Below are 203271 nucleotides of genomic sequence, written 5' to 3' on the forward strand. Positions count from 1 at the left end.
CCTACCCTCACCACTGTGACTGCACATCTGCTGGAGTGTCACCTTCGCCCTACAAGGCACCGGCTGCCAAAGGAGGGGGTCTGTGGACTTGCGGATGCACCATACTGCCGTGGACACAGAGCACTCACCAGGTTCTACAGCAAGTCAAGGACACATGCCTAAGGCGCCATAGTATCCCTGCACCTCACCAGATGGATCAGAACCTTCTCCTCTTGGATCATTTTCCTGGCTCTCCCCGTCTACGCAGGCAGACTGGCTGCAGATAGGCCCTGCCTGCGGTCCTAGTTTGTGCCCTTAAAGGAGTCTAGACCCCAAAGGTGCTTCACCAGCGGGTGCAAACGCAGGCATTATAAAACAACATACGCTGTAGACTGTGAAACCGCCCAGGGGCAGGGGCCGGCCGGCCACGGATGGCTTCTGCGCTTTGAACGCCTGGTCATTTACTTCTCCAGTGCCGGCATGCAGACCCGTTACCTCAAAGCCTGCTGCTGCCAGATGCACAATTTTACACGTCTCGTTATTTGTAACTGTTTAATTAAAAAATATTTAAACTAACATTTAAATTTCCTTTTAAATTTAAATGTATCGTTCAAGTTAAAATTGTAAATATTTATCAAATAAGTATTTAAAATAATCCAAACAAGCAGGTTTTTAGCTATTTAGAGTCTGCCTGCTTTCCTGCTCCCAGCAAAACCTCACCTGACAATCTCAGGTTATCAGCCCCAGGCTGCTAAGCTCAAAGCTCTTAGACCCAGAACTCACACCCTTGTGCAGGCGCACTGATGCGGCAATGTCACCTAGACACGCAAGTCCCCTCCCTCACCCCCTCCAGGTGTGGTCGTCCCCCAAACTAAAGGGCCACAGGTTCGATTCCCACTGTCTATAAATCTGTGAGTTGATACCTAATGCCATCATTCTTTAAAGATTCTCAGCTACTGCCTCTTCCATATGACTTCCACCCAATGCTTCCCCCCTGCCCTTCGAGGACTCGTCATTATGGCTGAATAGAAATCGGGTCAAAGGGCACTGACGATAAGGACCCCTTCGCCGCAGGAAATTGTTGTCGGGTTGATCACGTCTAAGGACATCAGACCACTCTGACGATGACAGGCCACGAGTCTGAGGGGTGGAGTCAGATGCTTGATGACAGGCAGGCACAGGAGTCTCTAGCAGAGGGTGGGCCGATGTGAACTTTTACGTAGGTAAGATAGTAAATGCAACCTCAAAGTGCCGAGGTTTCTCAAGAGGATAGGAATGATGATGGAGGATGTTCCGGAGAGAACTTTCTCTGCTTTCACTACACACACACCTGTGGCCAAGAGGCGGCTTGGCCACCCCCTCACCCTCCACCCCGAGAATTAGAGGCGGGGGTGCTCGCCAGCAGAGTCCAGGCGTAACGAGACTGGGGCTGCCCAGGGATGGGCAGACGACATGCAGTCCCCTCGCACACACACCTAAGTCCCGGTGGAAAGGCTCTGTGACAGAGGGCCTGCCTATGCCCTGCGGTGGGGCACCGAGGCCCAGAGGGGACCTGGCAGTGCTGGCTTTGTCTGTGGCTCCTCCGCGGAGAGGCCAGGGCAAGCTGTGCCCTACTTAGGTGCACCCTCTCTTCCTGTCCTTTCCCAGCGAGGCCCTGGATGGCCACCCAGCCCACCATCCACAGGGGTCAGGCCTGGGCCCCAGCCCTGGAGGGCGGGCCCCGCAGGCCCTCGTAGGCCTGGTCTCCAGGGGCCTGCCTTCTCCGACAGTTTTCATAGGATGCCCTCTCTGGAAAGGTGCTTAAGGACGCACATCTTATGGAAGAGGGACCCAAGGCTCGGAAAAGAGACTGTCCCAACGTAGTCAGTGCCAAGGCCAAGTCTTCAGGGCTTTCCACTAGGGCATCTTTCCTCAAGGTTGGAGCTCCTGCGTGCCCCCAGCCTCCCCCCACCCAGCACACACATCAAACATATACACAGACACACACACACAAACACCCAAAACAGCTGCACCGCTGCGACTCCAGGTCAGCAAGCTGGGCCAGGAGCAAGGGGTTGGCATGTCTGCACACAGTTCAGTGGGCGAGGAACGCAGGTGAGCGGCCTCCGAGTCTCTACTTACTGTTGGGCTGCGCCCCGCCCCGGCTGGATTCTTCTCCTGAGATAAAACTGCAGATCCAGAACACCTGTTCCACAGCCGGCAGCTGTGTCTTCCTTGGCGCTCCCAGCATCCCACCCGGCCTGGAGAGACCAGCAGGCCCCCTCAACCCCGAGGAGCTGAGATTCCCAAGGTCCTTCAGGGCTGTGCAACACCTCCCAAGAGGCCCCAGGACGAGGGGCGTGGGAGGAAAGGCCGGGAACCACGTCCTGCTACAGCAATAACCCTGTAGCCTTGAATGACAGCACCTCTATGTGCCTCCTCCCAGGGTCGTTGGTGCTGGATGCCCGTCAGGCCCCACCTGCCCTGCACTCAGGAGCTGACCTCACAGCCTGCGCCCACCAGGCACCCCTGCCCTCTGGCTCTCACCTAGGCTGTTATTCAGCGGGGGGAGCCACGGGAGACAGGGAGGCAGGAGGAGCAGGAGGCCAGGGTCATCATTCCCCCAACACCCTCAGGCCCAGGCTGGCGAGCTTCCCTGGTGCCTGCAGCTGTCAGCACGTCTTTCCTTAAACTCTCTGCCGCGCCCGCCTCTCCGGTGAGTGCCACCTGTTTCCTGACGGGTGCCGACAGGTCAGGGGTGGTGAAGCTTCGCAGAAAGAGCTGTGAACCCTCCCCTCCTGGCAGCGCCCACCCGCTGTGCCTGGTAGGGGCGCCCTCAAGCTTCCCACAGGTGCTGGCCAGAGGCCGTGGGTTACAGGACTGTGCCCTTGCCAGCTTGAGACTTTTGTGGTCACTAGTCTCTGGGTTACTTTACCCCCTTTTGTCCTTCCAGCCCCTCCAATGCTTTTATAATCAACCTCCTGTTTGAAACACCCGCAGTGGTTTGTTCTCCTGACTAGTCGCTCACCGTCACAATCCCTCAACTTTCCTCTGAGACACATCTCACCTCTAAAATCAGGGTTCAGTTAGAGACGAGGTGAGATTCCTTACCCGCTGAGCCCTAGCTTCATTTCCACTGGCCCTTGTTTCAATTTTGATAAATTCCTCGATGTGGCCAGGAGATGGCAGTATGCTGCCACCCAACTCACCAACTCACCTGTGGCTCATTGGCCGCTGGGACAGACCACTGATCCTACTGTTTCAAAAGCACTTAGCAGCCAAGTAATCCAAAGGCTTATAAATAAAACCCAAAATCACAATCAAGAAATAAATTCCTTTCAAACACCACAATATCCTGGTCTTAAATTTCTGGTCAACGTTTGGAGTTGGATAAGAGGGGACACTTCTAAAGGGAGATCCAGGATGTGTCACCCGCCAGCTAAAGCAGGCATTCTGGGGTCTGGGCAGTGGGAGTAAGCAGAGCCAAGGGTGGTCTCAGTCAAGGGGGAACCCACCCCTGGTCCCACAGACCCAGCCAGCACAAGACCCAGTGAAACAGCCTCAAAGTTCACCTCCATCTACAAACAGGAAAACCACACAGGGTGGCCTTCATATAGGCAGGCAGCTGGTTAGGAGCCCCCACCCAAGGTGCCTTGATTTAGAAGACAACCCATATCCGCGAGCTCCTTAAGACACCCCAGGCTACAGGGGGTTGGGGAGTCCAGACACAGGACCGTGGGAAAGGGCCCCGTGGTCCGCTCTGCCTGGGATGCGCACCATGATGCTATCCTGCCCCGCTCCTTCCCACACGGAGCACGGATGCAGGAGTCAGAACACTCAAACTGCAGGCGAGGCAGCCCCTCCACCTGGGCTGCAGACCGCCCCCAGCCCGGCCTGGACGGGGCTGTTCTTCCCTTCATGGGACCTGAGCCCAGCTGCCCTGCGCCCGCCCCCAGGGTGCAGACCCCAGCACCCCTTGTGCACATTCCTGCTGAGGGAGGGCCTGGGCCCAGCCCACGCATTGGACGCCATGCAGTGTGTTATCCTTTAATGAAGAGCTGGGTCAGTGTGGCCACTGTTCTCCCCAACGCCCCCCCAAAACAGGTGCCCCTCACCACTGGCTGCCTTGGAGGCAGGGTGGCCCTAAGGCGGTCAACCCTTCTGAGGGGTCAGTTCGCAGTGGCCTAGGAAAGGTGTTCATCTCTCGGACCTGGGACCGTGGCAGCAGCAAAGGCTGGAGGCAGTTATGCCGGGATCAGAACGGATGGCGGGTGGGGGGCAGGAGGGCAGACAGCCCACGCCCCCTCCTTCCTCTCTGAACCCCAGTGGAGTTAAGAGCAGTGTTTGGGAAGTCCAGTCTCCCCAGGGGTTGGGGGGGCTTCATACCCAACTCCCCGCTGACTGACGTCACACAGCCCACAGGGTTGCTGGGCTCAGGGAGCAGGCGGGCCGGGCCAGCACCCCATCGGCCTCGGGGCCCAGGCCAGCGCCACCAGGAGACCCAGGCCACCTTCCACTGACCCGGCTCCTCAGGCACTACAGGCATCTAAGAAGGTGGTTTCTCCCTCGAGGTTCCAGGGCCGCCGGGCGGGCTGCGCAGCAGCAGGGCTGGCTGGGCCCTACAGGTCGGTGACCTTGTTCTCCACGGCTGCGGCGATCTGCTGCAGCCGGTAGCCCAGCTGCATCTTCTGGGCGGTGCCGTCCTCCTCCAGAGCAGTGATGATCTGAACGGAGTGCGGAGACGACTCCGTCAGAGGGCCTGTCCCATCCGGCCCACTCGGGCACTTGGCAGCTGATTCAGCAGCCTCCTCAGGCACTGGGGCTCAGTTTGGGGACCCCCACTACCACCTGTGTGACCTCGGGGCCTCGTCAGTGGGAGGGAAGTCCATCCACAAAGTCGTGTTTTAAGGGTTAGTGGGGCTGCGAACAGCCACCTCCTGGAGTGAATCGCTCTCAGTGGAGGCCAGCCCCACCGCCAGGCTGGCCTTCTCCCCACGAACACACGAGAGCCCTGCTACGGCGCCCCCACCAGGTAACGAGCACTTCCTGAATGCCTACCCGCTCGGTACCGGGCAAGGGGCAGAGACCCAACAATGACAGATATGACCCTGCCCTCGTGGGTGGGGAGACAGATACCGACCCACGCGACACCTTAAGGGGGGCAGCCACAGAGGGAGCAGCAGGAACTGAGGGGCCCGCCCACAGTGTCCCCGGCCTCCCCACCGCCAGGGCCACCGCAGTTCGGAAAGAGTACCTGGACTTCGCATCCCTGGAACCACACAAACACCTAGGTGGACACTTCCGGCACACAGCCAGCAGGCTGGCTGGTGGGCGCTCTGATCTTGAGGCCCAGCCAGGAGCCCCGAGAAAGACGAGGCCATCGTGACCTCGCTCTACCCTGTGCCTAGCCCCTCCTCCCTGGTGGCCTATGCAGCCCAGTCAGGCCCACGCCCGCAAGGGTGACCGTGCGCAGCACAGTGCCACCCATGGACTCAGATAAGGATCTGGACAAGGTCAGGGCAGATGTGGAAGCTGTGTGCCCCTCCTAGCACATCCCACATACCATCTCCAGGCCCTGGTAGACCCCCGGCCGCTGCCCGCCACAACCGTCACCACCACCACCACCACCACGACACCTGGGATCCCTGCTGAGGAGCTCGGACATGGGGTGGGGACAGGTAAGGGCACAGCCAACACCAGGAAGCATGTCTTCCCAACACCAGGAAGAGCACTTCCCAAACCTAGGACCCAGCTGCTCCCCTAGTCTGTGCCTGGGGGGTGATCAGAGGGCCCCCCATGAGAATCCCAGGGCCAGACACCCCCATCCACATCCATCTCCTCAGCCCCCAGTCAGGGCCCAGGGTGCCACTCACCTGGTCGTAGTATTTGTTGATGTACTTGTAGAGTTCGTGCAGGGCCACTCGCGCCCCTAGGTCTCCAGAGTAGTTCTAAGGAGCACAGAGAGGAGACAGGCGTGAGGGTGCTGCCAGCCACCCAGGGAAGCCCGAAACCCTGGGGGGGGCGGAGGACGGGACAGGCCCTGCGGCAGGTGGCAGAGCCCCTCTACAGACCAGGGTCCCAGCTCAGGTGTGCTCAGTGGGGCACAGGGTGGGTCAAAGGGCCTCCTGGGTGGCGAGACCCCACATCTGCCGTTTCCACAGGGTCTGGGCTCCACCAGGGCCCTGCCCCCCGCCCCCCCCAGGGCTCCAGCTGAGACCTGGGTCCTCCCAGGTGACTGCAGAGCCGAGCAGAAAAGACGCTGGTCTGCTCTGGCCCCAGCCCTGCCTGAGGTCCCCCTCAGGGGCTCCACAGGTGTGCCTCAGACAGCGGAGGGGCGATCAAGTCACCCAGCCTGTGCGGGGCGCTCATGGGGACAAAATGAGAGGATACACAGAGCACCCCAAAGACGCACAGAAACACCCCAAAATCACAGCTGCTATTACTGTGGCAGCTGGGACTGTTGCGGCCTCAGAAACACCGTTTACAAACCCCAGGCAGAGTGCGGGGCTGCATCAGGAGCAGGTGGGGTGCGCCCTCAGTACCCCGGGAATCAGAGCGCTAGAAGACATCGGCAGGCCAACCGGGCCGAACCTCAGCAACCCTGCTGCCTTGGGGCGTCATCCACAGACTCGGGCACCTGGCTGAGTCAGGGCAGGAGGCAGCTGGCAGGACAAGACTCCTGTAGCTTTCTGATGCGATTCTGGGAGCCCTGCTCTTATAAAGTGGCAATCGACACTTTAGGGACATCTCTGCAGAGGGACATCTCTGCAAAGGAGCAGCGGGAAGGGCAGGACCCCTGTGGCGGGAGGCTTGTGCTTAATACGAGAAGCAGAAGGTGGGCCGTACCCGGGACAGCTCGGCCAGGATGGAGTTCATCTCTTGGTCGCTGGCCGGGATGGTCTGTCTGATGTCTGCGTAGTACCTGCCAGAGATCGTAGAGACAGCAGCTGCTGGGAAACGAGCCCACCCTGCCCTGCTGGGGCCTCCACTGTAACACCCCCAATCCACCCATCCCACCCCTCAGGCCCTTCCCCTGCCCTGTACCTTTCCACCATCCGTTTGTAACGGGGGATATCCCGAGCATATAGAAGTTTGTTGATGGGGGAGTCCTGGGCGCCAGAAGCAAGTGGGGGGAGGGAAGGAACACGAAACCCCTGTGAGTGTGAAGAACCGTCCCAGCCTGCACGGCACTGCTCTAGTGTGAAAAGTCTCCAGTCCCAGGAATGCCCCTCAGACCTGGCAACCGGGATGGCTGGTCACCCTAGCCCACCTCCTTTTGCAAGGACTTCCCCCTCCCACCAAGGCAGGGCGCTGCTTCTGTTCCCTTGAGCTTCTCCCCAGACGACGCCCAGGCCATGCATCAGCTCAGGACCCAGCAGGGAACCGGCACGTGGGGCAGGAAGGGGCAGTGCCGTGTGCACTCTGTTGCTCTTCACACGCTGTCCATTCCCCGAGTGATCACTTTAAAAATTGGAAAACTGACCCAGGAAGTGAGGTCCGCTGCCCAGGCCAACTCACTCCTGAGTGGCTGAGTGGGGATCTGAAGCAAGTCTCTCAAATTGCAAGAAGGCTGCGCCTTACTCTCAGGTCTGACACCCACCCAGCCCCACCCCATTCCTGGGCCTTCAGAGGCCCTGTCACCCCTCCGGGAAAGCCCTCGCTTGTGGCCCTGGCCTCCTGCCACCCCCGAAGGCCACACTTGCTCCTGTGCCTTAACCCTGTGAATCAGCACATGGCAGCCCCTGCGTGCCCGACCTGGAAGATGGCCACACCGCCACCTCCCAGAGGCCAAGGGACACAGAGCCTGGCCTGGGGCCTGGCCGCAATGACTCCCCTCGCCCTCCTCCTCAACATTCTCAGGAAAGCCTGGCCCCGTGGCCTGTGTGCATGTCCCTGGCCCATGCTGCCCGCCCCACGCACGGCCTCCGAGTCCCCCACCCACTCACCCGGCCCAGCTTGTGGTCAGCCAGGGTGCAGGCATCCATGAAGGTCTGTGCGATGACCAGGAGCACTGCGTCCATGTTATCGGACGTCTGCACGTCGAACACAAACTGCGGGTTTTTGATTATATTGACCCAGAACCTCAGCGGCAGGCTGCGGGCAGGGCAGGCGTGGCCGGTGAGCACGCGGCAGGGGCCGGAGGGGAGGCCCCGCACCCCCGGCCCGGTGGGCCCCACCTGTTGGTCTTCCAGATGTGGACGGTGTCCTGGTCGGAGATGCCGTGCTGCTGGGCCTGCTCGTCCAGCAGGTCAAAGAAGTACTTGATGGCGAGCGGCACGGGGCGGCTGGTGCTGAGGATCACCTGGAACAGGTCGTCCACAAACTTCTGCAGGGTGCCCTGCAGGGGACGGGGGGCATGGAGGTGTGGTCAGCGAGGGGCTTCAGGCCCCGGCCTCAGACTCGGGGTAGTAGGTCCGTGGGAGCCCCACGCCACCCCCATGCCCCGCCCCCACCTTCATGGACAGCAGGCGGGTCAGGTAGATCTCCGGGATGGCCTTGGCTCGCTCGCGCTCCCCACCCCGAAGGCTGCCCCTCCTCGGCCGGGGCGGCTCCGGCTCCTCGCTCGGCTTCACCAGGTGCCAGGGCCGGATGCCCCCCTCATCCACATCCTCCAGCATTGGGGTCCCTGTGCCAAGACCACACTGCTTGTCACACCTCATCAGGTGTCCCCTCCTCTGAGCCCCAGGCTCCTGCCAACTCCTAGGAGTGGGGCGCCCAGGGAGGCATTCTCTGGGGAGGAGGGAAGTAGACACAAGCCCACCCCGAGGTCCAGAGTTCCTGCTTCATTAGTGGGCAAAAGCAAAGGCAGAGGGCCGCACTGGGGGTGTGGGGGTACTCACTTTCTCCGGGGACATAATCCTGGTTTTCCCGAAGAACGTGCTTGGTGAGGCAGGGGACCAGGGCCACAGTAGCTCCATCTGGGACCTGCTGACAACAGCTGGTGACCCCTCTGCCAGCCACACCCCCACCACACCCCCCTCTAGCTCCCAGCCCCCCCACCTTGTAATGCTGCAGGGTGTTCAGCCGCCGCCACAGACCCTGGACCTCAGAAGTCACATCCTCATCAGAAAGAATGAGGTGTCCGGCCACCCCAGACCGCCACTCTGCAAGGGCAAGGGGGACTTGGTCCTGGGCTCCCAGGACACCTTTTCCGAGGCGGAACCTATTTTGTCCTTCATGGGCAGCCCTGCCCAACCTCTCCACAGACCAGGAACAGGTGCCCACCGCTGGCTGTGGGTCGTTCCTACGCCGCCCGGCTGTGCCCCAACTCAGCACCCCACCCTGTAGTGCAGGGTGGGCCCAGCCTGACTGGCTCGTGCACCCCGGCCACCCTTCCCTTCCGCCCTCACCGACATCCAAGGTGCGGGGGTCCGGCCGCTGGGTGAGAGGCATCCCTTTATAAAGCTGGTCCAGCATCTTCTCCTTGGCCTGGGAGATGGTGTCGCAGTCCAGGACCTTCACAGGCACCCCCTGGGCCTCTCCCGCCGCCGGCCCCACAGCCAACAGTGCATTCAAGGTCTGCACAGGGCACACAGGAGCAGTCAGGCCCCAGCTCCCACGTGGGATGACCGAAACGCAAGGCCATGGATAGGGATCACCCGTGAAAAAGCCACCAGTGGCTCTGTACTCTGTGGCCCCAGCACCTGGCACAGTGTCCTAGTGACTATCTGTTGGGTGAGTGGCAGAAAAAGTGAGTAAGCACAAGTTGGGTCCCCCACCTCCTGGCTCAGCTGGTCAGGCTGCGACACCTGAGGGACACCACCCCCAGCCTAACGGATGGCCAGGTGTGGCAAAGCCCGGATGGGATTTTCCCGAAGGAGCTCTGAGTGGGCCACTGAAGGGAGAGCAAACCCAGCCTGCTGGGCACTTGACATTCCTGGCAGGACAATGAGACCATGGCCAGGCAAACACTCAGGCCTGGTACAGCAAGGATGTAAACTGGCCCCAGGCAGGGCAGCTGCTCCCCAAACTCTGGCTGTGGCCCTTTGACTGCACCCCAAGCCTGGGACCCTCTTGAGGCCCTATCCTCAAGGTCCAACCCTTAAGCTTCTATCCTGCTCAGCTGGTCTAAGCGTCTCTCCCAGAGGTCCAGCGGGCTCTCCCCCAGACACAGGCAGCCACACACGACCACTCGTGCTCACCCCCACCCCCCGAGGCTGACACTCCAGGCATGCACACACTCCCTCACCAGGGGACGGTACTCCACGTCCTCTCTGAGAAGGCGGTTGTCATTCAGGGTGTATTTGGCTTTACCAGTCACGCTGTCGACTGGCCCCTTATCAACTTGATGCTTAATTCCACGGAAGAGCATGTACAGAGGCTCCCCTACCGCGTCCTGGGGGAGTGACAGGTGTGGGGCAGAGGTGTATGGGACATGAGCCACTCTGGGGCAGGGGACAGGCTACAGGCTACAGAGGGCTAAGGTGACTGAGGACATGGTGGGCGGGCGTGCGCACACTGCGTGGGGTCGGGGCTGCCTGGTTTGGAGAATGTCCCCTTCTGCAGGGGGAGCCCCATCCACCTCCGCCTCCCTCACCCTGACGAAAGTGTAGAGGCAGATGGACATCCAGTTGGAGAGCAGCTTCTCCACCACAGTCTCTGTCCTGGGACGACAGGAAGGGGCAGCAGGGAGGCAGGGTCAGCAGGTGGGGCCGCAGTGCACTCTGTTCCTCAGACGCCCAGGCCCCGGAGGCCCTGACTCAGCTCTCGGCCCCAGGTGCCCAAAGCCACCAGGCCCCAACTGCTTCCGACACTGGCACAGACCTGCGCAGCATCAGCTTGGGGTTCTTGGCCACATACTGGGCCACCAGGTCACTGAGCAGGGTGCGGAGGATGTCTGTGAAGTACTCGAGCTTCCCGTGCAGTGCCACGGTGAGCAGAGAGGCCACGTAGGCGCGGTCCCGAGCCGAGAAGGTGCGCTGGCTCTCCAGGGTGTGGATGAACTGGTATCAGGGAGAGGGGATGGGTGGGAGGGAGGGGCTGATTCAGAACCCAGGGATGGAGAAGGGGCGGGGCCAGGTGGGTGGGGCCAGGATGGTCCGTCGTGGGCGGGGCCAGGGCAGGGTGGCACCTTGGTGAGGAAGAGCTTGCTGTTGAGCAGATTGGAGAGCTGCCCCAGGCCTTGTTCCACAGTCGGCCGCCTGCTCTCGGGCACACCCAAGTCCCGGTGCAAGGGTGACTCCTGGTGCCCGGGGAAGAAGACCCTCTCGGCATACACCTTATAGTCAAGGAAGGGGATGCCGCTGCCCAGAAGGTCACTGGTGAGATCCGTCATCTCGGTCATGAGATCTGTTGAGTGGAAGAGGGCAGGTGTGGGTGCCCAGCACATGCCATGGGAACAGGCGTGGGAGCCCGGGGCCCCGGCCGCAGCCTCACCCGTGAACTCCTTCTTGCAGCGGTCCCGCACACTGCTCTCCAGGTTCTCCAGCTGGATCTGGACCTTCTTGTAGTCCCGCAGGGCCTGCTTGCTCTTCCTCCTGCTCAGCACCAAGGTCAGGACGGGAAAGACTGCCGGCGGCCAGAGCTTCTGCTGGCACCCCCGGCCCAGGCCTGCCTAGGCCAGCAGTCTAACCTGGCCATGCCCAGCCAGGCTAAGGTCTAGTCCAGGATAATTCAAGCCTGTTCCATCCCTGGCAAGTCACAGCCACCCATGTCCTGGGTAGCCCAGCACAGCTGAGCCCAGGGATCAGCAAACTATAACCAGGCCAAGGACACCGGGGACCCGTTTTTGTAAAGCAGAAATTTACTGGCACACAGCCATGCTGATGTGTCTGTGTATTGTTTACGGCCGCCTACTGTTTATGGCTGCCTTTACGCTCCAATGGAAGAGCTGAGCAATTGCAACAGGGACTGCCTGGCATGCAAAAGCCTACAGTATTTGCTCTCTGGACCTTTACAGGAAGTGTGCTGACCCCTGGCCTAGCCTGTCCCTCCCAACCCAGCCTTATCCGGAGGCACCCACCTGTATATGAAGACGATGATGACCACTCCCACAGCCAGAAGAGAGACGCCCACCCCCAAGCCGGCCTGGGCTGCCAGGGGGAAAGCCACGGGGCTCTCGCCATCGTATTGCACATGACCCAGGGAAAAGCGCAGGTTCCCCATCTGCACCTGCATTGGGAAGCCACCCTGAGCAAGGCTTCTGCGCATGCCAAATGCCTGGCCCAACCCAGAACCTGCCCACTGACCGTGAACTCAGGCAGCGCCTCAGGTGCATCCCGGAGGGGCAGGGGCTGCTCCGTTGGGGGCTCGCAGTACAGGTGGTGCCGGGTCAGTGTCTTCACCACACAGGGACCGGTCCCTATCATGGCCACAACCTCCTCCTTGGACATTGCAAGGTCCAGATTCTCCCCCTGGAACACGAGGTCACAGATTGATCACTCAGAATTCTTCCCTGAGTGGAGGAGCTAGTGGTCTCTCGGATCTTCTCCCCCCAAATGTGGGAGGGCTGGTCCTGAGACCCATTCCCAACAGCAGGGCTGACAGGGCCTCAGCGCCTGGTCCCCAGCACCCGGTCCCCTCCCTGTAGGTGGGACGAGGCCCCAGATGTCTTCCAGGCTGCCAACCCCTGCCCCGACCTTTCTCCACCCTTCCCTGTCTTTTCTTCTCAGGTCCTAACTTCCCCAGAACTTCTGAAGGCTACAACGCTGTCCCACATTCTGCCCAGTTGCCTAGCCAAGCTGGAGCCCCTAACACGTCTACTGGCCTCACGGGGTCGTTGGCGACTGGTGGCCTACCTGTGGCCTTTCAGTCACCCGCCTACGGAATGTCAGAACATGTGCCAAGTCAGGCTCTCCGATAGGCATCAGCCCAGGCACCTGCTGGGTGCCACGCCACCCGCCTTCTGTGTGTGCCAAGCCATTTACATATTGCCATTTGGCCACCTGCTATGGAGTTCATCAGGACCCAGGCCACCAGAGCCGGGCCCTGCCGGGAGCATTGGGCCAGGCACCCCACCAGCAGCGCCCCCAGCCCTCGCCACAGGAGGGGTGAGGTGCCAGGTGTATCCACCGGCTCTGGCTCTGAGGTTATGCCCCGCCCCGCTCCATACACAGCAATACCATCCAGCCAAGTGCAGGCTCCCGGGCACTGCCCTGCCCAAGAAGCAGCAGTACCTCCACGGACAGCACACTCCCAGGCTTGTGCCGGAATGGCGTGGTGGGGTCCTCGGGGTTGAGGGGCTGCAGAGTGGGGTCAGCCTCATAGGAGAAGGGTGTAGGGTTCAGCGTGGCAAAGTCAAAGACCAGGCTGTCGAGGATAAACTCCACTTGGACCCGGGCTTCCTCAGGCAGGCCCGGGAGGGCAGGTGTGCAGCAGGTGATGAGCTGGGAGGAATTCACGTGGCAGAGCTCCTCGAACTGGGTGGGGGGAGGGATGGGGGAGGGTCATGGAGGGGTCTGCAGGAAGGGGGCCCACGGGCATGGTACCTGCCACCCACGGCTGTCCCCGGGGCGGGGTGTGGGTGAGGGGGACCTTGGCTAGCCCAGCACAGGCAGGGGATGCCCCGGGTGTCCTACATGATGACCGGTGCAGGAGGCTCCGGGGGAGCATGCGGTCGCCGGGATCATGTGGTGCCTCTGCCCAGGCCCCTGGCCCGGCCGCAGTGCTCTTGGTGCCACAGTCACTCGGATCCTTGGTGTCTGCACCACGTCCAAATTCTGGCCACGGACCCGAATCTCGCGTCCCCCACTGCAACACAGCCCATGAGCCACTCACGGAGAGCCAGGCTCCAGCGCACCGCCCAGTCCCAGCCTGAAGCTGCGTGGGGGTCACAGCCCCCACATAGAGCCCTACAAACCCCTCGCCCCAGTACTGGGCCTGCAAAGACCACCCTACCCCACATCACGCAGCCATGCCCTTGGCCCAGCACCTGAAGAAGCTCTTGGTGGGGCCGACAGAGGTGACATTGGGGTCTGACGTGTACTCGAACTGGCTGTGCTGAAGCTTCCGCTCGGTGGCCCCAAACCACACAGCCACGGGGAGTGCGGCCGGCGTGGGGTGTGGGCCGGTCTCACACTGCAGCTGCTCCGCCTGCTGCCCCGGAAGTCTAGGAAGGGAGGCAGGAGGAGAAGGCAGGCCAGGCTGCCTAGCGGGGGCACGGGATGGAGGGAAGGATGGCCCCAGGGCAGGGACCCACCCAGGCCTCGGCTCGCTGCCCCTCAGTGAGGACTGCCGTCTCCACGGTGGACCCGGCAGGCCACACTCCCACGACAGCCCCTGTGCAGGGAGGGCCTGGCCACTTCCTGGTGGAGCAGACCTGACCCTCTCCCCCTCTCTCCTCCACGGCATCCTGCCCTCCCCACCCCCGCTCTCCCCGGAGTCCACAGCTTTTTGCAGATTGAGGAAGCAGCCCTTACAGGTGACAAGGCTGGTGTCCGACTACCACTCGGATGTCCTCCAGCCGCCCAGTCAGGAGCTTGGAGCCATGCAGGGTGAGGCGGGTGCCCCCGGCTCTGGGGCCTCGCACCGGGAAGATGGAATGCACCTTCGGGTCCTGCGGGAAGGGGGACAGGGGCAGACAGACAGGCTTCAGGCCAGAAAGGGAGAGGCTGGGGGAGCCTGAGGCAGACACAAAGGCCCTGGGCAGGGCAGGAGCCCAGGAAGGTGGAACCAGGTGGGCTGGGAGGAGCCACCAGAGGGGGTGGCCCATCGGCAGCTGGGGGTGCCCAGCAGTCAGGCACCTGGTAGGCGAAGTTGAGCTCTGAGATGCCACGTCCTCTTCCTGGCACCTCCACGGTCACAGCACCCGCCACCTCCTTCCCGCTGGCCTCGGTGACGCACACAAGACTGCAGGCACAAGACACGCCGGGGGCCGGGCTGAGCCACGGGCCCCCGATGGACCGGGCTGCCCCCCACCCCCGCCACAAGACCGGCACATCCTCTCGATCTGGATGAGGGACCCCGTATGGCCCACAGGAGGCTCCCACACCCGAGAGTCGGAACTCGTGGTCTCAATTATCCAAGTCGAACCTGAGCCCCCTAGCGAGGAGGTCGTCCTGGGAGTGGCACAAGTTTCCAAAGGAGCCCCCGGGAGGCCGGCCGCTGAACTAATGAGGGGGCCCAACTGGTCGCCCTCACATGCACGCAGCACTCCTCACAAAGCAGTGGAAACTTGACTTCCTTGGGGAGAAAAGTCCCCAGAAGCCTCTAGTCAGGTCTGGGGAGAGGCATGGACGGGGAGTCAGCCATCTAAGAAAGTGCTGGCTCTCAGCCAGAAAACAGAAACTCGGGGCAAATCAACGTCCACAACGTGGACCCTGAGGTGGCTTAGCCCCGTGACAGTGTCACGGTCACCGAGAAAGCAGAGTCAGTGGCGTGTGCAACTTCCCAGCAGGGGCTTCAGCCAGAACACATTTTAATCACTTTATAAATCACTTTAGTCTCGTGGTTCTAGAATCATTAACAGTCTAGAAAGTCACCTGAAGGTTTTAGTCATAACACACATAGGAGGAAAACTACATGCTCTGGCAAAATCCTGTTCAAACCACGGGCCTCCTGGCCCCAGCACAGGCCCACAGACCCAGGTCTCCACAGCCGAGGCTGCGTATCTGCTCTGTGGTGGTTTGGGACAGGCTCTGCCATTCGGCTGGGTTTGGGACATGGCAACTGTGGCCGTGTCCTTGGGGAAGTCCCACGCATGCACTTCTGGGACCTTGCAACCACCAGCCAGGTTACCAAGAGCCAGAACCCCTGCAAGCCTCAAGCCTGGGAAGGCCCCAGAACAGTGCTAGGGGAGGAAGGGTCCGCTGGTGAGAAGGCCAGCCCCTGAGCACGGCTGGCTGGGAGCCAAAGACTCTGCTACCGCAATTACATCCGTGGTCACTCCAAAACCCGGGTGGGAACAAGTAGGCGGATCCGGGAAGAAGAGCCACTTGTCAGCTTTGGGAAGGGGCTGAGCCCCAGGCCCAGGAGCAACCCCCTTTCCCACCACAGCCCAGGCCAGGGAGCTGCAGGTCTGTGCCCAATGGCAACTGTGGCACTGGGGCCTCGTGACTGGCACCAAGGAAAGGACAGGGAGGGCGGATGAGGCGTGGGTGGGTGGCCCTGAGCAGGAAGGCCAACCGCAGAGTCCACAGGAGGCATCCGCTCCTGGGGGCCCAGCAGCTCACCTGCTGGAGACCTCGTACTCCTGAGCATCCACCGCGCAGGGCACTCCGGCCACCCGGACTGTGTCCTGCACATCCTGCACGTGCTGGCCCAGGTTGGAGCCCCTGATGGTGACGCGGGTGCCTCCGTCCACCGGCCCGGTCAGCGGCTCCACCTGCTCCAGGACAAGGACTGCTCGCCTGCGCCCACTTGGCCGCCCCCAGTAGTATGGGGAGCTCCCCACTGGGCCCCCAGACCCAGATCAGTCCGCCCTCCCTCCCAGGGTGGCAGCGAGGAAGGGACACGCCAGCATTCCAACACACCGAGTGGATGAGGGGGGCAGGGCACTGGGTGGCCACAGCCTCAGCGCCACCACAGGCTTCCCGGGCCACGCAGTGCGAACGCTCTCCCTGGCACCACACGCAGCCGTACTGGGGCATGGCGGTCTGGCAGTGGCTGCAGTCCCCGTGTCCCATGGAACAGTCATAGAGCACCACTGGGGGTGGCAGAGACAGACGTGAGAGGCAGGCCTGGAGGAGCCCCGCCGCCAGCAGCTGGCCCGGCAGCCCCTGAAGCTCACCATGCAGCCCATCAGCGCTGTCCACACGCAGGCGGCCAGCCCGGCGCAAGAACAGCCCCACGTGAAGCTCTGGCTGTGCAGTGTCGTAGCTGAGCTGTAGAGACAGGAATGGGGTCGGAGTCTGGGGCTGGGGAGGCAGCAGGCCTGGGGAGGGGGTGGTCAGGGAAAGGACCAAAACGACTCACGGAGGGAACACAAAGACCTCGGTCGGACTTGGGGTGTAGGAACCCATGGGACCACAGGGTCAGAGGTCAGAGCTACCAAGCCCCCAGGGATACAGGGCCACAAGGCAGAACTGGAGTGTAGGGACCCAGAGGGGCCCCTGGGTGAGCAGGCAGAGCTGGGATATAGGGACCCCACAGGACACAAGATCAGAGATCAGAGATGGGGCACCAAGACTCCCTCAGGGTCACAGGGTCAGAGCTAGCTGGGCCGGGACAGGTGTGGTACGGCCAGCGGGACTGGGAGCCAGCCTGTGGCCAGGGCCCGCCGCCCACCCAGCCACCCGAGGCCTGCACCTGCAGCTGCTGGCACGTAACACGGCACCGCGTGTCTGGAGGAGGCTCACACTGGACCTGGGCTGCCACCGCCACCTCTCGGCCCTCCAGCTCCATCACACACTCGTAGTCTCCAGGGCTGTCCTGGGGGCAGGGGCCGCGGCTGTTGGGGCAGCTTCAGGAGCAGGGCCTGGGGAGCCTTGTGGCAACCCCAGCTCAGCCCCGGGTGGGGTCCGAGGCCCCGGGCCAGGCCCTCTTCCCGCTTCCCAGGGCTCATACACAGTCTGGCAACAGCCAAGGAGGCCACAGTGACACCCGCAAGCTGGACCCGCTCACCTGGAAGAGGCGCAGGTTCCTGCCCAGCAGCTGCACGTTCCGCTTCACATGCACGGGTATCAGCATGGAGCCCTCGACACTTTCCACACAAGGACAGGAGCTGGCCCCCTGGTTTGCCTCTTCCTACAGGCACCAAGAACAAGGCAGGCTATGGACCTGGCCCTGCCACCTCCGTCCTCTCCCACACAGAGCCCCGGGGCCAGGCCGTGTGGGGCTGCAGCCCCCACCCCGCCCCTGTCCCCGCCCACGAAGAACCGCCAGGCGTGCAAGGGGCTGCGCCTGCCCCCACCCACCTCCCGAAGCCTCCTTCCCGGGCTGGGCCTCACCAGCTCCCAGAGCCCGGGGGTGTCGTACTGGTAGTCAAGGCCGGACAGGAGAATGAGGGGGGCCGGGGGGCCCTCGTGCTCGGCCGAGTCTCCGTCACCTGAGAGGAGGGTGGAAGTGGAGAAGGCGGGCGTGTCACCCCCTATCCACTCGTCCGCCTCGGGCAGCTCGCCGCCTTCTTTCGTGGGCCAGTCCAGGGTAGGCTTCGCGGAGCCAGCGGCCCCTGGGAAAGTAGTGGCAGGAGCGGTGCTGGGGGGCTGGTCCTGGGGTACCGCAGTGGGGGAGGTCTCGGGGCCAGGGTCTGCGGGGGCAGAGGACAGTGCCACTGCATCTGAGGGTGACGGGTAGAAGGCCAAGAGGTCCTCAGGTGTGGCCATAGGTTCAAGGTCAGTGACAGCAGGGTCAGTGGTTCCAGGTCTATCCGGGGAGCTGGGAGGGAGGGGCTCTTCATGGAGGGGTGACTCTGTGGGGGCCGAGGCGGGGGAGGCAAGTGTGGGGCTGGGACCTGCCCACGGCAGGGAAGGACTGGCCTCAGGCGGGACAGCTGAAGCTGTGGCTAAGGAGGGAGCCTCGGGCTCCACGGGAAGGGGGTCAGGAGTGGGGGTGACCGTGGCCTCAGGGGCAGCAGGTGGGGAAGGGGTGGGTGCCTCTATTGCAGGAGGGGCTGAGGACAGAAGCAGGCTCTGAGGGGGAGGCAGAGAAAGACAGGAGGGGCCACTCAGCAGGCAGGCGCAGGAGCAGGCGGCAGGCAGGCAAAGGATGTGTTAAGAGAAAAGGAGACCAAGGAAAAGAGAAACAAAAACAGCCCATTAATTCTCCACAGGAGAAAAGCGGAGGGCAGGCTCCGGGGCATCTGTGCTGAGGTGGGGCCCGAGGTCCAGACCTCCCTGCCTCTCAGCTACAAACGTCCTCTGCTGGACGGTGGACGCCTTCCGCACGAGTTGTCACACATGGCAGCCGTGGGTGGGCAGGTGGGCACACAGACCCCGGGCCGTCAGAAAGCCTCTCACCGGGGGACCCCATACCCCGCTTCCATGCGGCCCAGACTGGAGTCACGCTCACCTGTTGGCTGACCACCACGGGCCCAGCGTCGCACGAGGCCTTGTGTGTGCACAGGTGCTGCCAGACGCACCAGTTACACCCCCAGCGGCTGCTCACACAGGCCCGGCACCTGCACAGAGCACAGCCATGGGGCAGGGGTCACCACGGAGCAGCCCCGGGCCTGGGCGTCAGGGCGAGGCACTCACTGTGCAGATGGGTGGAGGTCGCTGACGGCCACACAGTCGTAGAAGGAGAGAGCAGCCCTGGCGATCACGACCGCACCGAACCTGAGCTCCACACTCACAGAAACGTGGTCTGCAAGGCGGGGAGAATGCCAGGGCTGAGGAGCAGGGAGGGGTGTTCAGCCCCCCAGACGGTGTCACGAGACCACACAGAGTGGAGTTAGCACCCCAGATGGGGAAGGGTCCCCAGGGTTGGGGGACACAGTCCACAGGACACAAAATGGGGGATTTAGGGCCTTGGGGACTAGTGGGGAGACTCAGAGAAAGGCTTGAATTCACACCTCACCCAGACCACGCCCCTGGGAGCAAGGTGGGAGGCGGGCTTGGCTCCCGGGCCCTGGGGCTGGTCCCTGGTCTCACGCACCAGCTCCTCTCGGCAGCGCTGGGGCCCCACTAGGGTCTGGGGAGGGGCACGTCACACCCGAACTGGTCAACAGGGCAGGACTCTGATGTTCCCCAAAGTGGCAGGAATATGACTCCCCCGGCCATAGGGGTGGCAAGTCAGGTACCGACAGGAAAACCTGCCAAGAGAGGCCAGGACACAGTGCTGGGGTCCCCGGGGAGCAGATCAGGGCTCCTGCTTAAGGGGCACCCAGTGTGGGCAGGCATCAGTGGCCACCAGCAGACCCCAGCACCCCCACCTTCACAGACACCCACAGGCCTGGTTACTAACGAAGGGAGAAAGCGAGGCCCCCAGTGTGGTAGGGGCAAGGCCATGTGGTATCTTGTACACCTGACACCCAAATCTACGCCAGAAACTGCCCCACCAGGGCCCCGCCCACTCTGGTCCCGCACCTCCCTCCTCTCCTCTCGGCTGATGTTGGCAGGATTCGTGGCTGCCACTTGCAGGCAGCCCAGCTCAGGCTGGAAGCTCCACAGCCATCTCTCCGGGCCCTGGCCCCGCGAGCACTCAGAACGACGACTGCACCTGGGCAAGAATGACCAGCGTCCACCTGTGACCCTCACAGGGCCCCCGGGAGTTCATGGGGCAGGACCACCTATGGTCCTGGGCAGGGTCCCCCACTGGGACATGATGCCCGGATGGGGGTACCCTGGCAAGGCAATGACACCAAGGGTGGGGGATACGGTGAGGGACTAGGACATCCAGAGGTCAGGGGTTGAGGGTGGAGGGCCAAGCATCAGGAATCCTGGACAGGGCGACTACGCAGGAGCACTGAGGGCAGGAGGCTGGGGTCAGGGCCGGGGAAGGGGCTGGGGGCTGGTGGGCACCGACCTGCCCAGGAGCACACACCACCCGCAGTACGGGTCCCTGTGGGCCAGACAAGACGCGCAGTCCAGGTGCTGAGCACAGGCAGCCACAGGAACCTTGAGAAGCTGGGACGGCAAAGGGGACGTGAGGCCAGCAATCCGAACTCCAGTGGCTCTCCCAGGTATGGGTCCCTGACCCAGCTCCAGGCCCCTCCCAGCGTCCTGGCCCCAGCGGTTGCCTGGCACTCACTGTGCTCTGGGTCATGACATACAGGTGCTCAAAGGCCCCGTCAAATACGAGGTCTCCGCTCACTGCAGACCCCCGCTGGATGCTCTGGCTGGAGTATGGATGGCCATCACTTCCCGGGCCCAAGTACACCTGAGATCAGAAACCACTAGGTCTGGGGCCCATAGATCTGGAAGTCCATGGCCACAGGCCCAAGGTTCTCCCTGTCCCCACATTGAAGCAATTTATGGGTGGATTTCCTCCCAGTCACAACGGGTCACTATACCCAGCCCTGGGGACAGAAGAGGGGATCAGAAGAAGTGGGGATCCCAGTTAAACCCCACCCAGCCCCAGGAAGAGGAGCACTGGTCACCTCTCCCAGCCTGGGGTCTGGGGCCTGTCATGAGCCTGTATGCCAGCCCCTGGGGTCACAGGAATAGCTTTGCCCAGGCTGGGCTCCCCCATACTCGTCCCCTCCAGACCTTGGGACAGGGCCCAGTACTTCCCGTGGACTCACCCTGTGCAGCTGCCCTTGACTGTCACCCAGGAAAGCAACAGTGTGTCCATCCTCCATGGTGACCGCCACGGCTGTCAGCTGAACCCCTGGCCACTCGAGAACTGGCGTGGCTTCCAGGGGGACACGGCTGGCCATGGGGCTGGGCGTGTGGTCTGAGCCACAGGGATAGGCATCCAGGGTGTCCTGCCGGAAACAGGAAGCACCGATGAGCCCCCCCCGGACGGCCTCCTTACCCCATCCTCCCAGCTAACCTACTGCTTTCCCCAGGCTCTCGGCCAGTTCTCCCGGAACAACCGTCTCCTCTGCCAGGCCTCCTGGGACAATCCCATCCCTGCCGCCAGCCTCCCCAACGATGTCTCCCACAGCTGCACCCTAAGCCCTGCCTGGGTGGCTCTTGTGCAGCTGCCTCGGACAGCCCCTTCCTCCTCTTTGATTCCCACCCACGGGGGCCCACCTCTGCACATCCCTGGCCTGGGAGCTGCTTCCTCCAGTGTAGGCATAAGCTCAGCCTTCTCCCAGCCCTCTCCTCCCACGCCCCTCCCACCTTGCACGCTCAGCCCCAAGTCCACAGTGGCCCCTGGACTCTGACGGCTCAGTGAGCCAGGCCCCTGTATGCAGCTTCTCCCTTCCCTTCTCTAAGCCATCCTGAGGCTAGAGCCAAACAAGTCTCAACCTCACCTGCCCTCTTGCTTAAAAACCTCAAACAACAAGTCCCAGTCCCCGATCCCCAAACACCCTCTCAACCCATCTACACAAATGCCGCCCCTTCAGAGCCCAGGCCAAGCCCCATCGCCAGCTCTGCCCCCCCAAATGCCACACTTACTGCAGATGCCCCGCCACCGCCCAGACACCAAGGAAGTCACACCCATAACATCGCCGCCCTGCTTGGCCCCCATACTGCCACCAGCTTCCCCTCAGACTCCCACACAGCTGCTGGGCAAGGAGAGCCTGGCCGGAGGCCTCGGAGACGGCTGGGCGCCGGGACTCACCACGGGCAGCTGCGCACAGTCGGAGTTGACGTCGTACTCGATGTAGGCCACCTCGGCCCCGTCCTCGCTATGGCCCTCCCGAGTGTAGCAGGCGTCGCGTGTGAGGTTGGCGAGGTGGTCCACCTCGTCCAGGTGGAAGGCACAGAGAGCAGAGGACCCTGACAGCCCGGTGGCAGCCGATGGCGGCCGGCCCACCGTGGGGGAACCGGCTGAGGAGAAGGCTACAAAGAGCACCTCCCCCTGGGCCACCTCCCTGGACGTGGCCACGGCCGCAGCCTGGATCAGCCCATAGCGGCCGCCCTGGCAGGCCAGGGGCAGCTCCACGTAGGAGTAATAGTGCTGGTCCCGGAGACACACTCGAGACACATAGGCGCGAAAGGCTCGCGACTGAGCCTGCAGGTCCCGCCGCAGGAACAGGAAGTAGGCGCTGTCCCCACGTGCAAAGGCGCTTACAAAGTGGTGGCTGTACTCAGAGAGGCGGCCCACTGCCAGCTTGGCCGTCTCCTCATAAGAAAAGACAGCCTGGGGGTCTGGTGGCTGCAAGGCCCGGGTTGTGATGGGAGGGATGCCACCCCCGACACCCCTGCTGGTGTATCCTCGTCCCACAAACAGGAGGGGCTCCCCAGCCAAGCCCTGGGCCACCAGTCCCACAGTGCTGACCTCAGGGTCATTGGCGGCCACGTACTGGGTGTCCCCAGGCCGCTCTGGCCTCAGCAGCAGCCGCTGGAGCTGCCCGAGTGCCCGCTGCTCACAGATCCCCTGGTGCACACTCCCGCACACCACCAGGGCCCCCGGGCTCACCAGGAGCAGCTGGTTCAGGTTGTCGGTGGGCTGGGCCTGAGGGCACTCATCACGCACCACAGGCGGCAGGCAGTCCCTGCTATCTAGCACAGGGCCAGTGGGCACGGTGGCTTCCAGCTGTAGATCCGGGCTCAGCTGGAACAGGAAGTTAGTGGCCCCTAGGTAGATGGTGCCGGAGGTGGGGTCCCGTGCCAGGTGCTGCAGATGTGTGCCGTTGGGAGTGAAAGCAGCCGGTGGAGGGGCATGGAGGGTGAGGACCCACCCAGCCCAGAGCACCTGGAGAAGACCTGGGCCGAGGCCAGGCATGGTCACCTGGCAGGGAGAGAGGTAGAGCAGGGCTCACGTGGCCACCAGAGCGCCACGGGGACACAGGTGAGGGACAGGGCTACGTCACTGCCAAGAGGCCCCTTCTAACCCAGGGGGTGAGCAGAAGCACTGTGGTCCAGGCTAACCCCAGGACCACCTCCTAGCAAGGGGTCAGGAGATCTTTCCTGGAAACTTCAAAACTGCCTGTTCTCTGCAAGCACTATTCTCTTAGGAGAACCTGACCCCCCGCCCAATCTCACCCTGCACTACCCTGTGGCACCCACCACAGGGCCTGAGAGCCCTGTGGGACTGCAGAGGCAGAGCCATGGAACACACCCTGCGCCCCAGGACCCTGGAAGGGGCAGGAGAAAGTGGGAAGATGGGACGGGGTCCTGAGCCTGAAGGAGGGAGGGTGAGGTCCCACGGGCCACTCACAGGTTGGGGCAAGATTTGGAGGATGGGCCTTTCAGGCAGAATCCACAGGGTTGTGAGCACAGAACCAAAGGGCCAGGGAGAAGAGGGAGGTTCCTGCCACCGGGAGGAGGCCTCGAAGGTTGGACCCCACCCTACAGAGCCTCCAGGAGAGGTGGGAGTCGTGCTCCTCCTCGGTGCCTAGGTGTGAGGGCAGGCTCACCTGGCAGGGCCAGCTGGGTCGGGAGACAAGGGCATGACCTGTGCAGGAGTCACCTGGCCAGGGAGAAAGCAGAGCGTGAAGCTGGAGGCTGGGCTGTGGGCACACGGGGGCAGCACAGAGGTGCCCCCTGCTCCCTGCGCAGCCTGCCGGTGGAACCGGGCCCAGCCTGGCCCTCAGCCACCAAACACATTCCACAGGGGACGCCTCCTCAGAGCTGCACAGGGAGGGGGTGGTGGGAGGATCAGGCACCCTCAGAGCCTGGGAAAGGGCAGCTAGGAAGGAGCCCCAGGGCTGGCAGGGCTCAGTGGGGCCCCAGCACGGCCCCGTCCACCGCGGCCCCTTCTTGGCACTCTGCCACTCTCACCCTCTGCCCAAACCCCACCTACCCAGGCAGCCAGGAACATGCCTCCACACGGGCCAGGGGCTGTCCTGGCCCAAACCGCCACAGCACAGAAGCAGACACATGCTCACACACACCGAGAAGCACGAGTCCCATGCAGACGCTTGTGCACAGAACACGGGCAGACACTGCCTGCACTTACACATCCACAGAGACAACCTCCTCACACGCACATCGCACAAGCATGCACTTCGCACAGGCACATGCCACACCCACATACCGTGGATTACACACTCGGGCACCCACACAGAGACTCATACACATGTCCCCGGTTCCAGCCCTAAGGCCTAGAGGGCTGTGGCAGCCAGGCCACCCCTTCCTATTCTCTCGCCACAAGGTCAAAGGAGAGTCTGGGCCCAGGCTGGGGAATGGGGCATCCTAGAGCAAGTCACAATGCCCAGCTGTGCCCCCCACCCCCAGGAGTGCCCCAGACCCTTCCTCACAGGCCCCAGCTAAGGCCTGCTGGGGCCAGGAAACCATGGCAACACCGCCTTCCCCAGGCCCGGTGGTCCTCAGACAGCAGCACCAAGGCTGGGGAAGCATTGGTACAAGCCGTACATCCCAGACCATAAGGTGCTTCCTGGCCTGCCTGTACCCAGGCCACGCTGCCCAGCCCCTCCCACCACCCGGCTGCCAGTCTGCCTGTGGGAGAGTCTCCCTCGGCCAGGTCAGCCCCTCCCAGCCAAGGGCACCACGGGGCATCCCCAAGGCTGCCTCAGAGTGAGTGGGGCTGGACCAAAGGCTGGGAGGAGGGTCCAGCAACCCAGTAGGAGCCTCGGCCACTGCCCGGCTGGGCAATGCTCCCGAAATAGCTTGGGGGTTTCCATTTTTAGTGTGCAGAGAACAGGGCAGCTCTATGGGAGCAGAAACAAGGCCGCCTCTGTTTGCCACCCGAGGGGGCGGCAGGGGGTGGGGGTGGCAAGAGAGTCGTGAACCCGGCCAGAAGCCCAGGACGGTGGCAAAGCCAGGCTTCCAGGAGCCCCCCCACCCTGTTTCCAAAGGGTGAGGGAAGAAAGTTTCTTCCTCTGGGAAGACAGGGTGTGCCTGAGGATGGGCAGAGGCCACCTCCTGTGCTTGGCTGCCGCTCTCTCCCCTCCTGCAGCCTCCTGCTGAGGGGTGTGCCAGGGCACAGGGTCCACGGCCAGACCAGCATTCACGCCTCTATCCGCTCACAAACATTTGCTCAGAGCCTTCTGTGTGCCAAGGCTCTCTAGCTCTCAAGGGGCAGCAACCAAGACACTCCCCAAATGTAAAATCTCAACTGGAAGGCCCAGAGGAAGGTGGGCGGGACCAGAACGGCTCCCATGGGGCAGGCTTCTGAAGTCACTGAAACCGGGCCTAGGAGGACCCCTCGCCTGTCCCCACTTACCACAGGAGGGGGAAGAGGAAAAGAAGGGCAGTGACAATTCCCCTTCCGTGCTGGGCATTCCTGCTTCAGGTAACCTCTACCACAGGCCACAGAGCAGCCCCCAGCTCTCCATCAATCCCACTCCTCAGGATCTTCAAGCACAATCGAAGCATGTCCCCCGCCCTCCGGAGTCTCTGGGGCACCCGGGGGCCTGGGATGAAGACCAAGCCCCTGCGCCCCCACCCTCTCCCATCACATGCTCCTCGTGCCTGGCGCCTGCACTGCAGGCCACTTGGCTCCTCCCTGGCATCACACGGGCTGTCGCCACTGCCTGGAATGCCCACTCCCACTCTAGCCCATTAACTCAGCTCCCAGCCATCATCCCCCAGGGGAGCCTTCCCTGTCAACCGGAGCCGCCGAGCCCACTCCATGCGGAGAGTGTGCAGAGCTGCCTTGGGCCAAACGGGTAACAGGACTGCTCTGACCGTTCCGGGTGGCAGTGTGTATGCCTGGCACTAGTGCCACCAACCAAGGCCACTTTCCTCCCTATCCCACCCACTCTGGACTGAAAGCTCCTTGAAGGCAGGGAGGGTGGCTTTTGATTCAGAGGCTCCGGCGACTGGGACAGAGCAAGGTAACACAAAGTAGATGCTCCTTATAAGAACTCCCCTTCATAGCCAAGGAAACTTGGCCCATAGGAAAGATGTGGGGCTCTCTGAGCTACCTGGCCTCTCAAAGCACAGGGTGTGAGCAGCACCGTTAATAATGAGCAGGTCAGAGCGAGCTGGAAAGGAGGGCTTGGAGCCAGGCCTCATGTCCCCAACCTGCACAGCCCGACCTCCTGCCCACTCCGCAGATCTCGGCCCGCCAGGCTCGCAGCCAAAGGCTCACTCTGCCTGTGCCCAGGCCTGTCCTTAAATATCCCCTGGCCCACCCTTCTGGGACCTGTGGGGTACGACCCAAGCTGCCTAATTTCCATCCGTGAAGAGCAAGCACTTCCTGGGCCCCTCTGGGATGTCCTCCCCAACCAAAGAGGCTCACAAACTCTGCCCTTTCACATCTGGAGAGGGGTCATACCCAGCCCTCATGTTCCGACTCCTGGAAACTACTGGGAAGCTGGCCTTGCCTTTTCCCCACTCCGCGGCTCCCGGGCCGCCGAGAAGTTACTCATTGACAGAGATGTAGAGAGCACAGCTCCTCCAGTTGTCTGTCCGTTGACCCGGGGTGGGAGGATCTACCACTTATTTACCCGGCCCCCGAGAGGACTCAACAGTTTGTGTACGGATAAGAGATTCCCCCAGGAGATGCGTGGCAGGAGACTGCACCGAGCGCAGCCTGAAGGGCTGTTACTACGAGCGGGAAAGCCTCGACCTCCCCAACAGCTCTTCCCCAGCCCTCCGCCCTCCTCTCCCGGGCAGCGGGGGCAAGGACCCTACCAGTGGTCTTGGGAGGGCGGGGAAGGGGCCGGCCGGTTCTAGCTGAGGCGGTGGCGGCGAGGAGGGGGCGCGGAGGAGCAGCTCCACCTCCTCTCTCTCCCAATCGCGTTACAGGCGCAGCCGCCAGAGTTTCCATTTACGCGCAGAAGTGTGGTCCCAACTCTCAGGACCGAAGCCGCCCACCACTCACCGGGCTGCCACTGCCCCGCGGGATCCAGGCCTGAGGCCCTTTCCCTTGGGGCACGCCGCGGTGCCGGGTATCCACCACCCCGGCCCCCCGCCCTGCACTCACCGCCCCGCCGGGCCGTGGGATGAGCGCGCCGAGGCGGACGCCGGCCGCTCCGGGTTCAGGAGCTGCGCACAGCGACCTCGCTGTCCCTCCTTCGCCCCTCGGAGGTGGGTCTGGCGGAGCCGCAGCTGTTACCCGGAGACCGAAGGGCGGAAAACTGCGCCCGCTGCCCGCCCCTCCCGCCGCAGCGCTGCCACCGCCGGGAACAAAGGAGACAAAGCCCGTCGGCCGGGCCGGCTCCGCTCCTTCCCCCGCGCCCGCCGGGCCGCCCTCCCCCCTCCGCCGCCCAGGCCAGGCCGGAAGCCGCCCGGAGAGCCGCGCGCGCCCGGAGCCGCCTGGGACCCCCCGCGGGCTCCGCACTTGCTGAGGGCCAGGGACTCAACCCCTCTCTTGTGGGGAGGGGCAGGCTATACCCCGGAGGTAGCCGAGGCGACGCGGATCGCACCGGGTGGGGGATGAAGTAAAGCTCCGCTTGCAGGCCGCCCCACGCCGCCCCACCCCGCCCCGCCCCCGTCGGGCCTCACCTGCGCGCTGCGAAGAACCGGAATTGGGAGCCCTCCTGGATGGGAGGGGCGGGGACCGCGCAACGCACCCCAGGTGTGGTGGTACCTAGAGCGCCCCTGCCTCTCTCTGCCCGCCAGCGTCGGGTGGGACCCTCGCCCCTAACCCGCTCCTGCGGTTCGCTAGCCACCACCTCCGCCCTACAAAGTCCAGAGTTTCCCCTTTTCCTTTCCAATACCTGACTCCCGTGGTCTGCCGCCCCCAACTTTGTTTACCTGAGCTCCCGGGCACCCGGTTTCTCCTACCGCGCCCGGTCCTGCCCACCGACCCTACTCCCAGGACTCCCGAACAGGCAACCCCCTCCTTCCGGCCCCCACCTCCGGCAATGCGGGAAGAGCGCAAGCACTGGGGCTGAGGCTGGGTTTGCGCCATCACTAAGCCAAGTAACCTGACCCCTGCCACCCCCCACCACACACCCGCCTGTTTGCTCACCGGCAAGTGGAAGTGATACCACACCTAGCCCCACTGTTGAAGGAGGGCGCAGTCGACTGCAAAAATACACGAGCGAGGGCGCATTTCCTTTTTTCCCTTGGCCTGGACCTGGACCCACCCCAAGCTGAGAAGCCTTGGGCAAGTCTAAACTCCCTCACCACCAAATACCTGGGCGGTCCGAGGAGGAACTGCGGGGTAGAAGGATTCCCTCCAGAAGCCCATTTGTGCCCCCTGCTGGGCCTTTCTCACCCTGGCCTGCCCATTGCAAACTCCCGCTGGGATCTGGCCTGTCCTATTACCTATTAGGACTTTTGGAGAATTTTGCCTCAAGGCCATCGGGATGGCCTCCTCGCAGGCAAAATTTGTCACACATACGCACCACCCCGGTAGCCCCCGGAGCCTCTACACGCTAGGGACAGCCTCAGCCAAAAGGTTCAGGTCATGCATGCTGGCTACTATTGGAAGCGCTACCACCACACCCACCCTCTTTCCACCTGCCACCTCCAGCCCCCATTAGGAGTCTGCCTTTAGCCCTGGCTGGTGTGACTCGGTCGGATGGGCTGAGTCCTGTGAACCAAAAGGTCGTAGGTTCAGTTCTGGTCAGGGCACATGCCTGGGTTGTGTCTGCTCCCCAGTCAGTGCAAGAGGCAACCCGTCAGTGTTGCTCCCTCACACCAGTGTTTCTCTCTACCCCCTCCTTTCCCCTCTCTACAATCAATAAAACAAACAAAAACTTTTTGTAAGAGTCTGCCTTTACTCTCATCTACCCCACTCTGCCTTCTAAATTCTCCCTTCCCGAGGCCTCAGGTCGCTCCCGTTCCTCTACCCCTTCCCAGCACCCACTCTGTACCAGTGGCACCCTCTCCCCAGTTCCCTCGTCCCTGGCCTCCAACATCCGGCACCCGGCTCCTCCATCTCAGTGTCTGGCCTTGTGCCCCGTACCCCCCCACAGCCATCACCACCTCAGCCCGGTCAGTCTGTCCCAAGGCCGTCTCCTACTGTGGCTTTCCCGCCCATGCAGCTTGTGGGGAGACCCTTCCATGTGCCCGTAACCCTCTCCTCCTTAACTCCATTCGCTCGAGTGCACAGCCGTTCAGGACCTGCTGCACCCCAAGAGGGACCTGGCACTTCTAAAGCCCGTAGCAGCCCTTATCTGTACACAGTAGGGCATCTCCAGCCCCACCAGGAGTGTGGACACCCAAATGCATCCCTTCCCAGGCCGTCCTGGGAAACATTAAGAAGACATTGCCAGGGATGAAGTAACCAAATGACCAAGGGGCCAGGTGCTCTGAGGTTCAAAGCACCCACAGGGCCACACTCACTTCAGGATTCCTTCCCAGGATTCAGGAAGGGAGGGCACCTTTTTTTTTCTTTTTAAGATTTTATTCTTTTTAGAGAAGGGAAAGGAGGGAGAAAGAGTTGGAAACATTAACGTGTGGTTGCCTCTCATGCGCCCTGCATCAGGGACCTGGCCTGCAACCCAGGCATGTGCCCTGACTGGGAATCGAACCGGTGACCCTTTGGTTTGCAGGTCGACATTCAATCCACTGAACCACACCAACCAGGGCCAAGGAGGTCACCTTATAAGAAACACCGCTGGCTTCACAGGCATCTGCTTAGCACACGCACAGAAAGCACCTACCCACACCCCAGGGCCCACCTCGGTGTGCTCTGAGTTTCTCCAGGCCTGAGGTCCTCCAATACTTCATGGGGAGTACAGAGGCCTCCCTACTGCTCTTGTTTGCTCAAGGGCACACAAGGCCATCCATGGCCATCGAGTCCAGGAAGCCAAAGGTTGCCCTTCTCCCCTGGAAAGGAACAGGTCAGAGGTCCTCAGGAAGTCCGCCTCCATGCCTCCCACCTCTGGGAGGCCCCTCCCCATCGCTGTCTCTCTGCTCACACTGCTGGCGGGCTGAGCTCTGTCCCTGCCTGTAGAGGCCATCCCTGGGCTGTGTGGGAGGACACCCTGCCCGAGTGGCACACCAGAGCTGCCCAAAGTACTTTGCACCAGGGACCCAGATTGGATTGGCCACCAGTCCCTGTAATTATGTTCCCAGCGATTTTTATCAGGGTTTTCCCCGATCCCTCTTCCCTGCCTTCCTCTGATTATCCCTCCTGCACTAGAACTTGAAGGTGCTCCCCACCGTGGCAGAGAAAGTGATCCAGAGAAGGGATCCATGGTCATCAATGAGTGGTCAATGGGTGGCAGCAGGCCAGGTTCCACTCACTGGAATGCCCAGGCTGCCTGACACAGGACGGTCGGGGCACCGGAAGGCAGGCCAGGTAATCCAAAATGAAAATCCGGACTTCACCCTGGTTGGTGTGGCTCAGTGGATTGAATGCCAGCCTGCGAACCAAAGGGTTGCTGGTTTGATTCCCAGTCAGGGCACACGCCTGGGTTGTGGGCCAGGTCCCCAGTTGGGGGCGCACAAAAGGCAACCACACACTGATGTTTCTCTCTCTCTCTTTCTCCTCTCTAAAAAGAAACAAGTGAAATTTAAAGAAAGAAAATCCAAGGGCAAATGTATCCAAAACAGTCCTGAACCAAGGACAAAACCAAGAGAGGTAAGACAGGTACAAAAGGGGGAAGTTACCATAGTTCCAGACCAAACCCTCGAGTCTTGAGTCTCAATTTTCAACAGACAAAACTGAGTCTGGCATACATTACTTTAAATAACACAAACTCAAAGACATTTTAATTGGACATGAGCACAAAGTTTCCACGATTAGTATAAATGAGCACTGCCTAAAAGGCCAGTGTGTCTGCTGGTGGGCCGCGCAGACCGCACTCAGACTCCAGCTGAGGCTGTGTCCCCAAAGGAGGCTCGCTGCCTGCTGAGACCCTCCGCTACGCCCACACCCACACCCCCAACCCTCTGGACCGGGGTCCAGGGGCTAGCTGGCCCTGAACAGCATGTAGAGCATAGGCATCGTGGCCACAATCGTCACACAGGTCACCAGCGTGCTGTAGATGGTGTTCCGGTTGACCTGGGCTTCCAGCCTCTGCTCCACGTCCTCCAGCGCCACGAGCATGCTCCCCTGCTCCAGCGTGGAGCCGGGCAGAGCCCTGTCTGCAGCCTTTGCGAGCTGAAGCGCCCCAGCCGTTTGGCTGAAAGTCTTTTCCAGACCATGAAGCTGTTCTCGTAAATCCTCTAGACAGGCATGGACCTGCCTGGAATGGCTGAGCTGCTCCTTCAGGGCGGATGAAAGAGCATCTGGGCCCCTGTCTCGGGCAGGGGAAGCACCTGCCTGGGACCCAGAGCTCTGCCCTGGCCCAGCTTGTACCAGGCCCCTTAGGTCTACCATGAGGTCATGAAGGTCCCTCTGCTGGAGGGAGTAGCTGGACGCCTGTTCTCGAATGGCCTCCTGGAGGCTCATGGGCCCCTTCTGCGCCTCCAGAAGTAAGACCTTTAGCTCCTGCAGCCGCACACGGTTCACATAGGTGGAGCCAGCCACGCCGATCAGGGCCCCCAGGACTGAGCCGATGAGGGACCAGTTTTTGGTCCTCTCGGCCCGAGCACGCTCCTTCTCGTGACTTTCCCGCACAGCCGCAGAGAAGAGGGAGAACTGTTCGCGCTCGGCGTCTTCAGCACGCAGATAGGCGGCGCGAATCCTCTTCTCCTCCTGCAGAAGCACAGCCCTGTCATCCAGTGGCCATGTGGCCCTGCAGCTATAGCTGCCGGCAGATGTCCCACTTCCATGCCCCTGAGGCTGAGCCTCAGGCCTGGTGCCGATGAAATGTCAATGAATGAAGGCAGCCTAAGCCTGGTTGTGTGGGGGTGGGGAGCAAAGGAACAGGGAGGGGGCGGGGGGTGTGAAGTGGCTGCACTATCCTACCCAGGCAGTCTTGGCTCTCACCAGACTTGTACTGATGTCTACAGAACGTGTCTATTGGAAGGCAAGTGTCTGGTGCTCTCTGGCCAGCAACCTCTCCCCAGTGCTCCCTCCTTAGCAATCTGGGGCCACATCATGCTGCCCTGCTCTGGGACCCTCACACTCCAGGAGGAAGTGGGAGGATGGGCTCAGGAAACCTGGGGCCCAGACCCCCCAGAAGAGCTTCTGGTTGACCTCCTTACCAGGTCTCTGACCTCCAGACCTTGCCCCTCCTTCACCTGCCTGGCTAGGGGTCCTGCCCAGGTGAGGAAGCGCTGCCTCCCGAAAAGCCTACCTGCAGCATGCGGTGCTCCAGAGTTGCCAGCTCCAGGTACTGGTTATCCTCCCTGGAGGTGCGGTCCAGGCGGTCTCTCACCTCCTTCAGCTTGGCCTGCTGCACCTCCAAGTCCTCCCGGGCCTCGCGGACAAGCCCCCGCGCCACCATGAACGCTTTCTCTGCCTGCAGAGAGAACAGCGCAAGTCTTGGTCCCTTCTCTCCACATCCCCACAGGCTCAGCTCTGTTCTCAGCAAGACTGGCTGAGAAAGGTAAGTGGGGTGTCAGGGCAGAAGGTGGCAAGACCGTTCCCCAGAAGCTTGGTCCTGGGTCACCCAGCCATCCTCCTCCAAGTGCAGCTCTGGGCTGAATCGCCGTCTGCGTCACCGGATTTGTCCAGTCAAGTGGAAATAACATGCCCCTGAGAAACTTGAAAACAGCTAAGAATGCACCAACCCAGCCAGCTCTGGTCTGACGCCAACCACAGAAAGAAAACCTATATTCTCGAGATGTTCTGTGTGTCACCTTATTTACATCTTACAACAGCGCCATTGTCACGGCCCCCATTTGACCCACCCAGAAACCCAAGCTCAGCCAAGGTCATGACTTCGAAACCTCCCGCTGACGCCCAGCTCCCCCCACCTTCCCGTCACTGCGCTGGTCGGCACGGAGGCAGGAGCGGGAAGGGAGATTCCAAGGCCACAGAGGATGTTTCCCAGGGCCCCCACCTCCACAAGGGATGTTTTAATCCCACTTGGGGGCCCAGGAACCCTGCCGGCCACTCTCCCCACCAACCCCCAAATGGCCAATGCAGGAAGCACGTGCCAGCCTGACAGAATGGATGCTACTGGCCAGGGGCACCCCGGTGCATGGCAGCCTGTGTTCAGGGGGGGGGGGGGCTGCAATCCCACCAACCGGCCGAGAAACAGTCAAATCCCTCTACTAGTGGTGCTTGTTTGGGAAAAGGCCAGTTTGGATGTGCCGGTGACTTGTTTGGCAGCAGCCCCCGGGCTGCCCGGCTCACCTCGGTCACGTTTCCCTGGGCCTCCCGAACCTCGCTGAGCCCAACAAACTCTTCGTATCTGTCCCACCACGTCTTGAAGGTGGAGGATGCTCGCTGTTGAAGGCCGTGCCCCAGGGCCCTTCCCAGGGCTGACAGGCGCTGGAACAGCCCAAGGGCCACCTCCTCTGGTCTCTTCTCCCTGCGCTGGCCAGGGCCTGGGCTGCACAGGGCCCTGGTCATCCGGTGCCTTCCAAGGAGGCCTCTCCGCACCAGTATGGGGGGCACGCCCACAACGTGGTGCATGGCAGACACAGGGCTGCACACTGTCATCGAGCGATCTGCAGGGGACATCAGACAGATGAGCTCACAGCTTAAGAAAGGCTGGGCACAAGTCAGGTCAGGTTCCAAGGCCCAGCGATAGCTCTGGACCAACTAACTTCCTGCGAAAGGTCCATACTCGGTGCTGCCCTGCTGGGCCTGAGACCATAGCCACTTGGCCAGGCTCCCTTCCCCGCGGTAAGCTCAGAAAACAGGAGACGTGGGGAAGAACATACGCCTTCAGGAAATCAAGCCTCCCACCTCCCCCCACAATGCCACGCACACCAGCTCCACCCATTGTACCTGCATCCCCAGGTCACTGTGATGACTTGGGTAAGAATTTTGGTGCCCAGGGTGTTTTGATGTCATCAAAGAAAATTCTCAAAGCTGCGTTGTGTCCACAAAGCCCCACAAACTCCCTAGGAAACCACGGAACTGAGGGGACTTCGGGGACTGACTGTCTGTCAGAGACATCAAAACCAACTTCCAGACGCCCCGGAAGTGCCTCAGTGCCGGGGAAGCAGAGTGCAGTTTATGTCTGGGGACACAGGCCATCTGTGTCCCAAGTAGAAAAGCACCTCCTCAGCTCTCCTCTGAGCAGACGATTCCAGAGGAGAGAAACGGGGATTTCTTCCCAGAGAAGGGCCACCTCCTCTGGTCTCTTCTCCCTGGGCTGGCCAGGGCCTGGGCTGCACGACTCTCCCCCGTTCACGCCAGCCCTCCTCCTCCCGGCCCGAAGGCCCACACCACTCAGGCTGCGAAGCCCCAGCTCTCGTCTCACTCTCCATAAGCTCTCTCCCTCTTCTACCTCAGTCGCTGCAGAGCAGGCTCGGTTTCTTTAACCTCTCCCTCTTCAATCTCCCTGTGATGTGTGGGGCCCGACACTACACACCAGCCTCTCCACCTGCGGCCTCTCCACCTTCGTGAACAGCTCAGGGAGTCCCAGCGAGGCCCTGCCAGCCCCAGGGCAGGGGGGGCCACTGGCCTGCGCAAACCTGGGCCAGCAGCACCCTCCTCTGGCCAAACCACCCCTCTACTCCACAAGTCCCCTGGCTGTCACAGTGATACCTGGTGGCCAAAATACCAGGCCAGAGAGGACAAAAAAGCAGAGGGAGCTGGAGACAGGAAGACAAATTGGAGGTGACATGGAATAGAGATGGGTCAGAGCACCCCGGCCTCCTCCCCATGCCAAGATTGGAGAAGCTCTGACTCTCGTGACCAGGAAATTGATTAGGGACACACCTCCTGGACAAAGTGGGCCGGAGCCGAGAACCGTAGAAGGGGCATCCCTGTAACAGTGGTTCTAAGCTGCTGCTGCATCTGAACCCAAGTCCCAGTCACAAGGCCCAAGGGAGCACACGTCACCCACGCCCGAGTGGTCAGGCAGGCCACCTCAGTGCCAGTGCCCACTGCACACAGGCTGTGACCCCACGACCATCCTGCACGTGCAGCCCAAGCACACAGCGTCGTGGCCCTGCCAACCACAGCACCCTCTCTCCTCCTTCTCTGCAACACTCAGCAGAAGGTGTCCACCTTGGCTGTCACTACTTCCTCAGCCCCCACCTTTAAAAAAATTTATCGATATTTTTTCAAGAGAAACAAAAACATCAATTTGTTGTTCCCATTATTTACACATTCACTGGTTATAGTTGCGTATGCTCTGACCAGGGATCAAACCCACAAGCTCAGCACATCAACACAACCCTCTCACTGATGGAGCTGCCTGGTCAGGGCCCCCTTCTCTCTTCACCCCAACCCACCAAGGTGTTCTCCTGCAGGCCCTGCCATGCCCGCCTGGCAAGAGCCAGAAGGGGCCACTCAGATCCCTTCTCTAATATCTCTGCAGCTCTCAGCCTGTTTTTGAACCCCTCCCTGCCCTCTTGGCTTCCTCTGACCTTAGCTTCCTTTCCTGGTTCTTCCTCTACCAGCCGCCCAGTCTTGGACCCCAGGAAGGACACCCAGCGCTGGCAGAGAGGGCAGCTACAGCCCCCTTCAAGGTCCTGGCTTCCTTCCCTGCCCCCACAGCTGTTCTTCATATGGCCACCAGAGGTCCTAAGTCAGATCACATCGTCAGTTCCCACCTCACCTGGCAGTAACACCAGTCGTCCTGTCCTCTCCATTCCTGCACTCCCTTCCAGCCACCCTCCCACACTAAGGGCGATCCTGCCTGTGCCCCGCCACTTCCTCCACCTGGGCCACTCTCCCTCCCCAAGTCCAGCTGGCCCACCCTGCCTGCTGTCTTGGCTCAAATATCAATTCTTCGCAAGGCCTTCCTCAGCCACTCCCTTCTTGGCCACCTTTCCTGCTTTATTTTCATCCTCACATACATATTGCCTCCTTTTTTTTTTTAAGATTTAATTTTTAGAGAGAGGGGAAAGGAGGGAGAATGAGAGGGAGAAAGATCAATGTGTGGTTGCCTCTTGCTCGCCCCCCACTGGGGACCCGGCCCACAATCCAGGCATGCGCCCGGCCTAGGAATCCAATGCCAGACCCCTTGGTTCACAGGCTGGTGCTCAATCCACTAAGCCACACCAGCCAGGCCCCTGCATGGAGTTCTTGATAAGGCTGCAACACATTAGGCAATCTCCACCACAGAGCCTTCACACCAGCTTTCATTGTCTGTACGGCTTGCTCCTGCCTCCTTTTCAGGTCCTGCTCCAATGTCATTGCCACCCATGCCACCCCAGCATTCCTTACCCACTTTCTCCGCTTTATTTTTCTCCATGCACATATCACAGGACCTACGGTATGTATTCCAGTTATTTACTTGTCTTATAGTCTGTGTCACCTACCAGGATGTTAACTCTGCCAGGGTAGGGGCTGTTTTGTTTGCTGCTGCAGCCTCAGTGCCTAGAATCCTGTCTGCATATAGTACATACTCAACAAAAAATGTATTGGATGAATAAAAGGAATTTGCAAAAAGTCGCAACCTGTACTACATTATAAAACCCAATATCCTCTGGGTGGCCTCCAAAGCTCTAGGACAAGGTGATCTAACCGCCACTTCTGCCACCTCCCATGCATCTCCCCCCAGCCAAACTAAGTCCCAGGAATGCGGCAACCTTCAAGGCCTTTGCACTTGCCCTTCCCTCCGCCTGCAGTGCTTTCCCCCAGCGAACACACGGTCCAACCCGGAGCCTTCCGGTTAACACCCCTCCCAGCTTCTGGACCTCCCCTGGCAGGGTGACCACCTCACCCAACCCCCTTTCCGCGTACCTGCCCGCCGAGGGGCCGAGCTGCAAAACCAATGGGGCACTCGCCACTCAGTAGATCTCTGAGCCTTTAGTGCCCGCCTCCAGAAGGCCGCTTCCGGCTGCGGAAGAGCAACTTCCTGACTAGGAGCCAATCGACGGGCCCTCAAGGGAGTGAAGGCGCAGGAGTGTACAAGGAACTTAGCTTCCGGTGGCAGGGTCTGGGGAAGGGGCGGTAGGCGCCATGTCCGGCCGGGAAGGTGAGTGTCCGGGGATAGCGAGGGTGGCGGAGGTAGCGGGGTGGAGTGGGAGGGGACCTGGCGAGGGCAGGGATGAGCGTGGTCGTGTTGCCCGTAGGTGGCAAGAAGAAGCCCCTGAAACAGCCCAAGAAACAGGCCAAGGAGATGGACGAGGTGAGGGCTGCGCGGAGGCGTGGGCGGGCACGGAGGGGCGGGGAGGGCCGCCTGCAGTGACCCCGTTGTACTTCTCCCTAGGAAGATAAGGCATTCAAGCAGAAGCAAAAAGAGGAGCAGAAGAAACTTGAGGAGCTAAAAGCGAAGGCCGCGGGGAAGGGCCCCTTGGGTAAGTGAGGGCCAGATAGATCCCAAGCCGAACAAATATTCTGAGAATCAGTCTGGACGCGGGCCAAGCTGGTCCGTTTCCTCCCTGGTTGGTGAGTGGCTAGGCATCGGTTCTTTTGTGCGCTAAGGCGGATGGCCCTAGCCGGGGTTGCTTTCGCCGCAGCGCCAAGGGGTGGGGGCCAGGCTGGGTCTAGAAACGAACCTCCTGCTTCCCGGGCAGTCCGAGCTTCCCTTCCTCAGGGAAGCGGCAGGGATGGAAACACAGATTCTTATATCTTAGACGCCATTCAGACGGCTGGATTTCCAGATATCCTGCACAATTTCTTGTCCCGGGGTCGTATTTCACTTCATCGTCCCTTAGTGTACTATTCGTATTGTTAATGCTAGTAAGTACTTTTGCATCCTGTCTTTTTATTTTTGGATGTGCTCGTACTAAAATATAACAGGCTCCTTGGTGTATTATTACTCCAAAACTTTTTTTAGACCTAATCTATCATTCTATCTCTTCCTTTATGTAAGAGGTATTCATATCAAGATTTTTCAAGCCCAGCAGCCCCAATATTTTCCGTGCTTCTTAAATGCTGTTTACATTAGTCAAAGTAGTGATTATTTCTTCTACAGTGGTCTGTGTCTGATTGGATCACTGTGAGCCACACTGGGGACAGTAGAGACTGGGATGCTGGGAGTGTCGTCTAGGGCTTTCCAAGACCTCGCTCCCGGGTCCCCATTCATTATTGTTTGCCCACACAGCACTGAGATACTAGCTATTGCGATTCCTTTTTTAATGAGATGTAATGAAGGGTCTTGAACCTTCCCTTAATCTGTGATTGTAAAGGTCAGTCTTTAGTGAAAGCCTAGTTTCAGTTGAATGTCATCTGGGTTTTTAAGGGTTTCCCCCCCAGGGTTTTCATTCCTATATTAGGCATACTTAATTCTACAAGTGTGTCTTAAGTTATTTACTGTGTGCCAGATATATAGTTACTTTTAAATTGGGTAAAGGTATTAAGTAAACCAGACCCCAGCCAGGAACATCCACTGGAAGGTAGTGTGGTGTGATGTGTCAGTTAATAGGGACTGGGAGGTCACAAAACCTGGGTTGGAATCCTGGCATCATTACACACCAGTTTATAACTTTGAACAATTCCTTACACAAAGACTTTGCTCTGTAAAATGGGTTGGTAGGGGATGAGGATTAAACAAGCCAATCTGTGAAGTACCCAACAGTGCAGCTCCAGGCTTGAGGGCATAGCGGTGGCTTGTGGCCCTCATTCTCCTGTCACTCAGAATAGATAACATTGGTAGAGCCCTGTATGTGCTTGTCAGCAAGGATGCCCGGTGTGAGAGCTGACCCTTACTAGGATCCATGTAAGGCCCCTGGGGCTTCTACTATAAGAAATATATTTTTCCCTGAGGCTTTTTTTTTCTTTTGCAGCCACAGGTGGAATTAAGAAATCTGGCAAAAAGTAAGCTGTTCTCGTAACTGGGACACTGGTGATCCTTCATTCCACTCCTGTATTAACATCTGGATTCCCTGTCATAACATTCTTGCCACCTATAGCTAGAATGAAGTGTTGTCTGGGAGCCCGTTGTACATTTAAGAATAAACTTTTGTAAAAAAAAACACAAAAAACCATAACGGTAGTCATGCAGTGGCTCATCTCAGCTCTTCTCTGCCATTTCAACCTTGGCTGTGAAGTCAGAGTGGACCCAGCCCAGAGTCCTGTCAAAGTGTGTCCTTAAGTCTCCGTTCCATCCAGAATTCTGTACCACCTGGAATTAAACCAGCTCATTGGAAATGGCTGTCATATTTGTGTGGTTGTGTCTGATGGAATACATTACATGAGGTCAGTGGAAGAATTGGTACTTCGGAAAGAACAGCCATTTTTTTCTGTTATGACATCCACATTGCCATTTGTTTTAATGGGGTGGTTCATCTGGTCGTGTAAGGGCTCTGCCATGTGCAGACCAGGCTTGTATGTACAAACAGGTGAATAGTTCGTGTTGTCAGGAAACTTCTCCATAGAGGGGAGCAGGACGAGTACACATGATATACAGTATGAAGGGCAGTAAACTGCGGAGGAAGATTCCTGGAAGCCTAAGAACCAAGCCTACTCCCATGTCCCCTGTGTCTGCGTTTCCACGAGAGCTTCAGAAAGATCCTTCCGAGGTTTTTGTGTCTTACACCCACATCCAACCCATCAGGAAAATTTTATCTGGCCCCTTCACACTTCCAACAACTCCCGGCGCCCCTAAAGTTCCTCACCTGAATTGCAGTCACATCCAAGTTTGTCTTCCTGTCTCTACCCTTGTTTCCCTACAGTCTAATCTTAACTCGAGACCCGGAGTGGTCTTGCTAAACTGTAAAGTTATGCTTTGTCCCTCCTTGGCTCAGAATTCTTCAGAGCTTAGAACGAAAGCTAAAGTCCCTACAATGGCCAGTGAGGCCCTACAGGATCCAGACACCGCTCCCTGCCCTCTGAGAGCTACTCTCCCCCCTAATCCATTTCAAGCCTCAATGGCCTATATTCCAAGCAAACTCTTGCCTCACTGTTGTCACCAACTCTTCTCTCTGCCTGTCATTCTTCTGGACACTGGAGACTCCCTTTGGAGAACTCGTCAACAGTAGTGAACTCTTCCCTGAACATCCTACAAAGTGACAGTCCCACTGTCTTAACCTGTGTCATTTTTCTCTCCTGACATCACCCTTGACTCAAATTCCGGGAGGACAGAGGCCATCAGTAAGGTACCCTAAGTGCGTGTGTAATGAAACAAGTCAGAGGCACAAGTCTGGATTCCCCCTGCCAGAACCCTTGATACAACTGAGAATAATGCTAAACTCAGAGAATGTGTTCTCAAAAGGGTTTCTAGATGGTCAGGTTTTGCTAAGTTAAAACTGGAAAATGTTTTGATTGAAGCCTGTTTTATGACTAATGTGTTTGATATTAACAAAAAAATAGCCAGCTCTGGTCATCTCCTGTTAAGTTGCACAGCCAGCGGCACCTTCTATGGACTTGAGCATCCCCTGTGGGCCTTGCTAGCTGGCACCTGGCCCTGTGCCGCTGAGAACAGTTCTGAGAGCCAGGGCCAGCACACTGCCCCTGAGAGGGGACCTCATCCCTCCTGACAAATGAAGTACAGTCCTGTCTTTACAGGACCAGAGACCTGCATCAATTTCTAGTTCACATTGCACACAGGGGCTGCTGTCTGAGGGAAGCTACTAAGTACCTCAAAGAAGCAAACTCAGGCATTCAAGACCCTCTAGGCCCCAACCACCACCTCCCTTTCATTTACTGCTTTCACAGACATTCATAGGACAGTCACGGGCTAAGTCTGGCACTAAGCACGCAAGGATGAAAGTTACTCTCCAACACCCGGTCCTGACTAACTGTCCTGCACGAGGTTGCTGCTGAATAAAATCCGGTCAAGTCCAGCTTGACTCTGCTCTTTGAAACCTTACCTTCTGTCATAGATAGCTCCTACCTGGAACTCATGTGGCCTCCCTTTTGGTGCTGTATTCTTGTCTGAGTAGTCTTGTGTGCCAGTCTCCTCGCCCACTCAACCTGTAGGACAGTCCTGGTGCCACTTCCAAAGGGCCTTCCTTGACCTGAGCTTCATTCATTTCTGTATGACTAGCATTTGGGACAAAACCACTCAAGCACTCCCAGAGAAATGAATGAATGATGTTAACTGCCTGAGCAATTATCTCCCCCCCCCCCAACACAGGCACAACGTTTTCAGGATCACCTCTTAGACTTTCTTCCCCAGACCTACCTCAAATGTACACACTCAAACCACTTACTGTTCTCAAACATGTTTGCTCACAACAGTTCTATTAATACTCCCCGTCCAACCCCACTCTCCCGGACTCCTCCCCAAGAGAATCTCAGGGTACGTGAGAGGAGGATCCAGGTGGGACCGGCGGGAGGACAGCAAGGTGGCAGAGACCACACCCCTGAATGCTAGCTGCCTCGATTCACATTCGCTCGAGTGAATGTACAGAGCGCGACTCTGTACTCCACGCGCAGCCACCCGCGCGGTGGGGCTGGTGAGCCCAGCACCCACACTCCTAGTCACTCAGATTGCACGGCAGAGTCCCGGCCACAGACCCACTGAACCCAAGCCGGAGTACCCGGGGGCAGAGCGCGACCAAGAAGGGTAGGCACTCAGCAGAGGCTTGCGGCGCGCTCAGAAGTGTGTCAATTCTCCGCGCCTGCAGGCTGCCAGCTGATTGGCCCGGAGGCTCGGGGGCGTGGCCCCGGCGGCTGAGGCGGTCGGCGGCGCGCGGGCGGTTGGTCCTGCGTTCGGTCTTCTTGGCTACGAGATCCGGTTCCGTGCTTTCGGGGACTCGCGGGCGCCAGGCATGGCCGGAGCCCCCGCGCCAGGCAGCAGAAGGCGGAGCGGGCCCCAGGCCCCTACTCCTGGCCCGCCGCCCGGCGCCCGGCAGCCTCCGAGCAAGCGGGCCCGGGGCGTCCCCGCGGCCGCAGCTCTGGACCCCGAGGACCCGTTTGGCCCTCACGAGGATTTCACCGCGGACGACCTGGAGGAGCTCGACATCCTGGCGTCACAGGCCCTGAGCCATTGCCCGTTCGCGGCCCGGGATGTGTCCAGTGAGTGCTCCTAGGGGTCTTTTCCCCGAGGGTGATCCAGACCTCGCCAGACATCCATGGTGGCTGTGGCTTCGAAACCCGTGACGACCGCGGCTCTCGGTGTCTTGCACCCACACTGCGCCTTCACTTTTTTAAAATATAGGAACAGCTTGATTTAAGTAGCGGTTGTGTCCAAAAAGGGCCTTTGATATTGGGGAAAGTGGACCAGGAATGTCAAACATTTTACTTTAGTTTCTCAACTTAGGGCCACTAGGTTCTTAGTTCTAACAGAGCTCCTTAGAACACCTCCCACCACCATCAGAACCATCTCTACCTACACATGGAGACCCGTTCTTGTATCAGGTTTGGGAAGCTTTAGATCTGATGAAGACCACTGCCCCTTGAGCATAACAGGGGTCAGGCAGAGGCAAGAGATACAAGAGGCTTATTCTTTTTTTACAACCAATAAATTGTACTAGGTGCCCAAACCTTAGGAACTGCAGCACACTTAGCAATGAGCAGAAGTCACACACCCCTTCCTTTCCTTCATGGCACTTACGTTCCAGTTGGGAAATGAGTGAAGCCTCGGGGGTGGGGGGGGCTCCCAGAAAGAAAGGTTTTGAGGGCACCCTGCAACTCTACTTGGATGGGTCACAGGTGTCTTAACTTCCACAGTCATTTCCTGGAAACCCAGTCGTCCTCCAGCATGTCCAGCATGGTGCCTGGAAAAGCAGACATTCAGAAACACTGGTTGGTGACGAAGTGCTCTACAGGACAGTGACCAGCACCACTGTCCTTCAGGTGGCACAAGGCAACAGTTCCCTTTCCTTGACCATACATCTAATTCCTTTCCAAATCCCATAAATTTATCTTCTACCTTCTTTTTTAAAGATCTTATTTATTTATTTTTAGAGAGAGGGGAAGGGAAGAAGAAAGAGGGAGAAAAACATCCCCCCCCCCCCCACTCAGCCTGCAACTCTGACATGTGCCTGGACTGGGAATCGAACCAACAGCCCCTTGGTCGGCAGACTTGTACTCAATCCACTGAGCCACACCAGCCAGGGCTATAATTCTACCTTAATCTGTCTCTGGAATCCATCCTCTTTGCATCATCTCTATCATCTCCCTGATCTAAGTTACCATCATCACTGTCTCCTGCACGATAATCTGCTAAATTGTCTTCCTGATTCTAGTCTTGACTCCCTACAAGTCAGACTTCACACCACAGCCAGAGTGATCTTTTCAGAGCTCAGATCTCTGTCTCGCTCTGATACAGGCGAACACCCTTATGCAAAGCCCTTTGATGACTTCCCCCTGGTCAGAATCCTTAATGCGGCATGGTCTGCCTCATTCGCTCTTCCTCTCCGGATGTTAGCCACACCGACTGCTTTAGTCCTTGAATCCTCCCTGCTTCTTTACAATTCAGAAACTTCACACATTGCTATTTCTTGTACATTGGATGTTCTTTCCTTCCATTCCCCATCCCAACCCATCTGGTTAATTCCTGCCTGTTCTTCGTCTCAGCTCAGTCATCACTTCCTTCCAGTCATTCAGTTGGATCAAGTCCCCTTATTACAGGCTTTCCTATGTTCTCTGCAGCTCTTCTCACAGTTGTCATTCTACATTTATACATGTGATTTAAAAAAAACATTTTATTAATTTACTATTAGCAGGGAAGGGAGGGAGAAAGGGAGAGAAACATGTGAGAGATACATTGATTGGTTGCTTTTCACATGCCCCCAACTGGGGACCTGGCCTACAACCCAGCACATGCCTGGGTTGTAGGCATGTGCCCTGACTGGGAGTCAAACCAGTGACCTTTCAATTTCCAGGCCAGTGCTCAATCCACTGAGCCACACCAGCCAGGGCATACATGTGGTTACCTTTTTAATGTCCTGTAAGCTCCATGAGGGTAAAGACAATTCATTTTGCTCACTCTTGTACCTTTGGAGACTAAATCATGCCTGGCAAATTGTAGGTGCTTGGTAAATACTGTTGAGTAATAGATCACTGAATTCTGACCAGCAGTAGCTTCACAGTGCCTTTCAGCCTTTAGGTGAGACTTAAAATTGGGTGGATAATGGGGAAAAAGTGGCAGGACCTGTTATTTTGTAAGGATCATTTATGAGTTTGGATCATTCCTAGATTGGGAAATACCTATATTGCTTACTAGATCTTTCTCTAAATTGCTTTCAAGAGTGATTCTTTTCAGCATTGTCCGGCAAAAGTGAGAAAATGTTGGATCCTGAAAAGTATGTGGGAACTGTTTTTTACAGGTGCTCATAATGTGCCCAGATTAGATGGAATGCCCAAAAATTCTGCAGGCAAAAACAGAGAGAGTGTTCCAGTTAAAGATAACTTTGAATTAGAGTTACTTCAGGCCCAGTATAAAGAACTTAAAGAAAAGGTAAGTGACTTCACTTGTGGTTTTTACAGCTAATTCACTCACTTTTGTATGTGTTGTGCAATAAAATGTGTAAAAGTTTTAATAAAAGACCCCAGAAGTCACCCCCAAAATGGGGGAAGGCTGGGAATTGAAAGCCAGAAAATTAAATCTGAAAGAAACTGAATCCTAAGATTCCTAACAGACCAGGAAAGAAAGGAAGCCCTGTACGCTTGTAGATCCAAAAAGAATCTACAAACTTCTTGTTTTAGCACAGGGGTAAATTTACAGCACGTGCCAGGAATGCAACACCATAATGTATGCTGTTTTCATGAAGTTTCGCAAAAAAGCAGACATCCTTTGTATGACCTACCTGGGTCCCTAGGAAAACCAGGAATATAACATGGAATTTCACTTCTGTGAAGTGTGTGACCCAGATTGTTTAAGACTTACTAGAGCAGAGCCCCCAGAATCTATGTGCATGCGTGACAGGTGTGTCTTTGTGCTGCCTTGCTGGATGTGAGTGGTGATGTCTGGTTGCCGCAGGTATTTTGAGCGCTCGTTGGTCTACAGCACACATGATACCTGGGCCTTTTCCATCTCCGCAGCTACATGTTGAAATAAGTATGTATATGATTTTCCCTGACAAGCTTTTTACAAAATTGATTTGGGATTTACAGATGAAGGCAATGGAAGAAGAAGTCCTCATTAAAAATGGAGAAATTAAAATTCTGCGGGACTCGCTGCACCAAACAGAATCCACTTTAGAGGAACAGAGAAGATCACATTACTTTCTTGAACAGGAGAAAGCTCAAGCTCTCAGTGACAAAGAAAAGGAATTCTCCAAAAAGGTGACCCAAAGCATTTGTTTTGGTCGGTATGGACACCGGCTTCGCCTGCTCACTGAATTCCTGTGGAAACAGTGACCACAGTTGCCTGTAAATCTCCCAGGAAGACCTCAGCAGTTCTTTGAGTCTGTACTTTCCGCTACCAGCTGACTGCATGTCCTTTTCTTCAGGCTGTGCACGTGGTTTGGAAAAAGACTTGGATGAAACTGCTTTGTTGCGGTAGTTGGTCTTGGCAGGAACACACCACTAGCTTAGACTTTTCAGAAAATGGTCAGGTTTAAATGAGGGCTCTTTTGGCAGATCAGAAACTCAGCTGATCTAGTGTACGCCAAAGGGAAAGGCATTGGCTTCCTGCCCTGAGTTTCAGAAGATCTGGAATTGTATACCATTGCGTTCACTGAGAGGTTGGCCTGTTGTTGCGAGATACGGCACCTGGTCAGCTCCATGCCTCGCACTTGACATTGGTCATTTAATCCCCCCCAACCGTGAAGATAGGTATTTCTGTCACAGATAAGCTCAAGTTCAGAGAGGCTGAGTGAATGGTGTTTGAACCCTCACAGACTACCTCACAGTAGCTCAGGTCAAAATCTCCTTCTAGGACAACACACTGTCTTTCAGAAAGAAGGCTCAAGCTCGACCCTTTGGGACATCTGTGTTACAGCAGACGTTCTTTCTCATTCCTCACTGTGTGTTTTTCATTAGCTGCAGACTCTGGAGCCCAGAGGCAGTTTCGTATATATGACGAACTGTGTTTCTCTGCCTTCCAGCTCCAGTCATTGCAGTCCGAACTCCAGTTTAAAGATGCAGAGATGAATGAATTAAGGACAAAGCTTCAAAGCAGTGAACGAGCAAATAAACTAGCTGTTCCCTCCATCTCCCATGGCAGGTAACGATGGTGCTGGAGGGAGAATTCGGTTCAGTAAAAAGTCTGAAGAACACAAAGGCTGGGCCTGAAGGAGGCCCATGTAGACTCTGCCGTGGGCCTGGGTCCACTCTTTGAAGGCCTCAAAGCCAGCTTGGTTGGAGCGTGAATGGTTTGGGGCATCACAGCATGAAAGCCCCACACTCTAGATGTGCTTCTTCTGCATAGGGCTGTATCAGCACAGCTGCTCGGGCTAGAAAAGGCTAGCAAGGTCTCTCCAAACTTTTGGGGTAGGCCAGTCTTCATTTTTATGTATTTTGTTTTATTTAAAGATTTTAATTCTTTTTAGAGCTAGGGGAAGGGAGGGAGAAAGAGGAGAGAACCATCATTGTGAGAGAAACATCAATCAGTTGCCTCTGCAGCCCTAACCGGGGACCCACAACCCAGGCATGTACCCTGAACGGGAATTGTACTGATGACCTTTTGGCATTCAATCCACTGAGCCACACCAGCCAGGGCTGTAATTTGTTTTAAATAACTGATTTGGCCCCAAGCACAAGTATAATTCAGTCCCAACTACTTGGAATATTTTTTCTCATTTGCTGCCCTGGGATCTTTGTCCAGCAGCCCCTGCTTTTGCTGCAGGTATGATAATCTCATGCAGGACCTTCATCCTGCTCCCTGCCTGACAGAAAAGTCTGGCACGGTGTCGGGACAGCTTTGAAATTTGAATAGTGTGGGTCGGGCGTCTTTTTCCAGTATTGAGCATTCTGCTGCCTTTGTTCCTAGTGGGCAGTCATGTGAAACTGAACTCTTGCCTTGTATAGTCCAGGTGAGACGGGAGAGCGGAGGGGGCCGCCCTCACCCTTCACACAGCAGGGCCTCGGCGTGGCCTGGCCTGGTCCGAGCGATCGGGCTGCCTCTCTAACGTAGATTCCTCGGTGCTGAGGCACCGGCTCACGTTCACGTCGCAGGACAACACGCCTTTTAATTGGCCCTCTTTCTACTGCAGATCTTTTCATTAAAAAACAGGCCATTCCACATTGAAAACATGTTTTGGTGGAATTAGAAACAGTAATGGAATTATGGCCAGTATTTTTGAGTGATTAGAAAAATATGGAAATAAATGAAAGATTTTTCAACACTTTGGGCCAAGATGCCTTGAATTGTTTTTCTGCTTTGCATTTTTATTACTGCATTGCTAAGTCTTACTACATTTCTTTTTTTTTAATAACACTGGTTAATGTTATACAAGTGTTAGGTGTACAACTGAGATACCACATCTGTGCACTCCATGGTGTGCTCACCCCCAAAGTCAAGTCTCCTTCTGTCACCGTGTATTTGACCCCTGTGCCCGCTGCCTCCCCCCCCCTTTCCTCTCTGGTAACCACCATACTGCTGTCCATCTGTGGGTGTGTTGTTGGTTGTTCATTTGTTCTTTTTTGTTTTATATCCCACATATGAGTGAAGTCATACGGCTTTTGTCCTTTTTCGTCTGACTTGTTTCACTTAGCGTCATACTTCCCCAGATCCATCCATGTTGTCGTAAATGGCAACATTTCATCGTTTTTTGTGAAAATGCCTTTATACTGCTGTCCTGACAAAGAGTGACAGTTGTATAGCAGGTAAAATCTTTGGTCAAATCGCCTAGGTATGAAAAGTTTAAGGCTTGTCAGAAGTTTTATAACCAGGTATTTTAAGTGGTTTTAGCAGAATCTTTACTTTGCTTTCATGGTTGACTGTTTCCAGTCCTAGGAAAAGCCCTTCTGTGGTTCCAAAGCCAGAAGCATGTTCTCCACAATTTGGAAAGCCATCTTTCCCTACAAAGGAGTCTTTCAGTGCTAACACGTCCCTTCCCCTCCCCTGCCAGACAGAGCCCGGATACAAGGCGCTGGCGGGCAGAGAGGGTAAGTCAGTCTCTCCATCATCTATTTGCTGTGCGACAGATCACCCACGCTTGTGGCTTAAAACAACAAGTATTTATTTTCTCCTCATTTCTGTGGGCCACCAATTCTGACAGGGCACAGCGGGAGTGGTTTGTTTCCGATATGTCTGTGCTTTTGTGCTACAGTTTTGATTCACATTTTATCCAGTTTCAGAAAATAAAACCCACAATCTGGGAGGTGACCCCATAAAGCAAGAAGAGTCTGAAAAATGTCTTGTGGACAGCCTGATGCAGACATCAAACACTCGAGGTACCGGAACCCCTGCTCCTTCTGCAGGAGGCCTGCACAGCTCCGACTGTCCTTTGTGTTGCCGCCAATGTGCTCGGCCAGTGCCGGTGGAACTGTCCACAGCTCTGGGGACCAGTGCCCCAGGCAGTACTTTAGAGGATCTGGGGAAGTCGTAGTTGTGACCCAAACAGAAAGCTATAAAATGGAAGGGGCCGAGAGCAGGTATGTCCCAGAGCCTCTGCACCCATGGGTGTCTCGGTGGGGCTTGGTGGCAGCTTAAAGGACAGTTGGCATCCAGGGAATGCCCACTTTTTCCTTCTGAGGCCACAGAAAGCCCTCCCGTGTCAGAGCCCTCTAGAGGCACTTGTTCTTTGCAGGTTCCATCTTGATAGCCCTTCTTCTGAAGCAGCCTTTGGTCCCAGGGTCGTCTGTTGGGCTGTGTCACCTCCTGAGCAGTGGCTCCGAGGCTCCCACCGGCGCCCTCGCTCAGCCACTGGGGTTTGGCAGGTAAGCGTGAGGCTCCCAAAAGCCTGTTCAGAAAGAAGTTTCCAGGAAGCAGGTCTCTTTCTGGGACTTGGCCAGCCTGGGAGCCCCGTGTGCTGGGCAAGGTAACTGGAGAGTTTGGCAGGCAGGTTGTTTGGGGCCCTTCACCTTATCTCCATCTCATGCTGGTGTATTTTCTTTTGTGTCTGTTGCTAGTACCTTAACTGGGATTTCAAGCCTCAGGAGCACAGGTTCTCGCGATGGGTCATTTCCCCTCTCGGACCTTAGAGAAGCCCAGAACCTGGCACTTACTGGACTGAATATGATCGCCAGGGATGAAGGCTCGTGTGACGGGGACCCAGCCGAGGGGGGCAGGACGGCGTTCCCACTCTGCCAGTTTCCTGGAGCTGTGCATCTCCTGCCCCTGGTGCAGTTCTTCATCGGCCTACACTGCCAAGCCCTGCAGGATTCGTCAGTCGCCAAGAGGAGCGGGATCTCTGGGGACTCACCAGCGCAGTCTTCCCGCGTGAGCTCCAGGGTAGAAGCCAGTGCTGAGGATTCGCTCTGCCACCTGGAGAACCTCTGTGTGGCCTCACTGAGTGTCCTCCAGCACCTGGTGTGCCACAGCGGAGCCGTCGTCAGCCTGTTACTGTCAGGAGTGGAGGCCGATTCTGCTGCTGGCGAGGGAAACCCCAGCCTGGCTTCCCTTGGGGCTGGGACATCAACCCCTGGGGAGCTTGCCGACCACCAAGACCAGCATCCGCTTCTGAAGATGCTTCTCCATCTGTTGACGTTGTCTTCTGCAGCACCAGGTCACCTTCAAGCCAATGTCCTCAGCCAGTGCCTGCAGGTGTTGGTGAAATCAGCTGAAAACTCTCCCTTTGACCTCTTGCCCAGGTATAATGCAGCAAGGGAGTCACGATTCTTCGTGGGTCTTACCTGACCTCTTGAGGCTTATCTTATGGCCCTGTACTTTGCTCATGTCCTGACGTATCTGTAGTGCTCAGTTCTAAGCCTTGGTTTAGGCTCGAAGGCTTTGTTCGGGGAGCTCTGAAATGATGGGAAGTGAGAGCAGGTATTGGGAGAATGAAGGAAGTGCTTTATTTGGCTTCCTTCTGCCTCTGTACAGCAGGGGAGCACAAGACAGGTGTGGTAAAAGAACGCCGTTAGCCACTGCAGGAGATCGTCCTGCCCCCGGGGCCAAGGCTGAGCCGAGAGGCCTTTGAACCTGGGACATGGATCAGGTGCAGACCACGTGTCACAGCCTCACTTCAGTCTGGGGGGGTTCCCTGAGGCAGCAGAGGGGGTGGGGAGGGTCTGCAGCCCGCAAGCTGGCCTTGCTGGGAATCTGCCCGTTGTGGTGCCCGTCGCTGGCCTGAGCCACAGGTTGGTTGCTTTCATGGTCCGTTGGAAGTGGTGGTGAAGTTCACCTAGCTCAGGAACACTGTTGTCCTCAGCTCCTAACTTGGGGTCCCAAAGCTGCGTTCAGCCCGTCCTCTCATCCAGTGACCCCACCTCCTCTGCTTTCCCTAAGGCCAGGTCCGATGTTGGGATGACTACTGGCTGCACTTATGTTTTCCTCTCTCAACTCAGACACCTGTTTCTAAAAACACTCCCTGGTTTCCACCTGAATACATTCTGGCAGGTCCGGTCCATCCTAAAGACGGTGCCCCGAGCTGAAGCCGGTACTGCAGCCTAGTGTGGGCTGCTTGGGAGGCGCAGGACCTTCACCCAGGTGCCAGGACAGGGCGCAGCTCCGTGGCTGGCTGCTTGTTCCATATTTGTTGAGTGAATGAATATCAGGAACCACATTTTCACCATTTCTCTTGGATACACCATCGTTCCATTCCTGCTCATCATTTCCATAGGACACCAAAAAGCCATTTCATGGGCTCTCACCACAGGCCAGACAGACACTTCTGCTTGCCGGCTCGTGTGAGACCCTCGGCCATCCTCACGCAGCCCGGCACCCTCGGCATTGCCGAGTGACAGCCTGCCCTGCTGGACGCAGGGAGCGCGTCCAAGATCCCGGCGTGAGCTTGCTGGGGGCTCTCAGAGCAGTCTCCTGAGCCATTGCTTTAAAAAAAATTTATTTATTTATTTATTTATTTATTTTTAGAGAGAAGAGAGAAAGAGAAGGAGAGAAACATCAATGTGTGGTTGCCTCTCGCATTCCCCCAACTGGGGACCTGGCCCACAACCCAGGCATATGCCCCAAATGGGAATCAAACCAGCAACCTTTTAGTTCACAGGCTGGCACTCGGTCCACTGAGCCACACCAACCAGGGTGACCCATTGCTCTTGATCGCTGTCTGGCACCACCTCCCACTCTGTTTCTCCTCTGAATTCCTTCAGGCTGGCAAGCTGAACTCCACTGCACAGCTGCCACTTGACCTTCGCATAAAAGCTAGAGACGGGTGCCACCAAGGCTCTAAAGCCGTGTGCGATGCCGACAGGCCTCATTAAGGGCTCCGTTGCCCACCTGGGCTCGAGGGCGAGTCAGCCCAGACCTTTGTCTTTGTCTTCCTACTGCATCTGTTGCAGCACTAAGCCCAGGGTCGTTCCCCCAGGTTCTAGGGTGGCAGGGGCTTTTGAGCAGAAGGGTCTCATTCCCAGCTCCACCCAGAGCAGTGTGTTCTCTGCTAAAAGAAACAGAAAGAAAGCCCTAGTGTTGTCGGAGACAGTTTGGAACCCTGGCCTGTGTGGCTCTGTTGGTTGGAGGGTTGTCCCATGAACCGAAAGGCCACAGGTTTGACTCCTGGTCAGGCGCATCCCTGGGCTGCACGTTCGGTCCCTGCTCAGGAGGTCCCTGTGCCTCTCTGGTGTTTCTCCCTTCCTCCGCCCTCTCTACAGGCAGCGAGCATGTCCTCAGGTGAGGATTAAAAAGAGAAACCGGAAACCACTGTGGTATATAAAGACGGATGTTGCATGCAGGTAGTTTCGGGGGCTCAAGTGGACCAGTTAGGGGCCCTTTCTAACAACCAGGGTGAACCCCAGTTTCCCGTCAAGTGGCGCACTCCCTGGCGACTAAAAACTGGCTCCCAAATGAGTCTGCCCCACATAGTGAGACCTTGCTTCCTTGTGCTCCCTGAGGAGGGTCCCTCACTCACGGTGGGTGCTGCGTGCTAAGTCCCTGCGGGTGGGGGCGGGGGGCACATATGTGGCGTGGCCTCCCCACCATGAGGCTGTGCAGGTTAAGCAAACAGCAGTGATTGTCTTAGCATTTGGTTCCTTGGTGACAATGGTCCCTTTAGCCTGACACCTGGGGGAGGGTGTGCCCAGAGCCCCTCACCCGTGCTCACCCCAAGGGCGCCCCTTCTCCCCCATACCACAAGAGGAGCTGGTGCGTCCTGCCAGGTGGAGAAAGCGGCCTTCCTTGCTTAGTGAGTGGTCTCATGCAAAAGCAGCCATAGCCCAGCCCGTCTGCCCCTCCCGGAGCCTAGCCAGTCCTTCGGTGAGACAGAGGACACTTCTCTCCCCCAACCTACCTCCATATTTGGGAGCCGAGGCAGGAAAGAGCCCAGGAGCAGTGTGGAGGCCAGGTACCCCAGGTCCTCAGAGGCACCTGCCGTTTACTACGTGGCACTGTACCAAGTAAGGGTCTGTCATCTCTAAGCCACAGCAGGCAAAGGCGGTGCCCACTCGTTCCTGTGAAAGTGGGTAGCCGATGGCTGGCATTTGAACCCAGCTTTGCCTGCACCATGCCCCCTCCCTCCGGCCTGCTTGAATTTCCTGTTCCCTGTCTGAAGAGGAGGGTGGATTGCGGGGCTGGGTTGGAAGGGTCACGCCCCCGGGCCCCTGTGTTTTAGGTTCCAGAGCGTGTTCCCCATGCTGCCGCGGTGCCTCGGCCCAGAGACGCCTCTGCCCAGTGTGCTGCTCACCGTCGAGCTCCTGTCCCTCCTGGTGGACCGCGGGGATCTCGTGCCTCAGCTCTGCTCCCACTCAGGTAGAGCCAGGCAGCGGTGGGTGTCGGACTACTCCAGGAGGGTGGAGGGGAGGGAGGCAGCAGGGGCAGGCCAGGGGCCCCCCAAGGGCTTCTGCCGCTTGCACTGGGCCCCCCCTGAGAGGCGGGTGTTCTTTGCAGAGGGGTGCCTCCTCCTACTGCTGTATATGTACATCACGTCGAGGCCTGACAAAGCAGCCTTGGACAGACAGTGGCTGCAACTGGAACAGGAGGTGAGAAGGCCCGAGCCCGAGTGGACTCTTCACTGCACTCCCCCTGTCCCCCAGAGCGCTCTTTCCCTGCTTCCTCCAGGACAGAGGGAGCTTCAGTTAATTTTAATAGCAAGAATCTATCTGGCCATTAACTGGTAAACTCATTTGGGCGGCTCCACACTACACAGATGAGATAAGGTGGACCCCAGGGTGTCTGGGACTTGGCAGAGTTGCCTGACCACTGAACCCCTTGGCTGTGGCGCCTAGGAACATGTGGGTTGTTGAGACACAGGTGTTGGTCCTGAGTGTGGTCTACAAAGCCCCCCACCTCTCGAACCCCGCTAGTGCAGACAAGCAGTTGGAAGTTCTTGTAGAAGCCGGAGAGGGGCCTTGCTGTGATCAGGGTCTTGTCCTAGAACAGTCTGCTCCTGTTGTAGGCCGTGTGGCTCCTGGCTAAGCTTGGTGTGCAGAGCCCCTGCTCCCCGGTTACTGGCTCCAACTGCCAGTGCAACGTGGAGGTGAGTGCCCAGGGGCGGGCATGGGGCACAGCAGGGCAGGCCTGTCAGTGGTCCGGGTGGCCCTGTGCAAGGACCAGTGCTACTTCTGACCTTAGTGCCACCATTCAAAACCCTCCTCGCTTGGGGTGGCTAGGACAGGGCTGCCCAGCCGGGCACGTTGTTGGGGTGCAGGAACTGTGGGGCCTGACCACTGTCCCCCACACCCCAGGTGGTCAGAGTGCTCACTGTGATGCTGCACAGGCAGTGGCTGACAGTGCGGAGGGCGGGCCGGGCCCCCTGGACCGCGCAGCAGAAGCGGACGGTGCGCTGTCTGAGGGACGCGGTGCTGCTGCTGCACGGCCTGTCCCAGAAGGACAAGCTCTTCGCCGTGCACTGCGTGGAGGTGCTGCATCAGTACGACCAGGTGATGCCCGGGGTCGGCACGCTGATTCGAGCGCTTCCAGACGTGACCGACTGTGAAGGTGAGCTGGCAGGAGGCACCTGCCCTACCCCAGCCCACCTGTGGTGTTTTCCCTGAAGTTCAAGGACAAGGCAGACTTGCTGGTGCAGTCCTCCATCCTCCACAACCTTGGCCAGCACTGGGTTTTTAATCTCCCTGCTCCCATTCTCTGAGCGTGTCCAGTTGCCTTTTGCTCCTGTCTGTTGGGTCGGCCCAGCAGAGCCACGGTTTTTCCAGAAACATCCCTGTCTGAATTGCCTTTGTATCACTTTGCTTGCAGTAGCTGAGGGAGCAAGGCCTGGGCGTGGAAGGGACTGGTTAGTTACCGTGAGTGTGGGGGAGGGGAGGGAGGCCGTCCCCCAGTCCCCAGCACTTCCTTCACCGCCCAATCCTCTTCTGCCCTGGCTCAGAGGCGGCCCTGGATGACCTGTGTGCAGTGGAGACCGAGACGGATGACCCCGAGATGGACTGCGGCTGAGGTCTGTGAGCACTGAGCCACATGGTGGCGCCAGCCCCTCTGCTTTCCTCCCCTCAGAGCCCATTAAAAGCAGTGACGGGCTGTTTGAGAACCTGCCAGCCTCGTCCAGTAGCCTGCGTCTGCTCTGTGCTGAGTCTGCTCTGTAGACTGGGAGGGGTGGAACCGAGAGTGGTACGGGGAAGGCCGCGATCCTTCTTCCCAATCCCTCTCTTCCCGTTTCTGGCTGGGGCGGAGACCAGTCCCCATGGTAACGAATCTGCCTGGAGGAAGGAGCCCTTCCCTGCCTGCGGAATTGTCCTGAGTCATAGCTTTGGGCTGGGGCCATGGGAAGAAACCATTGTATAGCAGGGCAGGAAGCAGCCCCGAGGCCCAGCCCTGAGCAAGCAGAGCCACGAGGCCTCTGCTGAGAAGGCCATGGCAGGGCCCCTCCGGCAGGCCCGAGCCCTGCAGCCAGCCTTCCCAGCAGCCTGGCTGCCCCTGCCCCGGCCTCCCTGCCAGCACTCCCTGGTGTGAGGGCCCTGCTGCACCGTGCCAGCCAGCGGGCCACAGCTACTGCTCCGAGGCCTGTGGGGAGTCTCGGCAGGGGGGGGTGTTTGGGGAGGGATGGGTGTTGGCAAGAGAGGGACCCGGCAGGCTGACTTAGCAGGGCGGGCCTGGCTCTCACCAGCCTGGTAGGCGGGCTCAGGCTAAGTTTCACTTCCCACCTCTGGGGCCAGCAGCAAGATCCAGCTGGTGTGCACGGCCCAAGTCCCTGCTGCCTGCCTGCTACTTGGTAAGTGAGGACCCCCAGGGGCTGGGCAGGGTGGGGAGGCCAAGGGTTCCGCCCACCACCCCCAAACTAAGTGGGCACTAAGGGAAGAACCAAACTTCCCCTACATAATGTGCCGATACCACTAAGGAAGCCACACCCTCACTGGCTTCCTGCCCTAAAAATGGGTCCTAAAAATCACCAACTGTGCCTGCCTGTGCCAGAGGGCCAGAGGTGTGCTCCTGCCCACCCTCCCCACCCCTGCCGTGGACCTTATCATGGGGCACTCACCCACTCCCCTCTGCGGGCTCCTCCCCAGGCTCAGTGGCAGGTACCATGTGCTCGCAGGCCCTGCCCCCAGGGCCCATGCAGACCCTCATCTTCTTGGACCTGGAGGCCACCGGACTGCCCTTCTCCCAGCCCAAGATCACAGAGCTGTGCCTGATGGCCATCCACAGGTGTGCGCTGGAGAACCCCCCCACCCCTCGGGGGCCTCCTCCCACGGTGCCCCCACCACCCCGAGTGGTGGACAAGCTCTCCCTGTGTGTAGCTCCTGGGAAGCCCTGTAGCCCTGCAGCCAGCGAGATCACCGGCCTGAGCACAGCCATGCTGGCGGCGCACGGGCGTCACCGTTTCGACGCCGACCTGGCCAACCTGCTCCTGGCCTTCCTGCAGCGCCAGCCACAGCCATGGTGCCTGGTGGCTCACAACGGCGACCGCTACGACTTCCCCCTGCTCCAGGCAGAGCTGGCTGCGCTGGGTGAGGCCAGGGCTCTGGATGGTGCCTTCTGTGTGGATAGCATCGCTGCTCTGAAGGCCCTGGAGCAGGCCGGCAGCCCCCACCAGCAAGGCCCATGGAAGAGCTACAGCCTGGGCAGCATCTACACACGTCTGTACGGACAAGCCCCGCCGGACTCGCACACGGCCGAGGGGGACGTCCTAGCCCTGCTCAGCATCTGCCAGTGGAGGCCGAGGGCCCTGCTGCAGTGGGTGGATGCCCACGCCAGGCCTTTCAGCGCCGTCAAGCCCATGTACGGGGTCACAGCCTCTACTGGAACCAGCTCAGGGTCATCTGCTGCCACAGCCACTGCATGCCTGGCCAGAGCCAGAGACACCAGCCCCAAGCTTGGGAGGAGCAGGAGGTCCAAGGTCCTTTCTCCAATAAAGGACCCAGAATCCTTACGCACGGAGGGACTGCTGGCCCCACTGGGCCTGCTTGCCTTGGTGACCGTGGCGGTGGCCACACTGTATGGGCTGTCTCCGGCCACACCTGGGCAGTAGGCTGAGGAGGAGAGGCTGACTAATAAAGACCCACAGCACTGAGCACTCTCGCCTCTACCTTCCTTGGCAGCCCCAGAACCTCCTGCACCACTGCCCACACTCAGGTGCCTGGGAAGGGAGCGCAGAGGGTGGCAGTCTTTGTCCCTCACCCTCCTCCCTAGCAGGATGACCAGCTGCCTGAGCCCTGCACTAGGAGGGCAAACCCGGCATTCCCAGCGCCCCCAGCCAAGGCCGTGCAGAGGGGGTGTGGCTCCAAGTCCGAGTTTATTGTAAACAGAGGCACAGACCCGGGACTCAGACACACACCAAGGGGCACAGAGCCGAGACAGCAACGGGGACGGAGGAGCACCGATGTATTCGAGTCTGGGCCAGCAGCCACTGGGGCCCCCGCCACCTCTGAGTCGGGTGAGGACACAACACACAGGAGCACAGAGCTGGCTGCGCCAAGGCTGGCGTGAGGGAGGCAGGGACTGTCAGGGTCGGGCGGCCCCTCCCTGTGCGCCGACCTCCCTCCAGGACCCCGGGCTTCGGCCTCAGAGCAACGACCTCACACACTTTAAAAGAGAAAACAGGCAACATGTTTGGCTGAAAGTAAAACAAAAACACTGCAGGGAGGACACCTGAGTGTGTAGGTGGACAGAGGCCACCCTGCCACCTGCTGGGGGGGGTGCAGAGCCACCTGATGTGACCCTCCAGGTGGTCCCAGGGAGGCTGCAGGAATAGTCCAGGCACACGGCTGGCGGGTGGGTGGGGCATCTTGACATCCAAAGGCTGCCCGCCTCCCACTGGGTGCACACAACACAGGCTCAGGGGGTCGAAACCCAGCTCAGCTGAGTCCAGGGCCTCGCCCGCTTCCCTGCATCCGAGCTCTGGTTCTTCAAAGGGACACACACCCTGGGGACAAGCCGACGCCGGCTGTTCCGCTGAAGCCAGGGCACTGGTGCGTCTATCCTCCGAGAACTGTGCCGCCCTGGCAGGGCCAGTCCCGCCTGGTCTCCCTGGGGTGGCCTGGCAATGAACTCCCACCCCATTCTTTGAATTTTGTTTGAGATTTCAAGGAGGCTTCATTTGAAGTGAGGAAGAAAACGAAAGTACGGTCCCAGCAACTCTGGCAGGGTCGTCCCCACCTTGTCGGCATCACGGGTACACAAACACGCCACACACACATCTGCACGGTGAGAAAAGGTCTGGGCCTTCAGAGCCGTTCTCATGCACACACACGCACACACGACGAGTCAAGTGGCAACCGGAGACGCGGGTGTGTGCTCAGTAGGCGGCCTTTGGGGGGTCCATGTACGCAGGGTTGTAAGGAGGCTGGCTGGGGGGGTAGGGTGTGGCTGCGCCTCCTGCAAAGAGAAGGACCGTGGTTGGCTGCGGGCGCCGTGGGAGCTTCGGGGTCAGGGCCGCTCAGAGTCGGCAGCGGTACTCACCAGCCAGTGTCTCATGGTAGGCTGGTGGGCCCGTGGGCTGGGCCGGGTAGGGCGGCGGGTACTGCGTCGGGTAGGGTGCTGGCGCCATCCCCGGCTGGGGGGCGATGGGGTGGTAGCCCTGGTACGACGGCCCCGGGTAGGTGGGCGGCACACTGGGAGGCTGAGGGTAGGGGGCGTGCACCACGGTGGTGGACGTGGTGGTGGTCACGACCGCTGCAAACAGAACCCCAGTCAGGACCCTCAGGCTTGCCACCCCTCCCTCCGGCTTAGCCAAGTCAGGGCCCTGGGCAGCTCCGGGCCACCCTGGGCCCTGCACAGTGGGTGGGTGGGGCAGGCGTGCTTACGGCGAGGCCGGCAGCACATCTTGTACAAACAGCAGCAGGAACAGGTGAAGCAGGCGATGATGGTGACAATGAAGAGCACGAAGATGGTCACACCGACGGCAACAGTGGCCCCGAACCTGCCACAGAGCCAGTCGTGACCTGGGGCCTCTCGCCTCTAGCCAGGACCAGCAGTCCACAACCCAGCCACCCCCAGGGGGCTCCCCTCTTGCAGGAGACACTCTGGGCAACACAGAGGAACTCACAGGGTATCCTGTTCCAGCCTCAGTTTCCTCATGGGTAAAATGGGGTTGCGAATCTATATAAAGCACCCCACCTGGGGTGTGCGCCCCTTGCCCCGCCCTCAAGAGCATGGTGGGGAGTTGTTCTGCACCTCTCCACCACCCACACCTCTCGTCCACCACCAACTGATGAGCAAATGGTCATCGAGCACGTGCCACAAGCCAGGTACTGTGGTTTGGGCCAAACACTAAGCGAGGCGTGAGACAGACCGTGGCCTCCAGGAGCCCAGGGAGCCCCAGAGTAGGCAGACATCGGAGGTAATGACTCAGGACGGCCAGGGGACGAAGATGGGGAGGAGATCCCGGACAGCAGAGGCCAGCGCGTCCAGAACGGCGAGGAGAGGAATGCAGTGCGCCCAGCCTCGGCACTGGCTGGCTCACGGTCCAGGGCAGGGCTGTCCCCCACGTGACCGGAGCCTGCTGGGCGCCAGCACTGTGCCAGGTGTCCACCTGCACTCCTGGGCTCCACAGGTGGGAAAACTAAGAGCCAGTCGGATGCTGGGGTGAGGGGAGCTGGAGGTGATCTGCCTTCTGGAAGAGGAGGCCTCCCTGCCTGACCCAGCCCCTCAGCCAGGACCATGACAGTGGGGGCCTGCTCTTTGAGAAAAGCAGGCCCTGGGACAACACTGTCTCTCCAGGGCAGACAGAGCCCCCCACCCTCATACCCACCCCACCCCCAGAGGCCAAACTCCATTCTGATGCTCAGTAGGTGCACCGAGCCCAGGAAAACCCAGGAGGAGCCTGGTGAGCCTCCCCAGACTTGGGGTGGGGGGTGCAGGGTTTTGGGGGTGTGGGTCCCACGGGGCAGGGGAAGCCCTTCCACAGCCCACACAGGCGGCACCTCTGCAGGGCCCTGTGCCACAGCCTAGGGACAGACGCAGGGCAGACCCTCCACACTGCAGACGAAAATGCCCAAGCCCATTTGCAAGACAGGATGTCAGTGTTGCCAGAGAGATGAGCCCTCGTTTGCCCCTCCCTCGGCCACAGGCTCCTCCCAGACCTTCTGTGGACAGGGAAAGGAGACAGGGAAAGGGGGAACACACATGTTCACAACAATCAGTGACCAGTGACCCGCGAGGGCAGGCCCATCACCTTCAGTCTCTCGCCCAGCCTCTCTCTCTCTCACACACAGTATGGCGCCCAGGCTCACCCCATGTCAGCCTCCACCTTTACTCAGGGTCTTCCTGTCCCAGACTGCTCTGTTTCCATCGCGGCCAGGCCACTCGGTTTCAATCTCCTCCCATTTCAGAGAAAAGGAAAGCACATCTCCTCCTCAGCCCTCCCCTATCCTGACGTCAGTGGCAGGAAGGACAGACACAGGATCTTCTTAAAGACACAGCACAGGTGTTAACAGGATACCGAGAAACAAGAGACCGGGCTTGCTTAAGGCCAAGATAAGCCTTTTGCTAAAGAAGTTATGCACCAGGGAGACCGCTGGGCATGACCTGCCCAGTTAGGAATTCAGGATCAGATTGCCCCATGAAGTGACTTTCCACAGATCCCCCCCTCTTTTTTCACCCAGATTTTTGGGCATAACCATCAGTCCAGCATACCTTTTACCAGATAGACATATAGCTCAGAGGACCCAAACCTAATACAGATACATCTAAAACATGGGTGACCACAGACTTCCTGGGGTTCCCGGGCTTCGTGGGATGCCAGGGTCAAAGGGTGAAACAGGCCCCAGAGGGAAACAAGAACCACCTAGATTTTACAGTAGTAAAAGTACAAAAGGTGAAAGGGGAAGGCTAGTTTTCCTGACAGGTTAATGGGGAGTCCTGGTTACAAGGTATTAACAAAAAATACTTCTGTCATTTACAAATGAACATTAGAAAAATGTACCAGCATTACACTCCTTTCTATATGACACCAATGAGCTAAAAGTTGTCTTACTGTAATTTTAAAGTACTCGACTTTGAGTGTATTGTGAATGCTTACGTGTTAGAAATCAACTCCCAGGATATTAAAAGGGAAAAAAAAAAAGGACAGGGAGGGAGTGGCTCAGGCGCCCAAGCCCCCTCGCTGCTCCACCCGACTGGGCAGCAGGGAGCCCGGGAGTGGGGAGGAGGCCAGACCTGGCCTGCCCGGACTGGCCTCCCCGGGCGGCCCGCCACCCTCCGCCACAGGCTCCTTCAGCTACCTCAGCCCTACCAGGATGATCCCGTCACTCCCTTCTCAAAGGCCCACTGTGGCTCCCGCAGCTCTTGGCCCACAAAGCTGTTCTATCACTTGTGACACTGTGTGTGTGTGTGTGTGTGCGCGAGTATGTTATATATTATAGTTCATAATAAAAGTGGGGCAGGGGAAAGTTAGGATTTGTCTCACCAGAGAGTAAAACTTGCAACAAGGCAGATTTTAACCTTCCAAGGTTAAGTAACATAGAGCCCCTCGTGTGGTCTGGGACTCCCGCCCTCCCTCCTGAGTACTGCAGCCACACTGCCCTCCTTCCCAGCGTTTGCCTTGGCACAAGCAGTTCCTCCGGCCTGGCCCAGCCCCTCCTTCCTCCCGCCCACACATCACTGGTCCCTGTCTATCCTTCAGCCCTCAGCTCAAAACGCCCCTTTCTCAGATGCTTTGCGCCATCACCGTCTCCAGCAGCTGGCACAGAGTGGGTGCTCAGTAAGTCCCTGATGAATGAATGAATTCACTCCGGGACCCCATGGCACGGCCGGGCTTCTCTCGGAAGCCTGCCTCTGAGAGGAACGGGGGCTTCCCCAGGTTGGCACTTCTTCCCAGATTAGGGAGCCTGAAGGCCAAGTTCAGGAGGCAGAACTGAGCAGCCCAGAGGAGGCCAAAGACTCCCAGTGCTTACATCAGAAAGGGCCATCTCGGGGTCTCTGGGGCTGGGACACCCGCTCTCGAGTGACACTGACAGGGCGGCAGACCGGCCGTGACATGGTGTGTGCAAGGGCCGCAGAAAGGGCGCTGTGGGGGCTGGGAGTCAGCACGGGCTCGCTGCGCCCACACCCCACCTAATGGCCCTCCCTCCCAGTCCCCTGGGCTGTCAGAGGGCAGTGGGGGCAGAGGGGCGGCCCAGGCTGCCCAGGGCCTGTCTACCATTCAGGTTCTACCATTCAGGTGCAGAAAACACACCAACCCTGCCCTGGCTGGTGTGGCTCAGTGGATTGAGTGCCAACCTGTGAACCAGGTTCAATTCCCAGTCAGGGCACATGCCTGGGTTGTAGGCCGGGTCCCCAGTAGGGGGAGTGCGAGAGGCAACCACACATTGATGTTTCTCTCCCTCTCTCCCTCCCTTCCCCTCTCTAAAAATAAATAAAATCTTTAAACACACACACAGACACACACGCACACACAGCAGTCCTACCAGACCATTCCATTAGTGGCAAAGAGCTAGAAAGGGGCAATAAAATCAGGATCCAAAGGAACCATGACAGGGGATCAAGGAAGCTCTGGGGAGGGAATGAACCCAGCCAGACTGTGCTGACAGAGCAGGATGAGGCTCACCCGCCAGAGCTGGGGCTGAGGAAGCGGGCAGAAGACCAGGGCCGAGCCCAGCATAGCCACACTCTGGGAAGCAGTGCCCACTCGGAGGAGGGCCCCACTCACCCCGCTGTGCCAGGCAGACACGGGCTCATCTGCATCCCTGCGCTCTGACTGGGCGCCTTGTTCTTGGGAACCCAAAGGAGTCACCCAGAGGGAAAGCCGAGGGCAAGATCCAACAACGGAGCAGGAAGGGGGTTGTGTGGGGAGGGGGCAGAGCTGGCGCAGGTCCCTGGCACCAAGCAGTTTCTCCCCCATCAGGGTCTGTGCAGAGCCAGCCCGGACAGCGGGGGCTGGACCTACCACAGCGCTAGCACCCCTGCGGACAGACAGCAGTGCCCTCGGCCAGGGCACCCAAGAAGGCACCTCCTTGTAACCCTGGACAGGTGGCCACCTGAGGGCATTCACAGAAGTGTCACTGACAACCCTGTCCCTCCACCCTCCAGAAACCTGTGCCTTGAGCCCTACACTTGTATAAGGCAGGTGCTGCAGTGTCCCTGGGGCTGGGTTCAGGAGATTGGGGTGCTCCCTGGCCCCCTAAAAGGGCAGCCCTGACATAGTAACCATGACCCACAGACCTGCACATCGCCAGGTGTCTCAGCATCCTGGCCCACCACTGCTACCCCATCTCCACACACCAGGCACCGCCACCACCCCACCGGAATGTCACCACAATCACTTCCTGCCACCCTACATGGCCTGTCTGCCCCCGAGTCACACGTCCCCATCGCCCCCCCCCCGTCCCCTCCCCGACCACGCACTACTGACCCTTCATCGTGCGCTCACCACTGTCTGCCATTGCTGTCTCCCCTTCTGCTCACCCGAGCCCAGCCCCCCACTGAGGTCAATACAAACCCCCACCCTTGGCCTTTCAAATGCCAACCCCCAACCACAGTCAGTCCCATCCCCAGCACAACAGGGATACAACTTCCCGACAACATAAGGATGGAAGGCCTTGGTGGTTGGACATGGTAACAGCTCTCCTGGGACCCCAGGCCGATGACTCCTCCCCATCCCAGTCCCCGCAGCCTTCATCCCAGCCCACCTAGGGCCCCTGCCACCTCCGCCAGGAAGGTGCGCCCAGTTTGCTGGTCTCACTCACCCTGGGATGTCGCTGTCCATGTCGGAGTTAAAGCTCAGCGGCGAGGCCAGCTGCTCCACACTCTCCACGCTCTTCCTGACGGCAGCTAAACTGCACGAGGAAAACCTCACGGTTAGCACGACCCCCACAGGCACCCCAGGAACGAGCACACCCTGCGTGAGTGCACACACGGAGCACGCACAAAAGCCCACTCGGTACGGGCCTCGGAGGCAGCAGGCACGGTCCCCGGGAATGGGTGTCGCACGCGCCACCGGCACCTGCGGCCGCGACACCAAGCCCCTCTTCTCAAGTGCACCCTGCACGTCCTTCAGGGCAGACCACACGTGAAGCTACAGAACAAACCTCAATGGATCGGAAGAGACGGCTGTCATGGGAAGCATCTTCTCTGGCTTCACAATGGGGTGAAGTCAGAAAGTGGCAGCAGAATATTACAATGCCGTGTTCAAAAACATAAAGGAAATGCTGAAAATAACATGGCAACAACAATAAAAAACCTCCTGTGAGTTAAACAAGAAATCATAAGGGAAATTAGGAAATATGAAAAACTGAATGATAATGAAGATACTCCAGATCAAAATTTGTGAAACTCAGCCCTGGTTGGTGTCACTTAGTAGACTGAGTGCCAGCCTGTGAAGTGAAGGTCACTGGTTCAATTCCCAGTCAGGGTACATGCCTGGATTATAGGCCAGGTCCCCAGTTAGGGGCTTGCAAGAAGCAACCAATTATTTCTCTTGCACATTAATGTTTTTCTCTCTCCCTCTAAAAGCAAATAAATAAAAAAATTTGTCCTGGCTGGTGTAGCTCAGTGGATTGAGCATGGGCCTGTGAACCAAAGGATCACGGTTTGATTCCCAGTCAGGGCACATGCCTGGGTTGCAGGCCAGTTCCCAGTAGGGGACGCACGAGAGGCAACTGTACATTGATGTTTCTGTCCCTCTCTCCTTCCCTTCCCCTCTATCTTTATTTATAAAGATAAACAAATAAAATCTTTAAAAATTTTTGTAAAACTCAGCTAAAGCAGCTCTTAGAGGAAATGTAACTTTTAATAGTGAAATGGTATTAAACTCTAAGAAGATGAGAAAAAAACAGTGCAACAGCCCCAACCCCCAAAAAAGGAAGCAAAAATAAAAGAGAACAGTTGCAAACAATAAAAGAAGATTAACAAAACCAAAGCTGGTAGACCTCTGGCAAGACTAAACAAGAAAAGGAGAAATGATACAAAAGAAAAAAATGCAGATCTTAAAAAAGGGGAAGTAACTATAGGTACAGCAGAGATTTTTAAAATAATAACTGTAAGGAGCCGACCAACAGCCGACCCTTGACACAGTCGGGATGCAAGAGACACATCTGCACAGCAGAGGCAGCTGTGGCTGGACTTCCTGTCTATCTCTCCCTGCATGTCTGTCTTTGTGATTAGTATGTGGTGGGATTTTTAGACACCTGTATTTCAGGTCCAATGAACTGCAGAATTCCAATGAGGTTGTACAAAATGATTTCTTGCCCATAGAACAAAAGTCCCCCCTGATGGGGTAGCCCCTGAAAGTCTAAAAGTTGATAGAGTAACAGCCCCTCCTCTACCTTGGACAGGAATATATATTGATGGGATTAGACAGGTAAAGAAGCAGAAGCTGGTTAACTATTACAAACTGAGCACGCAGAAACAATTGCCAAGGAGTTACAGTCCGTAGTACATAAAGAAAGATTCTAGACAGAAAGATAGCTAAGTTAGACACCACAAAGGCCTTGTAATAAATTTCCTATAACCACTGTTCAGTCTAGCGTATCCTTTTGCCCCATGCCAAATTCTAAGAACTTTAATAAACAATAAGACATTTAAACTCTGTATATACAGCTATTTCTAATTGTCTGATTAATGGGTCTCTTGGTCAAAATAATCTTTGTTTAACATAACTGAATCTACAGAATTTCCTGTACTTTTCCTAGCTACCTCTGTATTGATTTTTTCTGCTTAACTGATCATGCCATGCACCTGGTTCCTTTAATGTTATGCAACAATCTCTATAAAAATAAAGCTTAAATCAAACTCTGTGAGTTGGGTCAGACCCACAGAGGCTGGCTGTTCTCCGGCATCCAATCCGGTGTCTGACACTTCATTCGTTGCCTGCGGCGTCCATCCTTCAGGGACCCTGAGACCTGCTGAGGCTGGACCCCGGCAAATAACTCATTTGAATTCTGACTTGAACAAACCACCCATGAAAAGACATTCTTGAAACAAATGGAGTCAGCTGAAGACAGACTAGTATTGATAGCTATTCATGAATTACTGTCAATTATGAAAAATGTGTTACTGGACTTCCACCAAGATGGAGGCATAGGTGGATGTGCCGTGCCTTCTCACACAAACAAGTTTAGAGACAACTAAATGTTAGCAACAGAAAACACAGCCAGAACACAGACAATTGAACTTTTCGGAAGTCTGTTAACAACAAATTCTTCATCTGACCGGTAAGCAGCGAAACCAGCAGCTGGTGAAGTGGGGTTGCACAGGAAAACTCTGTCAGACGGACTCAGGTGCGCGGAATCCAGGTGCAGGGTTGGGCCTAGTGAGCCACCGAGCGAGCCACCGAGCGAGCGACCGAGCGAGCGACCGTAGGGAAACAGCGAGGGAGCAGGGCTGCAGGCTGACTGTGGTCGTGCATTGGTGCGCGGATAGACAAGCGAGGGGGTGGGCGATTGGACCGGGACCCAGCCGGTCCCACGGCCAGCGGCAGGGAGGGCGCCGCCATTTCCCTGCTCTGACCCCACCTCCACATACAGCGTCATAACCCAGCGACTCTAAGTGGCCCCGCCTAGGTGAACCACCTGGGCCTCTGCTCCTCACCTAGCGGCAAGAGACAGCAGAGGGTGCTGCCATTTCCCCGCTCTGACCACGCCCCCACATATAGCGTCACAACCCAGCGACCTGAGAGTCCAAGGCTCCGCTCCTCAGACTTAAAAGGCACGAACAGACCAAAAATGGCTCAAGAAGATCTCAAAGCCCCAGAGCCTATAAATCTAAGCGATGAAGAAATAGCAAAACTCTCAGACTCCCAGTTTAAAACCCTGGTGATCAGGATCCTCACAGAACTGGTTGATTATAGCCACAAATTAGACAAATATATGAAGGCAAAACTAATTGAAATGAATGGAATTGCACAGGAAACCAATAGCAATGAAAAGGAAACTGGGACTCAAATCAATGGAGTGGACCAGAAGAAAGTAAATAATGGCCAAACAGAAAAGAGTCAAGAAGCAAGAATTCAAAGAAATGAGGAGAGTCTTAGGAACCTCCAGGACATCTTTAAACGCTCCAACATCCGAATTATAGGGGTACCAGAAGGGGGAAAGGCACAGCCACCAGTGGAAAACTTATTTGAACAAATAATAAAGGAGAATTTCCCCAATCTGGCAAAGGAAATAGACTTCCAGGAAATCCAGGAAGCTCAGAGAGTACCAAAGAAGTTGGACCCAAGAAGGAACACACCAAGGCACATCATCATTACATTAGCCAAAATTAAAATGAAGGAGAGAATCCTAGAAGCAGCAAGAGCTAAGGGGACAGTCACCTACAAAGGAGTCCCCATCAGACTGTCAGCAGATTTCTCAAAAGAGACCTTACAGGCAAGAAGGGGCTGGAAAGAGGTATTCCAAGTCATGAAATCCAAAGACCTACAACCAAGATTACTCTATCCAGCAAAACTTTCATTTAGAATGGAAGGACAGATAAAGTGCTTCTCAGATAAGATCAAATTCAAGGAGTTCATCATCACCAAGCCCTTATTATAGGAAATGTTAAAGGGACTTATCTAAGAAAAAGAAGTTAAAGAAACATGAACAGTGAAAGGACAACAAACTCACAGTTATTGACAACCACACCTAAAACAAAAGCAAACTAAAAGGACAGATAGATCAGGAGTGGAAACATAGAAATGAAGATCTCAAGGAGGGTTAGCAACAGGGGAGTGGGAGGAGGAGAAGGGGGGAGAAGGTACAGAAAATAAGCAGCATAGACAGTAGATAGAAAATAGATGGGGGGGGGCAAGAATAGCACGGGAAATATAGAATCTAAAGAACTTGAGACACATGGTCATAAACTAAAGGGGGGTAATGGTGGGGACGGGGGGTAGGGTGGAGGGGAATGAAGGGGGGAATAGAACAACTGTAACAGCATAATCAATAAAAAATTTTTTTTAAATGTGTTACTGATATAGTGGTTATATTTTTTAAAGGACTCATTGGTACTGATACAGTGAACATTTAAAGTCCTGACTGGTGTGGTCCTGTGAGTTGGGCTTCATCCCAAAAACCAAACGGTCCCTGGATCGATTCCCAGGCAGGGCATGTGCCTGGGTTGCTGGTCAGGCCCCCGGTTGGAGGCTCGCGAGAGGCAACCGATCAGTGTTTCTCTCCCTCTCCTTCTCTTTCCCCTCACATCTCTCTAAAAAATAAATACATAAAACCTTAAAAAAATGAACATTTAAGGAGAAATGTTTATGATGTGTAGGATTTGTTTTTAAATAATCCAGAAAATTTAAAAAGTGGTGGGAGGTACGGGAACAGCAGTGTCGCGGTGCTGGCAACCGTGGAAACTGGTGATGGACACACCGAGTTACTATATTATTCTCTCTGATTTGATACTTAGTTGAAAATGCCCAAAATTAAATGTTTATCAAAATAAAAATTTTAAAGCATTAGGGCCGTGCTTTTGAAGGACGACCCCTGGAGCTGGGGAGGAAATACTTGTAAAGACCAACGTGCAGGCTTCAGCAAGTCAGGGCATAGCAGGGTCTGCCATGTGGTGACCCAGGGGTGGGAAGGCTGGAAGGAAGGTCCACGAAGGTGAGACTGGTGACCGAGACTCTTTCTCCCGGGGACACTCACCAACTTCAGAGGAGAGCTGAGAGGCTGAGCAGAACTTCTGAGAGCCTCGGGTGAGAAAGATTAGAGCCCACCACGGGGGAGGCCCCAGTGAATCCTGCTCTGCTGGGCTGAGACCCGAAACGCTGCAACCCAAGACGAGGGAGAAACTGAGCAGACAGCTCAGCTTCCCGTCATCTCAGTCTCTGCGGTCAGGCAACCTGACCCGAACGCTAAAGGCCCTGACAAAAGTGACTGAAATCCACCCTGGAGGAAATCCTAAACTCCAAATTTCTACAATCAACTTACAAACACTTTCGGGAATATCAGATTAGACACCGTGAACAGAAAACAACAGGAGTCACAGACCATGGACTTGTCCACAAGGGCTTTGAATATCGAAGTTATCCAACATCGACATTAAAATGACAGCACTTAGTCCTGGCTGGTATAGCTCAGTGGATTGAGCGCAGGCCTATGAACCAAAGGATCACCAGTTTGATTCCCAGTCAGGGCACATGCCTGGGCTGCAGGCCAGTTCCCAGCAGGGGAAGCACAAGAGGCAACCACACATTGACATTTCTCTCCCTCTCTCCTTCCCTTCCCCTCTAAAGATAAATAAGTAAAATCTTAAAAAAGAAAAATAACAGCACTTATACATCGCTTGAGGGTACTCAAGATTGAACAATCCCAGAGAACTTGTAATATTTTTAAAATCCAGAACTAAAAAATAATACAGCAAATTAATAACTAGACACAGCTAAGGATATATACATGAACTGGAGAATAGGTCAGAGTAAATTATACGTGGACTAAAGTCAAAGGACATGAACAAAAAGATGGTCAGTGGAAATGCAGGAGACAGTGGGTGAAACATGGAACCCGGTATACAAATGACCTTTCACAAAAGGACGGGAATGAGGAAATGGGCCAGAAGCCATTTTTTTAAAGATTTTATTTATTTATTTATTTTTAGAGAGAGGGGAGGAGGAGGGAAACATCAATGTGTGGATGCCTCTTGCACGCCCCCTACTGGGGGATCCTGCCCACATCCTTCTTACCTGTTAAAAAGGAAGATGAAATAAAAATTTTCAGCCTGGCTTTTGTGGCTCAGTGGCGGATCAGTGGATTGAGCACTGGCCTACAAACCAAAAGGTTGCTGGCTCAATTCCTGGTCAGGGCACATGCCTGGACTGTAGGCCAGGTTCCCAGTTGGGGGCACATGTACAAGGGGCAACCACACATTGATGTTTCTCTCTCTCCCCTTCTCCCTTCCCCTCTCTCTAAAAATAAGTAAACAAAATCTTTTAAAAAAGACGTTTTCAGACAAATGAAAAACAAGAAAATCTGACACCAGCAGACCTGCATTAGGTAGAAGAAACATAATTTCAAATGAGGCTTAAAGAGGAAGAAGCGCCCTGGATCATGTAGCTCAGTGGATTGAGTGCCAGCCTGCGAACCAAAGGGTTGCTGGTTCAATTCCCAGTCAGGGCACATGCCTGGATTGCCGGCCAGATTCCCAGTTGGGGGCATGACACAAGAGACACCTACACATTGATGTTTCTCTCCCTCTCTTTCTCCCTCCCTTGCCTTCTCTCTAAAAATAGAAATAAATAAATCTTTTTTAAAAAAGGAAGAAGTATTATGAAATAGCAAAGTAGGCTCCCTCTGAAGCATACTCATGCCCTTCCCCATTTCTTTCTTGGGCATGAGTTTTTTTTTTCTCTAAGTTCTAAGGGTCCCCATGAGACTCGCAGACAGGTCAGCAGCGGGCAGGGCGGCTCGTCCCAGGCTTAGCCCCCGAAACCTGTCTCAACTGAGGAAAGTATTTTTCACTCCCCCTGCAAGAAAACTAAACTCTAGAATTTAGGGATATATGCTTGGGTATTACAACTCTAAAGGAAAGCAAAGGTATTTATATAAAGTTAGAATAACAGTTACCTTTGTGGAGTAAGAGAAGCAACAGTGATGGGACGTTAGCTCAAGGGGGCTTCTGGGTGCTGGCGGCGTGTGTCAGCCTGTCTGGCGGCTACTTAGATGTTCGTTTCGTGGTAAGTTGCTGAGTGTTTTGTGCCCTTTTCTGTATGTGGGTTATATTTCACAATACAACAGTATAAAAAACAACTTCAGCCCTGGCTGGTGTAGCTCAGTGGATTGAGTGCAGGCCTGTGAACCAAAGTGTTACCGGTTTGATTCCCAGTCGGGGCACATGCCTGGGCTGCGGGCTAAGTCCCCAGAACGAAGTGCAACCACACATTGATGTTTCTCTCCTTCCCTTCTCCTCTCTCTAAAAATAAATGAATAAAATCTCTAAAAAATAAATAAATAAACCATTTAAAAAAAAAACAATTTCAGTGGATGAGTTTAACAGCAGATGAGACACAGCTGAAGAAAGCTGGACTGGACTGAGGAATCGAAGGACCTTTTCTAGAACACAGCACGGAGGAGGGAGTATGGAGGAGAGACTTGGAGACATGGACGCTGGAGCAAAAGACGTAACGTATGCTTGAATGGAGTTCCAGATGGAAAGGAGAAGGTGAAAGGGCAATATCTAAAGAATAGCAAAAGATTTTCTAGAGCTGATGAGACACTACAGCACAGATATAAGAGGGTCAACAAATTCACAGGAGCATAAACAAAAAGAAACCCATACCTAGTACATTGTAGGATACCTGAAGGATACCAAAGGAAGAAAAAGATTTTTCGGTCAGATGGAAAAAAAAAGATTTATTTTAAATGAGAGACAACTGACTATTGGACTGATGGCTTGATGAAAGTAACAGAAACCAGAAGACAATATGGTAAGAGAAAATAATCACCGACTTCAGTTCTGTTCAGATAAAATATTAAGAATGAGATCAACATAATTTACCATATATGTTGGTAAATTAGAATAAAAATACAAAGTCACATGATCATTGCTAAAAGTCCAGGAAAAAAAATCTGACAAAATTCAAGACTCCTTCATGATTAAAACTCCAAACAAACTAGCAAAAGAACTTCCTTAACCTGATTAAGGACACCTATGAAAAAGCTACAGCTGACATTATAGGTAACATTGAATGCTTTCTCCCTAATATTAAAAACAAGACGGAGGTATCTGCTCTTACCGCCTGCATTCGACATTGTACTGGAGGTTCTAGCCAGTGCAATAAGGCAAGAAAATGGAATAATGGTACATGAATTGGAAAAGAAAGAAACGATGAAAGAAAAAAAATGTAATAAAAACAGACTAAAATAATACAGTAAGGAAAAAAGTAACACAGGAGAGATAAATAAAAAACAAAATAAGATGGCAAATACAACCCCAGAATGCCAACAATTACATTATATTTAAATAGATTAAATGTTCCTGTTATTTAAAAAAAACTACCAGAATGAATGAAAAACTAAAAAGATCTTGGAAGTTGTAAGAATACTAAAAGCCGGAAAGTAAAAGGGTAGGATATAATCCATCAGGAATGCGCAGGCGTGGCCAGCAGGTGTGCAGCATGGTGCCGCCATTCCCAAGAGCACTTTGAAAGCCCTTAGTCAGTAACTACATGCATCTCTCTGACCTGGCAATGTGCTCCCACATGTACCTCCAGGAAATTCTCACATGGTCCTGTAGAAGGAGGAGGAGGTCCTGTGAGGATGCCCCCACAGTTATCTGTGACAGCGACTCACACCACGACAGTGGCGGGCACCAGCCGGATGTACGCCCGGGAACATGGGTGGGCTGTACAAACCCTGGACTGACTGCAAAAAGGAAGGAGGTCCACTGTACTCACAAAACAATATAGACTTTGCAAGAACAGAAACAATCAGAAGAATATGGCAGACTGGTGGTCTCCTGGGTGAGGGGAATGGAATGGTCGCGGGAGATTAAAGTAAATGTGTAAGATGGTGGGGGGCTGGTCTTGTCCTGACAATAATGACCACCTGCCATGAGCTGAGGATGACCACCTCAACCCTCTATCCCTGTGGCCAAACACAAAAGAAACAAAGAATATGGCAAAGGGAGGCGTAGGCGGAAGACTGGAAGCTCGGTTCCGGTCTATGCCCAAGGTGCAGTGTAAATCCACGGGCCACTGGGAGCTCACGGGCATGGCACAGTATGGGGCGCATGCCCGTGCTCTGTGCCCTCTTGGACCCACAAGAAGGTACGTGTACAAATCACATACAACACCCCTAGGTTCATGCACACACTTGTGGGGCACACTCATGCCAAGGTGCCCACCCTGAGGATATGTTGGTACAAGTACACACCCAAGGGTGAGCCACAAAACCAGCTAAGAAACCTGCTCAGCCCCAGGCTGGATGAGCTGGAGCCCTCCAGGGCTGGGGGGAGAGGGGCAAGGGACTAAAAAAACAGGGTCTGGGGAGTCCAGCCCAGAGCAGAGAGCCCCCAACCCCCTGGCCCCACGTTCACCACCATCTTCAGAGGCCTGAGGGGTCAGAGGGGTGGGGCCATTTCCCTCCCACGCACAGTCCCGCTGGGGCACCCACCTGTCCTCACAACTCTCCTTGTCCCATACAAATTTCTTCAGTATGTCGGAGCAGCAGTACTGGTTGTAACAAGTGCCACAGCAGAAAACAGGGCAGTTCTTGGGGTAGAGGTTGTATCCACTGGAATCCACACACACCTCGCCATGGGCTGGAGCAGAGAGACATCTGTTCACCTGTGGCCACGAGTGAAGCCTCATGCCAGGCCTCAGCCATGTCCCAGTGGTCAGGGCCAGCAGGCACAAGCATGCCGGGCCACCTCTGGCCACCGCCCCAACCAGCCTGGCCTTCTCTCCCAGACCACAGCAGACGTGCCTAACTGAGCTCCCTCTTGCCCCACCAGCCCACAAGCCTTCTGATAGGAGAATGAACTTTCTAAGTGTGAGTCTGACTGGGCCACCCCCTGCTCTCAGACCATCCCTGGTTCACACTGTCAGGATCAAGTCCACAGTCCACAAGGCAGGATCTAGACTGCAAAGGGCCTTGAAGGCCACCCCAACTTTCCAGCCCTATCCACACTCTGTCCATATTCTTAGCTGTTTGCCATCCCCCACCTTCAAATCTACTCACCCTTCAGGCCCCACTCTGGCCTACCTCCTCCAGAAGCTGCCCAAGCCCAGCGGTCACACAGCTGGACAGCAACATCCCTGGCTAGTCGCTGGGGACCAGGCACTGGACCGGCCAATTCTTGATCCTCATTCCCTCTGGCCACCACTGGCCACAGCAGCCTCAGCCCTGACCCCACCCCCAAGGTAGGCTGCCCCCTGACCAATTCGCCGTGGGCTGCAGTCACACCTACGCACAACGTCCATGCAGCCCTCGGTCCTGCGCTGGGCCTGCAGCAGGTGCCTAAGAAATGTCTGTGCCCTCAGGGGCCAGGGCTCCAAGGCAGCAGCACTGTTTCAAGTCCGAGAACCACCACGAGGCTCTCGGCCACCAAGCTGGGATCTAAGGACATCCTCACAGGCTGGGGTGAGTACAGAGCCCCAGGACACAAGGTCACACTGAGAGGACTTGACTGGCAAGTGCAGAAAATGACCCAGGGCTCTGGGCGACCATGAGGTTTACTAACTTCCAGGAAGAGGCTATAGCCATGTTCCCAGGCACCCTTAAGCTGCCTTAGCAGAGAGCTAGTGTCCACCAGCAGGACGGAATGGTCCAGGATTCTGCCTGGACAGGTCCCGAGTGGGACTCCAAGTGGGACCAGAGCCAGCCTGGTCCGTGTATCATGTTCCCCGGGGCCATCGCAGAGCAAGGCCCACTCAGTGACTACAAGAAGAGACAACTAGGAACGGGGAAGAAATAGGGAGACACTTTGTCCTTGGCTGCTCCAAGCAGAGCCCTGCTCTGAGCACAGCTGGGGGCAGAGGGTGGGACCCGTAGGCCTGACCCAGCCAGATGTCCACACGGCAGCAGGTCTGCTCAGCACGGCCCACACTATGGAGTAGCTGGGATGATCCCCCGCCACCTCCAGAAAGTACCTACAGCCGTCAGAGCCACAGCTGGGGAGCCTGTAAGCTGGGGCTGATGGCAAACACCTGTGTGCCCATTCGGGCCACAAGCCCACGACAACAGCATTCTTTGACCCTCACACACTCTGGACAAGACTCTCCAGGCCTCCCTGAGTCAGGGGCCACAGCTCCGCTTGCTCCCTTTCCCCGCCCCAGGCCCTCCGGAGTCCTCCTAGGAAGTAAAGCCCTTCCTCTAGAAGAAGCCATCCACCAGGAGGGATCTTTGGCTTCCTAAGCTTGGGGGTGGGGAGGTGTGGCTCCAATTCCTAACCCTAAAAAGCCCCCAGCCTGGTCTTCCCATCTGCGAATCATCTGTCTACAATCAAACCATCAAGGCCCTGACCCTGACCCTGGCCCTGACCCTGGCCCCGGCCCTGGCCAAGGTTGCAGGTTCACCTTCCAGTCAGGACACAATCATCCAATGAAGGCATAAATAAGTGGAATGAACCAATGTCTCTCCCTCCCTCTCTCTTTCTCTGTCTAAAATCAATTTTTAAAAATTTCACGATCAACCAATCTACACATACAGTTAGCTGTCTCCTCCCATTGGGCCACCTCAGCTGTCTCCAGGACTACAAGGGCCTTGGAGGCAGCGGTTGGGGGCTCCCAGCCAGTAAACACAGGCAAAGGAAAGGCCTGGATGGAGGGGCCAGGCCTCCAGGAAGCCACCACCCCGGGCGACTGCCAGGCAGGAAACCGTACCCGGGGCTACGGCCGAACCAATCCCTAGGAACATCAGAGGGACGCTAGACACCCACCCCCCACCCCCCAATTCCAGGGCAGAGCCATGGGGGCAGCTGCCTGGGGTCTAGGCGAGGTCACTTCAGGCAGGGAGGGGTGCTGGGCGGAGGGGAGGTCAGTCCCGGGGGCGCTGCTAACCGCCTGGGTCCTCCGGGGTCGGCGAGAACGTGGCCGACCCGGTCCCTGGCCAGGACGCACGCCCCCACCCCAAAGGCTCACCCCCCGGGGGCGGCGGCAGCAGCAACAGCAGCAGGACGAGGAGCAACAGGTTCCGCGACGCAGCCATGGCTGGGAGGGCAGACGGACAGACGGACGGGTCGCGCTGCAGCCGCCGCCTCCGCGACCTGAACGGGCAGCCGCCTCTTCGCCCCGCCCCGGCGCATCCCGTCGGGAGGAAGAGGAGGGAGGAAGAGGAGGGGAAGGGCAGGCGGGGGAGGAGAAAGGCATCCTCCCTCCCCTGGCAGCCCGCGGATCCCTGGGGACCCCTCGGGGACCCCTCGGGATCTCACGGTCCTCTTGTGCTCCCGGGAGACTTCTCCGCCCGGCCCCAAGCGGGGCGTGGGGGGCAGAGGTGGTCTCCGAGGGAACCTGCGACCACATCGGAGCACCAGCTGGGTGCTGCCCGGCCGCCTTGGCCCGGCCCCCCGCCCCCATCCCGCGCTGTCACGTGCCCAGCTGATCCTCCTGTTCCTCACCCAGGGACCAGGGGAGGTGGACAGCGACAGTGCCCGGAGCAGAACTCCGCACACAGTAGGTGCCCGTCCCTTCTGGAAGTCGAGACCTGAGGCTTCTGGGAACCTCTGCTCTGAGGACACAGTGTCCCCGGGGTTCCTGCTGGGATGCCCCTGTCCCTGTGGTCCTCTGCCCCTAGTCCAGGTAGCTCAGCCCTTACACCCAGCAGCCTGGCTTGGGACCTGGGCTGAGAGAGCCCCCTGCCCCCAGGGCAGCTGAGGGCTCAGGAAGGCTGGCTGGCCCTCATCCCTGCCTGCCCCCAGAGAACGAACATGTTGGGCACCACACACCTGGCGTGGTGCCAGGGCTACCAGGAGCGGTGGCCCTGCTGAGCCCTGTCTCAGTGGCTCAGGCTGCTAGAACAAATCCTCAGACTTGACTGATGAGCAACATTTCTCATAGTTCTGCAGACTGGGAAGTCCAAGATCAAGGACCCAGCGGATTCTGTGTGTGATGAGTCAGCCTCCTGGTTCATCCAGGACCCTCCTCTCTCTGGTCCTCTTTAACAAGGGCTCTGATGCCATCCAGGAGTGCTCCCGGTCCCCACCGACTCACCTCCCAAAAGTCCTGCCTCCAAATGCCACCACTATGGGAGGTAGGATTCTAACGTCTGAACTTGGGAGGACACAGACTTTCGGCGTTTTTTTGCACCCGCCCCAGGCAGTACATTTTGTTTCGGTGTAAAACCAGAAACGTCACACTAACTGGGCCCCTGTGAGCCCATGGGTACATTCCGGGTGTCCCCTCCTACTTCTCACCGGAGGTTGGGGGGCCCTGTGTCAGGGTGAGACCTGACAGGGTGTCCTCAATGGAGTTCCCCAGGCTGGGGTGGGAGAGGAGGCCTGGGGTCCTCCCTGGGTCCCCAGCACCGCCTGCCAGGGAGGGGCACGAAACAAATTCGACGAGTAAATATGAAGATCTAGTTGGCTTTAAAGAAGCGATTCAATGCCAGGGTGCCCCAAGGGGTTCTCCAAAACAGAAGGTTTTTATAGGGAGACCAGTGGAACAAGGGAGCCCTTAACAAAAGAAAAAAGGATTATTCTTGGCTGAGGACCGCTTTTCTTGAGGTGGGGAGAAGGGGGAGGTTTTTATCAAGCATGTTGCCTGTTCTTTTTAGAGGGGATGGAGAGGGCCCCAGCGGCAGACGGCCTCACTGGTGTTGACCAGAAAACCCCATACTGGCTGAGTAAGATGATGCTCCTGGTACAGGACGAAACTACAGTTACATCAGGTACTAACCTGGGTTTGATATCAGGGGCTTTTAGCCCAAGTGAAGGACCTGTGGGTTGTTTCTTTCCACAGCACAGCAGGTGGGAACAGAGGCCTGCCAGTCCCCGGGCAGGAAGAGGGGCCCTCCCCGGTACAGCCCAGACCCACCCTGCCCAGCTGCCTCTGCCCCCTCAGCTCAATCGAAAAAAGAAATAAAGGCGCCCGGTTCAGCCCACTGACCGCTTTCCCCAGAGCACTGGCCCTGCAGAGTCACTTCCCCAGGGGGTGGGCTGCCTCAGGCCCAGTCCCCCTCGAGTGCCCCTCGGCCCCGCCTCTCAGCACTCACCGGGCAAAACCGCAGCTGCTGTACGTCCACCTCCCGACCCACTGTGTCAGCCGGAGTCCTCGCTGCCCTTACCCTCTGCCCCACCCAGTCCTGAGGCTCCGTCTTCTGGGGCTTCTCCTCCTTAGTCACTAGAAGGCAGCCCCGGGAGGCCAGAGGGTGGGAGGAGAGGGTGGGGGCGGGGCTGTTCTCTCCCTGCTCCTTCCGGAGGCTCCTGCCAGCAGTCACCCTGGCACCCCACCCCACCCCACCCCACCCTACACGCACACCCGCCCATTGCAACACCACTCCTCTGGATCCGTTTTTTTTAGGGCCATCTGCTGAGAAAGCTCAGGGCACTAGAGCCTGTGCCCGATGCTCCAAGAGAAAGGCCAATAGTCAATACATCAGAGTTTCGGAGCCAGGAAAGTTCTATTGGTCGAGAAGCCCGCGCTCCATGAGATGGGAGAACTGAGTCTCAAACCCGTCTTAGGAGAGCCCGAAGTTCAGGCATCTTCTGTATCAGGGGAAGGCAGGGGAGGAGAGGTAGAGAGGTGGGTGGGGACTGTGGACAGCCAGGAGCTGCAAAGGGGTCCGGGGAAACTTCCAAATTTCTCCTGTTCGGTCACCCCCAAGAGTCGGGTCCTGGCGTCATGACTTTGGGTTCGCTTCCCCAAGGCTCCGCCTACCAGGCAGAGGCCCTGTAGTTAATTGGCATATCTACCGCAGGAGCCGCTTAAATTGCCTGCAGGCCAGTGCTCAGCTCGATAAGAGTGATGATTTTCAGCTGGAACTTTACTGCAGCCAGGAGCCCAGCAGCAGACAGAAGTTCTGCCTGGGGCTGGCAGGTTGGAGACAGAGCAACGGGGATGCCCAGAAAGCCCAGTGCCAGACAGGGTGTGGGTGGACGCGACCGTGGACCACTGTGAGGGCCCTTGCCACCCCTCTCCACCCCAAACCTGGGCTCCCCTCCTTGTCTCAGAAGGCGGAAATGCCATGTGGTCACTTCCCCAGGAGCTGGTGCCCTCCCTGGAGTTGGCAGGGGGCCAGCGACCAGCAGCAGGACAACACTCTCTGCCGTGTGTGGGGCAGTGGTGAGCCTCGCTGTCCCCTTGTCACAAAAAAGGGACGGGGACCGAGGTGGGTCTGCCCCTGGCACGGTCTGGAATGTGTAAACCATTTGCTCCTTCCCAAGAGTCCTTGGTTAGGGAAGGTAAGACCCGTGTCTCAGTTTCCCGATTTCACTTGCCAAGGAATTTCCCTGGCTTCTCACCGTCTTGCCTCTTCCTGGTGACCCTGTGGCGGTGGTCACGGGTGCTCACCTGGCTGGATTTGGGTTGGAGGTGAAGCGGTGTGGCCCCTGAGTCTTGCCCTTCAGCACCCTTTTCATAAATTCTGCTTCTGCTTGAAGTGGGCAGAGTCAGTTTCCCCCCACTGACGAAGTTGTCACCAGGAATGGCAGTAGGTGGCCAGGGTAATGGGGGAGTGCTGTGGTTTGGAGCTAAAGGGAGTGGGCATCCGACCAGGATGAACGGAAGAGGCCAGGCAGCCCTGGAAGGCCGTGGGGACAGCCAGAAAAGCCCCACTGGGGAGCAGTAGGTAATACCCAGAGTTGCTCTTTGTCCCTTCTTCTGGGCTCCAGAGCTTGGAATTGACTGACTTTCGTATGCTAATGAGGTGGCTCCAGGTGGGGGGGTGCATCCCCCCACCACCGCAGAGCTTCAGGGTGGGTCTGCTCAGAAAAACCAGGCCCTGAATAGGGAGGGTTGGAACTTTCAGCCTCTCGCCCAACCTGGGGTTTGGTTCCGAGATTGACTGCTATCTCCAAAGGCCAGTGATTTAATCAGTCATCAACCAATCACACCCGTGTAATGAAACCTCCCCAGAAATCCCCTGAATGGTGGAGTTCAGATAGTTTCTGGGGCTGTGAACACACTGATGTGCTGGGCAGGTTGGAGGCTCCCAGCCCCCCCTTTCCCAACCCCTTACACTCTGCCCTGGGTACCTCTTCCATAAACCGGTACTGTAAATAAGGAGTTTTCCCAAGTTCTGAGGTCCAGCCAATTATCAAACCCGAGGGGGGGTTTAGGAACCCCTAAAAGCTCAGTTGGCCAGAGCATTGTCCCATATGCCACGGTTGTGGGTTCGATTGTGGGTCCGATCTATAGTCAGGGCACATGCAAGAAGCAACCAGCGAACGCATAAATGAGTGGCACAACAAATCGATGTTTCTCTCTCTCTTCTCTCTACCTCCCTCCCTCATTACCTGTCATGGGTCTATACCTGCCTGGGTCTGCCTAGGGCCAGCTGTAGTGGGTTCCTGATTTCATGTAGGAGAGATTTCAAAACACGAGTCCAGGTGACATTTAGTCAAGCTGGGGACAAGGAAACAAGGAAGGGCTGGCATAGGAGAAAGAGGAGAGCCGAGGCTGGGCTGCCTCAGCTCACTGGGAAGAAAAGGGGCTTCGGGGACAGGTTCAGGGGATCAGACTGGGTGGGACAAGCTGCCTGCCAGCTGCCCACTGCCTTAGAGTTTAGGAGAAGTGAGCCTGTGAAGAAAGAAGTGGGGGGAGGGGGAGCCGCAGGGCAGAAGAAAAAAAAAGGAAATGGCGTGGCCCAGCAAGAGGGGAGGTGGAAATCTTAGGGGGGGGTCCCATTCCTCAGTGGGTGCCCTTTCAGAGTCATGGACTCCACCAATTGGTCAGTGACAGGGCAGGGGGTCTTCAGTCATTGCAGCAAAGTCAGGTGGGCTTTGCCCACCTGGTTTCGCTGCTTTTCTGGGCCTGGAGCTGAAACACAACTGAGGCCTCGATGTCTCCTGGGAGGGGACCCTTGTTCCCCCAGCTTTGCCCCTGCCAGGCCTTCCGCAACCGTGCGGGATCAGCAGGAGAGGGAAGACCGTGGCCAACTGGCTCTGACATCCTTATTGGAATGTGGACCATTCTGCTAGGGAAATCGGTGATGAAGGTATTCATCAAGATCAAAACCCCCACGAGGACTCAAATGCCAAATCCCAGGCATCCTCGGGACCCGCTCTGTGCTCCTTTCCCCGTTCCCATCCTGAGCTCCCCCTAAAGAAACTTGCCCCTCACACCCTGGGGGTGAGGGGGTGGAGGGGGATGGGGGGACCTGGGGTTTTCACCTGCCACCTTCTCAGATTTCCGGCATCTGATAGTACTCATGTTAAACACGGCACTTATAATCCAGCCCATCTCTGCCTTTTGGCTGGGAAGTGACAGGCAGCAGAAGCCCCGGACTCGGGCTGACCCCTGGTCTCACTTACTGCTTGCTCCCCACTGCTTAGCACACAGTAGGTACTTCATTCTGTCTACATCATTACTTTACCAGATTAGTATATGAAAGAACCCAGAGGAGTCAGTCACCACCCCACCTGGCCCTTCTGCACCTTCCTCGCCCAATGAAGCGAGGCGCCCCCCCTACGCCCCCTGCAGGCCTCCTGGGGGAATTACTTTGCAGTCTGGAGCCAGCTCTTCTCATGCTCCTTCTCCCAACTTCTGATGCCTCCAGTGCCTCAAACTGGAGACAAACTCCAGCTCAGGTGCGCCCTCTTTCCCTCCCCAGGAGCATGCCCGTCTGCCTGCGCCTTCCCCTCCCCCTCTTCTTCCCCCACAGGCTGCAGCTCCTAAACTCTAAGGCACAAGTGGCAAATATAAGGCCCGAGGGCCAGCCCTCCACCCTGTTTTATCCAGCCCAGCACCTTGCTTCTCCCTGGCGGCAGTGCCAAGCTCCTTGCCCCTAGTTTAGAAGAAGTCACATGTATACAGTCCTAAATTACATTTGGCCCATTGAAGGTGACCACAAGGCCGACGTGGTCCCTGGTGAAAATGAGTTTGACACCCCTGCTCTAAGGGGCCCCACAAGACAAGCAACCAGGGGAGCAGTGGGTGGTGGCAGCTCGTCCCAGGCTGCACCCCCAAACCTGTCTCCAGAGCCCCCTTTTCTCTGACTTCCCAGTGAGCCAAAGCAGCCCCGCCTGGGCTCTCCTGTGGCTCCTTCTACCCTAAGCCCTTCCTTGTTTCACCGTCTCAGCCTTAATTTTTTAAAAAGTACTCTCAAAAAATTTTTTTTAATTCCAGCATGTTTAGAGACCTTATTACAGAGTCCAACCCAGAAGGGAAGGCTTATATGTCCAAAAACATCGTAAGACTTTGTTATTTTATGTTGGCCAAAATATGGAGAATCTGTATGAAAAGTCCGAGGTCCTGGACCAAGGAGGTGACTTGACATTTAGCTTGGGCTGTTTATCAGTACAGGTGCGCTTGCCAAAAATTCTGGACTCAGGCGCTGACCTCGGCCTGTGGCGGTCGACCTGTATGTCCCTGTGCTTGACTGAAAGGGGCCTGGGTCTTGCTAACTGCAGCAGCCATGCCAAGAGCTCCCTGGGAGAACGTGGAGGAAAGGATCCAAAGCCTCAAGAAGACGCCCCAATTTGTTCAAAATAAACGCTGGACTGAATTTCTTCAGGCGGCTCACTGTGCAGGGTCCTGGAGGAGGCTTCCCTCCAGCAAGGCCTCAGGCAGTTAGTGCACTGCCGGGGGCATCTCCGAAAAGTTCTGTTTGCTCGGGCTGCAGCGGCAAAGCACCACACGCTGAGTGGCTTAAACAACAGTTGCCTCTCGGTTCTGGAGGCGGGAAGTCCGATGCTGAGATGTCAGCAGGGCTCTTGGAAGGCGTTAGGGAATTTTGGGTTAAGACCCCCCACTCCAGTGTTACCTCACTTAAGTACACCTTTCAATGACCCCGTATCCACATAAGGTCACATGGTGAGGTCGTAAGGGTTACACCCTCAATGTACCAGTTTGGGGGGCCCACGATGCAGCCCACGACAAGCACCATAGTGGCTGTTCCCCATACATCAGTGCTTCCGACTGGGGGCGCTATTGGAATGGCTCCTTGATTTCAGTACTGATGCCAGGACCCTGGGTGACAGAAGGGCCGAGTGGCGCTGCTGAGCCACCGAGACGGACAGGCAGCAGGACTTCTGTGATGTGTAGAACAGAACAAGGGCTGACCAGTGGAGACTGGGCTGCAACAGAGAGGATGTGTTACCTGTGTCCCAGGCAAGATCAGATCACACACCCAGGGGCCCCTGCCCGAAGCGGGGTGGGCACCCTCGCAGGGGGCCCTGTGGAAGGAAGTAGCACAGGCTCTGGCCCGCACTCCCCAAAGAGACCTGTGGTCATGAGCCCGGGCGGGGCAGATGCTGGTTCTGACCCAGGGCAAAGGCATTTGCACTTTGCATCTCGAAGGTTTATTTCCTTTTAAATTTATCTTCAGAGACAGGGGGAGGGAGAAAGAGGAAGAGAAACATCACCATGGGAGAGAAACGCCCGCTGGTTCCCTCTCACACACGCCTGCACCAGGGGCTGCACCCCAGCCCAGGCCCCCGCCCCGCCCCGCCCACTGGGAGTCAAACCAGCGACCTTTTTGCCTTGTGGGAGCCACCCACCCCGCTGAGCCACACCGGTCAGGGCAGCATTTTTCACTTTTAATACAATAGTTTTCATCAAACACCAATGTGCCTGGCCCCAGGGGGTGAATCCTGTTGGCGACAGTCCCCTCTGCAGGTGGTAATTATATATGGCTTATAATTATTATAAATATAACTCACATATTGCTAAAACTTATGTTTTCACAATATTTCATTCAATCTAAAAACCCTCTGATCCTACCTAACAGTGTTACTCCCTAGCAACCGAAAATGATACAAAGTTCTCAACGACAGCACGCACTCTTTCCAACTCATTCATTCACTCTTTCTAGGTTGTGGTAGAACACTGGGCCCAAAGGAAAATTCTGATCATTATATTTTATTCCTTCTGCTATGGTTTTGCTGCTAAAAATCTTGAACACCTTCTTCCAATGTGCCGAAGCCTCTCAGGAGGTCAGGGGTCCACCCCAGGAGCTCAGCGCTGGGACACAGGATGAGGACGGCCAGGCTGCTCCCTGGCCTCACCTACCAGGAAGACAGTTGAAGCTGAGAGCCCTCTGAGCCCCTGGTTTTGTCACCCACCAGGACACAGCTGGGTAGGACGCAGCCACGGCTGTTGGCCACCCCAAGTGGCCCAGAAGCAGCGCAGCCACAGCCACTGTCTGCCCTGAGGTTCCGAGAGCTGCCCGGGGCCCACCAGGTCCGCAGAGGGTCACTCCTGCTACCTGTACTCTGGAAAGCCCAGCCCCAGGGCAGGAGGGGTAGAAATTCCAAGGCACAGGAAAGGGAAAGCCGATCCCTTGTCGAAGGAGGTGCCAACTAAACTAGCCAACCCAACACACCCCCACCCACAGTGCCATGCAGTCCCTCCATCCTGCACAGAGCCCGGTTCCCCTCCCCAAGGGTGCCAACGTTCGAGACCCACATTTTCAGGGACCTCAGAACCCTCCGCTTCAGGGCTCCCCTCTAGGTCCGCCCCAATCCCAACCGTGCCTCTTGCTCAGAGGGGAGAGCAAGGGCTCATTTCAGGGAGACTTTTCTTTCCAGACACAAGAAGGCCTGGGGGTGGGACCTGGAGCAAGGCCCCAAGCGAGAGGCTGCAGCATGGGGTCTGCAGGCTGGCCCCAGGAGAGAACCTTAGATTAGGATTTTTAAAAAATGTATTTATTGCAAAGAACGCTGGACACAGTGTGATGTTTGGAGAGACCCAACACCACCCACTCTGGGGTGAGCAGGAAAACACCTACCACAGAGGCACAGTGACCGTCGTGGCTGAGACCTGGCAGCCGAGAGCCATTGCAGACAGAGGTGGGCAGGGCCGCCCAAGTTCACGCTGTGGCCCCAGGCCCAGTCCTTGTGACACACCCAGGTCCCACAGGTCCTGACCTCCCTCTGGACACAGAGTAAAAAGGCTTCGCTGGTCTCGCCTCGACAGCCGGCCTGAGGTCCTGGAGAAGCGGTGATATCCACAGATGTGTGCCACCAACCAAAGGGACAAAGGGACCCGCTATGGCTAACAAGTGAGTGTGTCCACCAAAACCCCAGTGGACACAGGAGCAAAGGCAGAAGTCCCCTCATCCCAAAGACTGGGGCTCGGTCCTCCAGCTCCAGGGCTCTGACGGGAGGTAAGTCCGGGAGGATGCTACCCTGGCCTCACCCGACATCATCTCCCCACCATGCTTGTCCACAGTGGCTGCAGCACACAAGATCGAGACCACCCGCTGGGCAGGAGGCACCTGGGGGCTGCAAAGCCCTGGGAAGGCTGCAGGGACCAAGTGGGCTTTGGGTCCCAGGGCCTGGCTTCACCAAGGTCCCCAGTGGGCAGCAGGCATTCAACTACAAACCCAGACATTTCCCACCCACCCCCAGCCTGTTGGTGTCTCCGGGCTATAAAACGGAGCTGGAATTGCTGCCTGGCCTGCCTCTCTGGGCCCAACAGGACTCGGAGGTGTGACAGACGGCAGACTCCCGAGGTCATTTTCAACAAGCTCCTCTGCACGTGAATCAAAGCTGTGATGTGTCTGAGAAAGCGCCCCCTGGACAAGGCTGCTTCTGGGTTCCAGCCTCCCCTCTGCTCAGCACCACAGGTGGAGGTTAACCGAGGCCAGGCCAGGCTGAGCAGGACCACCACAAGCTTGTCTGACTCTTTCACAGCAGATGCCTGTCCCGGGCCCAGTGCGCGCACTGGTGTGGACACAAGCGCAAGGGCCCGGAGGAAGACTGGTGGGCAAGGGGGCGGGGCAGGGAAGGAGATGGGCTGGCAGCCTCCCCCTTGAGTCTCCAGTCTCAGGCAAGTGCACCGGGAAGGTGATTCAAACAACCACCCCCGCCCCCATCTTTCCCTGGTTTCACTGAGAGAGCAGGGGGCCTTGGCCACCAGCTCCTAAAATCCTCCAGTGTACATGACGGGGAAGGGTGACCATGGTGCTGAGCTTCCGGCACGCGTCTGCACGGCCCATCGCCTCCATGCGAGCCCATCACCTTCCGGAGGGGCGCAGACCCACAGCCTGGCCACCCAGGTGTCCGAGGAGGCGGAAGCTCTCCAGCTCCAGGCGGGGCTCGATGACAAGGACGGTAAGGGCCCTCCTCTCACCCAGGGCAGCAGAGCTCAGCAGCCGTGAGGACCTCACCTCTCGTGCCGCTGGCTCGGGAACTGGCCACAGACAGGCCAGCAGCACCCCTGCAGAGGTCCCCAGGGGCGCCCAGGCAGCTTGGCCACGGTGGGAACACCCAGTTTCACATTTTAGGGTTTCGCACTTCAGAGAGCCAACCCGGCGGTGAAAGGGAAGACCTGAAGGCTACCGGAGCAGGACCAGGCGCTGGCGACGTCCCACCAGCCCGGAGCAGGCGCAGTCCGGCCAAATGATTTCCAGCAGCATCGGGTACAGCCCTGTCACTGTCAACAGGACACAGGTGGACGGGGTGCAGGTGTGGGGGCCCCAGCCACACATGGCTTTGAGGGTGTTCCTGCATGGCGACTGTCACAGGGACGGGGGTCTGCAGAGACCAACGCTTGCCTGGGGGTCGCAGTGGATGAGACGGGGTCACTGGTGGGCAGGGACTGTGACAAGGGCTTCCTCTGGAGGCCGCGAGATGTCTACATTCTGCACAAAAATAGAAACACAGCACATTTGCCCTGCGCCAGGAATGGATGGTACCTGCCATCCCACTGTGCATCCGCTCCCTTGTGCTGTGGGCGTCCGGGCCCATGTCCTCCCTCCAGGGAGCCCAGCTGAGGACTCCAGGCCCCACCTTCCCTAAGAGCCAGCGCTCGAGCGCCTCTGCGCACATGGCTGGTGGACAAACAAGGACAGAAGTGGGGCTGAGGGTGCCCCTGCCTGCTAGGACATCTTCCCTGGTCACCTGTGGGTGGGCCTGGACCAGACCTTCAGGGGCAATGGGACGGTGACAGGTCCAGGTGAGGGGCAGCAGCTCTGGGAAGACACCCCACACGTCCCTGCTGTCTTGCACCTGAACCAGGCCCTGACAGGCTGCAGGACAACTGGCGTGGTCGGCAGGACGCCGGTAAACACAGGGAGACTCTGCGCATGCGAGCCCACTCAGTGTTGAGGGAACCGTTTATTGGACCCAGCCTCAAGGCTATGAGAACCCTACTTATCAGGCCCATTCTCAAGGTTATGGGAAACTGCTTCCCTTAGTTGCCCAGACACTTGGGTGAGGGAGCCAGACTGCCTCCGTCTACCCTCCAGCTGCCTGAGGGGCTCAAAGCCAAGGGGCTGCCCAGGGCCCAGAACACCCCGTTGTGGGTGGCAGCAGGCCCCAGGGGACTTCTTGCTACAGGGGAGTCTGGGCATAGGGGTTGGAAGGGGTGGTCTGCCCTTGGCCGCAGTGGGAGAGGTAACCGATGAGACAGAAGGACCCCGTGTGGGCAGAGAAAGTGATTCTGGGAGACACTTCGAGGTGCTTCTGTCTTCAGCGAGGCTCGCGGAGAACACAGGGTAGCGAGCTGCTCTTCTGCAGAAAAATCTGCCCCATGCCAAGGCCCCTCGGCCTCTGTGCAGCCCTTTCCCCAGTAAAACACACCATTTCCATTTGTGAAGCCAGTTGAGCTGGAAAAGGTGCTCAGGAGCCTGGGCTGCCGGGGGAATGGAAGAACCCTCCCCTGCCCGCCGTGGGCCCCCAGCCACACCCCAGCTCAGGGGCATCCTGGCTTGTGGCGCAGCTCCAGGGGTTCCCCACCCCCAGGGCAGCGCCGCCCCAGGCCACGGCCTCCCCTACAGACAGGACAGCAGCCTGAGGGAGAAGTCCGGCCTGGGCCTGAACGTGCCTAGATACCCCCAGGGAGCTGCTGCCACCCCAGCAGTGACCCCGCTGGTACCTGTGGCCTGTCCCGGTGCGTGTTCACCGCCGCCACATTCAGGTATATGGACTCCACTTTACAACCTGCCGAAGGAAGACGCAAAGCCATTCCCCTCCCGAACGGCAGCTGGAGCCACAGAGGGCAGAACCTTCTCCCAGGAGGAGGCTCTGGCTGCTGCGGAAAGAACAGGTCTTACCCTGCCCTCCCACCCCTCACAGACAGCCCTGGGGAGGCCCCGTCAAGAAGGACAAGGCACCTTGTTAGGTCCCTGCTTGTCAGACGCCACCGCCCAGCGCAGCCTTGGTGAGGAGCCCACACTGAAGACGCCGGGGACAAAGAGGTCTAAGAAGCCACAGTTCAGGGTTCCTACGCTCAGTCCCGGGGGCCCCCAGACCACCCACGTCCCGCCTGGTCACACGTGTCATGCCAGGTGGTCAGTGCAGTGGGGGCCCAGAGGATGAGCACGGTGGCGTGACACCAGCTGCCACTGAGCTGTCCTCGTCCTCCAAGGGCATGGCCCCCTAAGAGGCCTGGTGACCTGTGTTAAAGGTGATGTGCCCAGACCCCATAGCTCATGGGAAGCTGCCTGGGGTCTCCACTGGCTCGGCCCAAGGCAGAGGTGGGGGTTTGGAAAAGCCAGTAGAAAAGCCCTTTACTCAGGTGGGTGCTGGTTAAGCAGGGCCACTGGGGAGGCATCCTGTGGCCACAGAAATGGAAACCAAAAAGTTTAAAAGCAAATCGGGAAAGGTAGGGGGATGAAGGGAGGAGGGGTGAGCCCCTGGTAGAGTTTGCAGGGGATGTGCGCCAAGTCACGGGACCCCGTAGACTCGGCAGGCAGGGTGGCGCGCAGGGAGCTTCCTACCGTAGGCTACGGGGGTCAGCTTCAGCACCGTGTGCAGCGGGCACTTGAGGTAGGGCAGCTCTTCTGCAGACACAGACGAGGAGGGCTGGCACTCCAGGGACGCCAAGGTGGCAGTCCCCACCCTCTGTCATACCCGCCCCCCTCCCCAGGGCAGGGCCCGCTCCGCACCTGCCGTCTTGTCCAGGAAGTAGGCCAGCAGGCAGCGCATCACGGCCTGGTGGCAGATGACCAGCACGTTCTCTTGCCTCTCCAGCTCCATGATGACAGGCTCAAGTCGCTGGACCAGGTCCTCGTAGGACTGCAAGGACAAGCCCCTGCTCAGGCCCAGCTCCGGGGTGGGGGGTAGGGAGGAGCCATCCTGGGTGGTGGGCCACCTCCTTGCTCCGGGAGCTGTGGCCAGGCCTCCTCCAACTTGGCTCCGGAGGGCACAGGGCTGGGCAGCTCAGGGCTGGGGCCCACCCCACCTCAGGACTGTGACAGTGAGAAGTCGCCTTGAGAGGGAAGCTGAGGGACTGGGGAGGGCTGGCAGTCTGGGACAGGGGTCGCCTCCACCAGCCCAGGGGCAGGTCCCAGTAGGACTGAGTGGGTGGGGCTGGGCCTCAGGCTGCCATCCCAAGGGGCCACCTCTGTGCCCACCCACAGGACCCTGGCCACTGGTGACATGGAAAATACACAGCTCCCTTCCGGTTCATAGCTGGTGGGGACAGGGGCAGCAAAGACCCCCCAACCCACACCAAACTTCCAGAGCTCAGCCTGCCGAAAACACCTGAGGTCCCAGGAACGCCTGGCCCCTGCAGTCGGCCTGCTCTGTTCCTCCCCCTGCACCCAGAAGGTTTGGAGATTTCCGCCAGGAGGCTGAGCCCCAGAGCGGCACCAGGAGCTGGAGGAAGTCCTAAACTGGTTCTGGGGGAACTGCGATTTCCCTCCTGGCCCCCACCGCTGTGTCCCAAGGTCGAGAGGTAGCTGCTTTGTTTCTTTTCCCTGTTCTTGGGCTGGTTCTAAACCTGAGCTCTGCCTCACAGCACGGTGGGGGAATACCTACCGCTACCCAGAGCTGTCCTGTTTCTGGGGACAAGACGGCACAAGGGCCTGCCTGTGAGCCTAGCACCTGGGGGTGGGGGCGTCCATGCATGGGCACACGTGTGCCTGTGCAGGGTATTTTGATTTGGCCACTGTCCTGGGTCATGCCCTGAGGTTGCCCTGTTCCCGACCTGGGGCCTAGGCCATGCCTCATCTGGGGAGGTCCCCCTAGGTCTGGATTCAGGGCTGGGGGCGAGGTCTGAAGCTCCAGGGAGACTGGGATCATCCCATGATGCCCCTGGGGAAGGGGGGGCAATGTGGGAGGTGACAAGGAGCAGGGACCCAATGGGCCTCGAGGCCTGCGCAGCACCATCCTTCCACCACCCAAGGAGGGGACTGCAGCCCAGGCCACATGGCCGGGAAGTGGTAGAGATGATGGACACACCCAGCCTGGCCCACCTCTGAGGCCAGCCCCTCTGCTGCCCCCGAGGCTCCCACAGGGCCTCGGCCACAACAGGTGGTCCTTCCAGGCAGGCAGCACCTGCGAGACTAAGCACCCAAAGCCCACCTACCTCCCCCTTGGGGTACCGGTAGCGGTATTTGTCCTGGTCCCGCAGGGCAAACTCCAGTGGATAATGATCCTGGATTTCCTCGTAGGTCATTTCCTCACAGACGCCCTAGGGAGACACCGGGGTCCTTACACCTCCCACGCGGGGCCGGGGGATCAGCCCTGGGGAGGCGGGTTGGGCAGAGGGGACCAGGTTCCTGGGCCATGGAGGCCCTCCCAGCCTGGAGCAGGGACCTGCCTGGGAGGAGCAGGCCCTCGAGGAACACCGAGCAGGGGGGCAGCCCCATGTTTGTGCAAAGTCATCGGAATGTCTGTCCCGACCATCCAGGACCCACTTCCCCAGTAGAAAGCAACTGTGTAACTTTTCTAATGTGCCTTTGGTCTTCTGTGCTGTGGACACGCTACTTCTCAGTATGGACTCTGTGCAGACTATAAAGCGGGACTGTGCTTGTGTCATCCAGGATACGCGTCCACTCCCACAGAATCTGGGCCGCTCCATTCTCAGGACTCCCTGGACCCTCCCTCGCTCCCTCTCTGTCAGCCCTTCCTCGTCAGCTTACAGACGGACGGACGGCCAAGTCTCCCTGGGCTCAGCCTCCTTGCCTCCCACTCACTTCCCCACCCACTCCCATTGGGCCCCACCCGCCTCCCGCCGAGACGCCCAGTGACCTTGATATTGCATCCCGGTGGTCAGCTCACAGCCTGGCCTCCCTGGGATACCCACCGCACTGACCACTGCCTCCTTTCAGCCTGACTTTCACGCCCATCTGCCTGTGCTCCCTCCCACCCCACTGGCTGCTCATCCGCAGACTTCTCCACAGCCCCTTCGATGCTGGGGCTCCCAGGCCTTTGTCCTGGGTCCTGCTAGAGCTCCCTCAGCCCACTTATCCCTTCCCCGGCCTCCACAACCATTTCTGGGGTTGCAGGCCAGGTCCCCAATTAGGGACATGTGAGAGGCAGCCTCTTGTGCACCCCCACTAGGGACCTGGCCTGCAACCCAGGCATGTGCCCTGACTGGGAATCGAACTAGTGACCATTTGGTTCGCAGGTTGGCACTCAGTTCTCTGAGCCACAGCAGCTAGGGCAATAAAAATCTAAAAACCTTAAAAAAAAAAGAGAGAAGCCAGGGGGTGGGGAAATGAGTAAAGGGGGTCAAAAGGCACCACTTTCAGCATGGTGACTATAGTTACCAATACTATAACATATATTTGAAAGGTGCTAAGAAAGCAGATCTTAAAAATTCTCATTACATGGGCAGGGGCAGGGGGGAGTTGTGACAATGTGAGGTGATGAACATTAACTTATTGTGGTGATCATTCTCAGATATATACATGCATCAAATTATCATGCCGTACACCTTAAACTAATATGTTACATGTTAGTTACGTTTCAATGAAACTGGGAAAAAAGAGTTCAAGCAGGAAGCAGGGACTGAATGAACAGAAGCTCAGTGGGGCTGTCAGCAATCTTGGGATCAGGAGACAAAAACCAGAAGCTTGGGGACCACAAGTTTTCCAACAGAAAACTCTAGGAGGAGGACCTGAAAAACTGAGTAGCTGCCACAAAGCTCAAAATGCAGCTTTACAATAACTCTGTCTCTGAGCAGACCAAGGGAGTCTGCCCCAACTGCCCGCCAGAAGCGAAGGCTAATCCTCGGGAGAAAGATGACGTCAGCCAGAACCTCAGGTTATCTCCGCAAGTGTTCCCACGAAACGCCCCGCACTCGGTCAGAAATGACCAGGCACGCGTCGTATCCAGAGTGGAGCACACCAAGAACGCCTAAAAATCAACAAGAAAAAGGCAGACAACCCAACAGAGAAAAAAGGAGCAAAAGACCTCACAAAAGATATCAAATGGCTGGTATACAGAGTAAAAAACTGTCAATTAAAACTGTGATACTGGTGTTTGAACAGATACACAAATCATATGTAAGAACTGAAAAGTAGATAAAGTAAATCAACAGGAAAAAGACAGACGGTTAGAGATAATCATCATTTGAATTAACTGGGGAAAGGCCATATTTAAGGCTTATGTCAGAGTCAATTCTGGCTGATGTAGATAGTTACAGGCAAAGGAGGGAAGGGATGGTGGGAAGGGAGGGAGAGGGAGATGTCAGAACCCTAAACAACAAAGGAAAGTTAGGGAGAAAGCTCCGAGGACCCTGGCTCACACGGCCGCCCTGGCAGAGTATGGTCGCCCCGGGGGCCCTGGGCTGGGGAGGGAAGAGTCGGTGATTAATTACCGCATCGATCTCGTTGAGGACCTTCCACTGCTCGTAGGGCACACCCAGGGCCTCGGCCGTCTGGATCGTCCTCTTCATCTGGCTGGTCCAAACCTTCAGGTCCTTGATGTTCTGGTCACTGATGAATTGGGCCAGACTCTTGGCAAACTGAAACACATTACAAGGGAATTCAGGCCCCAGAGACACGCGGTCCCCCGAGGTCATGGCCAGCCTTGGAGAACACAGGTTTGGTAAAAACATGACTGACCTCTGAGTGACACCCACACCCTGTGCATCCCTCCCAGACTCTGAGCATAGTTCCCGCGATCCACAAGGTCCCCTGCCACTGCCCCCGACCCTTGACCATGTGCCCGAGGCTGTATGACCTCCCCACCAAGGCCTCAATATCACCCCTAGACTGTGGCACAGCCACCAGCTGCACCGCAGGGACCTGGGGCACTCCCAGGACACGCCTCTCCAAGGGGACAGCTCACAGGAAAGCCAGAGATCCAGGCATCTGCTTCATGCTTGGTGACTTTCTCTACATGTTTGGAACATTCTAGACTGAATGAAGGTCATCCATCTCGATGACTACACATCAGCTCCATGAGCTAAAGGCCAGCCCTGGCCCTGGTGCACACACAGCCGCCCCGAGGTGCCTTTGCAGACACATACTGACCTCCCGGCCCCGGGGGGACAGTCCTGGGTCCCCGCCGATCCGGCCCTTGAGGTTGAGCTCGCTCTCCCCGTGCCGGCAGAGGTAGATGGAGCGGGGGGTGACGTGGATGTTCATGAGGTAATACACGATGCGGCTCTGGATGTGGTCGGCCACTCGGTTCACCACGTAGCTCTGCCCCACGTCCATGATCTTGATGTACGACAGATCCCTTTCCAGAGAGAAGGTCGGGACCAGCCTGTGAGTGTGACCGGGGCCCTCAAGGGAGGGCACATCCTGCCGGCCACAAGAACTGGCGGCAGACCCTGGCCTCTCTGAGCACCAGGCTGGACATCACAACACACAGGGCCGTCAGCTGGTGTGCGAGTGACAGGGCGAGGCAGGAGCGACAGCACACGTGTGACGCGCAGACCCCGTGGGAGGTGCTCAGCGTCCCCCAGGCCACTCCTGCCTGCCTCTGGCTCTCACCGCACTGTCCGTAAGGTGAACACGGAAGAGACTGTTTCCTCCCGGAGCGATCAGGAAGTAGCTCACAAGTACTCTTCCCCTCCTCTCTTCCCGGTCAGCCATCCACAGACCTGGCCTTCCCTTCCCCTGGCGACCTCTCTTTCCCCTGGAGCTCAGCCCAGGTCATCCATGCGTAGAGTGTCTGCCACACCTCCGGCAGGCGGCAGGCAGGTGGGACCAGAGGCACCCGAGGACTGTGCTGGTGGCAGCAGCCGAGAAGCCCTGCTCGGCCGCTTTGCCTGCTTTGGGCCTGTGCAACCTTCCTTGCAGCCTGGAGAGCATGCTTTTCTGTTTATGGTCGTGGAGGGCTCAGGCAGCAGGAGGAAAGGTGGGATTTCTCCGGCACTGGGCTCGGGTTCAGCCCAGAGCCCTCTGGGTGTTCTCACTGGCCAGACCACAGGATGTCGGTCTAGGTTTTGGGGCGTTACAGACACCGCCACCAAAAACAGCAGCAACTGCCCTGGCCAGGTGGCTCGGTTGGTTGGAGCATCGTCCCATACACCAAAAGGTTAGGGGTTCAATTCCTGGTCAGGGCACGAGCCTGGTTTGTGGGTTTGGTCCACAGTTGGGGCGCATATGGAAGGCAACCAATCGATGTTTCTTTCTCTCTCCTCCTCTCTCTCTAAAGTCAATAAACATATATATATATAAGGATATAAAATAGCAGTGACATTTACTGACAGTCCAGCAGGAGTGGCCCAGACAAGCTCCTCTACTGTGGTCACATCACAGAACCAGAAGAACTGCCATGCTGGGAGAGCAGGGGACACAAGGAAAACCAGAGATCCGGACAGCAAGTGCCGCGTGGTTCCAACAGCGTGGGCAGGCTGGGCAGCCCACTGGACTCAGAGCCAGCTCAGCAGTCCAGACCCCGAAACCAGCCCTCCACCAGCCGCTTCTCCCCTCGGTTCGCAGGCCTTGCTTATTCTTACGTAATTATAAGAGACCCAAGCACAGAGTCGCACTCCAGCCTTGTCACTTCCTGCTGCGTAACAGGCACTGGCCCATGTTTCTTTGGTCTGGTTTGTAAAGACTGAGCAACACTTTACCAAGGGACCAACTGCTCTTTACTGAAGCACTGCCACCACTTGTGCAAGCCAGGAATCGGCAAACCACAGCCAGCAAGCCAGATGCAGCCCGTAGCCCGTCCCGGTGAACATGGCCATGCCCGTTCGTGCACACGCTGTCTCAGTTCCCTTTGCACTGCAACGGCAGAGTCGGCTGCGAGCCCCACAGCCTCAAACCTCGCCTCCCTGCCTCTCCGCACAAAAGGTTAGGTGCTGTAAGCACCCCACCTGAACGCCCGCCACTCACTCCTGCTGCATCCTCCTCTCCAGTGGGAAGGAGAGGCGCTGCCACACCCGCCACTGTCAGCTGTTCCCAGGCAGAGTCTGGCCACTGCTCCCCCTTCTCAATATGCAGACTGTGCATTTTAAAAAGAGCAAGTCATGTTTGCAAATGCCTGCGGGAGGACCCTCTGCATAGAAATCAGGCTTGATCTTACAACGGAACAGTAGAGAACCTGGATGTACAGAGCTCCGGCAAGGCAGCAGGGATTCTGCCACTCGCCGTTGGCCTGTGACTTCTGTCCCAAGGTGAAAACAAAGATGGCCAGACTGTCTCTGCCTGTTGTGTGGCCCCCTGAGCCACCGCTATGGGGAGCCACAAGGAGGCAGCCAAGTGGGCCCCTGCTGCCCACCCATTGCGGGGCCTGGACACGGGGCGTCCTCGCTCACCTGTCCAGGCCCTCATCCAGAGACTCGTACGAGCTCTCATAGCACTCGATGCGCCTCATGAAGTCCTCTGTGGCCTCGTCACTGTCACGGTTGACATAGTCCGGGCTGCCCAGTTTCACTTGCTGCCGGAGCCAAGCACAAAGTGAGGACACGTCAGGGCTGGAGGCCAGATGGGGCCAGAGACCAAGGAGGGTGCTGGGGTGGGGCTGGGGGTAGGGGCCCTGGGCTGAAGGCCAGGCCAAGGCCGGAGCACAGGGCTGGAGGCCAACCACGGGTGCACTAGGAAGAGCCCAGTGGCCTCCTGGTCCCCACACTGGAGCTAAAAGAGCATTCCTGGGCATCCCAAGGTCAAGCCTCTCATCTTTGTGGGACGGGCGGGTGGGGGAGGCCTGAGGGCCAAGGGGCCTGGAAGACTCTCCCCACCTGAACGAACTCCCCAAACCTAGATGTTCGTTCCTTGAATAAAGAGAGGGCAGGGGAGAGGGGCCAAGTCTCCTTCTCAAAATGTGAATAGCACCCTCCACCCCTGACCCAGAGGCTGAAGCTTCTCCCCACTGTCCAGGGGATTGTGCGGGGGGGGGGGGGGGGGAGCAGAGCGAAGGCCCACCTGCCACAAAGCAGGGGAAGGGGGTGCAGGGGACGGCTCACCTGACCCAGCATTCTACTCTCTCCCACGCCCGGCCCCAAGGTTCAGAAAGTCCAAACTAAGGCTGGCCCAGGCACAAGCCCAAACCTGGAGGGGGACCTAAGTGTCACATGCCACCTTGGTTGTATTACTGTCCCAGCCACGTCAGAAGTGTCACTCACCACGATGTTAGCAGCTATGACCTCAGGGTCCACACAGATGGACTCAACGAAGAAGGTCTGCAGGAAGGACCATGGCCGGCAGGAGGGAAGGGACCACGGACACAGTTAGGGGTCTGGGCCTGGCCCCGCAGAGCTGCCCACCCCGCCGAGGGCCACGCTGAGCAGCCGGGCCCCTGAGGCCCTGGGTTGAGAGCAGGGTCCAGAAACGTGGAACCAAAGCAGGTGCCACCTTCTCCAGGACCCAGCCACCAAGACCCTGGCCTCCAAGGAAAGAAGACCCTAGCTGGAGAAAAGCAGCCCCTCCTCTCACCCCAAATCTACTCGGGGGCTGACCTGTCCCATACACGTGACAGGGGCCCCAGAGGGCCCAAATGTGCCCAGCCAGGGACTTGAGCCAATCAGGTCTCACCTTGTAGCCATTCTGTTCCCCAAAATTAAAGATGGTCGCCCTCCGTTCACGGGTGGTATTTGTTGCATCAAAAACCTAGGACCAAACTGTGGTTAACTGGGCCTCTGGCCCCAGGGAAGGGGGTGCCACCCAACAGCTGTAGAACCGGCTCTCTCACTGGGACCAGCTGCTGGCCGGGCCCTGCCTGGCCAGTCTCCCGCGGACCTGCCAGGGCTGGGCTGGTCCTCCCCTCCTTGGGGAGCACACCCCCAGGAAGCTGGAAGGAATGGGTGAGCTTCACTCCTGCAGGGCAGCAAACCCTTGGCCCAGAGGAATGCGCTCAGCACTGCTGTGTATACAGCAGGCGCTCAGTTCACGTTTGACCAACAGGATTTCCTGTGAAGCCAGTTAAACCTGGAGAACTGAACCCATATTTATCTCCGCTCCATCCCGAGACCCCAGTGGACTGGGAACAGGATACAGAGAACAGGCAAGGAGAGGGGAGGGGAGACGTCATGAGGTTCTGTCAGACAGACACACGGCCACAGACTCTGGACAATCAGGAAACCAAACAAGCCCCCACGGACCAGAGCACACCCGCTTGTGCAGAATCACGAAGGGCAAGGGCAGGGGCACAGGCATCTCTGACGAAAGGGACAAGAGGGGGGGGAGATGGGCTGTGGCTTTGCAACGAAGAGCCCGTGGAGCCCCAGGTCCAGCTGCCCCACCTCGTCCAGCCTGCGAAGCCCCCGGGGCACCCTCAGGGGCAGTCCACGCCCCTGCGCATCCAAGCAGCTTTCAAGCTTCCCTTTCTCAACAGGGCATGCAACCAGGGCTCGCTGGACACTCCAAAAAAACCTCTCACGTGAAAAACAAAATGAATCAAGCAATAAAAGGAACTTCGAGAAAATGAAGACAGAGCATGGAAAAAAAGAAAATGTCAAGAACGCTCTAATAACCACAAAATAAGAGCAGAGTTCTGGCCCTGGCCAGGTAGCTCAGTCGGTTAGAGCATTGTCCCAATACACCAAGGTTGCAGGTTCGATCCCTGGTGAGGGCATATATGAGAACCAGCCAATGAATGCATAAATAAGCAGAACAACAAATCGATGTTTCTGTCTCTCCCTTTCCCTCTCTTTAAAATTAGCAAAAAAAAAAAAAAAAACAACAACGAAAAAACCTGAAAAAAAGAGTTGTAGTAAATTGGAACAGAGAACAAGAAATCTAAGAATTTAGAAATTAAAATGTCAGCACAGAAACTTTTTAAAAATTTCAACCAAATCCTTGTAAGACACTATTGAGATGTTTTCCCTGAAAGTAGGACAAAAAAGAGAGAGAGAAAAAATAACAGAAAAATGATAAAGTTAGAGATCAAGCCTAGTGTGCAGATACCAGGGCAGTTCTAGAAAAAGAAACTCTGAAAATCAGAGTCGAGTGAGTAATCACTTATCAGAAAGTGGCGGACTTATCAAAGTACTGAGACACAACAATTCCTCAGGCCCACTGGGGAGAGTGTCCTAAAGAAAACAACCAGGGGACCCAGCGTGGTAGAGGAGAGAAGACTCACTGTGAGATTCCTCGTCCTGGAGACCCCGCGGGCCTCCCCAGGGGAATGGCCATGAGAGGACCCCAGCCCCCTCCACAAAACGTGTAGGAATATCGGCAAATCAGAATGACATCAGACTTTCCCACAGACACACTTAGAAGCCATAATACAAAGGAGTAATGTGGAAATTCTAAAGGGGAAGGACTTCCCACCTCGACTCTGTAGCCAATAATCAACTATAAGGATAAAATAAACATTTCTAGACGTGTAAGGTGTTGGGAAATTTACTTCCAAAGTACCTTTCTCAGAAAGCTACTGGAGGACGTGCTCCAGCAAAGTAAGTTAGTAAGCCATGGAAGAGGAAGACGACAGATCCAAGAGTGGGATGCTCAAATCGGAGGGGGAAGGCAGTTCCCTGTGCCGCAACTGCGCCTCAGACCCAGAGGAAAACTGATCCAGACAGAGCTGGGGACAGAGTGTCCAGATGGCACACCTCCAAGGGAAAGTAAGGAAAACAGTTTCTGTGCTTGCACATAGGGGTGGGTGGGTACGACCCTCTCCTGCAGACACTTCGCTCAGCCTTGCTTGTCCCTCCCCTTGCATCTGACTAGAGGAGCCAACCCCTAGGCGTATTCCCTCACCCAGGACTCACTGGTTCCCGGAACAGCCTTTAAATGCTGGACGGGATTCTCCCCAGGGCAGGAGAAATCACATTTTCTCAAGACCAGGTAACATGATCCCTCTAACCTATGAGGTGTCAGCACTCGGAAGTCCTGCGGAGTCACAGACAACCACAAGCCCAGAGGGAAATGCCTAGCTCACATCCAGCCTCCGGCAGCCTCCTGCACAGCAGCTGCAGAATGTCTCCAGGGGCTGGTCCCTGAGAAGCATCCGGGCCACACACACCTTGCCTTCCCCTCCAGAGGCCTGGTGAGCAAAGGATGGATGCCTACGGGCTCCCACATCTCTCTCCCAGGTGTTGCCAGGGTATCACACTCACCGCCACATGTCCCCCCTCCTCACTAAGGAACCGCCGGACGTCATGGAGGGCTGCCAGGGCACACTGCCTTCAGGGGAGAAAACATGGGGTCAGCCAGGACCCGACCTGGGCTGTAGGAGGGCAGCAGGTAAGGGACAGGAGAGGGGTGGGCTGCAGGTCGCCTCGAGCTCTATGAGAACCCACGAACAAGGAGAGCTGGGGAGCGTCCAGGTTGGTGAACAGGCGGAGGTGCTAGGAGGGCCACGCACCCTGAGAGGGTGTGGACGTCCCATCCCTGTCTGGGCGTCTCTTCTGTCTGGCTGCTCCCGAGTTGTACCCTTTATAATAAACCAGTCAACATAACTAAAACAGGTTTCTGAGCTCTGTGAGCGGTTCTAGCAAATTACTGAACCGAGGAGGAGGCGGCTGTGGAAACCCCCGAGTCACAGAGGGTCAGTCAGAAGCACGGTGGCCCCCTGGGACTGGCAACTGGGGTTTACAGTAAAGGCGGCCGAGGGGCTGAGCCCTTAACCTGTGGAGCTGAGGCTGCTCCCAGTGGGTGGTGTCAGAACTGAACAGGACTGTAGGGCACGAGTCCCTACAGAAAACACCCCAGTGTCCCCAAGCCCTTGTGGGTGGTGACTGAAAAGGCACAGGCATGAATGAGCGCACACATGTGCGTGCATGGGGTACTTGTGTGCACACCCATGCACGAGTATAGGTTTTTGTATGCGTCCAAACAGGCATTCAGGATGCAAATGTGTGAACTCCTATGTGAGTGCATGGGGTGTGCACACATGCCTTCATGTGGTATGAGCACATGAGTGTGCTTAGTGTGTTAATGCACATGTCCATGTATGTGTATACAGTGGGCACTAGTATGTACATGCCCACATATGCCAAGAGATATGCAGATGTGTGCATGCATGTGTGGGCACCCACCTTCCCGTGTTGCGGGACCACATGTGAAAAGGGTTAACACAGCAGCCTGAGAACACCGACCTTCGACCTTCGACCTTCCAAAGGCCTGCGGGCAGGCAAGGCTGGCCTTGGGCTGAGGTCTGAGAATTTGAATGGTAAACAGCTCCCTGCACTGATTCTTTTCTGATCTCTTTAGTCCTGGCCAGGAGGTTCAGGTGCTTCGAGCACCATCTCATGCACCGAAAGGTTACAGGTTTGATCCCCAGTCAGGGCACGTGCCTAGGCTGTAGATTCGGTCCCCAGTCAGGCGTGTACAGGAGGTAACCGATAGATGTTTCTTTTTTTCTTTTAGATGTTTCTCTCTCACATCATTGTGTCTCTATTTCCCTTCCTCTCTCTCTAAAATCAGTAAAAACATCCTCGGATGAGGATGCAAAAAAGTTTCCTGGACAGTTTACACAAACAATATGGTTTATATGGAACACCCGCTTTCCTTTCGGGATTCTGCAACTCTGGTGTGCACGAGGCACAGAGCGCATGCGTGACCGGCCCTGACGAACCCTGGGCTCGCATCTGCGGTGAGCGGGCCTGGCCAAAAACACTTCACGCGTGTCGTTCAAGTTCATGCCAGAGGACCTAGCGCGCCCTGTCTGATTCTGGGGCGGAGGACTCTGGGAAGCTGGTTTGCTCCAGACTTCACCCCACTGGCCTCTCCCCTTTGCTGATGCTTTGTATCATTTTTGTGTAATAAACCTTAGCTGAGAGTATGGCCACATGCTGAGATCACAGCAGCAGATCACAGAATCTGGGGTGGTCTTGGGGAACCCCACACACCATGCTTGAGTGTGCTTGAGTGTGATATGTCTACACAGGTGAGCACAAGTGTGCCTTGGTGTGCACACGAGGTTTGCAAGTGTGTGTGTGTCCTTGCATGCTATGCAACCTTGACCGCACATGCATGAGTCTGAGTATTTCTATGTATGGGTGTCCACATGCATGCACACTCACATGTATGTGTGTATATATGACTGTGTGTGAACCCATGTGTACCTATGGGGTGTGTCAAATAACACGTTATCTTGTGTGAGACTTCTGAGCCTCAATTCCCCATCTGTAAAATGGGGCCGGGTGACAATGGGCATCACACACCCAGCACACAGCAGGAGTTCAACTAGCAGTCCCCTCCCTTTTGTTTGGGTCCATATCACCAGAGGGTCCGGCCTTGAGTTTGACCCACAGTTTGGCCACAGAGGCCTGTATGTCAGACATCCCCTCCCTTCTTGGTTCATTTGGAGGATGAACCAAGCAGCCTGGCCCAACCCATCGACCCAAGAGCAAAAAAGGGTCAGAGGGCCAAGGTCCATGGTGGGGAGCTCCTGCCACCTGGCGGCCAGAGAGAGAGCTGGCTGCCTAGTGTCCAGGCCTAGGTGACCTGTGGCCTGGGGCCGTGTTTGACTTGGGGCTGTTAGGAGAGCTGGGCCAACCTCTGCTCCATGCCCTACCCCATCAAGGGCAAGGCCACTTCTTGATCCCTCAGCTGACACCAGACAAGAACATAGTGCAGGTCCTCAGACACGGGCTGGTGCTCAGTTTCTCTGGAGAAGGGACTCAGTTGAGGTGGGGTGGGGAGGGGTGGGGATCATATGCAAATTCTCCCCTGGAGAATAACAGCAGGAGTGTGCACCAGTCACCCAGCACTACAAAGCCAGGTCAAGGTCTGCTCCACACATGCCAAGCACATGCTAGCCATCCTCCAACTACACAGGACAGGGCTTCTCCTGGGGCAAGGGAGGAAAGGCCCCAGTTCCAGGCCTGATTCTCCTGCTTTGTGAGGCCCCAGGAGGCGGTCGCCCTCCCACTCTGCCCAATCCCTGAGGACAGTACCCCTGTACCCACTCGACTCCCCCCATGGAGGGTGGCCCTCCCCTGCCCTGGCTGAGCCTCCGCCACCTCCCTGAGGCCCTGTCCTCCCCTCCTCTGGCCAAGGGCTCATTAACACCAGGGCAAGGCAGAGCAGGGCAGGGCCGGACACCAAGAAACCACAAACCCCGTCTCCTGGTCCCCAAACCCATCCCATCCCCAACCCTATCACACCTGAGTGGTCAAGAGCCCAGCCCTGTCACAGCCTGCAGGGACACAGCAAGGCCAGGACTCAGGAGCAGCTCTGTCATCCTCAACAACTGGCCTCCAGAGGCTGCAGGGCCCTCTCCGTTCACACATGCACACCCACTCACTTCCTGATCTTCAGGCCCTCTTCGTTGTCCGGAAGGAAGAACTCGAAGGAGGTGTACGTCCTGACCACGTTCCGGCGATACTGGCCAACGTTGAACTCTGGGGGAAAGAAAAGGCTCGGCTTTCACCCAACAGCACCCCCCCCACTTGTGAGCTGAACCTACCCCGGGCCCCGCAGCAGTCTAGCCATCTCTCATGCCCCCCCCCAGACACAGCCCCAATGCCCACTTGGAAAGCCAAGGCCAAGTCTCACCTCGCGTGGGCACGCCAATCCAGTTCAGGTAGCGGGTCAGCTTTTTAGAGATGTAGGTTTTGCCCCTGGCTGGCAGGCCCACCATGACGATGAGCGTGGGGCAGTTGGTCATGCAGACTGAAAGGCAAGGAGCAGAGGTCAGACAAGGGTCAGGACCCCTCCCGGGGGGGCCCTCGCTCCCTCTCGGCACAGGACTGGCATCGGATATGCTTTCCAAGCCTCTTCCCGTCACACAACTCCCTGAGCGCCCCCAGGTCCTGACCTCAAGCAACCACTGGCTTGCTCCTGTGGGGGTGCAAAATAAGTCACCCCAACATGTACCTCTGTGGTATGAAGATGGCTTTGAGCGAAAGGCAACTTTAGCCACAGGCCCAAGAGAATCTTCTGCCTCGGCCCCATTAACTACAGAGAAGAATTTGAACTGCAGGCCTTGCCCATAAGCTTTTATCAGAGATAACTTCTTTCAACCTATCTGCAGGGCAGGGCAAACGTCTGTTTACTAAAGGTCAGTTCTTCTTACCCTCCTGCCGTTACTGGCTGAGGCTCTCCAGGTGCAGTACCTCCTCTCTAGCTCAGGGTCTTCTCTACCCTCAATCCCCTTTCCGTGTCTGAACCTCTCACGTACATGGGGTTCTCCTATGTACGTATGCACGTATTTAATTTGGTTGTTTTCTCTTGCTAACTTGTCTCATGTCTATTTTATTTCTAGGCCAGGCAGATGAACCTTGGGGGTAGAAGAGTTTGTTCCTCCCCCCACACTCCCCAGGGCTGCCCGGGCTCCAGCAGCCACAGTCGAACCCCCCTGCTGTGCATCACCAGACACAAAGCCGGACCTGCCACGCTGCTGGGGAGTCCCATGGTGCGCAGGGCAGAGCCAGAGCCCAGGGGCTTCCCACACTGAGCCACCATCCAGGAATCCCACCGCACGGTGCCACTGCGCACTCTCCCGGGTGAGCTTCTCTTCACAGTGCAAAGCCCAACTCAGAAACTGGCCTTCCTCCTCAGCACCCCCGAGCCCACCCGGCGAACTCTGTCCTCAGTCTCAGTGATCTCACTAAGGAGTCTGCGCCCCGCGACCTGTCACTTGGAGTGAAAGCAGCCCCGCAGTGTCTGAGCTGTTCGGGATCCTTTGGTCTGGCACAGAGTCGGTGCTCAAAATTTATGGACAGGAGGGCGGAAGGAAGCATCTCAAAACCCAACAGGGTAAGGCTGCAAGGGGCTGAGACCAGAGACCCAGGCCAATGTCCACAAGGGCAGACCCAGTGAGAGCCCACCCCCCATCCCTGTACCACCAGGACCGTGTGCCAATCAGAGACACTGCCAGGCTGGAGGTGGGGAAGGGTCTGGCCATAGCCCCCCTGACTCCCTGGCCTGTTGGGACAGACACCAAAGCAGCAGAATGTGACCTGGCTCAGCTTTCAGTGTGCTCTCCACTGAGACGCCGCAGGAAGCTTCCCTTTCGTTGACCTCAGGAACTGGGCCAGGTGACACCACAGCAGACAGAGATGGACAGATGTGAGGACCTGTCAGGGCCCTTCTTTGACCCCTGCGGCTCTGCAAGTGTCCTTACCTGGTAGCCCTCCTTAGACAGACTTCCAGGCCCGACCCCCCAACCCTCCGGCTGAAGCACAGTGGCCCCAGGGCCAGCCCTGCCTGGGGGTCAAGAGTCAGAGAGACCTGGGTTCTAATCCTGACTCTGCTGGAATCTATGAGGGGCTGATAATCAATCCCTCAGGGAGGTCCAGCACTATCTCCAAGTAAAAGTGCTTCCGGCCCTGACTGGCATGGCTCAGTGGGGTGGGCATCCTCCGGCCAATAGAAGGGTCACCTGTTCGATTCCCAGTCAGGGCACATGCCTGGGTTGCAGGCCAGTCCCTAGTTAGGGCTGGTAAGAGGCGGTCGATTGATGTTTCTCTCTCACATCAATGTTTTTCTCCCTCTTTCTCCCTCCCTTCCCCTTTCTAAAATTAAATAAATAAAATCTTAAAAATAAATAAACAAACATACCCTGGCAGCACGCCAGGCTAAGGACACAGGTGTACCTCAGCACCAACTGCCGTGGGGACTTGGGTGTGGAGACACTCTTGTCCCCAGGGGGAAGTAAAGGGCCCTACTCCCCAGTGCGAGCGCCATCGCTGCTGCGAGCAAAGGTGACACAAACAGTGAGCCCCAGGGAAGGACAGGAGGGTATCCCACGGAACAGAAGGTAAGCAAGAGTGAGGGAACTTGCGAAAAAAAACCTCAGCGTTAGCTAATGCATGAGAAAAACAAGTTGGGCAAGGCCCTGTGTCCTCAAGGCCACCCACAGTGGGCCCTGTGCCATTTGCACAGTTTCTAGCTGGCCGGCAGGGGCTCTCGGGCAACTGCAGGGCAGTGTGTGGCTATGAACCAGGGCAGTGCATGGCGACTAACTGTGGGGGAGGACCTGCACCCATCCTGCTCCCCGTGACGATGCCACCTCTTCCCACGGAGCCCTGGAGGGTTCCTCTGCAGTCTCAGGACTGGGGTCCTGCATCTCCTCTTCATCTATCTTCCCAGAGACGCCTTCGCCTCCCAGCAAGGGGTCTGCTCAGCACGCCCCCTCACCCCACCCTGTGTGCACAGCCACAGTGGGCAGGCGGGGCAGCAGATCCGGGCTGGGTGCAAAACAAGAGCAATAAATCACCTATTACTTCTGTTCCTCAAGATAAGCTCCCAAATAAATGACCGAAAAGAAAAGTCAAAGTACAAGTCTCTTCACCACAGCTCTGCTTTCCAACAGCAAAACACTGGGAAAGTGCCAGAAGTTGCAAACTAAACCCCACTTGGGGGCGTGGGGGCGGTAAACAACTGCAGTGGAACACGGAGCATGCAGACCAGGAGAGCTGGGACATGCAGCTCTGGGCCCTCAAGGACCCTGACAATGAGCAGCAGGACAGCAGGACACACTTTTTAGGACATTGGGTATGTGCGGAAGGAAATCTGAAAACATGTCATTGGCTTCCCTCTCTAGTTCCTCTTCCTGTACATTTGTTCAAGACCACGGGAGCCCTGGCACACAAGAGGCCTGAAACAAGCCTCGTGCTGGACAGGGAACACTTTCTGGTGAGGCCGCCCCAGGGACAGCCACAAGTCCTTGAAGTGGGTTCCAGAACCGATTCCTGAGCTGGGCCTGCTCCACTTCCCTGGGCCAGGCGGGGGAAGGAGGAGCTCCTGCATATCACTGTCCTGTTCGGAGGGGACAGAAAGTCAACTCCCCTACTGTGCTGTACACACCTCAGTCATGTCCACACCCAGGAAGAGTCTTGCCACCTTTTGGCTAAGAAAAGCCACCAGACAGACACTGTCCTTTCTGCTGCGCTTCCTGAGTCCCCTCTTCATCCCTGCCTCACCCGCCCAGCAAAGCACCTCCAGGTGCTGAGGAGTCAGTGATGAGGGAGGTAACAGGTTCCGGACCTCAGGTGTAGCTCTGATTTTATCAAAAGGAGGAAGAATCGCTAATGAGAAGTGGGGGTGGAAGAAGCACAGGATGTCCCACAGCCACCAATCAGCCTAGGGTGCCCAGAGGACAACCTACCACACAGCACAGACCAGCCCTGAGCCCCGCACCCTCTTCTCTGCAAACACCTGAGAGTGAGTGGACTCCTCTGCACCACCCACCCTCAGGTCCACACTTGTCCTCGTGGCCCTCCTACCTGGTCATAGGTCTGCTTTGCAGAGCATAACGGCTGCAGGAATGTAGCCTCTGGACAATGGACCTGCTGCACAAACAGGCTCCATCTCCAAGTTCGTTCACTGCTGAGTAACACCCTGCTGTGAATTCTGAAACCCTAACCTGGGGCCCAAACCCCCACACAATCTGCAGGTGCCTCTTGGCCTCTTGGGTGCCACTTCCTTCTCCAGGAAGCATCTGGGGTGCTGGGCCAGCCCACAGTTCCACCCACTGCAACACAGTGTGGCAGGCACGAGCCCTTCTGCCCAAACCAGAGCCATATTTTAATCATAGACTTGGAGCTTGGAGAAATATAGACCCTGCCAAGGGACTGTGAGACCTCGGCAAGTCCCTTCCCCACCGGACTGCAGCTCCCTTCCCACCTGTAATGGGGGTTAGCTCAGAGTCGATGCTTCAGTCCCAGACTTTGAGGTGACAAGAGGTGACAGTGGTGAGATTACAAAATCTCCTACTGAGCACCCTCCTACTGAGCACCTACTCATTAAGAGGTTCATCACAACTTCATGGAGCAGGATGGTAACAGTCTCATCCCACAGGCAAGGAGCCCGAGGCCTCTAATAGAGGCTCAGCTTTCTGCCCAAGGTCACACACTGGAGCCAGGAGGCAGCTTGAGTGTTCCTCCCTCCAAAGTCCAGGTTCTTACTCCTTTCTCTGTGTGAGAACAGCAGCTAGTTCAGACAATGCAGCGCTAAAACAGAGTGGCCAGGAGCACAGAAGAGGGGCCCTCACACCTCCAGAAATGTCTTGAAGGAGGACTCAGAGCAGTGCATGGAAAGCCATGGGCCCAAGACTGAAAGCATGATCACAGGCTCCACCCCCCATCAGGACCTATATCACGGTCAAAGCCATGGCCACTGCCTGTCAGGACTCACAGTGTGGAAGGAGAGACACACACTTCTTCCCTAGGACTCACATCATGGTCAAAGCCAAGGCCCCGGGCTGGCCTCCAAGCCAGACAAACGCAGAGCACTTTCCCCTCCCTTATCAGGGCCAAGCAGCAGAGGTCAGGAGTGCAGGGAGACCCTCAGGCATACCCAGTCTCCTGTTCTCCACTCCATACGTGTACCAGGAGTTGGACTGGATGTTCTCTGAGGTCCTTGCCAACTTGCAAATTCATCACAATGTTTCATTACTCCTAAAACAAATCTTTGTTTTTCTTCATAATAAGAAGGTTGAAGACTCAGTTAAGGACATGTAGAAAGTCAAGGTAGTGGATTAAACTCCCAGGACCCCAAGAAAGGCGAGCCCCTTAACAATGTGAATTTCAGCATGGCTCCTAGATGTTTTAGCCCAAATGTTACCATTTACCCATGACCCCACTGGAATGCTTCCACACCCCTGGACACAAAGACAGGCCAGTACAGCACAGTGCCCTCGCCATCTCTATCCAGTCAAAGCTGCACATCCTTGACCTTCCTCCTAAAATTCGATTTTAGGCGAAGAGGTGGGTGGTGAAGGCCAAGAAGCAAGCCTTCTTCCCACTGCAGGGCTAGCCTACACTTGGGCCTTTGAAAGTTCTGGACTCAGAGAGGCCAAGCAATTTCTCCAGAGCCAACACAGCTCAGACTCGGTCCAATTACCAGGCCCACGCTCTCTGGCCAGCAGAGAGGACAGGGCAAGGACTCCAGGTCCTCCCCTGGCCTGAGGCAGTGGGGACACTGTGAAGTGCTAAGGGGCTGGGGCCTCTCTCATAGGTGAAGACGGCAAGACCTAGTCCCCAAGGAGCCAAGATTTCCCCACATCCCTGTTTCCGTCTCCTGCTCTGCCACACCTGTCCCCGACCCACCACCTGTTTCTGCTCCCCTCCCACCAGTCTAGGCAGCCTCACCTGTCCCCGGATCCGCACCAGTTCTCGGCCCCCTCTGCATGCGAGACCACTGCCCAGGCCGCCCTACCCACCCATCCCCGTGGAGGGCCCTCCCCGCTCCCCGGGGACCCCGCCTCACCACCGCGCTGGCAGGCGTGTAGGGCGGGCCGCCCGTTGCTGTACGGCATCCAGATCTTTTTCAGGGGGTTTTGAGTCAATTCCCTTGGGGATGCCATCCCGGAGGCGGGAGGAGTCGGGAGTGCGCGGCTTCCGAGCCCCAGAAGCCTAGCCAACTGGTGCCACTAGAGACCCCGCCCCTCGGCCCCGCCTCTCCTCCCGCCGCGTGATGTAAGGCCAGCACCCCGCAGGCCCCGCCCCAGGCCGAGCAGGCTCCACCCTAACTAAAGAGGGCCGGGCCTCCGCCGCGCATGCCCAACTCTCCGACCAGCCGGACCTCTGCGGGCCTGCCCTTCCTGCGGGAATACGGGGCGCGCATGCCCAAATCCCTACGGGCCCAAGTCCTGGGGTGGCGGTACAGGCCTGGCCTCGGGTGAACCCATCCAGCACACCAAACCCGACCGCGCTGACTTGCAGGGGTCTCTCCTAAGGCCTTGCCCGGGACAACAGCCGCCTCGCCCCCAAAGAACCTGAAATTCCTCTCCTTACCACGCGGGGCCTCAGGGACCCCAGGAGGGAGGACTTTACCTGCAGAGGGGCACAGTCTAGTGACACGCGAGGCTTGATTGGTTAGGACCAACCTAGAGGCCTCTAGGCGACTGTAATCACTGGCCTGACCTCCCAACTATCAACTCCCCTCCGCCCCAACCCTCCCATCTGCGCCAAGTCCGGGGACTCTTCCCCCAACCCACAGGAGCGATTCGCTCCACCATGCTGAAAACGTTCCTTTATCTCATGGATGGGAACCCAGGAAATATTTCAAATTTGATCGTGTTTCTCCTTTTGCCTTAGCTGCTGGGGAGCTCAGGCTAAACCCCAGGCGACCTGGAGCAAGTGAGTGGGACGCGAGTGGGAGTGGGACATAACAAAGCTCTGTGGGGACTCTGCTGAAAATGGAATGTGCAGGTCATCAATCTTACAAGATCTTGGTATAGAGTAAACGTGTCAGTGTCTAAAAAATCCACTCTAAAGCACATTCATGTTATCATTTATTACATTATTTGTCTACTGTCTCTTAAAATGCAAGTGGAGGCAAGGCAGAAAGTCTGGAGATTCAGAAACCCCTGGGCCACTCTGCTGTCTTCTCCGCTCAGCCTCTCCGAGCTTTGGACATTTTCTGCCCTGGGGCCCCTGTTGACATGGCTGAACCTGTCACACTGCCCTCCAGCGAGGCCCTCTGCCACTCCCCTTGATGGGATCACTGTACCCTACCTGGAGTTCCCTCTGACCAAACTGTGCCCGGTCAGGAGCCAGGTGCTTGGGGCGTGAGCAAGGAAGGGTCACCCCAGTACACCAAAGGTGCTGCAACCCCTCCCTCAGCCTCTTCACCACACCCCTGCCTTGGGTTAGTTCTCCAAATCACCACCCAGCCCTTCAGAGCCTGGCAAGGACCCTTAGGCTGACTCTGATACAGATGGCCTGCCCACTTCCCAGGAAATGAAGGATCAGGAGGTCCACATGCTGGAAGCCCACCTAGACCCTCCCTAAAACCAGCTCAAGCTGCCTCCCCTTGGGATGCCCTACCTCAGACAGCTTCGGCCACTTCCTCCTTCCCCTGCAGGGTCCACCCCACCTCCCTCCACCCCACACCCAACACCTCTGAGCACACCCGTGGGTGGCCTCCGATGAGCAGGAAACCCTTCATGACCACCCTTCTGCTTCCTCCTCCTCCATAGCCACTCATTCTGTTCCTGGCACAGCCAGCCCTTCTGTCTCCTGGCCACTGCCAAGGTCATCCTGGGGCCACTCTGGCCTCAGAGACCTTGTCACCGTATGCCCACACCCTGTCTATCCCCGCCCCGCCCCCCTCCCCCACACTCACTGCAAAGACCGCCTCCTCTCACACCCACAAACACCCAGCACCTCCTCAGGCCTGCCCGTGCTCCTCCCCACCTCCCTGAGGATGTTCTCAAAGGCTCGGGGTAGGAGGCAGCCAGGGCAGGGCACTTCTTCCCAGGGCCGTGTCTGGGGCGCCACCTCCACACCCAGAGAGGCTGAGTCTGGCTTCCGAGGAAGCGCAGCAGCTCTCACCTCCCACTCTTCCCCAAACAGCCTGCGCTGATTCAGATATACCCTCCCAAGTCCCGGATTCCAGAAGGAGGCCACGGGTCAGCAGCAGGAGCCTGGGCCCCTCCCCAAGGCCAGGGTCCACATCTGCTGGGAGGATACTCCCCATGTGCCCTCCCATGGCCCCCGTTTCTCAGGGAGAAGCTGAGGAAGGGGAGTCGTGTTGCAGAGCCAGCCCAGCCCCACCCCAGCAGGGTGGTCTCACTATGGCCCACACCTTGCACTGCTGCACTTCCACCTCTGGCCTGGCTCCTGCGTGCTCTCTCCATTGAAATGCTCCTCTGGCTTTCTCATCCTCAGCGTCAGTAGGTGCCCTCAAGGCTTTTGTCTCCTCGGGGCCACCCCAAAGTGAGCCAGCAGTCCGTGGAAAGTGTGCCAGGGTGTCAGTATGCACTCGTGTGTGTGCACATGTCTTACTCAGTCTCCCCACCGTGAACCCACCTCGCCTGGCCCTGGCTAGCTCAAGCTGTGGTGCCCTCTGCACTGACCAACGGACCTGCTTTCGTGTCCCAGGCCACAAGCTGTGGGGTGGCTGGAGTACTCAACCCTCGATTCTCAGTGCTCAAACTCTGCTGTCCTGTATCTGTGGGCCAGCCCTGACCAGCCACCAAGCCACCCTTTGCAGCACGAGGCCCCAGGGACCTCAGTGAACACTACACAGACCCACACATTGAAGTAAGCGTGTGCACATGCTGACAGGCCCTGTGCCTGGGGCCTGCTGCTCTCTGCTGCCTTCCTTCCCCTTTATTCCCTTCCTCCTGTCCCCTCTGCTGCCACTGGCTGGCTGGTTCAGGGAGTTCTCAGGAGTTCCAGCTTCCTCTGGCCATGTCTGGCCAAAGATCATTCCCTGTGTCTCCCTGTGCCCAGAGCTCACGGGAGGTGTGAGGTTCCAATTTGGAGGCATGGAGCCACGTGACCAAGTGGCCCGGGAACCCTTATCTGCACTTGCTGCTTCCAGCCTGGCACAGGGTGCACAGTGGTGCTCAAAGTGACTCAGGACCAGCCAGGGAACACAGAAAGGGCTCCAAGAGGCTCATGACCCCCTAGGGCACAGGGCACACAGTAGGTGCTTAGTGCAGCTCAGGATGGGCACAAGGCCCACAGTAGGTGCCGTAGAAATGCTGCTTTAAGCGCTAAAGCGGAGTCATGCAAAAAACTTGCTGGATGAGCCTCTGAACCTCCCCAAACTGGTGTGACCCCTGACTAGGAACCCGGAGGCCAGCGAAGGGCCCCGAGGGAGGGCCTTGAGCACTCCAGCTGGCTGTCCCTCCCCTCGGACTGGAGGAAGGAACTATTTATAGCTCCTCCTTGGCCCAGCTCCCTCTCTCCCGCTAGACTTCAGCATGACCCCTCTTCCATACCACTGACAGGCTGATACCCCTCAGAGCACCTCTCTACCTGCAGAGACCCCCAACAACCTTGCACCCCATCCAGCACCACCCCACTGCCCCCAGGTCATTTCCCAATTCCCCACCCTCTCCACACCACCTTGCACCTACCCTGCCTGCTGCTCCTTGACCCGGGGTCCGTCAGGAGGCTGCCTCCTTCTGTGCCTCTGTCCATCCTGCAACCCAACTGGCCCGGGTACCGCCCCCTGCAGCTGGTGGAGTCCCGCAACCCCGCCCTCTGGCTCTGGAGAGAAGAGCCTGACCCGTGGCCCCGCCTCCCCAGCCCCGCCTTGGGCCCGCCCCCCACCGCTGCTTTCTACTGAGATCCACCTCAGTGCCCCCACTCCAGGCAGCCACCCTCCAGCCAGTACTGCCTCTTTCCCAGCAGAGCTGTCCGTACCGCCCAATTCTGCCCTCACCTCCAGCTGGGGTTGTGTACACCGCCTAGAGTGCCTGCCCCACCCTCAGGCAAACCTGTCTGCACTATCCGGAAGGTCAGTCCCTCTCAGGACCCGCACCAGAGCCCCTCGCATGAGATAAGGCAAAGCCTACTCTTCCACACCAGGGGAGCAGGTGTGGGGAGCAGGGAGTGGGCAGAGGGGCAGCACAGCCAGCAGTGCCGCCGCCTCCGCGTGTCTGTCTCTGCCTGGGTGCACATGGCTGTGCAACTCTCAGCCATTCCAGTCTCCAACACTACATTTATTGAGCTCCACCTGCATGCCAGAATCTTGATGTGCTCTTGTCACTCGGTGCTCACAAGAAGCCAGGTGGTGTCACCTGTTGTACAGATGAGGAAACAGGCTCGGAAAGGTGATCTGTTGCTCAGGACAGCTTGCTCAGGGAGGGGCAGAGCTGGGCCCGAGCGCCAGCATCCTGAGCCTGTGCTCCCTGAGCCCTGTGCATCCAAGGGTGGAGGCTGGGTGTGCCGGGCTGCAGCCGGGACCATGCCTGGCTGTGTGTTCTGCACACTTCATGCAGGTCTGGGTGACAAGCACCTGTTCCTCCAAGCCCTGTCACATGCCCTCACCTGTCACGCACACTTGAAGCTGTCAGATGTCAGAGATGTGGCCACACATACACACACTCCCCATCCCCAGAGGCAAGGTGGCCAAAGCCACAGACTTCCCACTACAGCCACCTGCGCCTGGAGATGCCCCCAACAGCCTGTCCACCCAGGGTGGGTGCTGCCTTGGGAGCACAAACATGCACTTGACCATCAGCCACCACTTCCGTGTGGTGGCCTGTGGGGACAGGACTGACCGCCAGTCTCGGGTGGGCTTGGTCTCAGAGGCAGTGGCGGGCTCCTGCGTGGAGGTCCCTGAGAGCGGGTGAGAGTGGCCACGCAGGGCGGGGTCCAGACGCTCTGTGGTTGTGGGGCCCCCACACACGGCAAGCCTGCACAGGCAGCGGCCTTCCATGCTAGCGATCAGACATGCTGTACATCTGTGGTGCTCCCAGGTGCGGCACGACTCCACTTGGCAGTCACCCGACACGGCCGTCCAGACGCGCTGCGGCACTCAGGTGTGACGAGGCAGTGACGGCACATGGCGGCGTCCAGATGCACTGTGCCCAGAGCAGTAGGTCCAGCTCTGCCACTGCCCTCCAAGCGGCCCCTGCCCTCAGGCTCAGCGGCGGCCGACATGGGCCAGGATGCGTGCATTGGCGGCTGCCTGCTCCCTCGAAGCTCTGGCCCGGGCCTGCTCCAGTAGGATCTGCTGGAGGCCAAGGGGCACGTCCAGCGAGAGGGTGATGCGGGGGCCAGGGCGGGGGCCAGGGCTGGGGTGGCTCCGAGGGGTGGAGGGGCCCATGGTGCCGGCTGAGGGGCTCTTTGCGGCAACAGGGCAGGGAGTGGCCCGAGGAAAGTCCTGAGCGTGGAGCTGGAAGACTGGGAGTGGGGTCGCAGGGGCAAGCGGGGCCCTGCCCAGCGTCAGGACCGTCAGCACCAGAAGAGCCCACTCGGTCATCGCGTGGTCAGGCTGTGAGGAGAGAACAGGCTCAGGGCAGAGGCTGGGGTCAGCTGTGGCTCAGGGACGGGGACAGGGACGGAGGGGCAAGGAGAGAACCAGAGTGACACAGAGAAGGGGCCCGAGAGGCAGAAGGGTGACAATGAGGGAGGCAGAGATGAGTGAAGGGGGAGGGGGTCAGAGACAGTAAGAGTGTGTGTGTGTGTGTGTGTGTGTGTGTGTGTAGAGATTATATTTATATTTATACTTGAATTTCTATTCATACAGAGGGAGAGAAGGCGAGAACGAGGGAGGTGGGTGAGAGGGAGCCTGGAGGAGAGAGGAAGAACCCAGGCCAGGCACAGACACTGCGGTGGGATAAGGATTCGGAAACAGAGAGACACGGAGGGACGAAGGACAGCCTGAGGTCAAGGCAAGAGTCCAGGACAAAGGGGCGGCGATGGGGGTCCTTGAGCAGGAGAAGCAGCCAGGGCCCCTGGAGCACCCTCAGGCCCAGAGACCTCCACTCACCCGAGGCCCTGCCCACCCCGCCCAGACCCCAGTCCTACCAAAGCAGCAGCCTCCTCTGGGGTGAGTCAGGGCCACCGTGGCTGCCCAGGGCTGGGGCCAGGCGCCTGTGCTGCGACCTCACCCTCTGCCCCCGTAAGAGCCCCTTTTATCTCTCTCAGCCCCTTGCGGGGGGGGGGGGGGGGGCGGGGCAGGTCTCCTGGCATGAGGCAGCCCCCTACCCATGATTCATCCCCTCCTGGGGGGCAGTGAGGACATACCCTCAGCCCCCTCCCTGTGTACTCCTTTCTGGGGACAAGCGGGGGTCTGAGGGTCATAAGACAGCAGGACCCCACACCCATGCAGGACAGCACTGACCTCCCAGGGAAACCGGCCCCCTGACACCCCACCTCCCCAAGCAGCCACAACAAGGGTCTTTCGAAACAGCAGCTTTAATGCCCCCCAGAATCAGCACCATGTTGTCATCACAGGCTTGGGTCAAGGGGCGGGTCAGATGTAGTCACATCCGTTCCCTGCCCACACCCACCCCCATGCTGAGTCATCTGCCAAGGGAGGCAGGAGCCACAATGGGGGTTTGTCCACAGGGGGGAAGGCGAGACCCACAGGAACAAGTCACTGAAATGACGGACAGACTCATGCACACTCATGGGCACAGGAGCCTCTAGCACCAAGGAAAGGAACGGAATGTCCTGCTGAGATGCCATCTCCTCCAGAGATCATTGAACTTCAGCTCATCCCCTGGGCCTCAGCTCTGAAGAGCACCTGGCGGGGCAGGTTGGGAGGTGTGTCAGCTGCCTGACCTTCCCCAGCACATGGGTCACAGGGCGGGACAGTGGGGGAAGGGCTCCTTATCTGGTCTTTCAAGGAGAGAGAACAGAGGGGACCATAGTGGAGACTCCACAGGTGGGTTCTCTCTTTAGCTCTTTGGTCTTGGCGTCTGTCCCAGGTCCCCCAGTCCAAGGGGCCTTCTGACCGGGGACCCTGACCCAGGAGCTGATCCCGGCAGGCTCAACACCCGGGCCCCTGCTGGGGCACAGGGCAGGCCCGTACCTCCGCCCTGGCTCTGGGCACCGTGCGGCGGGCAGCGGCGCTCGCAGGCCTCGCGGGTCCCGAAACGGTTGGCATTCCCTCCGCAGCCACCGTAGACGAAGGGGTGACAGCCCTCTGTACCTCCAGCCACAGCACGATGGTACCAGCGCAGGGTGTAGGCAGTACAGGAGCCCTCGTCCAGTGGAAGCAAGCAGGGGTCTGGGGTCCAGGGGGGGCAGGAGGTCAGCAGAGATGGTGGCAGTCAGAGAGGGCCTGGGGTTGGCAAGGGGTCCGCAGAGACCAGCTCTGCCTGCCCTCCCCAAGCCCCTCTGAACCCAGCCAACATCCTCACCATCGCTGTCCCAAGGGGCCTCAGGGTCCTGGGAGTCCTCCACCGAGTACTCAGAGTATTCATACTCGTCGTCCTCAGGGGGCACTTGGTCTGCCACAGGGCATGGGGCGGGTGCTGTGAGGGGGCTGCTGCTGGGCCAGGTTCCTGGTGCCCAGCTCCAGCCCACGGTCTCTGGCGTGTGTGCACACATGTGCCCTGCGTGCAGGAGCACTCCGCCCACATGCCCCATGGGTCCAGCTATCCTCACCTTCCTCCTCGGCATGAGAGACCCGGAGCACGGGCACAGGGCGGCGCTGGTGCTGGGCAGTGTCTGCAGCATAGCTGGGGAGGGGGTCTGGAGCAAGAAGCAGGGGCACAGGGCCCTGGGGTCGGCATGGCGGCCACCCCAGCCCAGTCCCTGCAGAGAGGGCCAGGTGATGGGCACCGCAGGGCCTGGGGTGAGGGCATTTCCCAGAACAGAAAATACCAGAAAACCACTCACGTGATCCAGATGCGATAAACTGTCCCTGGCAGGCTGGAAGGGGCAGAAGGGCAGGGACAATAACAGAGGAAGCAAGAGACAAAGGTAGAACGAGGCAGGGCGAGAGAGACACACACGGGGGTAGAGATACACAGGGCGGGACGGGGAGACCAACAGGGGAGGCAGAGGAAGGGAAGCAGAGACAGAGAAAGGGAGCGAGAAAGAGGAAGAAACGCAGGGTAGAAACAGAAAGGACGAGAGAGAAGTTGGGACAGGTCAGCAAAGGGCAAGAGAGAAGGAGACAGTGACAGAAACAAGCGCGTGAGACAACATGAAAGCAGGTGCAGAGAGAGGACGGGAGGGGACAGACCTTCACTGTTTGATGCCCCATGTCAGGCCCGGAGGGACAGCCCTGCCCCCACCTCCATCCCCTCCACACGTGCTGTGCTGGGCATCCTGACTCCCTGCGTGTCCACGCACTTCCGCTTGCCTCTCCGCTGGGGAAGCCCTATCCTGAAGCACGTGTGTCCTCCTGTGTGTCCACCCCTGTCCACCATCGCCTTGACTCCTTGCCACTGTAAGCCCCGGGGACCCTGCCTGGCCCTGTCCTAGGGCTCTGAGACAGCACGGGGCCTCGCTCACCGCAGTGCTGACTCATCTCCTGACGCACGAAGCCCCGAATGTCATCCTCCTGGGAGCACCAGACCACAAGGATCACGAAGAGCCCCCGGACCCCGGGGTGGACAAAGGGCACATGAGGCAGGGATGATGGAGGGACAGCATCAGGTCAGGGGGTCAGGGCACTGGGGCAGGAGGCGGGGCCCTCCCTCCCAGCGCACACTCACCGTCAGCGCGGCTTCTCCCTTCTCACCCCGGGGGCCAGCAGGCCCTGGCCGCCCCTGCGTGCAATGGGGGACGGGGCTGTGACCTCTGACCTCAGGAACACCAGAGGTCACCCCAATCTCTGACCGCAAGCCCAGGAATCCCCACTCACCTGTTCCCCTCTCTCTCCAGGGGTCCCGGGGGCACCAGGGGCTCCCACCACACTCTCTCCAGGGGGACCTCGCTCACCCTGTCAGGCGCAAGGACCAGGGTCAGGGGTACGGGGGTCAGACACAGGGCAAGTTAAGGATCGTAGGTGTGGAAGTTGGGGCAGGGATATTGGGAGATGGGGAACAGGATCAGAGGTCAGAGAAGCTGGGAGAGTCAGGGAGGTTCAGGGGTCAGGAGTCAGAGTCAGGGCCTCTCACCTTCTGGCCCTGAAGTCCTTCAGATCCTTTGGGACCAACACTGCCAGGTGGCCCAGGGGGACCACTAGCACCATCATTGCCCCTGGGACCTGGGAGGCCCCCGATCCCTGGGGGCCCCTGGGGAGAAACAGGTCAGGGGCAGTGATCAGAGCCCCCAAAGATGGAGCCACTTCCAGAGAGCACAGCAGTCTCCTCAGTTCACCATGACCTTGGCCTCAACTCACCCGCTCTCCTTTCTCGCCCTGGTCACCCTTGTGTCCTGACTGTCCATCAAAGCCTCGGTCGCCCTGGGAACAGAAAGGACTATGGGAGACCCTCTGCCCTGGCCTCCCTCAGCTCAGCCACCGTGAGCCTGGGCACAGTGGCCACAGCCTTCCACAACCCCTGCCAGCCTGGGATGCTCTACCCGCTGCGACACCCAGGACCCCAACCCCACTGCAGTGACCCCCGACTCCACCAATTTTCCTACACTGACCCGCTACCCTCCTCCCCCACCCACCATTGACCTCCCATCCCTCCACCCTAAAGCCCACTGTGACCCTGACCCACCCTGAAACCTCAAGACCAGCCCCCGCCCCCACTGTGTCCCAACCTCCACAGTTTCCTTCACCTGAACTCTCATAACACTACCATGACCTTCCTTGCCCATCCTGACTCCCCTACTGTCCACTACTGGGAGATGCCGTACCTTGGGACCGATGAGGCCCTCCTTGCCCGGGGCCCCTGCCTGGCCTGGCGTGCCGGGCTCCCCCTGGAGAAGAGAAGGCGTGTGCTAGGGCTTGGCCCGCCGTCCTCCCCCAGTTCTGGGTGTGCCCGCACTCACCGTATCTCCCTTGCGTCCTGCCAGCCCAGGGCGGCCTGGGGAGCCAGCTTCTCCCTGCGGGCATCGGAGGGGGGGGGTCAGCCTGAGGCCTTGTGCCCTGCGGCCCCCCCACATCGTCTCACCCCTGTACCTTATCTCCCTTCTCTCCGTCCATGCCACAGGCTCCCTTGACCCCCCGTTCGCCCTGAGGAAAAAAGCAGTGGACAGTGACTTCTAGACACTTCACTCTGTAACCCCTCGGCCCCAAACCACTCTCCAAACTGGTCTCAGACATGCCAGCCTCTCCCCTTTCAACCTCGGGCCTAACATCACCACTTTCAACTCTGGGTACCCAGCATCTGACCCTGGATACTGACCTCTGACCCCAGACACCTCACCCTCCAACAACAGGCCTCCTGACCAGGAGCAAGAAACCCAGTCCCCTTCCCACCTTGAGGCCCCGAGGGCCCATAAAGCCCATCTCTCCTTTGTCTCCTCGGATGCCAGGGGCTCCGTCCTTTCCCGGGGGTCCCTGGGGGAGAGAGGTCAACATGAAGTCAAGGAGCCAGTGAGGGGTCACGGGAATTGGTCTGGATGTAATGGGTGGGGCAGGATTTTCCATGGGAACAAGGGTCACCACAGGCAGGGTGTCGCCATGGGGTAGAACCATCACAGGGGTCACTGTGAAGGTGGGGGACACTGGGCCATCTGACAACACCATGAGAATATGGGGTCACCACAAGGGGAACGGGGCCTGTGGGACCGGGCATCTCACCGGGTCACCAGGAATCCCTGCATCACCAGGCTGCCCCTGTGGAAAATAGAGGGGCAAGACTTTAGTGTGACTGTCTCAGTGTGACTGACCCCTGCCGGCCTATCTGCTCCATGTGCAGCGGCCTGGTGGCTCTGGGTCCCGCCCAGACCCTGTGTGAACACACATGTGGCCGACACAGCGGACACACATGTGACGTGTGGCTTTGGCTCTGTGCCTGGGGCAGCGCTTGCCTTAGGTCCGGTGAGTCCACGGGTGCCCAGCGATCCAGCCGCACCCTTGTCACCAGGCTCTCCCTTGCTGCCCTGAAGGAGTGACCAGGAGAGGCAGTGCTCAGCCGAGCTAGAGGTTTGGAACCTTCCATCTGGGCCAGAGCTCCCCAGTGCCGCGGCCGCCCACTGCACCTGCGGCCCCAGCCCTTCCCGCCCGTGCCGTGGCAGGGTGGGCTGGGGGTCTGGGCCCATGGACCGCGTGACATGGGCCACAGACCCCAGGTAACCCAGGCTCCTGCCCCTCCCTCTTACCCCTGAGCCCCTAAATTTACCTGGAGGGCCCCTAATCCCCAAGGTAAATGGGGGCTCTTGTGCCCAGAGCTCCCCTCATGACCTTGGCTGAGGCCCCTGAGCCCTCTGTAGGCCCCTCTTGCTCAGCGGCTCCACAGGCCCACACAAGACCCCTCTCCTCTGATTCCCAGAAGGTCAGTGCCCACTGACCCCTCCCCACTTATCCTCACAGCCCACAGGACTCACACGGAGTGCCCCCCACTTCCCTGTACCTTTTCTCCAGGGCTCCCAAAGTCTCCCCGAGGTCCTTTCTCGCCATCTGCACCTCGCAGCCCTCGTTCACCCTAGGTCAGAGGTCAGGGGTCAGGGTCAGGAGCCGGAGGCCCCTCACCCTCTGAGGGTTTGGACTCTCAGATCTCCTGGCCCTGCCCCCATAGGAATTCCACCCTCGCCCGAGGGAGACCCAGTCAGCACAAGAGCAGACCCGCTCACCGTGTCCCCCTTGGCACCCCGTGGCCCCGGAGGCCCCATAACTACGGCCGAGTCACCCTGAGTGGATGGGGAAAAGTCAGAGGAGTCAGGAGCACCCTTAGTCCCTTGCCCCCCCCTTCCTCCATGTCCACACTCACCTTGTCACCCTTCAGCCCTGCCATTCCAGGGTCACCCTATTGGATGGAAGAGTGTGAGTCTCACCGGAAGGGGCGAGTCCCCAAGTCCTGAATTACAAGACTATCCCCAACCCCCACTCACTGCGGGGGCCATTTCTCCATGTCCTTACCTTCTCCCCACGCTCCCCCCGGCTGCCCGGGGGGCCCTGTGTAAGAGAAGAAGACTGTGAGCTAAGGGGCTTTGGGGAGACAGGTCAGGGGGTGGGGGAGGACTGGGCAGCCCAGGGGAGCAGAGGAGACAAAGGACCAGAGAGCAGTCAGGGAGAACCGGAGGGCCGTGGGGGGGCTGCAGGGTGTCCCAAGGGTACAGGCCAATAATAAAGTCACACCACTGGTGCTTTCCCCAAGGGGACCCACCACAAGTCCTCGGGGTCCCTCCTGGCCAGGGTGGCCATCTTCACCCTGGATGGCGATGTCAAATTCACTGAATCAGAAGTCGGGTTTAACGGGGAGCTCGGCAATAAAGGGAGTCCCAGTGTGGCTCCCTGCAGCGGGCCAGGGCTGCGGGGCAGGACATACGTACCCGGACACCTGGCTCCCCACGCTCTCCACGGGCCCCGGGCAGCCCTACTCCAGGGTCTCCCTGGAGATCGACAGGACACCAGGGATAAGTGTGGGCAATCAGTGGGCGACAGGGTTGTGGCAGGTCAGTAGAGTTGGATGGGGTGATGGGGGCCAGTGGGGGTTGGAGGGGTGACGGGGGTCAGTGGAGGTCGGAGAGGGTAACAGGTCAGTGGAGGTCGGAGAGGGTAACAGGTCAGTAGCGGTTGAAGGAAGTGACAGGGTACAGGAGAAAGCCAGCAGGACTGTGCGATCTACCCTGTCTCCTTTGAGTCCAGCGGCCCCGGGTGCTCCCTGTGGGCAGAAATGAGGTGAGGTGAGGGTCCTGCGCCCCTCAAAGGCACACACGTACCCGTCCGAGCAGTGTGGCATGGCCCCCACCTAGGTTCTCGCGTGGATAGACTTCAACGCAGGAATCAGACACACGGGGAGTTGGGGCACTCCTACTCACCGCTGACCCTGGTGGTCCAGGTGGCCCCAAGGGACCTGGGGGTCCCTCTCGCCCTGGGGGGCCTGCCAGACCCTACCAGAAAAACGAGGCAGGAGAGGCAGAGGTGACTTGGGAGCCTTCATCCTCCTCTGTCTCCCAAGACTTGGAGCCCTGAGGCAGGGCCCAGGCCACGTTTTCCTCACCCACTATCGGCTTCAGAGGTCCTGAAGTTGTCACGTCTGCACACGCACTCCCACCACCCTTACCCGTTCTCCGCTGGGGCCTGGCTGACCCGTCTCTCCTCGAGGGCCTGGCTGACCAGGGAAGCCGATGATACCAGGAGCGCCGGAAGGGCCAGAGGGGCCCAAGTCTCCCTGGAACACAGGTAGCAAAGGGAGGAGCGGTCCCAGAAGGACCCCTTCCCCCAGAATGACCTCTTCTCCCACCTGCCCACTGCCCCCGCCACAGGGGGTGGGGCAACGACTTACCTTTGGACCTGGAGGACCAATTGGCCCGGGGGGGCCCTGGACCCCAACTCCTGGGTCACCCTTCAAGGTAAAAGGGGTCAGATTAGGCTCATGGAGTCTCAGGACCATGACCCCCACCAGGGACCCTTTGGGGCACACATACCTTCTGACCCCTGAGTCCTGGAGCCCCTTTATGACCCTAAAAAGGGGAAAGTAAACAGCACATGAGAGGGTGAGAACATGCACCCAGAGTTTAGACATAGTCCCCAAAAGAGTCCCCGCTGAGCGCGGATGTGACTGTGAACACTGGGAGCTCAGGCATGTGACCAAGGACCGGCTCACAGGAGCTAGGAGGGGATCGAGAACTCATGAGGCACACAGAGAGGGACGCTCAGGCGTGACCACGGAACACGTGGCGCTCACACGTGAGAGCGGTCGAGTGGGATGTGAGCATAGATATGTGGGAGCTCAGACAGGAGCAGGAACTCAGACACGCCCCACCCACACACATCAGTTCAGACACAAGGAGCATAGACGGGGTGGGGGTAAGGGACAGCATAAACACGACCAAGAAGAGGCCAGAGACCAGGGAGATCAGACCAGGGGAGGAAGCAAAGGCTGAGGACAGGCACGCAAGCAAAGACGGGGCCCCGAGCCCTGGGGGGAGTGCTCCGGGAGCAGGGTCCGGAACGCAGGACCTTTAGCCAGGCTTGGTCAGGCAGGTGCAAGGCCCAGGAGCACTCCCTCTCATCACAACTGCGCTCCTCAACCCAGGCTCTGGCTTGCCCAAACCCGACTCACATCTTCCCCAGGGTCTCCAGGCTCCCCTGGACGGCCGGCTTCACCCTGCACAGAGAGGGTGCTAAGGGGGTCTGGCCACCCAACCTTTCCCCTCCCTGCCACGTGCTCAGGCCTGGGACCAGGCCTGCCTCACCTTCTCACCCCGAGGCCCTGGCAGTCCTCGGTCGCCTTTGGCTCCCTGTAGAGATGAGTCAGGAAGCAACGGGGTCAAGTGTGGGGCATGGTATGGAAGCTGAGGATCGTGAGTGGGGGTGGATGGACTATGCTGATAAAGGATCCACACTCACCGGCTCTCCCACCAGGTCTCCAGCAAGGGCTCCAGGGGCTCCCTGTGAGGAAGAGGGCTCAGCAGAGTTCCTGGGCCCCACCACTGGCCCCTCTCCCCAGGACCCCCCACACTTACCTTCTCTCCCTTCGCTCCAGGGGGCCCGACCACAGCCTGTGGGGAATGCCTAGTGAGTTACCTCGCCTCCTGCTGTCTCCCCCCACCCTGCTGTCCTGGGTGGGTGGTGCCATCCAGGCTGAGGTGAGGTCAAAAATCACCTGTCCAGGGGCCCCCATGGGTCCAGACTCTCCTTTAGGTCCGACAGGGCCGGGAAGACCTGGCGACCCCTGTGGTAGAGCAGTGTGAGGACCTGCCTCCACCACCTTCCCAGGCTGCCCAGCGCCAACCCCTCTTCCTCCTGCTCCTCCTCCTGCTCCTCCTTCTCCATCCTCCTCCTGCTCCTCTTCCTCCTCCTGCTCCTCCTTCTCCTCCAGTTCCTCCTCCTCCTCCTCCTGCTCCTCCTCCTTTTCCTGATCCCCCTCCTGCTTCTCCACCTGCTCCTCCTTCTCCTCCTTCTCCATCCTCCTCCTTCTCCTCCTCCTGCTCCCCTTCCTCCTGCTCCGCCAGAAGCCCCATCACAGGCCTGCAGCAAGCTCCCCTCAGAACACGCACCGGCACGCCAGGGGCTCCTCGCTCTCCGTCTTTGCCATTGGTACCATCACGACCTGGGGCTCCTGGCTTTCCCGTCTCCCCCTGAGAGGAAGGAACTCTGTCAGGGGCCTGCCTGCTGCCCCCTAACCCCTGGAGCTCAGGCCTGACCCTCAGGACTCACCACTTGTCCGGGCAAACCTGGTGCCCCCTGAGGACCCTGAGGGAGAGAAGTCACATGTGAGGGGGACACAGGAGAACCTGGGACAGGGACATGGTGTCCCTGCTAGGGCCACAGGGGACTTACTCACCACAAGGCCTGAAGAACCAGGAGGCCCAGGAAGTCCCACAGGTCCAGTTGGTCCAGGCAGGCCCTGGGGGAAAAAAGGTCAGCGGGGTTCCGACCCCACCTCCTCCCTGTGCCTCTGACCCATGACCTAGACCACTCACCCGTCCTGGTGGTCCTGTCTCTCCAGGCTCGCCCTGCCAAAAGCCCAGAGATCGCATGAGCCCAGAAAAGGACAGGTGGCCCATAAGCAGAGCCCCCAGAGCTGGGGAACCCTGGAGTTTAGCCTCAGGGCAGTGACATCGCAGGAGACTGGCAGATGTCACCCTGGTGCAGACCCAGCTTGAAGGAGCTGCCTCCTCCTTCCAGCCACACCCACACACAAACACCTCTACTCACCTTCAGGCCAGATGGTCCCTGGGGTCCCGCAGGGCCAGCAAGACCCTAGAGAAAAGTATCAAGGGCAGGGGACAGGGGGCAGAGTTATCCCCCTGGGCTCAGGGATTAACACAAACAAGGCCGGACTCGTCAGCTGGGGCGGACGCCTGCCCCACCCCCATCAGGCAGTGCTCTCTCTGTCACTCACCGGGGCACCCGGTGGTCCAGGGTCTCCATGGCTACCCTGTTGGAGAGAGTGTGGTGAGGAGCCAGTCGGGTGGTACCACTCCACCAGGGAAACTGAGGCAGTACTGCCCATCGTGGGGGTTGGGCACAGGATGGAGGCTTATGGGGTACTCACCACAGGGCCAGGGCTCCCCCTTGGACCTTGCAGACCCTGAGCAGAGAAGGGGGCTGCTGAGCCTCAACTGGGCATCACTCGGGCCTGTCCCCACCTCCTGGGAGACTTCCTGGGAGGCCCACTTCCCTGCTGTCCCCTCCACCAGGCACGAATCACCCCACACCCATGGGCTGCCCCTCATGGAGAGCATATGCAGGCCTGTGCACACGTACACACATGCACGCAGACGTCATGTACCCACACGCACAGGCGGACAGCAGCCTCACACCCTGGGGCTGAGCACTGGTGCCACCGCCCATGGCAGCCAGTGGCAGAGAGCAGCCACTCCACAGAACCCAGGTCAGGGTGTTCCCGCCAGCACTCACCGGCTTCCCTTCAGGCCCAGCCACACCTCGCTCTCCTGGTAGACCCTGGAGAGAAGAGGTTTCAGGCCACGCTGTGCTGTCCCCCATCCCACCAGTCCCAGGCACCGCAGACTCCAGCCCAGACAGCGCACATAAGGGCTGTGTGCCGGCCCGTGGCCTGCGGGTGGGGACTCACCGGGCCGCCGTCATGACCCCTCTTTCCAGGCTCTCCCTGGTCTCCCTTGATGCCTGGCCCGCCCTACAAGTGGAGCGTCATGCCTGAGCCCCGAGTCGCCGCCACACGGCCACATCCACCCCACCGCTGCAGGCTCCCGTAGAGGAAGGGGAACGTGGTGGGGTGGGAGGTCTCACCCTGTCTCCTTTGGGACCTCGTTCACCGTCACTGCCCGGCTCCCCCTGTGGGGATGACATGTCAAGCCGGGCCCTGGGGTCATGGCAGGAGGTGGCCCCCAGGTCGATCCCACTCACTGACCTTAGCGCCCTTGGGCCCTGGGGGTCCTTGTTTCTCGGGTAATCCAGGTCCTGGCTTGTCGATGGTCACCTATAAGCACAATGTCACAGGAGAGGGATGTGTCTGTTACAGAGGCATGGAGGGGTCATCCCAGATCACAGGGTCCCAGGGGGTCAGGGGGTCAGTGACACCACATGGAGTTTCTGGGACCTATGCTAATGGTGGCTTCCTAGTGACAGCGGTCACAGGCCTAGGGCAGGGCTGGGATGATCACCGTGGTGCTGGGGATGCCGGGGGGGCCGGGGGGTCCAGGGGCGCCATCTCTGCCCTGCAGAAAAGAGAAATGGGTGGCCGCCCAGCGCAGCCTCCAGGCCGTCCCGCCCGGAGCCGCGTGGCAACTCACCTGTTCTCCGCGTTCTCCCTTCTCTCCCCGTTCTCCCTGAAGTGCAAATAGAAGGGTGGGGGCCATGCTTGTGGGCAGCCCAGCCCCTCCTGGTCCCACTCCCCGGCCTCCCGGCCAGCGCCCAGGCTCACCCTTTCTCCTGGCCTTCCTGACTCTCCCACACCCCCAGCTGAGCCAGGGAGCCCAGGAATACCAGGCTTTCCAGGCTCCCCAGCGAGACCAGGAAGTCCAGGGGGACCCCTCTCCCCAAGGGCCAGACCAGGTGGCCCCTGAGGACCAGGGTCTCCACGTTCTCCCTTTGGCCCTCGGTCTCCGGAAAAGCCGACAGGCCCCTGGAACGGCAGAGAGTGGATACTGGTGGCTGTACAACCACACCCCCCACAGGTTATCCCGACTAAGCAGCCGGTACACACCTCCTTGCCTGGGGGGCCTGGCTCGCCAGGGTCCCCCTTGGAGCCACGCCAGTGTTCAGGCACGAGGCGGAAGCTGCCAGAGCTCTCATCCCACATCTCCGCGATCTTCCGCAAGGCAGACGTCTGAGTGGCAATGAGGGGTCAGGGGGCAGGGCCCGTTACTGTAGCCCCATGCTCCAGTGTGGGCCCCATGCCCCCACCAGTGCCCATACCCAGCGCCAAGCAACCTACCTTGATCCCCATATTCTCCAACAACCGCTCCACATTCTGGAAACACAAGCAGGTGAGGGGCTGCCCACTGAGGAGAAGCCCTATCCCTGCCCCACGCTGCCCGCAGAAATAGCGCCCATGCCTCTCCCCCAGGCCTTTTACCAGAGGACCCTTAGCCCTTGGTTGAGCAGGCTCAAGGCCACTGGAAGCCCCTCCCTGGCATGTCCCCATTACCCAGGTTCCCCTGAGTGTAGGCTACAGGAATCCTGATAGGACAGTTGGCTGAGCACCCAGGACAGAATATGTGGGACCTCATAGCAAGGGGCATAGAGAGGCCGTGCCTAGCGGCAGGCACATGAGAGTTGAGAGCAGGCCCAGGTTCGCTCACCGGCATGCTCCCCGGGTCTCCTCTCAGGCCGCGCTCCCCGGGGAGGCCCTGGACACAGCAAGAGACAAGCCGTTGGACCCAGCTTATGGGGGTGTGGGTGCGTGTGTGGGTGCTGTGGCTACCTAGGCACGGGAAAGTGAAGGGCCTCACCTGTTCGCCTTTGGATCCACTGTCCCCACGGTCACCCTGAGAACAAAGAATGATCAGGTGGAGGAGTGCCCCACCCCCGGTCAGCCCCTCACCACACCTCCAACCCAGCAGACACACACTCACCTTGGGGCCCGGACTTCCTGGAACACCAGGAAAACCCTGGGACGGGACGGAACACAAAGCGGTCACACAGGACCATGGCATTCTTCCTAGGAGGGCGTCTAGTGGGAATGCAGTGGCCCCTGTTGTTCCCAAGTCCTAAACTGACCCTGAACACTCACCTGGCCAGGAGGGCCCACCTGCCCGGGGAGGCCCGGGGGGCCTGGGAGTCCGGGGCTGCCAGGTGCTCCACGATCGCCCTTGGGGCCATCATGACCCTGTGGGGGATGCAGCCAGCATCAGGACCCTGAGACCCCAGAAAGCATGGAGCCATATATCACAGGGTCCGGGTCAGGGATTAGAGGTTTTAGAAGACTCCAGCACTCACCTCTCTCCCTGGGGCGCCCGAATCTCCCTTCTCTCCCTGTGGAAGACAAAGGTGCTTTAGACACGGCCCTGATCTGCCGCCAGAGCAAACTCCAAGTGGGGGCTTTACCTTTCTCCCGTCTTCTCCGGGGTCCCCGGGTTCTCCCTGCAGACAGAGGACTCACATCAGCCCAAACGTTCACCAGCACTCAGCTGCCAGACCGAGTCCTGGCTGCTGCCTGTGCTGTGCTGGTAGCTCCGAGACCCTGTGTGTCTGGGGACCTGGCCTGTGACCCTCTGCGTGCGATGCTGCATGCTGGAGGGTATGCCCATGTGGGTCTTCCTGCCTCCACACACAACTGCAGGCATCCTCCTGCCTCGGGCTCCCCACATGCACCCCCGCAGCTGCGCCCTCTGGGGGCGGTGAGTGTGGCCTACCCTGGGTCCGTGCAGCAATCAGCTCATGCACCTGTGCGAGGGTCTCAGCCTTCTGGCAGGAGACACTAGGTTGGTGTCTCCCAAACTGTGTCTGTACGTGGGTGGGCACAGGGTGGACACGTGTCTGCACATTCCTGGTGCCCTGAGAACTGTCTGTGTGACTTGTCTGCGGGTCTTGTGTATATCTTAGTATATGAGTGACTGTGGACACAAATGAATGTGTCAGTATGTCCTAGAATGTCCCGTGTCAGAGTCTCACTACATCCCTACACAAGTCCACATGCGGCCCCATGTCCGTGCCTTAGTGGCCGTCAGAGGATGAGTAGAGGTGTTTGTGTGTCAACGCTCCTCCCAGTGCCCCTGTGTGTGGCCCGAGCCCTGTGTCTGCACCCCAATCTGTGTCCATGGTGCTCCGCCTGTGCAGTGGCTGCGGGTTATCCTGGCACGTGCACACGTGCAGGCCCGGCGGAGCACAGGGCTGCACGCCCACTAGCCTCCCTGCGCAGCTGCCTGTGTGCGCATGCGGACAAGAGCTTCGGGGTGCGCCTGTGCATCCGCACTGGGCAGCAGGTGCCGGCGCGCCTCCACGCGCATCTGCGCATGTGCCCTCTGTGTCTGCGCATCTGCGCTGTGTGCCCATCTAGTGTTTCGTGGCGGTTTCCCTGTGTCTGCCCTGAACACTCACGTTTTTCCCACTCAGGCCTGGCTTGCCATCCTCGCCTGCCTTTCCCTGTGGGAAGAGGTCACTGGTCAGAGGTCAGACTTGGGGTGAGGGTGGTAAGGGGGCAAAAGGGCACCATGAAAGCCAAGTCTCACCGGTCCTCCAGGGGGGCCAGGGGGGCCAGGAGGTCCCTGTTCTCCTCGGAGGCCCGGAAGCCCCTGAAAAAAGTCTTTGCTGGGATTGACGGACCATGGAGATAGTTTCTGGGCCCACCCATGGACTGGGAAGACCCCGCTAAAATGCTCCTCCCATGTAGAGGTCCTCCGAACTGGGAGGTGCCATTGAGGTCCCTTAAGGCAGAGACCCCAAGGGTTACGGGGCTCCTTGCTGAAAACCAAGAGAAGGGCCCCCAGGGCAGGGAAGGTCAGAAAGCCAGACACTGCTGCAACCGGCCTTTGGAACTGAGACCCATCCCAGGGACAGGGCTGGACCCTGCCCCTGCCCCCCGCCCCTGCTTCGACTCTGGCCACCCGGCTGCAGTTTGTGCTGAACACCCAGGCTGCCCGCCCCCTAACATCTGCCCTTACTTACATCTCTCCCTGGGTCCCCGGCTTTGCCTGCAGTACCCTGAGGAGAGACCCAGAATCAGGGAGCCCACAGTAGCCAGGAGGGTCTGCCTGCTGTCAGGGCCACTAGCTCCTGGGAACCCAAGGCTGCAAGGCAGCAACCCCCCCACCCAGGCAAGGCTCCAGGAGAAGACACTGAGAACCCGTCTGGCTCCAGAGCCCATTAAGGCCAAGAAGCCCAGAGCCCCTTCACGCCTCACCCGTGTGAGGTGAAGGTCCCCGGAAGGAGCAAGGGCAGGGGCGTGGCCAGGCAGTGGCCACCCTGACTCACGTGCTGCCCAGGGGGGCCAGGGGCTCCTGGTTTCCCGTCCAGCCCGCTGCGGCCATCCAGGCCAGGGGGGCCCCGGTCACCCTGGGGAGAACCAAGTGGTGAGAGGCCCCCAAGGCTGAGATGAGCAGCAGTCAGAGGCCTCCGCTTCCTCTCACCTTTTCTCCTGCTGGGCCTCGGACACCTGGGTCCCCCTGGAGGGAACAAGGGCAGTGAGAGGTGAGGGCAAGATGGGGACGCAGGCTGGAGGGGCAAAGTGCGTCACTCACCTGTGGGCCTGGGGGCCCCCGAAGTCCATTGATGCCCTAAGGATGAGGAGCGACAAAATCAGAGCAGGCCCTCCCAGGCCCATGCCTCCCTGTAGGGCCAGCCACACTCACCCTCTCTCCAGGGGCTCCAGGAGGGCCGGGGTCACCCTTGGGTCCCTGAGGACCCTCCTGTCCACGGTCCCCAGGCTCTCCCTGTAGCAGAGACAAGCTGGCTAAGGGAGCAGCCCTCCAGCCCCAGGTGCGCCCAGGCAGAGTCTGTCATGGGGGCCCCGGGGGGCCTTCCTGTGCTCAGAGCTTCACTCCGCCCAAGACTCTGATACCTTCTCTCTGGCTCCAAGTCCCGAGTCCACCTGTGGAGGGAGTGAGAGTGAGAAGGGAGGTTTGATGAGGGGAAGGGGCCTGGGGAGGCCTGGTGGTGTCCAGAAGGGCTTCGGGGTCGGTGAAGACACCAGGGGCCATGGGGTTGGGCGGGGGGGAGATGGGGATAAGAGGCCACAGTGGGGGCCTGCAGGGGTAGCAGGGGGAGGTAACAGGGCACCAGACGCCACTGAATGCTTACCAGCCGTCCAGGGAGACCCTGGGAAAAGAAAGAATTGTCGTCAACAGCAGCCCTGAGGTCCCTGGGTGTGGCTCAGGCTTGTTCTCCCAGATTCCCGGCCGCGGCACCCTGACGCTGGCAGCCGGAAGGCCGGCCATGCCTGGAGGTAACCATCAGTCTCCCCACCGTGACTGCCTGGCCCCTTCCGTGGGTGCTAACTGAATGGAGCCTTGGAAACCTCCCTCCCTCCCAAGCCCGGGACACTGGCCCCACTCACCGGCTCCCCACGGTCACCCTTGGGTCCAGGTGTTCCAGGGCTGCCCTGCAGAAGGTCAGAAGGTCAGGGACACTGAACTGAGGCAGCAATTTTGAGGAGCTTTGGAAGCACCCTAAGGACTCACAGGAATCTGGGTGGCCTTTGGGGGTTGTGGTGGAGGGGACACAGGAATGAGGGTATAGCATTTTGGGGTTGGGGTGGCAGGATCAGGGGGGAAAACGGGACAGCTGGGGGGTTGGAGTTGAGGTTGGGGGTCAGAGGTCAGGGGTTAGGACTCACATTTCGCCCATCTTCTCCAGGATCTCCCTGGTCTCCCTTCTCACCCACAGGTCCCCGAGCTCCAGGTAACCCCTGGGGGGAGCAGCTGGTCTGAGCCAAGCCCTCCCAGCATTTTGATGGTTCCTCCATGACCCCCATGCTGTCCCAGGGTCCCCATTACCCCCAAAACGCCAGAGTTTCCCATCACAGCATGTAGGGTACCCCCACCTCCTGGCTCCCCCATTACCCTTTCTCTTCGCAGAGGTTCCTGCTACCTTCCAGCCCACTTTCTACAGGTTCTCCCCGCCCCCCACTTCTCCCTGCCAAGCCTCACCCGAAGGCCACGCTCGCCAGCTTTTCCAGGCAAACCTGGGTCACCCTGGTGATAGAAAGTCACATGGACCGGGTGAGTCAGGCTCAGACTAACTGAAGGACTGGGGACAGAGGAGGGCCTGGGCACCAGCTGAACAGGAGGCAGGGGGATGGACAGGATGACCCGGCGGAGCTCCCAGCCCAGGGATCACAGTTCAAAGGTAAAAGGTCAGAAACCACAGTGGGAGGCAGTCTCACCGGGAGGCCATCGGCACCTTTCTCTCCAACTTCACCCTGTGAGACATGAGCGTCAGCCCAGGTCCCAAGACGCCTGGTACTGTTTGGAATAGCCTTCTCCCCACCCCTGAAGACTCCCCCCACCCAGCCCTCTCACGTCTCGTCCTCGGGGGCCGACAGGTCCTGGGGGGCCGGGCCGCCCAGGGTCTCCCTTCTCTCCAGGAGGCCCTGAGTCACCCTGTGGAGGAGGCAAGGATGGGGCTGCATGTGGCAGCCAGTCCCGGAGGAAAGTAGCCCCAGGACAAGACCCAAGATCACAGTTACTCACAGGGGGTCCGACTCTTCCAGTGAGGCCAATGGGACCCTGCAGGGCATGGGGACAGGAGACAGGACTTAGTTGGGGCTCTCAGGCATGACCTTCCTTCTGTCACACTCCCCATCGCCACATTCACCTACCCGATTTCCAGGGTCTCCCTTGGGGCCGGGGTCTCCAGGAAGAGCCAAGCCAGGCGTGCCCTGTGGGTGGAAGGATCAGAAGCTGGGGTGGGGGCAGCCTTCACCTGCTCTCCCCGAACACTTCCCCTTCACTCACCGGCTCCCCTTTGGCTCCCGCAGCTCCTCTGGGCCCAGTGGGCCCTGCGTCTCCCTGGAGGTGACAAAGGCCGTCAGCGCCAGCCCCCAGCTCTAGGACCCCCGCCAAGCAACAATCAGGCCACAACCCTCATGACCTCCAGAGGCCTCCAGGCAGGCCCTGTGACCTTGACCTCAGCCATGCAACGGGCTCCCCTCGCTCTCCCCAGACATACCTTCTCTCCTTTGACCCCTGCACCAGCAGGCCCCTGAAAACAAACGGGGCAAACATGGCTTGTCCTGGCCTGGGGGTCTCAGTGCCGCAGCCCTGGGGCACTGTGTGGAGCTGGGAGTGACAGAGCCCGGTCCCTGCCCAGAGGCTGCAGAGTCACCGCTGGGAGCAGAGTCACCGCTGCTCAAGGGGCTGCACCCCCCCCCCATGCTGGGAGCCCCCCTGACTCACTGTGCCAGGGTCCCCGGGGCGGCCAGGCTCCCCCTGTGCAGAAAGGATGGAGGCAGAGATGGGACAGAGACCCACCTCAGAACCAAGGTCTCAGTGTCTCACCTGCCACAGTCCCTGCTATGGGGGGTGGGGGTGGGACACTGGCCCCCAGCCCATGACCCACCTTCTCTCCTCGGCGGCCAGTGGGTCCTGGTGGCCCCTGTGTGTGGAGAAAGTGTGAGCCCGGGAGAGGAGGAGCACGTGAGAGCCCCACCGCCGACCCCACGGCCGTCACAAACTCACTTCAGGGCCCTCTGCTCCAGGGTGCCCAGCGACTCCCGGTGGCCCCTGGGGGTGAGGAGCAGAAATGCTGACCAGGGGGCGGGAACAGGGGCTAGAGGCTGGGGTGTGGCTGAAGAGGGGTCAGGGGAGGTCCAGACATAGGTCTTGGTTGCTTCAGAGCAACCAAAGCCCACGTCGGAGGGAGTCGAGTTTGGTTCAGCGGGGTCAGAAGGCTGGAGGCAGATCCCTGGCGTCGGGGTTAGGGCTTGCGCAGGTCAGCACAGACTAGGAGCTCGTGAGGCGCAGTAAAGGCGCAGCGCCGGTGGGGGGTCAAAGATGAACCAGGAGGGGGCCCAGAGCCTGGTCAGCTGGCACTGGCTTTGTGGTCGGTGGGCTCACCTGGGGTCCGGCTAGGCCGGGGGATCCGCGTTGGCCCTGATGGAACAGAACGGCCGGAGCTGAGTCTGGCCCCACACCCCGACCCATGGGGCCCCGAGAGCGCCCCCAGGTGGCACTTACCTTCTCTCCAGTCTCACCCACAGCCCCTGGCAGTCCTCGGTCACCCTGATGGGCAAGAGACACCAAAGGGGTCTTGACCACGGAACCCCAGACAAGGTGTTTCACACTCTGACCACCCACCTCTGAAACTCCAACCTCTGACCTGGAGGAACCTGTCCCCCAACCCTCCCACCTGCCCTAACCCTGTAGGGTCCCTCGTGTCTCCCCGTCATACCACACCTCCTATAAAATGGCACTTACTTTGGGGCCAACGTCTCCAGGAGGCCCCCGCAGACCCTGGAAAAGGTTCAGAGCTTTCGGTTTGGGAATAGGGTGGAGCAGGAGGTTGACAGCAGAGGGTCAGGGCTGGAGCTGCAGCCACCCTGTGGCCCCACTCAGAAGCCCTGGCGCGACACTCACCCGCTCGCCCGGGGTCCCAGGCTGTCCTGGGAGGCCTGGTGCTCCATCCTCACAGTCACCCTGAAGGATAAACAGATGGGCAGAGGACCCTGTCCCCCAGCATCCGAGCCTCCAGCCCCAGAATTAAACACCAAAAGATGCGGTGTCCTACCTTTTCTCCTTTTTCCCCAGAGGGGCCAACTGGGCCTTGGGGGCCGGGGCTTCCAGGAAGACCCTAGGAGGAAGTGGGTAAAAATATGAGCCCCAGAGTAGGCAGCCCAGCACCCCCCATGGCCCCAGCAGAGCTCCCAGCTCCCCTGTCCACACCACAGGCACGGCCCTCAGGGTCTTACCGGCAGCCCGGGTTCCCCTGCAGCTGTGCCACCAGCACCTGGCCCCGGGGGGCCCTGGGAGAGAACGGCAGGCGGGTCAGGGGATGGCCAAGGGGAGGCGGACTCAGCCCACTGCACACCTCGTCCCTCACTTACCCGTTCCCCACGATCGCCTTTGTCCCCCTGGAAGACAGAGTGTGACATCGTGACCCAGGACCACATCTCTACTCCCCAAGTCACCAGCAGGAATGAGGGTCATGGGGTCCAGTTGGATTATGAAGGTCATGGAGGGACCGAGGGGTCATGGGGGGAGGGGTCAAGGATTCCCATGGGCTCAGAATGACCAGTAGGGTTTAAATGAAGTCACCATGTCACTGCATCACATGGAGGTCATGAGACCATGTGGGGGTCATGCTGTCACCTTCAGAGCTATTCCAGGAGGTCCTGGGGAACCACGGGGTCCTGGGTCCCCCAATGGGCCACGAGGTCCAGGAGGGCCCTGACGGAGGAGACAAAGTATGAAGAACGACCCCACCGCCCTACTCTGGCCCTGCCTCCGGTGATTCCCTGCCACACAGCACTTGCCTCCACATACCCTAAAACTTACCGGAGGTCCAGGGTCCCCTTTCTTGCCCGGAAGGCCTGGGCCCTCCCCATCAGTGACTGTCCCAGGCTCTCCCTGCAGGGACAGAGAGCAGCGGGCTGGATTCTGGCAGAGGGAGCCTCAAGGTGGGAGAAGCCCCAACGGTGTCCCGGCTATTCCTCATGATGCCACAGGCCCCGCAGGGTCTGGCCTGCCGCACCCCTGCTCCTCCCTACCCCTTTCACCTACCGGCTCCCCCTTTGGGCCTTGAGGTCCTCGCTCTCCCTGAGGACAAAGCAGAGCAACGGGTGATGCTTGGTCTCAGGTGAGTCCAAGGGAGGGCCCATATGGGCCAACAGCGCCCTGGCACCGCAGGTCCCCATTCCGGGAAGATGCTAGGAGAGCAGGGAAGGGCAGCAAACTCACCTGTTCTCCACGAAGGCCAGGCCCCCCGGGGGAGCCCTGTAAAGGAAAGCCAGAGTCAGGACAGTTGGACCACCCCTCCCACTCAAGCCAAGTGTTCCACCATGTGACCTACAAGGGCAAGGCTCACTCACCTTTGGGCCAGGTGGCCCAGGAATCCCAGGGAGGCCAGGGCTGCCTGGATCCCCATCCGTCCCAGGGCGGCCCTGAGAAAGCGAGTCGGTCAGGGCAGAAAGGGCCCTCCCTCAGTGTCCCCGGCTTGCTGCGGGGCCCGGACTGCTCTTCGTTGGAACCCCTCACCCCACAGGCCCCGCGTGCTGTCGGGGTGGAGCAGTGGGGCAGAGGAGCGGCTTGCTCAGAGCTGGATGGAGCCGAAGCCCAGGCCCAGGGGCAGCGACGAGGCAGAGGGCCTTCCTGCCCTGGGACCAGGGACTCCCCCAGGCTCTCTAGGGGGTGTTGAAAGTCCACGGGCCTCTCTGCGGCAGACACCCCCCCAAAGTCTCTGGTGGGCTTCATACTATCCAGCAAGGCTCCGAGGGACACCGGTGGTTCTAACTCTGCTCTGTCCAGTCTTCTAAAAACCCTCAGGAAATGTCAAGGAGCGTCTCAGGGGAACCTCAGTGGTCTCCACACTCACCCTGTCGCCCTTTGCAGCGTAACTCCCAGGGGGACCCTGGGGGCCAGGAGCACCGGTCCTGCCCTGAGAGGAGAGAGCAGGTAAGAAGGCTGCGTGCCAGTGAGGGCACAGAGGGCAGGTACGTGGGGGCGGCACTCACCGGGAGGCCGGGGGGGCCAGGAGGCCCATCTTGTCCTCTCGGGCCCTGCAAAGAGCGGCCAGTGAGACCTGTGCTGCTGGCCCCCGCCCCTGTCCCCCAACCCTCCTCTACCAGAGCTACTCACCCTCTCTCCGGGTTCACCCTTCTGGCCCTGGGCAAAGGCACGTCAGACAAGAGTCAGAGTGGATCACGCCAGGAGGCGTCCTGGCCCGCCGCCCAACCCCAGACACTTACCTCTGGACAGTGCACCGAGCAGGGCTGTGGCTGTGGCTGTGGCTGTGAGCACAGGGTCTCCTTGAGGGAGGCAGTTCTACCAAGAGCCCCCAGACCTCCTCTTCTTTATGACCTAGCTCCCCCGCCCCAGGGGCCCCTTCCAAACCTGGGTGGGCAAAGCGGCCTGACACAGGGCTGTTGCCAGACTACCGACGGCCTGGTCCAAGCTTGGGCCATCATTCACAGCGAAGAAGGTCTGAACGTGGTCCGTGCCAGGCACCAGGCGACGGAGCTGCTCTGGGTCAGCTCCCTTCAGGCCCAGGATCATCACTTTGAGCCCTAGGGAGGCCCGGCAGCCCGCATGACAACCCTGCTGGGGCCCGCGCTGTGCCAGACCCTCTCCCCAGCGGCCCTGTGCCTACCAGCAGCCTGGGCCTCTCGGACAGGGTTGGAAATGTCATCCCTCAAGGGCTCATCCACTAGCAGAACCATCACCCCTGGCACCTGCTGGCGGCGTCCAGGAGCATTTGGTGCCAACAGGTATCTGTGAGCTGTGACCATGGCTGTGCCTGGGAGGAAGGATGTGTCAGAACCCGGGGCGCCAAGTTCCCAGAGGGGAAGCCCCCAGAGTCCACGTCCACTGCAGTCCATACCCAGGTTGTTCCCGCTTGGGTCCACATAGGGGATGTTATGGATCTTCTGCAGGATGACGCCAAGGTCATGGGAGCCATTTAGCGGGAACAGTGGGGAGGGCCGGTAACTGTAGGAGAGGAGGCCAACCTGTGGGGGGACACAGCATGGGGAGGATGACCAAGCAGGGATGGGGGACACAGGGCCTGGGGGGAGGCTAAACCTGACCTATTAGGGGTCAGCAGTGATGGTGGGATAGGGGGCCAGGCAGCATGTGAGGGGATCTGGACCCTGGGGAAGGGCTGGGAGAGAGCCTGGACCGGCGGTGGGCTGGGGAAACTGTAGCTGGTGTGGAGGCTCGGGTGGGGGTGGCTGGGGCAGACAGGGGTCCAGCTGCTTCTGGGGCCAAACCTGGACTGCCTGTGGCCCAAGAGGCCCAAGGGCAGACACCAGCCTCCCCAGGGCTGCCTTCACAGCCCCTGACCGGTGCGCGTTGTCCCTTGTGGTGTGCAGCAGGAACACCACGTCCATCAGACCGCGGGGACACACTGCAGGAGGGGCCGAGTTACCCACGACGTGGTCGCGGCGCCTGGCTGCCCCCTCGGCTCCACCCACTGTGCCCACCGTACCTGGGCTGTGTGTGACAGAGGCCTCAGGACCTCGCACACCGTCCCGGACAGGTGTCAGGGAGAAGAGGTAGGAGATGCCGGGCTGCAGCCCTGTCACCTGCTGGGAGCTCGAGATCCCAGGAAGGGTCTGGGAGGCCCCCGCGGTTTCTGCAGAGGACGGCACTCAGTCACGCAGAAGGCCCTCCGTGCAGCCCCACTGCCGGCCCGCCCCAGCCCTGGCCCCTCCTTCACCTTCGCCGGGGACTCCGAGTGGCCTCCAGGAGAGGATGTAGCTGGACGCCCCGGGCACTGGGTTCCAGGCCAGAGTCACTGAGTCAACTGAAGTGTCTACCACGCGCAGTGTGGTGCTTGGGGCACGAGGTGACTCTAAAGGAGGAATCGGAGACCAGGGTCAGAGCCTGCATCCTGAGAACCAGGAAGGGAGAGATCTAAGGAGATCCTGGGGTGGGTTCATCCTGGCGAGGCAAGTGTCCTGCAAGTCACGCTGGGGTCGCCCCGGGGCTGGGAGTGGCAGGGGAGCTACAGGAGAAGTCCTTCAAAGTCACGGGGCGCAGAAACTCAGGACAGGTCATGAGTGGGGGAAAGAGCACACCGGGAAGGGTGTGCCCCCTGGGCTCACCAGTGTACGCAGTCACTTCTGTGGGGGGCCCTTCTCCAGAAGGCCACGAAACACTCAACCACACGTGGTACAGGGTCGCAGGCTCCAGCCCGTCCAGTTCATAGCTGCTGACCTCAGGCCCCAGGAATCGAGATTGCTCCTGGCCATCTGGGGCGGGTGCGAGGGCCGGGGCAGAGGCACAGGGGAGGATGTTACAGCCCAGCATTAATGGACCTGCTCACCTCACCGACCCTCACCTACCCTCACTGACAGGGACCTCACAGCTTCACTGGCTAACCCCTGTGACCAGGCCCACGCTCCTGACTGACCTGCCCCATTCTTGCTGACCCTGCCCATTTTAGTGACTCTGTCGGACTGACCCCCAGGGATCTCGCCCACCTGGCTGAATGATCCCCAGATGGTTGCAGATGTGGCATATCTCCACTGACAGACCCTGCCCACTACCCCTAACCTCGCCCGCTACACTGACCCTGCCTGCCCATGGCCCCACCCCTAGTGGTCCCTAACTGCCCACCGGGGGCACTTCTCACCCTGGGATCGCCAACGAAGAAAGAAGCCGCGTGCTCCGGGCACCAGCTGCCACTGCAGCCTCAGAGAGTGCTCCCCTCGCTGCACTACTCGGAGGGTCTCCAGGGTGGTTGGCTCCTCTGGCGCTTGAGAGAAAGCATGGGAATCAGGGAGGCTCCACCCCCACTGGTCCCTGCGCCAACCCGTGGAACACGCACCACCCCCAACCAACTGGTCCCTCTGTTAGTACAAAGCTTCCTCCGCCTCCATCCTTAGGCTCCGCCCCCACAGGCTCGCTACCAATCTCTGGTCCCTACTTCAAGCACTGACCCCACCCCCAAACAGTCCAGGCCGTCAATCCAAGGCTCGCCCCAATCCGAGCTCCTCTTACGCGTGGTGACGACAATGGAGACAGGTGCGCCTTCAAGGTCCCCGACCAGTGCTGTCACTCGCACTGAGTAGCTGACTCCACCTTCGAGGCCCCGTATTTCTGCTGAGTCTCTGTTTCCTGGTAGTATCTGTTGTTTTGTGGGGCCACCTGTCCGAGTGAGCACAGATCAAGAGTTAGAGGTGGGGTGGCTAAGCACAGGGAGCAATCGTGGCCACGGAGGACAAGGTCAGGGTCTGGGAACCATACCTTCTCTCCGGCCCCAGACCAGTCGGTAGGCTGTGGCTCCAGGGACCCCCACCCAGGTGATCCGCAGAACGTCGCTGGTAGCATTGAGGATCTGCAGCTTGGATACACTGCCCACCGTCTCAGGGCCTGGGGGCAGAGGCAGGGCGAGGGGTCAGAGGTCCCCGAATGGCTGGCAGCGAACAACTTGGCAGTGCAGGCATGGTCAACGTGGAGAGGTCTGAAGGTCCACGTGGGGTTAATGTGGACAAGTCAGTTTAGGCAACCGTGAGAGGGAGGAGGTCAGTGCCTCGGAGTGGGCAGTGCGAAGCAGCCAGGAGTTTGCTGTGGCCGGGCACAGAGTGGGGGGGTGGGCAGCATGGGAAGAGAAGCCGCTGCTGAGCAGTGATGGGGTGGGCAGTTGGAGCGGTCAGGAACACACGGCAAGGCAGCTGTCCAGGGCCCACTCACCGGTCCTCACAACCACAGAGGTGGGGGGCCCTTCGACACCGTCCACACTGGCCCACACGCGCACTGTGTACTCAGTGTCTGGCTCCAGCCCGTCCAGCTCAGCCACCGCGGCTTCCCCAGGAACCACCCGGGACTTCTCTGGGTCTGGGAGCAAGGACGGAGGCAGCTGCCCGGCCTGGACCCCAAAGACCTGGACCCCAAAGAAACAGCCTGCCTTCCACCCAGACCTGCCCCCCATAACCCTCCCAAACCCTCATCCCCACCGTGGCCTGAGTGCCAGGAAATCCTGTATCTGGTGGCACCAGGAACCTTGTTCCAGGCGATGGTGACAGACGAGCTGCTGCTCTGGGTCACGTGGACTGTCCTCACTGGGCTCAGCGGGTCTGAGGGGAGGCAATGGGAGGTCTGATGGGGGAGGTACTGGGGCCATCTTTTAGGGGGAGCCTGTTGAAGCCTGATAGGAGGCCAGTGTCTGACAGAAGCGGGGCTCCCGGCAGAGGGGACAATGCCCTCAGAGGGAACCCGCGGTGGCAGGTGGGAGGAATCTGAGATGAGCCGCCCTGACAGAGAAGGTGCCAGGCTCCTGGGGGGCGTTAGGAGGCAGCGAGGAGGCTGACAAAGGAGAAAACGTAAGTCTGAGAGTTGGGTCCAGCGGAAAAGGCAAGGGGTGCCTGAGAGAAGGGGTGCAAATTTGAGGGCAGAGACAGAGGGTCCTAGGTGAGAGGCAGAGGAATCGGAAGAGGCGGGGGCCTAGGAGGAGCCCGGGGCGGGGGGCAGAAGGGAGAAGCAGGGGCTCCGAGGGAAGAGGCCGTGGGAGTCGGAAGGGGGAGACTGGGGATCCGAGGGGAAGGTCTGGGGGTCTGACCGGTGCGAGCCACGATGACCACAGGGGGGCCCTCCTTTCTCCCCCGCAGCGCCGACACAGCCACCTGGTAGGAGGTTCCAGGCCGCAACCCCGTGATATCTGTGACGGTAGATTCTGGGGACAGCGTCTGGCTGGACTCTGGACCTGGGGTCAGAGAGAAGTGTTGGCATGGCTCCCACCTGCCCCCTCGAGCCCCCACACCCTGATCTGATCGTTCCCCTCAGCAACACCCCCCACACCCTGCACTAACCACTGTCCGTCCTCCAGGTGACCCGAAATCCGCTGGCTCCAGGAACAGGTCCCCAGGCCACTCGCACTCGAGTGGCATCTGATGCCACCACCCGCAGCCCTGGGACTGCAAGGGAGGTTTCCGGCTCTGGGGGTTAAAGACAGAGGCCAGGGGTCAAGACTAGGACCCAGTGGGTCAGGCGGCTGGCCCCCGTGGCCTCCCTGCAGCACTCACCCCTGCGGACAGTGAGGGTGGCGGCGCTGCCCTCTCGGGCGCCCACTCGAGCAGACACTCGCACGGTGTAGCTCAGCCCAGCCTGGATGTCCCCCAAGTCGAAGGCCGTCTGACTCCCAGGAAGCACCAGGGTCCGCTCAACCCCTGAGGAGAGGGCAGGGGAAGCAGGGCCATGAGACACAGGGAGGTGGGCTGACGGTCACCGGCGATGGACAGGGATGCGGGGTGGAAGGCCAGTGCGGCACGGGCCCCGGGATGAAGAGGGTGAGAGGTGAGGACGGGGAAATGAGGGTCAGTGACGCAGAGTGACACGGGGTGAGCAGGGCCAGGGACACACGGGGACACAGGATGACGGGCAGTGGGCACGATGTGGGCTGACAGGTGACTGATAGCGACGCAGGGTGATGGGGGTCAGCACTGGCTAGGGACATGGGCCGTGGGGTCCATGTGGACAGTGGTCACAGCTGGGCGGATGGAAAAGTAGCCTGGAGGAGGCTTCGGGGCCCAGGAGTGGGGGGAGGTGGAGGGAGATGGAGCGGGGGCGCAGTCAGACCCAGAGACGGGAACTTCGGTGTGTACGTGGGGGGTGGGGTGCTGGCCGTGTCCACCTCACCCTGGGTGCCTCGTACAGTGATGCGGTACTCGGTGGCACCGGGAACCGCTCTCCAGGACACTTGCACCCGCTGCCCTGGCAGCTCAGTGGCCTGTAGCTCTGTCACTGGGCCCACGGGCTGCTCTGGCCCTGGCGGAGGACACAGCATGAGAGGCAGCCTGGGGCTCCGTCCCTCCCCTCTCACCTGGCTGGGCCCACCGAGCCCTCACCTGTGGGGACCACAGCCGCAGGTGTGGCCACCTCCCGGCCCTCCAGCAGGGTGTAGAGTGTGAAGCGGTACTCCGTGGCTGGCTGCAGCCCATCCAGCTGGTGGCGGGTCACATGAGAAGGCAGCACCACCTTCTGAGGCGCCTCCAGGCCTGAGCAACGACAGGGTCAGGGTCAGGCCAGCCGAAGCCAAGCCCCAGCCCTGCCTGCCCACTGCCCCCCTACACTGACCACTCTCACGCCGCCACTCCAGCCGGTAGCCACGGGCCTCGGGCACCGAGTTCCAGGAGAGAAGGATGGAAGTGGGGCCCAGGATGACCGGGCGCAGCGTCTGCTCCACAGAGGGGTCTGCCCAGGGCACACGGGACGTCAGCGGTGTCCTCTCCCTGCCTGCCTGTCCACCCATGCCTAAGAGTGCGCCCAGCCTTCTCACCAGTGCGGGCAGTCAGGGAGGTGGCGGACCCCATGCCATGGCCAAGCAGGGCGCTCACAGTCACCTCGTAGTCTGTGTCCGGCTCCAGGCCATGAAGCAACACTGACCCCTGCCCAGGGCCCAGCTCCTGCTGCTGCGCGGCCCCGCCTGTACAGGGCGCACAGAGCGCTCAGGGGTCTTGCGGACTCAGGGCTCTACTGTCCTATGTGAGGTGCGGGGACGCCCTCCAACCCACACCTCTCGCTCACCACGGAGGACCCGCCATGTCACACGATAGCCAGCGGCCCCTGGCACACTCCGCCAGGCTACCAGGAGGCTGTGCGCTGTGGTGTTCTGGACGGTCAGCTCCGGCCCCTCCAGGGCAGCTGGGGGAAGGTTCCACCAGGGGTTAGTGGAGTCAGGAGTGGGGAGGGGCTCGTGGGGTGGGTGGTCAGGGGGCAGGGTCAGAGGGTAGCAGGGTTGCTCACTGGTCCGAGCTGTCCCGCTCACGGCCTCCCCGATGCTGTTGGCATACAGGGCAACCACAGTTACTTGGTACTCGGTCATTGGCTGGAGGTCTTGCAGCCGAATGCTGGTTTCACCAGCGGGGACGCTCACCTGCCCAGGGTCAGAGGTCACTCACTTTGCCCAGCCAAGTCCCCAGTCCTACACCCACCATTCCTGACATCTTTACCTCCCGCCGCTGGCTCGGCAGTGGCTGTCCCAGCCCCGTCAGGGGGGTATACTGGACCTTGTAGCCGGTCACAGGGCCGCTGGCCGCCGTCCACTGGACTCTCAAGGACTCACTGCCCGGCTCAGACAGCACCAGGTCTCTCGGGCCAGAGATGGAGTCATCAGCTGGGAAAGGGGAAACCAGGTGGCAGGATCAGGGGTCAGCTCTTATGGTGAGGCGCTGGGGTCACGGGTCAGGAGCACAGTGGTCTGGGCACCACCTCCAGGGCAGGATCGGAGGACCGCACCCCCAGCCAGCTGCCAGGAGCACAGGAACCAGGTTTGGGGTGGGAGGTCCAGGCCAGGGCACACACAGTGAGTGGGCAGGGACTCACGGGGCAGGGCCACAGGCACGCCTCCAGCTGTCGTGCACACTCTCCGGGAAACGAGGGGCAGCAGTGTCCTCAGGATGCTGAAGTCGTTGACGAAGAAGAAGAAATCGCTGGTCGGCTGTGAGGCAACTCGCTTCAGCTCCTCGGGGTCCGCATTCTTGATCCCTGAGGTGATGTCCAATCAGGGCCCAGCTGCCCATGTGCTCTCTGGCTAGTCCCTGCTGCAGCCAACCTGGAATCCCAACTGTGTACTCACCCACAGCAAAGAGCTTGACCCCTTGCCCCTTCAGCTTCTGGGCAGCTGGGTCCACCAGGTCCTGGGACTTCCCATCTGTGATGAGGATGCAGACCTGGGCGGGTGCGGGCGTCAAGTCAGGGTTGCCTCAGACAATACAACTGGGGTCACCCTGGGAGGCGTGGTGGGGAGAAGGATCACCTTGGGGACACCAGATCGGGCCAGCTGGGGCAGGAAGACACGGTCTGCCACATGGAGAATCGCGGCCCCTGTGCGCGTGTTGCCCCCCTTGTAGCTGAGATCACGGATGGCACGGACCACTTCTTCCCCAGAGCCGAGTGCATCCAGGCCAAACTCTGTCCTGTGGAGGTTGGGGAGTGGCAACAGGCCAGGTCCTTTTCTGGCCCTGGTCTCAAGGTGGCCTCTGGGGTGAGGGTTTTGAGTACCAGGCCCCCTTCAGGGTCTGTCCTCTTGGTCCTCTGAGTCCCGCCCTCCACTTCTGAAGCCCCTAAGTTAACAAACTCTTCAGGTGCCCTGTCCTGCCTGTGGCCGGCCGGGGCAGGCCGCCAATCCTTGGTGCTCAGCCTCAGGGGACAGGATGTCTGGGCAATTAAACATTGTAGGAGGAAGAGCCCAGTTGTAGGGAGGTGGATGTTGGCCAGACAGGAAGGCCATCTGGTGGTGAGTGGAGAGAGTGACGGCATCAGGGGACTGGAACATGGGAAGTCCAGCAGGCAGGGGGCCTTTGAAGGCTCTGGGCCCCCTCCTGGCCTCTCCCTCTTCAGATCAGGATACAGAGCCCCTGTCTCTGGCAGGGCATCAGTCTGGGGGTGTCTCAGGTGCCAGGGCTCTATCTAGGAGATGCTTACTCTATCTGCAGAGGAGGTCCTGGCTGGGGGGCTCTGGGTTCCCCAAAGCCTGGCGTTAAGTGTTTTGGGAATCTTTGCCCCTGCCTGGGAGAGGGGTCCTGGTGGGATCACTGGACCCCCGCTGCCAGCAGCCACTCACCGGGGGTCGTCACTGTACTGCACCGCAGCAAAGCGCACCCCCTGCGCACTGACTGCTCCCGAGAAGGGCAGCACCAGCCCCTCAAGGAAACCCCGCACTTCTCGGAAGTTGCTGCGGCCGATGGAAGAGGAGCCATCGAGCAGGAACACGATGTCAGCGGCATAAAGGCGCGTGCAGGACACTGGGGCGGGGAGGAGCAATCACCACCTCCTCTTGGAGCACCCCCCCAGCCCGCCCCACTGCTCTGAGGTCTCCTGGGACTAGGGGCTGGGATAGGGGGAGTAGCCCCAGCCCAGCCGCTGGGCCTGGGAGCCTTAGAGGAGCCGAGGTGGCCGTGGTGCCCAGAGGGAGGTGACTCCCGCACCCCTATGCCCCGTCCCCTGGAGGACTGGTGGGGAAGGGGAGTTGCCTGCGGCGGGTGGTGCAAGGTGATCGAGGGCTGCGGTTGGCCTCTGGAGGTCGGCCCGAGTGTCAGGGCAGGAAACCCAGCTGGCGTCTGGGGAGTCAGAGCTGGGCTCTGCATAGGCTGGGGTGCAGTTCGAGAGATGCAGGGGGAGGTCGTGGAGGGTTTAGGGAGTCCGCAGAGACTTAGGAGGCCTGCTCGCAGGGTCGTGGAGAGGGGGCGGGGATCCGGGGTGAAGGCAGAGTGCGGCCGCAGGTGACAGGGTGCAGTGCCCTGGAAGGGGTCCGTCTTTGGTGGGCCCACCTCTCTCCCTGTGCTGGGCCCGCGCTGGGGGCGCCCCTGCCAGGATCCCGGCCCAGAAGGCAGCCACCAGGAGTCGCAGCCTCATCCTGGGTAGGGGAAAGAGTCAGCCAGGACCCCGCTTCTGCCCCTTGGCCCCCATGCCCTTGGTGGGTCCAAGCCCAGTGCTCCCCGACCCCCAGTCCCGGTCTTGCCTGCCGGTCCGGTACACTGGCTCCCACCGCCAGCCGCCGCCGCTGCAGTCCCGCAGCCACAGTAGAGAAAAGTCCCTAATCCCGGGGGGCGGAGCGGCAGGCGGGGACCCAGGGGCCCGCCCCTACCCACCTCCCAGAGGTCGCCGCCCCCCTCTCCCCTGGACAGATGATCTGACTCAAGAGTAAAGCCCCCCACCTGCTATGGCTTCTGGGAATCCCACAGAAGTGGTTCTCTACAGACAGACGCTAATGGGGAGCCCCCTAAAACCTCATCTCGGGTCATAGGTGTTGCCTGCTTTAGATAAAACAGAGTGACTGGTGAAGTGACTGCTAGAGGCTAGAATTCCCACGAGCTCCTGGGGACTAAAGAGGCAGCAGGATGGTCTGGGGTGGGGGTGGGGGGCAGGCTGCAGCTGGAAATGACTCACCCCCCCACCCCATGGGGGTGCCCAGACAAACCCTCGGGCCATGAGTCCCGCCGGCCACTCCCGTGATTCAGCAGTCCCTCTGTCTGTTGGGTCTCCTGTGCCGCACCCCAATCCCTTTGATAAGCAGAGCAGCTCCCAGAAAATAAGGGCACAGAGCTCACCCCAAGGAAAGAGAGGCACCACTGGGCTGCACCCAAGTAATGCACACCCCTCTGCAGAGAGGGGATCCGGGAGAGAATCTGGGTCATGCTCGTGCATACGTGTCCATCCCAGTGTCCTGCACCCCCCACTGTGCCCTGAACCAGGCCCAGACAGATGCCATCCAGCTGTGCCTGCAGGGAGGGGCTATCCCTGTGCAGAGGTTGGGACCACCCACATCGACAGCTCATGTCTCAGGAATTCACCTCTTCCTGTCTGCGCCCCCTGTGTCCTGCCTCAGGGCAGGTCCCCCTACCTACACCTCCTTCCGTCTACTCTCCTTGAAGGCCCACTTCCACCCGTCACCCCACCAGGCCCAGAGGTCAGCCCGGGCTTCTCTCCTTCCTGCCCTCACGGTCCACCTACAGCTTCCAGCTTCATCACCACCCTTGCCCCGCTTCTCCCCCCTCAGTTAGCCTGACTCTCCCCTCATCATCCTCAGCTGGCTTCTCTGACTGTGGGGTGGCTCCTCCAACACCCCCACACCCTTGGGTCAAGGCCACTGTCCTGTGGAGGTGACTCTGTATATGCCTATGTGTTCACTTGTTGGGAGAGATATGCTCTCAAGAACACAAGCCTCCATTTTTTCTGCCAGTCCTGGATAACTTTCAGAAGCCCAGAAAGTACATCTGTCTACTCTTATCACTGCTGTCAAGCCCCTTCCAACATGCCTGGTCCCATGGCCTCCCTGGGGGTCCACAGGCTGAGTGGGGAGAGATGGGGGCAGCACTTCCGTTAAACTTGTCTCCCCCAGACTCCTCCAGGGCCTGAGGCTCCGAGGACAGCCAGAGCTGGGGGCATTACAGTCCATCAAGGCTGCCTGCTAGCCTATTACCCAGAAGGCAGAGGCTAGCTTTCATCACTGACCCCACTCCGTAATTATCCTGGGAGGCAGTGCTGTGACCCACAGGGCCCAGAACCTTCTTCCAAGGTGAAGGTCTCAACCATTCATGGGGACCCAAAGCCCCCTGAAGCAGTCCCGCAGGTAAGGGCAGCAGAGAACCAGACATGTTCGTGTGAGGCAGCCCCTGGCCCCAGACCCTCCTCTCTCTTGCACAGCAGGGGTGGGTGAGAGCAGGATGGGCTGGCACACAGGGTTTGGACGCAGGTGTGGGTTGAGCCTGTAGGGGAGACCAGAGGCCCAGCTGAGAGGGTGTTCAGGCAAACCTCATCAGAACCACGAGGGGCCCCAAAGAGAGGAGGGCTGCCTGCTGTAAGAGGGGCTCACTCAAAGGGTGCTGGGAGATGCTGGTGAGGAGGCAGGCGCTGGGCTGGGGTTGAGCGTGTGTCTAGCACTCGGGAAGGCTCAAGAGCGAGGGTGTGGTCCTGAGGCCCAGCCCCCAGGCAGGCAAACCACCTCGACGCAGCCCCAGAGGCCCATGCCCTCTGTCGGGGCAGCGGGGCCCGAGTGCCATCCTCCCTCCACATGCCCCCAGACATCTTCAGTTGCCTCTCCACCAGACAGCAACCGTATCTGCTTCCAGCCAAGGTCTCTTTTTGGGATTCTGGCCCCACCCATCCCACTGTCCTGGGTACTCCGAATTCCTCCCAGAACCATGGCCAAAAGCTGGGCTGGTCATCCTCCTCTACCCTGCTCCTCCCCTGGGGACCCCGGCCCTGCTGGGGATGCTGTCCTGGCCGTGACCCTCACAGCCACAGCCTCTGCTCTGCCACAGGGCAGCTCACCAGGACACCACGGAGATCCAGCCCAGAGTCCCCCCTTGAAATCTCAGGCCAAACCGAGGCAGCTCTCCTCCCAGGAGCTTCCAGTGCACTCCCCGCGGGCCTCCGGGGTAAAGATCCAATTCCCTGGCTTGGTGTGAAGGTCCAGGAGCTCGAGCTCTGGTGTCCAGCACACCTGACACCTTTGAGGGTCAGGCCTGAGCTTAGAAACCAAGTCCTGTCCCTCAGGAGTGCAAACCTAGGGAAACAGACCCAGCACTCGCCATTCCAGCAGCCTGGTGTGCTGCCTCTGCCAGCACCAGGGGGCGGGCCCACCAGGCGTCTGCAGTCTGAGGCTTCTCTCCAGCAGTCACAGTTGGAGGACCGGAGTCCCCCAGCCCTGAGCTCCAGAGGCGCTTGACAGTTATTTCCTAATTGACAACCCATGGCAAAAAATAGGGGTAAGGGAACAGCACCAGGGCAGGGGAGCAGTGACTCCAGGGCTGGTGGGCTCGGGTGCAGCTGGGGTGCTAGGGCTTCTGAACAGCTCTCCACAACCCCGCCCAGCACCCCGCTCACCTTCCTCACCGCAGAGTCAGGCCCCTCACTCCCAGCTCCCGGGGACTCCCGGGGACCCCGACTGCAGAGGTGCAGGAGGAGGGCCCTGCCTGCCTGAACCAGGGCCCACAGGTAGCAAGGGGACTAGACAGCTGAGAGCTCTGCCAGGTTCTGGCTGCCTCAGGGACACGGGGAGGGGGCCCTTGAGCCAGCAGCTCAGGACTTGCCTGGGAGAGACCTAGTCAAGGGAGGGGGCTCAGGTCCCACTGAGCTCAGGGATATTCTTGGAGCCTGAGTCAGCAGCAAGCAAACTGAGGCGAAGGATTTTTTGCTCTGCCTGTCCAGGCAGCAGTTAGCAAGCAAATGGGAACACAGCGCCCCAGGCTAGTCTCCTCCCAGAATCCAGAGTAAATATTATGAAGGTGGCCTCCTCGGGGAGTCCGTGTTCCCTTTTGATCCATTTGGGGCCCAGGGTCCACAGCAAGAGGCTTCCCACCTGAACCCCCAAGTCCCCAGGCTGGGCCCTCCATCCGGGGGAAGGCTGTGCGTGCAGTTCCCATGGGCTGCCACGCCTCGTTCTTGGGACAGACTAGCCAGGAGCATCCCCCACGTGGCTAAGTGGGAACATCTGGCCCCAGCTCCTTGCAGACATGAAAGGCTTCCGGACTCCCTGCTGCAGGCCCCACGCTTGCCCCTGGCTGAGGACACATCAGCCTGTGGGAAGGCGGAAGGATCTGGGTATACAGAACTGGGGGGAAGTCCCTGCCACCCCATCCACTGCCCAGTGAACTATGCCAAAGACGAGAGAGGACAGCACAGTTCTCAACACAGGACTTTATTGGTGGCAGTGTGCAGCACAGGACTGAAGAGCTGAAGTGGCATGTTTGTGGTGGGGGGACCATGAACCCCAGCCCTGCCCTCTTGCCTACACAGGCTTCCTGCCTAGAAGCGCAGCCAGAACATGCCGCTACGGATCCGGTTGTAGTCGGGAAGCTGCTCAATGGGGCCTGTAGGGAGAGGGTGGGGTGTGAGGGTGGGGTACCTGGCTGGTACAGGGACACCTGGCCCTGTGCCGCACCCAATTCAGAGCTGCCCAGAGCAGCACAAGACAGGCTTTGAGTGCAGAGGGAAAAGAACATTCCTCCAGGGGTACTGAGCCTGTCCCTTCATGCTCCGGCCCTCGGAGCCCCACCCCCCACACAGAGGTGTCCGTTACCTGGTGGGTGTCGGGTACTGATGGAGGCACCTTGGCAGGGAGTCAAGGAGCTGCTGGGACAGGTTTTCTGAGCAAGAGCTCCCTGGCAGCCAGACTATGGGCAGAGCCTCTTGGGGGCCTCAACTGGCTGCTTCCAGTGGAGGTTGGGGGGTGGGGATGGCCAAATGAACGGCCCAGGGAGAAAGACAAAGAGCAGGCCTTCTAGGTCACTCACCCATTGCAGCCACTGCTGGACACTGGTCATAAAAGTACTTGGAGCAGACCTCACGGACTACGTTGGCATCCACCTCCTGTAGGGGGAAGCAGAGAGCACACTGACTAACAGGCACCTGGGGACCACCTCGGCCTGTCCAGGTTACCCAACCAACACAGACCCTCCCCTCGCACCATGGCGCAAAAGCACAAAAGCAGCAGGGCTCGCCCATCCCCACAGCCGGCGCCTCTGCCCGCCTTCCTCTTCCCTCTTCCTCCTGTGGTGCTAGCCTGGCAGTGACACTGCCTGGGACCCCAGGGAATCTGCACTGTCGGGCCTCAACTGCCCACCCGCTGAGCGTCTGCCAGATCAAAACTCCAGAACCTCTCTCCCAGGGGCTTACCGAAATCAGGCTTTCCCACTCGGCCAGGGGGATGCGGCGGCCGTAGGTTAGGAGACTCCGTCCGATGTCCTCACACACAGGAGTGGTGCCTGCGAGGGGGAGGCAAGGCTCACAGGTCCTCCCAGTGCATCCTGGCCCACAGCTTGAGCTCACACCCGAACCTGGGTCTGACCCCAGACCCCCACCCTCACTTCCACAACCTGTCACTGTCGGAACAGGCAACAGGCTGCGGCCCTGGCCCACCCACACCTGTATGTGAAGCCCCAAGCCTGTGGGTGGGGTGCTGGGGTGTGCTGCAGCCTTCAAAGCTTTTTCTTCCAGTCTTGGTTAGGGGCGGTAGCCACCCGGGGGCTGTCACTGCCAGGGTGCACGCCACCCCTGCCCCGAGGGCTGCAGGACTCACCATCCAGATGAGACACCAGGGCATTTCGGAGTTGATTCTTGCCCCGACGCACGTCACTCTCCGTGGCACTGGTGCAGAGGCGCATCCTGAAGCCGGGGAAGGATTCGCTCTGAGAGCCGGTGCTGCCTCCCGGCCTCCCAGCCTCCCAGCGGCCTGCTCCAAGGCCCCTGCCTCGCCCACCCAGTGCGGCCGGGCGGGCACTCACCACTGGCCTTGCAGGAAGAACATCATGTCATCGATGTTCATGCGGTCACAGACGAAGTGTGCGCCCAGCAAGCCCGTCTCTGCGTAGCAGATGTTGAAGGTCTGGAAGCTCTGGCACAGCTTGTTGGCCACAGAGACTGACGCCAGCGGGCTGGACAGGTGCTACCAGGGCACAGGGGTCAGCACCCACACTTCAGCCTGCAGCCCACACCCTGTACCCCACAGTACGAGCGCACGGTCCCAGAACCCTCTTCCCTAAAAGCAAGGTCCCACGCCCAGCCTGGCACTCACTGTGCCGCCGCCGTAAGTGCAGTCATAGTGGCCGATCATGGCATTGGCCACTTGGAGAGCCACATTGTCCGGGTTGGCCCAGCCAGGCCCCTCCACTGCAATGGCCACATGGGCCAAGGGCAGGGCGTCATCACGGTGGCATATCTGAAACAGTGCATGGCAAAAATGAGTGCCGGCCGGACTGCCCAGGCAACCAGAAAAGGTGCCAGGTGTGGGTGAAGTGTGTGTGTGTGCAAGTGTGAACACGTGCTTGTGAGGTAGTAGCCACAGGACCCCCTCCCACCTGCTGAGGCATCTCTGGCGTCGTGAAGATAACCAGGCACACAAGGGCCCTCCCAGTGGCCCCGGCTGAGGGCGCTACCCCTGCCCACCAGGCAGCCTACCTGGCTGCCAGTGAAGCGGCACGGAGAGAGAGTGGGTACGGCGTCCTCTGAGTACGTCCCAGAGACGCCGCTGAAGTGCTTCTGGGCAAGGTCCACCAGCTGCCGGTGCTCCACCCCTGCCGAGGCAGACACCAGTGTCACTGGCCAGCCGGGGGCCGAGGCACGGGGCAGGGGGAATCACGCAAAGGAGCTGTCTCTCTGTGGGAGACAGCCAAAGGAAGACACGAGCTCAAGATGAGGTGGGGGAGACCCTCCGTGGCCAGACTCTGCCTCTCGAGCAGCAAAGGAAAGCAGCAGCAGCCAAACTTGAAAACAGTGCCCGTGTGATGCATCCCACCTGAGTCAAGGACAAGGCTGAGGGTCCCCGGGCACAAGGCCACCTGCTCTGCGGGGCCCCTCTGGCCCTTCTCAGGCAGATCCCAGCTGCTGACCCTGTGAGGGGTGGTAAGTGGGAGGGCACAGAGAGGTGACACTACAGAGCTGTGACTAGTTCTGGGGGCCCGAGGGCTGAGGTGAGCGCACTTAGCAATAATGTCACCCACTCGTGCCCTCTGGACCCCCGAGGGGCGTCACCTTAACGACAGGGGCCCCTGCTGCCCTAGCACGCCGGCCGCTGGGTGCAAGGGTGGTGGGCAGTCTTCCCCGGAGCACAGCCCCCCGGGCCGCTGCCTTCTATTCTGTCCTTCCCTGAGCTCGGGTTCTGCTGGACTCGACAACAGTCTCACACGCCAGTAGCTCCAACCGCTCTTGGTCCCCAGATGAAGTGACCCCAAAGCCACCCATCACGCTCTTCCTACCAGTCTTTTATATCCAAGCGGATGCCAAAACCACAAGCCAGAGAAGTGCCCTTGACCTGCTCCCATCCCCTCCGCCACGTCCGGGTCTCCATCCGTTTCCATCTACATAACCACCTTGAGTCCATCTACTCTCACCCTGCTCCTGCCGTTGCTGCCTGAAACAGCCCCTCCCTGGTCTGCCGGCCTCTGCTCTGGTGCCCACACACGACACTGCCCTTGCCCTCTGCTCAGGCGCTCCCTCCCCACCTACCTCCCACTGTTCGTTAGGCATCTGTTCACGTAACACATGCTTCAAAGGCAGCCCCTGAACCCCCAACTTCACGTCTTCCATTAAAACCCCCCGCCCTCTGTGCCTCCCTTTCAAGGCATCTCCCAGTCTGTCATCAAACATGCTCCCCCGTCCTAAGTCTGGAGGGCCCCACGGAGGCCTGTGCTGAGAGAGGACCAGCACCCTGTGTGGCCAGCTCTGGTGGCGGCAGCTGGGAAGATGGCCATCCCCCCTCAGAGGCGTGGGACAGAGGCCGCTCCCATCAAGACTGGGTGGGAACAGGGTGCTCAGGAAGGTCCCCTACAGTCAGAAACACAGTACCTGGGCAACCGAGGCCGGTGCCCACCCACCGTTACCGCAGGGTTTCAACGAGCCCATCGCTCACCTCCAGCTGCCGCGAGCACCATGCGAGGGGCCTTGTAATGCTGGCTGAGGTACTCGGTCAGGTCGGCTCGGGACAGCTTCCTGCAACACATACGGCCAGTGGGTCAACACCTGCCCCGAACCAGAGTGACCCGGGTCACCCAAAATGGGGCTGAGGAGGCAGACAAGGAGACACATGGCTTCTCCAGAGAACAAGCCTGAGCACTCTGCCCAACCCCTCCCCAAGCCTGCCACCCACCCCTCTGGGGCCCGGAGGGCAGCACTCGCCTGGCCTCAGGACAGGGGCGCTGTCCTCAGTGAGGATGGTGTGGGCTGGGGCCTCTCAAGGGGCAGCATCAGAGCCCATCCCACCCCGGGACCAAAAGCCACATGGACAGGAGACCCAGAAACTCTCGCCCTCAGGACGTCAGGACACACGTGGGAGCATGTCCTGAAAGCAAGCTCTAAATTCGAGCAAAGGCCACATGGGAATCAGAAAAGATCCACAGGGACCAAGCTCCCAACAGCGTGAACTGGAAAAATAAGGAGCAGAGGCAGCCAGCTAAAACCAAACTCCCACGGATGTGGCCTAGCTGGGCTGGAATGGGGTCACGTGCCTCACCTGAGCCCAGCTAGTTCTCACCTGACATTCTCACTGGGCCCCTCCACGGACTGGGCTAGAGGCGTGCCCTGGAAGGCGGTGGCGTGCAGATAGTTGAAGACGACGTCCCGCAGAGACGCATCGTTCTCCTGCAGCTCCCGCAGGATCACGTCGCGCTCCTTCTCAATCTGTGAGTCTTCCAGGCTGCAGTTCTGCACAATGTCCGCCAGGAGCTCCACAGCTGGACGCGGGGACAGGTTTGGGCATCAGGTGGGCCACTGGAGACCAGTAACATGGACACCCAGGCCCGGCAGCCCTGGTTGCCCTGCTGCAAAGCCATCCTCTAAAGCCAGGCGAGGGGCCCCTGCATGCCAGTCTTCTGCCTCTGGAGTGCTATCCCTGTCCCTGCCATTCCCCCAGGAGTCACCTTTCGGCAGGTCCTGGGACAGTGCCTTGATGTAGTAAGCCGTGTGCTCCCGGGTGCTGTAGGCACTAAGGTGGGCCCCCATGCTCTCCACCTCCTTCTCCAAGGCATTGCCAGGCCGATTCTTTGTTCCCTGGAACCAGACATCAAAAGCACCAATCAGGAGCCACTTGAGAGCCCAGGAGGCTAAAGTCTCGGCAGAACCAGTGGTGTTCAGCAAAGAGCGTGGGGATGGAGGACACACAGTCTGTGCTAACCAAGCACTAAGCAGGCTTGAGCTACCTGAGGCCACAGAACAGAGACAGCCAGAGGCCAGGAAAGAAGGGCACGGCCACAGCAAGTGTTCCCTGAAATCCAGCTACCCCCCGCCCCTTACCGACAGTCACGGTCAGGTACGCTCACACCTGTGTGCCTGGGTTGACGGTACGACTACCTGCTCTCCCCACACACCATACATACGCCTGTGTACAGGGGCTAAAGAGCAGTGGCCTCTGTGGGACTAACCCCAGTTGTGCATGTCACACGCACAAGCACACTAAGATCTATACACATGGATGCCATAGCTGGCTAGACTGCCATTCTTGCTACGCATCCCTACCCATCCCATATTTCCTTCTCCATAAATCCATTCATTCAAACATTTCAGTCCTGGCTGGTGTGGCTCAGTGGATTGAGCACCGACCTGCAAACCAAAGGGTCACTGGTTCGGTTCCCAGTCAGGGCACATGCCTGGGTTGTGGGCCAGGTCCCCAGTTGGGGGCACATGAGAGGCAACCACACTGATGTTTCTCCCCCGTTGTCTAAAATAAAATCTTTAAAAAAATTTTTTCAGTCTCTACTCTGAGCCAACATGGGCTGGCTGAGGGCTACAGTAGCGACTGTCCTCCACCCGAGCAGAGGGCTGCACAAGAGCGCACGCTCACCCCGGTCCATGGGCGTGTTATGACACATGTCTGTCTACACGTGTTCCACACCTCGTCAGAGCACACAGGCCTGGCCTCTCTGGTGGAGACAGGGCTCCAGTGGCTCCATTTTGTTTGTTTTTTTGACTCTGGGGGCCTTGTGCAGGGGCCCACCAGAGAGGTGCTCACTCAGAAGAGGCAAAGCCACACGCTCCTTCCAGAAAGGCCAGCGAGAGGCCAGTCCCCAGCTGAAGCCCCTAACTGGGGAGGCTGCCTTTTCTGACCTGCATCCTCCAGAGGAGCAACACGCGGCCCAGGGGAGCGACGGGGTTGCGGGAGCCTCACCTTGAAAGCCAGATGCTCCACAAAGTAGCCTGCCCCATTGTTCTTCTCGTTCTCGTACCGGCTGCCGACATCAATCCACACCCCGACCTGGACAAGAAGTAACAGACAAAGCACTCCAGACCCCACTTACGCCCACCCCACCAGGACCCCACCCACCCACAGAGGCTAAAGCTGAGGCTCACAGTCCCAGGGTGGGGGACAGCTGTCTCCAAGCAGGACCATCGTGTTTACAGGTGCGCAGGGCACCACCAGCTAAATGACCAGTCACTCTCTTCACCTCTCCGGCCTGCTGTCCTTCCTGACTAGTTAGCAAGGACGCCCACGGAAGTTTCTAACTGGGTACGCTCACCTGGTACCACCATCACATGAAATTGAAATTCTTAAATTCAGTCTTAATTTTCAGTTGTTTTCTTCTAGGCAAGTAACACATGATTTACAACTTATTTTCTCCTTTCTAAAAATTATGCTCTGCCTCGTTCCGGTGATTTTAACCTTTCACCATTAAGGAAGGAGGCCACCGGTTCAGACGCTGAACGTTCTGTACTAATAAAAGCCTGCCCTGACTGATGTGCCTCAGTTTGGTATCATTCTGCAAAGCAAAAGGCCGCTAGTTCAATTCCCAGTCAGGGCACACTCCTGGGTTGCAGGGTTCAGTCCCTAGTCAGGAGAGTATAAGAAGGACCATTGATGTTTTTCTCTCAGAGATATTTCTCTCCCTCTCCCGTCTCCAGTCAATCAATCAATCTTAAAAAAGAAAACAGCTTTCACACATAAAGTTTTAAAAGTATATTTTATTATGGCATTACAGTGGTCCCAGTTGTTCTCCCTCTGCCTGGTTCCCCCTTCCCTCCAGCTACCCCATCTTAGTTCATGCCCATGGGTTACACATGTAAATTCTCTGGCTTCTCCATTGCTTATACTGTTCTTAACATCCCCATCTATTCTACATCTACCCAATTACACTTCTAAATCCCTGCACCTTTTCCCCCATTCTCCTCCTTCCCCCTCCCAGCTGATAACCCTCCAGATGGTCTCCATATCTATGATTCTATTCCTGTTCTAGTTGCTTGCTTAGGTTTTTTTTAGATTCAGTTGTTGATCTGTTGTCATTTTAACGTTCATAGCGTTGATCTTTTCCCTAAGAAAGTCCCTTTAATATTTCCTATAATAAGGGTTTGGTGGTGATGAACTCCTTTAGCTTTACCTTTTCTGGGAAGTACTTTATCTGCCCTTCCATTCTAAATGAAAGCTTTGCTGAACAGAGTAATCTAGGCTGTAGGTCCTTGCTTTTCATCACTTTGAATACTTCTTGCTACTCTCTTCTATCCTGCAGTTTCTTTTGAGAAATCAGCTGACAGTCTTAGGGGAACTTCTTTATAGGTAACTATCTGCTTTTCTCTTGTTGCTTTTGAGATTCTCTTTATCTTTAGTTAATCTTTGGCATTTTAATTATGATGTGTCTTGGTGCAGACTTCTTTGGATCCAACTTGTTTGGGAGTCTTTGTGCTGCCTGGACCTGTACATCTATTTCCTTTGCTAAATCACAGAAGTTCTCTTTCATCATTTTTTCAAAAAAGTTTTCAATTTCTTGCTCTTCCCCTTCTCCTCTTGGTATCCTTGATTCAGATGATGGCCCTTTTGGAGATGTCCCTGAGTCTTCTTCTTAAATGACCATTTTTTAAAACTCGTTTCTTCATTCTGTTCTGGTTGAATGTTCATTTCTTCCTTGTGTTCCAAATCACTGATTTGAATCCCAGCTTCCTCCCCTTCACTGTTGGTTTCCTGTGGATTTTCCTTTGGTAGAGCCTTCCTTTCTCCCATTATGTTTTTGCTGTACTCAGTGAGATCTTTGAGTGTTCTGATCACCAGTGTTTTGAAATCTGCATCTGATAGGCTGCCTAGCTCTGCATCACTTATTTCTTTTTCTGGGGTTCTGTTCTGTTCCTTCATCTGGGCCATATTTCTTTGTCTCCTGATTTTGATAGTCTCCCTGTGCCTATGTACCAGGTAGGGCTGCTTTGATTCTGTTTTAGTGCACCTGTTAAGTCATATGGGGCGGAACCTTGGGTGTTTACCTGGGTGGGGCAACCATGGCTCTGTGTGTGGGGGGTGGGGTCAAAAAGGGGACAATGCCACCGCTGCCCGACCTCTGGGGGCTTGTCTGGCCCTTGACCCATTTCCAGTCCCTTCACCTTCTTCCCATAAGTGACTGGCACCCCTCCAGAGGCCGTCCTGGTTGTGGTTCTCTGGTGGATGGGTTTGCATGCATCACAGGCTCTCCTGAGAAACTGGCAGTTTCTCCCACTGACCCAACCCCTGCTGGGTTTACAGCCAGAAGTTCTAAGGCTTCCTTCTCACTGGTGCTGGAGCCCTGAGCTGTGCAGTATGACTCGGGGCTGGGCGCCTCGGCTCACAAAGTGTCTCCCTGATTTCTACACACCAGCACATGTGAATGTGAGGCTGCCTGTTCTTCCAGCCACTGCTGCCTCGCCACCAGCACACCGAGTCCTCTCCACCCCAACTCCCTATCTCAGCCCCTCCTACCTGTCTGGATAAATACAGCTTCTTTAAATCCTTGGTTGTCAGACTCCCATACAGTTCTGGATGTTTTTCTAGCAGTTCTGGGTATTTTTCATTTTTAAGTTAGTTCCTTCTAACTTAGAGGTGTGTTCCTTCTTATGGTTGTATAATGAGGTGAAGTGTGTCTACCTACGCACACCTTTATCTTGACTGGAAGCCCCCTAAAAAGTTTTAAAGCAGCCGGCCACCCGGCAAACCAAGTGTCTCCTTGATACCCAAGAGGAGAATCTTGTACTTAAAAAAAATTTTTTTTAAAGATTTTATTTATTTTTTAGAGAGGGGAAGAGAGGGAAAAAAATATCAATGTGTGGTTGCTTCTTGTGCACCCCCTGCTGAAGACCTGGCTTGCAACCCAGACATGTGCCCTGACTGGGAATCGAACCAGAAACCCTTTGATTCACAGGCTGGCACTCAACCACTGAGCCACACCAGCTAGGGCAAGAATCTTCTAATTTTCTTAATAGTCTCCTGGTGTGCTATGAAACAAATGACACCACTCACCCCATATATCACATAGATTTAGTCTTTTAATTTACTCCTTGTCCATAATTGACTTAAAATTTCACATCTACTTTACTAAGAGATATTGATGTACAACCATATACCATAAACTCTTACATGAACATCTATTTGACACCTAACATCTTGGAAAGAAAGATGCACTTTACAATCCATGCACTTTACAATCCATGGTTTCCTTTGAGTATAACTGACAAACTTCTTTCTCTGATGCTCCTCCCTACATCTAGAGCATCTTGCAGTCCAGGATATACAGCATTCTCTGCCAAGCTTTCTTAACAGGCTTTGGGTTGGCTCATATAGGTGCCACATAGGTAAGGAAGTTATCCGTCACCTTTTGCTGTACTCTGTAAGAGCATCACACAGGACATTACTTGTTCTTGAGATTTTGCCATAGAACCACTTAGCCTTGGAGTATGGAGTGGGGAGAAGGGGAGGATTGCTTCTTGAGAATCTTCTCTCCTATTCATGTATCTAATCAAGATGTCTATCCTTTAGTTAATTTTGAGGATTTGCATTTGTTTGTAAAAGTCACTCATTTCACTAGAACCTTCCTTTGCAGTGCATTCCTAGTTTAGCAAGTAGTCAAGGTGGGGCCTAAGTAAGGATTGGTGTGAAAGAGTCAATCCAGCAATGAATGAGCAGGAGTGACCCAAACCACAGAGACCTCGTATTCAAGGTCACACCCTGACCTGGGAAGACTCCCAGGCAATAAAGAGGTCCCCTCTGGCCAGCGGGCCCTACTCACCGTGCAGGTAGGCTGTGAGGACTGCTCCGAGGCCACTCGTAGCCCGTTGTCCAGCTGGCTGATTTGCGTTTCTGGCATGCTCTGGAGGACCTGGGCGAAGGTGGCCGTGCTCCGCAAGGCAGGCGACTTCAGCAGGGCCGGCTGCTGTTAACCGGACGATAGGGACTGAGGACTGAGTTGGGGTATCACTCCTCAGATCCCAGGCCCGCAGGGGTATTCCCGTCCCCGCCCCCAGGCTAGTCGCGACACTGCTATGCCCGCCCTGGGACGTGACCTTCGCACGGCCCTGACCCCCAACCTCCTCAATATCGACGCGCCACGGCTAACAGCCCACACCAAGTCAGCGTCCCAAAGCCCCACGTCCCATAACCCTGCGCCCCCCGCTGCCACCTCACCGAGTGGCGGGTGCGCAGCAATACTCGCGTCCCAGCGCCGGCCACCCGGCAAACCGCGGAAGCCGCCATCTTCTAGTTCAGATAGCCGGGGTCGCGTCACGCATGCGTTTGTGGATGCGACTGCGTCCGAGGCGCAGGCGCAGACCACAGCCTTGGCGCTCGGCCGCCCCCTGGCGGAATCCCAGGATATTCACTTCTGGCTGGTCGATGGTGCTGTCCGCCCCGTCCGCAAGCACTTGCGCGCATACGTCCGCTGGGTTGTCTGTCGGCCTGCGCGGGTCCGTCTTCGGTCCAACCCGTCCGCTCCTTTCATCCATAGGAGGCAGGGTGAGCGGTGTTTCTCACGGTCCGCGAGCCCCCCCTAATCCACTGCGTGCTCGGACTAGGCTAAAGCACCAGCGAGAAATCCTGGGACTAAAGGGCAGTTGCTGAAAGACGCGGTTTTCTCTTTTAAAGGAATGAAGTAAATTCAGACGTTGACGTGGAAGGATTTTAACGATATATTGCTAAGGAAAAAAGGAGCAGTTGAGACGAATTTGTGAAATGGGTTCCTTGTGTGGAAAGCAACACACACACCACAAACAACAAAACAACGGTGCCTTTTCTCATAGTTTCCAATTACATGTTCCCCATTTCCCTTATGAGCTATCATTGGCAACGGCAGCGTTTTTTAACCTTATCTTTTAATTACAGTTGACATTCCATATTACTTTATATTAGTTCCAGGTGTAATTGGCAGCATTCTTAAAGTCCAGATTTCTGCTAATGGTTGAAAGTGTGAGAAGGGGGAATTCTCCTTTCCCTCCTCTGGTTCCTCTGGCTGACTGAGTAGTCAAATCGATGAGACTAAATGACAAGAGAAAATCGAGTCCCATTTCCACTTCAGGGGAACCCCACATAGTGAGAGAGTCAGAGACCCCTCATGCTGGAAAGGTTCAGAAACAAAGGGAGAATGTGCGTATAGACATTGTGAGCCAGGGCCCTGGTTGGTGTGGCCCAGTGGATTGAGTGCCAGCCTGCAAACCAAAGCATCGCTGATTCAATTCCAAGTCAGGCCACATGCCTGGGCTGCAGGCCAGGCCCCCAATTGGAGGCACATGAGAGGCAATTGCACATTCATGTTTGTCTCTCTCTTCCTCCCTTCCCCTCTCTCTGTAAATAAAATATTTTTTTAAAAAAGATATCGTGAGCTAGAGATGAGGCAAAGAACTTTGGGGCTTCAGAAGGGAGTCCATGTCCAGTCATTAAGTAGAAGCTTGCCCTGCCATATAGGTAGGTCAAAAAAAGTTACCTTTCATAAGCTCTTATTATGGGCAAAGTTCCTCATTCAAAAGCCTGTAGATGTGCCCTGGCTGGTGTAGCTCAGTGGATTGAGTGCAGGTCTGCGAACCAAAGGATCGTGGTTCGATTCCCAGTCAGGGTACATGCCTGGGTTGCAGGCCAGTTCCCAGCAGGGGACACACGAGAAGCAACCATACACTGATATTTCTCTCCCTCTCCTTCCCTTCCCCTCTAAAAGATAAATAAATAAAATATTTTTTTAAAGCCTGTAGATAGTTAAGGTGGGGGGCACGGACAGGAGTCTCTCATGAACCCAGGGGGCCTTTAGCTCAATCAGAACAAGCCACGCACCACTGGGGCACAGCGTGGGGTGGCTCCTGCTGAGCCACCATGAAGGCAATTTTGGCTTTTTCTGTTATGTTCCTTGAAATTCTTCCAGCCTTTGCTCCCCGCCCAATTCCAAAGTTATTTCCACTTTGAAAAATTTGTCGTAGCAAGATCTCGCCCTTGATACTAACATCTGTATGTTTTCTATTGCTGCCATAACAGATGACCACAGACATAATGGCTTAGAACAACACAAATTTATTATTTCACAGTTTAGTCGGCTCAGGGTCCAACACAGATCTCAATGGGCTAAAGCCAAGGCATTGGCAGGGCTGCGTTCCTTTCCAGAGGCTCCAGGGAAGAGCGTGCCCTTGCTCAGGTTGTTGACAGAACGCAGACCCCGGGGGCTGCAGGACTTCTTCAAAGCCAGCAGCAGAGGGCAAAGCATCTCTCACACTTGGAATATTTTAAGGCCTCATGTAGTTACTTGGGCCTACCAAAATAATCCAGAACAATCTCCCTATTTTAAGGTCTTTCATCTAGCATAGTCACTGACTCCACAGTTAATCTTAGGGGCAAGTATTCTGCCTACCACACTCCCTAGGAGGTGCCAGCTCCTGCCCCTTTCCGGCCTGCTCCCTCCTGCTCTCCGGAGCTCGCTCTTTCCCCTGAAGTTTTGACCACCTTATAGTTCCTGGAACAGGTCAAGGTCTCTTCCCCCACCACACCCTTGTATGCGTTTGTCCTTCTGACTGGAGCACTCTCCCCCTCCTCTCGCCACCCCATTCGTGCTGGGTCCCAGCAATCAGCCCACCCGACTGGGCCAGCACACCTCTGCAGAGTAATTGCCTTTCCGAGTCTGTTTCACTATCGCCACCACCCTCCCCTACTTGTGAGTGGGTGAGGGAGGAGCCTGCGGTGTTCTGCACGTCCTGGCGAGCAGTAGGTGCTCATTAAACCTTGTAGAATGTGGCAGTGGACCTAACAAGAGGCTGATGAAGCTCAACCGTCAATGCCTTTTACTTCCTAGACTTGTGAGGACCTCCCAGTAGTGTGCTCACAGGGGCAAGTATTTTTGGAAAACTTGCAAAATCAAGATAGCCTAACTACACCCGGTTAGAATTTCACCCCACTTCCCCTTATATTGGTGATGTTAGAGAAGCTATGACATTTTGGGGGCCCGGCCAAGAGGAAGGTGCATTGAGGACTGTCCCAAATTGGGTTTTCTGGGAAGCATACGCTAAGAGAGTGACCAGGATGTTCACCAGGGCGTCCTTTCAGGTGGGCCTTGGCGGGGGATGAAGAACACGGGCTGTGGTGGGCTCTTTGAGCTGAGGCAGCCCTGTCTGCTGCTGCCTTCTCCGGGGTGGGCAGCAACAGGCCCTCCTGGAAGGGGGCCACGGGCGGCACTGCTACCACAGGGACACACGTGATTGGGGTTTACTGTGACATATTTACGTGGGTTGCTCCACTGCCCAGTATGGTTAGCTCAGCTCGGTGTTCCTGTCCTGGTGTAGGAACGGCCTCTAGGCACCTCCTGCTGGTCGGGAGGCAGAAGTACAAGGTCCTGCTGCGTTTACAGTACAACCTGCCCGCCAGTGCCCAGGGCTAGAAAAACTGTGAGCCGTGGAGGGAAAACAAGGTTTGAAATGAGTGGAGCCAGAAGCCCAACCGTGGAAAATTCTTCCAAATCATTCAGCATCTCTTATAAAAGTCGATGAAAGTTTCCCAAATCTGAAAACCACCCAGGCCCTCTATGTGACTCCATCCACAGCAAGAAAGGAGAGAAACACATTTTCTAAACTATCAATAATTAAAACACAACTCTCAACCATGTTAGAAGACTGAATTTTCTTTCTATTCTTCATAGGGGAAATATTTCCCCCCAAATTACAAAATCCTTATTCTCCATACAGGCCACCAGAGTGAGCGGCCAGAAAAGGTCGGGGGGGAAAGCATTACAGAAACATATCAGGAAGACACCACAAGTACGTTATTGTTCTGGACTTTGCATTGTAGTATTTGCCAACTTCTTAACATGTGTAATTTGTCATGATTTCTTATTTCAATTCATGTTTCTATTTTCGAAATCATGTTATATTGTTTTTCTAAAACAGAGACCCTGAAATGCTCAGGCTTCGTGCCCACTCAGCCAGGACTGCCCGTGGCAGAGGAAGGGAGGGAGAGGGTGAGGGCCCCTTGGGGAGGCCCAGCCCTCACTCCACCCCCTGGGGCCTTGAAGCAAGGGCCACTCGGGCGCCAGCGCACGTCTGAGACACCACAGAGAGGACCGCAGCCAGGGCTCACCGCCCCAGCTCAGGTTCTCACCTCTGGGTGTCCCTCCTGGGACTACCCAAGTCTAACCCCATGGCCAAGTCTCCTCCCACCCCACTGGGGTCCCCCGAGGAACCCTAGAATAGCAGTTGTGTTTCTCGGTGAAGTCCACAGGGAGGAGGAGTCAGTTGGTAGAGGGCAGTGGAGCAGTGTGAGCCACCTGGGCCCCACCCTTCCTGGGCATTGAGGCCTCAACAGGTGTGCGGGTTCTATATACAGGTAGAAAGGTTCTCCCACGTTGGCCTGGGAGAACAGACACACAGGTGCAAGCCTGGCCCGGCGCCTCAGGCCATCCCCACCCCAGCTGGCCACCAGGCAAAGAGAGGCATATGTTGGGTCACCCACTCGGGGTGGGAGTCCCCTTTATTTGCACTGGACGCTGAGTGGCTAGGTGCTGCAGGTGGCCCTGGATTTGGGCCAGCAGGGCATCCAGCATGTGCAGGACGGTGAGGAGTATGGCGTGGTCTGAGATCGGGGTCCGCTGTTTACAGGGTCCAGAGACGTCCGTGGTCACCTTTGGGTGCTGAGGATAGGACCAAGGGACAGGAGTGAGAGCAAAGGGACGGGGAGGAAGTGTGATGGGGGCAGCAATGGAGCCACGGAGAAGGGGCTGGGAAGGGGAGTCAGGCTGATGGAGGATTTGTGGGCCGCAGTGGCAGGGGGCCCATGGGAGCTGGGGGAGACAGAGGGGGCAGGGTGCTGGCCATGGGGTACAGTCAGGGGCTGATGGGTGTGGACATATGTAGGAACTGTGAGGTGTGAGTAGTGGGGGTGGGGCAGCAGGAGCCCCGCAGACCTGGGCAGGAGGATGGGCGGGCCGTGGGGGTGGGCTGAAGGATGTGAGCCCACTGGGTGTGTGTGGGGGGAGGGGGCTGTGGGGGCAGCGGAGCTGTGCTCACCTCACTCTCGATGCCCTGTGAGCGCCGCCTCTGGAGCACCTTGCGGCTGATCACAAGCATCATGGTGGTGGTGAGCGTGAAGCCCGCCACGGGGTAGATGGGGTTCATCCCCAGGCCCATCCAGTGGCTGGGGCAGCCCAGGCTGGTCCCACAACCCTCTAGGCTGTTTGGCTGGCACCCCCAGGGCTGCAAGTCCAGTCCCACCTGGTACCACAGGGGCCGAGACCAGGCCTGGGAGGGAGCCGACATTGCCAGCAGGAGCAGCAAGAGCAGGAAGCACCGAGCGGCCAGCATGGCTGCAGTGAGAGCCTCGGAACCCGTCGCCTGGCAACAGGAAAACACCCCTCCCCCTGCCGCAGGCCTGGCAGGGACTGCGGGTTCCAGCAGGGCCCCTGGCCTCTCAGCAAGGACAGCCTGGCCGGAAAACATGGTGGAGCGTGGTGGTGGGTACAGTTCCAGGCCTGGGAGGGTGGCATGGCCGGCCCAGGGTCCAGGACCAAAGGGCCACCTCCTTTCTCTTGCCTGCCCCCTAAAATCCTAACCCCACCACCCCAATGCTGCTGCCCAGCAGAGCTGCTCACTGACCTGTATGCCCAGCCCACGGGACATGTACTTCCACACGCACATGGAAGGACAGTGAGTCTCCACAGTGTGGGGCTCCCCCTTGGAATAAGGCCCAAGGCTCACCCTGGCCTGCAAGGTCTCCCCTCCTGCCTGCCCATGTTCCCGAACACACTGTTCCCAACAGCAGGGGCCCTGTCCTTCACACCTAGGAAGGCCCTTCTCACAGCTGGTGTTCTCCACCTGCCCCCGCTTCCCTCCCATGATCCTCTTGGGCAGCAAGGTTACTTTTCCCTGAGTGACCCTGTTCATTTTTTTTCAAAGCATTTCTAAGGAGCTGCAATCTCTTGGAGGTCTGTCTCCCACTCCAGCACAAAGCTTCACTCGACCAATATTTGCCAAATGCTGCCATGTGTCACACTCACTGTTCCTGGTGCCTGGCACCGTCCTTGGTGCCAGGACACAGGGTGACAGAGTAGACAAAAGCCATGACTTCCTGGGCTGAGGTTCTGGGGGTGGCACTGACCACACTGAGCTGGAAACAGAGCAGACAAGGTGACTCAGTGACTTGGAGGGCGGCGCAGCCCCTGCCTACTTGCCCAAGCAACATCCCGAGCACTGTGTGGCATTTCCTCGTTGAATGCTAATTGAGTAACACAGGAGGCGGGTACTGTTTCCATTCCTGCTCTCCTGGCGAGGACCCACCAGGCCCGGGGGGGTTTCAGGGCCTCCCACCCGCCAATCACTCAGAGTATCTTTGGCCAGAAAGCCAGCTGCTGCCCACAGGGCCACATGTCCAGATGCTGTTTCATGGCAGAGGTTGGCGCGTACTTCCTGGCTGGCAGTGACCTGCCAAGCCCAGGTGACCTAGTAATACAGAGAGGCATCTTCCCAAGTAAATCAGTCATGTGGGCTCCTACTTCTAAATGTGGAACAGCAGCACCTTCGAACACCTGCGCTTCCTCAACTGGCGGTTCAGGTGTTCACACTACCCCGCCCCCAGTGGCACCTGCCCTGCCCTGCTCCCTATCTATGGTTCCTGAGACCAGACCATTCCTGAGAAGCAGCCGATTCCAACTGTGTACTTTACAACCGAGATCCAGGCGCTGAGGGCTGTGTGTGGCTGGGGAGAAACTTGAACCTGGGGGTCCCCACCTGGGCCTGGCCCCACAGCTGTCCTGCCTACTGTACATTCACTGCCCCTGCTGCCTGCCCCCAACTTTTAGCTCAAGTTCCCACTTTGGAGCATGAAAAGGGCCAGGAGCCAGGGCTGTGTCCCCCCCCCCCCCCCCCCGACCTCTACCAAAACACAGCAGAGCCTGGTGTCAGGCAAATGAGTCTTTATTCCTGAAGTAGAAAACACGCACGATCCCTCACCCCTGCCCCGGCCAGTGCCCCGACCCAGGCCTCCAGCACTGCACTTGGAATCCCAGGATCTCCATCCCTGAGTTGTCTGTGTGTTGTGTGTACGGAGGGGACTCCTGGGTGACAAGTGGAGGCGGCACAGGGATTCTCACAGGTGCCCTGTCACAAGCTCCAGAGGTAGGCAGTCTCAGGCAGGGCGGCGGCATGGTCAGAGTTTGGTGGCCTGAGTGGGCAGACGAGGGGAGATTCTGGGCAGTTACCAAGGGCACATACCAGCCCTCCCCCCGACAGCGACCTCTGCCCCGGGGAGCAGCTTCACCTAAAGGCACCAGGGGAAGGCGGTGGGTCCACTGGGGTTAGAGGCACCCAGGCAGAGGCGGGGCTTCCTGGAGCTGGGGTCAGGGGAGGACAAGCAGTAGGTAAAGAGTTCAGTGGGCCAGAGGTCAGCTCACCAAAACAGAGCTGGCCTGGCTGGACCTCGCGTGTTGGAGGGCAAAGACGACAGCATCGTGCACAGAGGCAAAGAGGTGCTGCTTAGTGATGGACGCATCGAAGAAGTGCCCCACCTCGAGCTGGGTGACCACAGGAGCTGTTGGTGGCAAGGAGCGGGTCTGTCCTGACTCTGAGAGGCCCCGGGAACCCCAGCCCCAGTCACCAGCAGGATACTCTGATCCTGTCACCAAGGCTTCTCCCCGTGAGGCCACAGCTGATAACGCCTAGGTACTCTTGACCTTTGACCCCAGCCTCCCAGGAGACCTCTGACCTCCAGTTTCAGATAAAGACTTTCCTGGCGGACTCCTTGGCCAGAAGAACCCCACGTTCCTCCCGAACCACTCTCACTGTCCCTGTCCCACGCACTGTGGCAGGCGGCCATGTACACCTCCACCTCGATCTCCCGGAAGTCTCGGAATATCTGCAGCAGAAAAGGGGGCCCGCTTTAGAGGGAGGCTTGGGCTGCGGGGGGAGACTCAGGCAGGCCGGGGGAAGGGAGTTTAGAGGAGAAGTTCAGCAGGTTTGGGGGGTCTCAAGGCTCAGAGGGCACTCAGAGCGAGTGATGGGGTCAGGGTAGGGGCTTGAGAACCCCGGCCTCCCCCAGCACCTTTGTAAGGGTGCCCCCAGCCCCTTACGTTCCTCAGGCTCTTGAGGCTCACGGTGTCCACAAAGGAGAGGGAGCTCAGGTCCAGGACAAGGCTGTGGAAGTCCGGCTGAGGCAGGCCCAGCGCCTCCAGTGTGGACTGGTCTGGGGCCTTGGCGTCGGCACCTTCTTGACCGCTGGCCGCCGCGTCCTCCAGGTCACTCCCCGCGCTCACCTGCTGGGGAAGCGGACAGTGCTACAGGGGCTGCCCAGGGGCAGGCGAAGCAGGGACTGCGCATAGACAGGCGGGGACACTCGGGGTCAGGTGTGGGACAGGCACAGAAACACTCACAAACATGGGGCCTGCAGGGGACACATGGGGACGTGGACATGGGAGCCTCCTGTATGCAGGCAGGAGGGACCCTGAGGGACACACGGGAGAGGACGCCTAGGCTCCGGGAGCACACGCTGGCACACGCATACTGTTCTGTTACCTCCTGGGTCCAGGCTCAACAGGGGCACTTTAGAAGGGGTGCTCTGGGAGACCTCGCCCCGGCCTCAGTCAGCTGGGGCCGAGCGGGAAGGGGGCTGAGGGACAGACCGGAAGACACACGTGCAGCCCTGTGCGTGTGCAGACACCTCGGCGCCCCGCCTGCGTCTCCAATGGAGCTTGGCGTCTCTTCGATCCCACATTGTTCCCCCCACAGCTAATGCCTTCCCCTCTACCCCCCACAGCTAATGCCTTCCCCTCTACCCAGAAGCAGAGACTGTGGGGTCCTGCGGACTCTACAAATTCAAGGCCTTCATCGAGGCCTCAGATCACAGACAGGAAGCCACAGTGGAGTTCTACAGCATGTTGCTAGAGATCCCTCCACCGCGTCTGATCCATCACCCCATTTCCCTGCCACCGACACAACCACAGGTCCGTGGCTTTCCTCATGGAACATGTCGGGACACCCTCATCTCTGCAGCTCACAGAGGTGGGGCCCGTCCCACCTGCACCACCTCCAGCCTCACCGTGGCCTTGGAGCCCTCCACGTTGTTCCTCTTGATGTCTCCATCACTAGTGTTGACATTGATGAAAACGGACGTGCCCTTGGAAGCAGCAGCCTAGGCAGGGGAAGAAGGGGACAGGAAAGAGTTGTCCCAGCTGCCACGCAGCAGCTGTGCCTGACAGGCCTGGTCTTGACCTCTGGCTTTGGGCAGTTGGCGGGCCAGGAACCGGAGCTCGGGACCTGAGCCAGGCCGAAGCCTCCGGGAACAGCCGCAAATGGAAGAGGACTGTGATGGTTTGTGCTGTCCCTGTGGCTCAGAGGTGGGAGAAAAGCAAAACCCCACCGACAGGGAACGAGAAGGGAGAAAAAGGATGAGGGGAGTCAGGAGCCCAGGAGGCCAGGAAAAGGCTGGGCGCAGTGAGCTGCAGGACAGGGGTCAGTGGGTGGGGGCAGGATTCACTGGCCCAGAGGGACCCCTGCCTGTGTCTGGAGTTGGTCCTTTTGCAGTTGCTTCAGCTTCAGCTTCTGCTTCCTGAGCAGCTTCTTCTTCTGGGAGATGAGGCGGTCAACATCCACCCCACACTAGAGACGAATGTCAGGGTAGGAGCTGTGGGTATTTGGGGAGGCGAGGGACCTTCTGACACTGACCCTGGGGACCCCCGGCCTCACCTTCTGCTTTAGGGTGTCACTGTAGAGCTCAGCATTGGCGAAGTACATGGTGGCCGAGGAGCGGAAGACCTTCACACCTGGGACCTCCCTGGCCTGGGAATGGGTCACGGTGGGGGCGGCATCGTGTTCTCCTGTCTTTCCTCCCTTGTGCCCAGTGTCTGCCCCCCGGCACTCGGCTCCCCAGCCCGCAGGGGCCCAGCCTGCGGCATGGGTCATCTGGACTCATCCTGCTCCCACTCTGCCCAGGCCCTCATCTGCCCGACGGGCTTCCTCCAGCACATCTGCAGCCCTCCACCCCGTCTCCCCTGCCCTCCTGCTACTACCCAGGCAAGGTGTCAGTGGCACTCAGGCCTCCTCCTGGGCGTGCAAAGACTTCCCTCAGCTGCCAGCCCACCCAAACCTTCCCCAGCTCACTCCCCACTCGGGGCTCAGCAGAGGTCTCTGCTTAGGGCTCAGGCCTGCACTTTGTGCCCCACCCCCATCCCTCCCTTTCCACCCAGCTGAGCTGCTCATCCTCCCATCGCATCCTCCCCTCACTCTGCCTGATCATATTGTGCTCGGCCTTCAAGGCTCCATGTCAGGGGGAATGGGCTTGTTTTATTCCAGAGCCCCCATCTCTGTTCTCAGCACTTGTCATGGGACTTCTCAGGAGATCAATGAATGACAGATTTAATGACTCCATCAGATTAAAAAAAAAAAGCTTTTCTAACACCCTGGTGCCCCAGGATCCTGCCCCTCACACATTCCCCACCCGGGAGCGCTCTGCAGCATAGGACTTGCACTGCTGGCTCTGCGAGATGCCTCCCCAGGTCACCAGGTTCATCTCTGTCCACTCGTCCTCTGGCCCATCCTAGCACCTCATAATCTGAGTGGGCGTCATAGATCCAATTTCCTCCCTTGAAATTCCAAAGACTGGAGTGTCCCTGTTAGGCATGGAAGGGACCAACAAAGGCCCATTGTGCCCCTGTCCTGCCCCATCCGTGCCTCTTCCTGCTCAGCCCCTGCTGCTCACCTCCAAGTACTCTGCCACGTCTCTGTAAACATCTGTGTCTGGAACCTGCCCCAGGACAGAATAGTGGGGCCTGTGGAGAGACTGAGAGTGAGTGGGAGGAATGCACATGAGGAGGGGCAGTGAGAAGGAACCAGGAGCCTGGCGTCACCCCCAGATGTGGGAAAACTGGGGGGAGCCAGTGTGGACCTCACCCCTCACCAGCTGGAATTGCGAGGAGGGGAGCCGTGAGGGGAGACTCACAGCTGCGTGCGGACCACCACGAGCAGCAGGGAGAAGGCTACTGCCACAGCCAGGCCCAGGTCCAGGTTCAGCAGGGTGGTGGCCACGAAGGTCACCAGCCAGATGAGCTAAAAACAGAAGGGCAGTGGTCAATGGGGCCTAGTAAAGCCCCTGAGGCTGGAGACCCCCCACCCCGGCCCCTAGGCTCCCAGGCCTCTCACTAGATCCACGCGGTTTGCCTTCCAGAAGGAGCGGATGTCCCCAAACTGCATCAGCATGCCCTTCAGGTTCACAATGACGACGGCCGCCAGGACTGCCTGCAGCGGCAGGAGGGTCACAGGGCTGCTGAGGGGTCCCAGATGCTGACACCCTGATGCCTCCCAGGCATGAGCCAGACTGACCCCAAGCACTTGGGCATACTAACCACGAACAGACGCTAACTACCACTCACCCTCTGAACTTGACAACTTGGATCTGACTCTGAAAAGTTCTAACCCTTGACCCTTGATTCCAAATCTCACCCCCAAAGATCTCAACCTTGAAAAACAGCACATGACCTTGTATCCCTGCCCCTGACATGTCCCCTGACAGGCTGATCTGAGCCCCTGGCTTGGCCAAGGCCCTCAAGCCTGTCTGGGGTGGGGTGGGGTGGGGTGGGGTGGGGGCAGGGGCTGGCTCACCTTGGGCAGGTCTTGGAATAATTCCCCAAGTTTGACAATGATAATGAGGATGAAGAGGGAGGCGATAGCTCCAGCCACCTGCAGGGTAGGAGTGGGACGGGGAGTGGGGAGATGGGGGCACAGCCACCTGTGTGTGCAGAGGCCCAGGCCCGCCCACACCAGAAGCCCACCTGTGTGTTGCCCCCGGTGCTCTCCTGGACCAGGCTCCGAGACATGGAGCAGCTCACGGGGAAGCACTGGAAGATGCCCCCGATGAGGTTACAGAGGCCTAGGGCCACCAGCTCCTGATAGGGGAGCACAGCTGTGAGGAGACGTCCCTAGCAGTGCCCGGTCACTGTGCCCCTCTGTCTCGGCCTGCACGCCCCCAACCTCCACCCCTCCTCAGTCGCCTCAAAGACAACCTGTCCCAAGCGTCTTGCTGCGCTCCCACCCTCAGTCCCCACACGGTCCCAGCACACCTGTTTGCTGCCCCCATGTCCCCCTGGTGTGCCTCCCTCCCAGGCCCTGAGGTCGCCTGTGCACCAGGCTGCCCCCACACACCGACGTCCCATCCCCCAGACCTGGTTGCCGTCCACCCGGTAGCCATGCCTCAGTGCGAAGATTTTCCCCAGCGAGATGGCAATGGCGAACCCAACCACGGCGATGGCGAAGGCGTTTCCCACCAGCTTGGTGAACAGCTGGGGGCTGGGGGCCACTGGCAATATCAGCCTGTGAGGGGCATCTGTGAGGCCAAAGGAAGGTGCCGGCCCTAGCTGCCCAACCTTCCCTGACATCCACGGGCTGGAGCTCACCCTGTAGGGATGTTGCCCACGATATCCACCCCGAATCTCTGCTTCAGGCCCACGCCGTAGGAGATGCCCGTGGCCCCGATGAGCTGCAGGGAGAGGCAAGAGTAGGGGGAGGGAGGAAGATGCCGACCGGGGGCTTTCTGCCCGGTGTCCTCACCCCCGGGGACTCTCACCCGTGCCCAGCTGGCCCTGCAGTGCCCAGGGGATGCCCACAGGGGCAGAGCTACAGTTGCCCCTGCCCCCTGCCCCCTAGAATGCGAACCGTGAGCAGTTCTCCAGGGAGCGGCAGGGGCAGATGTCGCCGCAGCTTGTCATTCAACAGCTTCACCGCCAAGAGCACCACTCCTGCCACAACTGCGGTGACCACAGTGCCAACCACGCTCTGGGGCAGCTTCCAGCAGACCTCCAGCACTGTCTGAGGACAGGGGTCACAGCCAGCACTCCAGGTCATGGTGCCCACCCCCCATCCCTTCTCCCGTCCTCACTCACATAGACGAGGGACAGTGGTCCAGAGAAACTGCTCAGCTGGAGGCCAAACACATACTTGAGCTGCGAGACGAAGACCTGCACGGACGCGGCGGTGGTATAGCCTCGGACCAGAGGCTCTGACAGGTAGGTGACGACAAAGCCGAAGTGGACCAGGCCCAGCCCCACCTGTGGGTTGGCCAGGGGCAGTCAGGGGAGACAGGGGGCCCAGGGGTGGCTGAACCAGAGCCCAGGGCAAGAGGGACCAGAGGCGGGCGTGATGAGGAGGACGGTCATGGTCAGATACTAAGGAGGTGGGAGCGGGTTTGGTGGTAGGTGGGCACCGGGGGGCGGGGGGCACACGTTCCGGGCTGCTCCATACCTGAAACAGGCCGACCAGAACACTGAGCGTGGAGGCCAGCTGCACGCGGGCGGCATCTCTGGCCGTCTCATTGACTGTGGAGTTCGGGGCCTGCAAAAAGGCCTCATTCGGGGCCAGGGATTCTGTCACACTGCCCACCATCACAGACATGACAGCAAAGGTGCCTGTAGGGACAGGGCAGGTCTGAAGGGGAGAGGACACTGTCCTACCCTGGAGCCCCAGTCATAAGGGATAGAGCCCAGGAGACCTCAGTTCTGGACAAATATCCCCAGACTGTGCTATGCAGTAGAAGCAGTGCCAGTGGTCATGGGGGAAACCTGGGCTCAAGGGCTCCTGGGGCAGCTAGCAATGTAGGCCCTGTATCACCTGCCCCGCCCTACCTATGTGCATTGGCTCAGGGCCACTGCCCTCACAAAAGGTGGAACTGAGAAGGAGCCACAGCCTAGCTCAAGCTGTCAGGCCCATGCCAAGTTCTGGGCCCCTCACTTTGCTTCGCCCACCCACGTCCTCCTGTGGCCAGGGCCTCTAGGTCCCTGAGTCTGTGGCCCCTTGCTCAGAGGCCTAGTGCAGCCTGGGAAGGACCCATGGAGGAGTCTCCCAGTGCCCTGCACCAGTGCTCCCCTCTTTCCTAGGTTCCCTTGCCCTGCTCAGTCCACCCTCACCCTGTCCTCCATGGGAGATGTGGGTATCCTGCCAGGCTGGGTCTGGCTCCACTCACCCACGGAGATGTGCCGGGAAGTGCCAAACAGGAAGTAGACAAAGACAGGGTAGAAGGAGCTATAGAGGCCAAACACAGGGGGCAGTCCAGCCAGGAGAGCGTAGGCCAGGCCTGGAGGAAGAATGGCAGCAATATGGGCTTGGAGGCTGGCCCTTGAAAGGATGAGGAAATCCCAGCACCAGCTCAGGGACCATGGTTCTGGGGGACAGGGGTCATAGATTCAGGGTTCTCTTGAGGGAGATCTCAAGGCCAAGGTCACTACCCAAAGGCTGAAGGCACGGCATCTGGGTGAAGGCACTCACCCTGTGGGAGCTGCATAATGGCCACACTCAGGCCAGACAACACGTCCCCCAGAAGCCAGTCACGCACGGGGTACCGGGGTAGCCAGGCCAAAACCGGGAGGTGTCTGAGCAGCAGGGCTCGGGCCCGAGCACGGGAGCACCTGGGCACACGAGGGTCAATATCAAGGACAGGGGCTGCCTAAGTCCTGCCAGGGTCCCACCAGCCCCCCACCCTTAGCCTTACTGTAACCAGGTTCGCCACTGGAGGGTCCCAGGAGCCGGGCCCCAATGCCCCAGAGCCTCTAGCTGTTCCTGGTTCAATGGTGGCCGCTCCATGTGGTAGTCTGGCCTCTTCAGCTCCATGGTTTCTCTTGAGGCCAGTAGCACCTGTGTGTCCCTCGGTCTGGGGTGGCGAGACCAGAGACACAATGAGGGCACCCATGGCCCAACCTCCCCCGCACCTCCACATCGGACAGAGAGTCACCCACCTGAATTTTCTAGACCCCAAGATCTAGGTAGGTCCAGACTCCAGCTGGCCCTGTGCCCAGGTAGGGGTAGTACCTGAACTTTGGCTAGTGGAAACCTCTCGCTGGGCCAAAGTCCCAACCAAGAGACCGCAGGGTGAATACAGTCCACACTGCCAGCCCTCCGTATCTGCTCAGCCCCGCGTGTTCTACCAGTCCAGCTCAGCCCGACTGCCCCTCCGGCCTCCTTCCCTGAGCCCCGTGGTCTCCCCAGCCAATCTCTGTTCAGGCTGAGTCCTTTAACAGCTGCCCTATGAGCCCAGTGCTGGCTGACAGGTAAGGAAGGACCCAGCAAACCAGCAGTCCAGTTCTCCAGGCACACCCCTCTTCAGATGAGCCCCTCCCCTCCAAGGGAAGGAAGGTACTGGGGCTAAGATTGCCCCTGCGTCTCCAGCCCCAGGGTCCAGGTTGTAGACAAGCTCAGCCCAATTTGGGAAAGCCAGGGAAGGCTCTCAACCTGGAGAGAAAGGGGTCTCACCTAGAGAGAGAGGCTTCCATCTGGAAAGGGAAGCTCCCACCTGACAGGAAAGTTTTCACTGCCAGGTAAGTTCTGTCCCCAGGGAGACTCTCTGGTCCGCCCAGAGGCTCCCACCTGAAGCGTCAGGTGATCTCGCTTGGGAATAGAAGATCTGGGTGAAGCTCTCACCTGGGAAGAAGCTGTCCCAGTAACTACGAGAGAGAGCTAGCTACATGCGGCCAGACACTTTCACCAACCGAGGAAGTTTTCACCTGCCAGGAAAGTTCTGGTCTAGAGGGTACTATCCCACCTAAGGGAAGCTCTCATCTGGAAGAAGTTCCCACCTGGGATCTCACAGGGGGCACCTTACCTGGAGGAAAGCGCCCCCCACCCCCTCGATGAGAAAGCTCTCACCCGTCTGGAAAGTTCCCATATATAGCAGGAGGATCCCACCCAAGGAGCAGGAACTCACCTGGGTAAGGCCTCTACACTGGGTGTCCCGATGGGAGGCGAGTGGAGTGGTGCAAAGATCCACACGGACTTGGCACCTCGGTCTCGCTGATAACTGAGTCCCTCACCCCTCCTCCTGGGTGGAGTGGTTCAGGTCTTCCCCACCTTAGCCAGACTCGTGCTTGCGGGGCGGGACTAAGAGCCTCGGCCCCTCCCTCTGGGAGAGCAATGTGGCCAGAATACCAGCGCTCATTCCCGGACCAGTAAGTAGTACAGCTGGGTGGACTCAAGCCCTCGCTACCGTCTCCCTTGCAGCGACCTCCGGCACCAACGCGCCCCACCGACGCACCTCCAAAGGCCGAGGCTCCTCCGCCCTTAGCCGCCTCCCTGCTGCCCCTAGCTAGCCGCCAAGCAGCTTTTGAGCTGCTTTCCGCACAGCGCTCAGGGGCTGGGGTCGCGCCGGCTCCGGCCATCCTCCTTCCCCTCGCCGCGGTTGGGCAGTCGCCAGCAGAAAGTGAGCAAAGCAGTAAACCGAAGCGATCCAGGCGGGGAAATGGCTGCTCCAGACCTAGCGGTACTCTTTCCGAGCTAACCCAAGCCGGGCGCCTGCGCGAGGGCCGTGCCCCGAGGCCTCCGGGATCCCGGGCCGCGCTGTGCACTCACCCCGACGCTTCTGACAGCCCCATGGCGGGCGCGCTGCCGAGGGGGCTAGCGGTTCTAACAGCTCCGGCCAGGGTCCGCTACGGGCCCGGAGGCGGGGCTGAGACTGAGGCCTGGTTTGCAGAGCTCACCCGAGGACCAATTCCCGAGCAGGACTGGGAAGACTTGGGCCAATCAACTTTCTCGGGCGGGGCCTCGGCTTTGGTCTCGGGGCGGGGCGTACCAAAAGGAGGAAGAAAATTTTCGATTTAACCCCTTCTTTCCCAGCTCTCCTGCCTGAGCTTGGTGAACCTGCAGAACTGGGACCCGCGGCCCCAGGTTTCTGAGTGGGATGGGTCTGATACCAGGTCCTGACTTCCTTGCAGAGGGTCCCCACGGGATGGGGAAGGGAAACCCCCAAGTAGGCAGGACGCCTGGGGATGCATGCGGCTAGTGACCAGAGCCTTAGCCCTCGGTGTGGGGTATCTGGGTCCGTGGGGCATCTCTTTGAGGAAGCCACCCTTAGGCTTCTCCCCTGAGACTGATCATGTCTCTGAGACAGTAGATGCCCAAAGCTCCCTTCAACTCTGGACACCCAGACCTGAAATGAGGCTGAGATTCTACTCCCCGCAAGTAGCACTGCAGGGACCACTTGCCGGAGGTTTCTTCTTGAGGAACGCAGATGTCCCGAGCGACTCTAAATCTGAGAGGCTGGTGACTCGGGGTCAGGGTGGTCAACGGGCTGAAGGGTTAGCAAGGACAGTTCCTAGAATTAGTCTGACCCCTGGCCAGGGCAAATGCCAGGTTAAGGCTGCAGCCTGTAAGAAGTAGGAAGTCATGGCACTGCTGCTTTTGTCACTGGGGAGACCCGCCTTAGGGGGCTCCGCCTCCTCCGTTCTTGTCATAACTCACAAGAGATGATTGCAGTTGAGAAACAACACATACAGTGGAAATGAGATCGCAAGTTTATTTATGAAATACACTTGGGCACGAAGTTGCAAGCAGGCACCCAGCTAGTCTGGGTGTGCAGTCCGATGGGATTTTAAGGGTTTTATGCTGGTAGCCAACTTCTAGGTTCCCCCTCTTTCTCCCTTCTCTAGATCTTGGGGTTAATGTACAGTTTCAAAGGCTTTCTTTCCCAGCTTGTGAAACGATACACACAGAATTTCAAGGGCTCCTCTCCTCCTGCGCTATGGCAGTTTTTCTTGTGATTTTCATAGAGCCTGGCAAGTCTTATCTGACCAGGCTCAGGACTGCTGAGTGCAGTAGTGAGCCCTGCCTCCCTCCTCCTCTCTGCCTGGGTTCGCTATCTATCCTAACACCTTGATGAAGGAGGGGTTTTCTCTCAGGACCTTACTCCCAGCACCGGCGCTTGTACTTCAAGCCCCAATCACAAGGTGAAAGGCCAGAACTGAGGGTAAAAGGGATGGGAACCTGGTCCAAACCTCCTCTGAAATGGGCTAAAAATAGCTGAACATTCTTAGGAGGAGGCAGTGCTCAGGTTTCTCCCAAAGGTCAGCCTGGCTTGAATCATTCACAGCCACCCTCCTCCTGCACCCAACGAAAAGAGGCAATAACCATTTTCTATAGAAGTTTATTCCCAAAACAGAGCGCGGCTTCACGGAACAATTTACACAGACAGGAAATCGGGCCACAGGGCTGAAGGGGCGACCCTGGACAGGGGCATCTAGAGAACCTAGGACATAGCAAGGACAACCCCCCCCTCCCCACAAGGGCCCCCAGAACCCCTTCCAGGGTGGGCGTCATTCTGGTTAAGGAGAGCTGGGGTCCTGGCTGGCAGGATTTGGCACCGGTCAGTAAAGTAGGAATTGTAATCTCCTTGAAAATTGCCTCCTAAGACTATGCATGAGGGAGGGGTGGTCTACACAGACCCCCTCCCCCTACACACAACCCTACACACCACTTTTCCCAGTGGTAGGAGGGCACCTACTCATGAGCTTCTTCTGGGCCTGCTGTTCAGCAGGGAGCTCAGGGATGACCTCTGGCCTGGGAGAACTAGGGGTTAGAAGCCCCTCCAGGTGGCCAGGCCGGGGTCCTCATAGGTGGGATCCTTTGGCCCCTCTCCCACTTATTCTACCTTCCTCTTGTAAACAAAGGGGTGGAAAACATTCTCAACTGTAAACAAAGTGTAAAAATTCAAATGTTTAAGTTGTAAACAAAGTTTTTAAATGGTTTAAATCTTGACCTGTAAACAAAGTAACAAAATGTAAAAGTCCCCAGTTCTGGACATCAGACAAAGTAATAAAAACTAGAGTTTTGTGAACAGGGTCCTAACAGTCATTCTTCCCTTTAGGAGGGAGCCACGGAGGGGCGGAACTGAGTCACTTTGGGCAGTGGCAGCCCAGGGGCCTGGGGCCAGGGAGGTTCCTGTAAACATTCTGTGCCTTCCATTCCCCATCCCTGCCCTCCCCTCTCCCTCCTACCCCACCCTTTAGAGTAAATTCTACCTGGGGGCAGCGTTAGGGAATTACATGGCACCACAGACAACTTCTGCTCACAGCAGGGGCTGAAGAAAGACCCCTGAGTCCACCCTCTGCAGGAAAGTCTGATTCGAGGCCTGAACCCCTCCCCGTGGGAGAAAGGAAGCCTTGCTCTGTAAACACGACAGCTGCTGCTCCACCAGGGTGGACAGCATCAGTCCTAGGTCATAAGGCAGTAAGTGGCAGGGACTCCACGTAATAAACATCCACATCCACGGGGAGCGGGGGGACGCTGAGTGACCCCCAGTGAGGAGGTCAGAGGACCCTTGTTTCCAAGACCAAGCGCCAGTCTCAGAAGTTTGGCCCTCGGGGCATCCAAGAAAAAGCAAAAGTCAATTCTGCACTTTGGGCCCTGACAATATTCAGGTCAACCTGGGGTCCCAGGAAGCATTTGCCTGAATCTACCCCAGTAAGAGGAGAAAAAAGCACGTGGTTTGCCAGGAGCCCAGATGGGGCCAAATTCTGCACCTCTTTCCCTCTGCCCCCCTCCCCCTCCCAGCCCAGCCTCAGAACCCCAGGCAATGGAAAAGCTGAAAAATAACATAAGCATATCTCTCTGGTTACAAAGGTACAAAAGGTATAAAAGCCCTCCCTTCAGTCCCAGGCCCTGCACACCTGTTACACACACGTTCACACGCTCACGGGCGAGCGTGGAAGCTCAGCAGTGAGTGCGGCCACAGGGAAAGCTGGGCGCCGCCTTGGGATCAGCCCCGGACTCCTGGAGGCCTCTGTTAGCCCACATCCTCCAAAGCCCTCAGCTGCTCCTTGGCGGTCCTGTCTGTCCGACCGTCTGCCCCTCAGGAGTGGCCCTCACTTCTGGGAACTCTGCAGGGTGGAATGAGGAGGTCAAAGCTGGTTGCTGAGGGGACGGTGAGTCAGGTGACTCTGGACTCCCGCCACCAGACTGGACCTGACCACCACCCCTCACCTCCCCCATCACCTTTGCCTCTCAGTCCCTGGCCCCTTCATGCCAGTTCTGGGGTTCTCCAATCCCTTCAACCCATCCTGGGCCCCCAGGCCCACCAGCAACGGTCCTCGGCTGGCCAATTCTGTCTTTTCCCTACGCACTAAGCAAGCACCTACTGTGTACAGATATCACGTTAAGCACTTGATAGATTTTTATCTCAAAAATCTTCACATCTTGCCCTGGCTGGTGTGGCTCAGTGGGCTGAGTACCAGCCTGCGAACCAAGGGGTCACCAGTTCGATTCCCAGTCAGGACACGTGCCTGGGTTGCAGGCCAGGTCCCTAGTGGGGGGCGCACGTGAGAGGCAACCACACATTGATGTTTCTGTCCCTCTCTAGCTTCCTCCCTTCCCCCTCTCTAAAAACAAATAAATAAAATCTTTTAAAAAATCTGAAGGAAAAAAAAAACCCTCCACACCTCAGAGTTTGTTATGCAGACACACTTTGCAGATAAGAAAACTGAGGCTCAGAGCTGTTGAGGGCGCTCCAAAGCCTGAAATCCTGCTCAGTGCCCAGCTCTGCAGGGTCCCCGGTGGTGCTCACGGCTCCCTCCCCCACAGCCTCCCAGAGCCCCTGGCACCAGGACCCCAAATCCCTTGCCCCGCTCTCCTTCCTTTGTTCTCCCCTAATTCTGCTCAGATTCTGTTGCTCTCCTGTCCCACTACCGGGGTCCCCTTCCCTGCAAAGCCCCCTCACCCTACAGACCTCCACAGAGCCTGACCCAGCTGTTCCTCCTCCTTAAAATTCAACTCTCCTTCTGGTTTCCTCAGACCTGGCAACTCCCGGTTCCTCCCCCCCTCCCCTTCCCCCTCCCTGAGGTGGGCTCCTGTGTATGCGGCTGCTTCTCATCCATCCGGCGTGTCTGCCATCCCTGCCCCGCAGATACCCCAGGGCCCACCTCAATCCCCATATGCCCAGGCCCACAGTGCCCACAGGCAGGAAGAGGTTAATATTGACTGAATAAATAAATAAATGGATGCATGCTGTGCTGTCGAAGTCAGCTCTTCAGCCTGGCACCCGAGTCCTGGCACTACTTCTGACTCGCCCTTGCCCCACACATACCCCTGCTGCACGGCCTCCTGAGCAGACTCTGCCTCTCCTCCCTGCCCCTCCCACACCTCAGCCTTGGCTCCTGCCCTCACCTGGCCACTAGCTCAAGCCCTTTGCAAGGCATGGCCCCTAACTTTCTCCTGTAGCCCAGGGGGGCGCAGGAGAGGGTGGCTGACCCAACAGCACAGCCAGCGAGCTCCTATTAATCGCAGTTCCACTCCCTGCCAGATTTCTGCCCTAAGCCTGCGGCCCCTGGCTGTGCTGAGCCGGGGGAGCCCATGCCGTCTGCCAACCCGCCCCCCCATTCTGTGGCAGAACCCAGGGCAGAGTTGCACAGGAGGCTGCCCCGAGCCGACGAGGCTGTGAGCTGGACCCTGCTTACTCTGAGTCTGGCGACAGCTCCGAGACACTGTGGGACGTGGCAGAGCGTGGTGTGGAGGGCCCGAGCGCAGAGGCGGTGGCGGAAGGCGTGGCAGTGGTATGGGGGCCCGAGGGCGTGCTCGACGACGGCACAGAGGAGGACAGAGCCGAGGAGTTGAAGGAGGCGAGGATAGAGGAGAGGATGTCCAGCTGTTCTGTGGAGGGGCCGTGGCTGGGGGCGCTCCCCGGGTCCTCTGGAACTCTGAGCAGCGGTGGGGGTGGCCCCAGGCCTTCTCGGGAGGGGTGCCGGCTAGGCACCTGGTCCAGCGGCTCCCCTGAGTTCGATCTCCTGGACAGAGAGTCCAGGGGCCGGGATGGCAGGAGGGGGTCCCTTGAGAGTTGCCGCTGGGGAGACAGGGGCAGAGGTGGGGGCTGTGGGTCAAGGTCCCGGGCACTGTGGGGCGGAGGGAGTGTGCTCAACCACTCGCAGGGTGCCCCTAGGTCCAGCGCATCCCGTGACCTGAAGCGGCTGGCCATGGCACGAGGGTGGTCCCTGGGCGGCTGTCTCCGCGGTAGGGTGCTGCCCCGGTCCCTGGGCTCCAGGCGGCCTGGCACAGCATCCAAGCGTTCCTGGGAACCTGGCCGACTCAGGGGGCGCGCAGCAGGGGCAGGCACCTCCTCCAGTCGCTCACGACTCAGCTGCCGCCGCAGAAGCATGTCCAGCTGTTCACGGGAGGAGTAGCGGCTGGCTGGCTGTGAGAGGCTACCTGTGCCCCCTCCAGCATAGATGCGACCATAGGAGGCAGCTGGCACGGCCCGGTGACCCAAGGTGGCTGCACGGCACCAGGACAACTCAGGACCACCTCGGGTCTGTGGCACCAGTGGGCACTGCAATCGGTTCTTCAGGATGCCTGTCGGGGACAAACAGGGGACAGGGTGTGCGTATGGGTGGGCGGGAACGCCCTGGACCTGGGAACACGGCAGCCTTGGGGATCTCTGTGACATGGGTTGGGGACAGACACCCCTTGGAGAGGGACAGAGTCAACTCCTGGCAATTCCAGAGAGGCAGCAGAACAGGGGGCAGAGTGGGGAGGCAGTGATCACCTGGGTCAGGACAGGACAGTCCCCATGTGCAGAGGTAGGGGCAAACTTCCCCACTACCAGGCTGGGGGCAGGAGACAGCCCCAGGTCCTGGTGCTGCAGACAGGGTCAAAGGGCAGAAAACCCCTAGGGACAGGGCAGGAGGAGCCCCTGGGGGTGCTGTGGGGCGGACCAGGGCGCAGGGCAGGCAGTGCCCCAGCCACCATGGGGCAGTCCCCAGGGACCGCGCTGCAGGGCAGAGGGGCAGAAGCCCCATGTCAGAGCTGGAGGCTCCCTGTGAAGCGGTTTGGGATCAGGAGGATGAAATAGCCCGAGTCAGGCCTGGCGGTCCCCGGGGTCCCCAAAGTTCAGTCCAAGGTCAGGGATCGTACCTTTCCTCTGGCGCTGGGCCCGGCCCAGAGAGGTCTCATCCCCGCTGGTCAGCGCCAGGTCTGGCTGGTTGTTGTTGGCCACATCCTTGCTGGTGTCCAGCCCCAGGCGCCTTTCGGAGCCCCAGGTCTGCAGAGCACAGGGAGCAGCCTCACATTCCCCCAGAGCTGGCCAGTAGGACAGGAGGTCATTGCCATCCACATCTGCAGAGCCAGAACGGGTTACAGGGGCCTCTGGGTTGACTCCTGACCCGTGACCAGATTCCATGACCCTTGACCCTAAGGAGCCCTGCAACCCTGTCCATTCCCACTGAGCACAGGAGGCCTCTCTCGGCAATTGAAAGAACCACCCAGGGAGGGGTCACTAACATGCCCTCACACTCAGCTGGGGGCATGGACAGAAACTGGAGAAGGGGACACCTGATGGCTGAGAGTGGAACCCCGTCAGGGAAGACCAAGGGCTGGAGGGGTGCATGTCACCCTCTAACGTCCCTGACATTGTTCTCCTGTCACCTGGGTCTCTGGCCAGCAGAACCCTGCTAGTGGGTTGGGGTGGAGGAGTGCAGGGGTCCAGTGATGACGCCAGGTGCCCAACAGGTTGGTCCCGAGAACCCCAAGGGGACAGTAGGTCCCTGGGTCACATTCAAGTAGAGTATGGGGTGTCTTGTGGTCACCCACGCAGCCAGAGGGCTCCATCACCTTTGGGCTGGGTGAGGAGCCTCTCACTTTGCGCCGCCCGGCAGAGTGGACGCTGGAAACGCCCCCGTGTCCGGCCATTGTCCTCGCTTTCTGAGGATGGGATGGACAGACTCCTCTCCTCCTCCAGGGACAAGTCACTGTCAGAGTCGGAGTCAGCACCTAGAGGCGGGAGGTCGGAAGGAGAAAGGCCCAGTGGCGAGCTGGGAAGGAGAGGGACTTGGGGGAATCTTGAGGGTGGCTACAGCAAGGAGGACAGGGCTGGGGCCCTGGGGACCTGGGAGAGCTTGGAGTGGACACAGCAACAGAAGAGCTGGGACTTGTCAGGAGAACCGGAGCTGGCTGGCTGGGGGCCTCCTGGGGCAGTGACCGGGGAAGCCTGGCCCACTGCAGCCAGCCGCTGCTCCCAACCTGGGGCAGAAGAAAAGGGCACCAGGGAGCGAGCCTTTGCCTCCCTCTTCCCTGGCCCAGGTCCCCACCTCCACCAGCGTCTCGGTGGAACATGGCCACGTCCAGGTCAGTGGGGCCAGTGTGAGCCTGGAGGCTGTGGTCAGTGTGGTCAGCAGCCGAGCCGTGTCGAACCAGGACGTTGTCCCTGGAAATGCAGAAGCCCCCCCATCAAAGAGGGATGCGATGGGGTGCTTTGAAGGCTGGGCGTCTGTGCGCGCTGTGGAATGGCTCTGGAGGCATTCCGGCGGCAGCAGGGCAGCGACAGAGGCACAGATGGCCAACGGGACCTGGTGGCACCCACCCTGGTAATGTGAGATGGGTCTGAGCTGGGCCCCCAGCACAAGGAGGCCCCTCCACTCACCTGAGGCAGCCGCGGCCCCGCTGGCTGTCTTGGTCCTGGGTCCGGCCAGACCGGGCACTGCTCACCGAGGAGACGGTGGAGGCGCCCAGAGTGATGCGGATGAGGCCACTCTCCTCGAAGAGCGCCGTGTTGTTGTAAGCCCCGGGACCCTGCAGGGTGGGGACGGGGTATGAGCCAGTCCTGGTGAGGCGTCAACACCCAGCCTCCTGGGGGTCCCAGCCTGACTCCCCAGCCCCGAGAGCCCCTCACCGTCGCAGGCGCCGGCCTGGCCTCCTCGGGCACTGCCTTCCCACCCAGGCAGGCCGGTGCCCAGGCTGCCCGAGCATCTGCATTGAGGACACAGAAGAGCAGCAGCACGGCCAGGCCCTGCAGGTCAGCGAGAGACAGATGAGGCAGAGTGGGGCCATCGGGAGTCAGTCAGGGACCCAGTAGGCAAGACAGAGAAGGTCAGCCAAGGCGGCGAGAGGTCCAAGCGGCCCACGTGACTGCAGTAAGCAAAGGTCAGTGGGGCCAGCAGGCGAGGGGTCAGAGGCCTCGGCGTCAGCACAGGGCAGTCTAGGACCAGCACCCAGCCTGGTGCCAACCAGGCAGCGGAGTCAGCCCCAGGCCTGGGCCAACACCCTGCCCAGCGTTGGAACCCCCACGGCTGAAGCTGCACCTGGTCTGGGGTGGCAGAGGGACAGCAGCATTACCTGGAGCCCACAGAGTCCAGCGTGGAGGTAGTGGAAGGCCAGGACGCTGTGGTTGACCGCCAGGAGGCCGAAGAGCCAGGAGGCGCTGACCAGCAGGAGGAGGAGAAAGGAGCTCCGAAGGGTCCTGCCGCGGCAACGAGGAAGGACACAGGAGGACACACAAGAGTCACACGGGGCTCACGCAGGACACACAGGAGGAAGCACAGGGGTCAGGCAGGGGGCACACAGAGGACACGGAAGGAAAGGAATTCACATAGGGACACAGAGGACTCAGGAGGACACTGGGGGATATGACAGGTCACAGAAAGAATGAGGTAAACAGAGAGCCATGAGGGAACAGGGGAAAAAACACACCAACGGGGGCAGGAGAGGAAACATGGAAGATGGGTGGGGACACACAGGTAGGGGCAAAGTGAGCCGCCCAGGCCAAGGGAGACTCTGGGGAGACAGCAGGGTCGAAGCGTGTGTGGGGCCAGAGCTTGTCGAGGGCACCAGAGAGGGACTGCAGGCCAGGGCAGGTGACCTCCTCCCCCTACCCAGAACCTGGAGCCTGGCCTGCGCCAGGAGTGTTCTGGGGACCCCAGACCCTACTCGGGAGGGGTAAGAATCCCCCCACGGTCCCCCAACAGCCAACTCACAACACAGAGGTCTTCTTGGCCTCCCTCTGCCCAGTGGAGCAGGACGTGCGGGCAGCGAGGAGAAACATGGTCCCATTCATCTGGACGCACAGCCGGACATGTGGGACAGAGCAAGGCAGGGATAGAGAGACGGTGAGACAGAGGCCAAGACTCACAGAGAGGCGGAGCCAGAGAAACACACTCGAAACACGCAGATTAGAGAGCGAGAGAGACAGAGAAGCTTAAACTCACAGGGGAAGTCAGAAGCGGGGCACTGGGAGGGCTGGAGGCAGGGACACAGGGAGGCAGAGGCAGAGAGGTGGCCGCCCCAAACCCCACGCCTCCATCTCTGTGCCCGCTGAGCAGGGGACGTCGGGGCCAAGACCAGGAAGCCTGCAGGCTGCCACCCAGAACCCCTCGCCTCACCCCACCACACCTGCTGCAGGGCTCGCTGCCCCCACCCGGGGAGCACACGGGTGGCCCCGAGTGCAGCGCACTCACCACAATGACAAGGACAACGGGGCCTGCGAAGCTCCAGACGAGGGGTTCGTGGACCGAAATCCAGCAGAAGTCGGGGTTCCCATAGCCCTCGGGATCCAGACCGACGGCAAGGCCTGGGGGGGACGCAGGGTGGAAGGGCCGTGTTCTAGAGCTGCTGAGCCTCTCGTGTGTGGGGAGAAGCCGGAATGGAGAGCAGAGCAGGCTCCTCCCAGAGCAGACAGCATGGGGGGCAGAGGCTGGGGTCGCGGTCAGGATTGGGGACAGGGGCGAGGGTCAGGCCATGTGATGGGCAGAGGTCAGGGGTCACAGCCTGGATGGGCCAGAGAGCAGGGCTCTCACCCAGCAGCACAGCAGGGACGCCCCAGCCCAGGGCGTGGTAGAAGCGCATGGCGCCACGGTCCACATTGCGCAGCTCAACCTGCATGCGGTAGAGGTGCAGCCCCTGCACGAGGAGCCACGCGAAGGTGCTGAGGAAGAAGTAGTGCAGGAGGATGGCGACGGCGGTGCACAGCAGCTGAAGGCAGGGGAGCGGTGTCAGGACGGCTCCCGCCTCGCCCGCCTCAGACCCGCCCAGGCCTCTGCGTCCCACCTCTAACTCCTGAACCACAGTCCCTTACCCAGTACCCTGTCCCATGCCCTGGCCACAGCTGAAGCATCCCTGACCTCTGACCCTGAGCTCTGGCCCTAGGCCTTTCTGGACCAGCTGAGGTCATCAGGACACAGGTCCCCTGACCCTGACCCTGCACCTGGCTTTGGGTCCTGTGGATCCCCAGCAGGAAGAGGAGCTCTGCCACCCCCAGGGCGGCTGCCACGTTGGCATGGATCCCACGCATGTTGGACTTCAGACTGCGTAGGCTCAGCAGGATGGCCGCAGTCAGCAGCAGCGCAGCTACAGATGTGGCCACGACCACATGGGTGAACACAGCCAGCAGCTCCAGGTCACCCTCTAGCCTCTGTGGGGACAGGGGTGGTTGCTGGGGGGTTGGGCACCCTTGCCCTTTGACCCTCTCACTCCCCAGGGACCCCGAGCACAGCCCTACCTCACGGGGGGAGGCATCCATGAGGATCCCAAAGGTGCCTGTCCGGCTACAACGACACCGTGCATGGGACCCGTTCCTGTGTACCAGCTCACAGTCCCGTGCTGTCCACATTCCGTGCCGCTCTGCCCTGTGGCCACAGGGCGGTCAGACCTACCGTCTATGCTGAGCAGTGCCCCAGCACCAGGTGGAGGTTTGTGACCCCCGGTGGGAAGGGCCGAGGGTGTCTGGCGGTGGGAAGCAGCCTTCCTCAGGGGGCTGGGTGCACAGGGGCATTCGTGGGGACCCCAGGGACAGGCTGGGCCTCCCAGGGACCAATAGGGGAACAAGAGTTTCCAGAGTAGAGGTCCTCACGGGCCAGGCGGGTCCCACTGCACGCAGATCGCCTTGCTGCGATTCGCCGTCTGTAGTAGGCGGAACTCGAGGCTGATCGGGGAGTCCAGGTCACCCCTCAGGAAGTTGCGTCCGTGGAACACAGCCACGCTGACCACCGGGGAGTTCATGACGGGGTTCTGGGGGAGCCTGAGGAGACACCCCACTTGGGCTTGAATACCCACTTGGGCCCAAGCTTCGACTGCCTACCTCGCTGACTTCGTGCCACTCCCCCGGTCTGGGATGCCCTGAGTGGGTGCCGTTTCTGAGAAGCCCTTCAGCCAATGCTGGGCTGCTTCAAGCCCAGGGGTCCATGGCCTAGCTGGGGTATCACAGTTCTGCAGAAATGGGAGGTTCTCTCCAGCAGAGGGGCTTCAGACCCACAGCCCACATGGGGGTAGGAGGTCCGAGCAGCTCCAGACTGTCGGCCTCAAACTGCCCTCCTTGCCACCCTTCCATCAGTCAGCCTGTCTTTGCCTGTCTCTGTGAGCCAGTGTGCCCGTCTGGACCTGGCTCCCTCCCCTCTTCTTACTGTGGCTCTGTGTCTGTCTACCACTCCACACACCTCTGCATTTTCCACGGAAACCAGCCAGCGTGGACAAGGCTTCCTGCAGCTGTGCATACAACCATCTGTGTGTGACTATGAACCTGCTCACTTGCCCACCGAAAGGGGGTACTAGGCTTAGTAAAAGCTTGCAGGAAGCTCAGGGTGAGGGGCCTGGGATGACTCTACCAGTGTACCTGGCGCCGCGGCGCTCAGCCTGGAACTGGGCCGGAAGCAGCCCCCCTAAGGTGCGGTAGACGAGGAGGATGATGATGGAGAGCCCAGGCTCGGGCTCGGGCTCCAGCGGGGCTGGTGGCGGGGCCACAGTGGAGACGGTGGAGTTTTCCATGCTGCTGCTGCCTGTGGGCGGAACTGCCAGAAGGGGAGGAGCCACTGTCAATGACCTGCAACTCTGGGCACCCATAAACCCAGCTCCGAACCCAACCCAGCATCCAGCATGGGAATTCCCTCCTTGCAGGTCCAGAACGGGGGGTGGGGGGGTAGGGGGGAGCTGGAGCCCATGAAGGGAGCGTGCACCCCAGGGCTAGATCCTGATTATCGGGCCTGGGAAGGGCATCTGAGGGAAGGCGGAGGGTCTGGCGAGGTGAGTGAGTGCTGGGGCCAGGTGTGGGGTGGAGGGCAGGCACGGGAGAGTCTCTCACAGGGGATCCAGCAAGGGGAGAACTGGCAGGAGGAAGAGATGATATCTGGCTTTGTGGGGGGTGTGCGGGAAACAGGACCTGGCCCAGGGGTCACCCAAGGCTCTCACCTTCGTGTGGGGCTGGTCGTGGGGCCTGGGAAGGCAGCAGCACGTGGGTATGAGGATCCCAGGCATCCTGGCCTCGGAAAAGGTTGCTGTGGTAACGGGGGTAGCGGCGGGTCCCCCGGGATGGACTGGGGTGCTCCATGCGGTCTATGCTGAGCACTGCCCAGGAGGAAGAGAAAGGAGACCATCAACGATCTTCTCCCCATGCTGAGGGTCCCACTCGCTCCTCCCCCACAACCCAGAACCTCCTCGCTACCAGCGCAGAGCTGGTCCCTGCAAATCACTGAGAGTGGAGGCCAGCCGCCAGCGCCTCAGACCTCCTGGTCCTCGCCCTTTCATGGCAACCCCCCCCCCCCCGGTCCACCCGCCACATACTGATGTTGGGCGTGACCAGCCCCACAGGATTCAGGTATGTGAGCTCCATGTTCCTGGCGAGTGTGGCCGCGTACTCCTCCAGATGCCGCACCAGCCCCGCACTGCCGGGGGCGTCCCCTGGGGCCCGCTGCCCCAGCGCTGCCCACAAGTCCCCGGTCTCTGGAGCCAGCAGTGCCGAGCCTGCCCACAGCAGATTCTGGGAGGAGGGGGAGGGAAGTACGCTCAGCCAGAAGTGAGGGGGCAGGGCAGACCTAAAGGGTCTGGCCAGGCGCTCAGAGGGACCCTGGCAGGCAGGGGGTGGTTCTGGGGAGGACCAGAGAAGAGGGAAAACCCAGGGCTTTCAGTTCCCAGGGGCCAGGAGGGGCCAAGGGAGCGAGGACACAGGGCACAGCCTTACCTCATTGAAGTGGGCATCCTGTGTGGCTGTCAGCCCAAAGCCCTGTTGGTGGCTCTCAAACACCAACAGGTGGGCCAGTAGGCGGGCAGTGACTCGAACGTCTTGGCTGAAGTAGTGGTCAGTGTGGCCGGTGACCTCCCGCAGCCTCTGAGCCAGCTTCTTGGCCTCCACAGTGTCCAATGCTGTCTTGTTCAGCTCTAGGCCATCCAACTGCCAGAACAAAGGTGGGGGTGGTCACTGTGGTCCCTGAGGCTTTTTAAAAGCCTCACAGGAAGGGTTTGGCCAGATTCAAGGGCAACCAGGAAATGCCCAGGTCAAGGGCTGGGGCATGACGGCTGGGGCCTACCACAGGCCTGGGGCAGTTGAGACCGGGGCTAAGGCCAGGGCCAGGCAGGTCTTGAGTGCAGGGCATGGTCTGGGCAGTCTCACCAGCAGGCTGAGCTCTCGAAAGGCAGGGGAGGTGCAGTTGAAGAGGTCAGGCTCCAGCCAACCCTGGTCTTCATCACACAGCCGCACGGCAGTACCTGGGGGCAGGCGAGCCTGGTCAGGCCTGGGGCCTGCATTCCTTCCTGAGAAGGTGACCACAGCACCTTCTCCCTTCCCAGGGGAAGCTCTGAATCAGAGACCAGAGTAGTAGGCATTGCTGGCTGGACCTCTGGGTGGGGCAAGCCCAGCCCCCAGGCCAGGCAGGGCCCACCTACTTGTCAGTCGACTCCTAAAAGGTCTGTGGACCATTCTGAACCACCAACTGTGAGGGTGAGCACAAGGGCAGGACTGTGCACAGATCCACACACATGTGTACACACACACAGGCCAAGAAAGGTTCACAGACATGTGGCCCGGGGCAAGCACGTACTTGAGCACGCACACACCCTAATGAGCCTATCTGCACACCCTCGGAAGCATGGAGCAGGGCAAGCCCACAGACACACAATGCCCCCTCTCTCTCTCACACACTCACACACACACACACACACACACACGCACGCACACACACGCACGCACTTGCCCACACAGGCCCGATTCTCCAGGAGTGCTCTGTTTCCACACAAATTTTAACTGCCCCAGTGATTACTTTGCTGCCATCTCTCCGCTGTCCATGGGAGTGGGACGGGAGTTGTATAAAAAATTGCCCTGAACCAGCACGGAGCTTGTAGCCATCAGCAAGATGGCTAACCGTAACATAGAATCCTCTCCCCCCAAGACAGACTCACAGACACGTGCACAGGCACAGAAAGACACGCACACGAGCATGCACACGCAGTCTCTGTCCAGCCACCGCAGGGACCTCAGGCAAAGGTGGGGGGTGTTCATCTCTCAAGAACTCAGGCAGCAGGGAGATACCTGTGGGGACCTCAGGAAGTGGTAAGGGGTTACCAGGGTGCTCAGGCAGTGGGGAGGGGTCTCTGAGGCCCTGGGGCATCAGAGAGGAGGCCCTGGGGTCTTCAGGCAGCAGGAGGTGGGCCTCTAGGGACTTCCAAGAAATCGGAAGTAGCTCTTAGAGACCTCGGGCAGTGGGGAGGGGTCTGCAGGGACGTCAGGCAGCAGGAGGGGTCTGCAAAAGCTCTGGCAGTGGGAGGGGGCAGCACACCTGAGCAAACACGTACCCCTTACCTGCACCCCGCAATCCTGCCCAGAAGCCGAGAGAAACAGACGGAGGCTCAGTGAGGTGCAGGGAGAGACCCAGAGCCCCTGGGAGGTAGTGAGGGGCCCACGTGGACCGCTACCCCATTCCCACCTCTTTGCAGGAACAAGCCACCCAGCTCAGGAAAAGAGGTGGCCCTAGCAGTCAAAGGAGAGGACCACCCTCACCCTCAGCGATATCCCTGCCCCCCAGATACTCACCCAGGGCCCCCCGAGGGCAGGGCATTGAGGCCAAAATGCCAAACTTGGTCTGGGGCCACCACACTCCAGATCTCAGGGACTTGGGGCAGGCATCATAGAGCACTAGGGAGAAAGGAGGCACTGAGCCAACCAGCCAGGGGCTGGGACAAGTGACAGCCACACCCACTGTCCCTCCACCATTCAACCCAGGCCCACCCCACCACCACTCCCCTGCTAGCCTCCTAGGACCTGGCCTGTCAGATTCAGGGACGGGTCATCAAAGTACTTGGGGCAAGTGTGGGGACCCCTGGGTGTCAGTGTCTCCTCAGAGAAGCCCCCCAGAGTCCCTACCCATGGAGCCAAGCATGCCACAATACTTGGTTGCAGGCAGGAAGCATTCCATATGTGGAGCTGGGTGGCGCCTGCTCACCTCGGCAGCCGCTGGCCGTCACCTCTGCAAAAGGACTGTCACAGCTGTTGCACTGGCGGCCAAGGGCCCCTGGGCGACAAGGGCACTGCCCACTGTGGGGGGCACAGGAACGGGAAGTGGAGCCCACAGGGTAGCAGTCACATGGGAGGCATGAGTCACTGCCACGTGGCCGGTAGTGGAACTCCTGTTTGAGAGCAGGTCAGTTACCTAAGGTCAGAGGTCAGAGCTGGGGGGGGGCGCGCGGGCAGGAGAAGAATGCAGAACAAAGAGTCAAGAGAACAAGGTGCACAGGCCAGAAGGAAGACTATGCCTCAAATGAAACTTAAGAGTGGGGTTAGATGTTAAGGACAAGGGATGGTCAGAGGCCAGGTAACGGGTCAGAGACTTAGTCAGGGGGCAGAGATCAGCAAGATGGACCGGAAGCACACATCACGGCTAGGGAAGAGTTAACGGGGGTGGGAGCCAGCCACACCTTGCAGTGACACTGCCCATTGGTCTTGTTGCAGTTGGGGTCAAAGCCCTTGTGAACGTCACAGTTGCAGGGGCCGCAGGTCGGGCTTCCCCACCAGCCTCGTGGGCATTGCTGGTCCATCCTGGGGATGGACAGCCAGGTGAGGTGTCTCCATGACATCTCAGAGACCCTCCTTACCCCACGCTAGGTCCTCCCAGCTTCTCAGCCCTCAGCCCTTTACCTGTGCTCACAGTGGTGCCCAAAATAGCCACCTGCACAGTCACAGGTATAGCCGTGGGGGGCTCCCGGGAGGTGTCGGCAGGACCCCTGGTTCTGGCAGGGGTTCAAGAGGCAGGCGTCCACACAGCCTGGGCCATAGTAACCTGTAGGCGGGGTTAGAGCTCAGGCCCCCACCCTTCCCAGATCCTCCCCCTCCAAGCTCACCAGGTCCCTCAGCCTTCACCAGAAGCCCTGCGTTCCCACCGGGATCACACACACCCCCAGGTCCCACCTGGCCAGCATTTGCAGGAAAAGGTCTGCCAGAGGTCTCGGCAGTCGGCGTGGGGTGGGCAGGGCCCAGATGCACAGGAGTTATTCACGACACAGCCAGGTTCCACGTTCACTCGCTGGCTGGGTGGATGCAGGGCTGGGGACCCCGAAGGCGTGGAGCCGAGCCATACACCCTGTGAGCCCAGCCAGCCAGAGGTGAGACCCATGTCAAAGCACCTCAGGCCCAAGTTCCGCAGAGCCAGCCACCTGGTCTGATGACTCTTGACATGCAGCCTCCCTAAGAACCCCAGACCCTGACCTCCAAATCCCCAATTCAGCCCCCGCCATGGACCCCTAATGGTGCTGCCCTTGACACACACCTCTGAGGACCCTTGATAATCTGAGCTAGACTCTGACCTCCAACAGCACAGAAAGACTTATCTGTCTCCGACGGTTGAGGGCACCCCCACCCCCGCACTGCTCCTCATGTGGACGCAGCTTTTTCAGGTCCCAAGGCCCCCTGATCTCTGCCCACTCACCCTAATGTCCCACATCATGTTCCCATGTGGACCCCCACCTGGATACAGCCAACCAGACCCCGAGGAACCTCCTCTTCACTGCCGGGGGGCGGGCCTCCCACATAGAGTCGCTTTACTTTCAGGCCCTGCAGCTCACTCCCCACGGCCACGGTGTCCTGGAGGAGGGGTACAGTCAGCACTGGGGGGGGGGGAGACCTGCCCTACCCCTGAGTCAGTCTGGGCCTGTCCTAGCCCTGCACAACCACACTTTGTCCCTCTGCACCAGGGACGTGGTCTGGTCTGCTCCCGAGCACGGAGGACTTGCTGGAGCACGGGAGGTGGATGTCAGGAAGGTTCCAGTGGAGAGACGGGCTCAGACAGGCCCCTTTCTCTGGGATCCAGAACAAACCCTGAAATCCTATGCTGTGAGCGGGGAGATCGGGGCAGAGACCAGAAAGGGTTTCTAGGAGTTAGGCCAAGTGCTGGCTACCCCAAGACCAAGCCAGAAATCTGGGTAGCCTCCCTGACATGAGGAAGGCCTGGCAGTGGACCCGCCTGGCTGGCCAGTGGTAGGGCGGGCTCAGAGCAGGGTACGAGGACGCGGGCAGACTGCGAGAAAAACGTCAGTCTGTGTGCAGGGGATGGCGCTGAGAGGACCTGGGCTGGTTGGTGGACTGACTGGAAGACTAAGGGATTACCCCAGGGTCAGAGGTCAGACCTGGAAGAGGCTAAAGTCCAGTGAGACCATGAGAACATGGTGGCCCCGCCGGCCACCTGGCTCCTCCTGCAACTCCAGCCGCAGATCGTGCCACCGGCCGTCACTGACAGTCACCTGGTCCAGGAGGAGGTGGGCAGCACGGCCTGAGCTCCTGGTCACCGTCACGGACAGCAACCCCCGATCCAGCTGTGGGTAGAGAGACACAGACCTGGGGTCAGAGCCCCAAATTGGGCTGGGGCTGGGAATGTCAGGAGGTGAGATCAGTGGGCTCACAGGTCAAGAATATCAAAGAGTAGCCCTGGCTGGTGTGGCTCAGTGCACTGAGTGTCAGCCTGTGAACCAATGGGTCTCCAGTTTGATTCTCAGAGCACATGCCTGGGTTGCAGGCAGGTCCCCAGTTGGGAGTGCATGAAAAGCAACCATATCCGGTTTCTCTCCCTCCCTTCTCCTCTATCTAAAAATAAAGAAATAAAATCTTAAAAAAAAAAAAAAGGAATACCAAAGAGTAGGAACACAGCAGCAAGGCTGTATCTGGCACATATGGCACCGTGCCCAGGGACACTGCCCAGGGACACCATGCTGCTGAAAGAGGATGAGGGGCGGAGGTCAGGGCAGGAGACTGCGGAGTGGTGCAGCTAGCGCAAGAGCTGTGCTGACGTCCTGCACCCACAGCGGGGTATCATGGTGGGAAGGAGAGTCAAAGGCCAGAGCCCAGTACAGAGCCGGCAGGGTCGGCACACCCGGCAGAGACCAGTGCCATCCGACCAGGCCCCTTCCCCACAGGAGGGCTGCTGGCGGCATCAGTGACCGAGAGCTGAAGGTCGAGAGACAGGTGGGGAGGACAAGACACACCTGACAGAGGAGCGTGCTGTGCGGCCCAGCCTGTACTTGCATCAGGACCCCCTGTGTGGCCCGTGTCCGAAATGCCAGCCCCAGGTACCATGGCACAGACACAGCCAGGTCATTTCCAAAGTCCCATCTCAATGTGCCGTTGCCACGGAAATGGTGGGGATGAGCCAGGGCTGAGGAGATAAAAGGAACGTGGTCACAGGCCCCACCTGAACAGGAGAAGTTACCCTGCAGGCCCCTCCTGCCCAACGCTGCCAACTCACTGAGCCGACAGTCTTTGCCACCAAAGCCCACAGGACAGTCGCAGCTGAAGCCACCCCACCGTTCTGAGCAGATGCCATTGTTCTTGCACGGGTTTGAGTCGCAAAAGTGGAGCTTGGCCTGGCAGCCTGGGAAAGGAATGCATGTGAAGGACATGAGACATGAGGGGGCACAAGTGCTAGACAGACATAGGGGGTCCACGTGGCCCTCCACCTCCTCCCTATGATGGGGACATGGCCTACCTGCCATGGTGCCGTTGTTTGCAACGAAGGCCGCCATGTCCACTTGGCGGCCATCAATGTGCAGGTCCCGCATGCAGCCAATGAAGTCCTTGTGGGACACGGGGAAGTTCTCGGGGAGGTTGGGAACACCCCCCAGGAGCAGAGGGCCCGTGAGGTCCAGGGACCTGGGAGTCAGGGGCCCACGTCATTGGCAGGACTGGAGCCAGGGCAGGGTTGCTCCTGGGAGCCACAGGAAGTGGAGGGGGTAGGACTCGGAGGGTTAGGTGATGGAGGAGGGAGGGTAAGGCCAGGCTGGGGGAGCAGCTGGGGCCTTGCTTCACTTGGGGATGAGAAGGAGAGCTCATGATGGGCAGAGGGTCTGGGGAAAGGTGGAAGAGCGGGGGTGAGGGTTAGGAGGAAAGAGTGAGGCATGTAGATGCCTGGGGTAGTGGATGGAGAAGTGAGGTGAGGTTTTAGGGTCCTAGCGGGGAGAGGAAAATCTTGTGTTTGGGGGAAGGAAGTAGAGTCTGGCAGGCTAGAGTGAGAAGTGGGTTGGTGAAGGACTGGGGTGGGCTTTGGCAAGCACAGGGCATGGCGATCAGGGGCTGGGGGCCTCACTTCTTGGAGCTTGTTTGCATGCCAGCAGCCGCACAGGAGTAGTTTCCAATCTCAGCACCAAACTGCAGAGCCACGGCCACATCGCAGTCATCCACACTCAGCACAGCCACCTTGTCCTTGGAGGGGCCCTGAGCACCCCCCAGGGCATCTGTCCGGGGCTGGAGACCCAGACACACCACTCAACAGGAACCCACAGTGACCCCGAAGGGGTACACCTGGCATCCCAGCTTCCCCCGTACTCCCAGGCCAAGGGTGGTGCCCACCTTGTTGTAGTATCTCAGATGCACTGTGTGCCACTGCCCGTCACTCAGGCCCCCTGGAACTGTGGGGCTGACCACCGTGTTGGACTCACCTATTTGGGGGATGCATGTGGAAGGTTGTCTGGAGTTGCTAAGTCGACACCTCCCCCCAAGTCATGGAGGCATGGCTACTTCCAGGATAACCCTGGATGGATCAGATCACTCCCCCCCACTGATGACCACGCTGGCTGGACCAGAGTGCTTTAGACAGACAGAAGCAGCCCACCCCTCTTGGAGAGATAGGCTTTCCCCCAACCAGTTCCTCACTGATGTCTATTTGGCAGGGAGGCAAGCCCTGAGGGATTCGGGGCTTGCAGCTGCTCCCATCTTACCAACACGTGCACCCACTTGCCCACACATCCTCATGGCATCCACCTGTGGAATATGTGAGCCGCACTTGCCCGGACACGAGTTCCAAGGCCAGGAAGTCATGTTTCTCGTTCAGGCGCCCATTGTAGAAGAGTAGCCCACTTGGCTGTACCGTTGCAAACCTGTGTGGGGTGGAGTGAGTAGGGCTAGTCACAAGCCTATACCTCCTCACACCCACCATCCCTGTGATAAGGTTGGCGGGCTTGAGGGAGCGAACCCAGGCTGGGGTGAGAGGGTGGGGCCGCCATCGCAGTGACGTCAGGAGCAGCAACGCTCTGAGACTCTCAGGCAGGGCCTCAGCGAGGGGGCGGTGGCTTGCGGGGCAGCGGGGTTGGGCAGTTAGGAATCTGAGGCAGGGCCGTGTAGGTAACAGGGACTGTGTGCAGGGCCAGGGAGATACGGGGCGGGCACCTACGAGAGGGACAGCGTGAGGTGGAAGCGCTGCCGCAGGCCGCGGAACATGACAAACGAACTGGGCGGGAAGGAGCGAGCCGACACCTCGCAGCGTGGGCCCTGGAAGGCGCCGCCCGCCGGACACTGGCAGCGGAAGCCGCCGTCGGGCTCATCCGCACAGGTGCCCCCGTTGCGGCAGACGCCAGGCACGCAGCGTCCGGCCTCCGTGTCCAGCTCGCAGTCTTCTCCTAGGGGGTCAAGCCACAGTCGCAGACGTGCTGGACAACCGGGAGTGTTCCCTGGGGCGGGCCCACCCCCCTCCCAAGGCCACGTGCTAGCAGGCGTCTGCCTGCTTCCTCTCTTCCGAAAAGTCAGGCGACCGTGGCCACGCCCAATCCGACCTGGCCCCACCCCTCCCGTGGCCCCGCCCAGCCTGTGTGCACGGCCACGCCTCCTTGACAGCCTCAGCCCCGGCTTTAACCCTTGGTGACCGAGGCCCCTCTCAGGTCCAGGCTCTTTGGCTGCTGCTCTCACCGCGCCCGACCGGCCCGGGGTTGGTTCGAGTGATCCCGGTCCTCACTTGCATTGTGTGTGGTTCGGCCGAGCTCCCGCAGCTCCCGCTCGCCCCCTCCCGCTCACCTGTGAAGCGTGGGCGGCACACGCAGGTGTAGCCGCCCTCCCGCCGCGCGCAGGCGCCGCCGTTGCGGCAGGGGTTGGAGTAGCAGAGGTCGAGCTCAGTCTCGCAGAAGTCTCCCGTAAAGCCCGGCGGGCAGCGGCAGCGCAGGCCTGCGATGGGCTGGATGGGTCGGAAGAGCGTGGAGGCCGAAGCCAGGAAGGGCGCAGACGAGTCAAAGCGCAGCACCGACACGCACTTCATGTAGTTCTCGCAGGGCTCGCGCAGGCACACGTTGTCGTCGAAGGGCAGCACGTCCAGAAGGGAGCGGGCGGCGAGGGCGGCGCGGCGCACGTACAGCTGCTCTTGCAGCTCCTCGGAGCTGAACCAGGGACCTGCAGCGCCAGCCACGGCCCCGCGTGGCGCCAGCGCTGAGAAGCTCACATTGAGCACAGTGCCCCCCACGTCCGTGTCGTTCTGGATGTTGAAGATAAAGACGTCCTCGGCAGGTGTGGCAAGTACCGCGGCCACGCCTTCCAAAAAGTGGCCCAACAGTGGCGACAGGAAGCGCTCCTGCCACATGTTCTCCAGGCGAACGGTCAGGCTGTTGGCCAGCAACTCTTCAGTGATGATGACCACACGCAGCACACACTGCGCTGTCACACTGTGCAGCCCATCTGCGGCCAGGGGTAGGGGCAGTGGTCAGCCTGGGGTCAGCGGCTGCCCACCCTAGGACACAAGAGGTCTGGGGCCAGTGACTGCCCGGTCCCCCAGCACCTGAGTCAGCAGGCTGACCGTGCCAGGAGACAGGGGGCTCTGGGGCTTGTGACCACCAGCTCTGGCAGTGTCAAGGTATTAACAAGTTACTGCTTCCTCTCCCCTCCCTCCAACACAAGGAGGGGCCTGAATCAAGGATCAAACAGCAACCCTACCCCCAGTGCCCATGGGTGGCGAAGCGTTTCCTCCAACAGAACACCCTCCCCCCAGTTATACTCAGCAGGCCACCCCCACTCAGGATACAAAGAGGAGCCAGGGCCACTGAACAACCATCCGCCCACATTCCCAAGCATTGCAGAACGAGCAAACACATCTCAAAAAAACAAAGAGTGTTCTAGATCAGTGATCACCCATCCCCTAGCTTTCTCTGGTCAGCTAACTACTTTCCCACGGCATTAGAAGGGCACTGGCCCTATGACCCACTCAACCCCATCCCTCCAGGTCAACAAGCTCCCTCTCAACTGGCAGCTCTTGCACCCTGACTTCCTCTACCCTCAGCATTCTTAGGCCAGCAAGCTGCCCATCACCCCAGACCTGGGTCCTGCAACCTTAGTGGCCACTCCCAAAAGTGTAGATGAGGCGCTCATGTGCCTTGTCCCCAGACCATACACACATGGGGTGGTCAACGAGGGCTGGTTGTTCAGTGAACGGAGTGATAAATGGAGGCGGTGCCTTCTGGGGCAGTGCCAGGAGTCATGCTCCAGACTGGGGAGCGAACACCAGGAAAGTCTGTCTCCCAACGTCCACAGCCTCCAGTAGGCAGGACTGCAAGAGCCTCTCCCACCTGCACCCTCCTATCAGGGAGGGCTTTGTGAAGACATGTGGTTTTGGAGGCAGGAAAGAGGCAGGTGGACCTCCAGATATTTTCCCGAAGCAGAGACTTGGTCAGTCCCTTGGATAGCAGCAGACCAATATGGGCCCACTTTCTGCCTGAAGCTGCCATTCCTGACCACTGAAACTATTGGGTTCCCTCTCCTACACACATGGGGTGAGGGTCAGAGTGCACCCAAAGTAACCCATCATGTGAACAGAGGTGTGGTGTGGGCTGGCTTTTCCTGCAAGCTCTAGAGCATTATCCCAGGACCTCCAGGCTTTGGGAGAGAGAAGTGCTATTCCTAGGGTAGTAGACAGTCTTTATGGAAGCTACTAGATGCCCTAGAATCTTTGTGATTCTGCAGACTTCCCAAGAACCTAAGCAGGGACTATAGAAACCATCTGCGAGGCCTATGGCAGATCCTGTGGGGTGCAGGAACCACAGGATTCTAGGGGTTCTAGAAGGCATGGAAACCCCTCTTTGGTTTGAGGTGCCCTGTGGAGTCCCTGAGCCTGAACAGGTTGCAGTCACTGGGTCATGTACTTGCCCCGGCCCCTTACCTGTGACAGTCACCAACATGGAGGCCACTAGTGGGCGGTTGTTGTCTAGCTTGCGGCTGAGTCGAAGCTCTCCACTGGTCTGGTTGACCACCAGCAGCTGTAGCTCATTGCCCCGCTCAAAAGAGTAGAAGAGGTGGTCAGAGACATCAGGGTCATAAGCTGGGATTCGGCCAATGATGCCTGAGGGGAAGGTGTCTGAGCGGTTGGACACATAGTTGTTGAAGAGGATCTGGAAGTTGTTGAGTACCGGGCTATTGTCATTCTGGTCAACCAGGCGAATGTGCACAGTGGCTCGACTGACCAGAGGGGCAGATGTGGCCTGCACCACAATCACATATTCCTGGCGAGCCTCATAGTCCAGGTCGATGAGTGCTGTCAACTCTCCAGAGAAGATATCCATTTGGAACAGCTCAGGGATGTTCCCCTCCACGATCTGGTACATTATATGGGCGTTGGGACCTTCGTCAGGGTCCAATGCAGTGATCTGGGCCACCACCGAACCCACAATGCTGTTCTCCTTCACCCGAACCTCAAAGTCCTCAGCTGGGAAGACAGGTGCATTGTCATTCACATCCTGCACTGTCACCTGGATGCTGACTGGAGTCCGAAGCGGGGGCACACCTCGGTCCACAGCATAGGCAGTGAGTTCATACACTGGAATGGCCTCCCGATCCAGCCGCCTCACTGTGCGGACGATGCCAGAGGTGGGCTCAATTGTAAAATCTCCATCTCCGTCTTCTCCATTCTGGAAAGTGTACTGGACCCGGCCATTGGCATGAGCATCCCGGTCAGTGGCTGAGATCTGTAGGACACTGGTAAAAGGTGGGGCATCCTCTGAGACCAAGCCTGTGTAGTGGGAGGCCACAAATTGCGGAGCATTATCATTCACATCATTGACCATCACCTCGACATAAGTGGTGTCTGCCTTCTGTGGAATACCATTGTCTCGGGCTGTAATAGCCAGTGTGTAGGTCACCTGGTCCTCATAGTCCAGTGGGGCCTGTAGTGTAATGGCCCCTGAGTCTGCATCAATGCGGAACTGGGGCAGGTTGTCCTCCAGCAGGTAGGTGATACGGGCATTCTCACCCACATCATCGTCAGAGGCACTGATGACCACCACAGTGCTACCCACTGGCCGATCCTCATTCACATTCACTGAGTAGTGGGCACTTTGGAAGACAGGCCGGTGAGTGTTGGCATCTGTGATGTTGATGTGCACATAGCAGTGATCGTGAAGGGCACGGTCAGATGCAGTCAGCACCAGCTTGAAGTAGCGTTCCTGCTTGTAATCCAGTGGCAGAGCCAGGGTCACCAGACCTACGCCACCCTGGGTGCTGATGGCAAAACGATTCCGAGTGTTGCCACCTGTGATCTGGTAGCTGATGGCACTGTTGGCATCGCGGTCTACAGCCGTCACACTTACCACACTGGTGCCCACAGCTGCATCCTCATTCAGCCGTAGGTGGTACTCCTTCATCGTGAACTCAGGCCGATTGTCGTTAACATCCAGCACAGTAACTGTGACGCTGGCTGAGGCAGAGAGGGGGGGTGAACCATGGTCTCGGGCCTCCACACCAAAGAAGTAATGCTCCACAGACTCACGGTCCAGGGGGCCACTCACAGAGACCCACCCAGTTGCACTGTTTATCACGAAGGGAGTATCAGGTGCCACACCAGTAAGGGAGTACTCCAATCTCGCATTCTCCCCATGGTCTGCATCCACTGCCTGAATGTGGATGACCGAATGGCCCAGGGGTGCGTTTTCCAAGACAGATACCTGGAAGGGCGTGCTGACAAAAATAGGAGTATGGTCATTTATGTCCACCACCTGGATGCTGGCTAGGCCCGTGTTGTTGGACAACGGAGGCCGGCCTGCATCCTGCGCCCGGATGCGCAAAGCATACTCTCGTTCTGCCTCAAAATCCAGAGGTGCCACCACCTGGATCTCACCCGTGAGGCTGTCGATGGCAAAATGGCCGCGGCTATTGCCGCTGATGATGTTATAGTGCACTAGTCCATTGGCGTCCTTGTCCTGGTCTGTAGCTGTGACGCGTAGCACCACTGTATGCGGGCGCACATCCTCCCGCACCTGAGCCACATAACGCTTCTCACTGAACTGGGGTGCGTTGTCGTTTTCGTCCAGCACTGTAATGTGCACACGCACAGTGGCAGAGCGCGGCCCAGGCTCTTGGCCCTGGTCGCTGGCCTCTACCACCAGCTCATAGCTTTCCATGTGCTCACGGTCCACGCGACCGCTGGTGCTGATGAGGCCTGAGCGCGGATCAATCTCGAAGGCAGCGGCAGCTGCAGTGCGCGTAGCTGGTGGCCCCACGAAGCGGTAACGCAGGTTGGCGTTGGGGGGCGCATCACCGTCAGTGGCACGCAACTGTAGGATAGGGTAGCCTTCCTCCACATTCTCACGAAGCGTTTCCCGATATTGAGCCTGCTCAAACACCGGCGCATGGTCGTTGCGGTCGGCCACTGTAACGGCCACCATGGTGGTGGCCGAGAGGCGCGGCAAGCCATGGTCCTGTGCTGTCACACGCAGATAATGGCGCTCCATGCTCTCGCGATCCAGAGCAGCCTCCGTGCTGATTAGGCCGCTCTGCGGGTCGATGCTGAACAGCTCCAGCGAGCGGCTATTCATAAGCGCAGCCAGGGAGTATACTAGGCGCCCAGCCTCGCCCGAGTCTGGGTCCTGCGCCACTACGCGTAGCACTGCGGTGCCCGCTGCCTCGTTCTCGGGCACTAGCGCCTGGTAGTTGTACTGTGGAAACTGTGGGTGTCGGTTCGCGGCGCGACGGGGTCGAACCCGGCTTGCTAGGGGTATTCTCCAGGGCTCTTGCCCGGCGGGGACCCCTGGGGGTCGCGGCCCGGGGCGCTGCGGAAGGAGGCGGTGGCGGAAGAGACCGCGGGGGCGCATGCGCTTGGGCGTGGACTCGGGAGCTGTCCGATAACCGCGCGGTGCTGAACCAGAAATAGGAGCTGTCCTTGCTGTGCGCGGTGCTGAATCCAGCCCAGGGCCAGATCCCGTAGCTCCGGGAGTACAGTCAGCCCGGGTGACTGTCCTCTGGGCTCGGGATATCAGGGTTCTCTCGCTTTGACCCCTGTGTCCTGGCACCCACAATTTTCCACAGCATCGCATGGCTCCCACTTTTTGGGGGGCGCCTCTCCTAGCATTCCTCTGGTAGGACACCAGCTTAGAACCACGGGGCCGAACCAGAAGGTCTGAAGGGAAGGGAAAACTGTTCTCTGGGCCCGGGACCCCTGGGGACAGAGCCTGTGGCAACAAGCTATCTCTTCGTGAGAGTCCTGTCTGCCTGCAAGAAGAGACTTCCGGGCGCCAGCATAACAGAGACCCCAGTCCCTGTCCTGTCTCTTGCCCAGGGCTGCCTATTGCCTGAACACCGTATTCTGCCCTAAGCCCCGCATCCGACTGCTCAGGAGACCCTCGACCACTCTGGGCGCTTTGCCTTCTTCCTCGGAGCCCCACGAAAATAGACTCCCTGATTCCCGGGCTAAGCTCTCCATCCTCTCGGGCTCCGGGTAGCTCGGGACAAAGAGCTAAGGCCCTGCCGCCGATCTGAGCCCCTGACCCCGTAGCTGCAGCTACCCCCGGGTCCCAGCCTTGGCCCCCACCGCCCCCCAGATCTTCCCGGCTGAGAGGGAACAAAGAGAGGAGGAGCAGGAGTAGTGGGGTCGTCGGCCCCCTGAGGCCCCACCAAGGTGGCTGCCTCGCCATCACCCTCTGCCTCCCCACACGGCCTCCACCGTCCCCCACTCCAGTCCAGGCCTTGGGCCCACCGCGCCGCTCGGGCCCCCTCCCGGGCCCCTGCCGCCGCCCCGGTCCCCCCCCTCTCGGCCTGTCGCTCCGCGCCACCGCCTCCACCCTCTGGCCACCATCTACTCCACTGCCAGAGCCCCTCTGGAGTGTGGCTCCGGCTTTTGCCGCCCCCACCACAGCATCCCCGACGCTGCTGCTGCCTCCCGCCGCTCCAACATGGCTCCCGGCTGCCACGATGGTTCGTTCCACCTCCGCCCCGAAGCCCCAAATCCAGTGGTACAGACCGTCGCGCATGGCAGCTCCGATTACTGAAGTTTGTGCCGCCATCTTTATTAATGGCAAAGCATAAGCGCTGCCCAGGGTGCTGAGCAGGGTGTGGTGGGGACAGCTTTTGGATCCACCCTTTTTGCTCACGGCCACCGCGCACCCGCCTCTTCCCTTTTAGGGCGCTGTCCCTGCTCCGTCTCCCAGCCTTTCTTCTGCTTACGGGCCTCTCGTTGCCCTTCCTGAGCATTAGTTCCGAACGCTGTCCCGGATTTTGATCTGAAAATTTGCTGCACAGTGAGAGTTCTTATGACTCTTGCGGGGGCGGATATCGTGTGGAATCCTGGGGTAGAGGGGGCGATGTTTGCAGGGGGCGCGGTACCTGGGGCGCCCGTAGCCCGAACAATGGCTTTAATTGTTCGATCAGTGAGTTTTAACTCATGAAATGCCGCGACCACCTCCTCGTTTGGAGCTCCCCTGAGGAGCAGGAACGAGAGGTTACCCGCCCTAGGTGGAAGCAGAGGCCAAACTCTCCCCTGCCTAGACGGCCCCCAGTATTCTCCTGTGGCTGGGGGGATTCTCCACCAGATGTTACGTGCCCTTCTCCAGGTCACAGGTCTTGAGTGCTCTGGGATGCCACCTGGAGGCCGACGTTGCCACACAGCTGCGGGCCCGGCTCTTCGGATCCGGGCCACTAGCTCACTATGACCATGTCCCTTAATCCCTTGAAGGGACTACTGGAAACTCAATTCTCCCCTCAGGTTAATCCTGTTCTTCCCGCGCTGTGCAACTCCTGGCGTAGGTCGCCATCGGCTGACCAATGGGGAGAGGCAGCAGAATAAATGTCAGAGGCTATGAGTGAGGCGGAGAGCTAACCGAGTGTTCCAATCAGAAAGTCACCGTCTCTATTGGCACAATGGGAGGCTCCGCCCCTGACGGCGGACTCATTGTCTGGGGAGAGGGGTCTGCGGGTTCCAGGATAGCCGGAAAGATTATCCAGCTCTACCAACCAGCGTGCAGAAGCAGCAGAGACAATGGGCTGCACCGCCATGTGCAGAGGGTGTGGGTTTACCAGGACAGAGGAGGGGTCAGGTTTGGGGCCCAAAACGCTCCAAGGGGCGCGGCTCCAACTGGCAGAGGACCCCCTACCTAAGGTCTCTGTCCCGTCCGAAAGGTAACTATGACATCACCACCAACCAATCAGTGCATTCTTTGGCCCTGACATCTTTGCTTCCGGGAGGCGGGGTTCCTGAGCGTTCCACTGCCTAAGCTGTGGTGGAGAGTCGGGCGGATGAGCTCAAGTGGTGGTCTCCTGTCTCTGATTCTGAGGAGCCCCTGAGGTCGGAGCTTTGTGCAGGATGTGTGGTCTGGGCTCCTAAGGGCGTGATGGAGGAGTATCTATCTGTATCCCTATCAAACAAAGGCCCCTTGGACAGTCCCGTGAAAAGCTTCTCTGGTGCTCCTGCCCATAGGGCCACACTGTAAATGCCAGCAGCGGAACAGATGATACATCACAGCCCTCCCCCTCCCACGAGGTCAGTGTGTACACGGGGAAGACAGCAAAGCACAAAGGATCTCAAATGTTCCTGCCTCAGCTTCCCAAGGACCTGTGCTTTCCACTGAATTACAGTATTTCAGGAGAATCATGGTTCTCAGCCTTCAGCACCCCAGTGAGCCAGGAGTCTCCATTCGGGAAGAGAAAGGGAGGCATAATGCCTCCAGGATGGAGAGAAACCACCGTGTTGTGCAACACGGAGCTTTCACTGGGGCCAAACATTTCAGCCCCTGTTCAGGTCCAGGGGAGCCTCTGTGCTTAACCTTCTGACAATGGACAGTTAAGGATGTTGCCCCATCAGTCCCCGTGCTTTGCTCCTGTGGGTTACCTGTCAAATATAATTGCCTCAGCTTCCTAAGAACCTGTTTCCAAAGTCCTAAGCCTAACCCTGGCCTCGCTGTGCTGCTCAGTGCATTAGCTTTGTTGGGAGAGTCCGCTGCCTTCACTGCTCTGCTGAGAAAGGCTAAGTCTAGAACCCAAATCACAGTATCAGGGATTCTGGATGTGTGGAATCACTTGATAAAAATCTTGGTGAGCCCTGGCTGATGTAACTCAGTGGATTGAGCGCAGGCAGAGAACCAGCCAGGAGCCATGTTCGCCAGTTTGATTCCCTGGGCACATGCCTGTTGTGGGCCAGGTCCCCAGTGGGGGCCACATGTGAGGCAACCACACTGATGTTTCTCTCCCTCCCTTCTCCTCTAAAAATAAAAAAATATTTTTTAAAAGATAACCTTGGTGAGGAATGAAGGGAACTGATAAAAACCA

General features: G+C 58.7%; 11 protein-coding genes and 1 long non-coding RNA gene across 38 annotated transcripts; 3 read left to right on the forward strand and 9 right to left on the reverse strand.

Annotated features, from left to right (window-relative positions):
* Positions 1–3991: 3991 nt before the first annotated feature.
* On the reverse strand, positions 3992–28789 carry PLXNB1 (plexin B1). Of its 8 annotated transcripts, none has more exons than XM_053669189.1 (38): positions 28213–28789; positions 23747–23799; positions 22006–23118; positions 21017–21199; positions 20524–20652; positions 20299–20399; positions 19860–19992; positions 19429–19585; positions 19029–19137; positions 18844–18952; positions 17751–18464; positions 17458–17580; positions 17143–17265; positions 16625–16718; positions 16368–16540; positions 16068–16219; positions 14640–14745; positions 14316–14452; positions 13829–14005; positions 13476–13647; positions 13074–13316; positions 12147–12311; positions 11921–12069; positions 11335–11435; positions 11030–11247; positions 10723–10901; positions 10496–10562; positions 10148–10294; positions 9309–9477; positions 8959–9062; positions 8799–8883; positions 8412–8584; positions 8136–8296; positions 7905–8052; positions 7003–7067; positions 6805–6880; positions 5832–5906; positions 3992–4682 (listed from the first exon to the last, which is right to left on the reverse strand). In XM_053669189.1, the coding sequence occupies exons 3-38, from the start codon at positions 23110–23112 to the stop codon at positions 4578–4580; spliced, it is 6429 nt and encodes a 2142-aa protein (XP_053525164.1). In that variant the 5' UTR covers positions 23113–23118; positions 23747–23799; positions 28213–28789; the 3' UTR covers positions 3992–4577. The 8 variants fall into 8 exon arrangements, with proteins under 8 accessions (XP_053525164.1, XP_053525161.1, XP_053525167.1 ...); XM_053669186.1 differs by having other exon boundaries at positions 27996–28789; XM_053669192.1 differs by lacking the exon at positions 28213–28789 and adding an exon at positions 27744–27961.
* Positions 28790–30876: 2087 nt separating this feature from the next.
* On the reverse strand, positions 30877–36954 carry CCDC51 (coiled-coil domain containing 51). The gene is made up of 3 exons (XM_053669193.1): positions 36898–36954; positions 32381–32545; positions 30877–31836 (listed from the first exon to the last, which is right to left on the reverse strand). The coding sequence occupies exons 2-3, from the start codon at positions 32528–32530 to the stop codon at positions 31108–31110; spliced, it is 879 nt and encodes a 292-aa protein (XP_053525168.1). The 5' UTR covers positions 32531–32545; positions 36898–36954; the 3' UTR covers positions 30877–31107.
* Positions 36955–36982: 28 nt separating this feature from the next.
* Positions 36983–37454, forward strand: LOC119036563 (uncharacterized). Its single transcript, XR_008392328.1, has 3 exons — positions 36983–37132; positions 37230–37285; positions 37371–37454. It is a non-coding gene; the product is annotated as an uncharacterized LOC119036563 (long non-coding RNA).
* Positions 37455–41725: 4271 nt separating this feature from the next.
* On the forward strand, positions 41726–55483 carry ATRIP (ATR interacting protein). 2 transcript variants are annotated; one of them, XM_037128394.2, is made up of 15 exons: positions 41726–42060; positions 44316–44446; positions 45103–45273; positions 46038–46156; positions 47882–48039; positions 48226–48327; positions 48684–48813; positions 49006–49686; positions 52599–52735; positions 52874–52965; positions 53382–53462; positions 53671–53923; positions 54312–54380; positions 55099–55151; positions 55447–55483. In XM_037128394.2, exons 1-13 carry the CDS (start codon positions 41814–41816, stop codon positions 54377–54379), a joined length of 2370 nt encoding a protein of 789 aa, XP_036984289.2. In that variant the 5' UTR covers positions 41726–41813; the 3' UTR covers position 54380; positions 55099–55151; positions 55447–55483. The 2 variants fall into 2 exon arrangements, with proteins under 2 accessions (XP_036984289.2, XP_053525145.1); XM_053669170.1 differs by lacking the exons at positions 54312–54380; positions 55099–55151; positions 55447–55483 and adding an exon at positions 51643–51723 and having other exon boundaries at positions 53671–54262.
* Positions 54354–56451, forward strand: TREX1 (three prime repair exonuclease 1). 2 transcript variants are annotated; one of them, XM_053669171.1, is made up of 3 exons: positions 54354–54380; positions 55099–55151; positions 55447–56451. In XM_053669171.1, exon 3 carries the CDS (start codon positions 55464–55466, stop codon positions 56406–56408), a length of 945 nt encoding a protein of 314 aa, XP_053525146.1. In that variant the 5' UTR covers positions 54354–54380; positions 55099–55151; positions 55447–55463; the 3' UTR covers positions 56409–56451. The 2 variants fall into 2 exon arrangements, with proteins under 2 accessions (XP_053525146.1, XP_036984293.2); XM_037128398.2 differs by lacking the exon at positions 54354–54380 and having other exon boundaries at positions 54398–55151.
* A 202-nt stretch (positions 56452–56653) lies between these two features.
* On the reverse strand, positions 56654–77076 carry SHISA5 (shisa family member 5). 7 transcript variants are annotated; one of them, XM_053669175.1, is made up of 6 exons: positions 76945–77076; positions 72409–72556; positions 63064–63153; positions 58183–58298; positions 57839–58051; positions 56654–57754 (listed from the first exon to the last, which is right to left on the reverse strand). In XM_053669175.1, exons 3-6 carry the CDS (start codon positions 63081–63083, stop codon positions 57675–57677), a joined length of 429 nt encoding a protein of 142 aa, XP_053525150.1. In that variant the 5' UTR covers positions 63084–63153; positions 72409–72556; positions 76945–77076; the 3' UTR covers positions 56654–57674. The 7 variants fall into 7 exon arrangements, with proteins under 7 accessions (XP_053525150.1, XP_036984294.2, XP_053525151.1 ...); XM_037128399.2 differs by lacking the exon at positions 76945–77076 and adding an exon at positions 74877–75021; XM_053669176.1 differs by lacking the exon at positions 72409–72556.
* Positions 77077–82735: 5659 nt separating this feature from the next.
* PFKFB4 (6-phosphofructo-2-kinase/fructose-2,6-biphosphatase 4) lies at positions 82736–110752 on the reverse strand. 6 transcript variants are annotated; one of them, XR_005080032.2, is made up of 15 exons: positions 107068–107231; positions 101410–101526; positions 101159–101255; positions 98025–98091; positions 95500–95574; positions 95091–95147; positions 94284–94405; positions 92044–92251; positions 91386–91532; positions 89148–89252; positions 87724–87853; positions 87556–87618; positions 86712–86776; positions 83620–85476; positions 82736–82897 (listed from the first exon to the last, which is right to left on the reverse strand). XR_005080032.2 is itself a non-coding variant. In XM_037128431.2 (14 exons), the coding sequence occupies exons 1-14, from the start codon at positions 110733–110735 to the stop codon at positions 85417–85419; spliced, it is 1377 nt and encodes a 458-aa protein (XP_036984326.1). In that variant the 5' UTR covers positions 110736–110752; the 3' UTR covers positions 83515–85416. The 6 variants fall into 6 exon arrangements, 5 of the variants coding, with proteins under 5 accessions (XP_036984326.1, XP_036984325.1, XP_036984328.1 ...); XM_037128431.2 differs by lacking the exons at positions 82736–82897; positions 107068–107231 and adding an exon at positions 110672–110752 and having other exon boundaries at positions 83515–85476; XM_037128430.2 differs by lacking the exon at positions 82736–82897 and having other exon boundaries at positions 83515–85476.
* A 1381-nt stretch (positions 110753–112133) lies between these two features.
* On the reverse strand, positions 112134–112524 carry UCN2 (urocortin 2). The gene has a single exon (XM_037128452.2). The coding sequence runs from the start codon at positions 112522–112524 to the stop codon at positions 112186–112188; it is 339 nt and encodes a 112-aa protein (XP_036984347.2). The 3' UTR covers positions 112134–112185.
* Positions 112525–113446: 922 nt separating this feature from the next.
* On the reverse strand, positions 113447–143438 carry COL7A1 (collagen type VII alpha 1 chain). The gene is made up of 118 exons (XM_037128578.2): positions 143354–143438; positions 142648–142828; positions 141841–142000; positions 141661–141754; positions 141408–141569; positions 141035–141198; positions 140829–140958; positions 140610–140726; positions 140362–140508; positions 140160–140276; positions 139931–140080; positions 139722–139850; positions 139109–139252; positions 138896–139021; positions 138646–138789; positions 138044–138163; positions 137781–137924; positions 137334–137459; positions 137088–137234; positions 136720–136842; positions 136190–136336; positions 135802–135936; positions 135571–135717; positions 135353–135489; positions 134965–135091; positions 134734–134880; positions 134478–134650; positions 134333–134374; positions 134223–134249; positions 134099–134143; positions 133960–134022; positions 133457–133528; positions 133326–133361; positions 133149–133184; positions 132924–132995; positions 132738–132815; positions 132473–132499; positions 132338–132391; positions 132157–132219; positions 132006–132065; positions 131847–131882; positions 131607–131651; positions 131487–131522; positions 131109–131153; positions 130990–131025; positions 130827–130859; positions 130600–130632; positions 130386–130439; positions 130250–130309; positions 130122–130157; positions 129951–130031; positions 129815–129850; positions 129579–129623; positions 129266–129337; positions 128987–129031; positions 128731–128748; positions 128492–128521; positions 128283–128363; positions 128172–128207; positions 128061–128096; positions 127906–127986; positions 127600–127635; positions 127164–127226; positions 127033–127077; positions 126040–126075; positions 125932–125967; positions 125726–125821; positions 125568–125603; positions 125445–125480; positions 125295–125342; positions 124928–124963; positions 124697–124819; positions 124415–124615; positions 124284–124319; positions 124155–124208; positions 123902–123970; positions 123781–123825; positions 123605–123667; positions 123430–123474; positions 123065–123100; positions 122912–122947; positions 122725–122769; positions 122490–122522; positions 122351–122413; positions 122224–122259; positions 122064–122144; positions 121670–121738; positions 121530–121565; positions 121414–121455; positions 121260–121304; positions 121127–121171; positions 120489–120524; positions 120347–120406; positions 120125–120232; positions 119880–119951; positions 119687–119722; positions 119391–119450; positions 119225–119269; positions 118978–119013; positions 118829–118864; positions 118692–118748; positions 118472–118543; positions 117930–118001; positions 117700–117735; positions 117376–117456; positions 117076–117129; positions 116946–116999; positions 116811–116873; positions 116347–116409; positions 116123–116239; positions 115867–115944; positions 115718–115771; positions 115515–115563; positions 114894–114926; positions 114660–114746; positions 114413–114502; positions 114082–114279; positions 113447–113793 (listed from the first exon to the last, which is right to left on the reverse strand). Exons 1-118 carry the CDS (start codon positions 143436–143438, stop codon positions 113777–113779), a joined length of 8808 nt encoding a protein of 2935 aa, XP_036984473.2. The 3' UTR covers positions 113447–113776.
* A 3771-nt stretch (positions 143439–147209) lies between these two features.
* On the reverse strand, positions 147210–157535 carry LOC119036682 (cytochrome b-c1 complex subunit 1, mitochondrial). Of its 2 annotated transcripts, none has more exons than XM_037128570.2 (13): positions 157426–157535; positions 157031–157174; positions 153184–153270; positions 151940–152069; positions 151555–151753; positions 150934–151013; positions 149484–149599; positions 149101–149244; positions 148811–148971; positions 148606–148691; positions 148203–148291; positions 147821–147896; positions 147210–147397 (listed from the first exon to the last, which is right to left on the reverse strand). In XM_037128570.2, the coding sequence occupies exons 1-13, from the start codon at positions 157492–157494 to the stop codon at positions 147333–147335; spliced, it is 1446 nt and encodes a 481-aa protein (XP_036984465.2). In that variant the 5' UTR covers positions 157495–157535; the 3' UTR covers positions 147210–147332. The 2 variants fall into 2 exon arrangements, with proteins under 2 accessions (XP_036984465.2, XP_036984466.2); XM_037128571.2 differs by having other exon boundaries at positions 157031–157171; positions 157426–157534.
* A 4169-nt stretch (positions 157536–161704) lies between these two features.
* Positions 161705–162550, reverse strand: TMEM89 (transmembrane protein 89). The gene is made up of 2 exons (XM_037128529.2): positions 162267–162550; positions 161705–161890 (listed from the first exon to the last, which is right to left on the reverse strand). Exons 1-2 carry the CDS (start codon positions 162513–162515, stop codon positions 161705–161707), a joined length of 435 nt encoding a protein of 144 aa, XP_036984424.2. The 5' UTR covers positions 162516–162550.
* Positions 162551–164152: 1602 nt separating this feature from the next.
* Positions 164153–200645, reverse strand: CELSR3 (cadherin EGF LAG seven-pass G-type receptor 3). 6 transcript variants are annotated; one of them, XM_037128441.2, is made up of 54 exons: positions 196904–200645; positions 194779–195429; positions 194162–194387; positions 193753–193868; positions 193342–193430; positions 193079–193236; positions 192482–192645; positions 192242–192367; positions 191982–192151; positions 191130–191315; positions 190471–190587; positions 189916–190087; positions 189646–189787; positions 189426–189546; positions 188954–189137; positions 188545–188646; positions 187129–187223; positions 186700–186909; positions 186303–186498; positions 185931–186086; positions 185359–185533; positions 184600–184767; positions 184249–184375; positions 183955–184161; positions 183548–183722; positions 183209–183321; positions 182729–182808; positions 182091–182214; positions 181648–181764; positions 181399–181547; positions 181073–181182; positions 180591–180749; positions 179895–180095; positions 178445–179333; positions 171721–171879; positions 171498–171637; positions 171196–171306; positions 170478–170641; positions 170120–170284; positions 169893–170045; positions 169634–169716; positions 169403–169550; positions 169013–169126; positions 168843–168920; positions 168384–168479; positions 168184–168290; positions 167944–168013; positions 166932–167024; positions 166743–166844; positions 166285–166377; positions 165320–165505; positions 165051–165105; positions 164645–164781; positions 164153–164415 (listed from the first exon to the last, which is right to left on the reverse strand). In XM_037128441.2, exons 1-54 carry the CDS (start codon positions 200643–200645, stop codon positions 164401–164403), a joined length of 12186 nt encoding a protein of 4061 aa, XP_036984336.2. In that variant the 3' UTR covers positions 164153–164400. The 6 variants fall into 6 exon arrangements, with proteins under 6 accessions (XP_036984336.2, XP_036984332.2, XP_036984333.2 ...); XM_053669324.1 differs by lacking the exons at positions 164153–164415; positions 164645–164781; positions 165051–165105; ... (15 more) ...; positions 171498–171637; positions 171721–171879 and adding exons at positions 175194–176872; positions 188314–188328 and having other exon boundaries at positions 181067–181182; XM_037128437.2 differs by lacking the exons at positions 178445–179333; positions 179895–180095; positions 180591–180749; ... (29 more) ...; positions 194779–195429; positions 196904–200645 and adding an exon at positions 173571–173695.
* Positions 200646–203271: the final 2626 nt, after the last annotated feature.

This window comes from Artibeus jamaicensis, unplaced genomic scaffold (assembly GCF_021234435.1).
Source record: "Artibeus jamaicensis isolate MK-2021 breed Jamaican fruit bat unplaced genomic scaffold, CSHL_Jam_final contig_519, whole genome shotgun sequence".
Lineage (NCBI taxonomy): Eukaryota > Metazoa > Chordata > Mammalia > Chiroptera > Phyllostomidae > Artibeus > Artibeus jamaicensis.

Bases quoted from the DNA above. Each gene is read 5' to 3' on its own strand.
- PFKFB4 (XM_037128430.2), bottom strand. From the start codon at position 107,164: ATGGCATCCCCAAGGGAATTGACTCAAAACCCCCTGAAAAAGATCTGG. The intron at 92,252-94,283 runs GTGAGCGAGGAC...CTCTCTGGAAAG, and splicing joins CTGGATGAGGGCCTGGACAG to GGATCTGTCGTACATCAAGA. The intron at 87,619-87,723 runs GTGCGGAGCGGG...CTGTGTCTGCAG, and splicing joins CTTCCTGGACAAGACGGCAG to AAGAGCTGCCCTACCTCAAG.
- CELSR3 (XM_037128441.2), bottom strand. From the start codon at position 200,645: ATGGCGAGGCAGCCACCTTGGTGGGGCCTCAGGGGGCCGACGACCCCA. The intron at 190,588-191,129 runs GTCTGACCTCTG...CCCCTCCTCCAG, and splicing joins TGGACTTTAGCCTCTTCCAG to GACACCGTGGCCGTGGGGAG. The intron at 166,378-166,742 runs GCAGGGGTCCCT...TCCCCTGCCTAG, and splicing joins AGGACCAACTCCAGACACAG to GCTGCTGCTTCCAAGGGCAC.
- TREX1 (XM_053669171.1), top strand. From the start codon at position 55,464: ATGTGCTCGCAGGCCCTGCCCCCAGGGCCCATGCAGACCCTCATCTTC.
- ATRIP (XM_053669170.1), top strand. From the start codon at position 41,814: ATGGCCGGAGCCCCCGCGCCAGGCAGCAGAAGGCGGAGCGGGCCCCAG. The intron at 46,157-47,881 runs GTAACGATGGTG...GACTGTTTCCAG, and splicing joins CCCTCCATCTCCCATGGCAG to TCCTAGGAAAAGCCCTTCTG. The intron at 52,736-52,873 runs GTAGAGCCAGGC...TGTTCTTTGCAG, and splicing joins TCAGCTCTGCTCCCACTCAG to AGGGGTGCCTCCTCCTACTG.
- TMEM89 (XM_037128529.2), bottom strand. From the start codon at position 162,515: ATGTCGGCTCCCTCCCAGGCCTGGTCTCGGCCCCTGTGGTACCAGGTG. The intron at 161,891-162,266 runs GTGAGCACAGCT...TCCTATCCTCAG, and splicing joins CACAGGGCATCGAGAGTGAG to CACCCAAAGGTGACCACGGA.
- CCDC51 (XM_053669193.1), bottom strand. From the start codon at position 32,530: ATGGTGGCGCGGGGGCTTGTCCGCGAGGCCCGGGAGGACTTGGAGGTG. The intron at 31,837-32,380 runs GTAGGCTTTTCG...GTGCTTCTGCAG, and splicing joins TGGAGCACCGCATGCTGCAG to GAGGAGAAGAGGATTCGCGC.
- PLXNB1 (XM_053669186.1), bottom strand. From the start codon at position 28,152: ATGGCGCAAACCCAGCCTCAGCCCCAGTGCTTGCGCTCTTCCCGCATT. The intron at 19,993-20,298 runs GTCGGTGCCCAC...ATTCTTGCCCAG, and splicing joins TGGTGTGTGCTCCTGGGCAG to GTGCAGTCGTCGTTCTGAGT. The intron at 9,063-9,308 runs GTGAGGGCGGAA...TTGCCCTTGCAG, and splicing joins CCCCCGCACCTTGGATGTCG to AGTGGCGGTCTGGGGTGGCC.
- SHISA5 (XM_053669172.1), bottom strand. From the start codon at position 65,847: ATGACGCTGTATGTGGAGGTGGGGTCAGAGCAGGGAAATGGCGGCGCC. The intron at 58,052-58,182 runs GTAAGCACGCCT...TTCTGTTTGCAG, and splicing joins GATGTGCTGCCGGCCTCGCC to CGGTCGTGACCACCACCACG. The intron at 57,755-57,838 runs GTGAGTACCGCT...TTCTCTTTGCAG, and splicing joins CTACCATGAGACACTGGCTG to GAGGCGCAGCCACACCCTAC.
- LOC119036682 (XM_037128570.2), bottom strand. From the start codon at position 157,494: ATGGCGGCTTCCGCGGTTTGCCGGGTGGCCGGCGCTGGGACGCGAGTA. The intron at 151,014-151,554 runs GTGAGAACTAGC...TATGTGTTGCAG, and splicing joins GGGCCCAGTGAGAATGTCAG to GAAGCTGTCCCGAGCCGACC. The intron at 149,245-149,483 runs GTAGGCTGCCTG...GCACTGTTTCAG, and splicing joins GCCGCTTCACTGGCAGCCAG to ATATGCCACCGTGATGACGC.
- COL7A1 (XM_037128578.2), bottom strand. From the start codon at position 143,438: ATGAGGCTGCGACTCCTGGTGGCTGCCTTCTGGGCCGGGATCCTGGCA. The intron at 123,101-123,429 runs GTGAGTGCTGGC...TTCTCTGCTCAG, and splicing joins CTGGGCCTGAAGGGAAGCCG to GGTCTGCAAGGTCCAAGGGG. The intron at 118,544-118,691 runs GTGAGCGGGTCT...CCTCTGACCTAG, and splicing joins GGGGTGCCAAGGGGGACACG to GGTGAACGAGGGCTGCGAGG.
- UCN2 (XM_037128452.2), bottom strand. From the start codon at position 112,524: ATGACCGAGTGGGCTCTTCTGGTGCTGACGGTCCTGACGCTGGGCAGG.